We start from the raw sequence: 288,358 nt of genomic DNA, 5'->3' as shown, positions 1-288,358 counted from the left end.
CCTGGTGGCTCGGGCTTTTGACACCGGCCAGAATCTCAGCCCAGACAGGTACTGTGGCTGTCACTCAGGGATTGCTGGTGGGATCTTGGGCTGCAGGTGGGGACCTCCCATCAGTATCAGCACAGACCCGGGTTCTGGGCTCAGCTCCCCTAGACCCGCCTACTGGGGACAAGTTAACTTCACCTCCCTGAAGTCAGTCTCTTCATTGTGTGAAGTAGGAATAATTAAAGAACCTGTATCCCAGGGTGGTTGTGTAAGGGTTAATTGAGATGATGCCTATAATTCTCACGGTGTTGGGAGATACAGTGTGAGATAAATGACAGACATCTTAGCCATTATGTGAAAAGATTTGCTTTTGATTCAGAGTGTTTATCCCTAGATAAAAGGTTTAAGGGTGATTATTTTCATTTTATTTTATTTTTATTTATTTATTTATTTTAAAGATTTTATTTATTTATTCATTAGAGAGAGAGAGAGAGGCAGAGACACAGGCAGAGGGAGAAACAGGCTTCATGCCGGGAGCCCAACGCGGGACTCGATCCTGGGACTCCAGGATCATGCCCTGGGCCAAAGGCAGGCGCTAAACCACTTAGCCACCCAAGGATCCCCTTCATTTATTTTTTTAAAGAACGCTTTTATTTTTAAAAATATCTTTAAAGATTTTATTTATTTATTAGAGAGAGAGAACATGAGTGGAGGGGGGGGAGGGAGAGGGAGAAGCAGAATTCCTAATGAGGAGGGAGCCTGATGCGGGGCTCGATCCCAGGACCTTGGGATCGTGACCTGAGCCAAAGGCAGATGCTTAACCAACTGAGCCACCCAGGCGCCCCAAAGAATACTTTTTATGTATGTATGTATGTATGTATTTATTTTTAAGAGACAGAGAGTGTAGGAGGAGGGACTGGTGGGGAGGAAGAGAGAGGATCTGTGTCCCCATTGAGCACAGAGCCTGCAGGGCTCAATCTCACAACCCTGAGATCATGACCTGAGCAGAAATCAAGAGTTGGTTGCTAAAAAAACAAAAAAAAAAGAGTTGGTTGCTTAACCCACTGAACCACCCAGGTGCCCCTCTACTTTTATTTGTATTATTTTTCACTTCTGAGAGGGAGGAGGGAAGGAAGCAAGCTCAAGGAGTGGTTCAGTCTTGGTATGAGTTTCCAGGGTGATTCTGAGTCTCCTGGAGACTATGGCTCTGCAGGTGCCAGCACTTTTCCAGCTGTCCCTCAGGCTGAGATGCCAGGACTGGTTTCTGTAGTGGGAGGAAGAGAGGGTAGCCCAGCTTCACCTCATCTCCTAGGCTTAGCCAGTGGGAAGTCCCAGTGGTCCCAACAGTAGAGATCATTTGGGGGAATTGAACTGGTCATGGGACCCATTGCTCAGCCCTGTGGCTCCGCCTGGATCTCAAATACCCCTGCTGTCCTCTGGGCCCTGGCTTTCTGGATGGAAGCAGGGTGGGCACTTTCATTGTCTATACCTACAAGGTTGGAACAGCCTGGAACTTCCCTCCTCTTTGGGTCAAGGTCTTATCTCCCCTCCCTGGGTTTAAGGAAAGTCAGGACTGTGGCTGGGTCATATCCAGCTCTCAGTGTCTAAAATGTCTTGTTATGTGACATCCTGCCTGTATTACATATGCAGTCCAAGAATTTATCAAATTCTACTATGTAACAATAATGCCTCTTCTATTTGGACCACATCTATATATGTGTGATTTTATTTCACTGAGAGCAAGAATCGGGTGTCCTGCATCTCTTGAATCCCAGCATTTATTGCAGGGCCTGGGTTAGTGGTTGAATGAATGAACCGACACTTCTCTCTGACATAGAGCAAGTATATTTTAGCCTCATTGTATGGGTGACTCAACTAGTTCTGAGAAGCGAAGGGACTTGCCCATGGTGAGATAGCTAGTAAGTGACAGGGCCAAATCTGGGGCCCTCTCCCCTCTCCCCTTTCCTCCAGTCCGCTATGTACTGGCCTGCTTCTCCGTGGACTCAGAGCCATACTGGCATGGAGAGGCGATGAACAAAAAAGACATGACTTGCTTATGTCAGGTCAAATGCCGGCATGTCCAGCGCCCATTGATTGCAGTGGGGAAGCAGGGCTTGGGTGGGAGGGCCTGGAGGTGGGCGTTGAGTATTTGTTTCTGAGGTCCTTAAGAAGTCTTTGCTCTGTTTTCTCTTCATGCCTTTGTTTGCTTTTTATTCAAGATGATGGGGGGGGTTGTTTTTAAGAATTTTTTAGTATTAAGGCTGTCAACTCTTAGGCATAGGCTTCTGTCTCTCTCTCTCTCTTTTTTTTTTTTTTTTTTTAAGATTTAAAAAAAAATTTTGACAGAGCCAGAGAGCACAAATGGGAGGAGTGGCAAGGGGAGAGGGAGAAGTGGGTTCCCCGCTGATCAGGGAGCCCTATGCGGGGCTCGATCCCAAGATCCTTGGATCATGACCTGAACAGAAGGCAGACGCTTAATGGACTGAACCACCCAGGCACCCCCATAGGCTTCTCTTTTTTAAAAAATGTTTTTCAGAGATGGGTATCATCAATGGGGGGTGGAGGGTGGCACATGTACCTCTGGATAACCATTGTTACTGGGTTTGGGACAACTGGTTTTTAATATTCATGTAGTTAAATTTATCACAATTTTCTTTTATAGCTTCTGCTATAGTCATTTTCTTATTCTTCTTCCTCATTCCAAGCAGTTCCAGCCTCTTCCATTCAGGGAGCGTTAATTAAGGGCCAGCTCTGGGTAAGGCAGGGCCCCATGTAGGCCCAAATTTGCATTTATGTGGTTTCAACCTTCTCAGAAGTGACCGTTTGATACAGGGAAGGAACAGTCATTGGAAATTACGAGGCAGGGTGGGCACCCTGACCACTGGGTGTAGAGTCGGGTGGGGGTGGGCAGGGAGAGATTAGGCCCTTTCTCCTCTTTCCTGTATAATGTTTTTGGGGCAATTCTCCTTTGCCCTTCTAGACTGGGGAGGGTCAAAGCTGAAAAGAGTGAGATCACATCATTTAGTGGCTCCACTATTAAAATCCTAATTTGTTGGATATGTCACTGGTAATTTTCAAATGAGTTGCCCTTTGTATGAAATAAAATGGAATCAATGTTATCTCCTGAACCCCATCCCAGCCAGCCACTTGTTTACATTTATACATTCAGCAGACATTTAGAGAGGCTAATCTATTTGCCAGGCCCTGGAAATGCAACGCTGGATAACACAAAGTTCCTGCCTTCTTGGAGATTATGTTCTAGCCAGGGGAAACCATGATACACAAGTGAATAAGGAAACAGGAGAATTAGAGATTGAGTTAATTGTAGGAAGTAGGATGTTTGGGTGTGCCTCTGACGAGGTGACATATGAACTGAGGTTGGGGGGATGTAGAATCAGGTATGGAAAGACAAAGAATGAATGCTCCAAGTGGAGGGAGCAGCAGGTGCAAGGGCCAAGGAGCAGACAGGGTCAGGCATGTTCAGGGAAGAGAAAGGGGCCCAGCCAGTCTTGCGTGGAGGGAGCTTTAATGGGTTAATGGGAGCCAAGGCAGGGGTAGATCCAGGTCAGGTAGGACCTCAGAGGAGGGGCCAGCAAGTCACTGGAGCTGTTTGCTCCTGGAACATTTCACGAGACCTATAGACTTTCTTATCTGCATCTCTCTTTGCTCTTTCCTGATGTGCTATAAATAGTTACTCACATGCTTAGTACAATCTAAGAAAAAGAGCCCGCTGCCCTGTTTGCTCTGTATTTCACATTGTTCAGATTTGATTGGAACCTGTGTATGCCCTTGGTGGCTTGGCCTTCTATGTGCTATAGTAGGGAAAAAGAGTTGAGAACTGAGGAGTGGAGCCACTCTCTCTGAAGAGAGAGAAGCCCACTCTTCTGGGGGGAGCCCTGTGTTGTGCTGGAGGAAAGCCAGAGTTGGCTAGGACTGGGAGAGCATAGGATGGGGCTGAGTGGTTACTGTTAGCTTGGATGGTTCTGGAGGCCTTGACAGAGGGTCCCCCACCCACCTTTTCTCCTACTTGAGTCATAGGGCAGATTGACTGGTGTCCTAACCACTGCAAATGTTAGCCCACAGGTGATTTTATACAAACTAGGAATATTGCCCTCTTCCTTAAGATACTCTACATCATCTGTTGGAAAATTGTGTAATACACCAATCTTGCTAAGGAAAGCTACTTGACTGCTGTCTTAATATCTAAATCTGCAATGTGAATGACACCCCGTAGATATAGCATTGGGTACTGTGGGTCGTGAATCATAGGTGGTGGCCCCACTGGGATCCCTGACTTGCCCCTCCTGCTGATGGGCCTCCTCCCGCCTGTCTGTTGCCATGGTAACCTGTAACTTTTTCTCTCTATCTCTATTTCCTGGAAGGTCCCAAGACTGGCCAGAGGCTCTGCACTGGTACAACACTGCCCTGGAGATGACAGATTGTGATGAGGGAGGCGAGTATGATGGGATGCAAGATGAGCCTCGGTACACGCTGCTGGCCCGGGAGGCTGAGATGCTGTTCACCGGCGGCTGTGGGCTAGTGAAGGACCCACAGAGATCAGGTAAGGTCTGGCGGACCTGCCCCTGGTGGGGGATGGGGAGCAGGGCTGGGCTGGAAGGGACATAATTCCTGGCTCAGTGGAAATTATAGCAAAATGCAAGGCTGCGTCTCTTCTTTCATTGGAGAGAAGGATTCCTACTGGCCTTGTATGCCTCCTGGATGCCCATGTGGTGCTGGTTCAGGTGGGGGCTTTATGGAGCTGGTATACAGATGAACATTCTTATTTCAGTAGTTACATATTAGGAGTTTGGTAGTTTTGCAGTTTTAAAAATTGAACTAACATTTTCATAAAATTCACCATTTTTATTTTCATTTGTTTATTTATTTTTTTAATATTTGTTTATTCATGAGAGACACACAGAGAGAGAGAGAGAGAGAGGCAAAGACATAGGCAGAGGGAGAAGCAGGCTCCCTGCAGGGAGCCCAATGTGGGACTCCATCCTGGGACTCCAGGATCATGCCCTGGGCTGAAGGCAGTGCTAAACCGCTGAGCCACCTGGGCTGCCCTAAATTCACCATTTTTAAGTGTATGTATGGTTCAGTGGCTTTTAGCCCTCAGGTGCCCCCCCCCCATTTTGTTTATCAATTCATTAGTTGATATGCCTGATCTGTATTTTTTTTTCTATTACATAATAAACATACTGAACTCCTGATTTCATAGGATGAGCCTAAATTTAAGTTTTTTTAAGGTGGTATTAAAAAAAAACAAATTAAGCAAATAATAAGGGAATTCTATAGTCCCTTATTTAAAATTTCTAAATCCAAAAAAACTCTGAAAACCAAGTGTTTTTGTATACATTGCACAGATTTTCTTGGAAGCAAAACCCCTCCAGAGCTGACATGAGGCTGTTAATAATCTTTATTTCTTCTAGTTTATTTCTTCCACTTTTTCACGCATTCCCACAATTGGGTCTTATAAAAATCCTCTGCCTGATTCTCATTGGCTCAAATGCAATCACCCACCCACCTCCTAAACCAATCACTGAGCTCATTGAGATGCCTAACTCTGATTGGCTGCGCTGCAGTCTGGTTGTCTGATTGGCTCTGTGTTATTCCTCCGGGCCTGGTGGGAATGGAGGGAGTGCTCTGATTGGCCAGGCTGGAACCACGTGTCCACCCGGGTTCCAGGGAGGTTGAGGGGATAAGGAGTCGTTTGGCTTTTAAAGAAATCTCAGGGTGCTGTTCCCAGGGAGGGGTCGGGGAAGGGGCGCTGGCAAAAACGACAGGTGATTCACCTCTTGGTGCCCCGTTTTGCTCTTCTTCAGGCGACTTGTACACACAGGCAGCCGAAGCGGCGATGGAAGCCATGAAGGGCCGGCTGGCCAACCAGTACTACCAGAAGGCGGAGGAGGCCTGGGCGCAGATGCAGGAGTAGCTGGCCCGGGAAATCACTGCCGGCCAGCCCCGAGCAAGAGGGCTAAGACGCGGGGGGGAAAAAAGACTTATTGACTTATCTGGGGTTTTTTTTGGCGGGGAAGGGCAAGTATTTTTAGTGTGTTGTAAATTAACTTTTGTATTTTGTTTTTTGACTCTTGAAAATGTCTTTTCTACGAGCAGAGACACTTAGTTGTCCTTTGGGGCAGCATCTTGGGGAGCAGGAATTGAAAAAGCAGCCTAATGAACCAACATATGGTTTTAAGGGGTTTTTTGTTTTGGGGTTTTTTTGGGGGGGGTTGGTCATGTGATCTAAGAAAATGCTTTACCACCATGGATAAAAAATTAGGGCTTTGCTCACCGGCTGTTTCAGGCTGTACTGAAATGAAATCTCAGGTCCACAGAATTTGTGTCCTGAGTTGTGATGGGGAAGGTAGAGCTGCACATCAACTTTCCATGGGGTGTGTGATTTCATGACTGAGTGCCAAGCCTTAATTCTCAGAGCATTTGGAAGCATGCATGGCATTGTTCTGTGGTTATGAGATTGCACGGTACCCGGCCCCCTTCCGCTGGTGGCAAAGGCCCGCCCACTGACCCTTTGCTAATCTTTTAGTTTATTTTCCTTCCCGAGTGCAACTGATTTTCTGGAATATAGCCAAATTCCGTTTTGTAGCATGACTTCCACAGTGGGCTTTATAAAACAGGTTTGATTTTTGTATGCACACGTTTACTACCTCTAACTTATCCATCAGCTAGTGTGGAATTGGGTGCGCCTCAAACCTTTTATATGTAAGAACAGCACTTTGGAATTGGAGCCTTTCCTCCAAGCAGACATACTCTGCATCTCAGCGGCAGCATCCACGGTGTAACTGAAGTGTCTTTGTACGGTGTTTCTCTGTGTTTTCTTTGCATCTCACGTTGGTATGTAGGCTCTGTTCCCCAGCCCCTGTCCTTACCATTTTCTGCTTGAAGCTGGGCTGATTTTCTTGTAAATTGCAGCAGTAAGAGTTCAGCAGCAGCCCCTTGAGATTTATCCAAGATGTTTGAGGATGAGAGGGCAAGAACTCTAAACACTCATTAATTCCAGTAGTTTCCCCAGGGCCAGGCTGCGTCTCTCTGTACTTAATGAGCTTTCCCTTTAAAAGGAATAAGACTTAATATGACTCAGCTGGTGTGTCAAAGCAAACACACTGCTTTGATCGAGCCCAAGTGCCAAAGCAGCCTCTCTTTCTGTGTTTAAAAATGAAAACATAAAAAAGCAGAATATGACATACAGACCGTTCTTATCTGTCTATTAAAACAGCTCTTTCAACACATTACTGTTAAGTGCTGTGGAGTCAGTGAACCTGTGTATGCATTGTGTTCGGAACTGCAGACTGTGCCCTATGGGAAAAAAATCAAACATACTCAGAATTACCCTTGAAAAATATCCTTTAAACCACCTGTGAATTACAGTATCCCTCATTTTTGTGTGGGTTCACCACAACTGGCTTTTTTTTTTTAAATTTATTTATGATAGTCACAGAGAGAGAGAGAGAGAGGCAGAGACACAGGCAGAGGGAGAAACAGGCTCCATGCAGGGAGCCCGATGTGGGACTCGATCCTGGGTCTCCAGGATTGCGCCCTGGGCCAAAGGCAGGCACCAAACCACTGTGCCACCCAGGGATCCCCACAACTGGCTTCATTTATGAGTTGGGACTAATCACCCTGTTTTCATTTGTAATCAATCAAGAAGTTGGCTTGCATTAGGTTTTTTGTTTGTGTGTTTTAAACCAGTGCATATAGTTAAATTGCATATTGTAAATGTACATGAGAAGCAGCTTGCTTGTGACTTATCTCTTACCTCTGGTAAAGGGCCCGATAGTAAATATTGTAGGCTTTGTAGGTCCATATGGTCTCTGTTGTAACGACTCAGCCCTGGTGTTATAGTGAAGAAACACCCAGGAACAGTACCTAAATGAATGAGCTTGGCTGAAGTTCCAATGAAACTTTATTTACAAAAATAGCCTGCCCAGGCAGTAGTTTGCTGACTCCCACTCTAATCCTTGACAAAGGGTTACTATAGTATGCTCTGAAGGCAAAAGCTATCTCAGTTTTTCAGCTTTCAGTGCTCAAAAACACAGTGCTTTGGCAAAGTAGTCACTCAATAAATGTGTGAGCAAATGGAGAGCCAACCCTAGTCAGCACCTAATCCGTGGCTCTGATTTCTTTCAACCAGTTAATGACTTGTCGTCTGAATTGGCTTTCATTGTCACTCCTCCAGTTTCATCCACCCACCTCTATGGCCTTAACTCAGCTAGCTTCTCTTCCAGGAGGCTGGGATGGCCTGGATAGATAGCTAAGCAAATGCTTATTGAGGAGCAGTGAGAGTACAATGATCTGCAAGATACCAAGATCCTGAGCCAGTAGGAGAACTTACCCCACCTTCGAAACCTAGTTTTGTGTCTGCTAAAGGTGGTTAGGGCATCTTTTTTGTTTCAGATTCTGGGCATGCAAAAGACAGAGAACCCCAGGACATTCCAGCCCAATTGGGAAGACTTCAGAGACCATCTTCAAGTGCAAGGGGCAGGTGAAGGTCCAGAAGATCAGCAGAGTCTGGGATATAGTCCCATATCTTCCATCATAGATGGAGAAACCAAGGTTTTGAAAGATAAGACTCTCGCTGTGACCCTGCTGGTTAGCAGCTAGCTGCAGCTAAGATTTGAAAGCTGCTGTTATTTAGAGGATCCTGGGAATAAAAGTTAAAATTAGAGTATAATGTCCCTTTCAGTTTTGCTATAGGTTTTGTTTCTTTTTTTTAAAGCAGACTTTTTGGATGTAAGGAGGGAAAAAACATCCCCAACCCCAGTGCATCTGAATATCCCTTCCCCTCCCCTCCCCTGGGGCACTGTGGGAATTCATCATCAAATGCAAACTTGGGGAACCAAGCCAGGTAAATCACCCTGGTTGCTATCTTAGTGACTTCCTTTCATCCCAACACATTTGTCTGCAGTACTGGACATGATTTACAAATCAACACGTTTACAAAGGTATATGCAGCTTATGTGGGGGAAAGGGGACAATATGCATTTTCTCTGCATGGATTTATGCCTTTTACTCCTGTTCCTTGTCTCAAGGTAACCATTTAAGCAAGATGAGGTGGACCTTGGGTGGGGCCCAGAGGAATGTGTTATAAATTTATTTTTGCATATGTACCAAGTTCCATATCGTCTTTTCAAATAAAGTGGTTTCTTTCTTTCCGGTCTCAAATACAAATGACTCCTAGTAATAAGGGACAAGGTGGCTGCCTGGATGAAGTAGCTGTCTGGAGGGCCCAGGGTTCATCTGAAAGGAGCAGGTGGGATTCAGCTCCAAGTGATTGTCACCATGGGAAGTGTGTGGGCACAGTGTCACCCCATTTTCCAGTCTTTCAAGAGCTGCTGAAATTGGATTTGTTAATGCAAGGTCTCCTGATTTTTAATATTTTTAATAAATTCTAGTTTTTAAAAAAATTTTGTCTAGATTTGGCCCTACATTGTCCTTTGCTTTCAAGTATGTGAACTTCTTTTTTTCTTGATTTTTCTCATCCATAAAACAGAATAATCTTTACATTTCAGGGGATCCCTGGATGGCTCAGCGGTTTAGCCCTTGCCTTTGGCCGGGGCGTGGTCCTGGAGTCCCGGGATCGAGTCCTACGTTGGGCTCCCGGCATGGAGCCTGCGTGTCTCTCTCTCTCTCTCTCTCTCTCTCTCTCTCTCTGTCTATCATAAATAAGTCTTATAAAAAAGGGGATCCCTGGGTGGCTCAGAGGTTTAGCGCCTGCCTTTGGCAGGGGGCGTGATCCTGGAGTCCCGGGATCAAGTCCCGCGTCGGGCTCCCTGCGTGGAGCCTGCTTCTCCCCCTCTGCCTATGTCTCTGCCTCTCTCTCTATGTCTATCATGAATAAATAAAAAATTTTTAAAAATCTTATAAAATCTTTACATTTCAGGGTTGTCATCAGCCTCAAAAAAGATAATGCATGTTAAAGATGCTTTGTGATCCAGAACTTAAGAAAATCGTGGTTGCTGGTATGAGCATTTGGTTTCAGATTAATGCTTTTTTTAACTTCAAGAAATTTGAACTTAAGCCTAGTACATTGAAGTCACATACTTTGGTCCATTTCCTCCTGAGTCCCCACCAAAATGACAGGAGATTTTCTTAATGGTGTAAACCCATGAGGCTGGAAAGCAGAGGAATTATAATTGAATTAGCACTGAGAGCCCCCCCTCCCCCAAGGACTGAGGCATTGGCACCAGGAACCTCTGGAAGGGAAAATGAAATGGGTGAAAAATACAAGGTCAATTGAAGACGACTTAAAAGTATTGGACAGCTACACTAGCTCACCTCCCCTGTGTAGCCAGCCAGCAACCTGTCCATCACCCTGAAGAACCCTGGGAGGCCAAGCACAGTATAGAGTCCAACTACTCTACAGAAAAGAGGGCTAAGGGGTGTCTGGGTGGCTCAACTGATTGAGTGTCTGCCTTTGGCTCAGGTCATGGTCCCAGGGTCCTGGGATCAAGCACTGCATTGGGCTCCCAGCTCAGTGGGGAAGTCTGCTTCTCTTTGCCCCTGCTCATGTGTGCTCTCTCTTGTTCACTCTGTCTCTCAAATAAAATCTTTAAACCCTTTAAAGCCTCATTCTTGAATAGCCAGCCAAAGATCCCCATGTCCCTATGTAAGCATCCATAACCATTTCATACAAAAAACACCAGAACAAACCATCTTGGAGGAAACAAAATGCGGGAAGAAGGAAACCTTAGACAAAAAACTATCCTTAATTTCCTCAGCTAAGATATTGCAGGGGCGCTTGGCTGGCTCAGTCAGTGGAGAGAGTGATGCTTCATCCCAGGGCTGTAGGTACAAGCCCTGTATTGAGTGTAGAGATGACTTAAAAATAAGAATCCTTTAAAAAAAAATTGCACCCACAAAAGAACAGATGCAGTTCTAAAAATGGACACAACAAAAGAGCTCTTGTAAATTGAGTATGTTCTTACAGAAATGAGTAAATTACAGGGTCGGAAAATAATGGAAGAGATCTCCCAGGAAGTGGAATAACAACATCAATTTTTGGGGTACTGCTGTTGGGGTCCCGAGCCCACTGCCAAGAAAGGATCCTTGAGATGTCTTTGGTGCAAAAAAAGGTGATTTTATTAAAGCCCCAGGGACAGAGCTGCTGTCGCCCCAGAATTGTGAGAAGCAACCGGATTATATACTTTGGGGTTGAGGGAAGTAAAGATAAGTTTCAAAAGGATTTTCATATGCTAAAGATGACTCAGGATATTGGAAGCCTTGCTATCTCAAATCAAGATGGTTTTTCCCTCTAGCAAGGTGTGAACATTGACAGTTGGGAGCTTCCAGGATGAACATTATATATGCTCTACCTGCCTCAAGTATTTATCAATAGGCTGCAGGTTATACGGGCATTTAATTTTATCTATATTTCCTCCTGCCTTTTTTCCCCACATAATCAACCAAAAAAAAAAAAAAAGATGAAAAATGTGAAAGAAAATTCTAGAAGTCAGAGGAACCGGCAAACAGCTGTACACTGTTCTACAATGGAACACTTAAAATCACTACCACTTTTGTGAAGAAATTAGCTAAGAACATCCCAAGATTATATATGTGTGTGTTTTGTTGTTGTTTTGGGGTGGTTTTGTTGTTTTAAGATTTTATCTTTGCATAATCTCTATATCCAACACAAGGCTTGAATTCACAACCCCAAGACCAACAGTTACCTGCTCTTCTCTTCCAACTGAGCCAGCCAGCCGCCCCTGTATGTGTGTTTTTTTAATGATCTTTCCCTTAGCCATTTAATATTTGGGATCGGAGTTCTAAGATCTTAATTTCATAGATAAGATTTTCATACAGGCTTTGAATAGAAATTGAACTTGCATGTAGATATAGTGTCATTTTTACTAAACTATATTTGTCATGTGTTGATTAAAATTTAAAGAAGTGAACTCAGTCCTACCAGTATACAAATCATTTATCAGTAAGCAAATATTTTTATTGTAATACAGTGAGGGTTCCAGAAAAATTTGGTTTCTTTCCTTCCACCTTGACATACAAGTATTTCAGATCACCAAAAGGAACCCTGGTTAGGACAGGGTTTGGTATTTTCCTTTTATGAGCCATTTGAAACAGCTACTTGTTTTTCTTCCTACACATTTCTTTCTAACTTAATACATAGTTTTAGTTTTCCCAATTTTAAACTAAATTCTTGAGAGTTGGAGTTCTTAATATTAAGTAGTATTTATTGGGGAAAAACAAGTGTAATAGTCTTAATTAAGACAAAATAGTTTGTTTTTTTAAGTCTAAGAGCCTAGCTTACGAGTTTGAGGCAGTTAGAGGGGAGAGAATCTTTTTAAAAAAATTCAAGAATATTTCTCAGAACTGAAGGATGTATGTTTCCCAGAATAACAGGCCACACTACCTAACACAATGAATAAAAGTAGACCTGTGCCAAGATTCATCTTCATGTAATTTCAGAATAACGAGAACAAAGGATCCTGGAAGCTTCCAGAGGGAAAGAACCAGTTTTATACAAAAGATCGAGAATCAGAATAACATCAAACATCATCTCAACAGTAACATTGGAAGTTGGAAGATGATGCCTTCTAAATTCTGAGGAAAATGCTTTTTTTTTTAAATTTTATTTATTTATTTATGATAGTCACACAAAGAGAGAGGCAGAGACACAGGCAGAGGGAGAAGCAGGCTCCATGCACTGGGAGCCCGACGTGGGATTCGATCCTGGGTCTCCAGGATCGCGCCCTGGGCCAAAGGCAGGCACCAAACCGCTGCACCACCCAGGGATCCCAGGAAAATGCTTTTAACATAACACTCATATGCCCCAAATATTCATCAAGTATAAGGATAGAATAAAGACATTTTCATACCTATAAATTCTCAAAAAATTAATCTTTCATGTATTCTTTCTCCAGAAGACACTGGAAGATTTGCTCTATCACACAATGGCTAGGGGCGCCTGGGTGGCTCAGTCAGTTAGCGTCTGCCTTTGGCTCAGGTCATGTTCCTGGGGTCCTGGGATGGAGCACCCCATGAAGCTCCCTGCTCAGAAGAGAGCCTACTTCTCTCTCTCCCTCTGCTCCTCCATCCCCTACCCCTGCCCGGGTGCGTGCTTTCTCTCTCTCTCACTCTAACTTAAATAAATAAAAATCTTAAAAAAGAAGAAAGAAGAAAGAAGAAGAAGAAGAAGAAAGAAGAAAGAAGAAAGAAGAAAGAAGAAAGAAGAAAGAAGAAAAGAAAGGGTAGTGTGTGTGGGATTAACAAGAAATGCATGGGATCCAGCACCAGATTGAGGTGATATCAGATCTGCAAGAGTGTAGGAAGATCCAGCATGGTGGTCTTGCCCTGAACTTAGAGTTTACAGTCCTGTGGGGGTGCCTGGTTGGCTCAGTTGGTGGAGCATGCAACTCTTGACTTGGGGTCCTGAATTTGAGCCCTTTATTGGGGTAGAGTTTACATTTAAAAAAAGTTTATGGCCTGATAAGGGGCTATGGGAGAAATGTCTTTTAGAAACTAAAGCAGGGGATCCCTGGGTGGCGCAGCGGTTTGGCGCCTGCCTTTGGCCTAGGGCGCGATCCTGGAGACCTGGGATCGAATCCCACATCGGGCTCCTGGTGCATGGAGCCTGCTTCTCCCTCTGCCTATGTCTCTGCCTCTCTCTCTCTCTCTCTCTCTCTCTCTCTCTCTGTGACTATCATAAATAAATAAAATTAAAAAAAAAAAAGTAATAGAAACTAAAGCAGTAGAATACCTTATATGTTGTGTGGCAAGGATGGAAAATCTGAAGTTAGGTATGGATTCATAGAAACTCGATACATTTTTTTTCTAAGGTGATTGTTTAAACATTTTCCAGAAAAGGAAAAATAATAGCTGAATGTATAGCTAAGCTCGGGCTTAGTGAGTGCCATTTACTAATTACCACACAAATGAAAACACAATATGAATATTTGGAGGACTGAGGTCAGGGAGTGTTTTCAGTGGTGGAAGTAGGAATGGCTAGAGTTCAATTCTTACCTTCCTTAGTAGGAAACCAATTAAGAATGTCTAAAACTGAAAAAAATGTATATATATGCGTGTTGTTTACACATATGGTGATAAATATCAGAAGAATCAGATGAAAGTTGAAAATGGTTGCCTGGGGCCGAAGGGGCAGGCAAACTGCTGATTTTGATAACAAGACTTATGGCCCTGATACATGCATGTACAGCTTTGATAAAATTATCAACTTAAAGTAAGAATTTAGGGGGATCCCTGGGTGGCGCAGCGGTTTAGCGCCTGCCTTTGGCCCAAGGCGCGATCCTGGAGACCTAGGATCAAATCCCATGTCGGGCTCCCAGTACATGGAGCCTGCTTCTCCCTCTCCCTGTGTCTGTGTCTCTGCCTCTCTCTCTCTCTCTCTCTCTCTCTGTGTGACTATCATAAATAAATTTAAAAAAAAAAGAATTTAGGGACACCTGGGTGGCTCAGTTGGTTGAATGTCTGCCTTTGGCTCAGGTCAGGATCTCAGGGTCCTGGGATCCAGCCCCATATCACACTGGGCTCTCTGCTCAGGGGAGAGTCTGCTTCTCTCTCTCCTTTTGTGCTTTCTCTCTCTCTCTCTCTCTTTTCCTCTCTTTCTCGTTCTCAGTCTTTAAAAAAAGAATTTAAAATAGCCACTAAGTTAAAAATACTAAAGTTGCTAAGTTAAAAATTCATGATAGTAATTAATGTAGTGAGCATCTACTGTTTTACTGAATCTAAGACACCATCAATCTTAAGATGTACCATTATTTTATGAATCAGTAAGTAAAAAAAAAAAATCAGTGAAAGTAAACTGCCTGCCATTGATCACAAGATACAGGCCAATTGTAGAGATAGTGAAATGTGAAATACAAGTCTGAACCACGATATATGGTGTGTCAGACATTGGGCTGGGCACATACAGTTATCTCTAACCTGGTGACCAACATCAGTAGTATTGTAATCATTTCACAGATGAGAAAAAGGAAGCTTCAAGGGGTTCCATGGCAAAAGCATTTGCCAAGAATGCTTTCAGTCGTCAAGAAAGAAGCTTCTAAGAGCAGATATCATCGTTCCAACATAAAAAATGCCAACTGAGGCTGTTGTGTTATTTCCCACCAGTACCTTTCCAGGACACCAGGGAGCATGTTTGCAAAACTGAAAGAGTTTTAGAGGAATAGAGGAAGGGTGCCACCAGCAGCAGGGCCTGCTGCTGGATGTGGCTCAACACAGGACATCTCACTCAGGCCTGTGGATCTTTGAGTAGTCAAGGTATAAGGTGACCATATGTCCTCTTTTAACAGGGAGAGCCCTACTTCACTCCTATGCCCCAGTTTAATTTCCAATTAAGCATCTGTTTAAAAAAAGGGGGCTCTGGGCATCATCCTAAGGGTATATGCTCTGCATACAATGCCAATGTGTCTCTGCAAGAACCAAGTTCCTTTTTGAGAAGCCTACATGATCCTGTGGCTGCCTTGGTTGTGGGTAACTCAATGCTGGGTAACTTTAGCAAAGAAGCCATTTTGGGGGGGGGGTGTATGCAGCTTACAGAATGGAAGGTAAAATTGAAAGAATCAAGCCTCAGAAAGAATGGTGCTAGGTCAAGTATGTAGATCTAAGAAGCAGAAAGTAACAGATGGTCTGGAAGTTCAGTTTACTGCCCTCCTGCTATTGATGGCTACTGGATTCAGATTCAGATTCAGATTCCCAAGGCTAAAGCCTCTGATTGGCCTACCCCCTTAGCAGTTTGATTGATTGTCCCTCATAGACCACAGGCAGTAGTGTTTCCCAAAGGAAAATATCCGTATTGGAACCAGAAAATGGGGGAAAGAATTCTGGGAAGGCAAAAACAACAGGTTCTCATCCAGAGTATTCCCTTTGGGGAGGAAGAGGAAAAGGGGCCCTGAAGTTTTAGAGGCGAGTGTTAAACTTTTCGTATGGTTTTGTTGCAAGCCTATCTCAAAATTGTATTATAATCTTGCTGTAAGGCGTGGATCCTCTGGGAGGCTAATTCAAAGATTCATATTTAGGAGGAAGAGATTTCAAAAAGTTTACTTTTTAATACAGTACAACCTATATAGAGGAAATTGCACAATTTTTAGTGTACAACTTGGTGAACTTTCCAACATTTTCGGCACACTAGAAAGCTCTGTTGGGCCTTCCCAGGCAATATATCCTTCACTCACCCTACCCCACCCTGCACAAAGTAAACACTGTTTTGGCCTTTATTCTGGTAGATCCAGTCTATAGGAAAGAATGATTAAATTAAGCAGAAAAGAATATTCTGTGAAAGTTTACTACGCTCCTGATAGATGATTGTCAACAGGGTGGGTAAAAAACTAGCTTCACAGTACAAATCTCAATGCTATTAAATTTCATAAGAAGAAGCTTAAGCATTTTTATCAGGAATGTTCATTTCTTTCCAGAAAGAGATTTGCAGAGAAAAGTTTGGTCTCCATCCAGATTTGGGATAACTTTTCTTTTATAGGAGCAGGGAGTGAAGAATAGAGGAGATCCAGGACTGAGTCCCCACGTGGATCCCCACTGCCCGAAGCTGAGGAGTTAGGATACAGAGACAGTCAGCCTTCACCTGACAGTCCCTAGACTGGGGTCAGGGTACAGATGGGTGGTGTTTGGTCTGTGGTGCTTCCCCCCTTCCACCTGTGCCCCATTAACCAGAGGCACAGAAGGAGGTACACCAAAGGAGAGTCAGGATTTCAGCCCTTCCCTCCACCCACCCCCCTCCTTAAAGCTGCTGGGACCCTGAGGGTCCGGGAGTTCTGATGAAATATTCTGGGTCTCCTGCTTATTAGTTTCACACCTGATTGTTACAGACAGTTGTGTAATGGGGCTGCAAGAGTTCAAGAAACTCTAGGGACAGACTTGAAGTGCTCCAAAATGTTCTGTCAGAAATATCTCTAGCTTTATTTGAACCCCTACCATACAACAGGGGTTTATTTCTTACAATAGGCAGCTACCAGGTAGCACTAGCTTTAGCAGAAAGGGGGCATTCATTGCAATGATAAAAGGATGTCTCTGAGACTGTGAATCCCACTGGGTCCTAGGAAGGATCTTCTGCTGGGAGCTGGAAAACCCCTGAGGATTTCTCTACGACTCCACTCTTCTCATCGTATCATTCTTTCTCCCCCATGTACTGGCTTTCTCTACTTCTCCAATCTATTTCACAAAATAGGGCCACCTCAAATCTCCCTACATCCCTTGTTCCAGTCAGTCTTAGTCACTAACACTTAACACTCTGTGTCAAATCTAATCAAATTAATAAATCAGGAAATCACCATGTCTCAGTTTACATTCTCAAAAGAGAATCTGATTGGTCTGACTTGAGTCCTGTATCTACCATAGAACCCACTGGCCATGGTGTGGCAAGGGCAGGGCAGGGCAGGGCACAAAAGGTGATTGCCATGGATCCGCTCTCTGGGCTGGTCGGGCAATTCTTAGAAAAGTGAGATTAGGCAGATATTCTAGCAATTTTCCTTCACTGTGGGGAAATTTCCTTTTGGAAAACCCAGCACAAACTCACAAAGTCCCTCCTAGTACTAAAACACTGTGACTAGATTAATGCTTCTATTGATCTTAAGGACTATTCCCCATTTAGCTTTGAATCCCCCACAATAGCTAGCCTGTGTCCTCAATAGATGGCTGCTTCTATATTTTTAAAAAATTCTTTTAAAAGCAACAAACTAAAAAAAACTAAAAAAAAACTAAAAAAAACTAAAAAAAACTAATAAAAAATAAATAAAAATAAAAGCAACAAACTTTCCCTGTGCAATGAAATCTTCACATATCAGTATTTATGTTAAAAAGGTAGTTGGGGGGATCCCTGGGTGGCGCAGCGGTTTGGCGCCTGCCTTTGGCCCGGGGCGCGATCCTGGAGACCCGGGATCGAATCCCACATCAGGCTCCCGGTGCATGGAGACTGCTTCTCCCTCTGCCTGTGTCTCTGCCTCTCTCTCTGTGACTATCATAAATAAATAAAAATTAAAAAAAAAAAAAAAAAGGTAGTTGGGAGAAAAAAACTGAGTTTAGGAGGAATTAAAGATGAAGAGAAATATGGAATGCCCAAATGTTAGGGTGTGTGCCAACTGGATATTAACCAGAAACTTAAATATAACATTATAAACAACTTACATTCACATTGTGTGTTGGTTAGACTTCATAATGTTGGAGTAGAAGAACATGATTCAGAATGATCTTGGTACCGTAATATTTATGAACATGGAAAACATACGGAAGATCATTCTATATATTGTTCATGAGAATATATGTATATATATATGTACACACAGAAATATCTGTATCTATAGGTATAAATATTATAGATATGAAAGTATAAGAAACTGATTGAATACACATCAAATCATAATAGTCATAGCTGAGGGAGGATGTTTGGGAAGGAGGTTTTATCTTTAATTTATAATGTTCTAAGACATTTTTATTTAAAAAAAATTTTTTTAATGATCTAGTATATTTTTAAATGGATTTTTAAAAGGACAGCATATTCAGATCATTTCCTGAGTAGCTTTTAAGAAAAAAGAATGTACATAGGAAAAGAATTGGAAGTGAAATGTTACCATATTAGATGGTGGGAATGTGGGTGATTATTTTTTCTTTGTACTTCTTCTGTATTTTTATTTTTATTTATTTTCTATTTTTTCTTCTGTATTTTTATGTTATTTATTTATTTTTATTTTAAAATTTTTTTATAATAAATTTATTTTTTATTGGTGTTCAATCTTCTGTATTTTTAAATATCTATTTCCATCAACATGGATTGATATTTTAAAAGTATATTTGGGTGAAACAAAAAACAAAACAGTTGCAGATCAAGAGTAATAGTATAATATTTATGTAAAAACCCATACACAATAAAAACAAAATATCCATTTTTCTCTGAGTATCTGTGTATCTGTATGAAGACAGCCACATAAATTCACAGTAAAAAACCCAGAAAGACAGACACTAAGCTGATAATAATGGTCACCTCTGTGGATGGGACTTAGGGTCAAAGGTAAAAGTGCATATTTGGGCCTTATCTGCAACGTTTCAATATTTTTGTAATACTTCATTTATTATTTGAGTACCTAAAAATTAAAACACCTAACTTTCCAGAGAAAGCTGCTCAGGCGAGCTCTCCAGGTTTGGCCTTCCGAGCCCCCGGGGCGAGTTACTACCGGAATCCAGGATTCCTCCGGGGATACGTGGCCGCTCCGAGGTCTCCGGGCTCAACAGCCGACTCCGAACACGGATTCTTAAACTGCTTATCGCTCTGAAACCTGTTCGGGGTGGGGAAAAAAAAAAAATGTGGATGTAGATATCAGAGGAAATATTTTCCTTTAAACGGATGACACATTCAAAATCTATCAAAAACAAGCGAAACGCGAGAAACATTAATGAAATTTGCTCAGAAAGTATTAAATAGCTTCCCGGAAGACCCGCTAAGCAGCACGGTAGCGTGGCCGAGCGGTCTAAGGCGCTGGATTAAGGCTCCAGTCTCTTCGGGGGCGTGGGTTCGAATCCCACCGCTGCCAGAACGCTTTTGTTTTTTTGGCCCTACCGCTTTGGCAGCGGGCCGTTCTCTGCCCTTTTGCCGGGTCACCAGCGCCCCCTGCTGTCAGGCCGGGCGGGCGGCCCGCATGAATGGAGCGGCGGAGGGGGCGGGTCTGCGCGCGCCGGGGCGGGGCATTGTGGGTAAAAGGAAGCGCGAGGCCCGGCCCCGCTCCCCCCACGTGTCCGCTGGAGTTTCTCCACCAGCAACATGGCCGCTGCCTGAGGAGAGCCGGGCCGCCGCCGCCTCTGCAGCCCGCGGGTACCTGGGCCGTTGCCGCCGCCCGCGCGCGGCCCCCGCGGAGAGGTGAGTGCCGAGAAGGCAGCGCACGCGTCGGTTGGAGCCGGGCCGCCCTCGCGAGGTGGGCCTGGGCTGGGCTGCCGGGTAGGCCGGGAGGCCCGCGCCGCGCCGCGCGGAGCCTGGGGGCTCGGGGGCCTCCCGGGGCTCGGGCGGGAAGGATGAGCAGCCGGGCCCCCTCCCCCCCGGAGCCCCGGCCCAGCTCTGCGAGCTCGGCCCGGCCCTGGAGTCGGGGGTGCCGCAGCAGGGCTGCCGGCGCTGACTCAGGGTCCAGCTGCCTTGCTCCGCCCGGCGCAGGCGGGCCTCCTGCGGGAGCACCTGTCCGAGGGCAGCCGGGTCCCGCCAGCGCGGCGGCCGGTGGCGATGGCCGCGGGGGGCGCGTGGGAAGGGGGCCTGACCCCCGCCGGACGGCGCGTCCCCAAGCCTGCCCGGGCGCCCTCCTCGCCGCTGCCCCCGACGCCGGCCGGGCCCGGCGCTGCCCATTCATCGCTTCAGGCCACCGAGAGCCCGCGCCGGGCGGCGGATCGGGCCCCGACGCCGGCTTGGAGGAGGTGTCCGGAAGCACGTCGAGTAAGCCAGCACATCAGCAAGGTCGTTGACTTGTGTTAGCTTTACAGTCGTCGGGCCGTAGAGGAGGTCTTCGCAGTCGCCAGAGCTGCTTCATCTGTGAAATGGGGATAATAAAATTAACCTACCCCGTAGGCTTGTGGTGAGGGCTTCAGGTAAGATGCGACACGTCCCAGCTCGGCAGCGTTGTGCTTGCTCCCTCCGACCTGGGAAGAAAACACACGTTGCCGAGTAAATAGCAAAGCTCCCCCGGCAGGTTACATTTACCACCTTGTCTAATTCCCACCGCAGCCCTCGCGGGAGGTTGGTACTTTTTTTATCCCCATTTTAGGGATGAAAATAGTGAGACCCTTTAAGAGGAAACCATCCCGGGTGGGCCCCAGATGGTAAGTAGTTGAGGTGGGATTTGAACCGGTGTAGTTGTGTTTTGAGAGTCTAGGCTCTTAACCACTATCCCATACTGCCTTTTATTTGAGAGGTGTGCAGCACAGTGGTTAAGAATCCGGATCGTTGACATCAGCCAGACCCCGGTTTCCCCCCTGGCTCTGCTCTTCTCCAGTGCTGTGACCTTGGGTGAAATTACCTACTCCCTTAATCTTAGTTCCCTCATTTCTTAATTGGGACTGATGCATGTTGACTTAGAGGACTGTTGAGAAATGTGGCGGTAGTGTGAAGTCCTTGGAGTAGGGTCTGATGCTCAGTTAAGGGTTAATTGGTTCTGTTTCTCCAGGCTAAGTCTTTAACAGAGGTAAAAGCCGAGGTGACCCAGAGTGGGGAGATGCCTTGCCCAAGAGGCTCACAGGCAGCTAGAATCCAGGCCTTGAGACTGTTTGCCTTGAGACCCTCTCGACTTGACCCTGCTGTACTTTGTCCACTCTCCAGTAGCTAAAGAGCCTCTGGAGTTGCCTCCGAATTTCCGATTGGCTGACAGGTTAGATCCCTAGGTGCACAGGGATGCACCCAGGTGGAGCATTCAGGTATTTCCTTTGCTCTGTACCCCTTCTTAGCTCTACCTGGCGTCCTTGTCTCCTTTCCATTTGTTGACAGCTCCCCGCTGGGGGAAATTTCATGAGCTCAAGGCCATGGTCACTGCCACAGAGTACATTATGGCCAGGAGGTCTGCTGCTGCCTTGGCCACAGCCCCTTTCTGTTCCTCAAGTGTCCATAAGCCCCAAACCATGAGTCCACCAGTGTCTGGATGGGGCTGAGTTAGGCTCACTGGGTAAATGGTCTGTTAACTGCCTGATTCCACACGTTCATTTATTTCATTATTCTTTGTGTCCTATATTGAGTGTCTGCTTCATGCCAGGCACTGTTCTAGGTATTGGGAGAGCAGCATGGATTTTAAAAAGAGATAATAATCCTTATAACAACTTGATGAAGTAAAGCGTAATCATCTCCACTTTATGGTTGAAGTAACTGAGAGGCCCCTGTGGAGCTTACATTCTAGTGCAGAAGGCAGACAACACAAACACACATAGACTAGCTAGTTGCAGATTATGGTAAGAACCACGAAAGAAAGAAAACAGGGAGAGGTGATAGTGACTGGGAGCCGGTTGACCGGGAAAGCTCTTGAAGATGGGCATCAGGGGAACCTCTCTCCTGGAGGGGGTAGTGGTAGTGATATCTAAGGAAAAGGAGCCAGCTTTGAAAAGACTTGGGAGAAGTAGATGACTTGCAGAGGTTCTGAGACAGACTGGGGCCTAGCCTCTTGGAGGTCCAGCAGGTGGCTACCTGGCTGTGTAGATGGTGAGGGGAAAGGCAGGGACAAGGTCTTACAGGGCCTTGAGGCCATAGAGAGAAGTTTGGGTTTTATCCTATGTGGCAGGTGAAGGGTTTTGAGCAGGAGAATGATATGATTTACTCTTTCGCAAGGACAACTCTGGCTGTTTCTGGGAGGGTTGGAGGTAGAGAAGAGGAATGCCAGGGAGATTTGTTGGAGCAGTACTTTTTAATCATGGATCAAGATTTATTAGTGAGTGGTGCCTGGCTGGCTCAGTCAGTAGAGCATGTAGCTCTTGATCTCGGGGTGGTGAGTTTGAGCCCCATGTTCTGCATAGAGATTACTTTAAAAAAAAGTTTTGCTGGTGGGATGTGAAATCACTTTGAGGGATTGTAACCAGCGTGTTTAATTTTAATGAGTGAAGGTCGAAAACAGCACTGTATCACGGATAGTAGGGACTGTTATGGTTGTTCGAAACCTTAGCTTAGTTACATAATTGTGTCTATGTTCTGAGTCATTTATATGGAGTGGATTTCTTAGTATAGGCCTTGGGCTGAAAAGTTGGAAAGCTACCTGGTTGGTTGATGTCGGCTGGGAGGATGAAGGGAAGCGAGAGCCCTGCCTGTTACCCCGTCACATGTGCCAGCTGGAGGAGGAGCAGGGGCCCCAGGGATCTCATCCTCCCTGAGCTCCTCAGTGACTGGGGAGAGATTAGCAGAGCCCAACAGTAGCTGAGAAAGCCAGTTGCTCAGGAATGATCGTGTCTGGGGAACCTCCCAGGGCACACCTCTTCATATATGACCTGTTCCCTGACTCGTGTGTAAGTCCCTGGTCTCTTTTGTCCACAGAGCCAGGCACAGAGGATCTAGGTGCTTGACCTCCATCTGTGCTGCTTGGTGGCCAGTGCAGATGGGGTGGGGTCTGGGGCTCTGTCATCCATCACCCTCTGTCTGGGCCAGAGCAGGAACCTAAAACTGTCAGTCTCAGGCTTCTGATTTTCATCCAGTCTTCAAGCCGTCATTGTTGAGGTAGCATCTTTTCTCTAGTTTTACCTTCTTGGGCCCTCCACATCTTCCTCCACTCAAAAATCTTTGGTAGCTCCCTATTAAATAGCCTTCCTGTGGCTTATTTATTCAGACAACAGGTGTGTAGGGAGTGCCTGCTGTGGGGTAAGGAGGGTACAGCAAGGGACAAAATAGACCAGAATCTCTGCCTTCGTGTAACTTACTGGCAGTGAGGGTGGGGACAAAATAATAACTGTCGGGTGGTGATGCCTGCTTTGGGGAAACCCAGACCCGGGAAGGGTATTGCAATTTTGGATACGGTAGATAGGGAAGGTCTTGTGACAAGGTGACATTTGAGCAAAACCTTGGAAGAGGTGAGGGAGGGAGCCATGAGGCTCTCAGGGTAGAGCGATAGCCAAGGCCCAAGGTTGGGGGAGAGGAAGGATGCCAGTGGGAGAGGAGGTCTGAGAGGTAAAGGGGTGGTGGTGGCAGCAGGTGAGTCATAAAGACTTGAGCTTCTGTCCTGGGCGGGACGGGAGGTCCTCAAAGGCAGAGGCATGGCGAGCTCTGATGTGACTTTCAGGGGATCTCTGGCACTGGCTGTGGGGTTGGGCAAAGATCGTAGGGTCTCAGGTGAGGCAGGGAGACCATTCTGGTAATTGCTGTGGTACAGGCAGGCAGTGGAGCCGGCTGGATGGGGGCTGGGATGGTGACAGTGGGGGTGGCTGGACTTCAGACCTCCTTTAAGGGTGGAACTGACAGGAGTTGCTGGTGTGGGGTGAGGAGAACAGAGGCATCGGGGAAGAGGTTAGTGTTGGGGCTGAGCCGTCTGAGTTTGGAATAAGTATCTGGAATGCGCCAAGTGATTCCAGGTGGTACACGCAGGCAGAGGGCTTAGATGACCTTGAGCCCCACCCATGGTGAAGGTATTAGATCCTTTTAAATATTGAATAACTCAGGTGTTAAGTAGATAAGACAAATCATTATGGTCTTACCAGAAACTAGGGGTCTGGGGGCTGCTTCCGGAGGTACCCATATGAACATCCTCTCCCTGCGGGAATAAGAGTCAGCCTGGGTGAGTTAGTTCCCCTCTGCCGAGGAGACCTGCAGGCTTCTCCCCTCCAGGTGCTTGAAGTATTGCCAGTCACCTGGGGTCCCTCTTGCTCTCAGGAGTCATGGCCTGTCCAGATCCGCCTGTCCAGATCCTTCTGTCCTTCAGGGCTCAGCCCAGATGCCCCCTTGTCTTCCCCAGCAGGAAGGCTCTTCCTTGCCTCTGAGCTCCCCTACCTGTAGCTGTTACCTGGCCTGGCTTGGAATCCCGGGCCGTCGGCTGGCTTGCTCTCTGGCTAGCCATGCACACCATCCCTGCAGCTCCCCTTAGAAAGTGGGGACACCCGAGCCTCCTTGCAGGGTTGTGCTGAGTAAAATCTGGGAAGAGGGTCATTTTGTGTCACACACAAAACAGGAGAATCCTCTCACACAGAGTTGAGCTTCAAGTTTGCTTAAAAGTCAGATACCAGAGACAGTCCCCCTGGAAAGCCTTGGGACTCCCTGCTCTTCCTGTTGGGCAAGTTTCTTAACACTTGCCCTTTATGGCCCCCAGTTGGTGCTCAAGGTTTTCATCATGGATGTAGACCAGCCAGTCTCCATCCTCCTGCCTGGCAGTGACCTCTTTTTTGTGAGTGGTCAAAAGACCCTTAAAGCTGGTCATGTATTTCCCCACAGGTGTAGCCGATACGTGCTGCTGTGGGTCCACCTCTTTGCACCCTCTGGTGGTTTCTCCTTGTTAGATTCTGGCCAGTGGAGGTATAGAATTGGCTGTCTGTGTTGACTCCAGGAAAGGCATAGAAAGAAGGTCAGGTTCTGTTTATCTCAGGCTCTCCTTTCCCAGAGCAGGGCCTGTTGCAGCATAGGTGCCACCCAGGGGTGTTGGTGGCGTGGCTGACTGACATTTATTTCAGGCCTCTTGCTCTCCCTTGCAGATTGAGTCTGAGGATCGTGCGGCTGGCTCCCCCTAGTATGGCCAATGAAGAGGATGACCCAGTCATACAGGAGGTAACTGCTGCTTCCCACCCTCTGCTGGGGCTACCAGGGAGAAGTGCCCCGGCCCAGGGCTTTAGGCAGTGGGACTGTGGCCCTTCCTTCATCTTCAGGCCGGCCTGGCATCTTTTGGCATCCCAGGGACCCCTAACATAAGCTGTTCCCTCTGCATGGAACCCTCTTCTTCTAGATAACTGCCTGCAGATAACCCTTCCCTTTCTCCCAATCCTTGATCCAGCATTTCTCACTACCCCCCCCCCCCCCACCTCATGTGGTGCTCTCCTGTACATCCTCCTTGGCCCCTTCAAGCCCCTTACCTTGGCCATGCTCTGTGCTTGCTCACAGTACTCCCCATCTCCTAGACATAATCTCCTTCCATTGGAACATAAGCTTCACGAGGGAGAGATTTTGTTTTTTACCATTGTGCCTACAAAGCCAAGTTCAGTGCCTGTCACTTAGTAGATACTCAGTGACTGTTCATTGAATGAATGGGTTTGACAGCTCTCCCTTCTTCCTGGGCCTGCCCAGAAGTCATTCAGTAGTTGTTCACCGGATCCACTATGTGCTGGGGGCTGTGACAACAGGGAGCAAGGCAGCATCCTGCCTTTGGAAAATTTAAGATCTGTGGGCAAGACTGACAAAGATGGGGTCTCAAGATGCAGTTGGTGGGGAGGTAGTTGCAGAGTTGGCCCAGATCCAGACATATCCTAGAGCCACCGGGCCTTTGCACATACTGCTCCCACCACCTAGAATGCCCTTCACCTGTGCTGATGCCCTTTACTCCTCCTTAAGGCCTGGTTGGGGTAGAGAACATGGTTCATCTGAAGAGCAGGGAAGCAGGGAGGTAAACTGCTGCATGGTGGGGCAAGCAGGGGTGGTTAGTGTTGAGAAGGAGGAGAGTTGGGCCAGATCATTCTTAGAGGGGCTTGCAGACCACCTTAAGATGATGTGACAGGTCAATCCAGGGTAGGTGGCAGAGGGCACAGGGAGGAAGCGCAGGCAAGTGGGTAAGCTCTCCTCTACCCTGGCCTCGTTGGAAAAGCATTTAATCTGGCTCTAGGATACATCCTGATCTGAGTGGCCTCAGGGAAGGTACATTTTTATTGGGTTATAGTGGGCCTAGGAAGGGACCAGGAGCTCTTATCCTGGTCGCCCTGGGAACTGTAGAGAGGGAGGCTGGAGACTCTTTCTGTTTCTAGCAGTAGCTGAGCTCTTGCCTCCTCCCCCACACTGCCTCTAGGAGCCACGACCCCTGACTGACATCCAAGGAGCAGGGACATGCCAGGGCAGGCACCGGGTTCTGTCTCCTGTTTAAGTCTTCTTCCCTTTTTCCCAGATCGACGTGTACTTGGCCAAAAGTCTGGCAGAGAAGCTCTATCTGTTTCAGGTAATGATGAGAGCAGAGGACGAAGGGCGCCCCTTGAGCGTTGGGGTGGTGGGTGAGGGGGCCTGGGAAACCTCAGCCTTGCTTAGGGTTTGGGGCCCAAAGTGTGGGACGAGGTAGTTCTCTTGGCTTTTGTGGGTGGGCAGGTCCATAGTCTCACATCGAAGATGGGAAAACCAGGGCAGCTTTGAGAGGCAGAGCAATGTTGTGGTTAAAGCTTGGGCTCTGGGGATGGGTAGACCTGTGGAGGCCCAGTTCCATCTCCATTGTGACTTAGCTGTGAGCCTCGGCAAGGTCCTGAAGCTCTCCATACCTCCATTTCCTCATTTGCAAAATGGTGGCGGTAATGCTGCCTGCCCTGTAGAGTCCCTGTGGGGGTGGATGAATCTGTGCTAAAGTGCTCAGAACACGGCCCAGCCTGGAGCTCAGCTCCACAGTCTATTTTAGGGGAGTTTTGTCCCCCTTCCTACCTGCATCCTGAAGCAACTGTTAGCCTGTTTTCTCGCTCTATGGATCTGCCTGTTCAGGACATTTCATGTACATGCAATCATGGGATAGGTGGCTTCTTAGCTCACTCATGTTGTAACATGTATCAGCACCTCATTCCTTTCTGTGGGCAAGTAGTATCCCACTGCCTGGATTCATACACCACATTTTGATTATCCACGCATTGGTGGGTGTCTGGGTGTTTCCACTTTGGGCTTTCATGAGCGGTGCTGCTATGAACATCCCGTACAGGTTTCTCTGCGGACAGGTGTTTTCATTTCTCTTGGGCATATCCTTAGGAGCGGAATTGCTGGATCTAGTATTTAACGTTTAGAGGAATGGACAAACTTTTGCCCCAGTTTACGCTTCCAATAATGAGGTTATAATTTCAAGTATTTTGTCTTCATGTTGCCTATGAGAAGGTGAGGCGGCACAGGGAATCTGGTAACTTGTGCACAGGGCCTGGGACAGGGCAGCAGTGGTGGTGCTCCATATGTGAGCTGGGAAGAGACCCAGCATCCTCCTCCTGCCCCCGCCCGAGTCTGCCTTTATGGGCTGTGGGGCTGGAGGTCTGTCCTTCAGGCCTCCCCAACCTGCTTCCTTGTCTGGCTGCAGAATGATGGGGAACTGATTGGTGGTCATGGTGATGGTTTCACCACCCCCACCCCCCAATATGTGTTCTCTGTGAGCCAGGCCCTGGGTTGGTGTCCACTCTCTTTGCCTTCTTCCCTATCCCAGCAGCCCTGTGAGCAAGGAGCCAGCCCAAGTACACAAGTTGCAAGAGGCAGAGCTGGGATCAGAACCCAGGCCTGATTCCAGAACCTCTGCCCTTTACCACCACCCGTCCCATCCCAAGATCAGGAGATTACAGGGCTGCCCCAGATCTTGGCAGACCAGGGGCCTCCTGACTGTTGTGTGCAAGCCTATCCCCGCCCAGGCCCTTTTCAGGCCCAGACTATTTCTCCTACCGCTGCCCTAAGCTCCAGCCCAGGAAGCAAGGGGGAGTCACTGTGTTGCTAGTTGAGTGAGCTTTTGGGAAATCTCCATTGCCTTGGGCTGGAATGGAGCTGGCCAGAAAGGGCCCTCACACAGAGGGTTTACTCTGCACTGCCACACTTCCAGCAGACTCCAGAGGCTGTCATGGTACAGGTGCCACAGCTTGTCAAGGGCAGGTCCAAGTCATGACTCATCCATCCACCCCATAGTTTGGTGCAGAAGAAAGGAAAGGTGCCCGGTAAAGGCTAATGGGGGAAGATATCTCCAGTGTGTTCAGAGTGAAGAAGTGACATCAGAGCAGTATATCCAAGTGTGACATGAAAACAACTTCACGCATGGTGATACTGAGGCCCAGAAGGGACTCTCTGAGTGGATCAGTGGCAGCTTTTTATTACGGCAAAGTTTACAGGGCAGCAGAGAAAGACTGGGATGATACATTCGCACATACCCATCACCCACCTTCAGCCACAGCACATCACTGGGCAGGTCATCGGTCTGTGCTTCCCGTGCTTGGTCTTGTGTCCCCTCCATCTCCACCTGGATGGGTGGTCTAGCAGCAAGATGGTGGATCCTTCCTCTTGCCTCCAGGGCAGGGCTCTCTGTGCTGAGACCTGTTTGGGTTCCTAAACTTGGGTTTGTCCCTTGGAGGTCAGAGACCTTCGAAGATTTGCCTTTCGGAAGGAAGCCGGATGGAGCCAGCATGAAGGGGACACAGATGGGGACCAGCAAGGACTCTGGTCTCTGCTTGGCATTGATTCTTGGTGGAGCCTTTGAGCCCAACACTGGGGTAGGCTGGGCGGGTAGACTAACGGCTTTCTTCCTTCCCAGTACCCTGTGCGTCCAGCCTCGATGACCTACGATGACATTCCACACCTCTCCGCCAAGATCAAGCCCAAGCAGCAGAAGGTGGGGCTGCCCTCTGATGGAGGTAGAGGAGGGGAGGGGTGGCACAGGTGGGGGCTGATGGAAGTGAAGAGACAGGCCCTTGGGGACTAGAATCCCAGAGAAGGAGCAGTTGGAGAACGAGTTGCTTGCAGAGCCTGGAAAGCTCAAAAAGGAAAGTTTCCAGAAAGAAAGGGGGTAAGCAACTCCAGAGAGGCCAGGAGAGAATAAGGTTGGAGATGAGTTAGAGAGAGGAAATGGGGGCTTGTGCTCCCAGCAGCTCTGGTACGGTGGAAAATCTAGTGCCTCGGAGGGATGGGGTGACACTGGCGGGGAGAACTGGAGCTGTGCCTTGTCCAGGAGTGGGGGGGCAGGGGAGTGGCTGCAGCTCTAGCCTCCCATTGCCAGTTCCCATTGCACTGACTTCTCAAGAAAAGTTGGAAATGAAAATATTTATGAGAAACTCCCTTGAATTTTAAATGTTGGCACCTAATGTAGATTTTGGAGGATAGAATAGGGAGGACAAACAGAACTGCATGACCTCCCTGCCCCCCAAATAGCACCCTAGCCTTTCTGTTGGGATTGGGATTTGTGGCCTTTGATGTAGACTGAACCCAGGGGCCCTTGCAGGACATGTGTCGGGCCTGCTTCTGGGCAGGACTCTGGGGTCCTGAGTCGCTCATGCTGGGGGGTGCTTGTTGCCTGCAGGTAGAACTCGAGATGGCCATTGATACCCTAAACCCCAACTACTGCCGCAGCAAAGGGGAGCAGATTGCACTCAACGTGGACGGCGCCTGCGCGGATGACAGCAGCACTTACTCCTCGTGAGTTCCCTGGGTCCAGCATCCAAGCTCTGACGGGCCCTGATCCGAGCCTTCCAAAGGCCTGTAAGACACCAAGGCCCTTGTCCCTCATTGCCAGGCTCCCTCCCAGCGTCCCAATTTCACATGCTTGGGTCTGGTGCAACGCTGCCCCGTGGCAAATGTCTCCTTTGATGGGGGCAGGGGCTTGACCTACTACTTATCCCTGGGCCACAAACCAGGTCTTGAGCTTTCTCTTCCCCAGCTTCCCTCCTGAGGCTCACACATGCTGAGGTGGGGCCTTGTGCCCTGTCCCTAGGTGTTGAACTTTGGAAGGTGTCTGGGGTAGAGAGGGCTATCCCTGCTGTGCTTTGAGATTGGAGCTTCCTTCCCCTTGACTTCTGTTTTCCCCATGCTCCCAGGAAGCTGATGGACAAGCAGACGTTCTGTTCCTCCCAGAGCACTAGTAACACAGCCCGTTACGCTGCTGCGCTCTACCGGCAAGGTACCCACACTGGGCAGCCAGGCTGCTGTGGCTCCTGGAGGCCACTTGGAGGGAAGCAGGATGGGGGCTGGGATGGGGTGGGGTGGGCTATCTCTAGCCTGGTACTCAGCTTGCTATTCTCCGAATACTGGACACCCATAGGGGCCAGGCTGGTTGTGGAAGTGATGTTGTCAGGGCGCTAGAATAGGCCACTTCTGAGGATTTCTGGCTTTGGATCTTGACCTGATAGAGATGCTGCTTCCAAGGTCATTGTCCTCCTGGGACATAGGCATACGCACAGCCTAACTACCCCTACTCACTTGATCGTGCACTCTCTCTCCCTCTTCCTCCTTCTCAAACCCCCCCCTACCCCCAAAAAAACAAAACAAGGTGCTTGTGCATGAGCAGTTTTACTCTTAGCATCTACCCTAGAGAATTAAAATGTCTGTCTACACAAAAACTTGTACATGGGTGTTCTTAGAAGCATTATTCATAATAGTGAAAAGTAGAAACAGTTCTATCAGCTGATGCCTGGATTGCACAGTGCCATGCCATTGAAAGTTACTTGGCCACATGAAGGAATGAAGTACTCCTACATCCTCTAGCATGCATGAACCTTGAAAATGTGATGCTCAGTGAGAAAAGCCACTCACAGAAGGCCACATATTCTGAGTCCATTTATATGAAGTGTCCTAAAGAGGCAAGTTTGTAGAGAAAGCAGGTTGTAGTTGCCTGTGGCTGGGAGGAATGTGGAATGGGGAATGACTGAGGATGGGTTCAGGATTTCTATCTAGGGAGATAAAAAAAATGTTCTTTGGGGGGTGGAGGGAGTGAGAATCCCAAGCAGGCTCCATGCCCAGTGCAGAGCCCAGCGCAGGGCCTCAATCTCAGGAGCCTGAGATCATGACCTGAGCTGAAATCAAGAGTGGAACACAGCCGAGCCACCCCAGTGCCCCTGAAATGTTCTTAAATTGATTATAGTGCTGGTTGTACAACTCTAGGAACATATTAAAATACATTGACTAGTATGCTTTAAATGGGTGGGTTTTGTATGGCATGTGAATTATATCTCCGTAAAAGCATTAAAAGTAAGTGTAGAGTTCATAAAACAATAAGTAAAGCTAATCTGAACACTTAGGAAACAAACTAGAATAGACTCAAAAGTATTATCAGATAAATATCTTTCTTTTTTGCATCTGTGTCTCACATCTTGCAACTAGGACCATTCATTTTTCTTAACTAATTTTTATTGTTAAATATACTTTTTTAAAAAGATTTCTTTATTTTAGAGAGTGCACACTCCCAGGAGGGTGGGTAAGGGTAGGCAGAGGAAGAGGAGAATCTTAGACTCTGTGCTGAGCACAGAGCCTGACACGGGACTTGACCTCACAACCTTGAGATCACGACCTGAACTAAAACCCAGTCAGACACCTACCTGACTGCGCCACCCAGGCACCCCTCATTTTAACCATTTTTAAGTGTATATATAGTTCAGTGACATTGAGGGCATTCAAGTTGATGTGCCACTGTCACCACCATCCATCTTCAGGACTTTTCCCATCTTCCCAACGTGATTGTATTTTTCTGTATCCAAGTTGCCTGTCCTGTCTTGTTCTTTAGGATTCTTTCTCCCGTCCTAGGGAGAAAGAAAGGTTCTCCTCTAAAATTTATTTTCTAGTATTTAAAGTTTAATTTTATACAAAACTGTTTAACATTTCTGGAAATTATTATTATATGGAGAGTGAGAAGATGATTTTTTTTTTAATTTTTTTACTTCCGTTTTAATTAACAAAGTGTTATATTCGTGTCAGTTGTACAATGGAGTGATTCAATGATTCTGTACCTGGCTCAGGGCTCATTGTGATACATGTGCTCTGACTCCCCATCTCCTGTTTTACTCATCCCCCACCCACCTCCCCTCTGGTGACCATCAGTTTGTTCTCTGTAGTTAAGAGTCTGTGGGTTCTGTGATTGTTTTGTTTTGTTAAGTAGGCTCCATACCCACCCAATGTGGGGCTTAAACTCCTAACCTAGAGGTGGAGAGTCACATGTTCTGTAGACTGAGCCAGCCAGGAGCCCCGAGTCTGGTTTTTTGTGTGTGTGCTTTTTTTCCCCCATTCTTTTGTTTCTTAAATTCCACATATGAGTGAAATAATTTGGTATTTGTCTGACAAGGGCCTGGTAGGAAGAGCAGGCTGTGTTTGGAAGAGTTGCCCTGTGTGTGCCAGAGTGAGCTACTGGCGGGGAGGTGGTGGTGACCCGGGTTGGGAAGGCCTTAAAGGCTTAAAGAAGCAGCTTTGAGCAGAATGCTCTAGGTATTTGCCGTTGTGTGCTTACTGCATCCTCAGGGCCAGGTGGGATTGGGAATGGCCACATTCCCGGTGGTCCCAAGGCTCTGGGACTGGGGGCTAGAGCAGAGGTGAGGTTGTTTTGGCAGCAGGCCAAGGCCAGGATGGGTGGGCTAGCCCTAGTTCCTAGAGTCAGGTCCAAGCCCTTCTTCCTCTGCCAGGTGAGCTTCACCTGACGCCTTTACATGGCATCCTGCAGCTTCGGCCGAGCTTCTCCTACCTGGATAAGGCAGACGCCAAGCACCGAGAGAGGGAGGCTGCCAATGAGGGTGAGCTCTGGGGCCCTTCTGTCTGTCTCCTTTTTGGCGGGATGGGTTGGTCATGGAAAATATCACTGCAGAGGGGGATGCCTGGGTGGCTTAGCTGTTGAGCGTTTCCTTTGGCTCAGGGTGTGATCCCAGAGTCCAGGAATCAAGTCCCTTATTGGGGTCCCTGCATGGAGCCCGCTTCTCCCTCTGCCTGTGTCTCTGCCTCTCTCTGTGTGTCTCTCATGAATAAATAAATAAAATCTTAAAAAAAAAAATTAACTGCAGAGGGATGGATTCCAGGATGCTTAGCAGCATCCCTGGCTCTACCCACTGGATACCAGGAGCACTCACATCCATAGTTTTGGCAACCAAAAATGATTTCCTGCATTTCCAAGTGTCCCCTGGTGGACAAACTTGCCCCCAACTGAGAACTGCAGACTTTTGCAACCACCTTTGTCTAGAAGGAGAATTTGCAGATCCCCCTTCATGAGGCTTTCTGGGGAGTTGGGGGCTCCATTAGAGGCTATAAGAAGAGTCTGCTTTCTCTTACAGCAGGAGACTCTTCACAGGATGAGGCAGAAGAAGATGTGAAGCAGATCACGGTGAGTGAGCTCTGGCCCCGAGAAGAGGGCGGGTGCAGCTTAGGGGGACAGTGGGGCCGGCTTTATATATAGGTCAGCTGCCTGCAGGCTGCAGGGGGTGGGAAGATCTATGCAGACCCCAGGTCTGGGGGTGGAACAGATACTGCAACAGTGTCCGATCCTTCAGAGCCTGCTTGCTGGGCAGCCTGGAGGGATAACCTGTCCTCTGCCCACGCTGAGCTACCCTAGCTGTACACAGGACAGCAGCTTGGGGTTTCTGTAGAGTTGGGACCCTGGGGCTTGGCTGGAATTGGAATTGCCTGGGAGGAGGAACAGGGCCTAGGAGGTCCAGTGAACCCACACAGTCTGCCATGAAGCCCATGTCCTAGTGAGGCCAAACCCCCATGTTCATGAACCACATAATTCTGTCTTTCCAGTGGTGCGCAGATGGAACGTTTCTATCTTAATACTTCTTTCTATATCTGACATTGTTAGAAGAATATTGACCTTCCTTTTATGGTTTATAGAGTTTCCACTGTGTACGATTATGTAGGTTAAAATGAGTATTTAAGAAAGGATGCTCAAATAGTGACACAGATGGCATATAGACGTGGCTTAAGTTGTGAGCCTTTGCATATCCTTAGGTCGAGCGGATCCCGACCTAACCAGTGTGTGTGTGTGGGGGGAGGGTGCTCACCCTGTTCTCTCAGTAGCTTGTTGAATGATCTTAGAGCCCTCCTTCCCTTCTCAGGGACTCAACTGGCCTATGAACTTTAAAGGACGCATATAGAATCCCAGGATTCTGGGGCGCCTGACTGGCTCAGTCGGTAGAATGTGCAGCTCTTGCTCTCAGGGTCCTGAGTTCAAGGCCCTGTTGGGCATGGAGCCTACTTAAAAAAAAAAAAAAAATCCCAGGGTTCTATAATCCAGCCAATGCCCCTATGCAGGTGCCCTTCATAAGAGAGGTGTCAGGGCTTGGTTCCATCTGGACTCTAAGCAACAGAAACCCCAATCTACCTGGCATGAGCCCAAAATGGATTGTATTGGTTTCTGTTACTGAAAAGTTGAGGGGTAGCTTCAGGTATAGCTGGATTCAGGTGCTCAGACTCTGTCATCGAGACCTGGTTTCTCCATCTCCATCTCCAGGTTCTGCCTTCCTCTTTTGGCCTCTTTCTCAGGCAGGGTGTCTGTCCCCAGTGGTACAGAGTTGTCCCAGCTCCAGGCTCACATCCTCCCAGCTTCCAAGACCCCAGGGGAAAAGAAACTTCTTTCTCATTACTTCTAACTAAAGTCCCAGACTGGACTCATTGGCTTGGCCAACCCTGAACCAGCCCCTGTGGCTAAGAGGACTTGGTGCTCGGATTGTCCAGGTCTGAGTCACGTGCCCACTCCTGTGGCTGGGAATGTGTGTGGGGGTGGGGGCAGGGGAGGGATATCTGCTCCCCTGAACTGAGGGGGACCTGGGCATTTCCCCAAAGAAAATGGGGGTCCTGTTACCAGGGGCAGTGGAAATGGATTGGGCACCGGGCAGGCAGGAGCAAAAGAAAGCTGCTCCCTGGCCTGTGTCAGCAAGTCACAGAGAGGGATGTGGTTGGAACTGAATTTAAGAGATCTGTGTCGGGAAACGGGGAGGTGGGAGTGGTGCGGGGCTCTCCCGTGTCCCTGGGGACTTGGGACAGCAGCCCAGGATGGGTCCCGGGCCTGAGGCCACACCCCCCTCCCAGGTGCGGTTCTCGCGTCCGGAGTCCGAGCAGGCCCGCCAGCGCCGTGTGCAGTCCTACGAGTTCCTGCAGAAGAAGCATGCTGAAGAGCCCTGGGTGCACCTGCACTACTATGGCCTGAGGGTGAGCCAGGGTCCCTGAGGTGCGGGCCTGGGAGAGAAGCCCGGGGCTCTGTGTGGCCTCAGTGGCTCATCTTGAACTGGTTTCGTGTTCAGTGAGGGCCACGTGGTGGTAGCCCAGCAAGAGGGGATAAAGTCTGGTGGACAGCTGGTCCAGTTAGCATGTGTCCCGGGGGGAGCAGGAGATTGCGAAACGAGTCGGCTGTTTCCTGGGTCAGGGATTTTGACATCCCTTAGGCTCTCAAGTGTGAGCATCTTGCCAGCCCCCAGGTGGGGCTTACTTAGCTTTATGCATCGTGGATCCTGAATGAAGGTGCTCTGTGGAGAACCGGCCCTCGGCTACTGGCTGAGTTCACCGTGTATCTGCCAGGCATGCTTTTTACTAGGTTTCCATCTTGTGTGCTGGCTTAGAACCTAATCCTTGAAGCTGTATCAAGTAAGGGAAGCAATTGAGTTGAAGCCAAAGATGCCCTAGGCCTCCCCAACATTTTTCTAGTGGGGAGCAGGGAACAGCAACTCCTGATCTCTGGAACTTCCTGAAAGAGATTGGTGTTGGCAGAGCCTTAGAATCCGACATCGGAAGCTCTGCCATTTCCTAGTGTGTGGCTTTAGGCAAATTACCTCATGAGGTAAGTTGATGTGTATATGAAGCCATTGGACTTAGCCTGGCACGTAGTAGGTGCTCAGTGGCTGTTAGCTGTTAGTTTGTCATTGCTGTTAATGGTCCTATGGTAATGGTCACAGGCAGGGCACCTAGGGCATGGCTGCTGGGGCCGCTCAGTTGTAAAGCTGGAAATGGTTGGTTGAGGCCACACCACAGAGGCCTTGAATGCCATGCTCAGGTGGTTGAATATGATCCTCTGGCTGGCCGTGGGGCAGGACAGTAGGCGGCTGGAGTGGAAGGTGATGCAGGGGTAAGAACTGGAGTGAGTACAAAGGATCTCGGGGGTGGTGCAGGCCTGGAGTGGTAGCTGAGGGTCTTCCCACCCTGCCCCTTCCCCCACAGGACAGCCGCTCTGAGCATGAGCGCCAGTACCTGCTGTGCCAGGGTTCCAGTGGGGTTGAGAACACAGAGCTCGTCAAGTCACCCAGGTGGGACCGGCTGGGCCAGGGTCTTAAGCTACTGAGCCTACCACTGGCCCCGGGGGGGTCCCTTCAGTGTGGGGGCCTTCCTAGGGATTGTGGCCCCTTCTGTATCAGGGGAGATGGACACCGGAGGGGGCCCTCCCTCTGGAGAGGGCCGGGGGGTGGGTGTGGAAAGACGTGGTTGTCCTTTCTCTGCAAGTTGGGGGGGAGCTAGGTCTTGGTGGGTGTGAGTCTGCTACCTACCCCCCAGCCCTCCTTTGGGAGGCCTCAGCCTGGGTGGGGTCTGGGTTTGTGGGCAGGGGTGGAGCAGGCAGAGCCCAGGAGCAGCTGACCCTGCTCTCTCCCCCACTGCAGTGAGTACCTCATGATGCTGATGCCACCCAGCCCAGAAGAGGAGAAGTGAGTAGAGTTGGGCCAGATGCCACCCTCCCCACCCCAAATCTTTCCTCTCACCCTCTCCTCTAACCCACTGTCTCCGTTTTCACCAGAGACAAACCCGTGGCCCCCAGCAACGTCCTGTCCATGGCCCAGCTGCGCACCTTGCCCCTGGCTGATCAGATCAAGATCTTGATGAAGAATGGTGGGTGGACACCCACTTCCTCCAGGGGAAACCCAGCCCTACCACCTCCTGGGAAAATGGACTCTAGGACAGACTAAGGACTCAGCATGGGCCTGGCTTAACGGCTCTGGCCTTGCCTAGAAGGAATGCATCACAGCGGCCTGTTGGGCTCCCTCAGCAGGCTCTGATTCCTGTTCTCATTCCAGCTGGGCCACTGCCCTGCTGTGAGCCTGGGCAGGCCACTGATGTTCCCGAGCCTAGGGAACTAGGATAGCTCCTGAGGGCGGAGATGAGGCTTCTTCATGGCTTATACAGAGCCTTGCATGCAAACATGAGCTCCGTTCGTTCCCTTGCACTGTTTTGTGGTACCTGCACCAGGCTGCACCCATTAGGGACTGGTGTTTTTCAGAGGACTTGGGGGCCAGAACCTGTAGGGTAGGGTGAGTCCTGAACCTCAGAGCTTAATCCCAGGCCCTGGGCTCCTTTCCTGAGATACCACTTCTAGGATCTCCAGGTGCCTGAGCAGAGGTGAGCTCCCAGCTCTGCCTGGGGCTGCTGGGGTGCCAGGCCACTGCCCTCGCTGCCAACAGGCCTTCCCCGGGCCCTTGTTGGGCCCCAGGAGTCATGGTCTTACCTTTTTTTTTTTTTTTTCCTGAGTACACTCCACACCAAACATGGGACTTGAACTCATGACCCTGAGATCAAGAGTCACTAACTTTACCAGCTGAGCCAGGCACCCCGTAGTAGTCTTAACTTTAAGGAGCACACCTTGGGGTGTTTCCTCCAGAATTCAGTAAGGTGGGGTGCCCGCACAAGCAGCCAGTGAAGTCAGCTCTTATTATTACCCATGTGTCAGTGTTATTCACACGCTGGAGTGGTTACATGAGCCTGAAGCTGTATAGACTTGGTGAGGGAGAGGGAAGGGCCCCTTCGCTTGTCTGACATCTGTGTCCTCCTCAGTGAAGGTCATGCCTTTTGCCAACTTGATGAGCCTCCTAGGCCCCTCCATCGACTCTGTGGCTGTTCTGCGTGGCATCCAGAAGGTGGCGATGCTGGTCCAGGGAAACTGGGTGGTGAAGAGGTGAGTTCCTCTGCATGGGACCATCTGATGCATTTCAGTTCGTGATTATTGATGTTTTGGGTTTAAGTCTACCATAGCACTGGTTGTCCTGCATTTTATATCCATTCTTACCTGCTACTTGATCCTTTTTTTGTTACTCCATTTCTCCCTGCTAATTTAGAAGTTACCCTTTCTGGGCTCTTTTAGTGAGTAGCCTACAGATTCAGAGTGCATTCATAACTGATCATAGTTATATTAATGGCTGTATTTTACTCTTATCCAGTACAATTCAGAGACCTTAGAATGCTTTCTGTTTATCTTCCTCTCAACTCATGTGCCATATTTCTATTATTTTTTATTTCTATATTTTTAATTGTAGTTTAAAATCCACAAGATGTTATTTTATCCAGTCTGTTCTTCAGATCTCACATGTTTTCTTTTTGATTTTGCTCATCATCCCTTTCTGCATCTGAGTTTCTATCTGGGATAATTACCTCCTGCCAAAAATTGCGGGGGTGTTCCCTTAAAGAAGATCTTCAGGGGGGAGGAGTTCCTTGGGTATTGTATGGTTGCAAATATCTATTCCACCTTTATTGATTGTTTGTTTTAAGATTTTATTTATTTATTCATGAGAGACCGAGAGAGAGGCAGAGACACAGGCAGAGGGAGAAGCAGGCTCCATGCAGGGAGCCCAATATGGGACTCGATCCCAGGTCTCCAGGATCACGCCCTGGTGCTAAACCGCTGAGCCACTGTGGCTGCCCTCCACCTTTATTGTTAAAGGATATTTTTCTTGAGTGTAGGATTCGAGGTTGATTGTTTCCCTTCCACACACTGACATAGTTTGATTGCGTTCTCATTCCCATTGTTTCTAGTGATGAGTCCCTTGGTCCCCTCTGGCTCTTTCTGAGATTTTTCTCTTATTGTGACTTTCCACAGTTCATTAAGATGCATCTGAGTGTGAGTTTTGTTTCATGTGTCCAGTGGGGTTTGGAGCATTTGGCTTGATGCCTTTCAGTAGTTTCTCTTCTGTGACCCTTCCACCAGACCATTATTTTCAAGAGGGATGGGGGTAGTAGGGACTTCTATTCTGACCCTACCTACCTTGTGTCCCTGACACTCAGTATAATGCTTAGCATATCTCAGACCCTTGGTAGTAAGTGTGGGTGCATTTCATGTATGTCTGAATTATGTTTATTTTTATTTTTTTAAAAAGATTTATGTATTCATGACAGACACACACACGCAGAGAGAGAGAGAGAGAGAGAGAGAGGCAGAGACACAGAAGGAGAAGCAGGCTCCATGCAGGGAGCCCAACGTGAGACTCAGTCCCGGGTCTCCAGGATCACACCCCAGGCCGAAGGTGGCGCTAAACCGCTGAGTCACTGGGGCTGCCCTGAATTATATTTATTTTAAATAGTGTGACATAAGGTACACTAGTAAGGGCTCACTTTTTAGAAGGTGTGGTGTAAGGTGAACAATCTCTTTAAAAATTTGTTCCAAATTTTTTAACTCCTTGCAGAAGCTCCTGTCCTTTCAGCTGGTTGGCCAAGTGAATTGTAGAGTCTGTTCACGTTACTGCCACCTGGTGGCGCCCTTGCACTGGGAAACTTGTCCAGTGTCTGTCAGTAGTTCAGCTGTTGTGCCACACACGTGTTTGATTATGGAAGGTCTTTGGATTTTGGATGGCACATCCCTCATTAAGTGGGACCACCCAGGTATATTTATGTTATGAGTGGGTGAGAGCCAGGAGGGGCCGTCCCCTCACTCAAGGACACTGACCCAGAGAGGCAGACACTTGCCAAACATCTGGCAGCAAGGCGGTCCTGGAGCTGGGGTTTGAGCTCTTGGCCCAGCAGCGCCTGTGGCCCTGGTGCTTCTGCCCTTTCAGCCTGGGGTCCATAACCTGGACATGGGGCCTCTGGGGTCGTGTGTTTTCTGGCTCCCCAGTTCTTCGGCTCCTGCTGCAAGCCCTCACTGCCCTGCCGTGGCCTGCGGGTGGCGCCCCTGTCTTGCCGAGTCCCTTCTGTTTCTGTGTGGAGGTGATGCAAAATTTACACATTGTTCACAAACTATGTCGTGATTGCTTGTTCTGTGTCCTGTGCTCCGCTGTCATTTCCTACACTGTCCCTGCCCTTGGGAATTGTGTGGGGCAGAGCTGGGCACCATTACAGATGAGCCCAGGGCACGCACCACGTTTATCCATTCGTTCAGTACCTACCTAGCAGCTCCCTTCTCTCTGTGGCAGTGATAAGCAACATAAGCCAGGTCCCTGTCCCCAAAGAGTGTTTCTGGGATGGGAGTGGACACAGAGCTCAACCTTAAAGGAAGGGTATTAGTTGGTTGCCAGGTAGAATTGAGGAAGGCAGGAGTGAAGTCTCCCAGCAGAAGGAGGGGGCAGGAGAGCAGAGGCACCCCAGGCATAGGATGGTCTGGGGTGGTGTAAGTGTGACAGCGTCTGTGGCCGAAGTTGGTCAAGGTTATACTCGTAAGCCTCAGCACCCTGTGCCCCCAGGCCCTGAAGTTCTCTAGGCTTGCCTGGTGGTTCCCTTCTCTCCAGAGGCTTCCGCCCCACTCATGCCTCAGGGCCCATCCAGGTCCCAGCCCCTGACCCCTCTTGCTCCCACTCACACTGCCTGCCCGTCCCTTCCAGCAGGTGGTGAAGGCCTCGTGTCCTGCTTTCCAGCCAGTCTCTCCAGGCCTCACAGCTGCCTTGCCTGTGGGACTCACTGTCTCAGGCTGGCCTGTTTCTGAGCCCCTGTCCTCCCTGACTGCGGTGGCTCTCAGGCTGGGCTAATGTGTATGTGCAAAGTCAAGAAGGGTTGACAGGAGGAACTCTTGGGGGAGGGGGGTGTTTTAAGAGTGCTGCTTTTCTACAGACATGTTCACAGAGCCAGGCTCCGGGAAGCCCCAACGGAAGCTGCACTGGCCAGTGTTGGAGAGGCCTGGGCTGGGCTGGGGCACGGGCACTGCGGGAGGCAGAAGGGCTGAGGAATGGGACTGACCTGCTGCTCCTGCTCTCGTTGGCAGTGACATCCTGTATCCCAAGGACTCCTCCAGCCCTCACAGTGGCGTGCCTGCCGAGGTGCTCTGCCGGGGTCGAGACTTTGTTGTAAGTGCTCAGTGCTCTGCCCTTTGCTTGGTCAGGCAGGGTCATGGGAGGGGGTTGGGGCCAGTGCAGGGCTTTTGGAATCTTGGCTTGGGCAGTGGGAGAAGGGCAAGTATGTGTGGCCAGGCCAGGGGCAGAGCTCTGGACCCTGTTTTCTTTGTCCTTCAACTCAGAATCCTGGAGTCTTGGGCTTTGTAAGACTCCAGGCTTTGGCCTGGGGATTACAAACCAGAGGCCATAGGTGGACTCTGGTACAAACCAGATTTCTGGCTCATTATGAATGCTTGTGGACAGTCTGGTACCATGGGCCCAAATCCCTGAGTAGTTCTGGCTTTGGGTGGGGCTGACAGTCGTGTTCTCCATAGTCCCAGGAGGCCTGCTTCTCTCCTACCTGTTCCCTACATTATTGCTGTGGGTTTTTGCGACTCCTCAGTTAGCTCATTCCATTGCCCTGCCCCATGCCCTGCCCTTATCCAGATCCTGAGTCCTGGCCAGGGTATCCCTCTGATAGGTTTGAACCCCGGCTGCTGGATTTGCACTGCCTCCCATGAGGGAGTTCACAAAGTTCAGCTTTGTGCTTTGAACTTGGGGACCTTGGTCTCCTAGGCTGTCCACAGTGACCGTGACATGTTCATGCAGCCCTTGAGCTATTCAAAAAGAGTGCAAGCATCTTTTCCCAATTGGATGTCCCAGCTTCTCTGGACAGATAGTATCTAGGTGCAGATGCAGTTTATTTTTGTCTCAGAGTCAAAGTGCAGTGGATACTTTATTCTGGGCTTGTTGGCCGAAGCACAAGTGCCATCTGCCACTGCCTGCCAGCTGTTCTCTGTTCATGTGGACACTGCCAAAGCGGGGCCTGGGAGAGGGTCTAGTCAAACCTGAGTTCTTAGTGGGGAAATCCCAGGCTTCCAGGACAATTACAGGGGCCTGGGGGATGGTCTTACCAGTGATCCGTCTTTGTCCCCTGGAAACATGCTCGTTTTTCTCCCACAGATGTGGAAGTTCACGCAGAGCCGGTGGGTGGTAAGGAAAGAGGTGGCAGCAGTGACCAAAGTAAGTGATGCTGGGAGGCCCCGGGCCCTGCCACTGCAGGGAATGGGGGCTAGTGGCCTGTCAGGCCTGCGGGCCTCACCTCTGTCGTTGCCCCCAGCTCTGCACAGAGGATGTGAAGGACTTTCTGGAGCACATGGCCGTAGTGAGGATCAACAAAGGCTGGGAGTTCATACTGCCTTACGATGGGGAGTTCATCAAGAAACATCCAGATGTGGTCCAGCGGCAGCATATGCTGTGGACGGGCATCCAGGCCAAGTAAGGGCTTGCTGGGCTGTCCACAGCCACCTCGCCCCCTGGGTCATGTCTGGGCTGGGGCTGCGTGCACCCCTTCCTCTGCTCCAGTGGACACTGGATTGATCCTAGAACCCCCTCCCCCCCCAGCACAGGCCTGGCACAGCCATCCCACAGAGCTGAGGGGTTGTGAAGGAGCAGGAGCCCCAGGAGCTCCCAGTGGGTGCGGGGCCTGTGCACTGTGGGGGAGGGCGGACGGGGCTCTGGGCACATGGCATCCTCAGGCAGCAGGATGTCCCTGGCCTTGGTGACAGCTGTTGCTCTAGTGAGGCAGGTGACGGGGGACGTGGCATAAAGTTAAAAGTTTATTCTTCTTTTCAGATTAGAAAAAGTCTATAATCTTGTGAAGGAAACCTTGCCAAAGAAGCCAGATGGACAATCAGGTGTGCGAGAGGTTTTGGACTGGGCAGGCCCCTAACCCAACTCTGGCTCTGGGAGGCCTGCCTCGCTGGGGCTTGTCGGGGCTCGGGGCCGCAGAGGGATGTGTGGCTCTCCCCACCGGGTGTGCTTTCTGTGCCTTCCTCCCTCTTCCCCACAGACCTCAGCTTAAGGCTTGTCCAGTGGCCAAATCCCTGGCCTCAGGGACTGGGGGCTTCTCAGCTCTGGGGCTGTGCTGGGTTGCAGGCCTTCCTCAGTCGGCAGAAGGTGGCGGTGGGACGGGAGGCACTGGCAGGGACTAACTCAGCAGTAACCCCTTCTGGTTTGAATCCCCCAACGCGAGATTCTGTTTTTTCCCCAGTTCTATTTCTCCCATCGCTGGGGTAGCTAAATCCCTCCTGGGTCATGTGGGGGTGAGAGGCAGGACTATACCTCTGGCTTCAGCCCTGGCCAGCCTGCATTGTTGGGAGCCTTGCTCCTCCCGTCGGGCTGGGAGGGGCTGTCCGTGGGCGGAGGGCCCTTCTTTGTGCCGTCCCTGAGCAGCGCTGCCTCTCCCCGCAGGGCCTGCTGGGCTGCTCTCTGGGGACCAGCGGGTCCAAGTGGCCAAAAGTAAGGCCCAACAGAACCACGCGCTGCTGGAACGGGAGCTACAGCGGAGGAAGGAGCAGATGCGGGTGTCTGAGGTCCTGCCTGGCGTGCGGATCAAGGAGGAGCCCATGAGTGAGGAGGGAGAGGAAGAGGAAGAACGAGACGCAGAGGAAGATGAGGAGCCCATGGACACCTCTCTCGGCGGCCTCCACAGCAGGCTGGCCAATGGGCTGCCTAGTGGGCGGGCGGCAGGCGGGGACAGCTTCAATGGGCACCCGCCCCCTGGCTGTGCCAGCACTCCCGTGGCCCGGGAACTGAGGGCCTTCGTGGAGGCCACCTTTCAGAGACAGTTTGTGCTCACGCTGAGTGAACTCAAACGCCTCTTCAACCTGCATTTGGCCAGCCTGCCACCTGGTCACACACTGTTCAGTGGCATCTCGGACCGCATGCTGCAGGACACGGTGCTGGCCGCCGGGTGCAAGCAAATACTGGTGCCTGTAAGTAGAGCCTGCGCCCCCAGATGGGCATACACACAAGGCCACCCCTCAGGAGGGCTCCTGGGCAGGCAGCAGCTTTCCTGGCAGAAAGGAAACGAGTTGAGTTACTTTGGAGTGGCCTGTGCCCTGCTTGCTTTGGGGGAACCTGTTGTTTAGAGGCCGCATGGGAACTTGGGAGGACCAGTGACCTGGGTTTGCATCTTGTGGTGGCTTTGTGTGACCTTGGACCTCTTAGGCTTCACACCCTCATGTGACGTGGGCAGATGTTGGCTTCGATGTCCAAGGATGGGGGCCAGGCCCCCCCTCCCCCCGCGGCAGTGCTGGCCTGTTGCTTGAGCTACAGCAGGGCCTTGGTCCACACAGGATCCTATCCTGCCGGCACCTCTTGTTCCTGTTGGCCTGGCCACGTTTCAGGCTGAGTGCACTTCTGTCATCACTTGCTCTTTGCAGTTTGCCCACGTAGAAACCGACTTTGAGAGAAGTGAAATGAGCTTGTATGAAGGTCATATGTCCAGGAAGCGCTGAGCTGAATTGGAGCCTGTAGTGGCTGCAGGGCTGAAATCTTCTGCTTTAACAGAGATGCACTGAGCCTGTCACCAGAGCCCAAGGCTCGTGCCTGGCTTCTGGCAGGCCTCCCGCCCTAGTAGGGCTTAGCTGACCAGCACGGCCAGGCCCGCGGAAGGGGCCTCTTGTCCCGGCAGCAGGAGGGGCCTGGAGTGGAAGAAACACAGGAGCGGGGAGGCTGTTGGACATTTCCCTCAGCTGAGGGTAAAGAGGGCCCGGCCGTGGCTCTAGGAGGTGGTGCTGGTCGTTCTCTCCCTGAAGGCTCTGCCAAGGCCTGGCAGCAGATCTGTGTGGTGTGGGGCTATTGATGTTGTCAATCCCAGGTCAGAAGCACCTGCAGTTTCGGGTGATCTGAGGCGACGGCCATCTTTGTGTGCGTGAGACGCAGAAACTAGGACGAGAGGCCCTCAGAGCTTTGCTGCCCGGGCTGCCCCAGGAGATCTGGCCCTTGTGGCAGGGAGCCTCCTTGGTGCGGTTTCCTGTACAAGGTACTAGGGCTTAGGGGCCCTGCCCAATGTGGAGTCACCCTGGCCTACCCAGCAAATGGGTCTAGTTAGCTCCAGGGTCATGTTTCTGAGCTGGGCCAGGCAGGGGAGGGCACCTGCCCAGGGTTAGCAAAGCCGCCTCGGGCTGCTGAGGGATGTGAAGTGGCCACTCTCAGGCCCCACTGGCCCTGCTCCTTCCTCTTGGTGGGGCTGGTGTCCCCGGGGGATCACCGACCTTTTTGCTTCTCCCATCAACCCCTCCCTCCCTGTGATCCTGATGTAGGGACTATCTAGGATAGCCCCCCCACCTGCCTTCCCCGAAGGAAGATAAGCCCCAATCCTCCCAATATGCTTAGCCTCGTTTTTCACACAAGGGTGCTGAGGTCCAGGGAGAGTGAGACTCAGATGTGGGTTTGACCCTAGTTCTCCTTATTAGAGGTGTGACCTGGACCTGAATAAACTCTGAGCTGGATTCTCCCCGGAGAGTCGGGGGCTGCCACACCCTGCTCCTACCTCCGGTTTTCTGTGATCGAATGAGATTGTACATTTAGCCCCCCTGCGGCTTCCTGTGGCTGGTAGTCGCCGCTGCTGTTGCTTGGATTGTGTCACGGCTGGAAACCACTCTACCGGGTGCCCTGAGCCTGGTCACCCTTTTCTTGGTCCACCTTCGGACGCTGCCAAACCCGCTGGTGTGCTGGGCCCATACTGACACAGCCCTGGAGGGAAGGGGTGGAAAGGAATCCCCCCGGAACGGAGCCTCCTAGGGAGGTGGAGGTATGGGGGAGTATTTCTTAGGACACCTCTGAGGGTTTACGTTTAGGGTAGGGTAACGCTGGATGTTGGAGGTGAGCTAATGCCAAGCTAGCAGGAGAAACAAGCCTGATCCCCTCCTTGTCTTGTGCACCTGGGGGCTTCGGGCTGCGGGTGCCCCACTCTGTCCCACTGAAGCCCTAGTGAGTGGGAGGAGCTGGAATTGGAATCCACCGTCGTCCATCAATTCATTCCCTGAATGGGGCTCATGCAGACTGGGAGGGGTGAAGGGCAGGGCAGGTGGACCCCTGTGGTAAAGACAACTCACGCCTGGGCCTTGGTTAGTTTCCCCCCCAGACTGCTGCGTCCCCAGATGAGCAGAAGGTGTTCGCCCTCTGGGAGTCTGGAGACATGAGCGATCAGGTAAGGTGACCTCTCCTGCCATCTCAAGAGCAGGGAGGTGGGGCCGGGCCTCTGGGGAGCCCCAGAGTATAGTAATTTACACCTCAGATTTTCCATCCACTCCCAGTTTTAAATATTCTGGCTCCATGTCTCTGTGTATTGTTAAAACAGGCTGGATGTGCCAGTGATGTGAGCCAAAACCAGTGGTTCCTGATTGCCAGTCTGGACCAGCTACATTACAACCCTCTTTTTATTTTTTAAAGATTTTATTTATTTGAAAGAGAGAACAGGAATGGAAAGAGGGAGAAGCAGGCTCTCCCCACTGAGCAGGGGGCCCAGCGTGGGGCTCGATCCCAGGACCCCCGGATCATCACCTGAGCCGAAGGCAGCCACTTAACCGGCTGAGCCACCCCGGTGCCAGAGTCCTTTTTTAAAAGCTATAGACTCAGGATTGACCTTAGAGATTTATCAGCTCCCTATGAACAGGATAGGGTCCTAGGTACTTACAGGTTTATAGACCTTCCCTGAGGATTCTCTCTTCCAGACGGCCCACATTTCTCAGGTGGCCTCTGGCAATAAGAATCTCTTATCAGATCTTAGGTGCTGCCTTTCTAAGAGGAATTGGTCCATTTTGCCTCTTATCACCCCAGCAGGAAGGGGCATGAGGGTCCAGCAGACAAAATAGGAGTTAAACCAGCAGCTGTGTCTATATAGTTAGGGACTCTGAGGTCCAGAAATTTTCCTTAAGTCATGAACTTACATAAACTTTAAGGGTTAAGATTAAACTGCTGAACTGTTTTAGCAGTTTAAAACACCAGTCTGTCCTCATCCAGGTCCTGTCCCTAAGGTGTGGAGGGGTGGGGGAGCATTCCCCCTCTTGCTTCAGTGGGGCTGACGACGGGGAGGCCAGGATGGAGGGGAAGGCCGGTGCCCTGGGCCTGTGATGGGCCCTGGAGTGAGAGCAGTGCAGCAGCTCTTCCTGGGCCAGCTTCTGTGCTCTTGGCCAGGATAGGTGGCATCTGAGTTTTCTAGTCCTGAAGGAATAGGAAATTCAAAGAATTTGACAATTAAGAGAAAAAAAGTGTGTATTTTTAAAGATATGCAAAACAAAGCTTTTGGCCCTGGCCTGTCTGGATTCTCCGGACCTGGCCCTGTCTTCATGCAGCTAAGATGGTTAGATGGTGCCTTTCCCACCTCCTAAAGCAGTTATCGCTCCTGTTTATCATGAAACACCATGTCTAAACTGCTTTTCCTCTGCTGGCACTTCCCTGGCTTTTTTCTTCTTGGCATCTCAACAGGACAGGTTGGTCAGATGTATTTATCATAAAGGAAGTCCTGGGCACACAGACTGCAGTGTGGAGTTAGGTCCATAGCTTTGCATTTCTTGTTTGGGGATGTTTCTCTTTTAGGTGACTGTTTTCCAAAATAACATATTTTTGCTACTAAAGCACCGACAGGTTTTGCTTGAAATCTTTTCCAAAAATTACCGGGTACGCCGGAACATGATCCAGTCAAGGTTGACTCAAGAGTGTGGAGAAGATCTGAGTAAACAGGAGGTGGATAAAGTGCTAAAGGTACACCCACTTTGTGTAACCAGGCCCAGAGGGTTTGGGCCCCTGTGGGGGGCGGCGCTCAGGAGGAGGTCGACAGGATCTTTGTTAAATCTGGCTTCTCCCGGCCCCTCCCCAGCCAGGTGGGTCTCTGCAACCACTGAGGCTGGGTGCTGGTATGGGTGCGGGCAGAAGGAGTGGACTAAGATGTGGACACCGCCTTCAAAAAATAGTCTAGTGGGTCATCCTTTGAGGTTCACCGGGCCTCTGTGAGAGTCTCCCCTCCCCTTCTGAATCTCATAGCACTTGCTTTCAGTAGACCCGATTTCTAAAATTTAGTTTAAAAAGGAATATATCATTTATCTGGTATATGAAAGTAAGTATACTTATGGTTCCCCACTTTTTGGACACCCCTGGGAGGGAGAGATTCTGAGGCCCACAGCCTGTGGTCAGGCAGGTCTTGAGTCGCCATCTGTCTTCTAGCCATTAATCCTAAATTGAGTAATGGTGTTCTGTCCAGGATGTAAGGTCTGCCCCTAACACATTTCTCTCTCCGTAGGACTGCTGTGTAAGCTATGGGGGCATGTGGTACCTTAAAGGGACAGTACAGTCTTGACAGGAGTCACAAATCACTGACCCAGTGAATCCAAGCCCAATGAAGGACGGCGGAGCCAGCAGAGGTGGAGGCAGTCTTACTGCTTCAGAAGACACGGAGCAAGAGGAACTGACCATGGCGCGGCTGGGGCATTGTGCTGTCTGGTGGACAGTGGGGATCATCCTCAGCCAGTGGCAGGGTCAGCATAAGTTAGATCGCTCCCAGGAGAGAGGGCAGCCGGGACCTTCTTTACAGTATAATTTGAAATTCCTGATGTATTTTGCTTATTACTTGGTTTCATTCTCATAATAAAGAGAGTGTATACTGACCACAGGCAGGCTGATGAAAATCATGGTTTAATATTTTACTTTTCAAACTTAATGCCAACAAGGTCTAAGTTATGTTTACAAGATGAAGAAAACCTCAAGGTTTTAAATATTTAAAATGCCTAGAAGCTAGTAATTTAGTCTTTGATTACCTGTGTGCTAAGACTTCTGCCAGTTTCATTAAACAAACCAAATCGAATTCTTCTTTCACCATTGGGTTTCTGTGGCCACCTTACCTTTTAAAACCACTTTATGTAGCAGTCTCAGCTGTTTACATGAACCCTAGCAAAAAATCAGAATCAAATCCATCTATTAATGTTTGCATAAGGATGCAAACAAAACCAGGTAAGTATGGAACAATGTATAAGTGAGATCATTACACTTTGATGTAAAAAATTTATATTTTGTGTATTTTTAAAATAAATACTAACACTGACCTGGCATCATGGTGCTCCTGTCGTCTGAGGGTTCCAGGAAGATAGTGGTGTCTGTGCTCCCAGAGCCTCGCATGTAGTCCGGGAAGGGAGCTGAGGGAGGAGGCAGTACAGTGCAGTCGCATATGTAATTTTTAAGTTTACTAGTAGACACATTGAAATAGTAAAAAGAAACTAGTAAAAAATGTCAGTACAAAGAAATGTAAGATACCGTTTTCAAGATGCGGCACTTGATACTTCCAACACTTGCAGTTGGGACCAGCCACAATTTAAACACTCAGTTGGGACATGTAGCTAATGGTGACCTTAGTGGACAGTGCAGCCCTAGAGGATTAGGACAAAAGTCAGAGCAAGCTGGGGTGGGCAAGATGTGAAATTCTGCTACCTGATCTTCCAGGATCTGGTTGGGATACCAGAGCCACTACTACCAGAAGGTTTAGGTGGTGGCCCCACCAACAAAAAGAAAAACATCTAATATTTGGTGGTATGGTATAGTATGGTGGTATATTATGTTCTTGGTACTAATTGTTAGTAAACATGAGCCTGAAAAGAGGAAAAAAATGTCCAAAGTTGGAGAGTATGTCCAGCTATTGTGTGACCCCCTTACAAAGGGGAGACCCCCCACGTTGTACAGCAGAGGCAATGGACCACAGAGAGGTTATGGGGCTCAGTGGGGAGTCACAGCCTGAAACAGATGAGGAATTCAATAAAAGAAAGTAAATCAGGAATATAGGAAATTGTTAAAAATGAGGTATAAAAATTAATGTTAAGATAAACCAGCCGATGAAGGAAAATGGCGTAAGCCTTAAAACTGGTTGGAAATAAGATTACAATAGATCAGTTACTAAATAAAAAGCCCACGTATTTTCACGGATGAATGATGATCACATGACAAGCAAGGGTTAAACTTGAGCATGTAATGAGCCTACAGATACTTCTGAAGAATTGATTTAAAACCTGACAAAGCATGATAGGAATTAAAATCGTAAGTAGTAGATTGAAACGGCACATTGAAAAAAAAAAACCTAAACATCCTAAAATGTCTTACAAAGTGAGGATCCTGGGGATGGAATCACAGAAATGCAAGGGTGGTATCAGGGCTTCTACTATGCAGCTCATAACATGAATAAGAAATGAGAAGGGAAAAGATCTCCTCTCAGGGATCGAGACCTACAATTCATTCCAAATATAAGTCTGAAAAGTGGCATAGATGGATTCTCACTAACCTCGTTAAAACGGTAAAAATTTAACCTGCTGAACCAAACCCTCCACATATTCCTTAGCGATTGAGATACATGTTTGCTCGGCATAATATCCTGGGTATACTACTTAGAGAAATTAGACAAAGGATTAAATCAAAATGAAAAATTTACACAAATTAGTTTTTTTTTTTTTTTTTTTTTTAAGATTTTATTTATTCATGAGAGAGAGAGAGAGGCAGAGACAGGGGCAGAGGGAGAAACAGGCTCCATGCTGGGAGCCTGACGTGGAACTCAATCTGGGGTCTCCAGGATCATGCCCTGGGCTGAAGGCGGCGCTAAACCATTGAGCCACCCGGGCTGCTCACAAATTAGTTTTCTTCTAACAAGTTACTATAGTTACAAAATAATGGGTGCCTGGGTGGCTCAGTTGGTTAAGCATCTGCCTTCATTAGGCTCAGGTCATGATCTCAGGGTCCTGGGACAGAGCCCCAAATCAAGCTCCCTGCTCAGTGGGGAGTCTGCTTCTCCCTCTCTGACCCTCCTCCCTGCTTGTGTGTGCACTCTCAAATAAATAAAATCTTTAAATACACACACACACACACACACACACACACACACGAGAGGTGCCTGGCTGGCTCAGCTGGAAGAGCATTCAACTCTTGATCTTGGTCATGAGTTCAAGCCCTATGGTGGGTATAGAGATTACTTAAATAAAACATATATACATACATGCACACACGTTTATATGTTTTAACAGAAGAAAAGACCTTATAACATCCAGGAGGTGAACCTTCTAAAATCTGTAGACCTAAGTGATAAAAGTTTGGAAACTGAGACACAGACCACTGGAACAAATGGGAACGCATAAACCCATGTTTTTGGACCAAAGTCTGTCACAGTCTATACTTAATTTAACCATTTTTTAAAAAAGATTATTCATTCATGAGAGACAGAGAGAGAGAGAGAGGCAGAGACACAGGCAGAAGGAAAAGCAGGTTCCATGCAGGGAGCCCGATGTGGGACTCGATCCTGGGACTCCAGGATCACGCATTGGGCCAAAAGCAGGCACTAAACTGCTGAGTCACCCAGGGATCCCCAGTTTAATCAATTTTTAAATTTGATCTCAATAACCATTTCCCACCAAGAACCAGACAAGCTAACTTTAAAGTTCATATCGGGGGAAAAAACACGCCAAAAAAACAGGGGAAATTCTGAAGGAGCAATAATGGGAGCAATATTCCCTTAATAGGAAAATTTCAAGCTAAACAGTAATTAATTGCCACAGGTGCATGAAAACCAGATCTTAGAAACAGGTTCAAATTCATGTAGAAATTTAGTACTGATTCAGGTGATTTTTTAAAGATTTTATTTATTTATTCATGAGAGAGAGGCAGAGACCCAGGCAGAGGGAGAAGCAGGCTCCATGCAGGGAGCCCGATGTGGAACTCGATCCTGGAGTCCCAGGGCTGAAGGCAGGGACTCGTTCCTGGAGTCCCTGGGCTGAAGGCAGGCGCTAAACCACTGAGCCACCCAGGGATCCCTGATTCAGGTGATTTCAAGTGATGGGGAATAGATGAAGTTTAGGAAGATTCTAGAAAGATGGTGGTATGAGAATACCAGAAATCTCTCCTGCTCTAGGACACTAATTGCACAAGCAGAATTTGTCTGATGTAACCATTTTAGAACTGTACAGAACCTAAAGGCTTATAACTTCCAGGAAGAACAGGACTGTCAGTTGCCGGCAATTTTGGTTAACTTTGGCTCCTAGCAGAGTAGCAACGACCCCACCACTAGCCATATTCACAGAGCAGTTTGCAACAGCTTGCAGGAACCTGGGTGGCCAAAAAGATTCTGCTCAAATATCAGGAATCTGCACGGATTACTGCTTCTGGCCAGAGATGCAGAAGTGGGCAGCCACTGTTGCACACACCTGCCCCCTTCGCTGCAAGTCTCTCCAGCTAAGGCTCAAGTGACTGCCAGGGGATTCAAAGGACTGGCATCCTCCCCACAACCTCCCCTTCATTTTTCACTTTTCTCCCTTTGGGGAGCCAGACATTAAAAACTAGGATATTCAAAATATGATCACATATACAGAGAAGACTAGAAAGTGACCATGCATGCCCAGAGAAAGTCTCAAAAGACCTGAGGAAACCTTAACCTTATGCCTCAGGCAGATCCTCAGCACAGACACAGCCTGCAACAATCTAAGGAACAAAACCAATAACCAAAACCAGCAAAACCTGGGAAAGGATCAGACTGACTCCCAGAGTTACTATATGATCAGATTAAGATGTCTGGTGTTCAAAAAATCACAAGGCATACAAAACCAGGAAAATATGGGGCATGGCAAGGAAAAAAATAAATCAACAGAAACTGTCCCTGAAAGACCTAATGGCAGATATAGTAGACCAAGACTTTAAGACAAATGTGTTTTAAAGACATGAAAAGAACTAGAGGATGTAGATAAAGAAAATGATGTGTGAGTAAAATGGAAATGACAGACTTAAAGAGCAAATCAAAATAATTCTGGAGCTGAAAAGCACAGCAATGGAAGTGAAAAATACGCTAGAGGGATTCAAAGGCAGATTTGAGCAAGCAGAAGAAAGAATGAGCAAACTTGAAGGTAAGATGATGGAAATTCTAGAGAAACAAAGAAACACAACACGAAAGTGAGCAAAACCTAAGGGACCTGTATGACGCCATTAAGAAGACACACGTGGGAGTCCCAGCAGGAGAGAGAAAGGGGCAGAGAATACATGAAGAAATAATGGCTGAAAACTGCTCAAACTTGATGAAAAGGCATGAAGATAAACATTCAAGCAGCTCCATAACTCCAAGATAATCTCAGACCCACTGAGACACATTATAATTAAACTTTCAAAAGCCAAAGAGAATCCTGAAAAGCCGCAGAAGAGCAAATCCTCATACACAGGGGATCCTCAATAAGATAATCAAAAGATTTCTCATTTGAAACGTTACAGGCCAGAACACAGTGGGCCAAGAGATACAAACTGCTTTGAAAACGGTAACAACAAAAACTGTCAACCAAGAACCTTATTATCCAGTAAAACTGACCTTCAAAAGTGAAGAAGTTAGGACATTCTCAGGTAACAAAAACTGAGAGAGTTCATGACCATTAGATGTGTCCTGCAACAGGAAACGAAAGGGCACTAGATATTAACCAGAAGCCCTATTGAGAAACAAAAATTTCAATAAAGGCAAATAAATGTATGGACAATTATAAAAGCCAGTATAACTATAACAATGGTTTGTAATACTACTTTTTGTTTTCTACATGATTTAAGAGACTAATGCATCTGGGACTGCCTGGCTGCCTTAGTCAATAGAGCATGTGACTCTTGATCTTGGGGTTGTGAGTTCAGGCCCCACATTGGGCATAGAGCTTACTTTAAAAAGAAACACACACATTTAAAGAAAACTTATCAGTGTAAAAGTAGTATTACTGCAACTTTGATTTGTTTTGTTTTTTAAATATTTTATTTATTTATTTATTTACTTTAGAGAATGAGCGAGTGAGAGCATCAGTGTTGGGGGGAGAAGGGCAAAGGGAGAGGGAGAGAGAGAATCCTTCAAGATGAGCACAGAGCCCAGCACTGAGCTCAGTCTCATGACCCTGAGATCATGAACCCAGCTAAAATCAAGAGTCTGATGCTGAACTGACTGAGCTATGCAGGTGCCTCCTGCAACTTTGATTTGTAACTTCAAATCCGATCTTCTATATAACTTAAAAGACCAGTGCATTAAAAAATATATAAGTTTATATTTTTGGGTACAGTTATGTACCCATAAAGAGGTAGCTTTGTGATAACAATAACCAAAAGGGGTGGGGATGGAATAGGTTGTTTTTGTTTTGTTTCTTGTTATTGAAGTTAAACTAAAGTTAAGTATAAATTCAAATTACTGTTTTAACTCTAGGATGTTAAATGTAATCCCCATGCTAACCATAAAGAAAATATCTGTAGGACATACACAAAAGAAAATGAGAAAGGAGTTTTAAACATCTCATTACAAAAAAAAAAAATCAATAAACATAAAAGATGGCAGGAATACAGGAAATGGAGGACAAAAAAGCTATAAGGCATACAGAGAACAAATAACACAATGAGAGAATTTCCTCCTTATTAAAATTACTTTAAATATAAATGGCTTAAACTTTCCAATCAAAAGACAGAGATTGGCAAACTAAATAAAACACATGATCCAACATGGATGGACTAAGAGGGTATTATGCTAAGTGAAATAAGCTAGAGAAAGACAAATATCATGATTTCACTCATATTTAGAATTTAAGAAACAAACAAATCAGACTAAAACACAGAAAACAAATTGGTGATTGCCAGAGGGGAGGGGGGGCAGGAATGGTGAAATAGGTAACAGGGATCAAGAGTACACTTACCTTGAGCACTAAGCGATGTATAGAACTGCTGAATCATTATATTGTACATTGGAAACTAACACTATGTTAATTATACTTCAATTTAAAACACACACAAAGGGATCCCTGGATGGCTCAGAGGTTTAGTGCCTGCCTTTGGCCCAGGGTGTGATCCTGGAGTCCCGGGATCGAGTCCTGTGTCAGGCTCCCTGCATGGAGCCTGCTTCTCCCTCTGCCTGTATCTCTGCCTTTCTCTCTCTGTCTCTCATGAATAACTAAAAGATATTTATAATATTTAAATATTATATTAAATATTTAAAAAAATAAAATAAAATAAAATACACACAAATGAGGCAGTTGGGTGGCTCAGTGGTTGAGCATCTGCCTTCAGCTCAGGGTATGGTCCCAGGGTCCTGGGATTGAGTCCTGCTTCAGACTCTCTGCAGGGAGCCTGCTTTTCCCTCTGCCTGTGTCTCTGCCTCTGTGTGTCTCTCTCATGAATAAATAAATTGTAAAACACACAAAATCCAACTAGATGCTGTCTACAAGAGACTCAGTTGAGATCCAATGACACAAACAAGTTGAAATTGAAAGGAAGGAAAAATAGATATTCCAGGGAAATTAGGAGATTTTAATACCCCATTCACAATAATAGAACAACCAGACAGAAGATGACTAAGGAAACAGGATTTAACACAGTAAGCCAACTAAATCTAGCAGGCATATAAAGAACACTTTACACAACACAATACACATTCTTTTCAAGTGTGTATAGGCCTTTTTTTTTTTTTAAGATTTTATTTATTTATTCTTGAGAGAGAAAGGCAGAGACACAGGCAGAGGGAGAAGCAGGCTCCCTGTAGGGAGCCCAACATGGGACTTGATCCTGGGTCTCCAGGATTATGCCCTGGGCTGAAGGCAGCGCCAAACCGCTGAGCCACCCAGGCTGTCCTGTATGGGACACTTTTTTTTTTTTAATTTTTATTTATTTATGATAGTCACAGAGAGATAGAGAGAGAGGCAGAGACACAGGCAGAGGGTGAAGCAGGCTCCATGCACCGGGAGCCCGACGTGGGACTCGATCCCGGGTCTCCAGGATCGCGCCCTGGGCCAAAGGCAGGCGCCAAACCGCTGCGCCACCCAGGGATCTGTATGGGACACTTTTAAGGAGAGACCATAGGCCACAAATTTTCAACAGATCTTAAGATATCATACAAAATATCTTCCTTGACCACAATAGGATATATTTAGAAATCATAACAAAAAATAGGAAAATTCACCAAATTGCAAACAATATAGTTTTAAACTACCAATGGATCAACTTAGAAAATACTTAGAGATGAATGAAAATGGAAATACAACATCCCAAAACTTATGGAACACAGCAAAGGTAGTGCTAATGGGGAAACTTAGTGTTATAAATGCTTACCTTATACAAAAAAGAAGGACATGTGTCTGGTTCAGTTGGTAGAGCATGTGACTCTTGATCTTGGGGTTGTGTTTGAACCCTATGTTGGGTATCGAGATTACTTTTAAAAAAATCTTTAAAAAAACAAGAAAGATATTAAATCTACAACCTGATTTTACAACTAAGGAAACTTTAGGGGATCCCTGGGTGGCGCAGCGGTTTGGCGCCTGCCTTTGGCCCAGGGTGTGATCCTGGAGCCCCGGGATCGAGTCCCACGTCCTCCCGGTGCATGGAGCCTGCTTCTCTCTCTGCCTGTGTCTCTGCCTCTCTCTCTCTCTGTGACTATCATAAATAAAAAATTTTAAAAAAATGAATAAATAGCAACATCTGTTTAAAAAAAATTTATCAACGCACTATGCCACATCAACAGAATGAAGGAAAAAAAAAACATGATCATCTCAAATGATGCAGAGAAAGCGTATGGCAAAATACTACATTTTTTCATGGTAAAAAAACAAACAAACAGGGGCAGCCCCGGTGGCGCAGTGGTTTTTCGCCGCCTGCAGCCCAGGGTATGATCCTGGAGACCCTGGATCGAGTTCCGCAACGGGCTCTCTGCATGGAGCCTGCTTCTCCCTCTGCCTGTGTCTCTGCCTCTCTCTCTCTGTGTGTCTCTATGAATAAATAATCTTAAAAAAAAAAAAAACACTCAATGAACTAGGAAAATAACTTACTTCAACATAATAAAAGCCATGTATGAAAAACCCACAGTGAACATCATACTCAATATTGAAAGAATAAAAGCATTTATCAAAAGTTCAGGAACAAGGCAAAGATGCCTGCTTTAACCACTTCCAATTTAACAGTATTGAGTTCTAGCCAGGGGGATTCCTGGGTGGCTCAGCGGTTTAGTGCCTGTCTTTGGCCCAGGGTGCGATCCTGGAGTCCCGGGATCGAGTCCCACAACGGGCTCCCTGAATGGAGCCTGCTTCTCCCTCCTCCTGTGTCTCTGCCTCTCTCTCTCATGAAAAAATAAATAAATCTTAAAAAAAAAAAAAAAAAAGAGTTCTAGCCAAAGCAATTAGGCAAGAAAAATAAATAAAAAGTTACTCAGATTGGGAAGGAAGAAGTAAAATTTTCTACTTGCAGAGGCACCTAGGTGGCTCAGTCGGTTAAGATGACTCTTGATTTCTGCGCAGGTCATGATCTCAGGGTCATGAGATCGAGGTGCATCAGGCTCCCTGCGTGCTCAGCAGGGAGTCTGCTTCCTTCTCTCTCTCTCTCTCTCTCTCTCCTCACCCCATCCTTTTCTTCTCTTGTTCGGTCCCTCCAAAATAAATCTTATAAAAAATTTTATTTGCAGATGATATATGTATAAAATTCTATAGATTCCACCAAAAAAACTGTCACAATAAATGAATTCAGCAGAGTAGTTGAATACAAAGTCAACACTCCACAATTAGTTGCATTTCTATACACTACTAACAATGAACAGCCCAAAAAGGAAATTAAAAACCAATTCCTTTTAAAATGGCACCAAAAGAATGAAATACTTTTTTTTTTTTTTAGTTTATTTATTAAGTAGGCTCTACACCCAACATAGGGCTTGAACTCACAATTCTGAGATCAAGTCATGCTCCTCTGACTGAGCCAGCCAGGCACCTTGAAATACCTTGTAATTAATTCAACCAAAGAGGTGAAAGATTCATACAATGAAAATAAAACATTGCTTAAAGAAATTAAAACAAAGTGGAAATACATTTCAGGTTCATGGATTAGAAGGGTTAATATTGTTAAAATGTCAATATTACAAAGTGATCTACAGATTTGATGCAATCTCTATCTAAATCCCAATGACAGTTTTAGCAGACATGATAAAATTATCCCAAAATTCATATGGAAACTCAAGGGACACCAAATAGCCAAAACAATCTTGGAGAAAAAAAAACCATAACTGGAAGAATCATACTTCCTGATTTACTACAAAGCTACTGTAATCAAAACAGTGTGGTACTGGCATAACAAGAGACACACAGACCAAAGGAATACAGAGAACCCAGAAACAAACCTCACATATATGGTCAAATGATTTTTTTTTTTTTTTGTCAAATGATTTTTTATAAGGGTTCCAAGACCATTAATGGAGCAAATGGTGCTAGGAAAACGGTATGTACATGCTAAAGAATGAAGTTGGACCCTTCAGCAACACTATTTTGCTTCATAATACTGGGTTCAGCAGTGATCTCTTGGCATGACACCAAAGGCACAGGTAACAAAAGAAAAAACAGATAAACTGGACTTCATGACAATTTAAAAGCCTTATGTATCAAAAGACACTCTCAACAGAGTAAAAAGGCGAGGCACCTGGGTGGTTCAGTCAGTTAGGCATCTGCCTTCAGTTCAGGTCATGGTCCCAGGGTCTTGGGATCGAGTCCTGCATTGGGCTTCCTGCTCAGTGGGGAAACTTCTCTCCCTCTGCCACTCCCCCTGCCTGTGCTTGCTCTTTCCCTCCCTCTCCGTGTCAAATACATAAAAAATCATCAAAAAAAAAAAAAAAAGTAAAAAGGCAAACCCCTAGAACATTTAAATGTAAAATTTTTGTAAATTATCTGATAATGGATTAATACCCAGAATGAATATATATGTAACTCAAGAGAAAAAACAAATTCAAACATTGGCAAAGGATTTGAACATTTATCCAAAAAAGATATACAAATGGCCAAGCACATCGAAAGTTGTGTCACTGATCAGAGAAGTGCAAATCAAAACTGTTAAGACACCACTTCCTTTAGAGTGGCTACTATCAAAAAATCACAAAGTACATTTTGGCAAGGATGTGGAGAAACTAGAACCAATGTGTACTGTGGTAGGAATGTAAAACGGTACAGCCACTGTGGAAAACCGTATGATGAAGTTTCCTCAAAACATAAAAACAGAATTACCATATGATCTAGTAATTCCTCTTCTGGGTATATATTCAAAGAACTGAAAGCAGGATCTCAAAGGCATATTTGTACACACATTCATAGCAGTGTTAGTCACAATAGGTAAAACATGTAAACAACCCAAATGTCCACTGATGGGTGGATAAACAAAAAGTGGCATATACACATGGAATAATATTCAGCCTTAAAAAGGAAACCCAATATGCTACAACATGGATGAAATTTGAGGTAATTATGCTCAGTGAAATAAGCCAATCACAAAAAGACAGATTCCACTTCTGTGAGGTACTTAGTCAAAATCATAAAGACAGAAAAGTTTAAAGGTAGTTGCCACAAACTGGGGGGAAGGGAGAATGGGGAGTTAAAGGGGCCAAGTTTCATGGTTACAAATGAAGAGAGTCATGGGGATGAATGGCTGAGATAGTTGCACAAGAATGTGAATTTACTTAATAACACTTTATACTTAAAAAATGGTTAAGATGATAATTGTCATGTGTATTTTTACAATAAAAGAAAATAAATGAACTTTAGGTGGATCAAACACCTGTCCAGCACAAAAAAGTATTGAAAAACTAATATAACCACAAACAAATTTTGCTTCACAAAATGCCAGTAACAAGGTAAAATTAAGATAGAGTATTTGTAACTTCTAGTTACAAAATGAATTTCCTCAATGCTTGAGCTCTTAAATAAGAAAAATAGGCAAAATACAATACGAATGGTTTAACAGACTATAAAATATTCAACCTTAATAAACGAATTCTAAACTACAAGTAAACTCCACTTTTCTTCCATAAGTTTGGCAAGGGTCAAAAGGTTTACTGGCACAGGTGTGAGCAACTAGGCATCCTCCTGTATTGGCAAGGCCTGGGAGCTGGGGGGGATCAGAAAACTTCTGAAAGACTATGATGGCAAAATGCTCTTTTTTACTTCACTTCTAATGATTTATTTTCTAGATTCATAACTGTCCAAAGATACAGGGACTACTTAAATGGATTCTTATATATGGCTATATATACAATATATGTATTTACATACAAACACACATCAGCACACCAGACAGAGGCCAGTTTGTCATGGGATTTCCTTTGGAGCTTAAATGGAACTGGATTATAGAACTGACAGCAGCAGCCACCTTCTTTCCTCAACTGTACCCATTGGCAAATATACATATGGAGTTTATATCCTTAGGTGTAATACTTTAGTACTGTCATAAAGAATGCAGGGCAGCCCGGGGGGCTCAGTGGTTTAGCGCCGCCTTCGGCCCGGGTTGTGATCCTGGAGACCAGGGATTGAGTCCTGCATTGGGCTCCCTGCATGGAGCTTGCTTCTCTGCATCTCTCATGAATAAATAAAATCTTAAAAAAAAAAAAAAAAAAAAAAAAAAAGAATGCAGATGGTCTGGGGCACCTAGGTAGCTCAGTGGGTTAAGCATCTGCATTCAGCTCAGGTCATGATCCTGGAGGCCCAGAATCCAGCCCCATGTTGGGCTCCCTGCTCAGCAGGAGTCTACTTTTCCCTCTCCCTCTGGCCCTCCTGTTCCTTCTCTGTCTCAAATAAATCTTAAAAAAAAAAAAAATGGGGATTCCTGGGTGGCGCAGCGGTTTGGCGCCTTTGGCCCAGGGCGCGATCCTGGAGACCTGGGATCGAATCCCACATCAGGCTCCCGGTGCATGGAGCCTGCTTCTCCCTCTGCCTATGTCTCTGCCTCTCTCTCTCTCTGTGACTATCATAAATAAATAAAAATTAAAAAAAAAATGTAGATGGTCAGATAAGTGTTTCAAAGATCATGATTCAGTGAAAATGAAAGATATAGTGAAGAAGGCTTAATGTATACTCTTTTGTTTAAAAATATGGGGTGATATAGGGGCACCTGTATGGCTCAGTTGAGCGTATGCCTACTGCTCAGGCCATGGTACTGGGGCTGAGCCCCGTGTTGGGCTCCCTGCTCTGTGGGGAGTCTGCTTCTTCCTCTCCCTGTTCTTCCCCTCCCTCTCCCCACCACTCATGCTCCTTCTCTCAAATAAACAAAACCTTTAAGAACATATTTTTCAATCATATAGTTATTCTACTGAACACATTAACATGATCCCAAAGAATGGGGGAAAAAATAACTCCAAAAAATCATGGTCAAATCTGAGTTATTTGTTGGAATAAAAAAAATGGAAAGTTGGTTATAACAGTAAGATGGTTTCAGCTTAAAATAAGTGATCCATTTGTTCATTTTCATAGGTAGTTTTATTTGGTTTTTAGAAAAATATATACAATAACTGGAATTTCAATTCTCTTAAATAGTTTTAAATTAAAAGTATGCAAGTGAGAGGAAGAGTAGATTCCCACAGAATAATACTGTTTAGTAATTAAGGTAGCAGACACAAATTCTGCACAAGTCACAAACATTTCCAGGAACGACAGGAACTGAACAAGGGTAGCTTGTGGCTGTCAGCTGAGCCAGCTCGGACAACATGGTAGGAGTGAGGGCTTGGATCTTGCTGCTTTATTTTGACTTTAGGAATGAAAGATTTACACATCTGCCTCTGCTAACCACTACAGCTTTGAGGAAAACCATCTGGAGGTGGGGGGTTGGGGGTGGGGAAGGCCCTCTAGGACCTCTGCTAACAAGCTAACTGTGGTCAAACCGGAGCTTGCCTTTTCAGTTCGGCATTGGTTGGATTTAGACACATTATGACTTGTCAGTCACAGCTCAACTACTAGTGGATGGAACAAAACACAAGGCCTGGAGTATTTGTCAATGCCATTTATTCTGGATTAGACCCCTGCTTTCTCCTGGACATTCTTTCTTAATGAATTCACAGTATCCAACAGTGTTTGTGAAAGCTACTTCAGTTTGGCAGCCATCTGACTTCTATGGTTTTGAGGAGGAGGAGCAAAAGTTGCTTTAATTTTGTTTCAACTCTGCCCTTTTGCTCCTCTACACTATACAACCTCTATATACTATACACTATAGTAACTCCAGGCCTACTTCCCTAGGAGCATGGATCTATCCCTCCACTGGTTCTGGGGCTTTTCAAGGAATCACAACCTAATCAGCGTGCCAGCCAGAGGCCAGTTGTCATGGGATTTCCTGAGGAGTTTAAACAGATCTGGATTACAGAACAGACACCAGCAGCCACCTTCTTTCCCTGCTGCTGTTCGCAGCTGCTAAATAAGCAAAGCTACGAGGCAAACATCATGAGTAATATTATTAGGCTGCGGGGTTTACACACACTTGTCGGAGTTGGAGAGAGAGGTGAAAAGAAATAGGCAAATTAGTAGTAGAGCTGGAGGTTGAATTAGGAATGAGAGGAAAGAGATCGGTATTTTGTTCTCTGTTCATCTATTTCTTGCTTAGTTTTCTTGATGCAACTAAAGATCTCCTTAAAAAGCGCTTTATATTCTGGAGGTGTGGTGGTGGTGGGGGAACTGACAGGCTCTGGGGTAGCAGAGGCTGGCTCCCAGCTGCTGGTGTCGGGCTCAGGCTGGGTCTCTTTGGCCAGTGCCCTGGAGGTCTGCACAGCCTTGTGGGACAGGGAGTCCTCTTCCTGCTGGCACTTCCTCAGCAGCTCCTCATACTTTACCTTCAGGGCGCTATACTGAGTGTCCACTTCGTGCAGAAGGGAGATGCCTCTCTGCTTCACAGCCTTGGCCCTCCGAATGCAGGTCTCCTCGTGGCCCCTCACGATGTCCCCCCCTGCCAAGCTGCTTAGCACTGTCTCACTGCTGCTGCGCTTGAGAGGCTTTCTGTGTGCTTCCGACACAGGCAGGAACATCTCCTCCAGCAGGCTCTGGCTGTGTTCTTTGAAAGGGATGAACAGAGAGTCTGGCACCAGCTTCTCAACCCCATTCACAAAAGGATGCTCTGACTGCAGCATCTGCCGCATCTCTGCCACCTCAGCCTCCAATTCCAGCGCCCGCGCTCGGTAGGCATCAGTGGCTCCCAGCTGCTGTTCCAGCTCACTGTTCTCCTTGAGCACAAGCCCATATTCCTCCTCCATGGTCACCCGCTTTTGCCGCTCCAGGCTCAGCTGGGCCTGTAACATCGTCACTGTTTTCTTCAAATGCTCATTTTCTTCTTCATCAGGGCTTTGCTGACTTTGCAAGGAAGTGATCTTCTCAGCAAACACATGATCATACACAAAGTGTCTAGGACAAAAATGTTGAAAGAACATATTACCAAAAAGAAAAAAATACACACACACACACACACACACACACACACACACACACACACACATTACATAGGTCAATTGGGAATGAAAATATTGTTTTTTCAATTTAATATTTTTGAGGAATGTGACAGTGATTAATTTTTTGCCTATTCTACACTAGAGCAGTGGTTAAAATGAAATTCTGTAAGGCTAGCAAATAAGCACATGTAAGAAAACATAATTTTTGTGACTATTTTTTTAACCATTAACAGGACACCCATTTTCTAAGTCCAGTGATATGACTGACTCCTGTGAAGGAAATTAGAATGGCCCAGGGGTTCTCAAGCCTGGCTGCATATCAGAATCACCTGGGCAGGTTTTTCCCAGTACCCAGAGATCCCGATTTAGGCCTTAGGGACTCACTGGTATTGCTGTTTGAAAAATTCCAAAGTGACTTGATCAAGAGTCAAGGCTGAGAGCCACCAAATGCAGAAGCCTAGCTCTCCTGTGCAAAGTCCTAGGTAACTTGTAACCATGTTTGTGTGATGATTTGTACCTGCCTCTCCCCGAGACTGAAGTGGGAGGGCAGGAACTGGGTCTATTTTGCTCACCACTCCTCATGTCTGGCATAGCACCTGCCACATATGTGCTCAAGAAGAAGTTCTTTTTTTTTTTTTTTTTAATTATTTATTTATTTATGATAGTCAGAGAGAGAGAGAGAGAGAGAGAGAGAGAGAGAGAGAGAGGCAGAGACACAGGCAGAGGGAGAAGCAGGCTCCATGCACCGGGAGCCCGACGTGGGACTCGATCCTGGGTCCCCAGGATCGCGCCCTGGGCCAAAGGCAGGCACCAAACTGCTGCGCCACCCAGGGATCCCCTCAAGAAGTAGTTCTTAAATATTCAGTCCCTTAACTCTAAATTATAAAGGCATTTCTTTTTCTTTTTCTTAAAATATTTTATTTATTCATGAGACACACACAGAGAGAGAGGCAGAAACAGGCAGAGGTAGAAGCAGGCTTCCTGCAAGGAGTCTGATGCGGGACTCGATCCTAGACCCTGGGATCACACCCTGAGCCAAAGGCAGATGTTCAACTGCTGAGCCACCCAGGAATCCCTATAAAGGCATTTCTGAGGCAAAAAAGTTTTTTTTGAAATTTCGATTTTTTCCACTCTAATGCGAAATACAACCCCCAACCTGTAGTCTATCAGAAGTACAACTTAATTTAAACGAAGACTTAACACATGCAAAGCACTGAAATGAATACTCTCAAGATTTCTAAAAATAAATTTTTGCAGAATTACTAATGCCCAAGAACTCGATCAGTTGTATATTTAAGTTAAGTGGTTTTGCTCAAACCACTGGTAGTCTAATCACCAAGTAGCAATTCATAAAAGGGTACTTTTAATCTACTTGAATCAGGGATGTGTCGCTGACAGGAGACGCTTCCCCACTCATTAATACCACAGAACAGCAGGCTCTTACTGGCGGAGATCGTACAGTTCCTTCAGACATGAGAAGCTGGGCGCCGGTTTCTCCTGGTCACATTTTCCCTGGCTCCTCCTCCTTTGGCCAGATGACTTCAACTCCTCCACCTGGCTCTGAAGGTGATCAATGTTGGTTTGTAGACATTCGATTGTTTCAGTCAGACTGTGAGGAACAGAAGCAAGCCGTTTGCTGCTTGTCATATTAAATTAAGGGCATCAGCAGGTGAGGAGAGATTAGTTGCCAGCCACTCAAACTGGGCACTCTTAATTGGAAAGGACTTCTAATTTAATCTCTATTCTCCATAAAGAATTAAACTGTACCCCATATTGACCCAAATCCACTAAAGCCACATTCTATTCTAGTTTACACTAAGTAACTTCCCTCTAGGGCTTCCTCAATGGAGTCTAGAAAATTTACCTCGCAATCTTTTGCTGTGAGGCCTTGCTGTCAGCAACTAGCTTTTGATTTGTTTCTTCCAGTTCCCTTGCTGTGACATCTAATTGCTCATAAACCTTTGCATGCTGTTCATTCATCTGCCGTAGAAGCTCCACCTGCTTGGTCAGATACTGTAAGAGAAAATGATTGTGACCAGGTTATACATTAAACAGACAAAATACCCGCAGCATTCGAACACCCACTCTTGATTCTCCAACACCAACTGGGTATCTTACAATTCAATTCTGACACTGCCTACCTATAGGGACTCCAGGTCAGAAGGGCTTGGTCCTATAAAATTACTCCACTTCAGACACCAGTTGAAAGATCCAGAGACCACCTGTACTTCTGACCAACCAGTAAATCTGAAGGTTTCCACAACCTCCCCTCAGTTTAATAATTCACTCCAATAACTCACAGACCTCAGGAGATCACTTTACTTATACTGACTTTTTTTTTTTTTTTTTTAAGATTTTACTTTTATTTATTCATGAGAAACACACAGAGAGAGGCAGAGACACAGGCAGAGGGAGAAGCAGGCCCCACTCAGGGAGCCCGATGCGGGACTTGATTCAGGATCACGCCCTGGGCCGAAGGTGGCGCTAAAACCACTGAGCCACCTGCCCTATACTGACTACTTTATAAAAAGGATAACAACTAAAAAAAAAAAAAAAAAAAGACAACTCAGGAAGAGCCACATGGAAGACATGCACAGAGCACAGTATGGGGGTGAAGAGGAGTGCAGGGCTTCTACACCCTCTCAAGATGCACTAGCCTATTAGCACCTCAATGTGTTCCTTGTTTCAGGGTTTCATTGAAGCTTCATTCTATAGGCACGACTGATGAAATCATTGGCCATTGGTGACTGAACTCCATCTCCAACCCCCATTCCCTCCCCAGAGGTTGGGGGTTGGACTGATGGTTCTAACTCTCTAATATTATGGTTGTGCTCCTTCTGGCAACTAGTTCCCATTCTATCCCTCAGGAAATTCCAATGGTTTTAGAAGCTCTGTGCCACGAAACAGAAAGATCAAATACATGGTTTTTATTATACCATAATACCACAGGTCTATTTTATGTAAAGAAAAACTTTAAGGGACACCTAAGTGGCTCAGCGGTTGACTTCAGGGCATGATACAGGGTCCAGGGATCATGTCCTACATCAGACTCCCTGTGAGGAGCCTGCTTCTCCCTCTATGTCTCTGCCTCTCTGTCTTTCATGGATAAATAAATAAAATCTTTAAATCCCAATTAAAGTACTTGTCTAATAGGAAATAAATACAGGCCATCCTTTATATGTTTACTTTCCTTAATGCTTATCAACATCCTATGTATCATGAGGCTGGTCTACTCTTCTAAAGCACAATGCATGCATAAAATTAATATTCAACAGGAATATCTGAGACTGACAATCCCACAAGAGTAAAAGCAATGGAATACATGATCAATGTTTAAGCAAAAATACCATGTTTTACAGAAATAAGAAAGCCTTAAGTAGAGAATTTTAGATGATTTTTTGCTTGGAAGAAAAATGAAATTTTTTTTCTCCAAACGAGCTACTCTGGACAAAAATACAGGCGAAATAACTGACTTATCCAGAAAGAGATATTTAGCTTACTATAATTCAAAGACTCTTGTTATTTTTAATATTGTGAGAATGTTATCACCATAATCCTTTTTAAAGATTTTATTTATTCCTGAGAGACAGAGAGAGGCAGAGACAGAGAGAGAAGCAAGCTCCCTGCGGATAGCCTGATGCAGCACTCGATCCCAGAACCCTGGGATCACAACCTGAGCCAAAGGCAGATGCTCAACCACTGAGCCACCTGGGTGCCCTACCATAATCCTCCTTATTCATGAGAACTTTGCCAGATTATTTATTCTGGTAAATGCTAAAATCACTTTCTAAATGTCCAAGGATAAAGGGGAATAATCACAGTCTTCATGCCTCAGTATTAAATTACACTGACTGCCTCTCCTACAGCAACTCCACCAGAAGACAATGAAACACAGTATATATTCCAAATGAAATATTCCTAACATTTCTCTGGAGCACAACTAGAAAGAGGAAAAAAAGGTAGGTTCAAAGCATCACCAATGATCAAATGGTAAAAGACCAAAGACATGATTTTAAATTCTACATGCCTACCTAGCCTATAGCACAGAGCCCAATGTGGGCTCTGAACTCACAACCCTGAGATTAAGATCTGAGCTGCAATCAAGAGTTGGACACTTGACTGAGCCATCCAGGTGCCCAAGACATGACTTTTAAAGATTTTTCTGAGAGAGAGAGAACACACATGTACACATTGTAGGAGCAGAGAGAGAGAGAAGGTCTTAAGCAGACTCTGCTGAATATGAAACCTGATGTGGGGCCTAATCTCATGACCCTGGGATCACAACCTGAACCAAAACCAAGAGTCAGATGCTTAACTGACTGAGCCACCCAGGAGCCCCAAGAATAGTGTTTTTATTTACTTATTTTTTAGTGGCTCTTTTATTTTTTTTAATTTTATTTACTTATTTGACACAGAAAAAACAAGCATAAATTGGCCAAGCTGAAACAGGAGAGGGCTCAGGTCCCCCCACTGAGCAGAGTGCCCAATTCAGAGCTTGATTCCAGGAGCCCAGGATCATGTCCCTGAGTGAAAGGCAGATGCTTAACTAAGTCACCTAGGCGCCCCAAGGAAAATGTTTTTTTTTTTTTTTTTTTTGGAAAATGTTTTTAAAGTCATGTCTTGGGTGCCTGGTGGCCCAGTCAGTTAAGCATCGGTCTCTTGGTTTCAGCTTAGGTTGTGATCTCAGGCACATGAGATCAGGCTCTGCACTGGGCTCCACACTGAGGGTGGAGTCGGCTTGGGATTCTCTCTCCTCTGCTCCTCTTGCTTGCTTGCTCTCCCTCAAATAAATAAATAAATAAATCTTAAAAAGAAAAAACAAAACTGGGCAGCCTAGCGCCACCTTCAGCCCAAGGCCTGGAGACCCGGATCAAGTCCCATGTCAGGCTCCCTGCATGGAGCCTGCTTCTCCCTCTGCCTGTGTCTGTCTGTCTGTCTGTCTCTCTCGCTCTCATAAATAAAATCTTAAAAATACAAAACAAAACAAAACCCCACAACACTTCTTGGGGCTTTTTGTACAACTATACAGTTGATCCTTGATCAACATGGGGTTAGGGGCACAAACTTCCGCATAGTCAAAAATCCACTTGTTAACTTTTTATTCCTCTAAGACTTTAATAGCCTACTGGAAACCTTACTAATGGAATGAACAGTTGATTAACACATTTTGTATGTTTATACGAATTACATACTTATTCTCACAATATAGTAAGCTAAAGAAAAGAAAATGTTAAGAAAATCATGAGGAAGAGAAAATATATTTACACTACGGTTCTGTATTTTCAAAAAAAAAATCCTTGTATAAGTGGACCCAGACAGTTCAAATCCATGTTGTCAAGAGTCAAAGGTCACCTTTACAACTGTAAATCTGTACAACTATATTTGCAAAGCTAAAAGACTTCTTTCAAAGAATGTGCTAAATGATTTTCAGTGGACTATAAATGACAATGTGACAGTTGAAAAAAAAAAAGAATAAATGATCTTTTTCAAAATCTAGTGATATAACTTGGTAATATGTTGAGAAAACACTTAAGTCTCATAACTTCAACTTTCTCATCTGAAACTCTAGGGGCCAAAAATGTTTTTGGAAAATTCTTTCAATTGTAGAAAGACAACGTGGCAAACACACTAAAAACTTTAAACATCCTCAGTGTGGTATGAGCAGCATCCTGTAATCGATCATTTCTTTTTTTTTTTTTTTTTTTAAGATTTTATTTATTCATGAAACACAGAGAGAGTGAGAGGCAGAGAGACATAGGCAGAGAGAAGCAGGATCCATGCAGGGAGACGCCAGGATCACGCCCTGGGCCGAAGGCAGACGCTCAACTGCTGAGCCGCTCAGGTGTCCCGAGCATTAATATTTCTGCAATGATAAGTGTGAATAAGGATTATAAACAGCTTCACAACAGTTCAGGTCAGGGTTTTCTGCCAAATGAATCTGCTGCAAACTTAAAGGAAAAAAAAAATCTTGTTTTATAGAGCCTTTGGGTTCAGAATTGAAAATAAGGGGTTATGAATTGATGACTAACCTATCTTGTAGGATTTAAAAATATTAAATAAGGTAGGTGAGCACACACTGATCACGGTCCCTCTCAAAGCCTATGTTTAGCCTTCATTGCCTCAGTACCTACCAGCTTCTCCTGGGAGGAGGCCCCTAATCCTGCCCTCTGGCTAGCCATGTCATAGTAGGTTCCTGTGACTGATGGGAATATGTTCAATCTCTTAGGGACAAAGTTTAGGATACAGGTATACATACAAAGGGTACAGAAACTTCACAAGCTACTTTTATATCAAGTATAGGTGTCAAGTATTCTTTGGCACCGATTTACAACGACTGAAAAAGGCTAACACATAGACCAGACACTAATTACTAATTTACCACAGGAATTGTCTCTGCCCAGTTACTGGAATACCCACATCCTCTGTAAAGGGCAGGTGAGAGGTCAATTCCCACAGAAATCTTTTGGTGGGTATAGGATCAGAGAAAAGAGCCTGGTGGGAGGCAGCAGTATCTAAGAGCATAGGTTAGAATCTGAAGTTCTGCTTCACCACCTCTAACCGGGTGACCTTTGGCAAGTAACCTTAATTCTCAGGCGATATTTCCTCATCACCTATCTCACAAAGGCTGCGGTAAGGTTAAGTGTGTGAAGGGTTCAGCACAGCGTCAGCATATGGTAAAACTGCTCAGGAAGAGGCAGCTACAGTTAGTTTGCAAACTTTGCATGTGCTAAGATTCATCTATCTGAGAGCTTTATTAAACAAACTACAGGAACCTATACCCCTTTCTCCTAAAATTTTGAGTCAGTGAGACTAGGGTAGAATCAGTATTCTGCATTTTCAGCAAAAACTCCAGGTGAGGTTAGTACAAGAGGTCCATGGATCACACTTATCAGAGAAATGTTGATCTTGGACATGGAAAACCCTGGAAGTCTCCCCTCCCCGAAACTAATGTCTTTTTCTCTTAGGTCCAGGAGGCATCAGCATTCACTTGGATCAACAATGATTCTTAAGCTTCATGTTTACCATTTCCCTCCATAGGACTAGTACTTGCAGCTCTTCATTAAGATGAAGTGCAATTCTAACCACCCCAGCAGCGTTCTTTACCAGTTATGCTTCAATATGTTCTTTTAGTCACATCCCCCGAAATAATACATTAGTGGTCCTGACCTTGTGTGCTGCTTCTTTCATCCACCCAAGTACAGACTCTTTATACATGGCTAATTTTATCTGTGTGTTTTTTTTATTTAAGATTTTATTTATTTCTTCATGAGAGATGCAGAGAGAGAGAGAGAGAGAGAGAGAGAGAGAGGCAGGCAGACACAGGCAGAGGGAGAAGCAGGCTCCATGCAGGGAGCCTGACGTGGGACTCAATCCCAGGTCTCCAGGATTGGGCCCTGGGCTGAAGGCGGTGCTAAACTGCCGAGCCACCAGGGCTGCCCCTCTACTATGTTTTTAGAGATTTCATTTTTTTTTTTTAAGATTTTATTCAGGAGAGACAGAGAGAGAGAGAGAGACAGACAGACAGAGAGACAGAGACACAGGCAGAGGGAGAAGCAGGCTCCACACAGGGAGCCTAATGTGGGACTCGATCCCTGGTCCCCAGGATCAGGCCCTGGCCCGAAGGCAGCGCTAAACAGCTGAGCCACCCGGGGTGCCCTCTACTATGTTTTTAAAACATTATGGATAGGGATCCCTGGGTGGCGCAGCGGTTTGGCGCCTGCCTTTGGCCCAGGGCGCAATCCTGGAGACCCGGGATCGAATCCCACATCAGGCTCCCGGTGCATGGAGCCTGCTTCTCCCTCTGCCTGTGTCTCTGCCTCTCTCTCTCTCTCTGTGACTATCATAAATAAATAAAAATAAATTAAAAAAAAATTAAAAAAAAAAACATTATGGATAATGTCAAACATATAAAAGAGAAAAAAATGGTTTAATAAGCCCCCATCTATCCATCATCCAGTTTCAACAATTATCATCAGTCTTGTGACATTTCTACTTTCCTATTCTCTTTTTTTTTTTTTTTTCGTGGGTTTCCACAGTATTTTCTTTTTTTTTTTTTTATTATTTTTTTTTTAATTTTTTTTTTATTTATTTATGATAGTCACAGAGAGAGAGAGAGAGAGAGAGAGGCAGAGACACAGGCGGAGGGAGAAGCAGGCTCCATGCACCGGGAGCCTGATGTGGGATTCGATCCCGGGTCTCCAGGATCGCGCCCTGGGCCAAAGGCAGGCGCCAAACCACTGCGCCACCCAGGGATCCCTACTTTCCTATTCTCATCTCCAATCATTTTAAAGCAAATCCAAGACATCTTAAATATCCATATTCATATATTTCTAAAAGACTTTTTGTTTTAACTACAATTTTAATCATACCTAAAACCTCCCAATAATCCCCTTACTATCATTTATTTTTCAGTCTTAATTAAGATTTTCCCAACTGTCTCTTAAGTGGCTCTTCCAGTTTCACCAGGGAGCTATTGATTCATCCTTATTTCACAATCAAAGTATCTTTACCTTAAAACTATGGAGTTGCCTTACTCTAAGCAAGCTCCCCCTTCCCTTAGGGGATGTGTTTTTCCTAACTGGCTCCATCTAACCCAGCAGTTCTTAATCTGGGGTCCACAGACAGAACTGACAGGATCTGTGAACTTGAATGAGGGAGAAGTTATATATATCTTTATTTTCTCTAACTTCCAATATTTACCACTTGCTTTGATTCTGAATGGAGGCAACAAGCCATCAAGCCATAAGTAGTATGATGGGGTTGCTAGGACTTCATCACCAATAGAAATCACAGATATTTTCATATCACATGATAGTGATTGCAGAAATCTTGATTTATTGGCTACACTCATCACTATTTGAAATTATACTTTTTAGGTTGACAAACATTACCATATCATATATTTATTTTTTCAATATTTTGATAAGGCATTTCAATATAACAGATTCCCTTTTATTCTATATATTTTAAGAGGATCATCACAGACCTCACCAGACAGCCAAAGGGATCTATGGCACAAGAATGATTAAGAACTCTGATTGTCCTAAGGCCTCTGCTCAAACATAATCTCTTCAGAAGCCTTTCCAGACCACCCTGCCTCAAGCAGCACCTTTCCCAAGGTATCTTATTAGTTTCCTTTAAAACAATTAGCATAATAACAAATGACCAAGTGCTTACTTGTTAGTGTCCAGTCTTTTTTTTTTTTTTTTAAAGATTTTTATTTATTCATGACAGAGAGAGAGAGAGAGGCAGAGATATAGGCAGAGAGAAAAGCAGGCTCCATGCAGGCAGCCCGATGTGGGACTCAATCCCAGGACTCCAGGATCACGCCTTGGGCCAAAGGCAGGCGCTCATCTGCTGAGCCACCCTGGCATCCCAGTGTCCAGTCTTTCTGACCCTCCTTGAAAAGGGAAGCCTCTTCTCTTTCTAGTCCATTTAGTACAATTCCTGATACATAGTAGGGACTCAAAAAATATTGGCTAATGGCAATTTCTTTCTATCATGACCCTGAGAACAAGAGTCACATGCTCTACCAACTGAGCCAGCTAGGCGCCCCAAAATGGCAATTTCTAGACCTCTATTCACAACAGCTTATCGTGCTCTTTACCACAACTAAGACTGCTGAAATGTGGAGACTTAACTAAAAGATTCTGAGAAGGGCTTTGGTTATAGCCCTCTTGGGAAAAGGTCCTAATAGCCACTAATTCCCTCCCTTTTGCCTCATTTATAGACTTCTCTGTACTTATTCCCATGGCACAATCTGAAAAACATTACTTATTGCCAGTAATCTGAAAAACATTTACAATTCCTACCAGCTATTATGTGGGCCCCTAATTGTTGTCCCCTTTTAAAGATATAAAGTTCAAATATAAAGGAAACAAATATGTAAATAAAGTACAAAGAGGCGATAGCAGTCCCCCTCTTTTCCACTGGGGATACATTCCAAGACTCCCAGTAGGTGCCTGAAAAAGTGGATAGCACCGTACCCTAAATATATGACTATGTTTTTTCCCTATACATACACCTATGATAAAGTCTAATTTATAAATCTGGCACAGTGAGAATAATAGAATAGAATTATAGCAATATGCTGTAAAAAAAAGTTATGTGAATGTGGTCTCTCTCAAAATATCTCCTTTGCTGTACCTACACTTCTTCTGATGACATGAGCTGATAAAACACCCACGTGATGAGATAAGCCAGGTGAGTGACGCAGGCATTGTGACACAGTGTGAAGCTACCAGGCACCTTCTGACCATACAATGGAAGGAGAATTGTCTGTTTCTGGATGGGGGCTGACCACGTAACTGAAACTGCAAAAAGTGCAACCACAGACTGGGAGGGTGGGGAGGACCTATGTATCAAGAAAAACTATAGTAAGTCCTTCTCATTTGATATATAAACTTGTGATAAAAACACAATGAAACCATTTATGAAGAGCTTGTAATATTTTGGTCTTAGAGGACTTGGCTTTAATGGCAATCTAAAGAATGGCAGGGAGCTTGTTTTCACGTGGTAGGAGTTTAATCTTATTATTATTAAATCAAAAGTAATCAGAAAAGCCCTTTACTTCTACAAGAATCTGTAATAGGTTGCCTAACACAGAAGTCTGACTAACTTGGCCGGCAACTTAAAAGAAAAATTATTAGATCTCCCAGCAAGTAGTGGTATCAGACCAGAGAATCAAAACTGTATGTGGTCAGACATTGCTTTAACACTTGACCTCCAAAGTTTCAAATTAGTATTTATCAATTTTTTTCTGAATCTAGAAGGGACTGAGTTAGCTCATTTTCTACCCTTCATTTAAAGGCAAAGATAGGCTTCTAATGTTCTGGTTTTCTCCATTCAGAATCTTTGACACACAACCTCAAATGAATTCGACAGGACTGCCAAGATCCAAAATTCAAGTGCCAAAACTCAAGTACAAAAGCATCTGTCATATTAAACATATCAACGGAAAGGGAGACATTTAAGCAAAACATGGGGAGGCAAACACGACAGTAGCAAAAACACAGGCAAAAATGTCGATTTTATAGTCAAGAGTATCAAAGTTTAGTTCTATGAGTTATTACACATGTTTCTTGGAATTTGCGTAGAATGCCACCTTGACTAGGAGTACAAGGTTCAGGTTATAAGCAAAAGCTATAAATAGTTCAACTTAACTGAGGCAAATCTTTCAAAAAGAAAGGCCAGAAAAAAAAAAAATAAAAAATAAAAAATAAAAATAAAATAAAAATAAAAAAAAAAAAAAAAAAAAAAAGAAAGGCCAGCAAGATTATATTACTATTTGCAATTGCAGAACCGTGACCTGGAGTAAAGGAGAAAAGACAAAAAACCCCAACTAAAAACACATAAGGAATGCAATGGAAATCTGGCTTTTATGCAGTGTTGGGATTATCCTTCTATTAAGGATTATTGCCCAAATCCTCTGAATTTAGTATCAAAATGACTTCTACATTTCTGAAGAAATATTTCCTTTTACCTTTGAAAAACCTTTTCCCTGATTAAAATACTTTATTTCCCCTGTAGGAAATTTAAAGGGGGACGGGGGGAGAAGAGGCATGAATATAAAAATAAAAACCACCTATAATATAATCTGACTATTAAAAGCCTGGCTTGTTTTTAAAATCAATTTTCCAGTAACTGAAAAGGATTTTTTTCTAAATTAAGATTCATTACCAAAATTCTTATAACATGGATAAATTGTACAATTTATACTGTCCAAAATACACTTACATAACCTCATCCCTTCAGGACAACCCTGTGCCAATGTAGTGCAAGCATTCTTATCACCATTATACAGCAGAGAAAACAGGATCTGAGAGGTAATTCACATGCCTAAAGTCTCCATCTATTTGCTATAGGATGGAGGGCTTAAACCTGAATCTTCTAATGCTAAAGCCAGTGCCCCTATTGCCTTAAAAAAAATCTCGAGGTGGAAACCCACAGTTTAGGAATCAGAAGTGCTTTGCAAATTGTTAATCTGTCCCTTTCTTAAAATACTGATTTCAAGGGGTGCCTGGCTGGCTCAGTTGGTAGAGCATGTGACTCTCAATCTCAGGGTCATGAGTTCAAGCCCCATGTTGGGCACAGAGCCTACTTAAAAAAAAAAAAGGATATAGGTTTCAACAAGTATTTATTGATGTTTACTCTGTAAACATCAAAACAAGACCATGAATAAACATAGCAACAGCCTTCAATGTTGCACTGGGAAATGGGTGGGTAGACTAGAACAAATCATAAATATACAGAATATTGATAAATGTAGCAGAGGAATCATAAAATGCCTTAAAATTTCCAAGGAAGACATAAGTTCTTGAAAGAAAGGATATCTTGAAGGCCAGACTACTTTGAGTGGTAGTGACAAGGCTTATGGGAATAATGCAGGTTTCCAAGAGGAGATGTAACAAAAACATAAGGCTGTAGACTTGCTTACATGATTATAGGAATCTTTAAGAGAATCCGATTATGTCTGATGGTGCCAGATCTCATTACCCTCCAAGGCTTCTCTCCTCCCCCCTCATCCAGGAGAGAAAAACTTGCTCGGCAGTCTTGAAAAATTATATGTTCAAATCAACACTGAATAAAAGTCACACAGACTATAGGTATCTCTGAAGCCAATCTTTACTTTCAATAATTTTTTTTTTTTTTTTTTTTTTTTACATAAAAAACAATCACTGAGGGACACCTGGGTGGCTCAGTCTGTTAAGCATCTGCCTTTGGCTTACTCAAAGATAAGCTTACTTGGCTTATCTCCTTGGAACCAGGGAACTACATGCTCTATTATGGAAAGATCTCAGGGTCCTGAGGTGGAACCCTGTGTAGGGCTCTCTGCTCAGAGGGGAGTCTGGTTCTCTCTCTCTGCCCCTTGACCTACTCATGCTTGGACTCTTTTAACAAAAAGAAACCTAAAACGATCACTAAAAAATACTGATAAATTTTAACGAGGATTATTTGAAATCCACTGCGAGTCTTTGAAAGCACACTTGTAGTTCTTATAAAACACCTTGAGAGTTTCCTATTTGTCTTTTTCTATAATGTCTATAATGTGTCACAGTTTGGGAGATTTTATACTATTATTTTCCAAGTTTCAGTACCATTCTTCTGGATGGTCTCATTTCAAATTTTTCCAGGTGGTAGGGCTAACTTTCTGGTTTTCAACTACATGTTTTTCTATCTTTAAAAATGACCATATATTACTTTTCTAGTCAGGAAAAGTCCCAATAAACATTCTAAAAAGTTAGTTTAAAACCTGTAAAAGTGGTAAAGTTCAAACAGGCTAAATTAATCTAGGTATTAGAATACTGGTTAGTGTGGGTGACGACTAGCAGAGCTGATACTGTTCTCATTTCTTACCTAGGTGTTGGTTTCATCAGTATGTTAATGAACACTCATTGAACTATGTATTTAGGATTTGTGCTTTTTTCTGTATATATATATTTCTTTAAGATTTTATTTATTTATTCATGAGAGACACAGAGAGAGATGCAGAGACAGAGGGAGAAGCAGGCTCCATGCAGGGAGCCCGACGCAGGACCATGACCTGAGCCAAAGGCAGATGTTCAACTGCTGAGCCACCCAGGCGTTCCTCTGTATGTGTATTTCAATAAAAAGTTTACTTTTTAAAAGACAAAAAGAACTAATATAAGGTTTGAATTAAGGAAAGGGCCTTCATAAAGCTTAGGTGGTTCCTGAAGGTTGCAATGATAAGCATATAAAAAACGGTCACCTTTTAGTATGGAATTAGGCTCTTTGGCTGCCTGCTTCCTTTTATAAAAGCATCGAGCATTCCTTGTTTTAGACTATTGGGAGTTAATATTGTGACTTGTAAGTCTGCACAGAAATAGATGTGACCTGATCAGGCAATAAGGCCACTTTGCGGGGAGGGTGCTCTTGCTACTAAGTGAGCTTAACCAGCACTGCCATTTCTTGCATCTCCTCATTTTGTCCCTCCCCATTGACTTTCATAAAGTGATTTATAAAAAGAAAGAAGACAGCCAACTGCAATGGTAGAGAAAAAAAAATCTATGAAAGTGTTGTTCTCAGCCAAAACACAGCTTTGGATAAAGAGTAAAATGTTGAATGCAACAATGCTTGGATCTATGAACCAGGGAACTACATGCTCTATTATGGAAAGAAGAGTCATGAAAATGTTTCCGGAATATTCCAGGCTAAATTTATTTGAATAGGTTATACACGTATTTAAATTTATATTTATTTAATCATTAAGATCTGAACTGGACATTTCATTTCCATTACACTTTGCAACACCTTATAAAAGACAATAGATGGTATAGTGTTATTTGAAGATTGAGAGAATTTCAAAAATCTGTGGATTTTTTTTTTTTTCACAATGCCCACAATCTGTCTTAACTGTTTAATTATCCTCAATACCACAGGGCAGAAGAAAGAAGAAAATAAGTCATTTAGATCATAAAGCAATTGTGTTCATAGTCTCCTGCGGTAACAAATAGGTATCATTCTCTTAAATATGCAAATATTTGTCCTTTTTTCATCTATACTTGGGAGATATTCTAAAAAATGTATCAGAGTATTCAGTTATAGTGATTTATAAAGTGCTTTGAAAGAAAACATCAATACAGTGTATTAAGACTATGTTTCTACCCAAGTAGAAATAGATGTGTCTCACAGCATATGATATGGCCCTAGGACTGCTCTATGAAATCTGAGTTGTAAAGCAAAGTCTATGACACAAAGCAGGTATGAATTCTTTGTGTATGACACTTGGCTAGTTTTAACATTTTTTTTGTTTTTGTTTTTTTAAGATTGTACATATTTATTTGACAGAGAGAGTAAGCAGGGGGAGCAGCAGGCAGAGGGAGAGAGAGAGAAGGTGGCTCCCCACTGAGCAAGGGGCCTGACATAGGGCTCAATCCCAGCATCCTGGGATCATGACCTGAGCCGAAGGCAGATGCCCAATGGACTGAGTCGTCCAGGCTCCCCTAGTAACAGCTTTTAAAATGCTTGTTTTTCTGCATTTTTACGTTTCTTGGAAACTGTATATTCAATCTGGGTATGGCATGTTCTATGCTCTTTTGATATAGAACATGCTAAAAGTGGTAGCTAATAACTTCAATATCATTACAAGATATACCCTTCTGGATTATAAAAGCATATTTCTCACAGAGCTAGTCACCTGATTAGCTGTATTCATAAATCCTAATGAAGGGAAGGACCTGCTGTATACACACGTTAATTATGGCTACTATGTAAAATTAAGGGTATTTAGATTATGAATTTGCCTTTTTTAGTATTTTCTTTGGGGGGGGGTTCAGGGAGGGGCACAGGGCAAGGAAGAGAGACTCTTAGGTACACGCAATGCCCACTGTGGAGCCCAATGCATGGCTCAATCTCACAACCCTGAGATCATAACTTGAGCCAATATCAAGAGTCACAACTGAGCCACCCAAGTACCCCACTAAGTTCTGATCACTGTTCAAAGGTCTTTTACATTTTTCGTGCACATAAACACAAGAATCCTGTCTTTAATGTACCAATTTGAGAGGAAGGAGTTGTCATTTAAGTGCAAAGCTTTTTTTTGGGCAGGGGAGGTATGTGGGGAGGTGGAACATAGAGAAAAGTATTCTAATGAGACAACTGTCAGGTTAATATTCAAAATTATCATCTTTATATTTTATTACAGATTTTATTTTTAAGTAATCTGTACACCCAACAAGGGGATTAAACCCACAATCCCTAAGTCAAAAATTGCTCCACTGATTGCACCAGTGAGGCACCCCCAAAATTATCATCTTTATAGTCACATGGCCAACCCATAACTGGACTACTTGAATGGGACCATTTACAAGATAGCACCCTGCATTTTACTTTTCATTTTGAATATTTAAAAAGATTTTATTTTTTTATTTGAAAGAGAGAGATTGAGAACACAGAAGTGTGCATGTACATATGTAAGGTGGGGGTGGGGAAAGGTAGAGGAAGAGGGAAAGAGAGAATCTGAAGTAGGCTCCATGTTGACCAAGGAGCCTACTAGGGGCTCAATCTCACAATCCTTATATCATGGCCTGAGCTGAAATTGAGGTTCCAACGCTCAACAACCGAGCCACCCAGGTACCCCAGCACCTTGCATTTAAAGCCTTAATCTAATAACTCTCATTTTAGTTTGTTATAATTAGGGGAAAAGTACTCTTTTAATTTAAAAAATATCTACTACAGGGTTGCCTGGGTGGCTCAGTGGTTGAGTGTCTTCCTTTGGCTCATGGCATGATCCAGAAGTCCCAGGATCGAGTCCCATATTGGCCTCCCCATGGGGAGCCTGCTTCTCCCTCTGCCTTTGTCTCTGCCTCTCTGTGTCTCTCATGAATAAAATAGAATCTTTAAAAAAATAAATAAAATTTAAAAATCTACCAAAAATGTAAATAAACTAATATCAAGCAAAGAGAAAGAAATATCCATTCTATGATTTTTTTAAGTATACACTACCCACAACATAGGGCTCGAACTTAAGATCAAGAGTTGCATACACTACCCACTGGCCTGCCAGGCATCCCTGATTCTTTTTTTTTTAAGATTTTATTTATTTATTCATGAGAGAGACAGAGAGAGAGAGAGAGGCAGAGACACAGGCAGAGGGAGAAGCAGGCTCCATGCAGGGAGCCCGAGAGGGACTTGATCCAGGATCACACCCTGGGCTGAAGGCAGAGCTAAACCGCTGAGCCACCTGGGTTGTCCTGATTAATTCTTTGAATGGCACAAGAAATTTAAACACATCATGAAATCAGTACTACAATTTAAAATTTTTTCCATCTAAACCCAAACTTAGGATGGTATTTGGCAGTGGTTGGGGAAGGGGGTATAACCAAAGAGGGAGCCTCAATAGTATGGGTAGTTTTTTCTTAAGCTGGGTGGTGGGTACAGAGCTATTCATTGTATTCTCTTACACCTCTGGGCATATCTGAAATATTACATAATTCATTTTTTAAAAGAAAAAATGGGGTGCCTGGGTGGCTCAGTCGGTTAAGTGTCTGCCTTCAGCGGGTCACAACGCCAGGGTCCTGGGATTGAGCCCCAAGTCGGGCTTCCTGCTCAGCAGAGAGCCTGCTTCTCCCTCTCTCTCACCCCTGCTCTTACTTGCTTGTGCTCACTTTCTCTCTCTCTCTCTCTGGCTCACACTCTCTCTCAAATAAATAAATAAAACCTATTAAAAAAAGTTAAAAACGAAGCATAATATTCACAATTTTATTGTGTTTCACATAATGGTAAACACTGGACCATTTGCTTCTAGTATACTTCACCAAGGTAAAGAGAGAAATTTCTTTCATCAGACATATGTTGGGAAAGCACAAAAAAATAGAAATCAACCTCCCAAGTCTCTCCAATGGTTCTTTGAAAGTGCTATTTTAGCAGAACATGACTGGTCAATAGCAGCAACATGCCACAACTTAAAGTGTAACTCTCTTAATCAGTAAATTACCTCAATTTCCTGTAACTGCTCCTGATTGGTTGTGTACATCTGCTGAAGAGAATCTTCTAACTCTGTGTTCCGATCCAGTAATGTCTTCCCAAGTTCAGCAGCAAGTTGGAGATCTAGCACAACAAATGAATATTAGACTAATGCAAATGATCTCACTCATTTTATATAATCCTGTCCTTAAGAATGAATCAAGACCTAACCCAACACATAAAATTTAAGTCAAATTTCAATGGAAGGTAGCATGGCACAGAAAGAAACAAGAGTTCTTTTCAAAATTCAGTTGAACTGGGTCCCTCTACCAGGTAATGCATGCTCTTATGTACCCATACTTGTAAAACTACAGAATAGTGATCTACTTTATGGAGATATATTCTTAAGTTCAGAAATGATCATTCATCATGGTGATGCCTAACACCATAATTATTTGTTCATGGACTGGACTTATTCATATCTTTATTGTCTATTTTTTTCCAGGAGACCTTTGAGCCAAAGTACAGGTTGATCTTTAATAGTCTCTAAAGTTCCCATGAAATCTGGCTGCTGTGAATGCAAGTGTCAAAGCAAGGTTTGTGTTATAGATCCTGGTCTAAAGAGATGGAGAGAAGGGGTAGGAATCCGGATACAGTTAAAGTAGAGCTAAAAGATCTGTCAACCAATTGAATATGATGTGTGAAAAAGAAAAAAAAATAGATTTGGTGATAATGAATAAAGGATCTATTCTAGAGAGGGAGGTCACAAGGAAAGTCGGAAGGGACATTTTAGCTGAGGCTTGATTGAGGAGTGAGGATCTCACCATGTAAAAAAGCCAGAGGCATGCAACAGGAAAGAACTTGGTATAATCTATGACCTGACAAAAAGCCAGTGTGATAGAAGCGTGAGGGGAAGAGTAAAGAGATGAAGCTGGAGGGCAGACAGAAATCAGAGTACACAAAATTTTACAGTCCATGGTAAAGAATATTTACATTTTATTTTAAGTATGATGGAAAGTCATTTCACTTAATGTCATAAAAAGTATTTATGTCATAAAATGTCATCAAAAAGCATTTATTATGTAAAAATATTATGAAAACTGGGAATCTTACTACATACGCTTTTTAAACTTAAGTTTTAGAGGTTGACAAATAAAGTTTTAGGTTTATTCATTATTACTGACATTAAAACTTAACCTAGAGAAAGTGGTAAAAGAAAAGCCACAACTTTTGTTACCTGGTACTGTCCATCAGAGTACATAATTAGTATTCTACTTGGTTAGTTTTCCCTCATTATGAAAAAAACAAATCATCAAAATCTACCACACACCACTCCAGCTCATTTTAAAACATTTTACACCTATTTATTAAAAGCAAACAAACAAACAAAAAAAACAGTATAGGGATGCCTGGGTGGCTCAGTGGTTGAGCATCTGCCTTCAGCTCAGGGCATGCTCCTGGAGTTCCAGGATGGAGTCTGCATCCTTCAGCTCAGGGCATGCTCCTGGAGTTCCAGGATGGAGTCTGCATCAGGCTCCCTGCAGGGAGCCGCCTGCTTCTTCCTCTGCCTATGTCTCTGCCTCTCTCTGTCTCTCATGAATAATTTTTTTTTTTTAAAAACAGTATGTATGTTGGTAGATAGGTGTTAACATACCTTCTCTCATGATTTAAATATTAACAATATCCATTAATGGGCAGAAGACTTCAGATAACAAGTCTATGAAATAACATCTTCTATTCACAAGGCATAGAACCTTTATAAACAGCTCAAAGCTTTTAAGAGATACTAATCTTAAAAAAAAAAAAAAAAGAGAGAGAGAGAGAGAGATACTAATCTATCTTTCAAAGGTATTTAGCCTGGATTTTCAAATGAGACAATGTGAAGCACAAAGATGCTAACTGACCTGACCACATCTACATGGTGAGTCACAGCAAAACAGAAACTACCGTCAACAGGTTCCAATCTCATAGTCTTCATATCCCATGTCTTTACACGGGGAGACCCACACACCTCTTTGTTTCAGGTAGACAGTCAATTTCCTTCTTTGAGATACTTAATCTTATCACTTGTTTTTTATAGATGGCAATGAGAAATCAGAGTTGAGCTACTTGGCTTTTATTGCCTGCTCTGCCAGTGAAAACACACAATTCCAGGCAGGTTAATATCTTGTTTTCACTAAATGCAAAAGGCGCTATGTACAGCTTGCAGATGTTCCAAAAATAATTATTTTGTACTCCTAGGACATGTAATGTGTATATATAGCCCTACACAAGGGGCACCACGCTTATTTAAGGCAAAGCATATAAACATTACCTAGACATTACTTAAGTCTCTCCTGGTCTGTTTTAAGGTAGTAATTCCTCACTGGGAAGGGCCAGAGACTCACCAAAGGTGTTCTTAATCAGTGATCAAAACCTGAGGCAAAACCTCTTCCAGAATCAAGACTAACTTGAGACCATCTTCAACTACTTTCATTCAGTTATGAAACTGCCTACTACTTAACACACAGCCAGGAGCAGCTTTCCTGCTCCCGCTGCTGCAGAGAGATGCCAAGCACAGTACTCTTCTAGTAAATAGCATGCAGAAAAGAATTTGAGACTTGTCCTTATCTCAATCCTTATTTCCAGTTAAACAAAGCCCCAACCTGGTTCAGTAACCTGAAGTCTCAATCTCCTAAATATTTCATAGATGTTCAGGATAGAATTCTGGCAAAACAAGTCTCAACTACAAGTAAGTGTCTGTGAAGTCACACTGCATAATAGGATATTACTTCATCTGTTAGTTTAAAGACAGGGTCTTTTTTTGGTCTTAAAAAAATTTTTATTTCCTGTTGTGTAGCATCTGGTTTCCATAACCAAAAGGAGCCAAAAGCTGGCAGTAAGCCCAAGAAGGGTTTCTAAATAATTAGTGGGGGGAATGAGAGAATGTTCAATGTCCTTTTTATTTTTAATTAAGGCACAAAAGGAAAGGAAACAATATAGTTTGAAGTCTTATGTACCTGATCATTTCCATTTTACAATAAAGATTTTCATTAAGAGGTTGTCTTTTCTACATCCTTTTGAACTGAACTAGGTAGCCACTAAAAATACCACACTTATGTGGTATTTTCACTTCAGGCTTAAGAATTAAAAGCCTATTAATACCCTCATATGTTTAATACTTTCACTAATTAATCTTTGCAAGTGATAATAATCTATTTTAACAGCATAAACTGTAAGCTTTAAACAGGCACTCTATTCAGCCCTATGCCAAAGCAAAAGATTAGCTCTGGCAGCTGAGCAATTTTTTCAAAGAATCTCTCTTCCAGAATTCTGAAACCTTTAAATTCCACTGCTATCATATTTTTATTTTACTTCAGTTTTTCACAAACTATGAGGACAACAAATTCCCATGTTAAGCTGTGGTCTGCAGCAGTAATTCAACAACATTAGAGCTGAAAGCTTTTCCTATTACAAAATCAAATGCGTCATTTGGTGATGCTTCTGTGTAACTCCTGTTGCCAACGTTACTATAATTGGGAAAGCAAAAAACCTGAATATAAACATCAAGAAAAATGATGGTGCCAGTTTTAATGACCCTCCAACAATGATTCAGCAAATTAGTTGTACACATGGAAAATGTACTCATCACAAAAAGTAGAAATATGAAGATTCCTTTAAACTAAGACTTCATTTGCTGATCCATAGAGTAGGAATTTGAAACCTTATTCTAAGCTTACACAGCTCACCAATGACAATTATAATAGAAGCTGGACCAAAAGAAAACTCAGTCTCTGAAGTCTTTCCACCTTGTTCTCAGGGGCACATTTCAAAGCAAGCACCATCATTACCTGCATAGAAGGCTCCTGCTGTCCCAGAAAGGATCTTACCCACAGAGATCATTGTCAGTATTCTTACTGAGCCAACTCAGCTCTCTGACAAAAGACAGTCTCTTTATCAAAGTGTTCTGTAAAAGCAAAGGGTTTTCTCCTTCTGCCTGGATAAGCTTTACGTATTTCTAACAAGGTATAAATATGGTGGACCAGAGCCTTCCAAAGTTAGAATTTTTCAGCAAATTAAAAAAAATTCCGCAAACTTTGATATGGTCAATTTACTTAAATCATTCTTCTGTTGCTAAAGGAAACAGGTTTGTAATTTAATGACTTTAAGAACAGGATCTTAAAAAGTTGTTTCAGCAGCTCTCTCCAAACAAGCCTTGCTCAGTAAACAGTGAGGATGTTTACAAAACAAAACAGATGTCTGCGCTTGATAAAATCCCATTAGATGTGTTTATCAATCTGGTTAAAAGGACAGACTTGCTCCCAAACTGTATTCAGCACCAAATATCTACTGAGGGCCTACCATGTGCGAGGCACTGTAGTTGGGCATGTCCTAGGAGGCAATATCTCCAGGTTTCACTAGTAAACAGACTCTGAGACTGTCAACTCCAGCAGTAGGATCCTATCTATCCTATCTGTGGATAGGCACTGTAGCCTCAATGCCTAGATGAATACCTGGCACAAACTCAAAAATATTTTTTTGGGGGGAAAATTAATGTACTTAAAAATTCATTAGAAGTTTAGGTATTTTTTAACATATAATTTTTAAAAACTGGGACAAAGATATCCTTTTATTCACAGTGCAGACTTCATTCTTCTACAGGCTATATTCCACAAGTTATGATTGTTGGAATTTCACATCTATTCCTAACCCACACACTTGGTTATGACATACAGGGTTATGTCAAAGTCAAATTGTGGTAACAGATGTAAAAGTCTTCCAAAAAGTAGAGAACAAATTCCAAATGCAAAGTGACATTAAGTTGATTTAGACCTGTGCTCATTAAAGTTTCGTTAAACTTGAACATCCGATGGCTTTGTTTTGATCAGAAGTTAAAGAATTCCACATGTAGTGCCAACATGTTGCATTTGTTTCCCATAGACTGAAATCTTATGACTGGTTGTTCCTAAAACTTCCCACAGGGTGGAAGGGCAGTGTGGACTAAAGCACCTGATGGAAAGGAGCCATGAAAACACTAATCCTATGTGAGCGACTCAGTTCAGTAAGTATTAAAACTGAGCCTCTATTATGTGCTAAGTATGCTAGATTTTTAAAAAGAGGAGAGGGCCTGCACAGATCTATGCTTGCTAAGAAAAATATTTAGCTGTGATTATACAAACTACATAATTTATTGTAGGGAAATGCTCCAATTGTGCAGTGGTTGCCTCATTAAACCTGGAGAATGTATCAAACTAGGCCATCAATCCTTATAGGGAATTTTAAAAAAATATTTTATTAATTTATTCATGAGAGACACAGAGAGACTGAGGCAGAGACACAGGCAGAGGAAGAAGCAGGCTCCACGCAGGGAGTCCGACATAGGACTCGATTCTGGGTCTCCAGGATAAGGTCCTAGGCCAAAGGTAGGCACTAAACTGCTGAGCTACCCAGGCAACCCCTTGGGGGGGGGGGGGCAGTTTTGAAAACAGCTGTAAGACAAATTTGCCTATGGACATTCAGAACATGATGGGAAATACTGCACTGCAGCCACTGAACAGCTTGGGCTATTTAAGTGAAATGGTGAACTACTTTAGTTTAAGTGACTGTCCACGACATATCAAAAGCCACCTTTCCCCAAAAGAGTTGTTTTGTTTTCTAAGTACAAGTCATTCAAGCCTACATCCTTCCCTGCCACCCCACGTTCAATGATTAGCATGAACCAACACCATGGTCATTTAATAGTCACCTCAATTAGATGTTAATTTTCAGTGCACGTTTAAAGCTAAAAAAGTTGATTTACCCAGAACTGCAGACACCGAAGGTGCCTGAAAAAAAATTCCTAAGGAGTATTCAGTATAGTGGCTAAGAAAGTTTGCTCTGAAGTTTGGAGTGGAACCCTAGATCCCCCAATAATAGAATCTACTAGATTCATATAGCTTGATGAGAGGATCAAATGAACACCAGTGTTAAGAACCCACACACTCAAAAAGTGTCCCCAGTTGCACATTCCCGCTATTAATACTAAAAGAAAAAAAAAAAGGGAGGGCACTGGCTCCAAACTGAAGGCTGCTCCAAGATTTCTCTGGAGACACTTTCGGCAAGAAATCCAAGGCAGGCCAAGATCCCAATGCCTGTTTTTAACTAAAAAAATAATAATAATAATAAAATAAAAGCTACAGCGCAAACCGCAAAGAAGTGCCTCAAGTCACTTTCACTTGGCATCTGAACTATGCATAAGCAACAAAAAAGAAATTTTTTTTTTCAACTTTCTGACACCCAACTGAAGAAGCTGTAAATCGGTGATAAAGAAGACACAGGGTCTGGGCAGTGGCCATGACTCCTCGTTCTGAGTGTGTGAGTTCAAAAAATGCTCGCCCCCATACTTGACTCGAGCGAAGTCATTTGGCCCTTTTAACTTCGCTTTCCTCATCTGGGAAATGGGAGCAAGAGAAGAGAAGCTCCTCTCGGGGGAACGGATGGGGCGGCTGACGTGGGCGGGCCCGGCACGGTTCCTGCCACACACCCCGCCCCCCCCCGCGACCCCGACCACCTGCGGCGGCTCCCCGTCCACGCGGGCTACGCGGGGTCCCCCCGGGGAAGCGCCCCCCACCGAGCGCGGCCCACACGCAGGGGTGGCGAGGATCACTGCGCAGAAGCGGCCTCCGGCGGGCTGGGCGCGTGGCGGGTCCCCACGCCAGGTGAGCGCCAGACGTTCCCGCACCTGGCGGCCCCCGGCCGCGGGCAGGAGCGACTTCGTAACGGTCTCGCGCCCGGGGGCTCCCCGGCCAGGCCGCCCTCCCGAGGAGTGTGTGTGTGGGGGGTGACCGCGCCCTCACCTTGCTGGAGGTCCTGGTGGTCGTACCACGGCTCGTCCTCCTTCATCTCAAACTCCTCCACTAGGTTTTCCGCCAGCATCTCGGCCGGCTCTTCCGGGGGCAGCGGCCCCCGCCGCCGCCGTCCCGCCTCAGCCGCTGCCCCGGGCGCTCCACCGGCTCCTCCGCCCTCAGCCAGAGCCGCCCTCGGGCGGGACGCGCCGCCGCCCAGGCTCCACCGCGCCTCCTGACCAGAGCTGCTCCCGGCCGCCGCCGCCGCCGCCGCCGGGCGGCCCGCCCCGCCCCGCACGCCGCGCACCGGCTCCCCGGCCCGCCTCGAGCCGCCCAACGGCCCCAACGACCGGAGCCCCGGCGCGAGCGCCCGGGCCGGCGCCCTGAACCGGCTCCTCACGCCGCAGCCGGGCCCAACGTGGCACTTTGGCAGAACCCTCCCCGGCCGGGGCCGCAATTCAAACCCCCGGCGGCGCCTCGGCCAATCGCGAGCGGGCCGCCGGTCGAGCGGCGGCGAAGTCGTCCAATCCCGTCTCACCGCAGGCCCGCGGGTCGCCCGGTCTCGCGGGCAAGCAGCCAATGGCGACTCCGGAAGAAACAAAGAAGGCGGGGGAAAGGCGAAGGGGTGCGGCCGAGGGGCCCGCCCTCGCCTCTGCGTTGGGTCGCTCCTGGGCCAGCGTTTGGGGTGCTGGCGGTGGAGCTGGCGGCCTCCGCGGCGCCAGTGGTGGGTGTCCGGCCAGCCAGTTAGCCAGTGGGCAGGCTACATGGGCTGCAGGGGCGGGGGCCCGCGTCCGAGCCGTGGGCGGCTGTCGTGGGCGCCCTTCGTGCGAGCGGAGGCGCGAAGGGTGCCGGGAGCCCGAGGTCCGCTGCCGGGCTGGCCCCTTCTGGTCTTTGGACCCCCAGCTGTGCGCTCCTCGAGCTGGGGAAATTACGGATGGGTCGGTAGTTTAGAGCTGTTAGCTGTCTTCTCCTTGATTGAGCGCTCACCTCCAAACCCTTGAGAGTTGTACTCACTTCCCCTGAAATGAAGGGCCCCCATTTGAGTGTCGGGGTGGGGGGAGGGAATAGGGTGCAGTTAAAGGTATTTCCTTAGGGGAAAAAAAATTGCAAGCACTTTTGTACACGATTTTTATAAGGTTCATAGACCGCCAGGTGTAGTACCCAGGGTCGTGACGTTGCACCTGGAGGGAGCTGGAGCTGAATGCAGCACTTGATGGCCAGCAGGGCAGTGAACTTCGCTTTCCATGGGGTTAAAGTTAAAGTTAATTGTTACTGTAGGGAGCGGCTTTTACCATCATCGCGCAGACAAAACTCAAACTCCTAAATGGGGCGATTGGAAGGTAAATGTTCTCGACCTTGACGGAAAGGTCAAGATACAGCTCATAGAAGACAGCCGTGCTCTCTCCTATAGTAGTAGAATGCCAACCAATAAACGTAGAAGCAATAATGGTATTAGTAATAAAAGAGGAACAGTAAACTCAAATCCTTTTCTTCTGAATTCGGTTATACTAAAAGGCAAAATGTTACTGATTACTTTTTATTGCTAGGTTAAAAAAAAGAAGAAGAAAACTGGGTTACGTTACAGCCTTTACTTAGCCCTAATTGTCAAAATTCAGGTAGAGATACAGTCCAGAGCCAAAAGAAAATAATTTAAAGCCAACTATCTTAATTTAAAAGTCAGTCGCTAAAAAAAAATTTAAAAAAAATTAAAAAAAAAAGTAAGTCACTACACATAGAGCTCTTTGAAAAGAGAGATGATTGGATTTAGGATTTGCTGACGGTGATTTGTGGAAGCTGAAGGGCTAGAATCAGGCATTTGACCTTCAAGAGACTCATCTTCATAGTCACTGATCCACAAAATTGAAAATGCTAGCTTTTTTCTCCATGGCAAATAACTTAGATTCCAAATCAAATTGGTCAGTGTATTGAAACGTTCTTTCACATTCTCCTTCAAAAGCAAAAAAAAAAAAAAAAAAGAGAGAAAGATATAGAGAGTTAAAGTTATTGATAGTTTAGTCTTTGGTTATTAGTGGGTTCGTTTTAAGGACACCTTTTGGGGAAACTATTTTCCCTTGGAAAGTTTGTACAAAAATCACATTGAAAAACAGATGTTAGCTTTCGCTGCTTAAAGTCATGCTTTGGAGAAGTCCTCATCGTTCTTTTACAGTCTACTTAGTCGAAACTTAGAAGCAGTCAGGAACAGCCTTCTCAGTGACATTAATATTATTTGGTGTAGTAGTAGGTTAGTGAATAACAACCCAAGTTGATTCTAAAAGGAGGGTTTTGGGTTTTCATTGAATAATTCATGAGTACGTTATACACCTGTCCAGCCTAATCATTATACCATTTTGCTACTTAACTTCTACTGTATAAAACCTTTTGTGGTAAAGAAGAACCAGTTTCAGAAATCTTTTATCCCTGCTCGTAAAGATATAATTTGTGTTTTGTTGCTATAGGAAAATCAGGTAAGGAGAGTTTTTAGATTGTAGTGGTGGCTTTAAAAAAATTGTAAGTGGTGATTTTCAGTTTAATACTTACTGAAATAAGTACTTACCATGATGAAAATAATATAAACCAAAATATTGATAGTGCCTGTTGCAAATGAAAATAAAGGGAATTTTACTTCCTCCTCTCAGTATATATAAACAAAGAGAAATTCAGGCTACAAGAGTTTTAATGTAATTAAAACCGTATAGTCACATGTTTCAGACAGGATAGGTGCTTAACTCAAATTCTTTTTTAAAAAATTTAACTCAGTGAACCTCTGCAAAATTCTGAGTTTATAAATACCCACTTCCTGATGTAATGATAGATCAGCTCAGAAGATGTGGCATGCTTCTTGTTTCAGCATGCCTGAAATAAAACTAAGAAAAAGGAGAGTGCCTACGTTTTGGTGAGCTAAATTTGTCTCATGGCTTTTGGTTCAACTGACTCCTTTGTTTTGGCCTTCTTGAATGAAAACCCAGTCTTTTCATTCTCCCTTAGGCCAAAAGTAACTCCCTAGAATGGGATCTTCACCAGTAGTTCCCAGCTTTTTCAAATCTGAGAATACCTTTAAAGCCAAAAATGTTGGCTGACCTCCACATAATGGCACTTGTGCTTTTCAGGTGTTTGTGCACCATGTAATGATAACAAAAAAATTCAGATGCTATCTTATCATTACAGCAGAACCTACAAATATTTTAAGAATACTAATGTACATATGAGTAAAATATTCTTTATTTAGTCTACAGACTATGTTTGGTCTGCATGTGGGTTTAATAACCCCTTTTAATTATAGGCCCCTATTTCCTATAGATTTGGCACCATTTTTGGATCTACCCAATGCAAAGTGAAGCTCCGGGACTTAGATAATTTGGTCACTTGAACCAGTTGCTCACTCCCTGCTTCTAGCTTGCCCTCCCCTTCCCTAAGAAATTGGGCAGTATAGACTGCAGTGCCTGCCTAATTCCCAAGGATTATTCAAGCAACTAACATCTCTTGAGTTATCTGAATACTTGTGTCTTTGTGATTCAGAATGATTGTGGAAAGCTGGCTAAATATTCCAGGAAGTTAGGGATAAAGCAGAAAAATCATGGTATTATCTTATAGTCAAGGTTAAAAGGAAGATGAATCAGTACCTACCTTTTGCTGAGTTAACCTTTTCCTATTTTTTTATTTGCATGAATCAAGTCATTGAATGGATAAGACAATAGGTCAGATTTAAGAGGGACATCTAGATCAGAGCAAATGTATTATTATTTTTTTAAGATTTTATTTTGAGAGACAGCAAGCAAGTGCATGTGAGTAGAGGGAAAGGCAGAGAGAATCTCAAGCCCAGCTCAGGACTGTGAGATCATGACCTCAACTGCAATGAAAGAGTTGGACACTCAACCAACTGAGCCACCCAGGTGCCCCCCATATGTGTTATTTTTAATATCCATCTTTGATACATCCTTTGGGCTAAAGTTATATAGTCTGTCAGGAGAAGACCAAGAATAAATATTCCTCCAATGCAAGTTTGTCACTACTGAATGGTTAACTTTATACTATTTCTTCTGCCTGACTTTAACTAAAGGATGTCACCTCCTTGTTCCTTTTCTGTTGCACCCTCCCCAGTAGGGAGGAAAATACCGTAAACACATCTCCTTGGTCCTTAGTTAAGCATATCCAAACTCATGAATAAATCTTACTTTTAGAACTTGAAAGAGTTATTAAAAATATATTCAAGTAGGGGCACCTGGCTCAGTTAGAGGAGCATGTGATTCTTGATCTTGGGGTCATGAGTTTGAGCCCCGTGTTAGGTGCATTTTTTTAAATATATATGTGCAAGTGAGTTAAACTCTATGCAAATTAGGGTCCCTGGCAACTTCTCAAAAAATGTTAAGAGAATGATAAGAAAGTTAAGTGTTGAAACTGGTGACATATGCATAGCTAGTGGTTTTAGACTTTTCCTTACCTAAAATTAGTGTCCAGTGGAATTTTGCCACCCATCAGCTATTGTATGCAAACAGCTATTGTATGAATTTTAACTACTTTCCTTTTTCTTTAAAAAAAAAAAAAAAGGAAGAAGAATTCCTTAGTGTGGAAAATGACACTTTTAAGCATCAAACCGATTGCTTGGGGATATTCTATGATAACATTAGGGACTGAAATGCTAAATTCTGTCTTCAGTTTCTACTATGTGAAGCTGTTTTTACATCTGTACAAGATTTCAGAAGTGGCCTTTTACCAAGCCCAGGTGAGATGGAACCTTCATTATCACCTAGGACAGAGTTTCTCTTTCCCCACAGTTGTACAGTATTATGATTTTCCAAAGGGCTGACTCTTCACGCGAACAGCTGACTTTTCAAGAAAAGGTTTTCTGTGTCCAAGATCCTCTGAGGACAAAGAAATTTTTAAAATATTGTCACTTCAAACATAAAAGCTTTAGAGTTTAAAGGGAATGCTTTGGTTACCTGGAAAATTCACTTATATGGAATATTTTTTTTTATTTTTACCATTAGAAATATTAAGATAGTCTATGTCTAGAAAAGTTCTGTGGTAATCACAAATTGCATTGTAACTCATTACCAATTAATGTGGTCAAGGTGGTTAGAGTTAATGGTCTTAAAAGCCCTTATATTTTATAATGTTATTTATTACCAACAACACACTTGACTTAATCAGTATTTTTTGGCATTTTGCAGTGGCAAACATTGATATTTTAACCTTTCCTAATGGAATTATGTAAAAGTATGCCATGGTATATATACAGGCTTGGCCTTGTGTGCCTTATGGGGAAGCAATCTAACATATGATTGAAAGCACAGATGCTAGGGTTATCTGCCTTGGCTCAGACCCTGGCTCTGTCGTTTATTAGCTAGGCAAATTGATAACTTTCTGCAGCCCTCGGTTTCTTCATTTGTAAAGTAGGAATAATTGTAGTACCCAGTTCATAGGATTGGTTTAAGGATTTAATGAATTAATTGAAGTATTTGTACAATGCCTAAACACAAAGTGAATGCACATTGGCTTTTTTTTTTTTAATTTTTTTTTAAAATTTTTTTATTTATTTATTTATGATAGTCACAGAGAGAGAGAGAGGCAGAGACACAGGCAGAGGGAGAAGCAGGCTCCATGCACCGGGAGCCTGATGTGGGATTCGATCCCGGGTCTCCAGGATCGCGCCCTGGGCCAAAGGCAGGCGCCAAACCGCTGCTCCACCCAGGGATCCCGCACATTGGCTTTTTGAGTGGCGTTAACTGATATGCTTATTAATATTATGGGATATATGCTGGTTTTGAAAGCAGTGAGCTCCCCCCACCGCATAGTTTTAGTTACTTCACTTAAGAAATTAGAAGTCACTTTCATCAAAGTTCATCAAACATTCTAAAATAATATGTTGGTTTTTTTCCTCCTAGATGATTTTAATGATCTGGAATGCTCTTAATGACCTGACTGGGTACTTTCACAACAACTCTCAGGCTGACTGCTGTTCTAGCCGTCGTAGTTCTGTTTTGTATGGTGCCCCTTTATATTCAATAGCCTTCCTGCTTCCTTGGTTCCCTTGGAAATACTATCAAGAAGGTGACTGGCTTAGTGGACTTCACCTGGTAGTATCATTATGTGCTTTTGATAGCACGCTTACCTTTGTTCAGCAAGCTCAGTGTACACTGTTTGCAGAGATTTTCACCAGACACGAAAGTCGGCTTCAGCTTATTAAAATTAACCAAATGGCATCACTGGTAGGATCCACCAGTATCCTTTTCTGTGGCCTTATCTCTGATAACATGGACATTTTACTCAATTTTCAGGCTGTTGCTGTGGTCATTGCCATTCTTGCCGCAGCCAGCCTTTACACTGGCATGTACCACATGAATCGCTTTGAACCTAAAAGAAGCCTTGAGGAAAACCTTTTCTCAGAAAGTGAACAGGATCTCCCCTGGACCTCTGTGGTCTCATTGATGAGACAGGTCTTGACGCAGAAAAACTTTTGCCTTTTCCTGGTAATGAATTTCTTCCAAGTCTTCCATTTAACCTTCTTCAATAACTTCATGATGATCTTTGCAGATAGTCTCATTCCTAAGGATGTTCTTTCTTCTTCCATAAGGAGCATCATGTATGGGGCAGGCTTTATTTGCCCACAGGTATGTGATGATTCTTCCTGTATCTTCCCACAGGAATGAAAGGTTTAACTCCTACCTAGCTTGGAAATTAAAAAGCTGATTATATCAGTACTTTGACAAAATGACTCACATAAGAGACTCAAAGACAGTAGAGTCAACGATGTTGCAAAAATGTTGTATGGTGATAGAGGATAGCTACACTTGCAGTGAGCATAGCATAACATATAGACTTGTGGAATCACTATATTGTACACCTGACACTAATATAACATTGTATGTGAACTGTACTTACTATAACTTAGAGAGAGAGAGAGATCCAAAGATTCACAGCCCCAGGTGTTATATAATATTTAATAGAAACATAATGGGAGGATCCCTGGGTGGCGCAGCGGTTTGGCGCCTGCCTTTGGCCCGGGGCGTGATCCTGGAGACCCGGGATCGAATCCCACGTCGGGCTCCCGGTGCATGGAGCCTGCTTCTCCCTCTGCCTGTGTCTCTGCTTCTCTCTCTCTCACTGTGTGCCTATCATAAATAAATAAAATTAAAAAAAAATTATAAAAAAAAAAAAAAAAAAAAAGAAACATAATGGGAAAAAGAAATGAAAGGAAAAAAGAAAAGAAAAACTAATGAGAGTAGATAAGATGATATTTGAAACATTTTAGCTTTTGAATTTTGTTCTTCTGAGCATTCTCACTTAAACTTTAGCTGAGGTATATATATATATATATATACATATACATATGTGTATATATATATATATATGTATGAGGGAAATAAATGGCAATTTTGCTTTATCCAGGCATTTAATGTTCCTGTAACCATTATAAGGATGAGGGTTACTTGATCAAGAATTCTTGAAGCCAGGTTTCAAAACATTTGGTTTAAAGAATGAGTCCTGGAATTCTAGAACATTATTAAAATTCCATGCCCATGACTGTTACTGGAAAGGGTGTATCCTCCTTCCAAAAGTATACCAGCCTGATGGGTTATTTTTTACACCACTTGGAGTGTTGATGAATCATATTGCTTTCTTCACCTATTAATATATCACCCCCAAATATGACTTAACCTAGCCTATGATATGGGTTTTTCCTATTTTCATAATTAAGTGACAAGTAAAATTCATTATCCTCTTCAGAGAGTAAGTCACTCTAGACAGATGAGTTTTTACTATTTACATGGTTCCAAAAACATTTAAACTATGTGGGATAGAGGGATCCCTGGGTGGCGCAGCGGTTTAGCACCTGCCTTTGGCCCAGGGCGTGATCCTGGAGACCCGGGGTCCCACGTCAGGCTCCCTGCATGGAGCCTGCTTCTCCCTCTGCCTATGTCTCTGCCTCTCTCTCTCTCTCTCTCTCTCTCTCTCTCTCTCTCTCTGTGTGTGTGTGTGTGTGTGTGTGTGACTATCATGAATAAATAAATAAAATCTTAAAAAAATATATTTAAAAAAAAACTATGTGGGATAGAAATAGTTCTAGATATTTTAAGTGTTGCCACATTTTCTTATGCAAAGTATACAGGATACGATTTGTCTTTTTGAAGATTAGTTCAAGGCCTTTATCATAGTTTGGTTACCGTATATACCATAATAATAGTAAGTCACATTGGGTGCTTACCCTGTGCCATGAGCCTTGCCAAGCATATCATATAAATTATCTCACCTAATCCTCACAACCACCTTTAAGGGAAAGACTCTTATCCTTATAGATGAGAGATGAGAGGTTCAGAGGCATCTGCCTTTAGAGCTGTGCACTTTTAGATTCTGTCTTTAAAATGTACTGTATTTGGCAGAGTATACCAAACAGAGTATCACTTTGGGCTTATCACAAAAGTCCCAGGTACTGGGTGTACATATTGAAATGATACTATTCGTTCACGGCACTTTGAGGTTTGCCAAGCTGTTTTGCTCCTATGTTCAATGACCCAGAATAGGGAACTATTTGAGTTCCTATTTGCTTTATCAGATTCTAATATATATATATATATATATATATATATTTATAAATATAATTAAAATATATTTAATGTAAATACATTTAATAATATATATATATATCTTCCAACTTTTAATCAGGTACTTGCCTATAGTATCTCCTCTAAGTAAAAAAAAAGTTTGCAAAACTCTTAGATTAAAAATAAAAAGAGGGAAAAAAAAATAAAAAAAAAATAAAAAAAATAAAAATAAAAATAAAAAGAGGGGCCCTGGGTGGCTCAGTGATTGAGTGTCTGCCTTCAGCTCAGGTTGTGATGTCAGGGTCCTGGGATCAAGTACTGCATTGGGCTCCCTGCAGGGAGCCTGCTTCTCCCTCTGCCTGTGTCTCTGCTTCTCTCTCTGTGTCTCTCATGAATAAATAAAGTATTAAAAAAAAAAAAAGAGTAGAGGTACCTGGCTAGCTCAGTTGGTAGAGCATGTGACTCTTGATCTTAGTGTTGTGAGTTCAAGCCACATGTTAGGTGTGGAGCCTACTTAAAATTAAAACTACAATAATAATAATAATAAAAACTAGAAAGAGTAGATAGTTTTTTCACAGCTTCATTGAGATGTAATTTACATACTATACAATTCACTCATTTAAAATGTGCAATTCGAGGTGCCTGGGTGGCTCAGTCAGTTAAGCATTTGGCTCTTGGTTTCAGCTCAGATCATGATTTCAGGGTCGTTAGGTGGAGCTCCACCTTGGGCTCTGTGCTCAGTGTGGAATCTGCTTGGGATTCTCTCTCTCTTCCCCTCTCTCTGTCCCTTCCCCTGCTCACATTCTCTCTCTCTGAATAAATAAAATCTTTAAAAAATGGAATGTGGGGGGGATCCCTGGGTGGCGCAGTGGTTTGGCGCCTGCCTTTGGCCCAGGGCGCGATCCTGGAGACCCGGGATCGAATCCCACATCAGGCTCCCGGTGCGTGGAGCCTGCTTCTCCCTCTGCCTGTGTCTCTGCCTCTCTCTCTCTCTGTGACTATCATAAAAAAAAAAAAAAAAAAAAAAATTTAAAAAAAAAAAAAAAATGGAATGTGGGGATCCCTGGGTGGCTCAGTGAGTTAGTGCCTGCCTTCAGCTCAGCGCGAGATCCTGGAGTCCCAGAATCGAGTCCCACATCAGGCTCCCTGCATGGAGCCTGCTTCTGCCTCTGCCTTTGTCTCTGCCTCTCTCTCTCTCTCTGTCTCTCATGAATAAATAAATAATCTTTAAAAAATAAAAAAACAAGGTGCAATTCAATGGTTTTTAGTTTATTTACATATGTAACCATCACTAGATTTTTGAACACTTCATTACCTCAAAAAAAAAAATCTCATACCCTTTAGCTATTGTCCTTATATTTCCCTGAACTACTCCCCCAGCCCTAAGCAATCCTTACTGCTTTCCTTCTTTATTCTGGACTTCTATATGGATGTAGCTTGTATCAATACTTTATTCCTTTTTATGGCCAAATTATATGCCACTGTATAGATAATACCATTTTGTTTATCCATTCATGAGTTGATGAACATTTGTATTATTTCTACATTTTGACTATTATTAAGTAACGCTGCTATGAACATTAAAACAACTATTTGCATGGACACACATTTTAATTTGTTTTGGGTATATAGCTAGCAGTGGAATAGCTGTGTTATGTAAGAACATTTTAAGATATTGTCAAACTATTTTCCAAAGTGGCTACACCATTTTATATTCCCATCAATAGTGTACTAACATTCTCCAAATCTTCATCAGCACTTGCTTCTACCTGTCTCTTTGGTTATCCTAGTGTGTGTGAATAGCATCTTATTGATGTATTGATTTGTATTTCCCTGATGGCTGATGAGGAGAATTTTTTTCATATGCTACTGTCCATTTTATATATCCTTTGGAGAAATATCTATTCTCAGTTCACCTGCACAGTTTTTAATTGAGTTTCTTTTTACTGCTGAGGTATAATAGCTCTTTGTGTATTTTTGATACAATCTGTTATCAGATTTGCAAATATTATTTGCAAATGTTTCCCCTATTCTTTGGGTTATCTTTTCACTTTTTTGATGAAACTGGAAAGTGTGAGGCTTATTACTTTGTTCTCCTTTTATAAGATTGTTTTGGTTATTCTGAGTCCTTTGCAAATCCATGTGAATTTTAGATTCAGTCTGTCAATTTCTACAAAGAAGACAGCCAGGATACTGATAGGGATTGCTCTGAATCTGTAGATCAGTTTGGATCTATCTTAGCAGTATTCAATCTTCTGACTCATGAACATAAGAGTGTTTTCCATCTATTTCGATCTTTTAAAATTTCTTCAACAATGTTTTGCAGTTTTCAGAGGATACATTTTGCCTTTTCTCAGTTAAACTTGTTTCTAAATATTTAGATAGATTTTTAGTGAAGACCTGAGGGGCTCTTTCAGAGCAAAATGCATGAGTTTTACCAAGTGATTCCTATAGATGTTTTTTGTTTCCTGTTAGTTCATAGCCATGTTCTGGGTAGAGATCGCCAGATGGTTGAATTCTGATAAAGTGGAGGGCCCGCTGTGCATCTGAGCAAATCATAACAACTTTTTCTTTGTTTTTGTATTATAAAGGTAATACATGTTTGCTGTAAATATTCAGACACTATTGAAACATCCATGAGGGACGCCTGGGTGGCTCAGCAGTTGAGCGCCTGCCTTCTGCCCAGGGCGTGATCCTGGAGTCCCCAGATGGAGTATCACATCTAGCTTCCTGCATGAAGCCTGCTTCTCCCTCCGCCTATGTCTCTCTCTCTCTCTCTCTCTCTCTCTCTCTGTGTGTGTGTGTGTGTGACTCATGAATAAATAAAATCTAGGGGAAAAAAAAGTAAAAATAGCTATGTTGGGGTAAATTACATCAGTACTCTTTAATTGAACTGTATTGATGGATTTCAGGCTATTTTCAGTAGTTTTCTGTTACAAATTATACTTAACAGCTTTTTTAAAAAAATATTTATTCATGAGAGACACACAGAGAGGCAGAGACACAGGCAGAGGGAGAATAAGGCTCCTTGAGTGGAGCCCCATGAGGGACTTGATCTCAGGACACTGGGATCATGATCTGAGCCAAAGGCAGATGTTCAACCACTGAGCCACCCAGGTGTCCCTGCTTAACAGCTTTTAACACAGGCTCTTGTGTTTTTTGTGTAATCCATTAAGTACTTGGGGAAAAAAAATGTAAGAGTTGAAAGAAAGGCATCTCTTGTTACCGCTTTTTAAAGGTATGATTGACCTCGGTATATTACGTTTATTTATACTGTACGATTTGGTACATTTTGACATATGTATGTTCCATGAAACCATTATCACAATCAAAATAGTTTACATACTCATCACCCCCCAAAGTTTCCTTGTGCCCCTTTATAATCCCTTCCTCCAGCCCTTGCCCACCCTCTCTCATCCCCAAATAAGTACCTACCTACTTTCTGTCACTATAGATTATTTTGCATTTTCTAAATTTTCTGTAAGGAGAATAATATAGTATGTACTATTTTTTGGTGTCAATTCCTTTAGTAATGTTTTGTAGGTATAAATATTTCATTCTTTTTTGTTGATGAGTAGTATTCCATTTTATGGGTATATCACAATTTGTTTCTTCATTTTTTTAAAAAGGATTTTATTTATTTATTTGAGAGAGAGAGAAAATGCATGCATGCACAGGCAGGGGGTGGGGGGGGGAGGGGCAGAGGGAGAGGGACAAGCAGACTCCCCGCTGAGCAGGGAGCCTGTCATCAGTATTGTGAGGCCTATCCCAGGACCCCTTCTCATGACATGAGCCTTAAGCAGCCACTTAACTGACTGAGCCATCCAGGTGCCCCTCTTCCTTCATTTTTTTTTTAAAAGATTTTACTTATTTATTCATGAGAGACACACAGAGAGAGGCAGAGAGATAGAGGGAGAAGCAGGTTCCTCGCAGGGAGCTTGATGTGGGACTTGATCGTCAGATCCCGGGATCACGCCCTGAGCTGAAGACAGATACTCAACCGCTGAGCTACTCAGCGTCCTTTTTTTTTTTTTTTAAAAAAAAAAAAAGATCTTCCTTCATTTTTTGACTGGCATTTGGGTTATTTCCAGTTTTGGGCTATTACAGATAAAGCTGCTATGGACATTTATGTCTTTGTATGGATGCATGCTTTTCTTTCTCTTGGGTAAATACGTAGGAGTGGAATGGCTGGGTTGCATGGTAGGTGTGTGTTTAGCTTTTAAAAAACACTGCTAAAGTATTTTCCAGATTATTTTACACTCATACCAGTAGTGTAAAAGTGTTCCAGGTCTTCAACAATGCTTATGATCAGCCTGTTTAGTTTTAGCCATACTAGTAGGTGTGTAGTAGTATTTTATTGTGGTTTTGATTTACATTTTCCTAATGACTACTAATGTTAGTGCATCTTTTCATGCACTTACTTGACATCCATATAACCTTTTGGTGGATTGTTCAGATATTTTGCCTATTTTTAAAAAAGATTTTATTTATTTATTTGAGATAGAGAAAGAAGGAGCGCCTGTGTGGGGCGGGGGAGAAGGAGGGTCAGAGGGAGAGTGTGAAGCAGACTCACCACTGAGGAAGGCTTGAGGAAGCCCAAGACAGGGCTCAATCCAAGGACCCAGGGATCATGACCTGAACCGAAAGCAGATACTTAATCGAGTGAGCCACCCAGGTGCCCCTCCTATTTTTTAATTGTTTGTCATTGTTATCAGCTTCTACTGCATCATAAGAGTTCTTTATATATTCTAGATACAAGTCCTTTGTTGGATATATGTTCAGCAAGTACTTTCTCCCCATCTCTCTCAGTTATAAATTTTTAAACTTTTTATTGAAGTATAGCTGACATACAATGACATGTTACATTAGTTTCAGGTGTATAATGTAGTGATTCCACAAGTCTGTATGTTATGCTATGGTCACTACAAGTGTGGCTACCATCTGTCACCATACAATGCTATTACAATGCTATTGACTGTGTTCTCTATGCCACACCTTTTATCCCTTTGACTTACTCATCTCAACTATTAAATGTTAAGAGAAGCATGGCCAAAAGATTTCAACAATTTTTTTCTCAAACCCTCACACTAACATGAATTTCTGTTGATCTCAATAAAAAAATCATTATAAAGTGGAAAACCAATGTTGCTTTAAGTATATTCATAATTTCTAGAGAAGTGACACATATAAATTATTGGGGTAAAAAGAAAAAATGACAGCTGATTGGAATTTGTTATTTGTCTAAGTCACTAACTGTTGGATATAGTAATAAAGGATAAACAGCCTATTTTAATTTTCTCAGGCTGTCTTCTAAGGGCTTTCTTTTTGAGGAGTGGAATAAGTGAAAGGAGAAAAGAAGGAACATGTGCTCATTCTCTCTGATAATTGTTATAAGAGGTCTGTGACTCTTGCACATCACATTCCCCTTAGAGAGACAGGATAGTAAATGGGTTAAGAGCATAGAGTCTGCCAGGGAGGGGGGGCCCACTCTCCTCTTACAGGCTGTGTGACCCTGGGTAAGTTACTCAACCATTCTGTGCCTTGGTTTCCTCATCTGTAACATGAGAATAAAAATAGTGCCTAACAAATAGAATCATTATGAGGATTAAATGACTCAAAATATACAAAGTACTTAAAATGGTTCCTGGCCAAACTAACACTCTAGAAATGTTAGCTTTTATTATTAGGACCTAATGCAGCAAATATTTTATTCTATTTTCACTGCAAGAACACACTGACTTTATCTGTTTTGATTTAGGCTGCTTTGGCATAGGTTTGCCAATACTTATACTGAGACACACTATTCACAAACTCCTACTCAATAAACATGAATGGAGAGCCAAAATCCTCAGTTTGTAGAAGGCTTTATTTTAGTAAATGAAAAAGCAGTCTCTCTCATTTTTATCATTGGCTGTTATCTTTTTATATATTGGACATTTATAATAACAACTAACAATTGAGTACCTCATATACTGAGTGTGTGCTAATGGGAGAGAGAGATAGAGGTAGCGAAAAGTGGAGACACACATAGAGTGTTAATTGGAGAAAATGTCCTTAGGTAAAGTAATTTGTCTATGATCACACAGCTGATAAAGTGGCAAAGCTGAATTCAAACCAAGGGACATCTGATTTCAAAATCTTGCACTTTCCACTATGCCACATATTTCTTGTGTTTTATATATTCATGTATTAGAGACTGAGAACAAGAGGCTTCATTTCAATAAGTGGCAATATTTAATTTTACAATATTCCTATATGGAGGACTATAATGGGACTTGCTGGGGTGTTCTATGTATTTTCTCTTACTAAGAAATGACTTGGATCACATCAGTCACTGAGCCATTGTCTTTCTTATCCAGAAAATGAGCTCTTGTTCCTTGAAAGTAGATAAGTAAGCCAAAAGTTAGTCAGGGGGGGAAAAACCCTTTTGTTTATTACAGTACATTTGTATTCTACTTACATAATTCAAAATTCTCTTGTAATGTATGTACTTTTTGTTAATGAAAACTTTTCAGGGCTAAACAATGCACTTTTTAATTGAAAACAAAGAATAAAAAAAAAAAAACAAAGAAAACAAAGAATATATTCTAATCTTTGTTAATGTACATATGTATATTTAGCACAAATTTTTCACTCTAGAACAATGAACTTTTTCTATAATAGCTTGAAATGCAGAAAAAAGTTAAGCCTGAGCTCTCAGCATGAACCTATTAGAATTATGAAAATATGTAAGATTAGGCAAGAAACAAAATTCAAAGAAATGTGGATAGAAAAAAAAAAAGAAATGTGGATAGAATCATAAAATTATTGTTTATGGTGCTTGATTTTAGGATAAAAAGTACATTTCAGATATGTTACAGTAAGAAGAGTAGTGAAATATATATTCACTTATTCAACAAATATTTGTATTACCTACTGTGTGCTGGGTGAAGTCTTGGCTTTAACCCCAAATCTTAAAATCTGGATTTATATTAGATTTAGTTGGACCTTTCATATAACCAAAAAGCAATGTTGATTGCTTCTTTTTTTTTTTTTTAAAGATTTATTTATTTTAGAGAATGTGTGTGGGAGCAGGGGAAGGGGTAGAGAGAGAAGAAGAGAGAAAGCAGACTCCCCACTGAGTGCAGAGCCTATCATGGGGCTCCCTTCTGAGACCCAGAGGTCATGACCTGAGCCAGATCATGACCTGAGCCGAAATCAAGAGCCAGACACTTAACAGACTGAGCCACCCAGGTGCCCCATGTTGATTGCTTCTAAGCAATGGATTTTTTTTTTTTTTTTAAGCAATGGATTCTTTCATGTGGTTGGTTTTAGTAAAATCTCTTCATGTTAGGGTAAAAATGAAAGTGTAGGAAACCGTTGTTCATTTAATAGGAAATAATAGCTGTTTCTTTGTTATTATGGAATATTACTATCCTTAGTCAATTTTTACAGATTATATGGATACTAGCATTTCTAGTCACAATAGACCGTATTACTTGTGTGTTTCAACTGATATTGCAATTCAGAAGCAAATTTATTTTTTGCTGAGAACACTTATTTTGTCATCAGCAAGAGTAAGCAGAATTCATGGTGTTTCATCTTAACACGATGTCACTCTGTTTCCATTACAGTGCCTTGTACTTATCAGTCAGTCCTGGCTGAAGAAGTTTGGTTACTATAAAATTATCTTAATTTCTTTCTACCTAGAAGGAACAGCCTCTATTGTCATGTTGCTTCTTGGACAGCAATACTATTACTTTTTGGCCTTTTATCTCACTATTATCATGTAAGTAAATGCCAGTGCCACTCCCCAAATTACACTAGGTCTTGCCATTTTCACCCTTTCAAGCAGTGAAACATTTTTGATCTGAACTGTGTTGAATATTCATTTCTAGGTAATCATTATACCTTTCTGCCAAACTGAATGTTCACAGTTGTTTTTTTTTCTTTTTTAGAGGGGAGGCAGTAGCAGAGGCAGAGAGAGAATCTTTTTTTTTCCAGAAAATTTTGTTTTATTTTATCTTTTAATTTAAATTCAATTAATTAGCATATATTATTGGTTTCAGAGGTAGATGTCAGTGATTCACCAGTTTTATATAATATCCAGTGCTCATTACATCACATGCCTTCCTTAATGTCCATCACCCAGATACTCCAACCCCCAATCCAATCCCCTCCCTTCTATCAACCCTCAGTTTGTTTCCCATAATTAAGAGTCTCTTATGGTTTGTCTCCCTCTCTGATTTCATCTTGTTTTATTTTTTCCTCTCTTCCCCTGTGTTCCTCTATTCTGTTTCTTAAATTCCACATATGAGTGAAATCATATAATAATTCCCTTTCCCTGATTGACTTATTTTGCTTAGCATAATATCTTCTAGTTTCATCCACGTCATTGCAGATGGCAAGATTTCAGTTTTTGAGTAGTATTCCACTGCGTATGTATATACCACATTTTTATCCGCTCATCTGTTGATGGATATCTGGGCTCTATCCGTAGTTTGGCTATTGTGGACATTGCTGCTCTACACACTGGGGTGCAGGTGCCCCTTCGGGTCACTACATTTGTATCTTTGGGGTAACTACCTAATAGTGCAATTGCTGGGTCCTAGGGTAGCTCTATTTTCAGCTTTTGAGGAACCTCCATACTGTTTTCCAGAGGGGAGAGAATCTTAGCAGGCTCCATGCCCAGCACAGCACCTGACTCAGGGCTCCATCTCCTGACCTTGAGATCATAAGGTGAAATCAAGAGTCAGACACTTAACTGCCTGAGCCACCCAGGCGCACCTCACAGCTTCTTTTGTGAAGTTATTTCAAACATTAGATTTTGTAGTAAAGTTCCTCTTTTTAACCCTATTAAAGTGCATTACATAGTAAATACTGCTGCCAAATAAGGATCTTGCCCCCAAAACATATTTTTTTTTGCCTTTGTCAACATCTTGGGAAGTGGGTCTACAGTCTGCCTAGGTGTCCAAGCCAGCAAATTTGTCTTCTCTTTCTTCTTTGTCTCCTACATCCAATATGCTATCAATTTATTAGTAGTTTTATTTTCCTCACATGTCCCAAATCCATCTCTTCCCTGCTCCCATTGCCATTCCTTTAGATCAGATCCTCATTGTCTCTCACATGGAGTAGTATATGGCCTTCTAGATGGAGTCTCCAAACCCTCCAACCCCATCGTCCACACTACTCCTAGAATAACATGTCATTCCTCTGTTTAAAGATCTTAAGTGGCTTCTCATTGCTTTCAAGATATAATCCAAATGATGACACATGAAGTCTTTTGTTACATAGTACCTGTTTACTTAACTTCATCCTCATTTTTTATTACTCTTCCAGTTTCACTGTCCTCCACATCAAACAGGAATACTTTGTAGTTCTAGGTTCAAATACATCATGTCAACATGCAGCATTCTGTGCCCTGATAGCTCTTCACCGTTGCCTGCCTGGCTCTCTCCTGGCGTTTCTTAAGGCTGCAGCTCAGGGATGAGCTTCTCTGAAAAGCCTTCTTTGATTTCTTCATCTGGATTAGGTATCCTTCCTACATGACTCCATACCCTCTGCTTATCTGTTCTGTAGCATTTATCCTCCTGCGTGTGTCTGCCTTTGGTCGCCAATGGACTGAGCTTATTGTAAACAGAGTCTAGTCTCTTATCACTGTGGCCCCATTATCTACTACAGTTTCTACAAATAGTTGATCATTAAAAAATGTGTTTGGGGTGGATAAATTAATAATTCCTAGGTCCTTGCTGGAATAATTTGAGAAAATTTTCAAGATTTATTTGCATTTTGAACAAATTGGTAGTGGAGAGTATAGTAACTAACTCCAATGATTGAATCTCTGCAGAATTTCATAACATTAGAACCTCACATAGATAACTATTTTATAAGTCTGTAATGGTGGCCCTGCCTATATAATATTTAAAAGACTTTTTAAAAATATTTTATTTATTTATTTGAGAGAGAGAGAGATTGTGGGAGAGAGAGATTGTGTGTGTGTGTGTGTGTGTGTGTGTGTGTGTGTGTGTGAAAGAGAGAGAGAGAGAGAGAGTACAAGAGGGGCCAGTCAGAGGGAAAGCAGACTCCTTGCCAATTGGGGAGCTTGATATGGGACTCCATAATGGGACTCTGGGATCGTGGCCTGAGCTAAAGGCAGATGCTTAACAGACTGAGCCACCCAGGCAGCCCTAAAATGACATTTTAAAAAAAGGTTTTATTTTTAAAGTAATCTCTACACTCAATGTGGGGGTTGAAGTCACAACCCTGAGAACAAGAGTTGCATTCTCTACTGACTGAGCCATCCAGGCACCCCCTAAAATGACATCTTTATAGTGATTTTTAGAATGAAAGTTTTTTTGCCTTTTTTTACTTAAACTCTCCCCCTATTTTTATTCTTCTATCATTATTAAAATGTTATATGTTCTTTTATAGTTCTTAATTTATCCTATTTTTGATATCAAGAGAAAAATGTCTGATTAATTTCCCTGACCTGTTTTTGTTCTTTAGAATCTGCCTATAAGTTAATCAGATTAAATGAGAAGGTAGTAGTTTGAGAATGAGGAAAAACCATAAAAACTATTTTTTGAAAAAGAGACTCAATTATAGAGAACAAAGAGATGGTTATGGGGCGCAGGTACTTTAAACAGTTGATGGAGATTAAGGAATGCACTTGTTGCAATAAGCACCAGATATCATATGAAAGCATAGAATCACTAAACTGTACACCTGAAACTAATATACTGTATGTTAACTCACTGTAATTTAAATAAAAACTATCATAAATAAAAATATTTTAAAAAAATAAATAAAAAATAAAATAAAAAAACTCCACAAACAAATCTTTTTAAAAACCCCAAGCAAAAGTAGTTATTTCATTTTTTAAAAAGAATTATATACTCATAGATATATAATATTTAGAAGCAGGATGGAAGTGTATGCCTAATATATCTTTACTTTTATAGTTGGCCTTCAAACAACACATGTTTGAATAGCCTGGGTCCACTTATACAAGGACTTTTTTTTGATAACTATAGTATAGTACTATAAGTGTATTTCCCTTCCTCATGATAATTTTCTTTTTTTTTCATGATAATTTTCTTATGAACACTCTCTTTTCCCCAGCTAACTTTTTTGTAAGAATATATAATGCATATGATATACAAAATATGTGTTACATGTTTATGCTATTGATAAGGCTTCCAGTAAACAGCTATTTGTGATTAAGTTTTGAGGGTGCAAAAGGTATATGTGAATTTGCCACTGCCTGAGGGGTCAGCACTCTGACCCCCATGTTGTTCAAGAGTCCACTGTATGTTATTTCATTTTTCTTTCTTACAAAGCTTCAGCTTTCATTTGATATTTGTTTTTTGATTTTGATATTTGTGCCTCCTCATTATATGCGTATTTTATATGTTTATTTTAAAATTGCTTCTAGGGTGATTGTGCAAGCTTCTTTTTGCTTATTTAACCTGCCACTAGCTGATATAGTCGATGCAGATTTACTGAAATTCAATCGGCAGTAAGTACATTTATTCAAGTACTTAGCTACTATTAGTACTTAGCTACTATTCAAGTACTGTAGCTACTATTAGCTACAAGAATATCAAGGTAAGACCTATCAGTCTGCCTGTTATATTGCCACTACAAACCACGTATCTAAGAGACAATCATAAGAAGCATCATTGGGAATTAGAGAGCAGAACATAATAGGATATTCATAATTGTTTGCCCTGGGCAACTTTTCCCTGCTTTTGAAAGGGCATCATAATTTTTTATTCCTCAGGTTCACACAGCCAATGCTACAACAGGATTAGATCTCAGAAACCAAAGTGAAATCTTAGCTTTATGTTCTATGTATTGCAGTATGCCTCATTACACTGGTTGTTAAGGCAAAATGGCCTTTGCTCTGTGACATTGCAAGAATTAAAATTAAAAGCAAAAAGAGATCATCTTATCTTTTTTTTTATTTTAGAGATTTTATTTATTAGAGAGAGAGAGAGAGCACACGCACACGCGTGCAGGGGAGAGGGAAAAGCAGACTCCCTGCTGAGCAGAGAGCCTGCCACACAGCTCAATCCCAGGACCGGGGGATCATGGCCTGAGCAGAAGGCAAATACTTAACTGACTGAGCCACCCAGGTGCCCTACATCTTATCCTTTTTTACTTGAAAAGCTATAAGCTGATGCTGGTGAGGGTTTTTTTTTTTTTTTTTTTTTTGGTATGGTTATAAGCTTTTTACATCAGTTATAAAATTCACATTATTGGTAAATATTTTCTGATATGTGCCCTATTTTACAGATTAGAGAGGAATGTGTTATTTTAACACCGGTACATTCTAAATTTTTCTACAGAGCTAATAAAGAATGCTCTGTAGAAACATTTAGACTGAATGGCCTCTTTTTTTTTTTTTTTAATGAAATTTATATTGAGAAACTCTTTGCCAATCCAGCTGCTTGAGTTCCTCTTTACATGACTCCTTTCCTTGTTTCAGGGTTTTGTTGCTAAGTTATGTTTGGATAAGCAAGATGGTGAGCTCCTTACATTGCAGGACCATGTCCTCACTTTCTAGTGTCTAGAAAAGTGACTGACTCAAATCACTTTTTTTAAACGAGTAATTTAGCAAGAAGAAACCTCAGTTAACATCTTATAGTTCTCAAACTCTTTTTGAATGAGACTGGAAACAAGTAAATAAAATGTCTTAAACAGTTGGAAAGAAAAGGGCACCAACATTTACCACATGCCAATCTGTACATGCATTATATGGTTCATTCAAGTCTCACACCAGCTTTTGTGGTAGATATTATTTACTCCATAAATATGTATTGATTGCCTCCTAATGTGTGAGGCATTGTGGTAAATGCTGGAGATACAATATAGGAGGCCTTGTAACAGATTCCCTCTAAAACATACTCTCTCCTTTTTTTTTTATTTTTAATTTTTTAAAAAAGATTTTATTTATTTATTTTAGAGAGAGAGGGATCCCTGGGTGGCGCAGCGGTTTGGCGCCTGCCTTTGGCCCAGGGCGCGATCCTGGAGACCTGGGATCGAATCCCACATCCGGCTCCCGGTGCATGGAGCCCGCTTCTCCCTCTGCCTGTGTCTCTGCCTCTCTCTCTCTCTCTGTGACTATCATAAATAAATAAAAAATTTAAAAAAAAATTTATTTTAGAGAGAGAGAGAGCATGTGCAAGTGAGGGGATGGTGAGCAGAGGGGAACAGAGAGGGAGAGGGGAAAGAATACCAAGCAGACTCCATGCTGAGGACAAGAGTCCAACCCAGGGCTTGATCTTAACAACCCTGAGATCATGACCCGAGCCAAAACCAAGAGTTGGACACCCAATCACCTGAGCCACCCAGGCACTTCTTTAATTTTTAATTTTTTAAGTAATCTCTGCATCCAGTGCTCAAACTCATGCCCCTGAGATCAAGAGTTGCATGCTCTACCAACTGAGCCAGCCAGGGGCTCCTAAAACATAATCTTATACACATTGCATGCTATATGCTTTTGACAAGTGGCTACTGTTAGGATACTGTATTTTTTGCTGGCATTAAGCTGCATCCTTACCAAAAATTAGTACTTTTTGTTTCAAATCTGTTAATGTCAGCTGCAACTGTTATTATAATGACATTTCTAAGTTATATAACTTAGAAACTCTAAGGGTGATATGAAAGTTATTTCTATGAAAACTAAGTTGAATGCTTTATAAAGGTTTAACAAAGATAAAATTAAAAGAAATACTCTCAGATCTGATGTGATGAGAACTATACATGTTTTTAGGGGAAAGTAATAAACCTAAAGCTATTGTGTACTCAGAATGCCTTGTAAACAACTTTAGATTCTCTCTATAACTGGCAGTAGAAACTGTAGATCATGTAATATGGATACTGTCCTTGCAAGAAAGAGACACATCACTTTCACCTGTGGGCCCATACTTGAAGAAAAAACCCAAAGAAAAGATTGGTGAATGAGTACATTTCACTTAAAATAGTTAACTTCTGGGATCCCTGGGTGGCGCAGCGGTTTAGCGCTTGCCTTTGGCCCAGGGTGCGATCCTGGAGACCCGGGATCGAATCCCACGTCGGGCTCCCGGCGCATGGAGCCTGCTTCTCCTTCTTCCTGTGTCTCTGCCTCTCTCTCTCTCTCTCTCTCTCTCTCTGTGTGACTATCATAAATAAATTAATTAATTAATTAAAAAAAAAGATTAAAAAAATAGTTAACTTCCCTTTTTCTAAAAAGGATTGTTTTCCTCTAGCCAACTGTCATCCTGATCATGTCAGATAAGAACTTAATACAATGAGCCAAAACAGAGGTAGACTTTACCCCTATGGCACTGGCAGCCTAGTGGGGGAGACAGACAGCAGTTGTATTATAATATTATATCATCATACAACCATAGTTATCCTCATTTTCAAGAAACTAATACTCATGAGGGTATATTAATTTTCCCAAGGTAATATAACCAGCAGATTGAAGAACTGGGAGTGAAACCTAAATTCTTCCTATCAAATCAGACTTCCTGCAATTCTCTGGCTAATCTTTCTTCCCTTTCTTTTTTCTTTCTCCTTCCCTTTTTCTTGCTTTTTCTTCTCTTTCTCCTCTTTGGTTTCAAGGCATCCATCATTAGTGGAACATGACAAGATTTCAGTTTAGTAAGTCAATACACTGGATTTACTGTTGTTTTTTATTAATATGACATGACTTAATTATCAAAAATGGTATGGCAGGATTCTTACTTAGAACACACTTAAGTAATCCTTAATGAAATCTGGACTGAGAAACTTAAGTGTGAATCCAAGCTTTACTACTTACTAGGTGTGTGATTGTGGACAAGTTCATCTATTCTCCTATCTCTAAAATAGGAGTGAAAATGTCTTCCTCATAGGACTGTTGTGAGGTTTACATTTTTTTTTTTAAAGCAGGCTCCCTCCCAATTGTGGGGCTTGAACTCATGGGTCCTGAGCTCAAGAGTCACATCCTCTACCAGCTGAGCCAGCCCCAGGCACTCCTATTGTGGGGTTTAAATGACTTAACATAGAATAGGGTACATACAGCTCTCACTTATTGATTCTATTCAAGAATCTAGCTGTGTCTCTCTTTGATCTGTTTCTTCATTGAAAGAGTTTGGTTCGGGGTACCTGAGTGGTCAGTCAGTTAAGTATCTACCTTTGGCACCAGCCATGATCTCTGGGTCCCAGGATCGAGCCCTGCATTAAGCTCCCTGCTTGGTGGGGAGTCTGCTTCTTCCTCTCCATCTGCCTCTGTCCCTCTCTCTAATTATGCTCTCTTTCTCGCTCTCTCTCATGTAAATAAATAAATATGTTTAAAAAAAAAGAAAAAGTAAAAAAAAAAAAAAAAAAAAAAGAAAAAGTTTGATTCTTCTATCTTTATTTTTTTTTAATTCTTCTATCTTTATGACCACTACAACTGAGAAGTTAATATTCTATAACTACTATTTCTATTATTGTCTGATTAGGGTCAAGGAGGACTTATTGACGAAAAGGTCCTTGATATACACATACATATATATATATATATATATATATATATATATATATATATAACACACACACACACACACACACACACACACACACGTAATTTCTGTGTGATGCAGACCCATGCTATCTTTGTCTGTTTCAGGTCACCCCTTTCCTCAATGGTTTTTGGCATCAATGCTTTGTTTACAAAACCTGCTCAGTCTTTAGCTCCCATGATGATACTCTCTAAGCTAAAACAGTATGGATATGGAAACCCAGATAAAAGGTAGAGTAAAAATGCCTTTGAAATAATGTAAAGGAAATATGAAAGCAAACTCAGCCTTTTACATTGATTACTAGGCAATTGTTTTGGACTTTGGATATTATTTTTCATTGATTCTCAGATCTTGAGTAAGCTATAACAGAGTACTAATGTCAAAGAAATTTTCATAGGAATATCTTTAAGGGTGTTCTTTAAATATTACTGCAAATGCTTATATAATTCAAAGTAAACTGCATATTGATTGCTTTCATTTTTTAACTAAATCATTCATTCACAAATGTTTCTGAGGATATGCTATTATCTGCCAGGTTTAAAGGTGCTGGGGATATAAGAAGAATAAGGAGCCTCCAAGGATCCCCACAGATTATAAAACACTGTGATAAGGGCTCTACCAGAAGCATAAAATAGGGCACTGTGGTAATACAGAGAAGAGATTCCTACTTTAGTCTGCTTGGAGCAAGGAGTAAAGAAGAGGGGGTTCCTGAGCTGAGCTGAGTTTTGGAGGTTGAGTTGGATTTCCCCTCCTGAACCTTGAAGAACATCATTCCAGGCAAAGAAAACAGCATGGCAAATATCTGGAAGCATGAGAGGACTTTTTTTTTTTTAAGATTTTATTTATTTATTTATTTATTTATTTATTTATTTATTTATTTATTTATTTATAGCAGAGGGGAAGGACAGAGGGAGAGGGAGAAGCAGACTCCCTGCTGAGCAGGGAACCTGACATGGGACTCCATCCCAGGACCCCAGGGTCATAACCTGAGTTGAAGGCAGATGCCTAACCAACTGAGCTACCCAGGTGCTGGAGAGAACTCTTAATAAACTATTCACTTATTCACTCAACAAACAAATGTCACTGAGAGCCTACCATGTCCTCTGCTCTGTGATAGGGTAGTGAACTGCAGTGAATAAACAGAGATCTGTGTCCTCATGGACTTAGTTATAATGGGAGACAAGAATATCAAAAATCAAATAAAATACATAATATGTTAGCTGGCAATAAGTTTTTTGGTAAAAATATGAAGTGGAATAAGAAAGTTGTATAAAGCTCCATTTGTAATTAGAGTAAGGAAGGTGACATTTGAATAAATGCAGGGAGTTAGGAGGGCATCATGGAGGCTCTCTGGGGGAAGAGTGTTCCTGGCAGAAAACACAGCAAGTGCAAAAGAACAGAGGGATACCATACTTGGTTTTCTAGATCTCACAAGGGAGCCAGTATGGTTGGAGCAGAGTAAGCAAGAGGGAGGCCAGGTCTTGTAGGTCCCTGCAGCTCTGCTTCGTTACTTGATTTCACTAGGAGATAAATGGTGGTAGTGAGGCGGTGGAAGATTTGTTTATTTTTTTATTTATTTGTTTTATTGTTATTTTTAAAAATATTTTATTTACTTGAGAGAGAAAGCTCATGCAAGGCAGGGTGGGAGGAGCAAAAAGGAAGGGGAAAGAATCTCAAGCAGACTTGTGTTGAGTGCAGAGCCCCTCTCACAACCCTGAGATCATAACCTGAACCAAAACCAAGAGTTGGTCGCTGAACCAACTGAGCCACTCAGGTGCCCCTATTTATTTCTTAGAGCAGTTTTAGAGTTACAAGAAAATTGAGCAGGAAGTGTAAAGTTCCTGTATATTCTGTCCTTCACCAGATAGAGACATCACCATATAAACATATCCACCTTCCCAGAGCGGTACATTGGTTACAATCAATGAAGCTACACTGACATATCACTATCACCCAAAGACCATGGTATGCATTTGGGTTTATTGTTGGTGTTGTATATTCTGTGGGTTTTGACAAATATATAATGACATTTATCCACCATCAAAGTATCCTAGAGAATAGTTTCATTGCCCTAAAAATCCTCTGTGCTTTAACTATTCATCCCATCCTCCATCTAACCCCAACAACAAATAATATTTTTGTCTCCATGATTTGCCTTTCTCAAAATGTCAGATAAGTGGAATCATATAGTATGTAGCCTTTCCAGATAGGTTTCTTTCACTTAGTAATATGCATTTATGTTTCCTCCATATCTTTTCATGGCTTGTAACTTATTTCTTTTTAGCATTGATTAGTATTCCATTGTCTGGATGTATACTTTATTTATCTATTCACCAACTGAGACATCTTGGTTGCTTGCAAGTTTTGGCAATTACAAACAAAGCTGTTATAAACTTCCATACACAGGTTTTTGTGTGGATATATGTTTTTAGTACCTTTGGGTAAATACCAAGGAGCATAATTGCTGAATTGTATGATAAATGTATGTTTAATGGTGTAAGAAACTACCAAACTGTCTTCAAAAGCAACTGTACCATTTTGAATTCCCATCAGCAAAGAAAGAAAGAGTTCTTATTGTTACACGTCCTCATCAGTATTTACTCTTGTCAATGTTTTGGACTTTAGCCATTTTAATAGTTATATATCTCATTTTAATTTGCAGTTTCCTAATGCTTTATTTATTTTTATTTTTTATTTTTCCTAATGCTTTATGCTGTGGAACATCTTCTCATATGCTTATTTGCCACTTGTATGTCTTTGGCGAGGTGTCCAGGTCTTTTGCCCACTTTTAAATCAAGTTATTAGTTTTCTTTTTTTTTAATATTTTATTTATTTATTCATGAGAGACATGGAAGAGAGAGGCAGAGACATAAGCAGAGGGAGAAGCAGGCTCCCTCTGGGAAGCTTGTTGTGGGACTCGATCCCAGGATCCCAGGATCAAATGCTGAACCACTGAGCTACCCAGGTGCCAGGTGCCCCAGTAAAAAAGTTGTTCCACTTTTTTATTGTTGAGTTTTAAGATTTCTTTGCATATTTAGGAATACAATCCCTTATCAGATGTGCCTTTTGAAAATATTTTCTCCCAGTCTGTGACTTGTCTTAACTTTTTGAAAGTGTCTCTAGCAGAGCAGAAGTTTTTAATTTTAATGAAGTCCAGTTTATCAGTTATTTCTTTCATAGATTGTGCCTTTTCTGTTGTATCTGAAAAATCATCACTATACCCAAGTCACCCAGATTTTCTCCTGTGTTATCTTTTAGGAGTTTTATAGTTTTGCACTTTACATTTACATCTGTGATCTATTGTGAGTTAATTTTTGCAAAAGTGTGAGGTCTGTGTCTAGATGTTGCATGTAGATGTCCAGTTATTCCAGTAGTGAGTGTTAAAAGACTTTTTTTCTCCATTGTATTGCTTTTGTGCCTTTATCAAAGATCAGCTAATTACATTTATGTGGATCTATTTCTGGCTTCTCCATTGCATTCTACTGATCTATTTGTTCTTTGCCAATATCATTCTATCTTGATTTTGTTGCTTTATAGTAAGTCTTTTCTTTTAAAAATGTTATTTATTTATTTGAGAGAGACAAAGAGAGCACAAGCAGGGGAGGGACAAGCAGACCCCCACTGAGTGGGGAGCCAGATACAGGACTTGATCCCAAGATCCTGAGTTCATGACCTGAGCTGAAGTCATATGGAGCCACCAACTGAGCCACCCAGGTGCCCCTATAGTAAGTTTTGATGTCAGGTAATGTCAGCCCACTGGCTTTGTTCTTCTTCAGTATTGTGTTGCCTGTTTTTAATCTTTTGCCTTTCCATATAAAATTTGGAATAAATTTGTTGATATACGCAAAATAACCTGCTGGGATTTTGATTGAGATTGTATTACATCTATAGATCAAGTGAGGAAGTACTGACATCGACAATATTGAATCTTCTTATCCATGAACATGGACTATCTTTCCATTTATTTAGTTCATTTTTTATTTCTTTCATCAGAACTTTGTAGTTTTCTTCACATAGATCTTATACATATTTTATTATATTTATACTTAAAAGTCATTAATTTTTAGGATGCTAATGTTAATGGCATTATGTTTTTAATTTCAAGTTCTACTTGTTTATCATTGATATATGTATGCAACGGATATACGTAAGCAACTGACTTTTGTATATTAACTTGTATCCTGCAACCTTGCTATAATTGTTTATTAGTTCCAGGAGGTTTTTGTTGTTGATTCTTCTGAATTTTCTACATAGCCAAGGATTTTTTTAAGTTCTCTTACACCCCTACTGCCATTTTATTATAAACATTTTCATTTTCAAATATACAAAAAGTTGAAAAAGATGTATAGGGAAGACTTCTATATTCACCAGCTAGATTCAACTATTTGTATCTAACTACATTGTCTTTTTATTTTTTATTTATTAATTATTATTTTTAAAATATTTTATTTATTTATTCATGAGAGACACAGGCAGAGAAGCAGCAGTTTCCATGCAGGGAGCCCAATGCGGGACTCGATTCCGGGACTCCAGGATCATGCCCTGAGCTGAAGGCAGGCACTTAACTGCTGAGCCACCCAGGCATCCTTAACTATATTGGTTTTATCATATATTGATCAGTGTATCCATCTTTCTATTTATGCATCAAGCCATCTTGTTTTTCCTCACTTTTTATTATGAAAAATTTCAAACACACAAAAAAATTGAAAGAAAAATACAGAAAAACCATATACCCACTCCTTAGATTCAACAATTATTAACATTTGTCATACTTTATCTGTATCTGTACGTGTATGTGTGTGTTTTGTTCTCTTAACTATTTCAAGGTTACATTGCAGATATAGTGGCAGTTCATACATCTTAAAATTTATACACATCTTATACTTTAGCATACATCTCCTGGAAATAAAATCATTCTGATTGGAGAGTTTTTATCGGAGTAATGATCTGATTTGACTTACCCTTTAACAGCATTCCTCTGGCTGCTCTGTTGAGACTAGACTGGATGAGGGAGAGGAGTAGGATATAGAAACCTGTGTTCAGTAATATATGGTATTTCATGCTGATGGCAGCTGGAGGGAAGTGAGACTGGAAAGGTAAAAAGGACCTGATGTAAAGGATTTGTATGCTAGATTTAGTTCTTAATCTTTGGTTTCCCAAATATGATGACTTTTTAAACTTTTGTTGTATGATTACTTTCTGTACTATTACTTGGTGAATATTTTTCTTTAATTACGAACTTAAAAAATCTTACATGTCATAAGAAAAATTATACAAAAATATTCACAATAAGTTTCACTCTTTTCTAACCCAAAACACTTAACCAGGGATGCCTGGGTGGCTCAGAGTTAGGCACTGCCTTCGGCCCAGGGCATGATCCTGGGGTCCTGGGATCAAGTCCCACATTGGGCTCCCTGCATGGAGCCTACTTCTCTCTCTGCCTATGTCTCTGCCTCTCTCTCTCTGTGTGCCTCTCATGAATAAATAAGTAAAATCTTAAAAAAAAAAAAACATAAAAAACAAAAACATTTAACCATGAAAATAAAAAGAAAAATGTGTGACATGTGAAAATCATCGTGTGTACTACCAGGAGCACAGATACTGTTCTTTAGGAAACGCTGCTGTAAATAAAGGAAATCATTGGAAGTTGTTAAGCTGGGGAAAGACATAACCTGAATTTTGTTTTAGAACATTCTGGCAGTCACATTAAACAAGGATTAAAGGGGGACAAAAATTAAAGGTTGGTTATGTAACAAGTGCTTTGGATACAAAAGTAAATGAAATAGGTTGTTGCCACTAAGGAGCCTACTTTAGTAAAGGGAGATAGACATGAGGACAGATAACTTCAGCATGGAGTGGTAGCTACTATATTTAGAAGTATATACAAGATATAATGGTGGCTACAAGGTGGGTATGATCAACATCTCCTCAGAAACCAAGTCCAGGCTTTACAAAGGAAAAGATTCTTCAGCTGGGTTTCAATGGAGGTGTTAATACTGTGAACGGAGATCGGAGGTAGCCAGGAAAGAGTAACGATACAGGCAAAGCATGGACATGTAAAACAACAGGATATTCACTCAACAAACATTTACTGAACACTTACTGTATACCAGGTCCTATGTAAGCCCTAAAGCACAAAAAGACAAGAGATACAGCCCCTATTCTGAATAAGCTCAACGTCAATTATAGTAAAAATAATAATGCTATGTGTTAGGTATTATTGTTAGATGTAAGCATGGGATGCTGTATACCTAGCTAAGCATGTAATTCAGGCTGGGTAGCAAAGAAGTTATCTCTCAGATGAATCTTGAAAATGTAGTAGGAGTCTGTGCAAGTACAGAGGGGCATAAGATCATGTGACATGTTTAGGGGAACAGCAAATGGTATAAGAAGAGCTTGGGAAGTGTGGATTTGATTCTAAAAGAAATGCAATATTATTATTATTAAACCAAGGAGTAGTAATATCAGATTTCCTCTTGAAAACAGCACTCTGCATCGTGGAGAATGATTTGAAGGGAGGTTAGCTGAATTATAATGAAAGAACAGTTTGAAGGCCAATGAACTGCTTTTCTATGAGAAACGCTGGTGTGGGCCTGGACTAAAGCAAAGTAACATGGAAGGGAAGGAAGAGATTCACATGAGAGAGATTAAGGAGTTAGAATCAATAGAAGTCGGTGATACTTGGTTATAGAGGCATGACTCACAGCTGGGTAATCGTGTGTTAAGAAATGAGTTCAGTATACACAGGAAGTGAATGTGGACTGTTTGGGATGGCATTCCTTCTGTAGAATTTGAAGGAACTCTTTCTCAATCTCAGCTACTATATCTATGATGTGAATGTTTTCCACCTGCACTGAGGAAGTTGCTTGAAATCTAGGTAACAAAAGTCTCAAGCAGTGTTGTGGAAGAAAGCCATGATGGCTGAAAGGGGAGAGGAACAGAATCTGGGGTAGAAAGGATTCAGCTCATTCACCGATAGATGTGAGAGAATGCAGGAAGAAGGGGTGCATTTAACCTGTGCCCCTATAATTTTAAGAATAGAGGCCCTGAAGTTATGTTTCTCATTGCACATTAGAGACACTTGGAACTTGAAAAAGTCATGATGTCCATGCCTTGCTAGCTTATTCTATGGTACAGTTAACATGGAGAACCTAGAAATTTACTTCCTTGGAAACAGAGGCTATAGAGATTAATTCTTATTGACATGGACACGTTGACAACCAGACACGTTGGCAAACTAGTCTTCTGGTCCAGTAAGCATTTTTAGAGGTATAAACTTATTTAGGGCACTCAATTATCATTTATCTTTGAGTGATAACTTAACATTTGGCATCTGGTGGCCTTACACAGCTCGTGGTAATCTGAAAGTGCCAGATTACCTCTGACTGAAGTCCAGAGGCCAACTGCACACTTAACAGGAAATAGGTGATCAGAGAGTGATTTGAGATTCATGGTATGATGAATTTAGCAAATGTCTATTTGAAATAAATTTCATGCTTGTTAGGAAGTTTTCTAATATCTGATTAGTATTTTACTCTTACAATATGCAGACTATATGGTTCAGGGGTATTCTTCTTGTCCCTGCCATTTTTGAAAGATGATTGGTGATTTATTTCTAAGAGAAATTTGGTTCTAAAGGGCATATTATTTTACTGAGTTTAATAAACCTATTTTTTTCTCATTGACCCAAGGATATACTACTACTTCATAGCCTATAAATGTAGCAGTTAGTTTATTGTTAATGGAGATTCATAAATGAGGAACTTGGGCAAGAAAAGCAATGTATAATCTCTTCCAATTATAGAGAATAAGGTACTTCATGTCATAATATTGGAAATTGATTATCTTATTTTATACATGTAGTTTCAATTAAAAATGCAGCAAAGTCCATACTTTTCACACAAAAAAATGACAAATTCTAGTATATAATAGAAAAAAGGCTATTCCTTCTATTTGGCCAATTAAGCATGCTTGCATTCTTTTGTCAGGAAACATTTATGGAGTACCTAGTAGGTGTTAGCACTGAGCTGGGAGCTGAGATAAAAAGAGTCGGAAGGCATGATGCCTTTCTGCCTTTCTGGAACTCACATGGTATTAGTGGGTGAGGCAGATGGGAAACAGAAAGTCCAGTACAACAAGCTAGGTCCACGGTTGTAATAAGCAGAGTGTAAGAGGAACACAAGCTGGGCACTTGGCTGCTTCTTACAGGATGCATACTGACTCCATGTGGTAGCACTGTCTTCTAGTCCTGGCCAAATTCTTGCTGCTTGATAAGACATTCTGGAATAGAAAGATGCATTTCCCCAGTAGTCAAAATCTGCCAGTTTATTTGTTGAATTACAGTGTCATCTGTGGATACTCTGCAGGAAGCCCAAACAAAATCCATTACTTAAAAAATAGTCTTCTAGGTCTGCAATATATTCAAGTGTGTTTTTAGATGTTGTAAATGAAGCTTCTTCTTTGTTTCTCTTTTGTCTGAAAAGCCTCACAAGACTTCAAAAATTACACTAGCAACAAAAGTTTAGAAAATGACTTTTCTCTTAATGATGTAGTAAATAATACTGTCTTAAACTCCAGCAAGGAAGCAGATCAAAAATGAATTGCTTCCGGATGAATAACAGACAAATAACAAATGATCTCAATGCGTTGTCTTTTAAGTAATGAACATATTCTTGATATTTAATTATATGTAGTTAATCATTAAAATCTATTTTAAAGCTTGTTTTTTGAAAATAAGTGCTTTCTATAGTGATTTACTGTAGTAACAGCCTGGAAATTCTCAGGCAAGGACTCTCTTTTGCTTGTTTAATGATTTCTGTTTCATGTTATGACTAAATCAGTGGTTTTATTCAGTACAAAAGATTAGGTTACCTAGACTAGAAATGAGCTAGTCCTACATATTATACTTGGTGCTGGTGGATTTCGAAAGCTATCAATTCAATATCATGCTGTTAATTCTGCTGTAGTTCTGAAATACTTATTGTAAATTCCTTGGTTAATATTTTTACATATTCTTGACCTATATAGCCACTGAAGCATAGAGACTTGAATAGGGAAAACAAACGAAAAACCCCTTCTCTGAAGAGCTCATGCAGTGTACTATAGGATCACTAGAAGAGCAGGAAATAGTCAGTAGGTAGGCCACTCCATGTATTCAGAGCCTCAAATTTTAAGATTTGACTTCCTCCTCCCCATCACTGTTTATTTGGGAATATAGGATTAAAAACACACATAAAATATTACAGCTGCAAAGAAGTGTGTATATATAAGCATATACATTTGTTGGGGTTGCTAAAATAAATATTGGGATAATCAGTCTTTAGCAATGTTCTATACTAAGTCCATTTGCCACGTATCCAAACAGGAGCCTTTGTAACATTCTAAATTAAGAACATTTGGCCCAAAAGATTATGATTGAGGCTAAATCAATTTACTAATGGTGTGTCAGAAATGGGATTATGATGTAAGCTTATGTGGAGGAAACTCTTTCCACAAGTTCATAGGACCGCAATAATATATATCCTGTGTTTTACCGTGGAATTACCAATGATGGTGATCTCTTCCCCATTGTTCACTTCTTTTCCTTTTATGTAAGGGTTATAATCTTCCATTGCAAAAGGACCACCTAAAGAAAAGATTATGGCCAAAGAAGGAGATAATCAACCTCAGGGTTTGTTTTTTTTTTTTTGGGGGGGGGGGTTGTTTTTGTTTTTGAGAAATATTATACTGCTGTTTTTTCCAAAATGTATATGCTTTAGAAGACTAATGTGGAAACGTTAACAATATCCCCAACCTCTGGCAAAGAAAAACAGGTGAATAGGGAGTTAGATCCTTACATTTCCACATCAGCAATGTGATCATATCAAGCTATTAGAGTTCTTGGTATTTGTTATAGGTCACTTATTTTCACTGATACCTTCTGAATTAATTTTCACAGAAAGCATATGACTCTTCTTTAAAAAAAATTTTTTTTTCTGGAGTGTCTGAGTGATTCAGTCAGTTAAACACCCAACTCTTGATTTTGGCTCAGGTCATGATCTCAAGGTGGTAAGATTGAGTCCTGTGATGTGCTCCATGTTCTGCTTGAGATTCTCTCTCTCTCCTTCTCCTTTTTCCCCTCCTCCTGTACATGCGCTCTCTCTCAGTAAATACATAAATAATAAAAAAAAATGCTTTTTTCTCTTCTGATAAATTCATATTATAAATACTACTTTCTCTTGGAGAGATTTTTAGTTCGGATCTAGATAAGAAACTCAGCTCCAAACTCACTAGGTGTGGAACTTTGAGCAATTTAATTAACCTAGTTAAACTTTAGTGTCTTCTTCAGGGTTATTGTGAAAATTTGTAGCAATGACAGAAAAGTGTCAAACAGGGCCAGGCTCATATTAAGCCTATAATCTATGTGACACCATCATCATTCCTTTTTTTAAAAAATAAGATTTTATTTATTTATTTTGAGAGAGAGAGTGAGAGAGCATGAGTGGGGTGGGGAGGAGGGAGGCAGAGGGAGAGGAAGAAGCAGACTCCTCGCTGAATAGGGAGCCCCATATAGGGCTCCATCCCAGAGCCCTGGTATTAAGACCTGAGCTGAAGGCAGATGCTTAACCAACTGAGCCACCCAGGTGCCCCAACCATTATTATTCTTACAAGGGTCTCATCTGGCTGACCCTAGAAAGGAGAAGTTCCCTTTTTATTCTTTAGGTAGCAACAAATTATGTGGACTCAAATTTTCCCAATTCTAATTCAAAAGCATCTGTATTGCCACAAAACAATATTATGGTTTAGCAAGTATAAGCTAAAACAAGAAAATGAAGAAAAAGACCCCAAACAGCAATATTTTAGAATGTTATGACCTGTTAGGTAGGTGTTTTTTTCTTTTGAAAGCAGAACATTATAAGAGAAAATTGGGTGCAAATTTTTTTTTCCATAAGCAAGAGGTGCAATTGCTATTATTATTATTATAACATTAAAGATATTTGTTGATTGTCTCTGCCTCCACTACAATGTACACTTTTTTGATGGTAAGGATCGTTGTTGTTTATACTGCAAGCACCTAAAACATTAAGTGTGCAGTAAATATTTATTGAGCAAGCAAAATTATAAGCGGGGCTTAGGAATTATTCTTCTACCAGAGATTCACTCAAAAAATGTGAAGTTTGGAAAGCATAAAAGCTCTACTGGTCAACAGTTTCAACCATATCCAGGTAGAGTGAACATAATATGAGAGAGGAAAAGAAATTCTTTAAATACTGGGCATCCTTCCGAGATTAGAATTACATTTTATTTTTTATTTTTATTTTTGCTTTTTGTAGAATTACATTTTAAAAGAAAGAGTGAATCTTAAGAAAAAAGCAGAAAGACCAGGGAGATTTTTGAAGAGTATCAAACGATTCAACAAAGTAGTGAGGAAATGACCTTTGCTTTGGAGTGCATGAAACATTAAAATGGTTTCAGTAATAAGGTGTCCCTGAAAAGCACTAGGTCTGAAACCACATGTAGTTATCAAATCGCCTTACTCATTTAAATGTTCATACCCCTGCCTTTCCTTGAGCTTCTAGCCTAATAAAGCTTTCTCTCTGCAGTATTGTTAGTGTGATCACAGGAGGCTTTGCTTCCACAGATTACCACAGGTGTTCCACATGGGCCTTCCCACCATGCAAAAGAGACAAAAGACGATTTTGTCTTGGAGTTCGAATATCTCCTAGAAGGAACCCTGGGCAGCTGGAATCCAATTTCTTGATATTTTTGAAACTGGGATCTGTTATAACTAGAAAATGCCAAAGGATAATGGGCTCCTGCTGCTAACCAAACACTCAGATAAAATGCACGGAAGTGCCTCAGCCAAGCACAAACAGGTCTTTTCATAAAACACTGGGCTTCTGAGCACATATTGTAGTAATTCTGTGACTAGCAGTTTATGGTCATGGATCTGTGGTTCTCTTCCCCTTGAAAGGTCTTGATTAGGCCAATTCCTTTCTTCTTTGTGTTTGAGAAATGTGTGATGTAGGCCGCATCAAATTGGAACTTGGGTTTCCATTACCTTGTTGGCATCTTGTACCTGTTGTCAATCTAGTTATCTCATCCAGTCTGTCTTGTGGCTCTGGTTAGTTAACAGTCAAAGGTGGTGAGACAGGCATGTACACGCCTACAACCATCACATTCAAAAGTATAACCATGACCTTGTCTTCCAATCAAAATCTGTGCTCAGCTGTTTCAAACCTCCTGTGTCCTTGTTAGTAATGGCCAATTAGAAATCACTGAATCCTTTCCCTGTAATGGTCAGAGGCTGCCAATTTATGGTAATGTGGACATAAGTGCCGATGGGAAAGGTACATTACTGAGGGCAGTTTGGCTGTGACATCCAATGAGTACAGGCTAAATTAAATAAAATGGAGCTTGCCAGCTCCTAAAACTGAAAAGTCAGGCAGAAGTAGATCTGGGTAGGTACTCAGATTATGATAGCGAACCTGTTTTATCTGTCCCTGACTTTCCCTCTATGGAGTGGAGCCTTTTACCACACAGCAGCAAGGTAACTCCAGGCTTACATGGGCCCAATAGCCTAAGATCCTAAAGGAAACACATACATTTCTCCCAGTAGCACAGCAAAAGTCTTTCAGTGGACCCTGAAGAGCTTTATGTGAGTCACAAGCCCATCCCTGACTCAGTAGTTGTAGACTGAGGCTGGAGTTCTCTGACTAGGTCTGGGCATGTGTCTGACCATGAGGGTGGGAGTTGGGCAGTCCATTGGAGAGGAAAGAAGGGAGAGGAGTTTTCTTCAAGGAAGGAATGCAGGGAAGACAAAACATTACATGCCCCAGAAATGAGGTTTTCCATAGATAGCTCGGGTGGAGCCGAAGTGACACCATATTTCAATGGTAACTTTGGTGCCTCTGTTACTTCCAGAGGCTACAGTTGGTGTGTATTGGATGGCCCCACCTGTGACCCAAGCCCCTGTGTTTGTCTCAGAGCCCAGAAAGTAGCAGCACAAGAACAATGGATCAGTAGGTCATAATCACTTCTTGGACCGAGTAGGACTTGAGATGAAGCATGGTCTTCTGGACCACTGGTTGGAAGGGGTGGCCGGCCATTCCTAACAAATGCAGCCCAGTCCAGAGCACCAAGGACGAACATTCCCAGCTATGGCTTTTAGAGGAGGAGGTAGTGATGGTTGGAGGTTTTGCACATGATTCTAGGCAGAAGCCTTCTAGTTAATGCCTATTTATTCTTCAGAACTCAGGTCAAATACTGCTTCTCCAGGGGAGCCTTTTCTGGACTCCACTCGCCAAGAGTAGGCCAGACCCTCTGGTTAAGTGCTCCCATCTAATACCTTGTGCTTTTCCATCATAGCATTTAATGCAGTGATCTTATGTTGCCACATGTAAATCACTCTTATCTGTCATTACTTGATTTGTATCTAGCTCCTGCACTAGGTGAGCTCCTTGAGGGTGGGAATTCTTATCAGTTTTGCCTACCATTGAATACCCAGTACTTAGCCCAGTGCCAGCATATTAATAATCACATATTGCCTTTTTTAAAAGATATATGAATGACACCTAGTTTCTAGTAATAGATGATTTTAGTTATAAAAATGTAACAAACTGCTTCTTCTTCCTAAACTGTCATATAGTTTGATCTTTTCTCATATTTCCTCACTTGGCTGAATAAATGAGGTGATATTTTAGGTAGTGTAGGTGACCAAAAAGAAGCAGTGAACTGGATAGTCAGCCCCCAAATAATCAGGAGCCCTCTTTTACTGTATATGATTTAAATGGAAAAAAGAAAGATCAGGAACATAATCAAGAACCACAGGAAATCTGGGGCTTAGTGAAAGTTCTTGGCAGAAAACCAGGACATGCTATTCCTGAATATTACTGTTAATGATACTTTCTTCTTGTAACCTCTAATTGTGTTGAATAATAATAAGTTTAGTAATAAAAATGAATGCCAAGTTCCCACCATTTTGTTTAAAACATGTCGGAAATGGCTGCTGGGTGGTTAAGTGTCCAATTCTTGGTTTGGGTTTGGGTCATGATCTCATGGGACACGGGATTGAGCCCTGTGTGAGGCTCCTCGCTCAGCTGGGAGTCTGCTTGGAAAGTCTCTCCCTCTGCCCCTCCTCCCACTTATGCATGCTTACACATGCTCTCTCAATAAATAAATAAATAAATAAATAAATAAATAAATAAAAATAAATCTTTAAAACATCTTGGCTGGTAATTACAAAACTGAAAGTATTATGAGCAAATTGTTTGTAATTTGTAAAATTTTTAATTTTTTGTAATTACAAAACTGAAAGAATTATGAGCATGTAGATGTATGCACCTATGCACTCTGCCTCACCTCCACCCTCCATCCTCTCATGTACTGTTGCATGTGGTCCTTCAGGCATGATCACAGGTTTATATGTCAGCCTCCTCTGGTATGGGCAACTGGAAGGTAGTTTGAAAAAAATCCAGATTATTGATAAAATTGCTGTTACTTTTTAAAAGCAAAATTGTTCTGAAACTTTTTGTTATATAGCTTTGAATTAATAAGAAACCATTAGAGAAACTAATTGTGTCTTAAATCTTTTTTTTCTTTCCCTAGTACAATTTTAGATCTTCATGATGCTATGTTTAATTTGATTTGCCTGGTCCCCCTGGGCATTGTACTAATTCAGATTTTGGTTTGGAGCCCATTCTCAATCAGGAACAAGACAGACTACACAGGGGCTCTTTAAGGCCAATCCTGGATATCATGGGATTCAAACAAAACTTCAGTTGTTTATCTGTTCTAATAGAGTTTACATTATACCAGAAGGCAAAATGTTCTTTATAACCTCTAATTTGTTTAGAAAACAAAACAGATAAAACAAAAAAAATCCAACATTTTAGGGCTTCTTGACTACAATAATAAACTGAATAAGAAAATTAAATATGGTTTAAGGCCTCTCTGTTGGCAATTTCCAAGTGGTCTTGTGCCTGGTCACAACCTGTTACTCTTCACCCTTGAATCACTCCATGAGTTGTTCTGGTTTCCCAGAGTCCACCTGACTGTGCGTGTCACTTCCTTTTATTTTAAGCCTCATACTGTTTCTTCAGCTGATTGTATTAGTGAAGACTTTTTTTTTTTTTTTAAAGATTTTATTTATTTATGAGAGAGAGAGAGAGAGAGAGAGAGAGAGAGAAAGGCAGAGACACAGGCAGAGGGAGGAGCAGGCTCCATGCAGGGAGCCTGAGTGGGACTCGATCGGGGTCTCCAGGATCACACCCTGGACTGAAGGCGGGCTAAACCGCTGAGCCAATGGGGCTGCCCGTGAAGACTCCCCACCCCCTTTTCATTAAGTAATACTACATCACTATCATCTATAGATTCCCTTATGACTGATAGTGGTCAGATTTGGGGGATTCAGGAACTAGTGTAAGAGAACCCATGTAACCCAGATTTATATGGCTCACTGTCTTAGTCATGGAGCTTTTGGTTATTAAGGAATTCAACTTCAGCTATCTTAAATAATGGAAAGTTTCTTGTAAGGATATAATAGGCAAATTCATAGTTATTGGGGGATAAGAAATAAAATAGAATTGAAGAATACAAGGACTGGAGTGGGAAAGGCAAGGTCTGAGGTAGCTTTCTCTGCCTCTGACATTTTTATTTCATTGTTCCCTCACACTTTCTCTCACACACACACTCTCAACTGAGCGCCAGAGCTTTCAGGTCAGTTGCTCACTTTCATCTAACTGATTCAGACTCTGTGTGCCTGTTGGATTCTCTCTCTCTTTCTCAGTTTTGTTTATTTTTAAGTAATCTCTATACCCAACACGGGGCTCAAACTCACAAGCCCAAGATCAAGAGTTGCATGCTCTTCCAACTGAGCTAGCCAGGCACCCCTGTCGGTTAGATTCTCTACCAAAAAAAAAAAAAAAAAAAGATTCTCTACCCAAGAATGGTCACTGCTCAGCATGACACACTGTTTATATTGGTGTGCTGAAGATGCTTGACAGCAGGCTCTCTGAAAAAAAAAATGTTTGCATATATACATATATCTTTGTTATACATTTTACTGATAAAAAGGATGTGTAGCATATGAGTTACAAATAATACAGTATACCTACTCTTCATTGTAAATTTCATACACCTATAATTTCAGCATGGCTTGTTATTTCTTTTTGTTATTTCTGAAAAATTCCACTTAGTCTTTATAATTCACAACAATAGTCATGAAATCAAGACTATGAATAAGCTTGATTACTATTCAGTTCAACAAAGAAGTCAGTTATGTTAGATCAAGGGTAGTTACAACCTAAATGTTGTTTTATATTCTTATGTTAACTAGTAAGATAAAACTGAAATAATAAAGACATATTTCTGAACTTTACTCAATCATTAGTGATGTGAGCAACTTCTTTGATTTTTTGAATGATAGGTTTTGAATACTAGAAAGAGGGACGCCCGGGTGGCTCAGTGGTTGGGCGCCTGCCTTCGGCTCAGGTTGTGATCCTGGGATCCGGGATCAAGTCCCACACTGGGCTCCCTGTGAGGAGCCTGCTTCTCCCTCTGCCTGTGTCTCTGCCTCTCTCTCTCAGTCTGTGTATCTCATGAGTAAATAAATAAATAAATCTTTTTTTAAAAAAAGAACATTAGAAAGAATATGTCCTCAATTTCCTGTGCTTTTCACAGTGTAACAGCTATACACATGACCATTTTGAATTTTGCCTGCATTATTAACATTTTATTTACTACTTTAAGTCTAGACCAGAGATTGGCAAATTATAGCCTGTGGGCCAAATCCAACCTATGGTCTCTTTCTGTACAGTCTGAGATCAAAGAACAAGTTTTACATTTTTAGAGGCTTGTTATTATTTTTTTTAGAGGCTTGTTAAACAAATAATTACTGTGTGACAGGAACTCTATGTAACTCACAAGCTGAAAATGTCTGGCTCTTTATAGGAAAAGTTTGCCAACACCTGGTCTAGACAATCAACAAAACAATAATATATATTGATTTCCATGGTATAAATACATCTACTATGGCTAATTTCAGGCTATAAATATGATATTACTGAAAGCGGATTTAGGGGAAAGTATACTCAGTAACATACCACTATAAAATTACAAAGCTAAAATCTTATAACACCAGATGTGCATGTTGCATCACCATACAGATACAGCAGACATTGATAACACTACAAGCATAAATAATAGTAAAATGTAGTAATGAGAAAGTAATGTTTTGAATGCTTATCATTTTGTTTTTAATATCATTTACTTAAACTTACATATATTAATTTTTAAGCAATTGCTATGTTTAAAAATTAGCTTGAGAAATTCCTGAAAAATTAACAATAGCTCTCACCAGCCAGGATGAACAGGCTCCAGCATACCACTGGATTGCTACTACTTGGTCTGTGGGTAGGTTTGTTCAGTAAGAAGTGGAAGGAGTATAAGTAGAGTAGACCTGATCCATATGCTGAATTCTCTGATCCAAGCCAGCATGTTGCAGTAAAAGAATACAAAATGGTATATTTCCTGAATTTGTTTTCATTTTGGTTTCCCTAAAATCAGAAAAGTTCTTTTAAGACCTGGAGATAGAGAAAACTAGGAAAAGGGATGGTGACTATATTATTTTCCAGGGAGATCTACTAATCATCAATTCACACTTAGTCCTGAAAGGGGAGTTAAAGATGGTGAAGAAGTTTGGACTTGTGTAAACTTTAATATGCCCCACGAGGAAAGAATTAGTGAACTTGAAGATATGTCAATATAAATCACTCAAGCTCAAACACAAATAGAGTAAGAAAAAAGGGATAGGGCACCCCAGAGACTTGGGACAATATGAAATAGTCAAACATACTTTTTAATAGAAAAAAGTATGTTTTTTCTCCTCTCTTTCTGTGTCTTTCATGAATAAATAAAATCTTTTTTAAAAAATGGAATAGGTTAGAAGAAATATTTGACAATAGCCAAGAATTTATTTATTTTTTAAAAGATTTTTAAATTTATTCGTGTGTGTGTGTGTGTGTGTGTGTGAGAGAGAGAGAGAGAGAGGCAGAGACACAGGCAGAGGGAGAAGCAGGCTCCATGCAGGGAGCCTGATGTGGGACTCGATCCCGGGACTCCAGGGTCACACCCTGGGCCAAAGGCAGATGCTAAACTGCTTAGCCACCTGGGGATCCTCAATAGCCAAGAATTTTTTAAAAAATGAAAGACATAAAACCCAGAAGCTCAAGATCCAAGTAGCTCAGAGAACCAGGAAAACACCAGGATAAATATTAAAAACCCCACCAAACATAAAAACAAAAAACACCTAACACATATCATATTCAAACTAATGAAAAACAAAGATAAAGATAAATTACTGATGGTAGCCAAAGAAATAACATACATTACGTAGAGAAGAACAACAATTGGATTAGCATCACACTTTTCATCGGAAACAATGCAAGACAGAAGACAATGTAATGACATCTTCAAAATGTTGAAAGAATAAAAACCCTTGTCAACTTAAAATTTTATACACAATGCAAATATATTTTAAAATTAGGGTGAAATCAAGACTTTCGGACAAACAAAAGGCTGGAAGAATTCATTACCAGCAGACTTGCATTACATCAAGTGTTCAGGGAAGTTACCAGAAAGAAACTTGGGTCTACATCAAGGAATAAGGCTCTATAGAAATGGTTAAAATGAAGGTAAATATAAAAGACCTCTTTTTTTCTTATTTTTAAACACTTTAAAAGGTGATTCAGGATCACTTGTACATTGCTGTGGAAATGTAAAATGGTATCACCACTCTGGAATACATTTTGGCAGCTTCTTATAAATCGAAACATGCAATTACCATGCAACATAGCAACTATACTTTGGGGCACTTATCCCAGAGAAAGGAAAACTCACATTTACACAATAACCTATAAATGAATATTCATAACAACTTGATTCATGACAGCTAAAAACTAGAACAGCTCAGATGTCCTTCAACAGATTAATGGTTAAACAAACTGTGATACATATAAACCATGGACTACTACGCAGCAATAAAAATTAACAAAGTATTGATACACACATCAACTTGGGTGATTCTCCAGGGAATTATACTGAATGAAAAATCCAATCACAGGTTTATATGCCATATAATTCCTTTTGTACATTTTTTGAAATGAAAAAAATTTAGAAATAGAAGACAGATTAGTGGTGACCAAAGGTTTAAGATGGGAGTGGGAAGGGTTAGAGATGAATGTGGTTATAACAGGACAACACAATCATTGTGGCAATGGAATTGTTCTATATCTTGACTGTGGTGGTGGACACATGAACCTACATATGATAAAACTGTATGGAACTAACACACATACATTTAAGTAAAACTCTGGAAAACTGAATAAGATTAGTGGATTATCAGTTTCAAAATCCTGGTTGTGATAATGTGCTATAGTTTGTAAGACATTACCATTAGGGTAAACTGGGTAAAGATTACATGGGATAACTCTGTACTTGTTCGTACTACAGCATGTGAATCCACAATTATCTCCACTTATGTGCTCTCTCTGTCGCAAATAAATAAATCTTTTTTTTTTTTTTTAAGAATGATGACTGTAGTTAATACTATATTATAGGGGCACCTGAGTGGCTCACTTTGTTAAGCATGGGACTTTGGCTCTGGTTGTGATCTCGGGGTCTTGGGATCTAGCCCCATGACCAGCCCCATGACCAACTCTGTACTCAGCAGAGTGTCTGCTTCTCCCTCTCCTTCTGTCCCTCCCCCTGTTCATGCTCTTTCTGTTATAAGTAAATACAATCTTTAAAAAAATACTATGTTATATACTTGAAATTTGCTAAGAGAGTAGCTCTTAAGTATTCTCACTACATGTGCATGTGCACACACACAACCCTAACTATGTGAGGTGATGAATATGTTAATTAACTTGATTATAATAATTATTTCACAATGTATATGTTGAACCATCCCATTGTACACCTTTAAAAAATCACATTGTAAAATCTATACAGTTTTTTTTAGGGAGATTTATTTATCCATTTGAAAGAGAAAGTGCGTGAGTGGGGGAAGGAGCAGAGAGAGAGGGACAAACACTCTGCACTGAGCACAAAGCCTGACAAGGGGCCCCATCCCATGATCCTGAGATCACAACCTCAGCTGACACCAAGAGTCTGATGCTCAACCAATTGAACCACAGAGGCACCCCCATATATACTCTTTTTGTCAATCATACCTCAGTAAGTCTGGAAAAAAATGGAAAAACTCCTGATCTTTGAGAGAGATCGTTAAGAAAATGAAAAGATAAGCCACAGACTGGGAGAAAATATTTGCAAAATCCCTATTTGATAAAAGACTTGCATATAGAGTACTTAAAAAAAAAAAAAAACTCTTACAACCAGGGGTGCCTGGCAGCTCAGTGGATTGAGCATTAGACTCTTGGTTTTGACTCAGGTCATGATCTCAAGGTCATAAGATAGAACTCCTACTGGGTACCATGCTGATGCTGATTGCAGAGGCTACTTGAGTTTCTCTCTCTTCCCTCTGCCCTGCCCCTCCCCACACGTGCACCTTCTCTCTCTCTCAAATAAATCTTAAAAAAAACCTTTCACAACCAGTTAAGATAAGAAAGAATGCAACCAAAAAAATGGGCAAATATTTGAACATTCTACCAAAAAAGATATACAGATAGAAAATAAGTACATGAAAAAAAATTAACATTATTGACTTTTGGGAAAAGGCAAATCGAAACCAGGGAAATACTACTACATAACTATTGGAATGGCTAAAATAAAAACTGACAATACCAAGTGCTGCAAGGTTGTGGAGCACCTAGAACTCATACAGTCCTGGGAGAATTAAAATGGCATGGCTGCTTTGGGAAACAGTTTGACAGCTTATTAGAAGGTTAAATAGATATAGAATCTGACATAGAATCCAGAAATCCCATTGCTAGCTATTTGCTCTAAAGAACAAAAAACAATATTCACACTTGTACACAATTGTTTATGGCAGCTTTATTCACAATCACACACATAAAAAACTGGAAACAATTCAAATGTCCACCAGGTAATTAGTGAACAAATTGTGGTACATCTACATCATGGAATGACAGGGGATAGATTTACTGATACATCAGTGTGAATGAATGCCAGCCACATAATGTTGAGTGAAAGAAGCCAGACTCAAAAGATTATCTACTGTATAATTCCATTTAAATAATATTCTGGAAAGGGTAAAACCATTGGGGCCGCAAACAAATTAGTGGCTACCAGGATCTAAGGTGGGGAGAGAGGTTGACAAGAGATCCAGGGAACTTTTTTAAGGTAATGGAAATATTCTGTATTTTGATTGTGGTGTTGGTTTACACAGTTGTATGCATTTGTCAAAACTCAGAAACTGTACATAGGGTGAATTGCTTGACTTAAAAAATATTTACAGACCACAGAAATAGTTTTCATTTTATTTTTGGAAGATTGTCCTGAAGTGATTACACAAGTGCCATTTGACTTGCTGTTTAGAAATGTCATTTTTGGGATGCCTGGGTGGCTCAGCAGTGTCTGCCTTTGGTTCAGGGCATGATCCTGGGGTCTGAGATTGAGTCCTGCACCAGGCTCCCTGCTGAGGAGCCTGCTTCTTCCTCTGCCTATGTCTCTGCTTCTGTGTCTCTCTCATGAATAAATAAAACCTTTTTTTAAAAAAAGGTCATTTTGGGGACCCCTTGGTGGCTCAGTCAGTTAAACATCCAACTTCTGATTTGGGCTCAGGTCATGATCTCAGGGTCAGAGGACTGAGCCCCGTGTCTGGCTCCTGGCCAGGCATGGAGTCTGCTTGGGATCCTCTCCTCCTCCTCCCCCCTCTATCTCTATCCTCTACCCTTCCCCTCCCTCTCCCCATGCCACATACTCTCTCTCTCTCAAATAAATAATCTTTTTAAAAAAGCAAATGTCCTTTTCTTCTTTTAGGTTATCTCAACACTTAAAAAAAATCATTACCTCAGGGCACCTGGGTGGCTCAGTCAATTAAGCATCAGCCTTCAGCTCAGTTCATGATCTTAGGGTCCTGGGATGGAGTCCCACATTGGGCTCCCTGCTCAGTGGAGAGAGTCTGTTTCTCTCTCTCCCTCTCTCTCTCTCTCTCTCTCTCTCTGCACCTGACTTTGCTCTTGCTATTTCTAATAAATAAATAAATAAATAAATAAATAAAATCTTTAAAAATTATTACCTTGTTAAAAAATTTCATGACTATTGAATACTTTTTTAAGTAACACTTTTTAAAAGATTTTATTTATGAGAGATTGAGAGAGAGAGAGAGAGAGAGAGAGAGAGGCAGGCAGAGACACAGGCAGAGGGAGAAGCAGGCTCCATGCTGGGAGCCCCACGTAGGACTCAATCCTGGGTCTCCAGGATCACGCCCTGGGCCGAAGGCAGCGCTAAACCGCTGAACCACCCAGGCTGCCCAGTCACACTTTTTATTAAAGCACATATTGCTTCTGCTAAGACCCTCTTCCCTGCCTTCTCCCTGTGAGCCATGTTACAAACTCCCTATTTACAACAAGATTCTGAATCGGTACACCCAGGATGGCCCAGGAACTTACACTGCAACTAATACCACTGGGGATTCTGATGCTCGTGGGCTGAAGACAGCTAACAAACACTAGGAGGCAGTAGAGCATTGTGTGAAGAATGAAGGTTCTAAAATCAGACCGCCTATTTTAAAATCCTGCCTCAACCTCACACTGGCTGTGCAGTGGAAGCTTTGTGTCTTGGACCTTATTAGATTATAACGAGGATTAAAAGAGAGGACACACATAAGACACTTAGCATGATGTGTCAGCTGTTGTTGTTTATATCATCTTTCTATGAAGAGTGAAGCTGTGGCCCAGATCCAGAATTCCATGTAGTAGAAATATACCCATTTTCATTTCTAGAGTTTTTCCTCCCAAGCACCTCCCAGGGGACTGGGCATGCCTCACACTAAGGGGGAGGGAGATGGATATGGGGAGGAAGAAATGCAAGGATTTGTGCTTTAGGTCATAAGAAGCTCATAATTTGTCAAGCATACAACTGTCAAAACAAAAGATGTCTCTGCTTATAAACTCTGTCACAAGTATGTATTATGTAAATTATATCCTATTTTGTGGAGGGCTATGGAAATCTGAATTTGTTAGATTTGTTGTTAAAGTGTGTGGAAAAACAAAGTTAAACCACTTCTCGTGTACTATGTAAGATATGTTTATGTTAGCATTTGGGGGAAAAATCCATATAATTCATAATTCATATAAGGAAGTAAGCAGGTGAAGAAACAGATCCTGTGACTAGTAGTCTCTAATTCGGGTGCACATGTACAGGTTGTCTTTATTAATTATCATTTTTAGAGACAAAATAATTAAGGTTATGTGATTTTCCAAGGTCACATGGAAAAAATGTCAGGGACATATCCAGAATGAGTTTTTTGCTTCCTGGTATGAATGCTCACCCTGTTTTTGATGACAAAGATGAGAGCTGGATAAATGACACGGGGTTCAGGGACTAGGAGTGTATGGTGGTAAGAAAAAAAAAAAAAGACCCTGAAAGAGAACCAGAGGCATGTCTGAAGAATTTAAGAACGTTCTCATTTCTATTTATTTCACTTCTGAGACAAATGAGGTCTGATATTTGTTGGGTGAAGGAAGGCTGGCTGGCCATCTTCAGTCCCCATAAAGAGCACCATGTGGGTAAATCACCATTGTTTAAGGTTTTGCTGGTGTTGAAACCTGATATGTGGTTACACGGAGAATGGAATCATTTCCCACAGGCACATTAGCATAGGCCAAACTCACAGCCCAATGCAAAAAAAAAAAAAAAAATTAAACCCCCAAACCTATTTACCGATTTACACTGAGAAATGAGACAGATCCTTGTGTTCCCCATCAGCACATGCCCACCATGTGGTGAGGAATGTGGCCATTTAGAATGATGCTAATAGATGATGTCATGGAGCCTGGATAAAATGGATGCACCTACCTCCATCCACAGAGAGACATCTGCTGCCTTGAGCCAAGCGGAGGGGTACTGCCTCCTGGGTTGATGATGGAGATCCACTACCAAATCAGCCTGCCTTTCCATTTTCTAAGGCTGACACTCCTCCCCACCCTCCACATGCAATGAGATGTTTTTTTCTGTAGGTATGTTATGACCTTCCTGCAGTCAATCTGCAGTCAAGTCTTGGCTTGGGGACCTGCCTTTCTAAAAGGTGACTTTGTATCTTTTTGCTCTAATCCATCATACAGCTGCTTTTACAAAGTGTGATTTTTTTTTTTTAAAGATTTATTTATTTATGATAGAGAGAGAGAGAGGCAGAGACACAGGCAGAGGGAGAAGCAGGCTTCACGCCGGGAGCCTGTCGTGGGACTCGATCCCTGGTCTCCAGGATTGCGTCCTGGGCCGAAGGCAGGCGCCAAACCGCTGAGCCACCCAGGGATCCCAAGTGTGATTCTTATATAGCGATTGTTTATTTCCAGAATTTTTTTCAGGGCATTTTTAACAGGGCAGTTTTGATGATCAATTGTATGTACTGCCTACCATGTTAAAAACACCTGACTTGGGATCCCTGGGTGGCGCAGCAGTTTAGCGCCTGCCTTAGGCCCAGGGCGCGATCCTGGAGACCCGGAATCAAATCCCACGTCAGGCTCCCGGTGCATGGAGCCTGCTTCTCCCTCTGCCTATGTCTCTGCCTCTCTCTCTCTCTCTCTCTATCATAAAAAAAAAAAAAAAAACAAAAAACTGAAAAAATTTTTTCCTCAAACATCTTTAAACATATGTTAAAAATGTAATGTATTCCTGACACTTGTGTCTAAGCAGATATAAATTCTAAAAGGGATAAAAGAGCTAACAAATATTAAATGTTCTCAGATATATGATTTACCATGTATCAAGATGAGAATCTGCCCATGTATAGGACAATGGGGAAATTCCAGTCCATGTATCAAACAGAGACTCTAAAAATTAATTCATTGTACTATGAAATAACTACATGGATTAACTTAATTTTCCCCCATGAAGACTTATCCCAGGCAGCCTGGGTGGCACAGCGGTTTAGAGCCGCCTTCAGCCCAGGGCCTGATCCTGGAGACCCAGGATAGAGTCCCATGTCACGGTCCCTGGGTGGAGCCTGCTTCTCCCTCTGCCTCTGTCTCTGTCTCTCTCTCTCTGTTTCTCATGAATAAATACATAAAAAATATTTAAAAAAAAGACTTATCCCATTGATTAATTATGATGAGTACTGTAGATGTGGTGAAAATTATCTGTAAATATGTCTCCTTAGAAAATGTAAAAAGTTGGCAGCCCGGGTGGCTCAGCGGTTTACCACCGCCTTCAGCCCAGGGCCTGATCCTGGAGACCCCGGATCGAGTCCCATGTCAGGCTCCCTCGCCTGTGTCTCTGCCTCTCTCTCTCTGTGCCTCTCATGAGTAAATAAATAGAATCATAAAAAAAAAAAAAAAGTAAAAAGTGCATGTAACTAACCTAAGGGAATTTGCTTAAAATTATGTTTAGAAAGCAGCAAATTTGCGACGCCTGAGTGGCTCAGCGGTTGAGCGTCTCTCTTTGGCTTAGGGCGTGATCCCGGGGTTCTGGGATCGAGTCCTGCATTGGGCTCCCTGTGAAGAGCTTGCTTCTCCCTCTGCCTAGGTCTCTGCCTCTCTGTCTCTCATGAATAAAATCTTAAAAAAAAAAAAACCCAGCAACTCTGGCTCCAATGTCACTTTAGTTTTAGTTATAAATTGGACTTTTCCTGGAGGCAGAACAGCCTGTTCTATATCCTCAGGTCCCTGAGCAAAGCTGGCTTCTCCCACTCTCACCTCCCAGAGCTGGTGTGGGAGGCTGGAGGAAGAAGATAGAATCTGAGTGCTATTGGTGGAAGGCAAAGCTTCTAATACCTGCCCCTGTCCTTTCTAAAACTTTTCTCAAAAGACTTGAGCATGGAAAGCTAATGAACTTGAAATAAACTTTCTATTGTAGAACAGCCTACTAGCTGTTTTCGGGATTGACTGTCGATTTTAGGAAATTGTCTGTAACAAAGGATGCTTGGTAAGGGAAAACCATGAACCGCAGGAAAACAGCTGTGATGGTCTCACAATGCTGAGGTTTTGGTTATTTAAGAGCCAAATGCGTTTCCTCTGGGTTTAATGGTTTGTGCACACGATACCTTTACAGAAGATCCTAGGCTGAGTTGTAAAGCAATTCACATTAGTTGTGGCTATATATATGCAAAAAACAAAACAAAACAAAACAAACAAACAAACAAAAAGATCAATCACTGTCTTCACCAGAGAAGGGAGATAGTTTTTTCTGATTTTCAGGTTGCTTGATTGCTCAAGTATCCTCTTTCATAAATGTACTCTTCCTCATTCTCATACTAGTACGTGGTTGTGCAAAAATAAAATGGTCTTCTTTCATGCCAGCAGAGATGTGGTTCTGTGCTGTTACACTCTTTATGATCACTTATGTTTATGTATGTACATACATATTTTGTCTATGAAATATTTAGATTTTAAGTTTTTAAAGCTTTCTCATTGTACCGTGCAATTTTTTCATGTATTTCAAATAAACCATAAGTTTGAATGTTTTGTAGTTAACAAAACAAAAAGGCTTTATAGTTTTAAAATAAGTAAATGAAAACACAGTGGCATGAAGTGACATGGCACAGGGGGTGGAGAGGAAGTAGCCATTCATAAGACCAAACCCACATACATGCAGGAGACAGTAATTAAGAGGCCAAGGATAGGGATGTTTTGAAAATACACTTAAAACAAGATCAAAGAACATCTTTGGACCTTTGAAAATGCCCCAGAAAGTGAGTGAAAAACAACAGCCTTCTCTCTTTTTTCAGAGCTCTGACTCAGACCTCCTACTAGAAGGAGATTGCAGAGTTGAAGCATGTATTTTAAAATAATACATATATTCCTTTCAGTGAGTTACACTATTACGTGCAATTTTTTTTTTAAGGATCCTAAAAGCAATCATGTATACATAAAAATTACATAGGTGGTCCACCAGGAGTCTTCACATCCCTCGAGTGGGATGCAAGGGCACTCCTATTTCTTTTCTTACAATTACTGGGTGCACCTATAAGCCAGAGGAACTTGGGCAACTTCGGAAGCTTTCAAACTTAGATGTCAAAATGAGGGCTGCAATGCCACACTTCCTCTGGGCAGCTCTCTGCACACTACTCCCTACACCCCAGTCAAGTCAGATCCCTCTATTAATTTTTTTTTGTTGTTGTTGTTTTATGAGAAACACAGAGAGAGAAGCAGAGACATAGGCAGAGGGAGAAGCAGGCTCCTTGCAGAGCCTGATACGGGACTCGATCCAAGGATCACACCCTGAGCCAAAGGCAGATGCTCAACCACTGAGACACTCAAGTGTCCCTTATTTATGTATGTATGTATATGTGTGTATGTATGTATGTATGTATGTTAGAAGTTCTAACAATATCCAATTCTTTTCTAGCACTCAGCAGTTTGTAATTATATATTCATTTTTTGATTCCTTGGACAGGTCAGCCTCCTACTAGACAGACTGCAGGTTGTCTGATGGTGAGGCACTATGTTTGTTTTCTGTTCCACATAGTACAGTAAATGGCATGTATTTAATACATATTTACTATGTGAAAGTGGTATTTGTCTTTCTGATGTTATTCCTGACATAAACAGAGACAGGTATGAGATTACCATGGTGTGAGGACTGAGGGGCAGGGGGAGGAAGCCGCAGGGTTCACAAGGTTCTTTTTTTTTTTAAAGATTTTATTTATTCATGAGAGACACAGGCAGAGACATAGGCAGAGGGAGAAGCAGGCTCCATGCAGGGAGCCTGATGTGGGACTCGATCCCGAGACCGTGGGATCACACCCTGAGCCGAAGGCAGATGCTCAACTGCTGAGCCACCCAGGCATCCCGGTTCAGAAGGTTCTAAACAGATGAAATGCCACTGTTGGCATGGAGTTCTATATATCAGAGGGAGAAAGGCTTTCCTACTCAGAAGACCAACATTCTTGACAAGTAGATGACTTCAGTTTGCTGCCTGATTCTATGATTTTTAGGTTTGAATGTTTTCTAGTTTATGTTTTATTTCCTGCCCCCATCCTTCCTCCCTTAGTTTGAAGTCGAAAGGAATAGACACAGGAGGAGCTCTCATCAAGAGGTCTAAGGGAGTGTTTTATGGCGAATAGCTCTGCAGAGACCAGTCACATTAGGACTGAACATCCTTATGATAATGTTGGTTGAGACTTCTAGATCACCTGATTCTCACAGATGTATTGTGAAGTAGGCAGCTCAGAATCATGGGCCTTAGTTTATAAATGAGGAAAGGGGGGGATAAGAAGAGGTTGAATTATCTGGGTCATAGTGAAAACAAGAGCAAATTAACATTTTTTTGGAGAGCTTACTATGTGTTGAGGCCTTACATTAAGCCCTTTATATTGAGACTATATACTTTAATCATTACCACATCCCCACAAGACTATTATTCCCATGTTACAGATGAGGAGACTGAGACCTAGAGATCAAATTATTTTCTTCAAATTGTATTACCAGAAGCATAGTCAGGCTTCAAACCCAGGTAGTCCGTCTCAAACTACTATGCTAATGAGTACACTGGGAGATCTCCAAGAGTACACTGTGTTATTTATACTTGCTTCTATAGGTCTGACTCCCAGTTTAATTCTGCTACTTTACGTTGCCGATTTTTTTGCAACCTGTTTGCAGTTTCACCTGAGCTTAGAATTTATCAATCAGAGACCATAGTGATCATTGCCTATGACAAAAATTATATCAATCAAGTTCAGATAAAAATCCCCTATATTTACTAATTAAAATAACTGCTGAATATTTACTAATTTGATTTTTAAGACGTCCTTAGTGCTTAATTACCACAGGGCATATCTAATGAATATACTGGGGAATACTTGCATCATTCTCTGACACTACAAAACATGAAGAAGTATTAGAAAAAAATCCCTAAAATGAAGTCGATGAAAACATGTGATTTATGAGTTCTTTTTAGACTATGATTTCTTCACGGAGATGACAGTGACCAACAGCGATGAACACATTTTGTGTCCTCTACAGATCCAGTCCCTCTTTCTATGGGTTCCTTTCACATTATATTTTGTCATTGAAAAGAGAACATGAAATGTTGTAATCTGTAGCTGATAAGAACAATTACAAAAAAAGGTACCTTTGCTTAGAGTTCTAGAGAGGAAAGTGATCCAGTCAAGATTTTGGGCCTGTGCACAGAGCTATGACATAAGTGAGACACCTGAACTCCTCCTGGTCAGGAGGGCAGTGAGCAGGTCAGTACAGATGGTGTCGTTTATGTATCTTTGGGATATCACTGACTGCATTTGAAAGCCACGTTAGAAAGGATATTGGCTGGTTTTTGGCTTCTCATGTTATCTGTGCCTCTTCCCCTCTCCATTATGGATAACTGAGGTTTTTAATTGAGGTTTTAATATACAGTAGTGACATTCTAGAAGATGAAGGAAGGGGGCAGTCCCTGAGGGCAATCTGAACTTCTGCTTAGTATATTTACTCTTGCTGTTTTCCTTCCTCCTCATTTGTAATTCAGGAGGCTCTCTGAGAAGAGAGAGACAGCAAAGCTTCTTAGATGGATCGAAGGATCACGAGCTGGGATACCAAGTTCTATGAAAAGGTCTGCTATTGAATTTGCTCTACCTTTAGGCAAATCATTTGATCGTGTTGTGCTTTGGTTTCTTCCTGTGCTTGCTTGCTAAGCGTAAATAACATGTATTTGACTATTTTGTGATTATTATAGAGTCTTTTAAATGTGTGGATGATTCATTTTTCCAGGCCAGCTGCTCAGGTATAAAATGAAAATCTGCTCCTTTGAGATGCTAGGCTCTACGGCAGATAAAATGAAAATCTGCGCCTTTGAGATACTAGGCTCCACGGCCGTCAACTGACCTCCAAATCCTTAGGAGTTCAGCAGCCATCTAGTTGCTTCTTGTTCATCTGACACAGTTTACAGTCTCTGAGCTGTGGCTCCTCAAGTTTATTCTGTAGTTGGGGGGCAAACCTTTTTGTTTCTTTTGTTTTCAGAAATGAAATATGTCACTTTATATACTCTTGCTGTTTTCAGCCTCCTCTTCCCACTACCCCCTCTAGAAATATGAAGGCTTTCTTTTGGCACAGACAGAGCTCCTTTATCTGACACTGATTTCTGAGACAGGAGGGAGAGGTGACCTGGTAAACAAACTGTATTATCTGGACTGGCTAACACAGTTCCCTTTTGATGATTTGGGCCAGGGACCACTAGAGGTTTGAACTAGACTTAGGAAGGTTCAGGCTCTTTGCAGTTTTGGGAGGAAGCAGTCAGGGAGTATACTGAAAAGAGAGAACACAAAGTATCCTCCCCTGCCCCCCACCCCCACCCCATGTTTTTGTTAGTTAGTTATAGCCTACCTCATGTTAAGCAACAAGGTGTCCCTGTTCGACAAGTGCCAAGCTGAGATTCTCAGAACCTACTTTAAACGTTTGTGGGTTAAGAACGATTTTGTTCTTCACCATACCACCGTGGCATAAATGACCATCTCTGAAGTGCAAGATCAGGGTAAACGGAAAGGCTTCTTATTTTCTTTTGAACTAAAAAATTTTTTTAAAAAAATGTATTTACATTATTTCTAGCGGAGTTCAATTAAAAGCAGTTTCTAAACAAACCTGGGAAGCTAGAGAGCCCGTGAAATTATGTTAACTCCTTAGTTGTAGCTTGGAGGTATAGCAGCAGGAAGGACTTCAGACACAGGAACACCGTGTGACCCCTTCGGTTCTGAAACGTTGCTGGGGCTCCTCGTGCTAGAAAGGATCGAAGAAACATCGGGTAAATACTGCTCCTAGAACCCAGTTCGCTGGAAGAGCGTTGGTTGGGTCCAAATTTCCGTTCAAGGAAACACGCAAGGGAGTCTAATTGGGGAGGGGTAGCGGGGGGGAGTGGCGGGGAGAGGCGGGGTTGTGTCTTCATTCTCCGACAGGGTCATCGATATATTAAAATATTACTTGCGGGTGCCCGGGCTGCAGGAGCTCCCAACAATGGCAGAGCTTTCACGGATGCCTCTTAGAAGCATGCACCCAGCAACCCGCCAGGCGTGCGGGACGGGACTGGGAGGAGGGGTTGCTGATACCCTGTCTCCCCGAGATTCCCGGCGGCTTTGCAGCTGCAGCAGAGGCGGGTGGAGGCCCTAGGGGGTGGGGGCCCGGCTCGTCGGCTCTGAACGTAAACAGGACACTGGCAGCGTCCGTCCCCGGCGAGGTGTCGGGTCTGACAGTCTGGACGTACAGACCGCAAGGAGACACCCTCTCCTCGCCCCCCCCCACCCCCCCCCCGCGGTCCGTCTGCACAACCGGCTGCAAGTCCTGCTGGGGTCCGGGAGTGGGGGCGCCCGGAGGCAACGGCAAAAGCGAAGAAAGACCAGAAGCGCTGAGGGCACCACCTTAGAGGGGCCGGGACGCTTCAGTAACTCGCTTCGGAAGAAGCCCCCCCTCCTACCCTAAGAAAGCGAGAAATCCTCTCCACCATTACGCAGGCGGAAGGCGGGGACGCGCGCCCGGCGACTGCGCGCTCCCTTTGTCCCGCTCCCCCCGCCCCCGCAGGAGGCTCGCGGAGCCGGGGGAGCGCGCCGCCGCGCCCCGTAAGTGCTCCGGGCGGAAACCGGTGCCGGCGGCTGCGGCGTTCCGCGGGCGGAAAGGAAAGGAGGGGGAGGCAGGAAGGGTGCGCGCCGCCCGCTCCTCCCCACCCCCCCACCCCCCCGCCTCGGCCCTGCAGGGGCTGGATGGGCAAGTTGGGCGCGATGGCTCGAGCCCGGGCGGCGGCGGCGGCGGCCGGAGGCGGCGGCGCCTCCTCCTCCTCGCCCCGGCGCCGGCGGTGATCCGAAGCAGCGGCCGCGGCCCCCGATGAGACTGTTCGTGGGCTGGCTGTGCCTGAGCCTGGCGTCCGTGTGGCTGGCGCGGAGGATGTGGACGCTGCGGAGCCCGCTCACCCGCTCCCTGTACGTGAACATGACGAGCGGCCCCGGCGGGCCGGCGGCGGCCGCGGGCGGCAGGAAGGAGAACCACCAGGTACGCGGCCCGGCGGGGGCGGGGGCGTGGCGGCCGGGCCTTCCCGCGCGGCCGGGCTATTGTGCGGGGCTCCGCGGCCGCAGCCGCCGCCTCCCGCCCCCGCGGGCTGTCGCCCAGTCGCCTCGGCCCTTCGGAAAGTTTTCCCGACGTCTCCCCCGCCGGGCGCCGCCTCCGGGCCCCGCGGGCGCCTTTTGTTCCCGGGCGCGGGCGGAGCGCGGCCTCCCGGTCCTCCCCGGGCCCGGAGCCCCGCATTGTTCCCGGGCCGCGGGCGGCGGTCGCAGGCGCAGGGGCGCCGGGGGTGCGGGACCTTAGGGGCGGGCGCGGGGCCGCGGGCATCCACCGGGCACCCACCGGGCACCGGGGCCTGCGGTCTGCACCACCCGGCCGAGCCCGTGACCCGCGCGACCCGCGGCCGCCGCCGGCCTCACCCCCACCCCCCACCCCGCACCCCAACCCTTGTTTGTCTGCTTCAATCTCTCAACATACAAAGGGCCATAAAGAAATGTAACCGTGCATCGTGAGCCTTTTTAAGTCTCTGGGCTTAAGCGGCTGACATTTTTCCCTCTGCAGTTAAATTAAAAAAAAAAAAAAAAGGGTGTTTGACAGGTCCTCACACTCCCATCCTCCTGAGCCTCCCCCCACCCCCTCCACTCCTCCCTAAGAGAGAGAGAGAGAGCTCTCCTTGCAACTTCAGTGTTTTGGTATCTGACCAGAAAGATGTGGTAAGAAGGAAGATGATGCAAGCTTTTCCTGGAAGGGATTTTTTTTTTTTTTTTTTTAAACAGAATTAGGCAGGAGTGAATTCTTTTCAGAGTTGCGGATCGTGAGCTCTGCGATGTGACCGGTTAGGGTGGTCTTTTCATGATAGTTTTGTGCCACTCCACAGAAGTATGTGTGCAGGTCAGCTGTAGAAGGAAGAGTGGAGGAAAATTAAAAAAAAAAAAAAAAAAGAAAGAAGGAAAAGTGACTTTTCATATTTGACCGTAATGTAGTGTGTGGTTACCCCTGCCTTCATTGAGAAGAGGCTTTCTAACTCTGCCAGAGTGCTGGCCTAGGATTGCTAGCGTTTATAGTACATCTTGCCTTTGCAAGGAGCAGGAAGCAATTATTCCCCATTTTGTGTCTCATCATTTTTCATAGATTTTTGTTTTGTTTTGTTTTGTTTTTCCTGTGTTACAGCATTTATTATGCCAGGCGTTCGGAGAGTTTACACGTGAGGAATTATCTAAGGACTTAAAGCAATTCATTAAGAAAAGTAGCGGTTTAGTTTCTATCTAGTAATTACCGGTCACGGCCCCTTTTCTGTTTTTCAAGGAAATAATAAATTTCCACGAAGGAAAAAAAATTGTTTTCCATCGTGACCCCACAGCTCTTGCAGTTTGTCAGGGAATCATGCCTATGGTATTGTTGGGAGTGTGTACCTAAAGTCAGTAGGTGATCTTAAGCTGTAAAACCACATTCTTTGCTGTGGGTTAATTGCTTAACACTTATCCTTCTCAGAGAAACGACTCTAAAGTACCGCAGTGGTAATGTAGTTACCAAAATGTCACACATCAGTATGGGTGGTGGTGTAAAACAATGAATTAGAAATGTCATTTTCAACAATTGGTAGAAAGAAGGTTCTGGGTAGGATAAAAAGGAGACTGATTTCCATTGATGTGGAATTATGGTCGAATCTCTTAGCTGTAGGTGTTTATGATTCTTGTCTTGATTACTTCTACTATAACAACACACGATATGTTTTCACTGCTTGTAGAAAAATTGGTTATATTTTAAAAATTGAGAAGCTGTTTAAGTAATTTGTTTTTTTGTGGAGTGTAGATAGAATATATATGTGTGTGTATATATATACATATATATACATATACATATACATATAGCCTTAGCATAGCCTCAGAATATCTCCTAACGGGATACTTTCTAATCGTGTACCTTTTTAAAACTGACTCAGTTAGGTTCTGAGGAAAACTAATACTGGTTTCAGATACTTCGTTTACTTTGTTTCGCTTCTGAGCTACTCAGGTATGTGTGTACACAGGTGTGCTTTAACCAGTTGGACTAACAGTTTGGCAGCTAAGTTCTCCAGGTGAAGACTAATCTGGTACTCTCTGAATATTTAGGGGGAGATTGGCTCTTTTCCATAGAGTGATCAATACAGACATTATTTTGAGATGAGACATTGACATTATGAAATATTGCCTATGAATAAAGATAAAAAGGAACAAAAGAAATGTGTATGTAGAAAGCACGGTGAGATAAAGTGAAAGAGGACGCTGTCCGCTCTGCAGAGTGTCTGTTTATGGTTTGTTATCTGCTTTATATTGCAGCATCCTAGGTGTGCCTCATAAACTATCTCACTTATGAAGTAACTTAACACTAATATTCTTTCCCCCTTCAAATTTATAGTTTCATCTAAGGTTTTCTGGTGTTCATTTGGGTGTGTGGGATCCATCGCCAGCCACATCTGGTTCTTTTGGACTTGCATGAAAGTGGGGTTATGGATTTAATTGAACTGTACTTAGCACAAGTTTTCTTTATGGTTATTTTATTAAGAAATTATGGTGGAGGAGTCTGGTTAAAAGAGAGTTCTTGGGAAATGTTTATCATTAAAAATTGCTATTTAGTTACTATTGCCTGGAGGTGAAATGTAAGGCTCTTTTGAGCTAAGGTTGCCCTAAAACTATAGTAGCAGCACCATTTTAATAACTTGGTTGGTGTGCTAGCTTCAAATCTGGGATTATTTTTTCATTTTGGGCAAGAGAATAGCACGGAAGGGCTTGTCTTGGAGCTGGGATATGGCTTGCAGGCCAAATTGGGCTCACTGACTTTTTTGTTATAGCCTATGAAGTCAGAATAGTTTATTTTTAAATGGTCACAAAAAATATATTTTGTAATATGTGACAATTTCTTTTATGAAATTCAAATTCCAGTGTCCACAAATAAAGTTTTGTTGGCACAGCCACCACCTTCACTTACTGTCTGTAAGGGCTTCCTCACTAACAATGGCAGACTTGATTGGTAGGTACTCTACGACCTACAAGCCTTAAATATTTACTGTGTGTCCCCTTACAGAAAAAAGAGTTTTCCCCAGAGAAAATTTCCAGCTTCCTTCATCAGCAGCACATTTCTTAATCATAGGTTGCACAGTGGGTAGTTTGACTCATTGGGAAGAAATAGAGCCAGGCAGTGAGAAACTAGATATGTCGCATTTTGGTATTGGCAGGCTTAGAACTTAAAAAGAAGGTAGCAACAACAAACACTTTGGATCTAGTGTTTTTGATGCATTGTACCTAGTACTTAAAGTTAATGCAATTATTATGGAGCTATTGAAACTTGAAAGGGCCATTCAATAGTTTCTGAGTTGATAGAGTGGAAAAAAGAATTGTTATGGAACTCCCTGGAACGAGGCCAGGACAGTTTCTTCAAGAGATGCACTGTAAGGATTTTTAAGAGCACAGGTAACACTGGTTATCTGCAGTTAGTGAAGTGTAACTTAAAATTGCAAAAGTTTGTGTATAGTTATTTTTTCACCTTCTTATATAACTTTAGAACTGTGTTATGTTAAAAACAGTGATGGAATTTTTTTTTTCTTTTTAAACAGTGATGGATTTAAGACAGAATTGAAACTATTGGTGTTTTGTTTTTGTTTTTTCCAAATGAAAAAAATACTTGGACATCACAGTCATAGGTCAAAGTGCTGCTAATGGACAAATTCAGCCTCCTGTCCCCTCATTCCTCATTTACCTTGTGGTGAAGGCTGACCAAAGTCAGGCATGAGTTAACAGTGCTCAGGAGCAGTTGCCAGCTTGCCAGATGGACAACTGATGGATTTGAATCCTCTTCTGAATTGCCTTCCAGAACCTGGAGGCCTTTGCAGCCAAATACCAAAGAGATTTTGAAGAGTCTCTTTCCTTGTAACCTGTGTTGAAGCCCTACATAAGTGTTTGCCTCAATTTCTCGGAACACTAGGATCTCCCTCTTCTGCTGGATATATACCAGGAGCCTTTATGTTCCCCTTTGAAGGTGCTTGAGGGCACCCTGGTAATTGCCAGTAAAAGACTGTTGTTTAGATCCTCTGAAGCTTTGTTAAAATCTTAGGATTATAAAATTCTAACAGTGAGTATTTGAAATGAAAATTGCCAATAATTTATTTATTAAATCAAAGCTGAAACAACTTAATGTAATCCATATGAATTGTTTCTCTTCATGGATGAGGGAGTGCTCTGTCACTCTACACATTAAAATCTCGCATAAAGAGGTTGTTGGTTTAGGTTTGTGTCATTTGTGGAAAAATAATGAGCGGTTTGAATATTTACTCTTATGCTGTGCCTAAATGCAAGAAAGTGTCAGTGATTGAATGTCTGGACTGATAGGATTCATTGCAGAACTTAGAATGTAATTTTTGAATCCTTAGCTTTCAGGTTAATGTCATTAGGCTTGGTCTGACCACCCCCTGTAGTAGAAAAGATTTTGTGTTCATGGACCCCATCAGTGGAGCCTTTCCAATTGTTTCTAGTGGACTAAATGCCTCAGGTCTTTGGTTACTCATTCTTTTTGAGAATGGCTGGGTGCCCAGACCTACAGTGTGGTTTTAAGGCATTCCCTTGAACTTCAGTTCTCTGACTGGCTTTTGTGGGCCTTGGACAGGAAGGGGAAGGAAATCAAGTTATTGTGCTTCTATTGTGTGCCAAACACTTTAATGTATCATCCTCTCCCATCCTCCTAACAACTCCCAGAGGTAGGGGGTGCACCCCCTTTTCTGATAGAAGATTGAGCCTGAGAGAGATGAAACTTGCTTATGAGACAGTTGGTAGGTAGCAGAGTTGGGTTTTGACCCCAGCTCTGTCTGATTTCAAGGCCCAGGCTTTTTCCACCTTTTCATGGTATCCCTCCTAGGAAATCTTGTGTTGTCTGAGAGTCTGGGAAAGTAGGCTGCCTCCTTAATAGGAAACTGCCTCCACCCTAGTTGACCTCTGTGTAGACATTGAAGCTATGTAGCTATACAAAACACCCATTGGAGTTTTGCAGTTTGTGAATTAGACCAGGATGGGACAACTGTTCCAAACTTTGGCTTTAATCCAGTTTGTGCGTGCTTTGGTCAAGTTTAATGTTGAAAAAAAATCTTTCCTATGATGTCTTTTTTTCTGACACTAATTCTCTGACACTGGCTGGGTGTCCTACAATTCATTTTTATTCTTTTTTTTTTTTAAGTTTTATTTATTCATGAGAGACACAGAAAAAGAGGCAGAGGAAGAAGCAGACTCCATGTAGGGAGCCTGATATGGGACTCAATTCCAGGTCTCCAGGATCACACCCTGGGCTGAAGGCGGCGCTGAGCTGCTGAGCCACTTGGGCTGCCCTCATTTTTATTCTGACACAACCCAGAGTTGACATCCATCCAGAGGTTTAAGGGCTCTGTCGTACAAGACTGCCCTCCCTTCAGATGCCAGCTGCAGGTAATGGGTACACAGACTACCTATCCATGCTTCTGCCCAACTTGGTTACAAATTCTGGGATTTCCATAACCCTCCCTCAGGTTAGATAATTTACTAGAGTGACTCAGAAGTTAGGAAAATACTTATTTACTGGTTTATTATAAAGGATACAATTCAGGAAGAGCCAATTGGAAGCCAATTACAAAGTATGGGCGGGGGTGGAGGGTGGCACAGAGCTTTTCTGGCCCTCTCCAGGTGAACCACCCTCCCAGCACATTGGCGTGTTCAGCCACCTGGAAGCTCCCAGAACCCTGTTGTTTAGGGGTTTTATGAAAGTTTCATTACCTAGGCATGCATGGGTGATTAAATCATTGGCTCTTAGTGATTAAACTCAGTCCCTAGAGGTTGGAGGTGGGGCTGAAGGTTCCACGGTTTGCCACCACCCCCTCATTGTCATATTAGCATTACAGAAGATACTCCGAAGATCACTCAGGAGATTCTCCAAGGTTTTTATGAGCTCTGTGCCTGGATGTAGGGGATGAAGACCAAATATACATGTATTTTTTTTTATTATACCATATTGCCTAAAATCAGGAAGTTGGCTTTTTAAAATCACTTTCTAATTCCAACTCTACTACTGTGCTCATGTCCTTTGTATTTTGGAAGAAAAGAGATAATACACTTCTGTTTGATTGTTGAGGAACTCAAAAATAAATTTAGAAAAACTTCTAATTTTTTTTCAAATTCTGTGTGCTTTTTTAAAAAAAAGATTTATTTATTTATTTATTTATTTATTTATTTATTTATTTATTTATTTATTTATTTATTTATTTATGATAGACAGAGAGAGAGAGAGAAAGAGAGAGGCAGAGACACAGGAGGAGGGAGAAGCAGGCTCCATGCCGGGAGCCCGACGTGGGACTCGATCCCGGGACTCCAGGATCGCGCCCTGGGCCAAAGGCAGGTGCTAAACCGCTAAGCCACCCAGGGATCCCGAAAAACTTCTAATTTTATCCCTCGGTCTAGATAAGGAAATATAATCTTATAGGATATGCTTTGAAGGAACGATTCATCCACCAAGATGATATAAAGATTAGGAGATGTTTGTGGGCTTTATCTGTAAGACCTGACCTAATACCATATTATTTTGATTAGTGAATACTGTCACATACATGTCCAGAACTCATGTCTACCTGATGTGGCTGTTTATTTGTCTGATTTTTAGTATCTTACAGTCTTGTTGCAAGTAGGGAGAACACTGCTATTTACTGTAATTTTTAGAAGATTTCCTGGTTAGTTATCACATCCTACTTTGTACTTGGCATCAGCAGATGACTGGATGGCATAATTGGTTTGATTAGAATTTATTTAAAAGATTTCCTTACTTATTTGGATTGAAGAAAATTCAAGTAAGCTTTAAAGGAAGATGCTAAGACGACGTTTTTCCAGACACCAGTCTCCAGCAGAGGAGGCCAGCCTACTGTAAGTAGGGTGGGTACACCGTCCTTCCAGTGTGAACATTTAACGAGCATGATGCTTTGTTCTTGCCTGTGCACCTTGGTCTCTGTAGTCTTTGAGGAGCACATATTCAAAGAACTTACCTGCTTGAAAGTGCATGAGAGCCTACAGACAGGCCACCCAGTGCTGCAAGCTCATTACAGCTTTTCATTTAAGCTGAATTGTCTGGAGAGAGGAACTCCTGGGGACTGCCTAATGGTTGCAGGGGCCCCTGCATTGATTTTTCTATCAGTATCTCATCTCAGAGCAAGGGGACTGCTTATTTAAGCCCTGAACATCTTGACCAAGATCATAATCCCATTACTCGATTCCCTTGCTTCCCTTGGTTTCTGATTTTTTTCCCTCCTCTGGAGTATAAGTTCCTGGAGGCCAGTGAATCCATCTTTCATTTTCCCTAGACCACTGTTAAGCTGGGATAATTAGGAAACACTAATGAAATTTTCTGGGTTGGCCCATGTAGTTGTTTCCAGGCAGTGGTGATTTTGCCTCCCAGGAGACGTTTGGCAATGTCTGGGACATTTTGGGTTGTCATGACTGGGGGGAGTGCTCCTGGCATCTGATCGGTAGGGGCTGGAGATGCTGCTAAATATCCTGTAATGCATCGGACAGATCCAAGTAACAGGATTATCTTGCCCCAAATGTCAGGAATGCTGAGGCTGAAAAACCATATAATTTAGTTGCTATCTAGATCAGATTATCATTTCTCTAAACACACCCAGTCCAGTTTACTTGGGCAGAATGGTCCTGCTTTCTTTTCTGAAAATGAATCTCGGACATACTGGGTAGATTAAAGAGAATCTTTGAACGAAACTTTGGTAAAACAACACGCACCTAGAATAGGAACCTAGATTAGCTGGAAGTGCTCAGAAACCCTAGGCTTCCCCTTTATCCAGAAGTTGTGAGGTGGTAAATGAAATGTGAAGCACTTGGCCAGGTGCCTTGTACAAGGTAGGTGTTCAGTCAGTGTTGTCCTTTGTTGCCTGCTTGTGGTGATGCAATTTTGTGGTGCGTGGGTAGATTTAACCACTGTTTGCAGAAGTGGATTTAAGCAAGGCCTTTCAGGGGCATTGGCTGACTCAGTCGGTGGAGCATATGACTCTTGATCTCGGGATTGTGAGTTCAAGCCTCACGTTGGGTGTAGAGATTACTTAAATAAATAAAGTAAAATAATAAAATAATTTAAAAAAGAAAAGCAAGACCTTTCAAAAACCTGAATTTTAGAAATTGACAGAAACACAGTGACAGCTCTCTCTGTGGTTATCCTTATATCCCTTCTAGGATTTTGTTAGAAACTTCAAATTCTGTTAGGCTGCCTGTGATTTTTTCTTTTTTTCTTATTTTTAGGTTTATTTATTTATTTATTTATTTGAGAGAAAGAGCACATGTGCCTATGAGAGAGCATGAGCAGGGGGCAGGGTGCAGAGGGAGAGGGAGAAACTGACTCCCCACTGGACAGAGAGCCTGCTACAAGGCTTGATACCAGGACCCTGAGATCATGACCTGAGCTGAAGGCAGATGCTTAACCAACTGAGCCACCCAGGTGCCCCTGTGATTTTTTTTTTTTAAAGATTCATTTATTTTTAGAGAGAGAGTGTATGTGAGTAGGGGGAGGGGCAGAGGGAGAGAGAATGAGAGAGAGAAAGAGAAAGAGAGAGAAAGAGAGAAGCATACTCCCCACTGAGCATGGAGCCTGACACAGGGCTCCATCTCATGACCTGGAGATCATGACCTGAGCCAAATCAATAGTTGAATGCTTAACCTGCTAAGCCACCCAGGTGCCCCTAGGCTGCCTGTGATTTTAACAATAATTCATTTGATGAACATTTATTGTTCATTGTATCTGTGCCAGGTACTGAAGTCAGTCATTGTCCCTACCTTTATGAAACTTTCTGTCTACTTGGGAAGATAGACATGAACATACAGTTATGTATAGTTATTCACTTCAGTGGTCATAAATGTTACTGAGGAGATATATGGGATATAGGAGAAGGTATTTGAATGTGGGGGGGAGCTACCTAGTCTGCAAGTTCAAGGCAAACATACTTGAAGAAATATTTAGGCTTAGATCAAATTAATCAGGTGAAGAGAAAGTGGGTTGAGGCGATGGGAAATGGAGGGGACAGAGCAGACAGGTGTGAGACAGCCTTGAGAAAGGAGCCTCCCAGAAATAGAGGGATACAGTGTTGGTGGCATAGTGAATGGCCAGGGGTTATGGATGGGTAGACGGTGTCATGAGGTAGGCTGTAGACACAGAATGGACAAATCGTGTAGGGCCTGGTAAGCCATATTGAGCATTTTGGATACTAGCTTCAGACTTATGTGAAGCAAGGTCTTGATGTGATCAGATTTGCATTTAAAAATTTGCATTTTTAAAGAGGTTTGCTTGGTCACTTAAATTTTCAGACCTCTTTTCATTTCTGGAAGATAAAAATGGCATGTACATTTAAATGTGTATGTGTATGTTAAAAACCCTTATTGAGATATAATTCACATACCATAAAAATCATCCTTCTAAGTGTACAGTTCGGTGGTGGTTAGTACAGTATATTCACAGAGTTGTACAGCCATCACCACTCTAATTTCAGAACATTTTCATCACTCCAGAAAGAAACTCCATATCCATTAAGACACTCCCTTTGCCAACTGCAATCTCCTTCTTGTGTCTGGATCTGCCTATTCTGGACACTTCATGTAAGTGAAATCCTATCCTTTGTGGCTTTTTGTGTCTGGCTTCTTCCCCTTAGCATAATGTTTTCAGAGTTCATCCATGTTGTCACATGAATCAGTACTTCACTGCTTTTTATGGCTGAATATCTTGTTTATCCATCAGTTGATGGGCATTTGGGCTATTTCCACTTTTTGGAGATTATGAATAATGCTGCTGTGGAGTTGACATTTGCATCCTGCAGATGGTCAGGAGGAACATGGATTTCAACCTTTGTCTTTAAAGAGGAGGGCTTTATTCCTTTTTATTCTGTAGCAATTCTGTTTAGTAAGCTGTTTCTTTTCTGAAACACTTGCGTGGCTGTAAAGGTTCAACCACATGTGTGAATGTCAATGAACTGAGAAAAATGCTGTTAAGAACTTGAGTTTTCCTCTTGGCACTTGAAAGCAATATTTGCAGTTAATGATGCCAAGTTCTGGAAGTCCACTGTTTTCTGTTGTCCATTACAAGTGAATGCCAAGGAATTGTTAGCTCCTCTGTTTCACTTGAATGACTTCTTGTCCACATTAATAGAGTGTACCTGATTGCCTACAACCAAGGTGATGGCTTTCATCCTGATTAGTCATTTCAGAGAATAAAAAATAAATAAAAGTCAGAGTGGCCTCAGTATTACAGAGTTCAGAATGTGCACAGAAGGTCGTGAGTATAATAAAAAAATGGTTTATGACATGTACTGGGGCATAACTTCAGGCATGATGAATATTAAGAATTAGTTAATGATAAAGCAAGAACATTTTCAGACCAAGGAAAAAAGTATAGGCAGTAAATATAAGAAGCTTCACAGCTTATCATGTACAGTAGAAGAAATGAAAATTGTTTTCAAGTCCAAGCAGTTTTGGTAACAGTGTTCAAATAGTGAATTAACACAAATCAGTCAACAGTTGCGAGATCTGGTATTTAGTTTGGATATAGGTTTGTGAAAAAGATGAGCTAATCTTTGCAATTTTAATGTGCCTGTTTGCTTGTTTGTATTGGTTTCTAACTGGTTCCTTTTAATGTTAGTGTCAGGAATGTTACCCAAGATTTCATTCCACATTTAGCAAGCTTCAAATGACTGTAAAATTGGTCCACCAGTTGAGTAAGCAGTTACGGGACACCTGCTGATAAATGTCATATTTATCAGGGGGAAGCAAATTACTTTTGGCCAGTAGACTTTATTGGGAAAAAATTGATTGTTTCTTAGCAGATCATGGATTACTAGTAACTGGTCAACCCTACAGTTTCATCATTGTAATTAATGGGCTTACTGTTATTTATCAGGCCATGTTAGAGGAATCTCATTGCTGTTATTATAGGATTCTTTTGTGTGTCTGGTACTATATTGAGGATTTGCCTGCATTACCTTCTTTAATCCTCTCAGTAGATACGAGTGACAGGTAGGTATCTACTAGGATAGGTACATACCAGTGACATCTCTAGTCTACAGATGACTGAACTGAGGCTCAGTGACTAAGTGACTTCTCCAAGCTTGCACAGGAATGGTGGAGCCAGGACTTGATTGTGGAGCGGACCCTAAACCTGGCCTACCCTACTATCTACCTTCCCCTTTCCTGGTATACTAACTCTAAATGAAAATGGAAAACGTATGTATCGTGGAAGATTACATTTCATCCATGGTTGAGGTTCTTGGATTTTGTTCTCAAAAGTGCATTCTGGTTAGAGCCTGTTCCTGGGTATTTGGTTCCCCGGCCTGTTATTACTTTGTTTTCTCATTGATTGCAATGTGACCTTAAGTAACTTCTTAATCTTTCTCAAGAACATATTGCCCCTATTTGAGAATGTTATATGACCTGGTAAAGCACACCTCAGTATTTCTAAAGGCAGCTTAGTCTGGTCACTGGAGTGTTAACTTCTGCTGCTTACTCTGCCATTGATGTGTTTGGTGGTTTTGAATTAAATCACTGCATTACATGATGGTTTCCTTATCTAAAACAAAGTTAATAATGCTAGTTTTGGCTTCTGAGACTGATTTTCAGTGAAGGAGAGGCCAACAGAGCTTTCCTAGATCTCAGAGTACTGGAGGTATAGTGACTGAAATAGTGGGCCAGGAGTCAGAACACCTGGATTATGGCCTAGCTCTGCCACCTACTAACCTACTAAGCTATATGATTCAGAAGCCTCTTCAACCTTCCTCTGCCCTCCCATCCCCTTAGGAGAATTAAATAATGAGAAATTATGTATGTGGAAGTATTTTACACTTTGTAGGTTATCTGAGTATAAAAGATGAGATTATCCTCAAAGTGCCAAGGGCCATGAGATTATGATATTTGGAAATATCACATTTGATTTAGTCTTCGGGCTTTTGTTTAGATGACACTTCAGTTGTGTATTTTCACTTTTTCTTCTTTTTTAGTGGTATGTGTGCAACAGAGAGAAATTATGCGAATCACTCCAGGCTGTCTTTGTTCAGAGCTACCTTGACCAAGGAACACAGATCTTCTTAAACAACAGCATTGAGAAATCGGGCTGGCTATTTATCCAATTATATCACTCTTTTGTGTCATCTGTTTTTAGCCTGTTTATGTCTAGAACATCTATCAATGGGTAAGTGAATCTTGTGTATTTTTTCTTTACCCTTAGGTTTATGAAAAAAAAAGAGGAAAGTTGTTTTGTTGAAGGTGTTGACTGCCTCCGCTACAATACTTCTACTAGTTAGAATCCTTGACAGTGGGTCCAGTCTTCAGCCTTATGCTCCCAAGTGATGTTCATAATGCTGCTAATTCCCTGTGGGAGAGTATCAAGAACTGAGTTCTTAACATAGCTGAAGAGTGAAATCTTCACCTTAAGCACACTTTCCAGGAGCAAGTTTTTTGGGGGGATTTAATCAGTGCAGCAATGTGTGATGGCTTATTTCTAGGGAAGGGTCCAACATCTGTTCTTACATAATGTCTAGGCTCACCAGAATTTTTTTTTTCCGATTTTATTTATTTATTCATGAGGACACACAGAGAGAGGCAGCAGACATAGGCAGAGGGAGAAGCAGACTCCATGCAGGGAAGCCTGATGCGGGACTTCATCCCAGGACCCTAGGATCACACCCTGAGCCAAAGGCAGTTGGTCAACCAATGAGCCACCCAGGGATCCCTCACCAGAATTTTTTAAACTTACTATGGAAGTACCTATCTCCAGAGTGGTTCTTTTGCATAAATCCATGGAAGAAGCTTTAGGAATATTTTTTATCTTTTCTTGGCCAAATTTTCAAGTATCTCCAAGGCCCAAGAATCTAGAATGCCAAGGGGAAAATCAGTAGGGCTCACTGTTTATGAAGCCTTTTTGGACAGCTTAAAGCCACTAGTTGGGCCCACTTTTTTCCCCCTTCAGGTTTGGAGCCAGCTTCTCCTGAATTTCTGGATCCCCAATCTATCATCTGGTCCTTAAATATGTTTTTAGGCACCATGAGCCATTTCTCAAGATTTCTTACTTGATTTTCTTCATTGTTTATATGAAATTGCCTTAAGTTTGCTTCAGCAAACAGTTGTTATTTTTGTATTGGTAGTTGAATTTATACAACTTGATCTGACATTTTGTTTCTGAAATTGGCTGCACCAAGTTTCTGTTCTATACCATTTTATTTTTCTTTGGAAAGCAGACAAGTCACTGTAGCAATAATTCTTATCCTTTATGGTGGCCTTTACCTCTTTAAAAATGACAAAAGGAAAAAAAAATGACAGAAGGTAGGAATCCTCTCTTCAAATAGTATTTACATTCAACATTTCACATATAATTTTGGGTGATTTCAAACTGAACCACCTCTCTCCTTCACCCCCACCCCATCTCCAACTTCTGCCCCATTGGCTCCTGGTTAAAATTCCTTGATTTGGAATTTCGTGGTTTGGTCAAAGAGAGGCAATACATTTAATCAATCCTTTGGGTTCCCTTATCTATGGCTCTTACCTCCCACTCTCCCAAAACATGTCCGGTGTCCTTTTCTCACCTGAAAGCTTAATTTTGAGCCTGTTGATACTTTGCTTCCATGATACGTTATTACCATAGATGGTTGTCTCTTTCTGAAATAATTATAGGCATACCTCATTGTATTGTTCTTCTCTTAATTGTACTTCACAGATATTGCATTTTTTAAAAAAATATTTTATTTATTTATTTATTCATGAGAGACCCAGAGAGAGAGAGAGAGAAAGAGAGAGAGAAGGAGAGAGAGAGAGAGAGAGGCAGAGACACAGGCAGAGAGAGAAGCAAGGTCCATGTAGGGAGTCCGATGTGGGACTCTATCCCGGGACTCCAGGATCATGCCCTGGGCCAAAGGCAGGAGCTAAACCGCTGAGCCACCCAGGGATCCCCAGATACTGCATTTAAAAAAAATTTAATTGGAGTTCTGGGATAACCATGCATCATGCAAATCTATCAGTACCATTTTTCCATTTGCTCTCTTTGCATCTGTGTGTCATATTTTGGTAATTCTCACAATATTCAGACTTTTTCATTACTATATTATGATAATCTCTGATCAGTGATTATGCCTTGGTGAAAACTCAGGTGACAGCATTTTTTTTTTTTTAGGAATAAAGTATTTTTAATTAAGGTATGTGCATTGCTTTTTTAGACATAATGCTGTTGCACACTTTATAGACCACAGTAGAGTGTAAACATAACTTTTATGTGCACTGGGAAACCAAACAATTCATTTGGCTTGCTTTATTGTGATACTCGCTTTATTGTAGTGGTCTGGGTATCCTGTACTGCGTGGTACCTTCTTTAATTAAGACGTTACTTATCAGACAAGAGGAAGGCCAGGTCAGGAGAGACATGATAGCTGCTTTCAGAGTTTATATTGTAAGGAAAATATAAGGAGGCACACCTCCTCTATAGATTCTAAATCTAGAGAGAACTTAGATTGTGGCCAAAGAACGGAGGATGGTTATTAAACACTAACCCCCGACTGTCCAAGGACATCACTAACTTTAGAAATTAAAGGCAAGGGGATCCCTGGGTGGCTCAGCGGAGAAATAAAAGGCAGAAAGGAAACAGGATGAATGAGAGAGGAAGGGAAGGGAGGAAGAATGAGTAAGAAATTAAAAAGTGAATGTGAGAGGATCCCTGGGTGGCGCAGCGGTTTAGCGCCTGCCTTTGGCCCAGGGTGCGATCCTGGAGTCCCGGGATCGAGTCCCGCGTCGGGCTCTTAGCATGGAGCTTGCTTCTCCCTCTGCCTATGTCTCTGCCTCTCTCTCTCTCTCTCTCTCTATGTCAATCATAAATAAATAAATATTAAAAAAAAAAGAAATTAAAGGCAAGTGAGGGAGTCAGACCTCTCCATAGTATGTGTTTGCTGGAAACTTTATATTGAGCTAGGTCAGTGTTTTGGTATTTTAAATGGGATAACTTTTTATTGTGTGGGACTGACCCACATATGTCAGGAAGCCTAGCTTTTCTGGCCTACCCTCACTAACTGACAGCATTCCCAATTCATCAGGACTACCCCAGACTCTCTCACCTATAGGGTAGAGTTGGTCCTGGTTGAGAAACACTGGGCTTGATGAATTTTGATTTGACAGTTTTAATCTTTTTGTGGAGCCTTTGTGGCTCATGATTTTTGTAAATAACCAACTGAGCCACTCAGTCACCCCTCTTTGGTGCCCTTAAATGTAGATAGATCAGATTACCTCCTGAGCTCTGACTGCAGATGACCTCTATGTCTAGAGTTTTAGGATTATCATGTCAAGGTTCCTTACATCCCAAGAAGTTGGCTAGGAAAACATGTTATTTTATAACTGGGAAAGTTTAAGCCAAATAACTGTTTTGTAAATTACTTTTGAACCTGTGGCAAGTCAGCAGCAACACTGGGAACATGCATCCCTCAAGCCATGCTGCCTGTACCCTCTTCCTGCTCTGACTCTGGCTCCTGTGTGAATTTTGTAAAGCCCCTTCAGTAAGTTCAGTCCCTTTTTTCAGATTTGCTTTCTGCAGTGTAATGTACATTAGAAGATTAAACAAAACAAAACAAAACAAAACAGCTGTATTGGAGGAAATCACTTTTCTCTGTAAGGGATAGCATCATGTTTAACAATCTCTGATGTCCATGCTCCCAAACCCCCTAGTTTTTAGCATTTCTGTGGAGCATAAGATTTGCTATAAACACATTAATAGATATGGTGAAACTCTCCTATTGCCTTAATGGGAAAAGGGTAGAGAGGTGGTTTGTTATATGAACTCTGCAGTTTTAATCCATTCCTAAACTGGTCTTACCAGGAGCACCAGGTTTGCACACATCTTTCCAGTCACCTTGTGACATGTTGTACCTTATGATTATTTCCAGAAAGTAGCAGTACAGTACAGATTTCTCTGCCATTTCCTAGACCAGTGGTTTTCAAACTGTGTTCCAGGGTCTGAAGAGGAAGTGCCTCAGGAGCTGCTTCAGGCTGCAAGGAAAGGCCCAGAAGTGGCAGCTTCTTGAAGGCTCTTAACCTCATTTCTGCAGCAGCTCCATTTACCATTCATTGTCATCTCTGAGCTCCACTTGATTTCAAGAAAGGGTTTTACTGCTTAAAGGGAGTTGGAGAATCCCTGCTTGGGAAAGACTAGGATTTGAGAGCTAGAAAACCAGGGCTAAGTGAGGAACATTCTGCTCCCCAACATGATGCTTCCGTGAGACTTGGTTTGAGCCATAGCTGCTGTTGCAAGAGCTCTCTCTGATCTCCATTTAACTCTTCTCCAACTCTTTTTTTAGAGGCATTACTGTGGTTTTGAATGTTTTTTAGGATCTTTAAAAATAATAGACCCAGACATTTCGGTAATATATAAATCAATGGAAGTATGAATCTACTTTTTAAATGCAAATTAACTGATGCCACAGGGGCCGCTCTTTCTGCTTTTCTCTAGTGTCTCTTAAACATCTATGATAGTGAAGCTATTTTTCTTTACCCATTGTTTAGTTTCATAACAGCTTTTTTTTTTTTTTTCCTATTTGATTTTTCTGCTTAGTGTTATTGGCTAGTGCTGTGGTCTGATTTTGTTGGCCTGTAACAGAAAACATTACTCCATCCATCTCTCCTTCCTAGTTTGACATAAGTTCTTCACATTCACTTTTTTTTTTAAATTTTTATTTATTTATGATAGTCACACACACAGAGAGAGAGAGAGAGAGGCAGAGACATAGGCAGAGGGAGAAGCAGGCTCCATGCACCGGGAGCCCGACGTGGGACTCGATCCCAGGTCTCCAGGATCGCGCCCTGGGCCAAAGGCAGGCGCTAAACCGCTGCGCCACCCAGGGATCCCCTCACATTCACTTTTTAATTTCTTACTCATTCTTCCTCCCTTCCCTTCCTCTCTCATTCATCCTGTTTCCTTTCTGCCTTTTATTTCTCTCCCTTCCCCATTCTTTATAGTTTTTATTTATAATCTCAGAGCCAAATGATACCTGGAGGTATTTTCTTATTTTACTAACTTTGCTTTTAACCCTTGTAAGTCATATAAAAGGTAATGTATAATTTAACCATACAATCACATAAAATAAACATTTTGTAGGTTCAGGAGGAGGCTGTCAGGGCTAGTTACTATAGTTGCTCTGAATGTATGTGGGGGTGCTTACTTTGTATGGACTCTTCCATTTTTGTCCCCTTTTTTTTTTCCAGGTTGCTAGGAAGAGGCTCCATGTTTGTGTTTTCACCAGATCAGTTTCAGAGACTGCTAAAAATTAATCCAGACTGGAAAACCCATAGACTTCTTGATTTAGGTGCTGGAGATGGAGAAGTCACAAAAATCATGAGCCCTCATTTTGAAGAAATTTATGCCACTGAGCTGTCTGAAACTATGATATGGCAGCTTCAGAAGAAGAAATACAGGTATAAGTTTTAGACATCATTTGGGGTATATTTCTTGGTTTTAGTGTATTATTTAGTATATGTGGTGCCAAATCAAGCACTTGAGGAGTATGTTATTTAAAGGATATGAATCAGAAACAATTCTCCATGATTAGAAAATTTTTAAAACTTTCTATATTACAGTAAAGTAGAAACAGAGAGAAATAATCTTTCCTTGTCAGTATTACTTTGGTCTAGAGGAGTCGGCTCTGTAGAAGGAGAGGGGCACGTGAGGGACAGCTTAGTAGAGGGAGATCAGACGTAAAGACTTTTGTGACTGAAATCTGACATTCTTTTTTTTTTTAATAATTTATTTTTTATTGGTGTTCAGTCTGCCAAAATACAGAATAACACCCAGTGCTCATCCCGTCAAGTGCCCCCCTCAGTGCCCGTCACCCATTCACCCCCACCCCCCACCCTCCTCCCTTTCCACCACCTCTAGTTCGTGTCCCAGAGTTAGGAGTCTTCATGTTCTGTCTCCCTTTCTGATATTTCCTACCCATTTCTTCTCCCTTCCCTTCTATTCCCTTTCACTATTATTTATATTCCCCAAATGAATGAGACCATATAATGTTTGTCCTTCTCTGATTGACTTATTTCACTCAGCATAATACCCTCCAGTTACATCCACGTTGAAGCAAATGGTGGGTATTTGTCGAAATCTGACATTCTTAAGGTTTGGTTTTTATTTTATTTTTCAGTGAAAAAAAATTTTATTGTGGTAAACTCCATAACATAGAATTTACGATTCTAGCCATTTTTAAGAGTATAGTTAGTGGTATTAAGTACATTTACATTGTGTAACCATCACCACCATCCATCTTTAGAACTTTTTTATTTTTTATTTTATTTTTATTTTTATTTTTTTTTTATGATAGTCACACAGAGAGAGAGAGAGGCAGAGACACAGGCAGAGGGAGAAGCAGGCTCCATGCACGTGGAGCCCGATGTGGGATTCGATCCCGGGTCTCCAGGATCGCGCCCTGGGCCAAAGGCAGGCGCCAAACCGCTGCGCCACCCAGGGATCCCAGAACTTTTTTATTTTTCCCACTGAAACTCTGTACCCATTAAATACTAACTCCTCAAATCTACCCCTCCCCTCCATTTCCCTGGCCCCTGGCTACCACCATTCTATGTCGTGTTTCTACAAATTTGACTTACTCTAGGAACCTGATATAGGAGTTATACATTATTTGTCCTTTTGTGACTGGCTCATTTCATTAATAAACATAACGTCTTCAAGGTTCATCCATGTTGTGGCATGTATCAAAATTTTCCTTTTTAAGGTTAGATGATATTCCAATGTATGGCTGGCTATACCACACTTTACTTATCTGTTCATCTGTCAGTGGACACTTGGGTTGCCACCACCTATTAGCTATTGTGAGTAATGCTTCTGTAAACATGAATGTACAATAATTGTTTGAGTGTCTGCTTTCACTTTTGGATATATACTCAGAAGTGAAATTGTTGGGTTATATGGTAAGACTATGTTTAATTTTTTAAGGAAATATCATACTATTTTCCTTAGCAGCTACACCAATTTACATCTCACCAGCAATCCACAAGGGTTCCAATTTCTCTGCATCTTCACCAGCTTTATTTATTTATTTATTTATTTATTTATTTATTTATTTATTTAATGATAGCCATCCTAATGAGTATGAAGTGTCAAATCTTGGTTTTAAGACCATCTCCTGCTTAAGAGACTTAGGAAGAAGGTTGTTTTTTATTCAGTATGGATTCTCCCGAAGAGAAGAAGATGCTGGGTACAGAATGCAGGAGGTAATAGGGCCTGCCTCCTGATATTTGGGAAGCCAGGTTGAGCCTTAGAAGGAGAAAGAATTATGCACTCACTTTCTTATCCACTGAAGTTTTTGCTCATAACAAATTAACCCTAGAGACAGAGTATTGACGTAGCTCTGGGAGTAGTACTGGAATGAACATTGGCAAAACGTGGGAATTTTTAGCTTGGAGAAGAGAGACCAAGTAGGAAGGAGTTGGAAGGGAAGGTTATGATCAACAAAGGAAATGGAGTTTTATGTGGAAAGAGGAGTAAGTGTAATCTCTGGTATAATCATGTGTAGCTAGCTCTCAGAAGTTGAGGTAGAGTTTAGGGGCATTTACCTTCCTAACACCTGGAGCATCCAAGTCCTTGCCACTCTCAGTGTTTAAATAGCTGTTAGGAACGCTATTGTAGATTTCTATCTGTGTGAGGTTGAACTACATGATTTGTAAGATCCCACTTAGCTCTAGCAGTTTGTCTCAGATTAGATCCTGGAGGGCCTGTGGTGATGACTACTGAAGTATTTCTTCACTTGGAAATTAATTCAACATTTCAAAACTTGGAACTTTTTTACCTTTGTTTTAACAATGCCTTAAATCATGCCAAATTCCTAATCTGATGTTCTCCTTCCACTTAAAAAAAAAAAAAAAATCTGTTTTTGGAAGTGCATATGAGGTGGAAGGTGTTTGAAACTGCTTCATTCTCCTTCTATGCACTCCTGCCCCTTTCATTCCTTACTTGCCATTGAAGCCCTTCTTGACTAAATGCCTGAATGGAATTATCAGTGAAATTTAAATGTTTGAATTAAAAAAAAAATAAATGTTTGAATTAATAATTCATTGTATCTAGAGTTTACATGCTATATAACCTAGTAGTAAACTTATCACCATATGAAAAATACTTAGTTTAATTTTTTTCCTAATTTATAACACATATGCCAAAATCTATTTGTAATTTGACCTAAATAGGAATTCATACTGGTTGATATTCCCTCCACATTATCGTTAGTATTAAATAAAAACATATTCACAAAGTGATATTTTTCGGCAGTCTGAGGTTTTAATGAGGAAGTGGTATTCTTACTAAGATTGGGGTTCATCCAACCCATGGTGGCAGGGCAGACTTACAGCTTAATACCTTTTTTTTATTTTGGCTTGGGAGCTAGCTATTTTTTGCTTCTCTTTGATATCTGAGTTCATGAAAAACTGGCTTCCTAATAAAGGTTCTGGATGTCATTTTTGAAATAATTTACAGAAAATGTCTGGGTTTTTCCTCTGTTGCCAAGAATCACTATTTATGCCAGAAAACCCAATTGTAAAACTTAAAAGATGTGGCTTTGATTTTTAAAACAAAACAATGATTTTTCTTTATACTGTTGGTGTTTTGCTTTTTATTTAGTCTATATCAAAATACTGATTGCTTTTTTCACTTCTGTAAAATATATTTTAAATCCTCCTGGAAGATAAACTATTACTTTAAATCCTTTTCTTGAAAAGAATAATTCCAGGGTTAGAAATACTGTTTTGTGGGCGCTTGGGTGGCTCAGTCGGTTAAGTGTCTGCCTTTGGCTCAGGTCATGATCTCCGGGTCCCACGATCAAGCCCCACATTGGGCTCCCTGCTCAGCGGGGAGCCTGCTTCTCCCTCTACCTCTGTTTCTCCTCCCTGCTTATTGCTTATGCTCTCTCTCTGTCTCAAATGAATAAATAAAATCTTTAAAAAAATACTGTTTTGGAAAAGCCACAGACATAGGAAAGGATTATACAGTTTTTGATGTGTGCACCATTTAACAATTCTACAATACAAATGATAGCACATAACAAAATGGTTCTATGGCAGGAAAAAATTTGGGCAGCATATTTTCCTTTCTTGGTCTGCTTCACCAAAAACTAGTGGTAAAATTAGTTTAGGTGATCTGATTGGTAGTTAGTAGATGGTGGAGGGAATATGGGTGTGGTAAGATGCTGAGCTATGCAGGGGGTGGGTTTAGACTTAAATTCACATAGACCATTCACATGTGGGTAATCAAAAAGGAATCATATGTACAGTTCTAACACCAGAGAAGAGATCTTTAATATACATTTGAAAGATGCCTGACTTTAATCCATTATCTGGAGGTTTGAAATCTTCCTTGAAAAAAATGTTTTAGTTAAGAATTCTATTTCTTATGTTATCTTCATTTTCTCTTTTTAATGAAAAGATGTTGGAGACTGAAGAGCAGGCTGCTCTTTGCTCTCATCCCGCCACCCTGACAGGATTAATTCACAGACCTATCATCAGGCCCTTTCTCACCTTAGCTGGGGAGAGCACCTTCGTTGCCCCAAATGTACTAGGAACATTTCCAAGGTGTAATTTTTATTCTGCCAGTGACTTGCGGTGTAATTTGGACAAGTCACTTCTTCCACTGTCCTCATTAGGAAATCTTAACCACATGCGTTATTCCTGGGCTAACATGCTGTTTGAGTGGGGCTGATAAGTTTGTCTTCATCGGTGGAACCGAATTTACAGAAGTAAAGATGAAGTTGGGCTTCTAAATGTGTAGCTGTAACCATCCCTGTGTTAAAGCCATAATTTTCTGTTAGGAGCCTGTCTTTCTTTCTTTCAAAAACTGCAGGCAATTCAGAGATAGATTTAATGAGATTGTTCTAGATTAAAACATGATGATAATGCTTGGTTTCTGCTTCCTTATAGATGGCCTAAGACTTTTGTTGTAATTTTGTTTTTTAAAATCAAGTATATGATTTGTTTTTGCAATTTACAAATTTAAACTGTTTGACTAAAGTATTAATATGCAAATAGTCCTTTTTAATTGTTTATCTCGGTTTTTAAAATGGGAATTGATCATATTTGTATCTCAAAATTAGGATCTTTAGAGTTTGAGCTAAATCTAGTTTCTAAAATCATCATTGCAGTTACAAGTTCAGTACAACAAAGTGAGTTTGGAGCCCTAATGCCCTACTTCCTTCAAGCAACAAAGGAATCTGACTAGTCCCTTGAAGTTGGTTAGTGTTGCTTTAGAGGAGGCTTTAGTTATTTAAAAAAAAATTTTAGACTGAAAAGAAGATGCAGCTGAGTGGTTTGTGCTCCTTTTATTCTACTATTCAAAAATGCTCTCAAATATCACTATGCTAATGAGTTTTCTGAAACAGCCCTCATTATACCTTTAGAATTTTCTAAGATAACTTACTGTATCTATTCAGCATTATCAGAGACTTGTTTACCAAAGATCCTTTCTCCTGTTTCCTTTTTTTCCCTGCCTCTATCATAACATGTCTCACCTGCCACATTCTGATTGTCATAACCAAGCAGAGTGAGTCATTTACAAATTGCCTTAAATGGTGGGGCTAACAAAGACTCTTGATAAGAGAATTCCTTCTTTTGGTGGATAAAACATTGTAAAGGATTTAGAAATGTTCTGAGAGAGAGAGAGAGAGGGAGAGGGAGGAAGAGAGAGCGAGAGACCAAGGCTGAGTGTTGTGTTAGCTATGCTCTTCCCTTACAGGTTTTTTTTTTTTTTTTTTTCCCTTACGGTTTTAATAGGAACCTGTGCTTTATCGTTTTCTATATAGTTATTCAGATGTGAAGATACTATATGAGATGGCATCTGTCTCCTGGGAACAGAGTTGTGCTTAAAAAGCCATAGGAAATTATCTTATACCACCCCCAGCCATTCTTAAAAATAGGAGGGACCCCAGGAATATAAAACATGAATATACAATGTATTTTGTGATTAAATTCCAATGAATGTAGAAAGTAGGATTTTTTTGTTCATTTGATATTCAGGAATTTGATGGTCTAGTTATAGCCATTTTTATCACTTTATATCTTCATACTTATTAAACATATGATTAATTCTTATAAAGGAAGTATAGGTTTTAAGATCTGGAAATAGGTGAAATGCTAAATTTAAAGAAATAGGGTTGCTGTTTTCTTTTGCCTGGCCATTTTATTACTGCAAACATAAATTTTAATGAAAGAGCTTGCAGTTAATTTGAGTTAGAAGATAAAGTAAGAGCCTGCAGTACATGCTCTAACTTTATGTTTAAGGATGTCTTTAAGTGGGTTTATATCAATCAGGTTATTTCTGATATTTTCAGAGTGCTTGGTATAAATGAATGGCAGAAGACAGGGTTCCAGTATGATGTCATCAGCTGCTTAAATTTGCTGGACCGCTGTGATCAGCCTTTGACTTTATTAAAAGATATCAGAAGTGTCTTGGAGCCAACTAGAGGAAGGGTCATCCTTGCCCTGGTTTTACCCTTTCATCCCTATGTGGAAAACGGTAAGTGTGGTCAGGTTCCCTCTTACCCAGCATAGATGTTCATTGGTATTTGTGATTTTGTTTTCTTAGAAGAGCCTGGAATTGAAAGGAATTTGGTTAACCTATGTAAAATACCACCCATGTAATGATCACCTTGAGGATTTCCATGTGACACATGTTCATCTTAATGTGGATTTTATAGAACCCTAAATGCTCCCTTTGCAGTGATAATAGTGAATACTCAGCTGGGTCTGCCTGCTTGAAATTGAAAACCTAAAATGTGTCCAATTTTCTGCTCTTAAAATGGAGCCTGAATCACTTATTTATTAGCTTGTAAGCTGAGTCAAAAAATAAGTGCTGCCTTTTAATTTACCTGTATATACTTGCTGAACGTCATAGTTGTTTTGTATGTTACATCTCTTGTTTTGGACTCTAAAAATGATAATGCTGTTACCTGTTTTACTCTGCTGAAGACCATTTGTGTTCCAGCATGTTTCATTTCTTTGTGTGACATTTGACTTTTTGATTGCATAGTCTTGCTCTTCAACAATACTGAATGAAGAATATGTTAGAAGAAATGGTTTGATTTCATATTACTCCGTATTTACTGTGACCTGGTTGTAGTCACATTAACTCATGGTTTTAGCTAACATGGTTTTACATTTTGGTCATGTTGAAAGATATGACTTTAAGCTTCTCCTTTGCATTTTCATAAGCTAATGTGCAGTAATATAAAAATTAGTTATCATGTAAAGTATTGCATGTTCAAATTTAAAAATCTTTATTTTTTCCATTTTGCTGCCTAATTCAGTTTTGGATTCAAAAACTCCCAAGAGCTTGCAGACATATTTAAGAAATCCATTACTATTTCACCAGGGTTGTAGTTGGCAAATATCTGTGAAACTCTGTCTTCAGGAGTAATGCTCATGTTTGCTTATAACCATGGATTTGCATTGCCTCACTTGCTCCTTCATTTCTTTTTGTCCATATTTTTTTCTCCTCAGGTTGTAGTTTCTTCAGATTAAATTCTTGCTTTAACCTTATCAAATGATTTTGGACTTAGTTGATGATGGGAGTAATAAAAAATTCTTTTAGACATAAGAGGGTGGGAAAGAACGCAAGTAGACCAGATAGTCCCACCCCCATATAACTTCTCGGTTTTCACATTCTTGTTGTAGAACCACCTGTCATAGTAAAGAAAAAACTGCTTTAAGTGTGAGTGCCCATATTGTGTGTGTGTGTGTGGGGGGGGTTCCTACAGTAAAATCTAGTAAATGTCCTTGATAATTCAGCAACCTGACCTTTTTTTTCAATGCTGTTCCCTGTCTAAGTCTCAGCTCCATCTCTGCATTGCAATCACTAGTTATCAGGTTGTAAGGTCCCAGTTTCCTGTGTCCTGTTGGGCAACCCACATGATAGAATTTTTGTGCTATTTCCTGGCATAGCAGGAGGTGGAAGAGCAGGGGGAGAAACATCAATCTAACAATGAATTTTATTTTTTTGTGTTCCTCACACTAAAAATTGAGAGGAAATCCAACTGGACAAGAGAGTAGTCTCCAGTAAGGCCTGAAAACAAGCTCCTTGATTGTGGATGCATAGCACAGAGTTGCCTGTTGAGTCCAAGGAGTCTGACATGTGACACAGAGCAAACCTGAGACAAGAAGCTTTGTTACTGTGGGTGACCTTTAATGACCTATACATTTTGCAGATTGCTCCACGGCACTCTATTATTGCTTCCTTTCTCTAAGTCACTAATTAGATCCTGATGATTTCCATGTGACACAATGTGAGGACTGAAATGCAAAGTGACCTTGTGGTGTGAGTTCATGAATACTGGGCTGTTTTAGGAATATAGGAGTGTGCTTTGCATATTTGGCTCAATCTATTTTTTAACAAAAAGCAATTGTAGAAGAAATGATTTTTTTTTTTTTTTGGTAATTTTTAAATTTGTTTTACACCATAGCCATTTTGAAAAAAATTTAAAATGTGTCTTTCTGATTTCAATTTCAGTTTATTTGGTTTATTGACCCAGTTTTAGTTAAGGGTCATTAAATCTAGTGAGAATTGTTTTTAAGTATCAAATAAGGAGAAAGTATATAATGAAGAAAAGGAAAATTATATTGCAAAAATGAATAGTGGCATGTTTAATTTTTTTTTTTTTAAGATTTTATTTATTTATTCATGAGAGACACAGAGAGAGGCAGAGACACAGGCAGAGAGAGGGAGAAGTAGGCTCCATGCAGGGAGCCCGACGTGGGACTCGATCCCGGGTCTCCAGGATGGGCCAAAGGCGGCATTAAACTGCTAAGCCACTTGGGCTGCCCTTTTTTTTTAATTGTAATTTTTATAGAAAATGTTACTTTCATCATCTGGTTGTAAGTGCTATGTTGGAACCAGTTTTATTGGCTTGTGAGAGCTGATTATTATATTGTCTTGAGTTTAGTGAACTGGTCATTGAGTGGCTGCTACTGAACCTGATCATTGTATGGTCAGTGGTGGGAGCACTTAAATCTTGGAAACTGGTAAACACTGCAGTAGCCTCTCCCCTCCCCATGCTTGTTGGGAAACATTGACCAGCATGCCACTGGATGTATAACTTTACTTGAGGAAGCCCCCATTGATGTACTTTTAGGTACCAGCAGTTTGCTTTATAAATAATAGTGAAATGAACACTCTTAGGCAAGTCTTTGCCCATGTGTAAGTATGTTCAGGACGCTTTCTGCTTTGAGAAACAGAAGGAGCGCCTGGGGTGTGCAGTTTGTTATGAGTCTGACTCTTGGTTTTTGGTTTTGGCTCAAGTCCTGATCTCAGTGTCTTCAGATCAAGCCCCATGTCTGGCTCAGTGCTCAGTGCTCAGTGTAGACTCTGCTTAAGACTCTCTCTCTCTGCCCTCCCCCACGCTTGTGCTTGCACGCTCTCTCTCTCTCTCTAATCTATATTTTTTAAAATGGAGCAACTATAAATCACTTTTCAAAAATTAAGAGTTTATTTTGGAAAAGTGACTATGAATTGGGTTAATTAGGTAATATAGCTGTTCTGCTGAAGTTCAGAGCTTCTTTTCTTCATCTTCAGTGTATTGACATTCCCCTCAGAATTACAGAATGGCTGATGTAGTACCAAATGTCATGTGTAGGATGACAAAATCTTAAAAAGATAGAAGGGCACCTAGGTGACTCAGTCAGTTAAGCATTCGACTCTTGATTTCCACTTAGGTCATAATCTCAAGGTTGGAATTCTGCATCAGGCTCCTCACTTCATGTGGAGCCTGCTTATGAATCTGTCTCCCTTTCCCTCCACCCCTGCCCCCACCTTAGAAAAAAACAACAACAACAAAAAAACAACTCCTAGAAAGAGAGAACCATTTTCCTCCATATATCATTTTTTTTTTTTATTAGTGAGGGAGACCTTCCCCAGAAATCTCCCTTCATTTTGGGGCCCATTGGTAAGACTGGGGCACCTATTCCTGCCCAATCAGCAACTGGTGAGGGAGGAGCCAGGGACAGTCAAGATGCACTCTCTGGGTCTGGGAGGGAGTCATCTGCCCTGAGCATATTTACACTGTTGGCCTGAGCTTGCAGTGAAGGTGGAAGGGGATTGGTGCTGACTACTCTTCTGCCACAGAATATCTTCATTCGTTTAAAAAGTATTTCCTGAGTGCCTAGATGCTAGAGATGTAGTGGGTAGGAAGCACTCAGATATCTTTGCCTTCATGGAGCTTATGTTCTAGTGAGGAAGACAGGAACCAAATGGCATGCTGTTGGTGATACGTGTTACGGAGAAAACAAACAATAAAAACAAGAAAGGGGCATCTGGAATTGACAGTTGGGTTTGGGTGCCATAATTTAAAGAGGATATTCAGGGAAGAGCCTCACTGAGAAGGTGACATAGAAAAAATACCCTGAAGGAAGTTATGTCTAAGGATATTTATATGAACCATTTCTAAAGTTGGAACTGCTTGTGAAAGACAGTTTTCCAGATAGCTAACCTGAGATCTTAACCCCGTTTATGGGATAATCATCTTTTCCCCAGTTCTTTGCTACCTCTATCATAGACTGAAGTCCCATATGGGTTTGGTTCTATTAAGATTGATCCTTCCATGTGTGCCAGTACCAAACCATTTTAATTGTAGCTTAGCATACATTTTAATGTCATAGCATTAGCTCCCTTCTAGCAGTTCCTTTGCAGATTTTTCTTGGCTTATTTATTTAACAGATCAACTTTAGCACTAGTTAATTTATAGATTGATTTAGGGGATATTGAGTCTTCCTTGCTAATAATAGGATGTACTTTTCATTTTATTCAATTCTCTTTTTGTTGTTAAAGATTTTATTTAGGGATCCCTGGGTGGCGCAGCGGTTTGGCGCCTGCCTTTGGCCCAGGGCGCGATCCTGGAGACCCGGGATCAAATCCCACGTCGGGCTCCCGGTGCATGGAGCCTGCTTCTCCCTCTGCCTGTGTCTCTGCCTCTCTCTCTCTCTCTCTCTCTCTCTCTGTGTGTGTGACTATCATGAATAAATAAATAAAATTTAAAAAACAAAACAAAAAAATAAATAAAGATTTTATTTATTTATTCATGAGAGGCAGAGACCTAGGCAGAGGGAGAAGCAGGCTTCCTGTGGGGGGAGCCCGATGTGGGACTCGATCCTGTGACCCTGAGATCAGGACCTGAACCAAAGGCAGACGCTCAACCACTGAGCCACCCAAGTGGCCCTATTCAATTCTTTATGTTCTTTAGTAACATAAAATTTTCTTCGTAAAAGTCCTGCACAGTTTTTGTTGGATTTTTCTTAAATTTTTTTTTTTTTTAATTTTTTTATTTATTTATGATAGTCACAGAGAGAGAGAGAGAGAGGCAGAGACACAGGCGGAGGGAGAAGCAGGCTCCATGCACCGGGAGCCTGATGTGGGATTCGATCCCGGGTCTCCAGGATCGCGCCCTGGGCCAAAGGCAGGCGCCAAACCGCTGCGCCACCCAGGGATCCCCCTTGTTGGATTTTTCTAATGGTGTGTTTGTGTGTGTGTGATACTGTTAAATAGAAAATTTCCTTCTATCATTTTTTTAACTTTTAAATTTTTTCCCAGCTTTTGGGAAATTGACAAATAAAAATTATATGTATTTAAGGAATACAGCATGATGATTAATATACGTATATGTTGTTGAAGGCATTACTACAATCTAATTAATGCATTCATCACCTCACATAGTTACTCAATTAAGTTCTATTCTTCTAGCAAACTTCAGGTACAGAGCAGAATATTATTAACGTGGTCGTCACACTGTACATTAGATCCCCAGAACTTACTCGTCACTGGAATTTTGTACCCTTTGACCAGTGTCTCCCCATTTTCCCCACCCTCAGCCCTAGGCAACCACCGTTCTACTCTCTAGTTCTACAAGTTTGACTTGTTTAGTTTTCACATATAAGTGAGATCATGCAGTATTTATTTTTCTGTGTCTGGCTTGTTTGACTTAGCATAACGTCCTCCAGTTTCATCCCTGTTGTTGCAAATGGCTCTTTCATCATATTTGAGAATGAATGGTAGGTTTACAAACATAAGCAATTGATTTTTTATGTATGTACTAATTTTGTAATCTTTTACATTTTTGAAATATTTTAGTGTTTCCAGTAGCTTCTCTGTTGATTCTCTTGTTTCCTTGATACATCTACAAATGGTTTTGCTCCTAACTTTACATGTTTTGACTTTTTTGGTCCAAGTAAATTGGTAGTTAATTCCAGAATATGTTTTAAAAAATGGTAGGCATTTTTGTTTTGTTTTTGAGTTTAATGAGAATATTTCTACTTTATTTTTTTTTTTAAAGATTTTTATTTATTCATGAGAGACACACAGAAAGGAGAGAGAGAGGCAGAGACACAGGCAGAGGGAGAAGCAGGCTCCATGCAGGGAGCCTGACATGGGACTCGATCCCGGGTCCCCAGGATCAGGCCTTGGACTGAATGCGGCGCTAAACCGCTGAGCCACCCGGGCTGCCCAGAATATTTCTACTTTAAATATGATGCTGTGTTTGGCTTAAGATTGCTGTTGTTTGGCTTGAAATACATATTCTTTTAAATCTTGTTTTATTAAAAGCTTAAAAAGTCAAGAATTGCTGTTGAATTTTGTTACCGGTATTTTCAACATCTATGGAGATAGTCATTCTGTTTTTTTTCTCCTTTGACTTGTTACATTAATAGTACTTGTATACTTTATAACCACCCTTGCATTTCTGGGCTTAGATGGGATAGTCTTCTCAAATTCTAAATAAAAATATTAGCAAAATGTTGATGAGTAATAATTGATTTATATCTGATTTGGAGGATGTTATCTTTCTCATGTTTTGGTATCACTCTTCTACTGGCTTTTTTTTTTTTTAAATACATTTACTGCTTTTTATTTTTTTTTTTAATTTTTTATTTATTTATGATAGTCACACAGAGAGAGAGAGAGAGAGAGAGGCAGAGACATAGGCAGAGGGAGAAGCAGGCTCCATGCACCGGGAGCCCGATGTGGGATTCGATCCTGGGTCTCCAGGATCGCGCCCTGGGCCAAAGGCAGGCGCTAAACCGCTGCACCACCCAGGGATCCCCTTCTACTGGCTTTGTAAAAAATAATTTGGAAGTTTTTTCTTCTATGCTGTAAAACAATTTAAATGGAATATGGCTCCCTGTTCTTGGAAAGTTTAGTAAAATTCTCCTGTGAAACCAGTGAGGCCTGTGCCTGTTGAGAGGTAGCCTTTAGCAACTTTTTAACTTTATTCTAGGGTTATTATTCTGATTAGGTATATTTAGTCTTAAAACTTGAATAAGTCTAAATAGAAATAAGCAAGACTCTGGTAGGACTGTTGTGTGGAAAGAGCTTGGGCTATGAGGGCTGGCCCTGTTTGAAACCTGGACCTCTCATTAAGATTAGTGTTTCATCTATAAGAGCGGGACTGATCTTTACCTCGAGGGTCTTCATGAGTATTGAAGAATTTAATGTAGGGGCACCAGGATGGTGCAGTTGGTTAAGCATCTGCCTTCACAGTCCTGGGATTGAGCCCTGCATCGGGCTCTCTGCTCTTGATGGAGAGCCTGCTTCTCCCTCTCCATCCCCCTGCTTGGGCTCTGTATATGTGTGTGTGTCAAATACGTAAAGAAAATCTCTAAAAAAATAAAAAACTCTAACATATAGGAGAGTGCCCTACTGTGTCTGTCTCAATGTTGATATTTAATGTGTGTTAGATTTAGGTCATCCTATTGTGTCCTGTTACTTCATCTTTTTTTTTTTTTTTTTTTTAAATTTTTATTTATTTATGATAGTCACACAGAGAGAGAGAGAGAGAGGCAGAGACACAGGCAGAGGGAGAAGCAGGCTCCATGCACCGGGAGCCTGACGTGGGATTCGATCCTGGGTCTCCAGGATCGCGCCCTGGGCCAAAGGCAGGCGCCAAACCGCTGCGCCACCCAGGGATCCCTACTTCATCTTTTTTGGTAGCTTTATTGATCCTATTTGTTCATAGTCCTTCAGTTTGAAATACTCTTCACAGTAATCATCAGAATTTGATGACTTCACTAGGCATCACAACTTCATCTCAAAGTATGCACTCTCCATTGGTTTATGTGACTTGACCCCACAGAGCCTTCACTATATGCCCATGAGCCAGGGGTCTCCCATTCACCTGGGTCTCATGTGGCAGAGAAGAAGAAATTACTTATTCTGAAAATCCTGCTAACATCTTTCAGTATGTGGTTTAAGTGCTCTTGGGTAGAGGGCAAGGTGTATAGACACTAGAACCACGTCTCTGTTGTTTCTCTCTTATTGGGAGTTGTTCCAGTATTATTCTCTTCTCATGGTCATGGGAAACTCCAATCTAAACAGAAAGTTATAGCTTAATTTTTTCCAGTGAAAATTCTGGATGCCCAGCTAGTAGGAAAACTAATACTGCCAGGGAATCTCAAATACTGCTTACAGACAGGGGGTGAGGGTTGATTGCTAGGGAATGAAGTGTGCTTCACATCTCAGTTGACATACTGAAAAATATTTTTCTATAGAAATAGTGTTCATTTGTATTCATATAAAGGCATCGGAGAGCCTAGTTTTTACCAGGCAATGTTAGACAGTGAAAATACAAAGATAATGAAAAACTTGCTTCTAGTCTTAAGATACTTACAGAATGATACAGAAGATAGATGTAAGCAGACAATAGCAGGATAATCTGATAAGAAATATGACAAGGTACTGTGGGTTTATAGAAAGAAAAACCCATTAACTGCTAGGGGGAGGTTATGGGAGTTTTATGTAAGAGGTGACATTTGAGCTGTGTTTGTATCTGAGAAGCATTTTACCAGGCAGAGGGAACAGCATATGCAAAACATGAGAGCGTGAACAAGGTGGGATTAGAAAAGGATAAGGTCAGTGTGACCCAAGGGTGGCATGAAAGAAAGACTTTTAACTGTACAATAGTCTAGCAACCAGTAGGTATTGGCTAGATGGATGAATAAAAGAATGAATATTAATATATATATCAGTAACTGTAATATATGACCTAAGGGAATGTAATTACTTTCCCAAAGGAAAGTGTATTCCAGATTTAAGCTTAAATAGTAATCTTGGAAACAGTCCTTGTTGCATCGGGTAAGATTTATTCTAAATCAAATACTGGTTTATCTTAGGGATTTTGCCTGCTGGCTAAGTTACACAAAGAACAGTATAGTTTCAGTCCTGGGAGTCACAAAATGTAATGACTCTCAGAAATGAAAAGCAAATGATCTAATCTAACACTTTCTATTCACCTGGATAGTTAGTGCTTATCCTTTTTTGCCATCTAGCATAGATGAATTTCAAGTCAGCGGTCTCAAAAGTAGGGCTGTACACCCAGGAGAACACAAGACTGTTTATTTTGGGTTATAGGAAGAAACCATTAACATTTCTATTTCTGTAACTATTTATGCCAATTGTTTAATTCCTACCTTTGTGTGTAAGTTACACATATACACATATGCCCATACACATACATATGTGTACAAACATACACTATACGCAGCACACACAAATATACAACATAGGCACTCACACATATATATATACAAACACACATAAAAGGAGTTTACATGCTCCCTCCCTTTCTTCTCTTTCCAGTTTTTCCTGGTACATGTGATTACACGTGTTGGAGACCACCGATTCAAGCCATCATTGCAAAACGTTTTCAAAGGGATCTTAAAATATTTTAAAATTCTGTCTGGGTTTTAAAAATAGAATTTACCTCATTTAATACCATTTTAAAAGAAACACTTTTTCTTTTTATTTTAAGTTTTTATTTGAAAGCACACACGCTGGGGAAGAGACAGAGGGAGAGGGAGAGGCCAGATTCCCCTCTGAGCAGGGGCTCGATGCGGGGCTCAATCCCAGGACCCTGAGATCATGGTCTGAGCCAAAGGCAGATGCTTAACCCCCTGAGCCACCCAGGTGCCCCAAAAGAAAGACTTTAATGAAATAAAAATAGATTGTAATTCATTTTTAATAATGAATGCACACTTATGGATAATTTAAATAGATTTTTCCAATGATGTAGCTTTCAAAGAACAATCCATAGTATGTTTTCTCAGTGAGATGGTAATGATTCCATAAACACCTTTGCTGGACCCAACCCCCTATCTGATAACTCCCCTCCTAAATCAATTAAAAATCAGTATTGCAAAAACACAGTCAAGCACAGTGCCTTGCCCACCGCTTCCCTGGTGCTGTTATTTAGCGCAACACTGACATCTAGAGTTGGCTGGGGCTTATTTTTTCTGAGGTTTTCTGTTAAACCTGCGCTGCATCTTCCATATTTTAGCTGTCATATTCTTACTCTTTTCACTTTTTGTAAGTAGCATGATGTAAGTTATTTTGCATACCCTGGCAGGAAAATGTGCACTGTACTGTTGCCCAGTGGCAATACCAGAAGAAATAGTATTCGCTCCAAGATACTTTGCAAGATGGTTTTTCTTTTCTTTTTTTAACTCAAATTTTGGTACTACCCTTCCTCCTTCTACCATCTGTCCCAGCTTAGTCTCACTGGCCCATCACTTCCACAACCATAAAGACAATTCTTCCACTCAGAAGAAAGGCATGTGGTGTGACTTCTTCAGGATAGCAGTCATTATGTACCTCGTATGTCAAATGAAACAATAGGATATATGTTATGAAGTTGGAAATTTTTAAAATGTTAGACTACTCAGAATTCTTCTGGCAAGTTAGGAAAGTATTTCTCAGTTGTATTTTGTAAGGCTTTTAGTATTTTGGTAATTACTGTTAGTGAAAGTTGCCTTGTACTGTGGTATCCTTCTTTGTAGAGAATTGTCTTTTCGTCTTTGTTTTTTTTTTTAAAGCCCTGATGGGCATATGTATGTCCATTAACACTGCTATGACTTCTGGATTTGGATTTTCAGTGACTTAATTGAAAAGTTAAACATGTCTATGGTCTTTCGTAGTTGGGAAGTACTCTTCTGTTTTCATAAGTGTTGCCTTTATCCTGTAATAGTAAATAACAAGCCAAATTTAAGGTTGTATAACCAATGATGCCCCCTGCAAGCAACATATAAACTACTATGCCCTCTTGCATTCTGTGTCCTAAGTACCCTCTAATAATCTTAAAGGTCCAATAATTATTCTTCCTATACTTAGAGTAAGACATGGAAACTGAAAAGTAATTTTCCTTTTTAAAGCATTTTTCATCCTTTATTGTATTTTATTAAATATATTAAGATTCCATTCATCGCATTTTTGTTGTCAATATTGTTGAAGCAAGGATTATTTGGCCTGTAGTGTTTTCCAGTCTAGGATTTGCTGATTGTATCCTCATAGGGTACAGTAACATGTTCCTCTGTGCTCTGTTGAAAATTAATTTTCTTGTTGAGATGCTTTTGTGAGAGCCCTGGCTTACATTACAGTACTTCTAGACTTGCCTTCTGGACACTTACCTTTGCCTGTTTGCATAAAAAGATGCTCCTGCCTCAATAAGGAAGGAGTGAAGAGGCATTTACAATTATTCAGAGTGTTGTCTTAGGTAATTAGACCATTTCTTTGTGTATTTGTATACACACTGAGGTATGAAATGACCAGTTAGACTATACTCTCTCCTGAATGAAAATCCTTTTGAAAAGTTAAATTAAAAAAAAAAAAAAACTCAAATCAGACACTTGTTACATTTGTCCTCTTGGCAGCTGTTTAAGAGGAAAAATCTTTTGTATATAAGTTCATTATTTTGGATACATTTTAATATAAATCTGAGCAGTCTGATTGTGCCTCATGGAAACTGAGGATCTATCTGTTCCACTAGCACTAAAACAGCATCTTGTTTAAAAAACCTGTTATATAGGACTTTAAAGAGACACTGCCGGATGCCTTATAGGTAATATAAATGCATTCTTCCTGCCTCTCCAACCCCAAAGACTGATAAAATACTTGATTTTTATTTTCATTAGCTCATCTTGTCTAATGTGAATTTATTTCTGCCTTATTAGCAATAAGTGATGTTTTCTGTATAATTTGGCCCACAAGTGTTTGCAACATTTACTTATTGCCCATGACCGCATGCGAGGTACTATACAAGGGAATTTTAATCCACAAAAGCATCCTTGTCTGAATTGAAAACATTGCCTGTATCCAATGAGTTCCTGAAAGATTCCATGTCACCAAGATGTCAGCTTGGTCTCTATTTAATACTGTATCAGATATCCTTTGTTACATATTTATCAAAACAGATTCTATATAAAAATGCATTATTTATGAAAGTCCTCTTTCAGACTTCCCTATAGAAAACATGATTATTGATGGCTTGTTGGCAGCTTAGCTTTTTCAGTCAAATATGCTTTGTATCTGCACTACATCTCTTTGATATTGTACACTTACAGGTTGTTGTTTCCATGTGTCTCTTACTATATAGTTCCTGAGCGATTTCCTGAAAAATACGTCGAGCACTCTTCTTCTGTAAACACAAATGAGAAAAAATGCCTTGTCTCTCTTAGGACTAGAAGAGATGATTATTATATTATCATCCGAGCCTTTTCTTTCTTTACTACCACCAGTCTGAGAAACTATCCCCGCAACCCCCAACCCCTCCAACACATCTACACTCACCATTAACTCTTGTATTCCCTGTATGTTAGGTAAGGTTTATGGTTGAGAATGATCAAATTTAAATCATAGTTTACCACTTGAGATTATCCTTGAGTTTCTCAGTAATAAGAAAAGCTATCTTTGGTTGAAAGTTACCATAATGTTCTCTGTATTTTTAAAAATTATTTAGAATTTGAAGTAATTACAACCAGCCGCCATTTAAAAGGTATCTTGCAAGCATTGCTCTGTACCTTTCGTGAATCTTCCGTTTCTTTGTTTCTTAAAGAATTAGATTTTGACTGTCAAGAAGAAAAGGAAGGTCTTAAAATAGGCATTTTTTTGCACTCAAAACATTGGCAGATATCTTATACACTATTAAGATTAAACTAAACACTTAAATGGTATACAGTGAGAGTTAATTTCTGTCATTTCTGAGATGTTTTACATTAATAAAATAATTCATATTGGTGTTGATTATAGGCTTTGTAATAATCCTAATATAGCACATATGTACCCCTCTTATAGCCTATGAACAGCCAGAAGATATTCCTTCTCAAAAACTTCAGGCATTTAAAAAAAATTTTAAGGCAGTTTTCAGTGTCTTTGTTTACCCCTTTTTGGTCTTTTATAGATAACAGTAATGCTTCCCAGAGGAAAGATCGCATATAAGCTAGTTATAAAGAAGGATCTCTTATTCTCGTATTACTGGTTTTAAAGAGAAAACATTGCAAGTTGTGTACTCTGGTTGGTAATAACTTCAGTGATGAGAATTTACACTCCCACAGACCACTCCTGCAGGTGGTGTTTCCTGCAGATGTACAGGAGGATGTTAATTAGGTGAGCTATTTCTGAGGCTCACGTGTGGAGAGATGGAAATTATTTCCTTATGATAATATTCAAGGCTGTAGGGACATCTAGTGCAAGGAAATGTGACTTACTTTGGAGAGGACTACGAAGATCACGAGTGCACCGGTAATGTAGATGGAGAGCAGTGATAGAACAGCTATCAGGAGACTGTGCAGTTCCTTCCTTTCTTTGTTAATTACAAAAACAGAAAGAACCACAGTCACTATGGAAACATATTGCAAATACATGTATAAAGTATAACTGGAGTTACTTTATAGTAGAGGTCAAACATGAACTGCTCTGCTTGGCTATTACTGTCAGAATTTATTCAGGGTCTCTTGATTCAATAGACACTCAAGTATATGATATAATTAAATCCAGTTCATCAGTTCTTTAAATGTGTTAAAATTCAAAACTGTTACTCATTTTGAAAACGAAAAAAAATTTAAATCCAATTAATTACTTGTCATTATGTTAAGAATCACTTTTTAGGGATCCCTGGGTGGTGCAGCGGTTTGGCGCCTGCCTTTGGCCCAGGGCGCGATCCTAGAGACCCGGGATCGAATCCCACATCGGGCTCCCGGTGCATGGAGCCTGCTTCTCCCTATGCCTATGTCTCTGCCTCTCTCTCTCTCTCTGTGTGACTATCATAAATTAAAAAAAAAAAAAAAGAAAAAAAAAGAATCACTTTTTATATAACATTATTTGAAGTCAGATAAACATTTTAGGACAGTTTGTTCAAGGGCATTTAAAATTTCTTTTGGTAGAAATGATGTACAGGGGTCACTAACAGTCTGTTTGTGGAGTTAAGATGTTTTTGCAACGTATCTGTTAATGCTGACATGTATAACTGAACTGTTTAGTATACACAGCTGAATAGTGGAGTCTGTATAAGGATCTGAGGAGACATGAGTTGAGGATCCTAGGGCTTAATACTTAATACACCTTTTAAAAGACAGGCATTGTTACATGTGCCCCTTCTTTCTAATAAAGTTTTGGAAGTAGAACTATTGAACCCATTTTCAAGTTCTGAATTTCTCCTTCCCTCCTCTCTTCAATTAGCTGATTATTTGAAGCAGAAAATACAATTGGATTTGTAATTATTATCTGAGCAACCTGTACTTTTCAACTAAATATCCCGTAGGTGCTTATTCTGTGAACTCAATTTGTACAGCATACATTTTTGTAACAAATTAACCATATTGTAAAATTTTTTTTAAAGTTTCAAGTACTAAATTAGAAGCTCTTGTAGAAAAAGGTGCAGGAAATTGCTGTGTGTTAGTAATACTTTATTTCGTCACTTGGAGAAGAATCTCTCTCCACATAAACTTTGCAGTTTTGAGACTTTTCGTCACTTTACAAACTACTTTCAGTTTTGGCTAACGCTTTTTATAGAAGACTAATGTAGTGAGATATACAAGTCTCTAAAGTTGTTGTGTATGTTTTAATATCTGTCGCTGACATTTCTTGAGTACTTGCTATATAAGCCGGGTATCATCAAGTGCTTTATGTGTATTAACTCATTTATAATTTATCTTCTAGGTGAGAATAAACTAAGGTTAATGACAGTGGGATACCAAAAGCCCATTAGAACACCCCTAGTCATTAAAAGCAGGGATTGTACGGAATGATCTCAGGTCCCTAAAGTCCTATTTTATTTTATTTTTTATTTATTTTTTTAAAGTCCTCTTTTAAACCCATAGGGCTGGTTGATTTTGATGTTTTAATGATTTCAGTGCTCATCGTACCAGAGTCCTTTTTAAGGGAAGAGATCCAAAAAAGTCAAGGATTTATTTCCCTTCTCTTCTTTCCCCCGGAATCACAGGAAGCTTTTTCCTGAAATTTCTTGATTTTTTAATTTGTGGGATATAGCCAGGTTCAATACCCTCACTTGAATAAGGAAATTGTTTTAGCAAATCTCAAGAAGCTAGAGTCACACTGATCCCTTTCTGTTCTTCTGTCCATGTAGAATGGGTGGGGTCAGAGGTCTCCAAATGGCTTCTCAAATTTGTGTTTATTCTCCATATTGCACTTTTCCCCCTAGCTCCAATTTACTGGTCACTTATGCTTTGTTCTAGATGGTGCAATGCCAGCCTAATTGCTGAACAAGCTGCTTGATAATCATCCTAAATTTGCCTTTGGACTTGGCACATTACCAGTCACTGTCATTCACAAAAGGAGGACCTGTTGGCCAGCCTGCACTAGGAGGGTCTGGACACACACAGAGAGAGAGAACCCTGACTTTGTGTCTGTGGAGCCTGGGAGACAGGAGTGGAGTAGTGCTTCAATCTAGACTTTGTGGCAGCTTGTGTCAGCTGGCACCCTTCACTAGCTAGGGTATTGAGTTAGCATATCTGTCTCTTAATCTCTGCATATAAGTAATGTGATGCATTTAAAGGGCTGAGTGAAGCCTCAGCTGACTGACCTCTTACAACCAATGTGGTCCCTTCTCCGGTCTGCTTCGCTCCAGGTTCCTTTGAATTGGGAAAGATGATCCCACAGATATAGATTGCACTGTCATTCAACATCACCCTGTTTACAGTGAGGGTGATTTGGTTTTCTGTCAGGGCTTCCTTCACTGTGAATTTGCCCACATTGTTGGTGCATCTATCCAAGCATAGGTTCTCAGGCTGGTCTACACCATAGCGAAACCACAGGCTTTTTGGTTGCTGTGAAGGGCACCCCATGTGGGTGAAGGAACACTGAATGGTTGCAGCCTCTTGATTGTAATCCACTTCAAGGTAAGGTGGTTGTGAGACATAGACTCTGCAGCCACGTGCAGCACCTGTGGGAGGAAGCACACGAGCCACATTTAGTGAGCTTCTTGTTTCCCTTTGCCTCTGCTCTCTTAACTGATATTTTGGGACTAGGGAACTCAGATTCCTTTCTTTTTCTTAACTCTTTCTCAGCACAAGCAAGACTGTAGTAGTAAGATACCAGCGGCCCCCACATTCCCTGACCTTAACCTGCTATTTGCTTTGACGTCTGATGACTTGAGGGCAGAGAGGTTCTAGTGGAGTCAGTATTATGGGCAGAGGTGGCAGCAGATCTGGAGTTGGGAATTTGGGGTTCCCATGTTGACTCTTAGTGTCCTTAGAGGCTTTCCTTTGATCTCTGAGCGTGTTTCCTCATCTGTTTCCCTGGCCCCACAAGAGTGTTGCAGTCGATGTAGTAATGGGTATTAAAGCCCCTCATGTGAGTGCATGAGTGAAGGGATTTTTTTTTTTTTAATTTGGCCTTGTGGGGGTTGGAATTGCTAGGAATTCATGGCAATGCACAATTACTCTTTTGTAAGCCTGATTGTCCCTATGGGAAACATAAAAGACAAGGTGCACACCTGGGGAAATACAGCCCTGGCTTCGCCTCCAGCATATTTGGTTACCAAGTGGAGGCCTAATGAGTTAGCTGTGCCACAGCTAAGCAGATTTGATTTCTTCCTGGTACCAGCACACTGCTCTGTAGTCCCTTGTAGCTTCTATCTTGTTTGATGAACAATGTTGTGATAAGGAGCACAGACTTGACTTCGGATGCTAGCTCTGAAGCAAGTGGTGTGTAGCAAAGTGGGGACAGTATATGCAGCTCGTGGAGTTAGTGGATGGTTTAAGTGAGACCATCCGTGCATAAGGAATGTTTACTTGGCTAAGCCTTAATAAGAATTTAATAAGAAGTAGCTATTTCTGCTGCTGTGCCTCTCACCACTTCTCCTCTTCCCATGGTGTCAGCCGCCCATGTCAGGGATAATTGTGGGTGTCTCAGCAGGTGTTCGCAGGATCGGGACTAGACACCCAGTCTAGTGCTCTCTCTGCTGCGTGCTTCCTCCACTCTAGGCCAGCTAGGTCCCCACCTTGGCCTTCTTTCTGATCCCAGGCCTGTGCCACTCTGGTGTTTATAAATGGGAAGATCTGCCCTAAACCCTTTTAGGGGCAAGGGAGAGCCTATGTAAAATAGTATTGGTTGAGACAGATTGGAATTTATGCTAGTTTTTAGTCTGACTTCTGCTGGTCATGTGTTCCAAATGGTCTTACTCGTCTGAGTTTGTCCTTTGCTGCTGTAAATGAAACTGAAAAGTAACCCAAGTGACCTGATGCTTGAGTTTCAGACAGGGGTTTTTGTTGTTGTTTTTGACTTAATGGTTTTCATAGTCTTCATCCAGAATGGAAGAGAAATTAAAATTAGAATCATGGCATGTGTGATGCAAATATATTCTCACCAATGTTTTAATTTTAGTATACGTACAATCTGAGATGTGCTGGAAGTGTTTTAGTGACCTGGTAAATGTAGACCAGATGAGAGGGGAAGGTCACCTCACTTGTCTGCAGCTGAATAGGATAGCACTCACTCCTACATCTGGTAAATACAGCCTCATGTCTACTCAGAGGCAGTCCCTTTAGAAGTATGAACTCTTTGCAAGTTATGATCAGTATATCATTATGTTGAAACCCATTTTGGGGGTTTCAAATGGAGCTGGGCCTGCCAAGATCTAACAGTTAGCTGACAGCACCTCAGTCTGAAGTCCTCTTCAGATAGTCTTAAAAGGGAAGCTGATGTTTAAAATTTTGGAGAACTAAAGTGCCGGGGAAGAATAAATACTTGCAACTTTGCAGTTTCATGTTTCCCCTTATTTCCGACTTCTGCATGGTTAGTCTGAGTGTCGGAAAAGAGCCCTTGACGATTTCTTTTGGGAGTGCTGACTGGTGAGGAAACTGCTGCCCCTCCCCTGCACCAATGACAGCCTCTTTACAAAAGGGAGAAGTGTGGATAATGGGTCACACCAAGCCTAGTCCTGTAAGAATTTCTCTTTAAGAATTCTCATCCTGGGACGCCTGGGTGGCTCAGTGGCTGAGTGTCTGCCTTTAGCTCAGGTCGTGATCCTGGGGTCCTGGGATTGAGTTCTGCATTGGGTTCCCTGCTCAGCGGGGAGCCTGCTTCTCCCTCTACTTATGTCTCTATGCTCTCTCTCTCTCTCTCTCTGTTTCTCATGAATAAATAAATAAAATCTTCAGAAAATTTTTTGGAGATAACTCCAGACATAAAAAAAAATAGAAGATATGAGATAAGATATCTCATATCTTAGAGGATTCTTTTTTTTTCTTTTCTTTTTTTCCCTCCAATGTGGTACCCTCTGAAAAGGTTGAAAGTTTATCTTTTTGGTGGAAGAAATAACAAAAAGATGACTTTAGGGGTACCTGAGTGGCTCAGTGGATTAAGCACCCGACTCTTGATTTGCTTTATCCCTCAGCACCTCCTGCCCCAAAATCACTTTACTGTGATCCAAGTTAGATCCAAGCTGGATAAATAGAAAACTGATTTTTGACACTTTTCTTGGAGAATTTCAAGCATACACAGAAGTATGGGTAGCTTGGTGAACTCCCTGCTGCTCCATGTTCCAGTCTTGTCTCTCCTCTCCCCCCATCTGTGAAGCACTCCCACATGATTTTAGGGTAAATCTCAGATATTCTCTTTTCACATCTGTCAGACTATATCATTAAAAGATAAGGATTCTTCTTTAAAATAATACTAATGAAAATAGTTTATGAAAGTCATATAAACAGATTAGAAAAAAAATCAGAATATTACTGAATTCACCCATGGTCCTTGTGCCCAAATAACCATTGTTAACATTTTGATATATTTCTTTGCAGATGAGAAAAAAATTATTTTAAGACCTTTTTCTACCTTCCCTGTCCTATGACCCAGACTTTGTGAACAAGTTTGAGATTATTAGCTTTATTACAGCTATGATGAGATAGATTATTAGAACCACTTTCTTTTTCTTTATTTTTTTAAAATAATTTTTATTTCTTTATTCATGAGAGACACAGAGAGAGGCAGAGACACAGGCAGAGAGAGAAGCAGGCTCCTCTCAGGGAGCTTGACGCAGGACTTGATTCCCGGATCGGGATCACACTCAGAGCCAAAGGCAGATGCTCAACCACTGAGCCACCCAGGAATCCCCCCACTTTCTTTTTCATAGAGAAAAAAAAATCAATATAAGCAGAATTTTAAAAGTATATCTATTATGGGATGGTTATGCTCTATAGAAGGAGCCATGGCAGCATTTTTTTTTTTAATGACAAGTACTTTTTAATTTACAGAAATCTGGATTTTCAGAAACCTTGTTCTTTGAAAATATTCAGCAAGTATTGCATAGTGCCTATCAAGTGCAGTGTCAGTTTGCCTATATGGAAACGACATTGTTGATGACTAGCACATGCAATTTTAAGAACATTTTCAACCCTTTGTTTTGTGAGGTCCTCTTCTCTAAAGCAGCAAAGGGAATTTTCAAGGTTAATCTGAAACTTTTGGGCAGCCCGGGTGGCTCAGCGGTTTAGTGCCGCCTTCAGCCCAGGGTCTGATCCTGGAGACCCGGGATCGAGTCCCACGTTGGGCTCCCTGCATGGCGCCTGCTTCTCTCTCTGCCTGTGTCTCTGCCTCTCTCTCTGTGTCTCTCATGAATAAATAAATAAAATCTTTAAAAAAAATCTGAAACTTTTTTTCAGCTATTCTTTTATTACTTATTTGTCTGGGGGAAGAAGACCATTTCTATAGTGTTAGACATTTCAAAATTAATCTGTAGGGGCTTAAAATATAAATGTATTAGGTGAGGAATAGCAATTGATTAGATAAAATGGAAGAGAAATGAAAGAGCCTTACCGACATAAAAGAGAATCAGATTGATTTCCAGGCCAAGAACGATCCTGCTTCCCTTCACAGTCTCCATTTCTTGGGGTGTGCGTGTGCGGTGGTGGGCAGTATGCATTTGAAGAGAGTGAGCTCTTTTTTTTCTGTCTCTTTAGAAAAGAAGAACTGAAGAGAGGAACTCTTATTAAGGAACCATAACCGGGAACTTTTTGAAATTGTGTAAAAGATTGTTTGTAACCCAGTTTCACCATTTAGAGTTGAGATTTTAGTGTAGGGCACATTTCTAAATGTTCATATGGTAAATTGTTTCTTGAATTTGTAGACATTTTGAGGGAGATTTTGATTTACATGTAGTCTGTATTCCCAGGAGAGAGTATTGTTTGACAGATAAATTGTTCCTTTAAATCTCCAGAGTATTTTGGTCACTGATCCTGGGGTACCTACTGTGTGCTCAGTGCTGGGCCAGTAACACTGGAAGCAGAAGGAAGTGTTTTCATGTAGAGAGAAGAGAAAAATTAATGAACAATACATCGTGGTATAATGAAGAAATGCTGTGTGACATTAACTAGCTGTACCTCAGATTTGTGTAACCCCTTTCTAATGTGTCTTTGAGACCAAGAGTGGGCCCTCTGTTGAAGTTCCCTCCTCCTCCCTCTCCTGCCCCACGGAGGCCTCATCAGTCAGGTTCTTCCTTGGAAGCAGCAGAAACAGACTCTAGCTGATTTCAGTGAAAGGAAATTGATCGAAAGGATTCAAGGGTAGCTTACACAGTCATGGGAGGATTGGAGAATCATGCGTAGGGTCTAGAGCCAAGAAAAACACCTCAGAAAAACATGCTGTAAAACTGATCTGAAAAGTGTACTCCTGATGCCGAGCACTAGGGACCATGGCACAGACTGCACTCTATTGTTCGTAACACTTGATGCTGCCCCAGCTGCTTAGTGTCATGGCCACTGCTCTGCCCTCCCAGAGAAGGAGCCTACGTCCCTCTTGTCTAGGTCACTAGGTCTTCAGTCTGTGTCCTAGGTGAGTGTTCTGAACTTAAGTCATGTGCCAGTGCCTTCACCATAGGAATAGAGGGGAAAGCTACTTCCCCAGGCTTTGACTGCCATAGAACTCTAGGAAGAGGGTTCAGGTGCTGGGTGTCTTTGTACTCTTGGCACATATTGATCATGCATTTTCTCACAGAAAGTTACTCTCTGTCTGAATTTAGTAATACGTTTAATATGTGTGCATTTTTAAAAACATCACAGTATATACAAACAACCTAGAATTGACATATACCATTATCTGTGTGTGTCTGTGTGTCTGTAGCCAATGCTTGGTGTGAACCTGAAGACTTTATCTAGCCACCCCATCCCCACTCCTTAGGCATCTGATGCTCTCCTAGGCTTGCAAATGACCGAGACAGATTTCAGCCACTAGTCCAAGAAATGCCAGGCCGACACATCTGTTCGAGTGTGCGCTCTCTCTCTCTCTCTTTGGTTTTGTAGCTTAACTTGTATAAAAGTGTTATGAAAAGTTAGGGAGTAGCTCAACTTCACTTGAAAAACACATCGATGATCTGTCTTTATAAATTAAAAGCCTCATTAGTCTGTTTTCTGCCTGATAAATCTTTCTAGTTAATACATTGCATGCATTTACTATATCTCGGGTGTATTTTCTTGCATTTATCCCTAACCTTTCTTTCACATTTTATGGGTAACTCTCTGCTTCCATATTCCTGTATTTAATGAGGAGTTCACTAAAACCATGAACTATTACAACCCATTTGGTCTAATGAAGGGTAATACCTGAAACTGTCAAAGATGGTAAAACTATAAGTTTTGGATCCGGACAAACCTAGGATTGCATTTCTGCTCTTACCCTCACTAACCTTGTAGGCTTGGGCGAATCCTCAGCCCTCTGAGTCTATACTTCATTTCTGTCCTCTTACCTCGGGGATATGAGGAAGATGATTCATCAAAGTGCCCAGTGCTTGGCACATACCAAGTCCTTGGCAAATGTTGTTCTTCCTCCCTTCTCTCTTTAAGTAACTTGTTTGTTCAAGAATTTAACTTAATGTTTCTATTTGTTTTAGTAGGTGGCAAGTGGGAGAAACCATCAGAAATTTTAGAAATCAAGGGACAGAATTGGGAAGAACAAGTGAATAGTCTGCCTGAAGTTTTCAGAAAAGCTGGTTTTGTTATTGAAGCTTTCACCAGACTACCATACCTGTGTGAAGGTGACATGTATAATGACTACTACGTTCTGGATGATGCTGTCTTTGTTCTCAAACCAGTATAGACACGTGGAGGCCCAAGTCTTCAGAGCCCACCCCAAGAATGTACACTCCAGAAGAGGGTCTGCGTTTGCGGTTATGTGAAGGGAGGACCTTTGGGGACTGCCATTCTAAATATCATGTAGGAATTTAAAAAGCCAAAATACTAATTATTTCTTTGTAGTGTGTAAAAGGAATGTTTTTAAAAAACAAAACCCAACTCTTTGAGGATTTTTATCAACTCTTTACTCAGTAATACAGGTCACACTCCAAGTATGGAAGATATTTTTTATACTTAATTGCAGTAGGGACTCATCCCCAGTCAAAGCAATAGTCACGACTTCACATGGAACCAATAAATATGGATTGTTTTTAATAAAATGAAGACTGGCAATAAAGCTTTCCATTCAGTTGCAAATATTTGGTTACAAGGTATAGCCACTGATACTCTTTCATGTTTAGAAATTCTGTCATTATTCAAAAAATGTTTTTAATCATGCTAATAAACTTTTTTGGAGATGACTCTGGCATCATGTTTGAGTTAATATAAGGCTCCCCTAGGATCTTTTATTGCTTTGGCTTCAAGAGTGCCCACATAGTAGCATTAGGTGAAAAGTACAGTTGACTATGTGATAAAGGCTTCCGACTGGGTGAGGGGCTGGGGGATTATTGCAAATTGTGGTGAACACTGAGGCAGTCTAGACTAACCCTTGAAAGAGCAGCCTCATTCAGATCTAATACTTCAGGGACCATCCCCCACTCCCATTTTATGTTGCTTTGGGAAGTGCAAAACACTGGCTTCTGACTTTGTGATAGCTTCCACACTAGACTCAGAATTCTGTTTTTCTGGACAATCTCAGGTTCTCATAATTTTTTTTATTCTTTTTTAATTTTTTATTTATGATAGTCACACAGAGAGAGAGAGAGAGAGGCAGAGACACAGGCAGAGGGAGAAGCAGGCTCCATGCACCGGGAGCCCGATGTGGGATTCGATCCCGTGTCTCCAGGATCGCACCCTGGGCCAAAGGCAGGCGCTAAACCGCTGCGCCACCCAGGGATCCCTCAGGTTCTCATAATTGAACCATTCCGTTGTGTCTGCTGATAAAACACAGCCTAAAAATGTTTTAATTCCCCTTCTTACTCTACACATGTATACCTCTTTCCCAGAACCTGGTTCTTCCCGAAATCCTTAACTGAGTTTATTTGCCAAGAATATGGATTGATGAAGACCATGTTAGACTCCTACATTCTAGAATCCTTGAGTGCCTCCAACCATATACCCACAAATGTTGCAATAGAGGAACTCATTAGCAAGATCAATAACCATTGTGCATATTCCAAAGAGAGCAGAGCACTTAACCCAGAATCTAAAATCTCAATAATAACAGAGACACGGATTTAAAATCGTGGTTATTAACAATATGTTATTCTCATGACTTTATTTCTTTTTTCAGCCAGGTGTTTCATTAAATATTCTCATTTATATGCTCATAGAAGTCATCAAGTCAACACATTTACTGCAACACCTGGGTATAAAGGAGAATTAAAGCCTTGAAAAGAGTTACTTTATTATTCATTAAGAACAGCATCCCCACATCCTCACACCAATATCTTCCACTGTTATGTGTTGTCATAAGAAGAGTTGGGTTATGTGATTTATGCAAAATTGTTATTGGTGCATTCTAGTGCTTTTTTTCCAGGGATTCAAATACTTAGCACCCTAGATTATAAAAATAGAGGAAATGAGTAAACTTAATGTAGTTCTTTCACAGCTGAGTTTGTTTCTTTATAAATTGTCATAATCTTGCTGTTTAGACTGTTGAACAAGAGTGCAAGAGTAATGGATGTTCAAAGAGGCAGGTTGATGCAAAGTGTTTCATAATTTTGAAATCAAGAATGAATAGGATGGTCTGTTAAAAAAAAAAAACACGCCAAAAATCTCTCTTCTTATCCCCCCCTCAAAAAAAACCCCCAGAAAATACATTCATTTATGCATGTCAGAGACACAAATAGTTTCTCAAAATCAGAGGTTCTCTGAAAACCAATATCTTAACAGTTCTGTTTTAGGATGAAAATTTGAACAACAAATCCTAGCACATTTGATACCCGGTCTTGAAAGTCTTTGTGGCCTGTCGCCACTCCACTAGGTGGCAGTGTTGCTTACTGAGTGTCAATGGCTTTTTTTTTTTTTTTTTTTTCCTAAATGGAATCCTGTGTTTTTTTTTTCCCCAAAGTACAATAAAGTTGCCTTCTTGTCTGCACCATTCCTCGTGTAAGTGCTTCATATCAGGTTCCAGGTTGTGCTAGAGAAATTAAGAAGAGCTCTATTTGTGGACAAAGCAAGTTAACCTACTGATCTTGAAGGTCAGGGGCAGAGGAAAGGCAAGCTGCACCTGTGATTGACAGCTCCTTGCACCTGCAGTGTGAGCCCCTTGAGTGTTAGGGCCACTGGTTACAGAGAAGAGGAGAGAAGGTAACAATACCTTCAGTCATTTCTCCCTTGTGCAGAGTAGTTAAAAGTGATGGTGTATTTTACCCTTCTGTATGTCTTACCAGTTTTTACTTAGTTGACCTTTTAACAGCAAAGAAGCTGGGCTGGGACAAAGTAAAACTTAGTTGTTTGAAGTCATCTTTCTGATTAAAGCTTTGTTTTCACTTAGATCTGAGGACAGTGTTTAAATAGACTCGTCCTGAAGATGTTTTCATCACTTGCTTCCTACTACTTGATTACTGAGAGAAGTGTTTCATGATCCTTTTTTCTAATAAATACAGCACATATTCAACATGGATTTTCAGTGGCTGAAGTGATCCACCATGTTTGTGCAGATGGCCAAATCCCCCCAAATGAGCTTCCAGCAAGTGCCTTCATATTTCAGCTGGAAGACGATGCACCGAGTTGGGGCTATCTGATCTGACTTGCACTGCCTAGGCACCTTCTGAGCACACACTTGGGCTTGTAATTGGCCTGAAACAGGATGCTCACAAACTTAAAACCAACTTCTCCAAGATACAACCTCAGGAACTAGCAGAAGGAAGTTCACACTGTATCCATGCTAGGAAACATTTGTTTGTAATCTAAGTGAAAATATGCACCCAGAATCATTAAGGAAATATTGCTGCAATATAAAATTCAACAGCTTGCTTTTTTGCAGTTAGTGGATGATGGGATGATAGGCAACAGTGAATGGCACAATAAAAATTAAAATTTCATAACTACTGTAGCTATGTATAGGCATTTATATTTTGCTGCTTCCTTTATCACTTCTTTTTTTTTTTTTTTTTTTTTAAATTTTTTTTTATTTATTTATGATAGTCACAGAGAGAGAGAGAGAGGCAGAGATACAGGCAGAGGGAGAAGCAGGCTCCATGCACCGGGAGCCTGACGTGGGATTCGATCCCGGGTCTCCAGGATCGCGCCCTGGGCCAAAGGCAGGCGCCAAACCGCTGCGCCACCCAGGGATCCCTCCTTTATCACTTCTAATGTATTTGTTTTGTCTTTGTCTTCTACTTAGGAATTAATTCAAACTTTTAAAGTTGTCACCTTTTAAAAATTTATTTAAAAATAAATAGAATGCTAGATTTAGAGAAATCTTGCAATGATAGTACAGAGTTCCTGTACACCTTTTACCTAGTTTCCCTAATGTTTTATGTAGCCATGGCATGTTTGTCAACACTAAGAAATTGGCATTGGTATATTAAGTAAACAATAGAGTGTTGGGATTTTAGGAGCCAATTCAGAATACCATATCCCATTAAGTTGCTTACTTTAAAAATTATTCGTGTTCACTGACATGGTACCATTATTTATCTTCCAATGTTTTAAGTTGTAAAATACACATAACAAAATGTACTATCTTAAACCATCTTTAGGGGTACAGTTCAGTGGTCCATGTTTATTCATACTGTGCAGCCATCACCATCTATCCTTAAAACTCTTCATCTCATAAAACTGAAACTCTCATTAAATACTTCCCATTCCCCCTTCCTCTACCCCCTGAAAGCCACTCTTCTGCTTTCTATGAATTTGACTACTCTAGGTTCTTCATGTAAGTGGAATCATACAGTATTAGTCCTTTTGTGACTGGCTTATTTCACTTAGCATAATATTTTCAAGGTTCAAACATATGCAGGATGCCTGAGTGGCTCAGTTGGCTAAGCATTTTTCCTTTGGCTCAGGTCATGATCCCAGGGTCCTGGGATCAAACCCAGAGTGGGGCTCCTGGCTCAGCTGGGATCCTGCTTCTCTCTCTTCTTCCTGCTTGTGCTGTCTCTATCTCTCTCTCAGATAAATAAAATCTTAAAAAAAAAAAGTTCATCCACGTGGTAACCTGTGTCAGAATTTCTTTTTTATTTTTTATTTTTTATTTATTTATTTATTTTTAAATCTTTATTTTTTTTTTTAAATTTATTTATGATAGTCACAGAGAGAGAGAGAGAGAGAGGCAGAGACACAGGCTGAGGAAGAAGCAGGCTCCATGCACCGGGAGCCTGATGTGGGATTCGATCCCGGGTCTCCAGGATCGCGCCCTGGGCCAAAGGCAGGCCCCAAACCGTTGCGCCACCCAGGGATCCCCAGAATTTCTTTTTTAAGGCAAAAAAACAGTCCATGTGTATATACATATACACCACCAATGAATGCTTATCCATTCATCCATCAACAGACACTTGTGTTACATCCACCTTTTTGTTATTGTGGATAGTGCTGCTGTGAACATGGCTGTACAAATATGCAAGTCACTACTTTTGCTTTTTTGAGAAAATTTTCAGTTCCGGTGTAGTTAGTACAGTGTTAGACTAGTTTCAGGTGTACAATTTAGTGATTCAACACTTCCATATATGACTCTGCACTCGTCAGGATGAGCGCTTTCACTTTTTGTGGGTATACACTCAGAAGTGGAAGTGCTGGATCATATGGGAATAGTTTAATTTTTTTAGGAATTGCCATACTGTTTTCCACAGCAGCTGCAGCATTTACACTCCTAACAATATACAAAAGTTCTGATTCTTCACATTCTTGCAAATGCTTGTTCTTTTCTGTTTTTCTTCAGAGTAGCCATCCTAATGGATGCAAGGTGTTATTTCATTGTGGCTTTGATGGATTCTAGAACGATTTGTTTTTATAGCACAACTTGTATGGTATTGGGTTTCATTTACTAGTAATTTGTGCTTTGTGCCTTGCCATTTATATTGATACCACTGAATTGGAATCTGTGCTCACTGATACAAAGTACTTCTTTTTAAAAGCTATGAAATTTTATACTTTTGGAGAATTAGGAGATCACTATTACATAATTAGAACTTAAGATTTCCCTCTGGATTTTAGAGTCAATATGCTGTATTCTCACGAATTAAATATAGTATTTTTGTTACAAGACCATTTAAAAATCGTTTTGAATATATGTAAAATGAAAAGACCCCCCCCCCCAATATATGACCATGTAAAATTGGAATGTCTATACATCTGAACTTCTTGAGTTCTGGAAAGAACAGATATAGTTCCCAAATGCTGTTTTCTTATATCCTGTTTAGGCATCAACAGAATATTGTGTTTTGTTTTGTTTTTCAGAGTATTAGTTTTAAATGACCTTGAACCCTCAACATTTATTTTTATTTATTTTTTTATTGGAGTTCAATTTTCCAACATACAGCATAATACCCAGTGCTCATCCTATCAAGTGCCCCCCTCAGTGCCCATCACCCAGTCACACCCACCCCCCGCCCACCTCCCTTTCCACCACCCCTTGTTCGTTTCCCTGAGTTAGGAGTCTCTCATGTTCTGTCTCCCTTTCTGAGATTTCCCACTTATTTTTTCTCCTTTCCCCTTTATTCCCTTCCACTATTTTTTATATTCCCCAAATGAATGAGACCATATAATGTTTGTCCTCCCATTGACTTATTTCACTCAGCATAATACCCTCCAGTTCCATCCACGTCGAAGCAAATGGTGGGTATTTGTCATTTCTTATGGCTGAGTAATATTCCATTGTATACATAAACCACATCTTCTTTATCCATTCATCTTTCTATGGACACCGAGGCTCCTTCCACAGTTTGGCTATTGTGGACATTGCTGCTATAAACATCGGGGTGCAGGTGTCCCGGTGTTTCACTGCATCTGTATCTTTGGGGTAAATCCCCAGCAGTGCAATTGCTAACCCTCAACATTTAAAAAAATATTTATTTATTCATGAGAGACACAGAAAGAGAGGCAGCAACATAGGCAGAGAGAGAAGCAGCTCCATGCAGGGAGCCTGATGTGGGACTTGATCCCAGACTCTGGGATCATGCCCTGAGCCAAAGGCAGATCCCCAGCTGCTGAGCCACCCAGGCGTCCCTATCAACATTTTTTGATGGTGGAGTTGAGGTGGTTGAGAATATATTGGCAGTCCCTTTTATACTCAGCAGAACAAAACAGGTTTTCCTACACTTGATTTTGCCACTTTTTTTTTAGTTTATAAAATTTAATTTTTCTTTTTTAATGTAAGCTCTGCACCTGACAAGAGCCTTGAACTCACAACCCCAAAGTCAAGAGTCACATGCTTTACCAACTGAGCCAGCCAGGCCCCACTGCCACCTTGTTCTTATCATTTAGAAGCTGACCGTGACTGATAATAAAGCCCTACTGGCTTTTGCATTATATGTAACATGTTTATTATAGAAAAAGTAAAAACTGCAGACAGGTGAAAAGAAGAAAGTGCAGATAAACATTACCTAGCCTATAACCTTAAGAGAACCACTATTAACATTTTAGTAAAAAAAAAAAAAAAAAAAAAGCCATTTTAGTATATGCCCTTTCAGATATTTTCTATGCACATATATTACCCTCCCATGTTTATAAACTTTTAACATTAAAAAAATGTAAAAATGAAAAGATACTGTTATCCTTTCAGGATGAATCATGTGAAACTCATAGATACCTGATTTCTAAATCAAAAGTTGACAAAGAATGGAAGATATTTCCCATCATTTAAGGCTTGAGAATGAGCTTGTTTAAAGGATTAAACTAAGGGCTGGGGATAAAATAATTTTTTTGAGAACGCTGAACACTTGTATATAAATATTGACTAGATGAGCAACAGAAGAGTACAGGTGGCCATTTCTGAAGAGAATCTCTAATTTTTGCCACTGACAAAATAATGTCAGCATTAGGCATTTTAGCTATTGAAAAATGTTCAGGTATTGAGATGTATTTCATTAAATATGAAGGATTGTAAGGAAATCTCTAGGGTTCACAATTATATTTTCACTAGAAAAGATGTAGAATAGTTATGCATAATCCCACTGTGCAAACTTAACATTTCAATGTACTTCCAGTTTTAGTAATAGTGTATATTACTTAATATTTGGCTTTTTTGGTTCTAAAATCATTTCCTGGGGCACCTGGGTGGCTCAGTGGTTGGGTGTCTGCCTTTGGCTCAGGTCATGATCCCCGGGTCCTGGGATGGAGTCCCATATCAGGTTCCCCTCAGGGAGCCTGCTTCTCCCACTGCCTATATCTCTGCTTCTCTCTGTGTCTCCCATTAATAAATAAATTTTTAAAATCTTTAAAAAAATAAAATCATTTCTTGTGTTACTATTACATGGTCTTTGTTAATGTCTATTTTAATGGCTATAGAGTGGATGTATCACAGTTTAACCATTTCCTTATTGGTGTACACTTACATTGGGTCTTTTTGTACTACCACCACTTGTTGTGTTTATATATATAATACTAGGACAGTAAATATTTTGGTGCAGGAGCCTTTTTCACTTGGGAGGAATTATTCTTTTTTCCTTCAGATAAATTAGGTCACATTTACGGACCAATCGGTTTGAACATATTTACAGTTCTTATTATTCAAAAAACCTTTCATTGTGGAAAATCCCAAGCACATAAAAAGGAAGAAAGGTAATAATAATTACCCCTCTTCCCAGGTTTCAACAATTATCAACACTTGGCCCAACCTTGTTTTAACCAGGCTCCTGCTGCCCGGTGATCCCCTTTACTTCCAAGCAAAGCCCACACATCACGTCTGTTTTGCAGACATATACCTACAAAAGATAAGGACTTTTAAGAAAACCACATTACAGGGGCGCCTGGGGGACGCAGTGGTTGAGCGCCTGCCTGGGGCCCAGGGCGGGATCCCAGGGTCCTGGGATCAGTTCCACATTGGGCTCCCTGCAGGGAGCCTGCTTCTTTCTCTGCCTCTGCCTTTCTTTGTGTCTCTCATGAATAAATAAATGAAATCCTAAAAAAAAGAAAAAAAGAAAAAGAAAAAAAAGAGAACCACATTACAGAGCTCATACCTAAGAAACTTAACCTTTACACATTCGGTGCCCACACTGCTCCAACTATCTTGCAATTATTTTAACAGTCTGCTTTGGGATCCGAATAAAGTCCCTATGTTGCAATTGGTGGCTCTGCCAGTTAGCTCTTCACACCCTCCCTGGCCAGCCACGGTCTCAGAGAGGGGCCCGGCATAGTGCAGTCTGTCCGCCTGCGTCGGGCCCGTTTGGCTCTGGGGAGGAAGCCCCAGGCCCGGCCCGGCCCGGCGCCGCGACCCCGGGGCACTCCGCGCTGGGAGGCTGGCGCCGCCCCCACCGCTCGGGCCGCCCGGGGTGAGCCCTGTGGCCCCGCCCCCTCCCCTCCCCCCCGCCCCCTGCGCGCGCGGGACTCACAGCAGAGGAGCGGGCAGCGCAGGTGAGGCGCGCGCGGCGGCCCCCGGGGGGCGGGGAGGGCCCGGGGGATGCAGCGCAGGGACGTGCGCGGACTGGGGGCAACGCGGAACCTCCCCAGGGAAGGGGACGAGGGGTGCGAGGGGCGGGATGGAGGCCGCCAGTGGGCACAGAGACGAAGGAGATGGGCTAAGGGCAGTCGCCGCGGCTTTAAGGAAGGCTCTTGGGGGTGGGGGCGTCCACGGAGGGGGGCGTGCGTAGAAACTTCCAGGAAAGGGCTTCGAACCCGCTTAATACTAGTAGCAAGAAAAGCAACGCTGGCAACGTTTGTAATCATCGTGGCAGGTGCAAAAACAATAGCAGCAATAGTAATAATAATAGCTGCTATTCTTTTTTAAAAAGATTTTATTTATTTGAGAGAGAGCCTGAGTTGGGGGGCGGGGGGTGGGTGGGCTTGCAGGGGCAGAGGGAGAAGCAGACTCCCCTCCCTGCAGGGAGTCTGAGGCGGGGCTCATCCCAGGACCCTGAGATCAAGACCTGAGAGAAAGGCAGAGGCTTAACTCCCTGAGCCACCCCTGCGCCCCTCATTGAGTGTCTGTGTGCCAGTTATGGGCTCAGTTCTTCACCTGTTTTCTTCTTTTTTTAATGTTTTATTTATTTACTCATGAGACACACACACACACACACACAGAAAGGCAGAGACACAGGCAGAGGGAGAAGCAGGCTCCATGCAGGGAGCCCGATATGGGACTCGATTCCGGGGTCTCCAGGATCACACCCTGGGCCCAAGGCAGGCACCAAACCGCTGAGCCACCCAGGGACCCCCTTCACCTGTTTTCTATACGAGGCAAGTTCTTGACATATTTTCCGTATTTTATGGAAGAAAACTTTGTAAGAAATGGGAAAATGCAGGTAAAGCAAATTCATCACGGATTGCACAATGGATAAATTTATGAACTTTAAAAATATTTACACAGTCTTCGTAAGGGAGGTACTGTTGCCATCCCCATTGTACAGAGGAGGAAACACAAGTCCAGTGAGGTTAAGGAATTTGGTCAAGAGCACAAATTGGGGGGGATGGCGCCTGGGTGGTTCAGTTCTTAAGCATCTGCCTTTGGCTAGGCATGATCTCCTGGCCCTGGGATGCAGCCTGATGTCAGGCTCTGCTCAGTGGGGAGCCTCCTTCTTCCTCTCCCTCTGCTGCTTCTGCTGTTTGTGCTGTCTTGCTCTCTCTTTGTCAAATAAATAAATAAAATCTTAAAAAAAAAAAAAAAAGCACAAATTGGGTGGTCCAAACTAAAGCAAAGCTCCTGTCCTTGGGATGGCACTGGCTACCGGGTGCTGAGCAGGGAGGCTGGGAAGCAGAGCTGGTCAAAATGCTTTGGATTGTTTGGCTCTGGATTTGGGAACCAGCCCTTCCACTCAGCAGCTGTGTGATGTTGGGCTGGTCATTTGACTTCTTGGAACCTGTTTCCTCCTCTCTGAAGTAGTGATAATGGTAATATTTGCCTCAAAGGTTCTGCAAGGATTCAGTGAGACAGTGTATGTAGAGGGGAGTGTACTTAGCTCTCTCTCATTCAATGGTTGCTGGGATTAGGACAACTATCGAGTCAGGCAGCCCTGCATTGGGACCCCTTGTCTGTCATTTGTTTGCTCTGTGACCTCGTGTGCCCACTGAACTCAAGTAAGTCAAGTAAACCTTTGGGGATGATGGAGAGAGTAAATGGAAGGAAGGGCCTGGCATGATGCCGACACATGGAAGACGCTCAGTGAAACCTTTCTTCCTCTCCTTTTATCACAGAATCCCAAATCTTCCATTTTGTTCCCCTGACACTAAAAGAGAGGAAGGGGAACAAAAGCTTCCCATCAAGGGCAGAGCTGGAACAAGAGTTCAAGCCTCCATGCCTCTAATCCAAAAAGTAACCATTCCTTTGACTTCTGTACCCACCATGAGCCTGGCCATTCCAACACCAAATCCAGTTCAATCAGCCTGATATTCTACAAACCAGACAAGTTAACCCACTTTGCATTGATGGCATGAAAATGTGCATCCATGATGCAGACTGTAAATGGAGCTGTTTTACAGACTGTAAAACTCCATGTAATGGGGAATTGTTGGTTTGTGTCTGGGATGGGGTGTGCCAGTGTTGGGGGAAACCTCCCAGCATTTCAGCGTTTCAGAGAAGATGAGATGTCTCTCATCTGTAGGTTGACCAACTTATCCTGTTTTGCCTGTGACCTTTCCTGTTTTATTTATTTATTTTTTAAAGATTTTATTTATTCATGAGAGAGACAGAGAGAGAGGCAGAGACACAGGCAGAGGGAGAAGCAGGCTCCATGCAGGGAGCCTGATCTGGGACTCGATCCCGGGACTCCAAGATCATGTCCTGGGCTGAAGGCAGGCGCTGAACTGCCGAGCAATCCAGGGATCCCCTGACCTTTCCTGTTTTAAAAGTGAACCGTGTGTTCCAGGATACCGCTCAGTCCTGGGAAACCAGGATGGTTGGTGTCCTTGTTCATCCAAATGCTCATTCCCAGTTGCTCAGGAAATTCATGTTCGTTTCTGGTTTGTGGTTATTATTGCTATTTTCATTTTAGGTTCTACCAAAGCAGCCCTAGCCTGCCGGATTTCCATCAGTCTGCAGCAGGGAGCCTTTGGTGGGAAGGGGGAGGGCCCCATGAAGAAAACCATCAACCCCCAAATCATGATTGCCCTGCACAGTCCATTCAATCCGTTTGGCCAGTCTCCTGAAAGAGTGACCCAAAGGGCTTTTAATTAAAACCAAATCCTGTACTGGTGATGCTCTGAGGTTTCCTTGGCAGGAAGACATTATGTGCAGTAGAAAGCCGGGCATCTGTTTCAGTAATCATATACCTCTCCGTAGAGTTAGTAGGGAGATGCTGGCAATAAGTACAAGAAGCCTCATTGTCCAGGAAACTGGAGAATTGTGAATGAGGCCAGTGCCCCAGGGCAGCTGACCAAAAGGGAAGGGAGAAAAAAGAACCAAAGTTTCCCCGCAAAGCCCCTAAGCCCCAAACCCAGTAGGAGTTATTATGGAGAGTTGAAGGTACCAGCTGGGAGGTGGGATTGGTGGGGGTAGAGCACATCTGCAGAGTACTTGGGGATCCTCTAACTTCAAAACCTGTTGGAATGTGTGTCTTTTAGTGTTTGTAGGTTTCAAAAGTTTCAGTTTGTTTTTGCCCTGGGCAGTAAAATGAGCCTAATGGTTTGCAAAGCTGGTTGTGGAAGTCCCCTTGGGGGTTAAAGCATCCATTTGTTTAACCAGCTAGACAATACCAGAGAAATCTGTAGGAAAGGATCCCAGGAAACCGTGGGTGGGCATTATGGGGCTTCCCTTCAAGTTGCTGTTAATATCCCAAGAGGGTGGCATCCGGTAATTGGGGTGTGGGCTGCCTGAGAGAGGAAGCAAAATGCAGCCCCAGTTTTCATCTGATTTGATCTATAAACAGATTTTGAGGGGTTCCCCCCTCCTTCCACTTGACCTGAAAGACCCATCCCTACCTGTTTTCCTCCTGGTGTGTCCCCTCCTGTGAGCACCCATCCCCTTTTCCCCCTCATCTATCCTCCCCTCTTTTACTAAAAACACGCAGTCTCTTTTGTTGCTTTTTCTTTTAAAAATCATTTGTGAGGAAAATTTCAAACACATACAAAAGTAGGCATAAGAATATATTGAACTTTGTGGCACCTGGTTGGTTCAGTGGTTGAGCATCTGCCTTTGGCTCAACGTCGTGATCCCGGAGTTCCGGGATTGAGTCCTGCATTGGGCTCCCCTGCCTATGTCTCTGCCTCTCTCTCTGTGTCTCTATGAATTAAAAAAAAAAAAATATATATATATATATTGAACATCATGTACTCATCACTCAGCTTCCATTGGCAACTCATAGCCACCTCCTTCCTCCCCTATTATTTTGAAGCCATTTCAAACCCCACATTTCTTCTTGTAAATATGGAAGTGTGTAGCTCTAAAAGCAGGCTTGGCAAACTTTTTCAGCAAAGGAACAGAGAATCAATATTTTCAGCTTCGTAGAACAGAGTCTCATTGCACTGACTCAACCCTGCTGCCACAGCATTGGAAGCAGCCACAGACAATACTGACATGAACAGGCCTGGTCCCATATTCCACAAAACCTTTACTTAGGGACGCTAACATTTAAATTCCATACGTGAAGTTTTCATGTATCAAGAGATAGCACTCGTGTGTGTGTGTGTGTGTGTGTGTGTGTGTGTGTGTTTTAAACTATTTAAAAATGGAAAAACCACTCTTAGCTTGTGAGCCACGTAAGACCAGGTGGCTTGTTTGAATTTGGGTTGTGGTTTGGTGACCCCTTGTTGGAGGAGATCATTTGAGGGATAATGTAACTGTTGGGGGGTGACCTGTGAGTTGGCACTAGGTAATAGGAGCCCCCTCATCCCCTCTCCTGTCCTTGGAACGTGCACTGTGCCCACCATCCCACATGAGGAACTCCAGGAAGCAAACTCCAGGCAGCCAGCTGGAGGACTTCCAGGGGCCAGCTTGTTGGTGTTTGTATATGGAAGAACCTTAGGTTTTCCTCCTGAGCGGGGGAACCCGGTTCTCCAGCTCCTTCTTTGTTCTGGTTCTTGTGAGTCTTTCAGACCAAAGTGTGTCCTTTACCACTTGCACAAAGCATGCAACACCAGACACTTGACTTGTGATGCTTTTGGTTACCAAATAGCGTGGAGGTTCTCCTCACACCATGTGATTCTGTGATGCCAGCTGGGTGTCCTACAGTTTAACTCAGATACCATCTGCCTGGGTCAGAGCAGTCCCATGATACTATTCCCCTCTCACCCCGCTTCAGTACCTGTCCATGGTGTAGGTCTCCAGGTCACCCACAACTTCTGGGTGACATGGCTGTGTTGCCAGGGGAACTAGGGGGACCTGGACCATGGGGCCTCTACCCAGTCAGACCTGAAGGAGTCACCGAAGGTTCTTGGTCTTGTCATGAGAATGAACTCCAGAACAGACACACAGCATAGTGGTTGGATCACACAAGCAGGAAAGTTTATTAAAGTGAAAAGCACATTCTTGAGATATGAGAGAGAGAGAGAGAGAGAGAGAGAGGCAGAGACACAGGCAGAGGGAGAACCAGGCTCCATGCAGGGAGCCCGACATGGGACTCGATCCTGGGGCTCCAGGATCACACCCGGGGCTGAAGGCGGCGCTGCCCAGCCACTGGCGGTGCCCACATAGGCACAATTATTAACTCCATTTTCAGCTCCTGTCTCTTCTCTGGAGGATGGGGTGGGGCTAGAGCCAACCAGGAGCCCACCCAGAGTCCCCTCAATGGAAAAAAGATGATACTAGTACTTTTACCATTTAGGAATTTATTAAGTTTTAGGAGCTCTGTGCCAGGAACTCAGAGCAGAGATCAATATATATTTTTTATAACCTCATGGTATTCCTTCTTTTAGGATCTCATCGCCAGTACTTGGTGCTGTCAGTCTACTTAACTTTTAGCCACTCCAGTGTAGGTAGTGATACCCCCCCTTTTTTTTTTTTAAGATTTATATATTTATTAATGAGAGAGAGACAGACAGACAGACACAGGCAGAGGGTGAAGCAGGCTCCATGTAGGGAGCCTGATGTGGGAATCGATCCTGGGACTCCAGGATCATACCCTGGGCTGAAGGCGGCACTAAACCGCTGAGCCACCCAGGGATCTCTGATACCCTTTTTTTTAAAGCAATATCTACACCCAACATGGGGTTCGAACTTATGACCCCGAGATCAAGAGTCACGTGCTCTACCAAATGAGCCAGCTAGGTGTAGTGCTATCTAATTGTGCATTTAATTTGCATGTTCCTGATAACTAATGATGCTGATAATATTTTGTAAGTTTACTGGCCATTTCTTTTTTTTAAATTTTTTTATTTATTATTTATGATAGTCACACACACACACACACACACACACACACACACACACACACACAGAGAGAGAGAGAGAGAGAGGCAGAGACACAAGCAGAGGGAGAAGCAGGCTCCATGCACCGGGAGCCCGACGTGGGATTCGATCCCGGGTCTCCAGGATCGCGCCCTGGGCCAAAGGCAGGCGCCAAACCGCTGCGCCACCCAGGGATACCTGGCCATTTCTTTTGTTTAAAATGAAGCTTAAGTTTGTATCTATTCTTGCCTCCGGCTTATCTTCTACTTACTGTATTGTAAGAGTTCTTTTTACAGTCTGGATATAAACTGCTTGTCAGATATAACAGACCATATGCTTCTAATCACTCCTCTTTGCTGGACTGAAGGGAATGAGAAAGGGTTGTAAGAATATAAACAGCCCATTGTCATCAAGGAGAGAGATGATTGTGTCTTTGACTAGCATGGGGGTTTAGATAGAGCAAAGTACATGGAATTTAAAATTTATTTTAAAAAAAACTTCAGGGGGTTCTGAGTCAATTTGTTTTTCCTTTTTGTCTTCTGAATGTTCCTTTTTTTTTTTTTTTTAAGATCCATTTATTTATTTTAGAGAAAGAGAGAGAGAGCATGAGCAGGGGGAGGGACAGAGGGAGAGGGAAAGAAATCTCCAAGCTGATTTCCCGCTGAGCATGGAGCTCAACTCGGGGGTCCCCATTCCAGCACCCTGAGATTATGACTTGAGTTGAAATCAAGAGTTGGTTGCTTAACCGACTGAGCTACCCAGGTGCCCCAAGTCTTCTGAATGTTTTTAAGTATATTTTAAAAATAAAAACCTGAATTACTTCTGTGCTTGAATTAACTACAGGATGATGTCCCAGGAACCTAGGACATACTTTCTTTTCCTGTTCTTTTTTCTGAGCCATGGAGTGGCAAGTCATAGCGTTCCAGATTCCAGGCAGGGTAAGTCCTGAGGGAGGAATAATCTGCCATAGTTACCACACATCTTAAGGAATGTAATGGGATGGACCAGTTTAGGTACATGATACTATAGAGTGTTTGGGATGTATGCATATGTGTGAGTATGTGTGTGCATGTGTGTGTGTATGCACACATACGTGTAGGATTTTCAGGATTATTCTAAAAGGATTTTTCAAACCAGAGTTTTCTCACATTGGGCACATATGGGCACAGGTATAATTGAAATGCACTAAAATTTTCCTTCATGAGTGACTTTTTTTTGGGGGGGGATCTTTTCCTAACTCATATGTATATTTCTGTGGATCACACAATTCAATTCTAGTTATACCTTCGATGGCTTTCTTACAGATTTGCATCCATTGTTGCAAAAAATGGCGGTGAGTATTTCATTTTCTTTTAACCAAAATCTCCTCTCCTGAAGATGAGATTTTGGATGTTTTACTTGATGATATTTCTTTACCTTTTAGGAAGAAATAATAGATGGAAGCTATCTGAATGGTAATGTCTCTACTCCTTCCCCACATTGCTGCTTCTAAAAATTTCAAATAGAATGTGCCTGTGATTTCTCTGGAATGATTCTTTAAAGTTGTCTTTTCATTTTATTCCCATGCAGCATTACTGGATCTCATACAGTTTCAAAGGTAACCTACTCCAGAGGGGAGGGGAAGGGATGGAATAGATGTTTAATAAAAATTCCTAAGTGAAAATCTCTTAATTGTAAAAAGTAATACATACCTAGGTATTCATTACAAAAAATATCAACCAGGGTACAAGTGTTTTAAAGTAGCTACATGAGTTTCACAAACTTTTATTCCTCTCTCTCTGGCACAGGTGTTAACATTTACTGAGGGTTTACTATGCAGCAGCCTCCCATTGTTAGTGCTTTGTGTGTAGAAACATGTCCAGTCCTCAAAAGCTCCCCCAGGGAAGGTGTTGTTATCCCCTTGGACAGAATAGTGAAACTAAGGCACGGGACGGGTGAATCAGGGTCATGCATCTGGGAAGCGTGGTGGAGCAGAGGTGTGTATCCAGTAGTGGGGCTCTAGGGCCCATTGCCCTTTCATGTTGTATACATCATATGGGCTGGTGTTAGATACCAGAGTTGTGGGCCGGGGAACTAGAGAGTGTTGTGGAAAGACAAATGCTAACAGATCATGCTAATATGATGAATACTATGAGGGAGAAGAAATGAGGGGCTTGGGGGCCCATGACAAGGGTACTCAATTATGTTAAAGTGAGAGTCCCCGTACACATTCTTCTTCCTAATGTAACTTTAACTCCAGTCAATAGTTTTGGATATACTATTTCAGGCTAAAGTTATCTATCATCTACCTATCTATGTATCTATCTATCATCTATCTATCTTTGTGTTCATTTATTCATTCATCTATTTATTTAGTAACAAAAACAGGATTATAAAAGGCTTTCTAATTGTTTAAGGCTGGAGGATTTATCTGCTGCCAGTTACTTTGTCATAGCTAGAAGCTAAAGTCCAACTTGTTCCTTTTTATTGATGGATGACATTCCATTGAATGCACATACCATATTTGTTTAACCTTTTACTTGTTGGACATCTGAATTGTTTCTAATTTTTGACTGTTCTGAATGAAATTGTGCATTTTCTATGTGATGGGTACCATTTTAAGGACTTTACATGTGTGAACAAATAAACTCTTCCCAATTTTTAGCTATGTTACAGAGAGAGGGAAATTGAGGCACAGGAGAACTCAGTAATTTGCCTAAGGCCACACAGTTAAGTGGTGGAGCCAGGATTCAAATCCAGGTTTTGAGCTCACACTCTTTAACTATGCCATTTCATCTTCTCATGGTATATACTATATCTGCTTTTAAAATTTAATATAGTAAGGTCATCTTTCCAAGTCAGTCTGTTTGTCTTGTAGTTAATCCAAGTGGATTGTTACAGAAATTAGAATATTGCGCACAGCTCAGAAATGGATCTTTGTCTTTGAGAGAATGGGATCCAGGAAGATTATTAGATTCAGAAACTCCCCCACCACTGTGCCAGGTTAACAAATCTCCTACCTCTTCCAAACACAAAGTTCCTAGCATCCCTGGTCCATTCCCTATGTTCTCTCTGAACTCTGGTCTTCTGGCCACTTAGCAAGTAGGGGAACTACTCATCACAGGGGAATCTGTCATCGTGACCTTCTCCTGTCTTCAACTGAAGCTCCCATGGGTGGACAGCAGACCTGTGCCACAGAATCCTGGCCTATCTGAATTCACGGAATGTCGCCTTCACCATCCCCAGCCTGCAGGTGTGTACCTGAGACTCATCCCTATCACATATTCTCCTCCCAGTTCTCAAGGGTTGTAAGCTCAGGGGCCAGGCTGGATGGAGAAGTGGACTAGGTATAGAGCTAATTTTCACTTCCACAAAGAAACATGTTCTGTCCAGTTGTTTTGAAACATGATACAAGCTCTTTTGTGGTTTTCCAGCTTTCTACCTTTGATGGAGACTTGGTGTATTAACGTGTAGGCTGAGCTGCTGAAACAAAGAGACCCCAAATTCCAGCAGCACAAACAATGTAGTTTATTTCTATTTCATGTTATATTTCAGAGCTAGGTGGGAGATCCAGAGTGGAGAGGAAGCTCTATTTCTTTCTTAAAAAAAAAAAAGATTAATTTATTTCAGAGAGAGAACAAGTGAGCAGAGGGAGAGCGAGAAAATCTTTTTTTTTTTTTTTTAAAGATTTTATTTATCTATTCATGAGAAACTCACAGAAAGAGGCAGAGACATACGCAGAGGGAAAAGGAGGCTCCCTGTAGGGAGCCTGATGTGGGACTCGATCCCAGGACCCCAGGATCACAACCTGAACCAAAGGTAGATGGTCAACCACTGAGTGCCCCCAGGTGACTCAGAAGCTCTGTTTCAAAAGATTATCCAGGAGCCCAGGTTCATTCTATCCTGTTGCTTTGTCATCCTCTAGGGAGTTGTTGCTCACATGATTGAAACAGCACATCCATTCTCCAACCCAGGAGAGGGAGTGTTGGGAAAGAGGAAGTGAAGAGAGCATTTTCTCTTTAAGGACATGACCTGCAAGTTGCTCACTTCCTCCCACTCATGTGCCATTGGCTCACAGTCCACAGTCTCATGTTACTGCAGAGGAGGAAGAAGAGAGGCCTATCTGAGAAGCCATGTGATCAGCTAAAACTTGTGGGATTCTGTTGCTAAACAGAATTACAGGAGACTGGCTCTTTGGGTATAATTATCAGTCTCTTGGTCATGGGACCAAGAAATATTTTTCTTCCCTTTTAACACTACTGTAAGAAGAACAGTAGCATAGGCATGTTGATAGAGGGCAATGATGTTTGTGGAGTGGTAGGTCATGATGGGGACTGTGGCAAACTGGACAGCATGTGCCTCATTGATGTGGTCATCAGCCCGGTGTGGTATGTTGTATCTTTACCATTATACAGAAAATTGAGGAAATACTCTTTTATTATTAAAAAACTACTTGATTCAGCAAAGAAGTCATAACGTCTTTGATGAGTGAAGTTTTTTTTTTTTGAAGATTTTATTTATTAATGAGAGACACACACACAGAAAGGCAGAGACACAGGCAGAGGGAGAAGCAGGCTCCATGCAGGGAGCTCGATGTGGGACTTGATCCCGGGACCACAGGATCACACCCTGAGCTGAAGGCAGATGCTCAACCGCTGAGTCACACAGGCGTCCCTGATGAATGAAGTTCTGATGTCTTTATTGTTTCAATTTTTATTTACTTTATAATGATAATGAAAATATTAACCAACATTCACGTGAGAACTACATTCAGAGAGCTGGTTGCTAACCCTTTAGCAGGACACCCACTAGCTGGAGGTGGCTGTTGGCCTCATGGCATCTGCTTTCTTTCTTCTGTTCCTCAGTCTGTGGCAATCTAAAGGCAAGTAATGCCAGCCCCTTTGCTCTCCAGCAGTAAGTTTTCTCATGAGATGTATATATTTTAACCTGTTGAATAGGTATCTTCTATTTCTTCCCATGTATAAATTTATTTATTCATTCAGTACCTACTTATCTAGCCTCTTATCTCTGCTAGGCACCATTCTAGACACTGGAGACTCAGAGGAGAACAAGGCAATCACGTTACTACCCACATGGGCCTTGCATTCTAGAGGGAGAGTCACTGAGTAAATAATTATTCAACTCATTTAGGGTAGGGAATGATGAGTGACACTTATACCATTTACTGTCTACTAGGCAGTATTGAAAACACTTTACACACATTTATTTCATCCTCATAACAACCCAAATGGTAAGTCTTCACTGTGTCTATTTTTCAGCTAAGAAAACTGAGACCCCAAAGTAGTGTTGCCTGTTTAGCAAATAAAAATGCAGTATTCCCAGGGCACCTGGCTGGCTCAGTCAGTGGAGCATGCGACTCTTGATCTTGGGGTTGTGAGTTTGAGTTATACCTTGGGTGTATGGGTGTAGAGGTTGCTTAAAGAAAAACACAGTGTTCTCAGTTAAATTTGATTTGCAGATGACCAATGAATAATTTTTTTTTTTAGTATATATCCCATGCAATATTTGGGATGTACTTATGCTAAAAAAATTATTCACCGTTTAACTGAAATTCAAATTTAATTGGGCATCCTGTGTTTTACCTATCAATCCTAGTTAGGTTAACTTGTCCAAGGCCACACAGCTAGTCAGTTGAAAAGTGGAGATGTACACGTGGGTTGTCTGAATCTAGAGCCCACCTTTTGCCCATGATATCACAATATGCTGCCTCTATAGAGCACTTTTATTTAGTGGAGATTTAGAAAATAATTCCCCAGATAGCAGAGGTAATTTCTTTTAGGAGAGGCTGTTGTCCTCTCCTCTTCACTTTGGAGGGGATGCCAAGAGGGAGTTTGTTCATGCTGCCTGAATTTTGCTTCTACTTTGGTAGCTTGGGGCGTGGGAGGGGGTTTGAGGAGTGCCAATCTGGGGGTGGTAAACTTCCTGGACAGAGGAACTGCCCAATGGTCTGGACGTGAAACCCCAATCACCCGTAGGGACCAGGCAGGCTGGCTGGGTGGGTGGTGAAGAGGAGTGTAATTACAGGGAACAGCTGCCCCTCAGCCTGCAATTATCACCAGGAAGGGGATATGCTTAGCATTGTCAAATCTTTGTGTTTTCCAAGAGAAATTGGAAGTCTGGATTTTTGTGGGGAATCCCCTGACTTTGAAATGTTGGCAGCTAATGAAAAATTTTGCAGCTAGCCAAATCAAACATGTCTGCAAGCTGCCAGCTTGTGGGCTCTGCAGGGAAGTAGGTGGCCTGCTTGGGCTGCTGGCCATGGTGCTGACCACGTGCTCCTGTCCTGTCCTCACTGACTCTTCTCAACACCCCATATCCAGGCAGCCATGGAAAACCACCTGGAGCAGCGTCTGTATCAGCCTCAGAAGCTGCTAGAGGACCTGAGAGACACAGATGCTCAGCAATTCCACACTGTGATGAAATGCCTCTTAGAAGACAAGAAGGACCTCTTGGTGAGGCATTCTTGGCACCCTGAGAGTAGGGGAAATCCAAGGCCAGTTGGTATTTGTTGAATTGAATTGAACTGAGCCTGACTCAGTCCTTCTTTATGTCTTCCTACCACTTTCTCCTTTTACAAACTCTCCAGGAGTTACAGACCTTGGTTTTCTCACTTACTTTTTACAAAGCTCAAATGAAGAGTCTTATACTGTATATTCTCATGGGAACTAAGAAATGGGGGGGGGGTACTGAGGAGCTTCTAATAGTTTGGTTTGATAAACATCCACAAATGATTGCTGTGCATCAGTGGATACTGGGTACAAAGATGAAAGGCTACCTTTGCCCTCAAGGAGTTTATAGTCTGGGGGTAGAAAAAAACAGAGACAAATTTCCATAAAACAAAGTTGGTGATCGGAGAGTATCACAGAGCAAGGTCTATGAGACCCAGAAAATCTTTGGGACCCAGAAAGGCGAGGTTTAGAGGTTTTTTTTTTTAAAGATTTTACTTATTTATTTGACAGAGAGAGAAAGAGAGAGAGAGTGGGCGAGCAGAAGCAGGGGATAGTGGGAGAGGGGGAAACAGGTTCCCTGCTAAGCAGGGAGCCTGACTCAGGGCTCAATCCCAGGACCCCAGGATCATGACCTGAGACAAAGGCAGACACATAACCAATTGAGCCACTCAGGCACCCCTGGAGTTTTCTTTATCAGAGATACTTTATTTATTTATTTTTTTTTTATTTATTTTTTATCAGAGATACGTTAATGTGAAACAGTGTTTTTTAGAAGAAGTTGAACCTGTAAACATTTTAATAGTCACAGACTTACTTTAATGTGTGTTACTAAAATAGAATGGATGCATCCAACCTGTGAGTTTGGTAGAGATGTAATGTTTCCTTTTGAAATGAATTTTAGTTAAAAAAAAAGGCCAGTTAAAAAATGAATGAAGTAAATAATACTGAAGTAAATAGTATAGGCAGTGCAAAGATATGGCAAAACTGAGGATGGTGGTCTATGAAAATGATATTGATTAATGTTTGCTGAGGATTTACTATGCATCAGGTGTTATTCTAAGGGAATTGTCAGCAAACTGTTTCTGTAAAGGACCTGATACTGAATATTTCAGGCTTTGCAGGGCATGTATTCTCTGTCACAACTACTTTACTCTACTGTTATAGCAGGAAAGCAACCATAGGTGGCTGGTAAATAAATGGGCATGGATCTGTTCCAATAAAACTTTGTTCACAAAAACAGGCAGTAGGTCAGATTTGGCTTGTGAATCATAGTTTGCCAACACTGTTCTAAGGGTTTAACATGCATGGGTTGAATGAATCCTTTCCAGGATCTTTTGAAATAAGGACAATAATAATACCATTTCAATATTCAGATGAGGAAATGGTCTTAGAGAGGTTGAAGGAGTAACCTTGTGTCACACAGCTCAAAAGTGGCAGATCTGAGGTGAGAACCTGGGCTCCTGACTCCAGCAGTGAGTCCTTCTGGCATCTAGTAAAGCCTATGGGCCCCTTTTCAGCATAACATGTTAAAAATCTATAAAATAAAATACAAAGGAGGCCAATGCTATTGAAAGACATTTATCAGAATAATAAAACACACATTTGGAGCATAGTGATTTATGTGCTTAACACATCCAATAACGAAATTTAGCTGTGAGTCAAGTAGCTTTTGTAATTTTTACGAGGTATTGATTATAAAGGAGATTTAAAGATATCTTTGACAACTATAATGTGTTATGAAAGTGTCTGATTTCTATTGATGACAAATGTAAGGTCCCACTACTGCTTTGGTGGCTTATTGTCTATATCAATTCCTGAAGGAAATGCTAGAAATGAGTTCTGTGGCAGTAAAATGGAGGTGCGGTTTTCCCTAACGTTCACATTCTAGCCACAGACCTCTGCTTCAGAACTCCTAAACTGCATTCTTAACCACTACACTGTTTAGCACCCCCAAGAGTAAATGACCAAAGTTAGGAAACACTCCGTCATAGTTAGAAGTGTGGGCTTGGATGCAGATATACTTGTTTCAGATCCTCGCTCTGTGTAAGCTTGGGCAGGTTGCTTATTCTATCTTTGGTTTTCCTCACCTGTGATACTGAGATAATAATAACATATAACATTTGTTGAGTGTTCACTAGGAGTCAGGTGCCCTACATGCCTAGTGTGTGGTCATTGTGGTTATTATGTTTGTAGGATGAGCTGGGTGAAAGACTGTGGTGCCAATCAAATTGTGACTAAGCCCTGTCAGCATTCCTGGGTTCTGTGGTTCAAAAGAGTCATTCATTCATTCATTCATTCATTCATTCATTCATTCATTCACTCATTCATCCTAGCAGGCTTTCTCAATGTTTTTTTTCTTTTTGGGAACCAGGAATTCCACTAAGCACATGGCTTGGGCCTTAAGGATTTTCCTGGCTCAACCCCTGCTGCATGTATAGTCAGGTACCTGGGATCCACTGAAGACCAGTTAAATAAGACTTTGAATGGTGGTGCTGGGATCACTTCCCAGTGATTGTGCATCCAGGGTTGAGAACCATTGACATGGAGGAAAGACAGGTCCATAAGCATCTGTAATGCACCACAGAGTTTGACACAAGGTGCTCTTAGGAGCACTTATTGGAGGGAGATTTGATTTGACCAAAGTAGGAGGGCACTTTTAGAAGACTTCACCAAGAAGGTGATGATAGTTGAGCTTGTCCATGAGGGATGAGCTGGTTTTTTTAGAGGAAGGAGGTGGGGAGGGAATTCCAGCTCAAGCACGCACCTAAAAAGTTGCCTAGTGTGTTGAGGCAGGTGAAGGCCTCGACTTTGTTCTGTAAGAGATGGAAAGTTCTAGAAGGTTTGACATAGTGTGCTATTAAACAGTGGTCCTGAATTTCCCCACTGCTAAGTGTGGTTCTTCCCAGGGCTTCCAAATCTAGAGGCCTCTCTCAAGACAACCCTAGCTTCTTTCTTTACTTTAGGAGCTGGAAGACATCATTATTGACTTGGGAGAGATTCGGAAACAAGCCTTGCAGAGCCCTGGCGTGAACCGCAGCCTGTTTCTCATCACACTGGAGAGGTGTTTCCAGGTGCTGAACTCCCTGGAGTGTGTGGAGATCCTGGGCAGGGTCCTGAGGGGCTCCTTAGGCAGCCTCCTGCAGCCAGACATCCCAGAGAAGCTCCCCCAGGACCTGCGTGAGGACGCTTTCAAGAACCTGTGAGTGCTTCCCCCAGCCCTTGAACCCTACTCTCCATTCCTCAGAAGTAATATATGGCAGAGGGAAGGATGCAGGGGGAGCAGGTCAACATGTGAGGTCTGGAGCAGAGCTTAACATCTGTGGAATTTAGAGAGATGGTTTGATTAAAACAGTGCCTCCCAAATGTCAGTCATTATGGTACCATCCTCACAATTTTTGCCATATCTGTACATCATTGGTATACTTTTCTTTACCTTATATTTTTTTCTTTATAGTGATACATTCTTTTTAATTAAAATTTATTTAAAATATAACTTTGATATCATTACTGAAATGTCAAGTCATATTTGGACCAAATGGGACTTTGTATATGGCAACAAGGAGGTCATTGCTGACTGGGCCATTAGGAGAGGTATAGTAGGAGGGGAACAAGCTGTAGTGGATAGAGGTGACCGAGACACTTCACACCCAAGGCGGCGTATCTGTAATAAAAATGTCAGATAAATATTTGCAAACAACATATCTGATAAAGGGTTAGCATCTAAAATATATAAGGAACTTTTATTTTATTTTTTTTAAAATTTTTATTTATTTATGATAGTCACACACACACACACACACACAGAGAGAGAGAGAGAGAGAGAGAGAGGCAGAGACACAGGCAGAGGGAGAAGCAGGCTACATGCACCGGGAGCCCGACGTGGGATTCGATCCCGGGTCTCTAGGATCACGCCCTGGGCCAAAGGCAGGCGCCAAACCACTGCGCCACCCAGGGATCCCCCTATAAGGAACTTTTAAAACTCAACATCCCAAAACCAAATCATCCAATTAAAAAGTGGGCAGAAGAAATGAATAGACATTTGTCCAAAGAAGACATACAAATGGCTGATAGACACATGAAAAGATGCTCAACATCAGTCATCATCGGGGAAATGCAAGTCAAAGCTACAATGAGATATCACCTCACAACAACTAGAATGGCTAAAATCAACAACACAAGAAACAATAGGTGTGGGCAAGGATGTGGAGAAGGGGGAACCCTCTTGCACTGTTGGTGAGAATACAAACTGGCACAGCCACTCTGGAAAACAGTATGGAAGTTCCTCAGAAAGTTAAAAATAGAGCTACCCTATGATCCAGCATTGCACTGCTAGGTATTTACCTAAAGGATACAGAGATACTAATTTGAAGGGCTACATGTACCCCAATGTTTATAGCAGCAATATCTACAATAGCCAAATTATTGAAACCACCAAAGTATCCATCAATTAATGAATGGATAAAGAAGGTGTGATCATTACATATATACTATATGATATATATTATTATATATGTTACATTATTTTATATATATATTATTCAGCCATAAAAAAAGAATGAAATCTTGCCATTTGCAATGACATGGATGGAACTAGAGAGTATTATACTAAGTGAAATAAGTCAGAGAAAGACAAATACCATATGGTTTTACAAAACAAATGACCAAAGGGAAAAAAAGAGAGAGAGGCAAACCAAGAAACAGACTCTTAACTACAGAGAACAAACTGATGGTTATCAGAAGAGATGGGGGTGGGGGGGGAATGAGTTAAATAAGTAATGGGGATTAAGGTATGCACTAGGTGTTGTATGGAGGTGTTGAATCACTTTATTTGTACACTTGAAGCTAATATTACACTGATATTAGCTAACTGGAATTTAAAAACTTAAACCCCCAAACCCAGAATGTCAGATACTAACCAGTGTAGGTTATTTTTTTTTTTAATTTATTTATGATAGTCACAGAGAGAGAGAGAGAGGCAGAGACATAGGCAGAGGGAGAAGCAGGCTCCATGCACCAGGAGCCCGACGTGGGATTCGATCCTGGGTCTCCAGGATTGCGCCCTGGGCCAAAGGCAGGCGCTAAACCGCTCTGCCACCCGGGGTTCCCCCAGTGTAGGTTATTATCTCATATACTGTTGGTGAGAATGTGAAATTGTGCAGCCTTTTTGGACAACAGTCTGGCAATTCCTCAAAAGGCCAAGTGTAGAGTTGTCATCTAACCTAGCAATTCCGCTCTTGGGTATCTACCCTAGATAAATCAAAGTGTCTGTCCTCACAAAAGCTGGCATATGAATGTTTACAGCAGTATTATTCATAATAGACAAAAGGTGGAAACAACCCAGAGGTCCATCAACTGATGAATAAACAAAATGTGGTGGGTGCAAGCAGTGGAATAGTATTTGGCTGTGAAAAGGCCATGAGTGAAGTGGTAATGCATGATCCAACATGCATGAATGTTGGAAACATCATGGCGAGTGAAAGAAGCCAGTCACAAAGATGACATATCACATGCTTCCATTTACCTGAAATATCTAGAAGAAGCAAATCTATGGAGACAGTAAATTACTAGTTTGTAGGGGTTGGGGTGATTGGTCATTGGGGGTGGTAGCTAAAGGGTATGGGGTTTCTTTCTGAGATGCTTAAAATGTTTTAAAATCAAACATGGTGATGGTTGTACAACACTTGGGAATGCCATTAAATTGTACATTTTCAATGGGTGAATTGTCTGGTGTGTGAATTATATCTCCATAAAGCTGTTAGAAAAAAAGAAAAAGAGGGGCGCCTAGGTGACTCAGTGGGTTAAGCATCTGACTTCAGCTTAGGTCATGATCTCAGAATCCTGGGATCAAGCCCCTCATTGGGCTCCCTGCTCGGCGGGGAGTCTGTTTCTCCCTCTCCCTCTGCTGCTCCCCCTGCTTGTGCTCTCTTTCTCTAATAAATAAATAAAATCTTAAAAAATTAAACACACACACACACACACACACACACACAAAACAAGAAGAAATGACTAAGAGGTGAGGAAGTGGAGAGAACTCTTTGGAAGGTATTTAGATGTGAAGGACAAAAGAGAAATGGGACAATAGCTACATGTAGCAAGGGAGTGGGAAGGCTTTTTAACACAAGACAGCTTTGGGTATGTTGGCTGTTTTGACCATGTCTCAAGTCCATCTCTTTGTTCCTTAACTTGATGCCTGTGTTTGTCATTTAGATCTGCGGTATTCAAAGATCTCTACGACCAAACCTCGGCTCATTCCCAGAGAGCTCTCTATTCCTGGATGACTGGGATTTTGCAGATGTCCTTCAATGCTACTGGTGAGCCTGGGGTTCTAGGTAGGATCACTTTTCAGGGAGTGTCTATCCTTAAAAGTGGTGCTTCTTTTCTGAAGGTAGGGATTTGATTTCATTGTCATTTATGATTTTTACGCATCCTTCACACCTTGCAAAAAGGGTTTGATGTGGCCTGTGGAATAAAACACATACCCCAGGGGTGCCGGGGTGGCTCAGTTGGTTAAGTATCTGCCTTGGGCTTAGGTCATGATCCAGGGTCCTGGGACCGAGCTCCAGGTGGGGCTCCCTGCCCAGCAGAGAGTCTGCTTCTCCCTCTGCCCCTCCTCTGGCTTGTGCTTTCTCTCTCACTTTCCCTCTCAGATAAATAAATAAAATCTTAAAAAAAACCCCACATATCCTATTCCATCTATACACTTTCCAGATGTTCAGGTCTGCAAAATAAGAATGCCGCTGCATCTTACAATCAATGGGCTGTCCTAGTTTGTAAGTGGAATGTAAATAATGACAGTGTCTTAGATTTGAAGAGAACCTTTAAAGTAAGGTTTCAGGCTCAAAATCTGTATCATAAATCTGGATTAAAGTGGGACACGATAAATTTTTAAAAGGAAATCTAGGCAATAAAGTACAGAAATTTAGCGCGAAGTTTCCTGGCAGCCAAGGCAGAAATAGGTCAAGATTCATTTATTTTGCAGATGTGTATTAGGGGAGTCAAAGTCATGGAGCTGGAAAATAGGAATGGTGGTTGCCAGGGGCTGGAAGGAGGGGAAACTGGGGAGTTGTTAATTCTTGGGGACAGAGTTTTGGTTTTGGAAGATGAAAATGTGCTGGAGATGGATGGTGTTGATGGTTGCACAGCGAAGTGAATGTACTTAATACCATGGAACCATACACTTACAAATGGTTAAATTTGTAAATTTTGTGTTATGTTTTCTTTACTACAGTTGAAAAAAAGAGAGGTAAGAATGGCTGTGTAGATTAGTAATGCAGACAATGTCTCACATGGCTTCCATTTGTTGAGTTTTTAATATAAGTCATGTAAACAGAACACACTTTTTTTGACACTTACCAAATCCTACTGTGTATCAGCCACTGGAGATACAGAGGAAGATAAGACAAAGTCTCTGCTCTCATAGAGCTCTTGTTTTATTGGGGGAGGGATGGGGGAAAAACGTTTTAAGCCAGCAAATTAGAGAGAAAGAGAGGCAGAGAGAGAGAGAAACAGAGAGAGAGAGAGAGATAGAGAGAGATGGTTCAGGTACCAGTAGGTGCTATGAAGAAAATAAAATGGATAAAATAAAATAGAACTTGGCCAACCTTTTCTATAAAGAGTCAGTGTAAATATTTTAGGCTCCATGGGCCTGTAGTCTGGCTGAGTGAATCAACTCTGATGTTCCCTCTCTAAAGCAGATACTGACAACAGATGAGCAGGCAATGGCTGTGTTAATAGCTGAGCCTTATTTAAGGGCCCCCAAATTGAGATTTCATAATTGTCACATGCCACAACATAGTCTTCTTTTGATTTTACTTCCAAGTATTTAAAAGTGTAAAAAACCAAGCTCGCAGCCTTTACAAGAGCAGGTGGTGGGCTGAATTTGGCCCGTGGGCTGTAGTTTGCCAACCTTGGATTAAGAAATCAGAGAGGACCTGACATTTGCACTGAGACCAAAATGAGAAATGGAGTGGGTGCTGTGCGGGTCTGAGGGAAGGGTGTTGCAGGCAGGGGAACAGCAAACACAGAGGCTCTGGTGTGGGAATGAGCTCAGTGTTTTGGGGAAACATAAAGGAAGCCTGTGGGATCAGAGTATAGTGAGGGCCAATCAATCCTTTTCCTGGAATTGAGCTCTGAGCTGTGTATATAAGGGGTGTTCAACAACAGAATAATCAATGTCTTCAGTGCCTAGCAAAATTCCCTCTGCCTGATGCATATTTACGGCCTCCAGAAATCTGAGTCTTGCACTGTGTAACCCTGAGAGAGCCACTCACCCTCTAGACTTCCCTCAGTCCTTATTGCCAGAATTTAATTAGAGACAGATTTTCCTTCTAAAATTCCTATATGCTGTGTTTCATTATTATACTAGAGTGAATTAAAATGAATTCTGTTTGGACTTTAAACTTTTTATTTTTCATGACGTTCCTCGAGGTTACTGGAAATACTTTGGGTGTTGAAAATACCCAAATCTTTGGGGTCCTTGGTCTGCAGAAATACAATTCATGCTTTATAATGAATTTAAAATTAGCAGCTCAACTTGTTTTTTTTTTAAAGATTTTATTTATTTATTCATGAGAGACACACAGAGAGAGAGGCAGAGACATAGGAAGGGGGAGATGCAGGCTCCCTGCGGGGAGCTCAATGTGGGGCTGGATCTGAGGAGCCCAGGATCACTCCCTGGCAGAAGGCAGAGGTTCAACTACTGAGCCACCAGGTGTCCCTTAACTTGGTTCTTGATGAATTTAGTGATTCCCCCCTGCCCCCACTCAATTCTCTAGCCTTCTAGGACTACCCTTCTAATAACCGAGTCAATTGTCCAGAGATGTCGTCTCATATAGGGGATCCTAGGGTGTGTACCTGTGTTCACCCATAGCTCTGATTCCCAGGTTGGGAAGGCACCCTGTTGTTCTTGTGACCCAACCCATATAGCAGCTGACTTCACCATCTGGTCTGGGCATGAGAGTCATTGCCCTTGGCTTTTTGCAACAATTCTTGGTGATGGAGTCACTGTACCCTGCTCCTCTGCTTCTTCCATTTCTCCAAAATGCCACCAACATAATGGTGTTGTGTCCAAGAATCTTTTACCAAAGAATTGGAGGCAATGGGGGCAAATGGATCCTGGACAAGATTTTTCTTACAGTCCCACTGACATCTCTCTGGTGAGCAATTTCAGATGCCTGAACAGAGTGGCAGAGCCTTCTGGGAATTCAGAGGATGGAGATATTATTACTGATGGCTGAGGAGATAAGATGAGGCTTTAGGGAAGAGGAAAGTTTGAGCTCAATTTTGAAGATAGGATTTTGGAGAAGAGTGAGGGCAAAGGCATTATAGTAGATGAGAAGTGTCTGTGAGAGAAGATTTGGAGAACATTTGGGGTCATATGAGGAAGGATGAGTAGGTGGTTTGGCTCAAATACAATAACCTGGTGCTAATCAATAAGGCTGATAATGATTGTTACTGGTGGTAATAAAAGAGAGTCAATTGCTAGATTATTTAGTAACTAAGTGAACTAAAAGTAAAACTATATTCTGTGATCTTTTACTATTAAAATAATTTGCATTTTAAAAAGAAATCTTTAAAACAAGATTTTATTTATTTGAGAAAGAGAGGGAGAGAGAGAGAGACAATGAGCAAGTTTTAGAGGGGTGGGGAGGAGCAGAGAGAAGGTGAGGGTGACATAGCAGACTCCACAATGGGTACAAAGCTTGATGCAGGGCTCAATCTCACGACTCTGAGATCATGACCTGAGCCAAAATCAACAGTCTGAGGCTTAACCAGCCGCACCACCCAGGTGCCCCCAAATAATCTGCATTTTTAACAAGTTCCCAGGTGGACCATGCTGCTGCGGAACAAGGCCTCAGGGGGCTGGCATCTGTGATTGCCAGTGTGTAACATATGTCTCAGAGGTAGGAGGCTGTCCATGAATGGTTGTTGAATGAATTAATGAATACAGTAAGAAGGTCCTGATATCAAAGATGTTTTTGACTATCCATACCAGGCAGAGGCATTTATTTATTTATTTACATATTTCTCCATTTATGTATTTTTTTTTCTCCATTTATGTATTTATTTATTTTTGCAGATGACTCTGTTTCATGGGTCAGTGCAGAAAACTTGTGGATTTTGGGGAGATACATGGTTCACCTATCACTTGAAGAAATTGTGAAAATTAGTTCTGTGGAAGTAAGTTGGACACGTACATTTACATGTCCCATCACCAAGCCATCTGGGGTAAGGTGTATTCTAAACCTCTCAAGTTCAGCCAGCCAAGTTACCATGCCCTGGAAAATTGGATACCCACCTCAGCCAATATATCTTGAGTCTCTGAAGAAAACTCTCAGGATGAGGCCTCAAGTGGTTGGTCATCAGGTTGTGTTTAGTGTAGAAGAGCCAAGAGAAGAAAAAGAATTATAGATAAAGAAAGCTCTGATGTGAACAAACATGATAAAAAGAAAATGTTGGCCGTGAACCAAAAATCATTTCAGGGTATTTTTGTATTCAAGAAAGGCCAAGGACAATAGCTATAGAGTTTCTGGTCCTTGAAAGGATGAACTCAAGTCAAATGAATCCTGGATTACTAACAATTTCAATTTATAGCTACTTCTATTGATAGCTATTTCAGCATGAGGAATGATTGGATTTTAACTGTAGAGTTTACAGTTGAGAAATAAACAAGTTGTAAGGTTACTTTCACTCACTGGTCAGCCTGTCTCTGTCCTCTTGATGTTGACCTAATGACACTAACATCCCTTGGGCAACATGATTCTGGAATGCAGCCTCTAAAGCATGCTGCCAACAGGGAGACATTCATAAAGACTTTGGGGCTTGCCTGCAATTTTTATCATATGTGCCTTACCTTTCTCCTGGCCAGTGAGAGAAGTGTTTGTATCAAACGACTGGCTTGTTCAAGGGCCAGTTGATCCAACAATGTCTGCTTATGATGAAACCGAAGACAGAGCCAGGTTGTCCTTTTTAAGAAAAAAAAATTTTTTTTTAATTTTTTATTTATTTTATTATTTATGATAGTCACAGAGAGATAGAGAGAGAGGCAGAGACACAGGCAGAGGGAGAAGCAGGCTCCATGCACCGGGAGCCCGAAGAAAAAATTTTTTTAAAGATTTTATTTATTTATTCATGAGAGACCCAGAGAGAGAGAGGGGGGGGGCAGAGACATAGGCAGAGAGAGAAGCAAGCTCCCTGTGGGGAGCTTGATGTGGGACTTGATCCCAGGATTCCAGGATCACACCCTGAACCGAAGGCAGATGGTCAATCACTGAGCCACCCAGGCGTCCTTTAAGAAAAATTTAAAAAAATTTTAATTGAAGTACAGTTGACATATCTAGATTTCTCTTTTCACCTCGGAGGTTGAGAATGTTTCAAACATCTTTCAATTTTATAATCCTCAGTTTTTAAAATGGATTAAATCTCAGTTTTGCTCTCCCAATAATGAGTGAACTCCCAGAAGTTGGATAGAAATTAAATTCTTAGAAAGCTGGACCCCTGGGGAGGAATCTCTAAGATCAAGAGGTCATTTGTAACTTTTCTTCATCATCTAAAAGTGTAGAGAAGGGAGGTGAAGAAAAAAAAAAAAAAGAAAGGAGGTGAAGCCACAGAGTACTGATGCTAAGGGGGACTTTTATATGGATAAAGAATAGAATCCATAAGGGAGAGACAACTTTACCAGCACAGAATAACAGTGCATAGAGAGATAGGGGATTTCAACTTGACACCGTTGCACACATAGATGGAAAATGAACAAGAACAGAAGGAATCTGAATGGTATATAAACAAAATTGAATCTATCTACCTGTATATTTGTATCTTACCAAGGGAACACACTCTCTTTTCATCACCCGAGGCCCATTTGTAAACTCATTCATCTACTTAAAAAAACAAACAAAAAAACCCTGATTCCCCCAAGTGCAACATTTTGTGGGCCACATTCTCTGACCTCAATATAACAAATCTACAAATAAATGTGCAAACATTAGCTTTCCAAGAGTTCAGGGGCTTGGATACTAAAATATAGCACTTTGCTAAATAACAGTTGGCTTGAAGAGGAAGCTAAAACAGTTGTTACAGACCACTGAGAAATCAGGGCCAATGGGAACTGGGCATCTCAGTCTCTGGGATGGGTCACAGCATGGACCACTGGGGCGGGGCTGCTTGGGGTCACGTCACCCTTCCTCACTGATCTTCCTGTCCTTGTCCATCAGATTGGGCTGTTTATCAGCTATGACAATGCCACCAAGCAGCTGGACACAGTTTATGACATCACACCTGAACTGGCCCAGGCGTTTTTGGAGAGGATCAGCTCTTCCAGCTTTGACATGAGGAATATCTCCACCATTCACAGGCAAGGGGCAGGGGCTCTGGGTCCTCAGAGTTGTTTCCCAAAATGTGACCTAAGCACCAGCTTCCTCTGAGCAGCAGAGGACCTTGGGAGGGAAGGGAAGTGGCTGGTTCATCTCTTAATTTTTTTAATTTTAAAAAGGATTTTAAAAATTTATTTGTTCATGAGACACACAGAGAAAAGCAGAGACATAGGCAAGGGGAGAAGCAGGTTCCCTGTGAGGAGCCCAATGCAAGGCTCGATCCTAGGACCCTGAGATCATGACCTGAGCCAAAGGCAGATGCTCACCTACTGAGCCACCCAGATGCCTCTGGTTCATCTCTTTAAGTAGCTCCACATCTCTGTGCACATGAGGCAAGGCATTTCCCGCAAAGAAAGACCCTTTGCAGGGGGTATGAAGTGGCGTGGGGTGAACTAAGGTTTTCTGAGCATCTTCTGTGCCAGGCATTTTATGCAGTCTTTTCAAGTGCTAAGATTCCAGCGCTGAGCATGGAAATAGAATATTTTAAATACTCAGTACTCTGTCCATTCCATGGTCAATGTGTAATTTCCATTAGGGTGGGTTGAGCATTGGAAAGAGCTTTTGGGTCCCCATATTTGTGAACCTCTTGTTATCCAGATTCTTAGGTGGGGGGACCCACAGATGACATCAGCTCTAGAATTCAGTGATTGAAACATGACCCTCCAGGAATGATTTCCAGCAGGGGAGGAGGGCCAAGAGCTGGGTACTTGATGATTCCAGGAGGGGTTTGAATATTAGCAGGAGGGAACATGCAGTGGGGAAGGGTGGTGAGCACTGTCTAACTATCTGTCAGTCTCTCAGGGCACATGTCACAGTGCTTCCTCTGACATCACCATAGTACCTTAAATTTTGTCAAAAAGTCACTTGTAGAGAATATTCTTGTATGAAACTATGACACCTTCTTCCCCATCCCTAGTAACTTTTACCTATAAGCATGGATCCCCTTTTTCTGTGAGTGTATAAAAGTAACTTAGTGGTTCAGAACATGGAACGTGGAGCCAGCCCTCCTGAGTATAATCCTGGCTCTGGCACATATTAGTTGTGTGATTTTTGGCTGTCAGTTTACCTCTCCCGACCTCCATTTCCCCATGTATAAAATAAGAGATAACTATCTGCCTACCTCGTTAAGGTCCTAGTAAGGATTACACCCACCTGACACACAGTAGGTGCTCATGACATATTAATTATTCTTAATGTGGTTGTTAATATTCAGTCTTCACATCCCCTCAGTCTTTTCTCATCCGACACAGTTTCAAATCCTTCTGCTGACCTGACTGCTCTCCTGTGGACATGTCTGAGCTTGTCAGTGTCTTTCTGAGAGTATCCATCCAGGTTGAGCATGGTCAACCAGGTGGTCCAGCCATGCTGCGTTGAATAGATTTCATATTAACTCTAAAAGCATCCATTAATGAAGGAGTGCTTGGCATCCATGAGGAAGAATGCTGATTAGTTCCTGTGGCTCTTCCCATTGAACCCTCACAGTACTCCTGATTCCTCCGTTCATCATATTTATTATGATTACTGTAGCACAGAGTGCGGACTGCTCAATTGTGCATGCAGCAGGCTTGCAGAGAAGTTTATTGTTGGATCGAACATCCCCTACAGCTGGGCTTCAAACTCTTGTTGGCCTGACGCTATGCTCTTTTTTTTTTTTTTTTAAAGATTTTATTTATTTTTTCATGGGAGACACACAGAGAGAGGCAGAGACATAGGCAGAGGGAGAAGCAGGCTCTCTGCAGGAAGCCCAGTGTGGTACTCAATCCCAGGACCCTGGGATCATGCTCTGAGCCAAAGGCAGACGCTGAACCGCTGAGTCACCCAGGCATCCCTGACACTGTGCTCTTAACTACTAAGTACGGTGCTCCCAGCTAGACCAGGGTTCAAATCCTACCTCTGTCCTTAACACTGTTATGCATCTTGTCTTTCTCTTTCCTTTCAAAGTCATCATCATTTGGGGGTGTAGGTTGTAAACCATCTTGGAAATAATCTGCCTCAGAGAATCTGTCAGGGCGGGCAAACCTTTACCTCTATGTGGAATATGGGGAGTTTTCTGTGGCTAAGTCAGCATCATGCTTTCTTTGTGCCCCTTACTGCCCTGGGAGGAGAGATGACAGAGTTGGATGGGTCTAGATTTGAGTCCTGGCTTCTCTACTTGTCTTGGGCAAGTTGTTTGCATGCTCTGAGTCTGTCTGCCTTTCTGTGAAATGGGGTTGATAAAGGCATCTACCTTGTAGGGTGGCTGTGATGGGGTGATCCGGGCATGGGGCTTGGCACAATCCCTGGCTTGCAGTAGCTGCTCTGACCTTGACTCCTGGTTCTGTGTGGGAGGGACTGTGTCTGTGTCTCCCAGTTCTGAGCCCCCAGCTCTGAGTCCCCTTATCTTCCCACACAGGTTGGGGCTGCTGGTCTGTTTCTACAATGACCTGGATTTGCTGGATGTCACAGTGGCCCAAGTCCTCCTTCACCAGATGATCAAGTGCAGCCATCTGAGGGGCTTCCAGGCTGGGGTTCAGAAGGTATAATGGGGTGCAGAGCCCTGGGGAAATGGCCAGAGAAATGGGGAGGAGAGTCTTTTCTGGCCTTTTTTTTTAAAAAAAAATATTTTATTTATATATTCATGAAAGACTCACAGAGAGAGGCAGAGACATAGGCAGAAGGAGAAGCAGGCTCCCTGCAGGGAGCCCGATGTGGGACTCGATCCCAGGACCCTGGGATCACGCCCTGAGCTGAAGGCAGATGCTCAACCACTGAGCCACCCAGGCGTTCTGTTGTCTGGCCTTTGAGAGAAAACATGTAGGTTTCATCAGGATCTAGGTCTAGCCAAGGCAGATGGCATCCCAAATCCTGGGATGAGCTTAGATGGGAAGAAATGACATAAAGCAGTATAAGGGAAAACCTGTGATAGATAAAAATTCAGAGTGGCCCTCTTAAACTTAACTGTGCATAAGGATCACCTGGGGTCTTCAGTGTGGATTCTGATTCAGTGGGTCTGAGTGGAGATGATTCTTCTTCTTCTTCTTCTTCTTCTTCTTCTTCTTCTTCTTCTTCTTCTTCTTCTTCTTCTTCCTCCTCCTCCTCCTCCTCCTCCTTCTTCTCCTTTCTTCTCCTTCTCCTTCTTCTTTCTCCTTCTTCTTCTCCTCCTCCTCCTCCTTCTTCTCCTTTCTTCTCCTTCTCCTTCTTCTTTCTCCTTCTTCTTCTCCTCCTTCTCCTCCTCCTCCTCCTTCTTCTTTCTTCTTTCTTCTGATTTTATTATTTAAGAGAGAAGAGAGAACACACAAGTGGGTGGGTGGGGGGAGCAGAGGGAGAGGGAGGAGCAGGGAGCCCAAAGATATGTGGCTCAATCCCAGGACACTGGGATCAGGACCTGAGTTGAAGGCAGACACTTAACCAGTTGAGCCACCCAGGTGCCTCTGGAGACTGCACTTCCAGCAAACTTCCAGGCAATGCTGAAGCAGCTGTCCAGTGACCGTGCTTGGAACAGCAAGGAGATAATGTGAGGTTCTCAAACCTGGCTTTGCATTAGTAGCACCACCCTACCAGCTCCATCCCCAGAGATTCCCTCTTTTTTTAAAAACAATTTTATTTATTCATTCATGAGAGACACAGAGACATAGGCAGAAGGAGAAATAGGCTCCCAGAGGGGAGCCCATGCAGGACTTGATCCTAGGACCCTGGGATCACCATGCCCTGAGCTGAAGGCAAACACTCAACAACTGATCCACCTAGGTGCTCCCATCCCCAGAGATTCTTGAGGTATTGGTCAGGGAATGGTATGTTTAAAAAGATCCTCACATGATTCCAGTGCAGCCGGGGTTGAGAGCACTGGATTAGAGTGTATTTATTGAGTTCCTAGACTGAAGTTCTGGACAACCTGGCACAGAAGGACTTTTTCATTTCCCTTCTCTCTCCATCTCTCTATCCTTTCTTCCCTTAAGATGTCAATTCCACCTGCTTCTCTTACATTTTTGGCCCTTTCCATTTTTTTTTTTTTTTATTGAAAAGGTGATGTGAGAGCAATATTAAAATTCTGGGGCACCTGGATGGCTCAGTGGGTGGAGCATGCAACTCTTGATTTCACAGTTGAGTTTGAGTCCCGTGTTAGGCATGGAGCCTATTTAAAATGTAAAAAAAAGAAAATTTTGATAATACCATCCATAATTGGGCAGCTCGGGCGGCTCAGCGGTTTAGCGCCACCTTCAGTCCAGGGCCTGATCCTGGAGTCCCAGGATCGAGTCCCCACGTTGGGCTCCCTGCTTGGAGCCTGCTTCTCTGTCTGCCTGTGTCTCTGACTCTCTCTCTTTCTCTCTGTGTCTCTCATGAATAAATAAATAAAATCTTAAAAAAATACCATCAATAATTCTGCAGTTTTTCACACATAAGTAGTTTTTCACACACATAGTCATCATTATTGTGACCAGTGCATGTATTTATTTTCAAGGAAAAGGCTCCCTTCCAAGCAAACTCAAATGAAACATCAGAAAGTGAATGTATTTAAGAGCCACAGGCGTTGCTGTGGCCTCCCTGACCAAGAAGGAAGTCCAGTACAACTAAGATATGAGAGTACACTTTGAGATCACCTAGCTCAGTACTTCTCAGACCAGGGGGTACATCAGAGTCACCTGGAGGGCTTATTAAAATACAGATTGGTGGGCCTCATGTTCAGCGTCTCTGGTTCAGGAAGACCAGGGTAGGGCCTGAGAATCTGCATTTCTAACAAGGTTGCAGGTGATGTTGTTGGTCAAGGACCACAGTGCTTTGAGAAGCACTGCTCTAGCACATGCCACCGTCTTACAGGTGGAAGCTGAGCCCCTGGGAAGAGGAGCTGCAGAATTTGGAGAACCCAGAGGTTGTGACAGCTTTCTTTCACTTTCACTTCACGCTGCTGCCCTCCAGTGGCCATTTCAGTATTGCCTGGTACACTTGTGCGCACTCTTCTAATAAGAATATACTGTTCTCACAACTTCAGGTGTTAACACATGAACCTTTCTCATTTTTAGGTACAGAGGTCATGTTACAATAGGTGACTTTATCACCTTCTTTACTGGAAGTGGTTAGGAAGCACACTTAATTATAACTAGATAGGTATAGCATAATAAAATAATCATTAAGGCGATCCCAGTTACGAGAAAATCTGTGTAAGACAGAAGTAAAAAATATGGAAAATTGCACTGCCATTCATAGTACGACTATGCGAAAGCTACATGCTGTAGTTTACTAATTGTTTTAAAAGATTGCATTTGAAAGAGAGAAAGAACGAGCATGAGCAGGGGTTCAGGGAAAGGGGGAAAGGCAAAGGGAGAAGCAGACCCTCTGCTAAGCAGGGAGCTCGATGCAGAGCTTGATCCCAGGATCCCAAGATCATGACCTAAGCCAAAATCAAGAGTCGACTGCTTAACCAACTTGAGTCACCCTGGCGCCCCAATCATAGTTATTTTTATGAGGTAGGAGTTTCCAGAGACTTTTACTTTCTTGTTACTGTTGAAAATTATTTTTACCAGGATTATATATATTATCATGAAGAACACCCTGGGTATTTCGTGAAAGAAGAACAGCCATGTATATGGATGCAGAGTTCAAGGTCACAAAAGGAAAACGGATATTATGAAAGTGTGTGTGGTAGAGTTATGGACAAAATGAACAAAATTTCCTTCTGCTATGTTTCAAGGTTGATTTAATAGCAAATTGATATTTAAATGAAGCACAAAGTGAATTTGCGGCCGATTAAGGTCAAGGCCAGAGAAAGTGGTCCTCTCAGTCCAGGGCAACTCATTGTCTGGCCAGGGCTCGATGAGAGGGTCGGATGGGGAAGGGTGTTGTGACTACCTCAGGGCATGGGCAAGAGGGAGTCACTCTCCTGCTTGTTGTCCACCCTCATGCCAGCTTGCTCCCCTTCCAGCTCAAAGCTGACCTCCTGGACATTGCCACGGAGAACCAGACCCTCAATGAGACTCTGGGCTCTTTGTCGGATGCGGTTGTGGGCTTGACCCATAGTCAACTGGAATCCCTCTCCCCTGAGGCTGTGCATGGTGCCATCTCCACCCTCAACCAGGTCTCAGGCTGGGCCAAGAGCCAGGTCATCATCTTGTCTGCCAAATACTTGGCCCATGAGAAGGTCAGTTGGAGCTTTGAACTCTTTTTTTAAATCCTCTGAGACCCAAGGACCCATGGTGATACACAAGGATAGCCAGTCGGTACGAAGATAGTGCCAAAGAGGACTTGCTCTGCTGTTTACTAGCTGGACAATTGGCTTAACTTCTTTTTGACTCAGTTTCCCTATTTGTAGGATGGGGATAATGATAGCACCTTTCCTGTAGGATGGCTGCAAGGATTATGTGGATCAGTACACAGGAAGAGGTTGGAACATGTGACCTAGAGTATGAGCTCAATGAGTGGTAGCTACTGTTTTGTTATGAGCAAAGGTTGGGATCCCTCCCAGGATTTTTTTTTTTTTTTTTTTTTTTTTTTTTTTTTTTTCTTGTTGAGCCTGGAAACACATCACTCTTCCTGGGATGGGACATAATGCTATTTTATTCATTTTGTGCTGCAGGGAGGGAATTGTCCTTGCAGAAGGTCTTATTTAGAGGAGACAGGAGCCTTAGTCCATCCTCTGGATGCTCCTGGGGTGGGAAATGAGTCTTTTATCCTGGGGAAATCATCTCTCTGCCCTGGACTCAGTAGAAGGGGCTCCAGAGCCCTGAGTCCCTAAACATTTTGGTGTTCTGCTCTCTCTGTCTCATAGTCATGTCCCAGGCTGCAGTCTAGTTCATGAGGACTGGATTGGGAACCAATTCCAAGATGACAATAATAACAAATATTCATTAGGTATTTCCTGTGTGCCAGATGTGGGTGTGAGTTAACCATTCAATGTTCTCAACAACCCTTTGAGGTTAGTAGTGTGTTATAACCTTGATTTTCCATGTCATTCATGAGAGGCACAGAGTGTGTAAGGGAATTGCCAAATTCCTTTTGTGTTCCACAAAAGGACACAGCTGGGATTGACCTCAGGATGTCTGGCTTTAGAGTCTGCTTGCTTAACTCCCATGCTAATTGCCTCCAGTATGGCACCATGAACATGGTCTATCCATTCTTACTTTCTGACTCAAGGCCACGGCTAGCCAATTCTTCTTGTCCCTTCTAGCCTCATGACAACTTAGTTTTAAGGCTTTGCAGCCTTCCTCTGTTTTGACTTGGGCCACATGAATCTACTTGCACAGTTTTCTGTGCATTCGATTTTAGGGACCTGAGGGAGACTGTGTTGTTCCTTCTAGCCTTGGACAAAGTGGCTTGTCTCTTTCCTAGTGTCCAACTTTTCCTACAGAGTTGTGAGGTGATTGTTGTGAAGAAACCAAGAGCTCAAAAGGTCTTGCCTTCCTTGGGGACAGTAGAGACTATGCATTCTATAGAGCATAGCAGGCAAAACACTCAACTGGGTTCTTACAGGACTAAGGAATAAATGTCACTGATTATATGGAAAACCATCTAGAATCTTTACTCTAAAGAAAGGAGAAAAAATGAGTAGAGTTTCTGATGGGGCAGACAGCTATAATCATATTTGTCATAAAATACCAGACCCATATCTCAAAACATGTATTTCAACTAGAAGCTTCTATATGGTGATAGATGAGCATGGAGCTTTGTTATGTCAGGTGACATAATGAGAAAAATGGGCTGCCTTGGGGCACTGTACGAGGGAGTGAGGCTGGGTGAACTGAGAGCTCCACCACTGACCTCAAGGGGCAGCTGCTGGTCACTTCTTGCCAGTTGTTGCTAAAGTAGGCCTTGTATTGCCTGGTGTTCAGATTTCTTTTTAAAAAATCAAACTAAAAAAACAAGTCACTCAAACCTGGATTTTATTGGAAATTTCCCCAATTTAAAAAATATTGTCAGCTTGTTCAAGTTAAATACACACACAAAAGCCCATTGCCTGGCTAACTGTGGTGCCAGGGTCATCACTTTGTGATATTTGTGCGGTGGCCTCGGACAGCATAGTACTCCCCTGGTAAAGCCCTTGCCTCGTGTGTCAGATTTTGATATTGACTCTCTTTCCTGATAGAAGGAAGGAAGAGCTCCCTAGTGCCCATCCAGATACCCAGCATGCAGTGGGGTAAGTGTCTGCCAGATGAGGAACCAGAGAAGAACCTCATCCCCCTTGTGGCTGGTCTTCCCAGGTGCTGTCTTTCTACAATGTCAGCCAGATGGGCGTGCTGCTGGCTGGGGTTGGCACCCAGGCCTTCTATGGCATGGATCGCAGGGACCTCTTGCAGGTCCTGAGAAACACTAACTCCTTGCATGTGTCTGACTTGTCACCTGCCCAGAAGCAAGGTGTCCTCAGCAAGGTGAGAGGAAGACATCTGATCCTCAGCCACGTGGCTCCAGAGCATGTGATTTTGGGGTTTTGTAATTGAACTGTGACTTTGAGCCATTCACTCGGGCAGGGGTTAGCCCAGTCTTTGGTAAGGGTGTGTTCTAAACTTTCCCCTGATCCCTACCTTCCTTCCTTTCCAGAAAGAGCCTCTTGGGTCATGCTATATATCTTTCTTTCTTTCTTTTTATTTATTTATTTTTAAAGATTTATTTTAGAGAGAGAATGTGAGTAGGAGGGGCAGAGGGAAAGGGAGAAAGGGAGAGAGAATCTCAAGCAGACTTCATGCTGAGCTTGATATGGGAATTGATCTCATGACTCTGAGATCAGGACCTGAGCTAAAACCAAGAGTCAGATGCGAGCTGACTGTGCCACCCAAGCGACCCAAGGATCATGCTATATTTTTTCCCAGACCCTGGTGCTTTCCTTACCAGTTGAATCTGGAAGACTTGATAGAATAATGTTTCTTGATAGAATAATGTTCTGAAAGTTTGTTTTTCAAATCTCAAAATGAACCCTGAGTTTCCCAGAGTGCTTCTGAAATCCCCTCCCATGATCCAAAATCACACCTATGTTTCTCTTTCTCACTTGGCAGTGGGTCTTTGGGCATCCTATTCTATAAGACCTGCTGCATCCAGTTGCAAAATCTGTCAGGAAACCAAACCCAAGGATTTTGGCTTCAAATTGCTAACATCTTGCAGATAACAATAGCACATCTGGTTAAAATAGACTATGGGTTCTGGAATAAGACAGACTTGTGCTTAAACCTTCTTTACCAACTTTCAACCAATTACTTATTAAGCCTCAGTTTCCTTACCTGCAAAATGGGGGTAAAGATAGTCCCCCACCTCATAGGGTTGCTGAGCAGATATGGTAGAATTTTATGGGCCATGAAGCACTGACACAGTTCCTGGCCCTTACCCAAAGTTCAGTGCACCTTCCACAAGGTTGTTATGTTTATTCTCATTCTTTGCAGATGATCGAAGCAGGAGATACTACCTCAGGTATTGTGGAAATACAAGGGGCTTTCTTTAAGGAAGTGTCTCTCTTCGATTTACGGAGGGAACCCGGATTTAACACTACAGTCCTAAAGGAAAAGGAGCTTCGGAGGAGTCAGGTATGACCATTAAGGGTTCTGACATCAATTTGGATGCATGTGTTGGTAGCATGTGGGTTCCCCACGCCCATGATGAATACTCTGATATCAGCTGGGTGTCCTTACAATTCAACTCAATTCTGACCCTGCATACCTGGTGACAGCATCAGATCCCACAGGTTAAGAGTTTAGTCCTACAATACTTCATGCCCTGCCCCTCAACTTCAGATGCCAGTCACAAGTCCTCATTGTCTTCAGTGTTTCTGATCTACCAGCTGTGGATTGAAGGTTCCAGTGACTGCACTGCCCCCACTTCGGTTTGATTAGCTTGGTAGAGTGGCTCATGGAAGTCAGAGAAACATTTTACTTACTAGATCATCAGTTTATTATAAAAGGATATAAAAAAATGAAAGGATATAACTCAGGAACAGCCAGATGGAAGAGATGCATACGATGAGGGTTGGGGAATGGATGCAGAGCTTCCATGTGCCACCCCAGATGTGCCACCCTCCTAGCACCTACATGTGTTCATCAAGTGGAGGCTCTCCCAACCCAGTGCTTTTGGGTCTTTATGGAGGCTTTATCACCTAGGGATGCTTGATGAAATCATCGGCCATTGATAATGGGTTCAGCATCCAGCCCTTCTCCTCTCTCTGGAGGCTGGAGGTGGGATTGAAAGTTCCAAACCTCCAATACTGTGTTTGGTTCTTCCAGTGACATCCTTCCACCCTCATGTGCATTCCAGAAAAGGGCTTGATTGCTCTCCTCACCTAGGAAATTCCCAGCATTTTAGGAGCTGGTGCCAGAAAAGGAGATAAGACAAAATATATATATTTTAAGATTTTATTTATTTTTTTGGTAGAGAGAGAGCAAGAGAGCACAAGCAAGGGGAGGGGGAGGGAGAGGGAGAAGCAAACTCTTTGCTGAGCAGGGAGCCCAACATGGGGCTTGATCCCAGGACCCACGAATCATGACCTGAGTTGAAGGCAGACGCTTAACCAACTGAGCCACCCAGGCGCCCCCAAATACATATTTCTTATTATAAATCAGAGTGTCACAATTATGATGCCCAGATTATCCCTGGATTTATGACTCTCTGCCTTGTGGGAAAGTTCTGTTTCCAGGTGAATTTGGTAAAAAAAAATTTATTTCTGTGTGATTATGCTCAGGAGGCAGAACAGTATAATGTTAAGAAGTTGACGAAGATCTGAGCATGTATTTAGGTGCTGCCATTGATTAATTTTGGGGTTACTACTTCTCACTTGGCCTCAGTTTTCTCATGTGTGAAATGGGGATAGTTTTTTTTTTTAATTATTTATTTGAGGGAGAGAGAGAGAGCACGCATGCCTGTGGGGGGGAGGGGAGGAGAGGGGAAGAGGGAGAGAGAGAATCTTAAGCAGACTCTACATTGAACATAGAGCCCAACATGGGCTTCGATCTCATAGCCTGGAGATCATAACCTCAGCAGAAATCAAGAATTGGACGCTTAACCAACTGCACCACTCCGGCACCCTGAAATGGGGATAGTTTCAAGAGAATCAGTGATTACAAGATGTATCTTTGTACCACCCAGCGCATGGCAGTGTACTGGAATTGTTAGTGCTTATTGCATGTATCATTAAGTGCTGCCAGTGCTGAGGCCACTTGGGGAGGACTATGCTTTGGAGCTGATACACTGCAGCTCTCTCGACTTCCTTCTCACTCAGTTAGCTCTGCATTTTATTCACTCATCAAATGTTCATCCTGGGCACTGTTTGCAGTGCTGGGGATGCAGCTGTGAACAAAATAGTCCAAAATGCCTGCCCTCTCGGAGCTTCCACTCTATTGAGGGAAACAGATGGGACACAAGATTAATAAGTAAAACCCGTGCTCCTCTACGTGCTGATGAGTGCTAAGGAGGACATAATTCAGAATGGGGAAGGAGCTCAAGAAGATGGGCAGTGAGCTCTTTTATTTTTATTTATTTATTTATTTACTTATTTATTTACTTACTTATTTATTTTTTTTAGTGAGCTCTTTTAGATGGGGTAACCAGAGACGACCTCCCCATTCTCAGGTTATGGAGGGGCTGATCTTTGGGACCTTGGGGACCACTGTGAGGACTTCCTGCTAGTGTGGGTGAAAGAGGAGCCATTGGAGGATATGAGAAGGGATTTGATCTGATTTTTGTTTGCAGAGAATCCCGAGGTTGCTGCAGGGAGATGGAATTGAGAGCAAGGGTAGACACAAGGACATCAGTCAGGGGGCTATTGTGTAATGCAGACGAGACAGCAATGGCTTGGACTAGGTGGTGGCAATGCAGGTGGTAACTAATGGCTGCATTAGCAGTCTGCATTAGCATCCAGTCTGGATGCATCCTCAAAGAGCTGGGGGCATCTCTCTCCACCTGCGTGTGGTCTCTCCGTGTAATCGCCGAACGGAGCCCTTGCCAAATAAAGGTCCACTCAAAACGTGTGTGTGGGAATGTGGCCTTGATTGAGAAGAATAGTCTTTGCAAATTTAATTCAGTTATGGATCTCAAGATGAGACCAGCCTCAGTTATCTGAGCAGGCCCTAAATCCAATGACAAGAGTCCTTATTAGAAGGGTGACCTAGGCAGCAGAGAGATATAGACAAAAGAGACTGGACGGACACACAGGAGGCCATGTGAAGATGAAGGCAGAGACCTGAGTGATAAAGCCAAAGGTAGGACTGCTCGGAGCCACCAGAAGCTGAGAGAGGGAAGAAAGGATTCTCCCCTACAGTCTTTGGAGGGAGCCCTGTCCCGCTGACACCTTGATTTTTGACTTCTGGTGTCCAGAACTCAGAAGAAATGATTTCTCTTGTTTTCAGCCATCAAGGTCATGGTAATTCGTTATGGTAGCCCCAGGAACTGCATACATATCCGAATGGTGGCTTCAGGGTGGCTGGCTTTCTGTGGGTGGTTCAGGATTGCCAGGGGAAAACACCATGAGAACCAGTGTCACCTTTGGTGACCTCACCTTGGAAGTCACGTAGCGTCACCTCTGCCTTGCACTATCTGCAGAGGCAGTCACCAAGCCTCCCCTCTCCCCAGCCTCAAGCAGAGAAGACACAGACTTTACCTCTTGATGGGGTAGTAGTTCTGGAAGGTCCTAGAAGAGCATATTGGATAGAAAATTTATGGCCACTTTGGAAAACACATCCTACCACAGATGTCTTCCAGACATTTTGGTCTCAGCAGCTGAGCTGATGGAGTTGCTGTTTCCTGTGACAGGGAAGACTGGGATGGGGTGGGGTCGCAGAACTTGATCCTGTGCCTGAGAAAATATCTGGGGCCACAGAGAGGGCCTCAGGGACTTACCTCCCTAGCTGTTCCTTTCTCCTGGGCCTGCCTGCCATGTCAGATGCCACTGCCTAATGCTGGCTCATAATTTATTCTGCTTGGGGAATTATATTCAAAGTTTCAGAGTCTATAAAATAGATGAATGTCATACTTGATCACATCTGCAAGTTAGGTATTCTGTAAAATTACATTCCTTAAAACAAATGGCTCCCTTGCCTCCTAGGTATTGTTCTTCTAGAGTGCCCATCTGGGAGGATTGGAGGAGAGCATGTGCTGCAAGCAGGAGTTACTTAATTGATAGTACTTTCTAGCACATCCTGGTCTATTCATCCAACTCTTCTGCTTTTGCTTCCTGGAAGCTAGCAGGTGGGCATGGGTATAGACACTATGGAGGGTCCTCAACTAGTCAGTAGCTTTACAAATCATAGGAAGTAAACCTCCATCCAGCCTTGCTGCCCAATGGTTTTGCTTCTCATTCATGTTCTAAAGCATCGAGGATCCTCCAGGTGTGAGAGCATGTGTTCTGCAATCACTCTGACACTGGTTCAAATCCTCACTCTACCACTTAGCAATTATGTGGCCTGGGTAAATAACATAGCCTATTAAGCCTCCATTAACCCATCTATAAAATGGGTGAGTAGTATGTCTTCCCAATAGGGCCTCCAGCTGCTAGGCACACAGTGTGCTCATCATGGTGAGTGAGTGAGTGCTCCATCCATGCCAGCAATCATTCTCTTCCTTCAGGCCTTGTTCCTGTATGAGCTTCTGTCAAAGTCAACCAGAAGGCCTAAGGAGCTCCTGAGGTAGGTGAATGTAATCTGTCTGGGGGCTGATGAGTCCTTCAGAGCCTAATTTCCCAGGAAGGACAGTTGGACAGTCCCGTCTGTACCCATGCCCCATTAGACCTGCTTTCTCTTGCCCCTTCATTCCTCTCCCCTCCCAACCCCATGCCTTCCTCTCCCCTCTCAAACCCCTTCTTCTCCTGGGTCCCTTGTTCTGTTTTCCAGCACAGGGCAGCTGGTCAAAGGTATGACATGCTTCCACATTGATGCCATGAGTGCGGACTCCTTTCTGGCCCATTTCCACTATTTTGAGAACAACCTCTCCCTGCTCTCACCATATCAGGTACCATCATAGCATATTGGCGCTTCTGATTCTCTCTCCCTGCCCCAGTTGTGGGCCTGGACTGACTGTGCCAGCTTAAGATATTTGTGCCAAGATCATTCCCAAGCAAGTCAGGATGTGGAGCCAAGTATTGAGCCAGGTTTTCTCCAGTTTCTTTCTTTCTTTCTTTTTTTTTTTTTTAAGATTTTATTTATTTATTCATGAGAGAGAGAGAGAGAGAGAGAGAGAGAGGCAGAGATACAGGCAGAGGGAGAAGCAGGCTCCATGCAGGGAGCCTGATGTGGGACTGGATCCCAGGTCTCCAGGATCACACCTTGGGCCGAAGGCGGAGCTAAACCACTGAGCCCCCCGGGTTGCCACCAGTTTCTTTTTTTAAAAAGCTCCAGATAACTCCTGTCTCTACAGCCAGGGCTTCACCAGATTGATTATTGTAAACTCAGATCTGAACTTTAAAATACAGTTGTCGGATATATCATTTGGCATGTAATTATGTTCTCCTGAGACTGACAGTTATTCCCTCCTTCCTTTCCTTCCCAGAGGTAGCCTGGAATGGGAATAATATTTTAATAAGAGTATTTTCTTCTTCATTTAATACTTCATTTCCCAAATGGTTAGGGAGACTCTTTAATCCTCTGGGAAGACCAAAGGTAGAAACTGACTTTTCACTGCATCTAAGCAAGTAAAATCAAGCCTTGAGAATAGCATTTGGACTTGGAGTTTAAGCTTTTGATGGTACAGAGTCCCAGAGTCCTGAGAGGGCAGATACAAGGTATCTGCCCGACTCAGGCCTGCGGTGTTATAGATATGAATGAAAAGTTTCCAAATAAGTGGATCCTTTCCCTGAGAGCCAAGAAGTAAGTGTAAAGCTTGGTGTATAATCCCTTGAGGTCTTTAGAGGAATAGGTAAAATTTTCACAAAGCCCTGTCATTCCCTTACATTCTATCAGTGGTTCTCAAATTTGAGCATCAACATTGCCTGGAATGCTGGGTTGTTTGATGGGCATTAAGTTTCAGTTTTGCTAGATGAATAAATTCTAGAAATCCACTGTGCAACACAGTGCCTGTACTTAACAATGTGATATTGTGTACTTCAGCATTTGTTAGGAGGGCAGATCTCATGTTAAGTGCTCTTACCACAAAAACAAAAACTAAAAGGAATTAAAGAAACTCTGGGAGGTGTTGGACGTGTCTATTACCTTGATTGTATTGGTATCACGGGTGTTTGCATATGTCCAAACTTATCAAAGCACACACATATGTGCAGGTCTTTGCATATCAATCTACCTCAATAAAGCTGTTAAAAAAACATACAGATTAAAAAAGACAGCACAGATTGCAGAACTTCACTTGGAATTTCTAGGGTGAAGCCTGATAATTGACATTTCTAACAGTTCCCTGGTGGGAACTATTGAACTGTATTAAAAGTCTTGCCCCAGCAGGGAGGAAAGCAAATTATTTTGGAAACCTGGACCCTGGCATGGCTGTCTCCTTTATGCTCATCAAACTGATCCAATGGATGGAGGTCAGACCCACTTTGAAGAAGAACTCCGTGTGCAAGGAGGAAGGATTGTTCCAACAGAGCTCCTTAGGGAGACTCCCTCAATTCTCAGAGCTTTCAAATACCAGTTAATTAGAAAATTTGCCTTTGTTGTTTACCTTATTGCTGAAAATACATAATTATTATAAAAACACAAAACAATATATGAAGAGTAAAATTTCCCCTGGAGCAGTGATTCTTGGAGGATTATTTGGCCCTATCTGGAGACACTTTTGGTTGTCACTCCTGGGGGGAGATGCTACTGGCATCTAGGGAGTAGAGTCCAGGGATGCTGCTTACTTCCTACAATGCAGAGAACTGCCCCGCGGCAAAGGGTTGTCCAACCCAAAATCTCAAAGGTGTTGAGATTGAGAATTCCTCTTTCTTTTCTTAAAAAGATTTTATTTATTTGAGAGAATGAAAGAGAGAGTGTACAAGCAGTGGGAAGGGGCAGAGGGACAAGCAGACACTCGCTGAGTGGGGAGCCAAGGCAGGGCTTGATCCCAGGGCCCTGAGATCATGACCTGAGCTGAAGGTAGATGCTTTACCAATTGAGCCACCCAGGTGCCCCGAGAGTCCCTCTTAAGATTGACCATGAGGAGAAGTTTGCTATCAGCTTAGAGAGGTTTTTTTGTGTATATAAAACATATTTATGTGTAATTTAAAAAATACAAATGAGTTCATACTATATACATTGTTCTGTTTAACGTTACAACTGTTATAAAGTTATATATATAACTCATATAGTTATATATATTATATGTACATATATAACTGTGTGTGTGTGTGTGTGTGTGTGTAGCCATTGTTCCATGTTGATAGATCTAAATCTACCTTATTGAAACAAAATAGTTGCACAGCATTCAGTTGTGTGGATATATCATAACTTACCTAACCAATCCCAAACTGAGGGACAGTAAAGTTGTATCTCTGTTAAAAGGTAAATCTAGGGGGCACCTGGGTGGCTTAGTTGATTAGGGGTCTGCCTTCAGCTCAGGTCATGATCCCAAGGTCCTGGAATTGAGCCCCCACATCCAACTCCCTATTCAGCAGGGAGTCTGCTGCTCCATCTCCTGTGCCCCCTCATCCCTGCTTGTGCTCTTTCTCTCTCCCTCAAGTAAATAGATAAAACCTTAAAAAATAAAAAAAAAATGTAAACCTAGATATATTAAAAATTTTAAGAATTCTTTTATCAAAAGCTATTGGAATCGGGCAGTGCCGAACAGGAAGTGTTTTGGAGTGCTCTGGCGGGGGGGGTGGGGGGGAGGAAGACTTATATAGAGAAAGTGCAGATGCAGAGAAAGGAATTATTTGACTGGTTATAGCTTAAAGCGTAATTGGCTCTTGGTGATTGGTTGTTGCCAGTGTTTTGATTTAATAACCTTGAAGCATTTGTAGACTTAGATTTTGGTGTGCTTACATAGGGTGCCACGTATTTAGGGACACTTCAGTCTAACGGCCTCCTTGCTTAATTGATTTAACATCTCACTTTCTTGCAGTTATAAACAAAACAAGGTGAACATACCCAGACTTAAATTTTTGTGTTCACCTTGTGATTGCCTCAGTGTGATTGCCTCATCCATAAACTGGACACAGAAGTGGTGCCTACTATTATTTAATAAGTAGACACATATAGAGCACTTAGAACAGTCCCCGACCCACAGAACACACAGTCTGTATTTGCTTTTATGATTATTGGACTAAATTCCTAGAACTGCTTTAATCTTTCAGGTTAATTGTTTGGCGTGGAAATACTGGGAGGTCTCTAGATCCTCTATGCCACCTTTCCTCTTGGCTGCACTCCCGTAAGTGAACATTGGCTCTCCTCTCTGGCTCAACAGTGAGATTTGTGGGAGTCATCCAAGTCATCTCACCCCCAGGTTTTAGTGAGGAACCAGACACAGAGTAGAGAGTGCCTTCCAGAATTAAGCCCTGTGAACCTGGATTTAAATTCTGAGTCCCACATAGATATTTTAGGCAGAATTTCTTGTTTTTTGTTTTTTGTTTTTTTTTTCCCTGTTATTTAAAAACCAAAGCCAAAGCAATCCAAGGCTGAGTGAGTGCTAGTGAAGCAGGTCCCATCTTGGGTGGCCTCCCACCTGGCTCCAGGGTGATCAGGGCTGATGTGAGTCAGGGGGACTTCTGGTATGTGTAAGCATTCAGGCCTGGGAGGTGGAGCCCTGCTTTTCAAACACAGTCTGGATATTCCTTTTCTCTTTATTTCCCTCTTCCTTCTCTTGCTGTTAACTGTCTTCATTTATTCGAAAAATATTTACTGAGTGCTTACCACGTACTAGTTCTCAAAGATAACTTATTTTCCCCTTTATAAAAGCTTATAGTCTCTGGGAGGGGGAATATAAAAGTATGAAGCCAATTATAATGTCAAGTTGATATTTGGTTAAAAGTGATACAGCCTTAACTCAAACTGGCTTAGGCAATAAAAGGTAATCTTGGTTCAGGTAACTGGAAAGTCCAGGGATAGATTTCAGACATGGCTGGATCCAGGGGCTCAGTGGTCAGCCATCTGTCCTTTAGCCCTGCTTTCCTCTGTAGGCTTCTGCATCAGGCAACTTCTTTCTTTGTGGTGGTCTCTGGCAGATTCAAGGTTATATCTTCCTGGTTAAAAGACCTTTTTCTTCCCATCTTTCTCAGTAAGTCATGGGTTTGCCTGGGGTTGTGGGGGATGGATAACTCTGACTGGTTTAGTTTGGTATTGTACCCCTGGAGCTGAGAGTGAAGTGCAGTCCACCCAAACCACAAGGACTTCAAGTGAAGGGGGTGAGTCTCCAAGAAAGCCTGATGCTGTTACCATGGGAAAGGGTGACAGGTGCAGGGCACAGTGGGGGTTGTATCTTCTTCAGATTGAAAAGTCAGAGGAGGCTAAACTAAAGCTCAGAGAATGAGCTGGGGTTTCAGCGTCCAGGATGGACACTCCAGGCAGGGGCACAAGGGATGTTTGGTCCAGTAGTGGGCAAGGAAAGCAAAGCACTCTGGGGGAATGCATGGTGTGTATCTGCAGGGTAGTTGGGAGACAGAAGGCCAGAGAGGTAAGGGACAGTCAAATCAGGGAAGGGTTGTGTGACACCATGAGGTGTTTCACCTGTATTCTGGGCACAGATCCTCAGATTTATGTTTCAGAGAGATCATTACCTCTGTCCACATAGCAAATGGAATGCAGGGGGTCTGGCTGGAAGGAGGGGAACATGGAAGCTTATTTCTAGAGCCTGGATCTTGGCATGGCTGTCTCCTTCCACTCATCCACATCTCAGCTTAAATACTTGTGCCTTAGAACAGGCTCCCAGCTGTCCCCGCCATCGTTCTCCATTGCAGAGCCATTTTGTTTTTTTCCTTACATTTATCACTGGCTGAAATGGCCTGTTTTATTCACCAGTTTCTGTTGTCTTAACCCTACTAGAAGGAAGCATTCTGAGAGGAGGGATCTGCCTCTCATGTCCTGTTCATGGCTGTAGCTGGTGCCTGGTACTGTGCCTGGCATGCACAGATACTTGCTGAATGGATGGAGTGATAAATAAGATAGCAGTATTGTGAATGGAGAAGCAAGAACAGATTTGAGCTATAGTAAGCTAGTAGCAATGACAGATTTGGGGTAAGGGAAAAAGACACCCGGGATGGCGTATAGGAGGGAGAACATGCAGAATGTGGTTTTGGAACAGTTTGGTGGTCATGATGAGCAGGCCATGTGGGTCTAGAGCAGTCTTTCTCAACCTTTGTTTCAGTATTGCCTCCCTAAAGGGAACAATTTAATTTCTCCTGAGTGAGAGAATTTACCAGGAATAAGATTTTGTTGAATATGGCTGAGCTTTAGTGAGTCACAAATCAATGTAGGAACTAAGATTTTTTTTTTCTTTTTGTTCCCTCTCTCTACCTGAACAGATTTTCTCCCTAGGGAGTTACATCGCCTCTGTTAAGAATACATGGCCAAGAGTTTAGGGGCAGGTTCTGGACTGGAGATGCCAGAATCAGGTGTCATTTCTCTTTCTCCTGTTCTCTCCTCATCTTTCTTTCTCACTTTCTATTTTATTCTCTCTCTTATCTCTAAATTCTACTTTTTCTTTCTCTCTCTTCATCTCCCCTCAACCAGTACCCCAGTCAACATATGTTTATAGAGACCCCATCTCTGATCAATGCTACAGGGGTGAAGAAGAGGGGCATGATGGGAAATCTGTGTTCCCACTCACAGAAGAGGGGTGTGATATGGGGAGGGGGAGGCCTGCTCCCTTCCAAGGGGAGCCACAGCAACACTGGGGAGAGAACAAACGTTTAGAGAACGGCCCTGGGATAAGCTCTTGAGCATGTGGAGGCTGATGTCAGGGGCATATGCAGAGCAGCCACTGTTTTCCTCCTCTCATTCTTCCTGTCTCTCTCCAGGGCTCACCACCTGGCTTCTGTCCCAGCCTCCCAGTGTGTGCCCTTTCTGATCAGCCTGGGGAAGAATCAGTTGGACTCCTTGGTTTTAGATTCCCACAAAAAGAATTCGGTCCTTAGGAAGGTACAGCAGTGCCTGGTAAGGAAACTCTTCCTGGGTGATACTTTCTTTGATGTAGCTTCCTCTCTGGGTGTCTGTGGCTGTCCTGGGGAGCCCTTGGGGAGGGGGTCTGGCTGGGATCTTGAGCTGTGGCGATGGCCAGAAACCTGACTTGCGGGTCTCAAAGCTGGCCCTGGGACCTTTTGTGGGGCAGTGTTGGCCATTGGTTCTGAGGACTGCCATCCTGGCATTTGAATGACGGGAGGCTGCTCTTGGGGACTAGGAAGATCAAAGTACACAGAGTCTGGCATCTAGGCTGGCCTCTGACAGTGTGTGGTTATATGGCTTCAGCCCAAGTCACTTCCCCTCCCTGAGTCTCAGTCTTCTCATCCCTAAGATGGGTGCAAGAGCACACCTTCTGCACAGGGTTATTGAGGGCATGAAATAGGCAATATGTTCTTCAAGGCCAATGCCCAAAGGGCAGACTGACTGACTGAGTGTGAATCCTAGCCTTGCCACCAGCAGGCAGCTTCTTTATCTTTAAAAAGAGGGTGATATTAGTACTTATCTCTTACCATTACTTTGAAGATGAAGATTTAGACCTGTAAGCTCTTAGAACACTGCCTGATGTGTATTAAACACTCAAATGTTATCTACTTTTGTCATTTGGAGAAAGAGCTTTAAATGCTTTCAAGTCCCATACAAATTTTGAGGTGCTGTTTCTATTCTTGCTGTAGTATTATTAGCATGGTTGTTTTTTTTTTTTTTTTTTTTTTTTTTTTTTTTAGCATGGTTGTTAAACTCTGGGATATCCTCAGAGCAGTGACACCACTGATGACATAAGTCCTCATTTATTAAGTGTTCACCATGTGCCAACTCCTCTGCCCACACCGGCTCCCTGCTGGGGACTCCTAGACTGCCGAGGCCTGCATCCCTAGGGTAAAATCAGACCCCGTGCTGTCTCTACTAGTCCGTGGTATGGTGGGTGAATTCAGGTCCTGGAACCTTTACAAGATTGGGGATCAGGATGTGTTGTTGAGGGGTCAGGATCTTGAACCCTGCTCAATCTTCCCATCAGCTCCACTTGTTGGTTTCAGAACAACTCCATTGCCGATGAGTTTGCGGTAGACATCGTGGGGAAACTGCTCTGCCACTTGCCCGCAGCCATCATCCACAGTGGGATCTCCGCCCGGGCCTGGGCCACAGCCCTGCACGGACTCAGAGACTGCCCAGGCCTAAGCCCTGAGCAGAAGGCTGCGGTGAGGCTCAGGCTCCTGGAACAGTACGGGTGAGGAGGAGCCAGGGCTCTACTCTGGGGGGAAAGTGCTGGCCAAGGGGTGCCAAACCCTGGTGCTCCTGTCATCCAAACGGAGAGAGTCTCTAGCTTAGGGTAAGGTTAGCTGCTTATGTTTATTTTAGAAATAAGATGTTTCTTTTTTGGGCCTCAGATGCTCTGTAAAGTCAGAACGGTAGTGGCTCCGCAGACCTCACATGGTTGTCACCAGTACCTCTTGGGATATTTAGGGCAAGAGTTTTGAAAAGATGGCACTTTATAAATGCAAGGAGGTGGCATCCTTATTCTTGCAAAATAACAATAATAATAATACTTCAAATAATCAAAGTACTATCAGCTCTGGGTCTGTGGGAGCTCTAGGTGTGGGGGGGCAGACACAACTATTCTTTCTCTTATAGAATCTTCTGAAGTTAGGGTAGGCATTTGAGTAGGGAGGGCCTAGCCGTCAGTCAGCAGTTAAACAGCAAATGTTTCTGGAGTAATTACAGTGGCTTAGGCTCTGTCCCTTTTTTTTTTTTTAAGATTTTATTTATTTAATCTTGAAAGACACACACACACACAGAGAGAGAGAGAGAGAGAGAGAGAGAAAGAGGGAGAAGCAGGGTCCATGCAGGGAGCCTGACATGGGACTTGATCCTGGGTCTTCAGGATCACACCCTGGGTCGAAGGCGGCGCTAAACTGCTGAGCCACCGGGGCTGCCCGGCACTGTCCTTTTATATAGAATTTAAGATCATGGACTCGGGAGACCAACTCCTTGGGTTAAAATTTTGTGTATTGTCTGTGTGACCTGGGAAAAGCTACTTAATCTTTTTGCACTTTAATTTCTACATCTATAGAATGGGGACAGTAATGGGAGGGGAAGGGAGGAAGGACAGGCTGTGATATATATGACAGAAATTCAACAATTCAAGCTAGAAAAAGAAATGGTAATTTATTGAGTTCAGAAACAGAATTTAACAGAAAACTCGAGGGATATACTTCAGGCATGACTGGGTCTGGAGGCTCAGGTGATGTTGTTGGGACTATACTCCTCCTGTCTCTCAGCTCTGTGTTCATTGGTGTGGCCTCGATTCTCTCCACTTGGTGTTGGGAATGACTTCCTATATTCTCTTTAGTGCTAGAGATATCAGGAAAAAGAGGGTTTCTCTAGTAATTCCAACAAAATTCCCGAGGGTGGCTTAGTGTCCTGCGTGGGATAGCCTGCATCATGTGCCTGCTGTCCTGATTGGGGGAAGTGGGACTTGTCCAGGTATGAAGTTGGTCTGCTCCTGCAAGAAAAGGATGCTGGGAGACAAGGACAACAGCATGGTGTTTCAGTTTACCACTTATCATCTCTTCATAGACTCCCCCGGAACTGGACAGCTGAGACGATGAAGGACTTGGGACCCTTTCTAGTACTTTTTTCAGGAGACGAACTAAGCTCTGTTGCCACAAAGGTACCTCTGTGTTCTACCCTGGGAAGACTGAAGGAGTTTGAAGGGGAGAGAAAGTGTGGTCAGTTAGACCCCATTGGTGTTTACTGCCCATTTGCTTTTTGGAACTTCCTCCCTGCTTCAGAGGGCTCAGATGTTCTAGCTCTGCTCTAGGATGCCCAGGGTTTGGGACAAGGGAGTGAGGCAGCAGCGAAACTAACTCTGGGCTTTTCAAATGGCGCTCTGGGCAGGTGTGCACAGACTGGGAACTATAGGTTAGCTACCACCCTGCTGTATGTGTGCTTTCCACATGCAAGCCTGTTCAAGGGCTTACACTCAGCACTGCCATATGCACATACACACGTATGTCCAGTGTGTGCAATCCCACGTGCAAACACATTGAATCCAAAACCAAATCCTCATGGAGCATTGCCTTTGGGCACACACTTTGCCTGGAACAACTCTCCAAAAGTTAGACAGCGTAGGCCAACAATTGTGCCAAATGAGCACAGATTTCTCATCTTTTTTTTGTATAATGAAGCCACACAATCTCATTAGCATACAACAATGAGCATTAGTTTCTTGCTGACCAGTCTGTGGGTCACTGGGACAGCTCTGCTTCCAGAATCGGCTTCTGGGGCTCAGTCTACCTGGAGCTTATTCTTCTTACCACGGAGCTCTGAGACTCCAGAAAAGAGAGCACTAAAGTATTCTGGGAAATGGCACACTGTGACTTTTCACTGGGCCAAAGCAAGTCACATGACCAAGTTCAAACTCAGTGAGGCTGGAAGTAGTCTCCTTTATGCAGAAGCAAAGGGTGGAGAGGGAGTAAATATTTGTTGGACAAAACTCAGACGGACTGCAAGGCCCATCCACACACTCTCACCCCTGTATATGTGCATGTGAGATGTACATTGTCATGTGTGCTCAGCAGGACCTGAACGCACGGCATGTCATCCAGGTTGACGCAGAGTATACATTCCAGTGTCCAAGCATGGTAAAATCATCTTCTGGGGTGTCCAGACATGTAGTTAAAAGTAGCAGAGGCACATGTATACACATATTCAATCTTCTAAAGATCAACTTTTGAAATTGAAAAAAGTTTTTTTAAAAAAGATTTTATATATTTAATCATGAGAGACATACACAGAAAGAGAGAGAGAGAGAGAGAGGCAGAGGCACAGGCAGAGGGAGAAGTAGGCTCCATGCAGGGAGCCTGACATGGGGCTCAATCCCGGTCCATTCAGGGAGCCTCACATGGGACTCGATCCTGGGTCCCCAGGATCATGCCCTGGGCCAAAGGCAGTGCTAGACCACTGAGCCACCTGGGCTGCCCAAAATTGAAAAAGTTTTATTGCAATATGATTAAATCTCAGAAACACAGTGCAGGGTTAAAAAAGGTGAGTTGCAAAAGAATACATGCAGTAGGATACTAAATAAATAAACAAATACTAGTTAAATTTTTTTTTCACTCTGAAAATGCTTGAGTGGTGGTGGATTGTTTTTTTTTTTTTCACCATGAAAATAGTTACATTAATTTTTAAGCACATGCAGAAACAGTTCTAGATGTAAGACAAGTTTAGAAGTGCGTGAGAAGGGCAGCCCGGGTGGCTCAGAGGCGTAAGCGCTGCCTTCAGCCCAGGGCCTGATCCTGGAGTCCCAGGATTGAGTCCCATGTTGGGCTCCCTGCATGGAGCCTGCTTCTCCCTCTGCCTGTGTCTCTGCCTCTCTTTCTCTCTCTGTCTCTCATGAATAAATAAAATCTAAAAAAAAAAGTGCATGAGAATGGTTAATGCTAAATTCAGGGTGATGGTTATTTCTGGGGAAGGAAGGAGACTAACGAGTCAGGCAAGGATCTATCAATTATATTTGTGATGTTTTATTTCTTAAATTAGGTTGTGGGTACATCAGTGTTGTGTTTTATTATTCTCTCTACTTTTTTATTCAATGACTGAAATATTTAATAAGACAAATAATACATGCTCCTGGCTAAGAGATTGCAACTATACCAGAAGCTACAGGAAGACAAAGTTTCCCTCCACCCCTCCACTTTTAGGTCTCCAGCCTGTCTCCCCAGAGGTGATCACTCTTCCCAGATTCTCTTGCATCCTTTCAGAAAAAAATTCTCCTCCTGCTTACATATGTTCTTCCCTTAAAACATACAAAATGGAAAATACCATTTATTCTGCTGTGCATTTTGCTTTCTAAAAGTTAACCATGTCTCTTGTGAGTTGTTTGTGACCTTAGCCACACATGACATTCACCGGAGAGATTCTAAATGGACATCTACAGGGCCCCCACCCCAGGGTGGGGCCTGGGTGTCAGGAGATTTCCCAGTTGATTGTCACAGCGGGGATGAGGAACTCCTGGTTTAGAGTGTGACTTTACTTCTGAAGGTTTGAATAGAAAGAGGGGCTGTATAACCTGTGGAGAGAGTGGGGCACAGTGATTCATAGCTGTGTGAGACAGTTTGATAAATGCTCTGGACTCATGGTCAAGCCTACCAGTAATATCCTGGGTCTTGACAAATTGCACTGGTTCTAGATGAGAAATGGCACCTTCTCCAGGGCAATTGGAAGCTCCCTCATTGCTAGTCTCCACTCAGAGATAATCCTCTTTCTCCCCCCCTTTTTCAAAGATTGATTTATTTACTTGAGAGAGAGGGAGAGAACACAAGCAGGGGAAGGGGCAGAGGGAGCAGGAGAGAGAATCTCAAGCTGAGCACAGAGCCTGATCCCACAACCATGAGATCATGACCTGAGCCAAAATCAAGAGTCAGACGCTCAACCCACCGAGCCATGCGGGCGTTCCCCTCTCTTTCTTCTTTTTATGATAAATATAAAGTTTAGTAAAAATGTAAAAACAATACCAGACCAGAACGGGGTAGGCTCACCTATGCTTTTTATAGATCTTATCAGGTTACTCCAATAATTGTGTACCATTTAACAGTCCCATAGAAAAACAAGTGTGCACGTTTAATGTATTTTGCTCAGCCTTAAGTATCATCATTTTATTTTTAGGTGTTATGACTTTCTTTTATTTTTGGCAATCTGATGGGTGAAAAACAATATATACTTGTGTTATTGAACATTTATTGGATTGCTAATGGGGTTAAGTATTATTTTATATGATTCTTTGTAGAGACCAAATTAGTTGAGCTAGGGGATAAATTTATATAAGAAGCTATTATAGAAGAAAAACAGCCCCTAAGGGAGTAAGTAGTATCACAGTTTAAATCTGCATTTAATGTGCTTTAATTATTATTTCTTCCTCCTCCTTCCTCTTCTTGCTTGCACACAGTTTCCTGAGATCCTTCAGCAAACAGCTTTCAAGATAGCAGGGACCTTGCCCCCGCCAGAATTCCTCTGGGCTGTCTTTGAATCTGTCTGGAACAGCAGTGAGAGGAACCCAAGCTCTCACCCCAGCCCTGGTGAGTGTTTCTGGGGTATCTGAGCCAGATCCATAGCAGCCGTGTTTGGCTTGATTTCCTGGCATCAAGAGGCCTCCTTGCCTAGGGCATTGGATGAAATGTTTGCACAGCAGTAGAATGGCAAAAAGCCATAGGCCAAAGAATTATACCTTTAGTAAAGTGATTTGGAATCACGTCTTGTGCTCCTTACCCAGGCCAGGAAGTTAAATGGTGAACATGTGCAACAAACAAATTTCAAAAGGGTTTTCTTAAAGGGTGTAAGGGGCTAAGTGACTGTGCATTGCAGTGCTGGGTCCAGGCTGGCGTGGTGTGAACCCTGGATCTGCTGCTTACTGGCTGTGTGACTTTGGGTAAGCCCTTAAATATCTCTGTGCCTCTGTATTCATCTTCTGTAAGATGGGGACGTTGAAAGTCCCTACCTCATTAGGTTATTATGAGGATTATAATGGATCAGAACCTGTTCACAACAGTGCCGGGCATATAGGAAATCTGTTCCATAAGTGTTAGATATTTGTATGATTTTTGTGCACCATTGTAGCAAGCAGGAGGCAGCAAAGTTAATCAGACCCCTTAATAATTGTAATAATAATAGCTGGCAATCAGTGCTTGCTTTCTTTCCTGCAGCAAATAATTATTGAGCACTGACTATATGAACAAAACAGGCAAAAATCCCTGTCCTCACAGAGTTTACTTTCAAGGGGCTGGGCTGTAGGGGTGGGTGCCAGACAATAAATCACATACAGTAAGTAAGACTTTGTATTTTTGTGATGATTCAGTGCCAAGAAGGAAGATAAAGGAAGGGAAAGAAGGGGTCAGGGAGTGTGGGGTGTGAGGGATTATAATTTGAAAAGAGAACCGTGGAGGTAGGTTTCACTGAGAAGGTGACATTTCAGGAAAGACCCAGGGAGTGTGGGCATGGACTGTGTGGACAGGTGGCGTTGGAGTCTTCCAGGCAAGTGGAAGTGTAAGAGGAGCAGAAAAGGAATGGAAAATGAGAGGCCAGTGTGGCTGGAGTGCATGAGAGACAAAGCCACAGAGGGCCCTTATAAAGGAAGCCCTAAGCACTTTGTCTTTGGGTTGGGGTCTTATGGAGTTGGCAAGCAAAGAAGTGTCACGATCTGATTTAGGTTTTTCTTGGGTGGTCCTCTTTTCATGCTCTGTCTCATCCTCATCTCTGTCCTTTGATGTGGGTGCTGTGCTTCTCCCATTGTCTTGACGAGGGAAACTGAAGTTTAGAGACAGATTAAGAGACTTGGCCAAAGTTACAGAGTGAGCAGTGGCAGCCCTTGGATTTGTACCCAGAGCTGGTGATACAGCTCCTCCTGCCCTCACAACGCAGCAGTGCACTTGTCATGTGCCAGTGCTCCTACCCTGTGCATGTGGGTATGCGAGAGTAAGACTTGCCACACTCTGGAGAGGATGCTCGGTTATGAGTGCATCATCGGACTTTTCTTTAGTGGCTCTGGGTATTCATTACTGCTGTGCTTGTAGTAATTAATGGATTAGCAGAATTACTCATTGGTTTTGTTTTAGTTAATTTGTGTGTGTGTGTTGATTCATTCAACAAATATCTGCTAAACACCTACTATGTGCTGGGCAGGGACTATACCAGTGATAAGACCAAGTCCCTGCTGCACTGTTTAACCATTTTCTTGCTCTCTAATTTTTACTATCATTGGATGCTGTTGTCATGGAAAGTGGAGTGGAGTGGGGGGGTCTAGGAAGGATGTGTCTTTTGTGGTAAAGATACTTGAGGACTGCACGTGGCAACCCTGATCTGGTCTGCTTTTGCCTCTTGACTGGAGTCTAGTGAGTTGCCGTTGAGAGGCAATGAGAAGGGAGTGGCCACAGGGCTTGGATCTACTGCCGCCCAGGTGGTACTGGTGAGTCTGCGTGCCTCAGGTGGGCAGCTTCTAAGACCGGAAAGCCAGGATTGCTCTGAAGACAAGGAGCCTTCTCCCAGGTGGGGCATGTCAGGGAGAAATAGCTCATATGTGTGTTGATGATGTTAACTGGTTTGACCAGGTGAGATTCAACTTAGTCAAAGACTGAAATGGACGGATTTCTTCTGTTGCAAAGGAAAGTACAACAGGCCCCTTTCTCCTCTTTCTCAGGAAGTGGGAAGGCCATAACCTCCATGATGGGAAACTATTCCCCCTTCCCACACTTAAAGATTTTATTTAGTGATTTGAGAGAGTGTGTGCGTGCTTGCATGCACTTGTACACACACAAGAAGGGTGGGGGTGTGGGCAAGGGGCAGAGGAAGAGGGAGCCCCACTCGGGGCTCCAGTCCAGGACCCCAAGGATCATAACCTGAACCGAAGGCAGACGCTTAACCAACCGAGCCACCCAGGCAGCCCGCCCCTCCCACATTTAGATAGGAGTGCTCCTTCCTTGTAATTCTGGAAGCCTTAACTCTGGGTTGCAAACTCAAAGGCATGAGGTGGCACCTGCTGGTAACATAACTAATAAAAATAGCTAACATGTATTGAGTGCTTACTTTATACCTGGCATTGTTCTACAGGCTTTATATATAATAATATATCTAGTGTTCCCAAAATTCGATGAGGCACTTTTATCCTCATTTTATTGATGAGTGAACTGAAGCAGAGAGGGATTAAATAGATCTGGATTTGAACCTGAAGCCAGAACTGTTGGCCACCAGTTATCACTGTCCTCCAGGCAATTTGGAGCCCCATTGCAGTATTGCAGAGCTCCTACTGTGTGCATGTGGCTGTCAGTGCAAGAGCTGGCATTTCCATGATTCTGCTACAAGGTAATTAGCAAGAAGAGGCAGAAATGGGACTCAAGCCACTCCCTGCATGCCAGCTCTCAGTGTCTGTGCCGTGCTGCCTCTCATGAATAAATCCGACCGGACAACTTTACTCATTTCAATAAAGACTAATATTCCCTGAAGCTCTCTTTCCTTTGTTCCTCCCCATTCTTCAGGTTGTCATGGCGTCATGGCTCCTTCTTCCAGTGACATCTTCAAGTTGGCAGAAGCCAATGCCTGTTGGGCCCCCGAGGACCTGCTTTGCATGGAGGAACACACGTTCATCAGGAGCGTGGAGCTTCTGGGGGCCGTCAGGGCTTTCAGCCTGCCTCAGTTGGTAACCCTAAAGGAGAAGGCAGTACAGGTAAAACCTACCTCAGGGAGGAAACATCCAACAGAGGGAAAACCCCAGCATCATGGTCCCAGCACTTCTATGCATAGAGCCCCCTGCCTCTGGGAGCTTTCACTTGCATTATCCTGTTGCAATTTCCCTGTATCAACTCAGCACCATTGGTGTGCTTCCCACATCCAGGAAATTTCTAGTTCCTCCCTCTTAGGGCTGTGGCAGAGAGCAGAGATGTATGTGTCTTGGCATCTAATGGACACTCAGAAAAAGTTCTGTGGGGATCCCTGGGTGGCTCAGCGGTTTAGCACCTGCCTTTGGCCCAGGGCGTGATCCTGGAGTCCTGGGATCGAGTCCCGCGTCTGGCTCTCTGTATGGAGCCTGCTTCTCCGTCTGCCTGTGTCTCTACCTGCCTCTCTCTCTCTCTCTCTCTCATAAATAAATAAATAAATAAATAAATAAATAAAAGAAAAAGTTCTGTGGATGTTCTGTGCTTCTGACTGAAATGGTTTCTAGGAATTGTGCTTTTCTTTCTCCACTTGAAGAACCTCGACTGATACTTATAGCAGGTTTTCTCAGAATCTGTTGCAAATTTGTCTGAAAACATAGCAGGAAAGAGTAAAAAGGGGACTCGAAGTCTTTTTCCATCTTTATAAACAACACTTTGAGTGGCTTGTTTTAGCCGTTAGGATGTCCATAGAATATCTGGTTACCCTTGTGAGGTTAAGACAGTAAGATCCTTAAAATTATATAAATGACCCAAGTTTATTGTATAAAAGTCAGAAAATAATGAAGAAGAAAATCGATCATATTCTACCCAGAGAAAAGCACTGTTATATTTTGTTATATTTACCTGAAGCTCCCCAGAGTTCTGTATATGTCTATAAAGTATATTTAGAGATTTCATGAATATATTTCATGTATGCTCACACATACATATTACATATTATTATTTATCACCCAGTATTCAGTAACTTCCTATTGACACCCAACAGTATAAATGCATATTTTTTCATATCAGAAATATAAATTTATATCAACACTCTAAATAGTTAATATTTCATTTTATGGTTGGTCCTTTTTTTGCTAGTCCTTATTTATTTAGCAGATTGGTAGACTTTTAGGTTACTTATTTTTTTTAATGCCTCAAGGTACATATTTGTACATATTTTTGGGAGCACTTGTCTCATTATTTAGGCTAAATTCCCAGAGGTATACTTTTGGGGTCAAATCGTATAAATATTTTAAAAGCTATTGATACACATAACCAAAATCCCCCTCCAAATTTATATTATCTGTATCAGAAATGAGGGTATCCTTTCCTGCATATTTTTTAATACCATAAGTGATCCTTCTTTTTATTCCTTGTCAATATGAGCAGTTAACATGATGTTCTTTGATTGATGTTAATGTACAATTTAAAAAATTATGACCAAGACTGAACTTTTCCCCGTTTCTTCTTTTGTGAATTTCTTGTTCATATCTTTTTTTTTTCAAAACTCAGTAAAACTTTATTGCTTCTATTCTTTCACCATTAACAGGAAACTGGAGAAAGCAAAAATGTTTTGTGTTTACAAAGATAAATGGCCTCTTTAGCCAGAAAAGCTCAAACTACAATAGGGAAGAAAAAAGTGCCCTTCCCCACATCTCCAAAGTTGTCCTTGTCATCTTAGACAAAGCCTTAGTCCACTCACTGGCCAGGGACCTTGTATGTGGCCAATTCAAGATGAGTGCCAAGAAATCAGACCAGTCCTTTTCCATAATATAAAGTTGTTCTGTTCACATCTTTTGTGTATATATATATTAAAACAAATGCAGTCATCTTTTTTCTTACTGATTTATAAGAGAACCTTAAATATGGATAGCCCTGGTGGCCCGGCAGTTTGGTGCCGTCTTCGGCCTGGGATGTGATCCTGGAGACCCGGGATCGAGTCCCACGTCGGGCTCCCTGCATGTAGCCTGCTTCTCTCCCTCTCCCTCTGCCTGTGTCTCTGCCTGTGTCTCTGCCTCTCTCTCTCTCTGTCATGAATAAATAAATAAAATCATTAAAAAAATAAATAAAAGAGAACCTTAAATATTAGAGAGATTTACCTTATGTCTGTTTAAAAATATTGTTAGTAATAGTCTAATCTGGATTTTTTTCACTTCCAGGTATGGGACATGCCTTCTTACTGGAAAGAGCACCATATCGCCTCCCTGGGGCGCATTGCTCTGGCTCTTAATGAGAGTGAGCTGGAACAGTTGGATCTCAGCTCCATTGACACTGTGGTTTCCCTAAGCCAGCAGACAGAGTGGACTCCCGGACAGGTAGGTAGATGTTGCTTGCTTGATCTTTTAAAAATTACATGTCTGTCTGAATTTTAGGTATATTTTCCTTTATGTCCTTGAACATACAGTATTTATGATAGCTGCTTTAAAATCTTTGCTGCTAATTCCATCATCATTTATTTCTGAGTCTGTTTCTATGGATTAATTTTTCTTCTATTTATGGGCCATGTATTCTTATTTTTTTATACACAAGACTGGCAATTTTGCCTGGCTGATGGACATTGTGAATTTTACATTTTTGACTGCTTGATTTAGTTGTACTCCTTTGAAGAGTGTTGGGGTTTGTTCTGGCATACATTTAAATTACTTTCAAATCAGTTTGATCCTTTTGTGGCTTCCTTTTGAGCATTATTAGGTTGAGTCCAGAGTGACCTTTATTATGTAGTTAATTTATCTCCATTATTTGGACATACTCATTCTAGAGACTCTGCCTAATGTTGTCTGTATTTCAAAACTCCTCTGCTCTGGCTGGTAGGCAGTGATCTCTTTCTAACTCCATATAAGCTCTGAGAATTGTTCAGCCTATCACTTTTTAACGCCTTTTCCAAATATTTTTGTGGATTTCACTCCTGGCCTATGTAGAGAGGTCAGTACTTAGCCAGACAGGGGAAGACCTCTCTCTCTTCTGTCAGATTTCTCTTCTCGTGTTCTCTGTCTCTAAAGTTTTTTATCCTCCAATACTTTCCCCCACAGATTACAGGTGGGATCTCTATATTCTCAACTCAGACCATTGGACTTACTTGGGTTCCCTTTCCTGCTCCCTGGCCTGGAAGCTGCTTCTGGGCAGTAAGCAAGGGCAATTTTTGGGCTCTCCTTATTTATTTTCCCTCTCTCAGGGTCATAGTCCTGTGTTTTCTGTTGCCTGGTATATAAATACAGTTATTTCATAGGTTTTGTTCAGTGTTCTCATTGCTAATGGTGAGAAGGTGATTTCTGTGTCAATTAATCCTTCATGCATTAAAGAAGTTCTCTCCAGAATTTAATTGTTTCAACTGGGAGGGAGGTTAACCCACTGTATTTCTAGAAAGGGGAATCTTAGCAGCTCAGTGGTATCTTCATGCTCAGGTAGCCCTTCCTCAGTGGTCATTATTCATTCATTCATTCATTCATTCATCCATTCATTCATGAGAGACACAGAGAGAGAAAGAGAGAGAGAGAGGCAGAGACACAGACAGAGGGAGAAGCAGGCTCCATCCAGGGAGCCCGACATGGGACTTGATTCCAGGTCTCCAGGATCACGCCCTGGGCCAAAAGCGGCACTACACCACTGAGCCACCCAGGGATCCCCCAGTGGTCATTTTCAATACCAGGTTTATATTTTATCTAATTAGCATCCTCATAAAGGAGTGCCCCCCTTGCACTAATTTTTGAAAAAGCTCCAGCATTGACTCCTATTACGCAGTTGCCCACCCCAAGCAGTCAGAAGTAGAATATGTTAGTTGGCTAGGAAAGCATCATGGAGTGGGGTCCATCTCAACATGACCCTGTGAACTGACAGTAGGGCATGGGAATTTGGGAGGCTGCATAAAGGCCCCCGAAGACATCTATGTCCCAATCCCTGCAAGCTCTGAAAATGCTTAGGTGGCAAAAGGAATTTTACAGAATAATTAATTTAAGGATCTTGAGTTGGGAGGATTCTCTTGATGAGCCCAATGTAATCAAAAGGGTCCTTATGAGAAGGAGACAGAAGGCCACAGATACAGGAGGCCATCTGACAATGGAAGCAGGATACAGAGAAAGATTTAAAAGCACTAGGCTGCAGATTCTGAAGTTGGAGGATGCAGCTACAAGCAGCCTCTGGAAGCTAGAAAAGGCAAGGAAATAAATTCTCTCTAGAGCCTCTAGAAGGAACACACCCTGCCAATTCATTTTAGGACTTAGAACCTCCAAAATTGTAAGAGAATAAACCTGTGTTGTTCTAATCCACTGAATTTGTGGTAATTTGTTACAGCAGCAAGGAAACCTCCCTTTGTTGGTGTTCTCAAAAAAAGGGAAGATGGGTGCTGGGTAGGCAAAACCAATGCATGTCCTCTACTCGCATGAGCTTTCTGGAGTCGGGATTGCCATGTCCCATACCATACTCTGAGTGGTATTCAAACAGAACACAGTATGAATTGGACTCCCCGCCCCCCTGTCCCGCCGGAGCTGGGTAGCATGGGAGCCCTGGCCATGAGGATTATGTGAGCCAATACATGTGAAACATTTTGAACAATGCCTGGCACATAGTATTTATTCAATAAAAATGAATTGTTTTCATCGTTGTAGTCACTGATGCTATCATGATCATCATCATCATCACCACCACCACCACCACCACACCACATTTCCTCTCTCTGGCATCTGGCCTCATTTGCTAGATGGTCTAAACTCAGCAATCTGAGGTTCTTTCCATCCTGACATTCTATAATAACTGATTTTGACTGTTTGAGAAGTGCCACATCACCCTTTGGATATTAAAATCCTTCTATTTGCAGTCTGGGAGAAAACAGAAAAATATATCCAACTTAGAAACTAGAGTATCTCTTTCCCTTTTGACCAATTTTAATTCCCATGGATGCCAGTGAGATTTATCAATATGTTTGAAGAGCTTATGAAAACCTAACATTTGCATATATCATTTGCAGTCAGTTCCTCAACTTTCACTCCCAATCAAACCCTTAAATGCATGTTTCTAGATTAATAGTCAGACCTGGTGGAACTACATTAACAGAGTTCAGTTTAAAAACCAATATAAGGGGAGAAAAAACTATTAGAGAAGCCAGAGGGATGAACAGAGAGATTGAAATCTTCCAGCTATTCATTTTTCAGAGGGTTAATATTGCCTAAAAGTGTTAGTATTAATTGTCTTGGAATCATTACGGATACACTGGTCCAGTCATTCAAGCAAATATATTTTGGCTTATCACCTTGCAGGCTGAGCTTGCATTTTCCAGGTTCCAGTGGCAAGACAATTTAATACTGCATCTTCAAAGTAATTTTATTTGAATTGTATTTTCGCACTTTCATTTTAAAATGGGCACGCCTGATAGTTGGGGAGCACAAATTGTTATGAGTCAACTAGTGAAACCTGATTGTGAAACCTTAATAGGAAAAGTTCAGAAACGACCCCAAATCTCTTCTCTTCATACCCAAATATCTTCACTGGCTAAGAGTACAGGCTCTGGAACCAGACCACCTGGGTTTTAATCCTAGCACCATTATTTACCAGCTGTGTAGCCGTGGCTTAGTTACTTTCCCTCTCTGTGCTTCTGTTCCTCATCCATGAGAATAAGAATGATATTAATATTTCACAGGGTAGGGGCACCTGGGTGTCTCAGTAGTTGAGTGTCTGCCTTTGGCTCAGGTCATGATCCCGGGGTCCTGGGATCAAGTCCCATGTCGGGCTCCCCACACGGAGTCTGCTTCTCCCTCTGCCTGTGTTTCTGCCTCTCTGTGTCTCTCATTAATAAACATATAAAACCTTAAAAAAATTTCACAGGGTAGTTGAGGGCTATATGTATATGTAAATGTAAAGTGCTGGCACATGCAAACATTCAGTAAATATTAGCTATTATTATTTTGGACATACATTCCCAGTCAGACATTTAAGTCTGAGTGTGATATTACTGAAACTCCCCTATGGAACCTGTAGGCTTTGTAATCCCTGAGGGCAATTTCATGAAGACACTGGTCAGTCTGATTTGCAGAAACAGGAAATGTCCCCAAAGTCAATCCATCATGTGGAAGCAGCAATCCGATGCCATTTCAAAGGAGTACATATTGCCTACAACTTCTGTAGATCACTCCCTCAGATATTCATTCATTCATTTAAAAGTCCTTGTGCCAAGTGTTAGGGTTACGATGGGGAATGAGCTGGGTATGTTGTGTGTCTTTGGGGAATTCTACTTGGTGATACAAGACAAAAAAGTGAACACAGTGAAAAATGTTTTTAAATTGTTATAATTGATAACAGAAAGTGGGCAAGGTGTTCATGGAAATAGGAAGGGAGGCTATTTGAGATAGGGGAATCAGGCAGTCTTCCCTGGAGAGGTAGAATTTAAACAGACCTGGGGGATTGGAAGGCAACAGACATGAAAAGTGGAAACCCAATGCAACATTTCACAATCTTTGCCAACACTTTCTCTCCATACTGTGATGATTCTCACTGTGTGATGGGATGAACTGTTGATAAAAGGAGATGGGAAGACTCATACTATCCCTGTGACCCTCACTCCCATTCAGATGTTTGTCTTTGGATGTCTTCTCCCCATCTTTGTCTTGTGAGCTCTTGTCCTCTTGTAATCTTATGCACCTGCCCCTATGAGCACAGAGGAATCCAGACTTTATTATATAGCTCATCTCCAAAGGATTGACTTGAATCCTTCCTCAGGTGCAACATAGGTAGAGCAAGTGACTCAGGGTTCATTTAATTACAAGTGGCAGAAAAACCAACTTAAAGTGGCTTGACCAGGCAAAAAAAATGTATTGGCTCCCATAATTGGAAAGTTCAAGGGTAGAGTTTAGATATGGCTGGATCCTGAGTCTTCAATATTATGATCAAGAATCTGTCTCTCACCAGTTTTTGACTCTACTTTCCTTTGTGTTGGCTTCAGTCAGAGGCAGGCTCATGCCATGTGGTGAATTCTAGCAAATTCAGGTTTATCCTTCCAAGTTCCAATCCAGAGTAAAGAATGTTCTTCCAGAGAAAAAAGACTGTTTTATTCTCCTCTTTCAATTAGGACACCCCTAATTATTCCAGTCAAAATCCTGGTTGGTTTTGATTGGATCACATGCCCAATCTAGAACAAATCATGGGAGCCAGGTTAAGGGATGACAAGTCAGGACTCAGCTGTAGCATCACCCCTGGAACTCAGAAGGCAGTTAGCTCCAAATGAACCCCATGAAGTAAGAGTATGGGAGGGGTGGCTCTCCAGAGAAAGCCACGGATAGTGAACGGCCACTGTGCAAGAATTTCAGGGATTCTACACAGCAGCCTTCTTAAAGCTCATTAAAGAGATCTCCCTGTGGTTTCCAGTACCAAAGCATTTGATATACTATCTAGAATTGAAGAGAGAGGGGCAAACCTATTAATGTAGGACTTTAAAAAAAGAAAAATTCACTGTGGCTGAGATAGTCAGGGAAGACTTCATGAAGAAGGTGACATTTGACTTGAATCCCCCTAAATAAAAAGATGGTTGAGTTTTAACAGTCGGAAAGGCAGGAAGCACATTTCAGATGTGAGGGATGATTTGAGCAAGGGCAGAAAAGCAGACTATTAAAAGGTTTTGTCAGAAAGTTCTGGAAACAGATGCTGGGAAAGTTTGGATCCTGATGTAGGAGAACTTAAATGAGCAAACTATCTGAAGGTCATGAGTGACTGGAGAAAATAAGCTAGCAGACACAGACATGGGATACAGTTTCTATAATGCTGGTAAAGGATACAAGAGTTTCACTGCCAAAACAAACTTTCTTGGATGAGGGGACACACTCACACACTCATTCGAAGAAGCACTTGAGGAACATGAGCCTGGATGCAGTGGCTAGGATGGTTTGGAACAAGGAGTGTGTCCAGAGGAGGACAGTGGGGATTGGTCAGGAGGCTACTGCTGGAGCTCAGTTATCCTCTTAGGCCTTGGATTTTCATCATCCCTGGATCATTCATCTTTTTAAAAAATATTTTATTCATTTATTCATGAGAGAGAGAGAGAGAGGCAGAGACATAGGCAGAGGGAGAAACAGGCTCCCTGTGGGGAGCCTGATGTGGGACTCGATCCCAGGACCCCGGTATCACATCCTGAGCCAAAGGCAGATGCTCAACCACTGAGCTACTCAGGTGTCCCTGGGTCATTCATCTTTTATTCTTCCTTATTTTTCTAGGCTAAATCCATTCTCCAAGGGTTCCTGGAGGATTCGGGCTATAGTGTCCAGGATCTGAAGAGCTTCCACTTAGTAGGACTTGGTACAACCCTGTGTGCTATGAACATCACCGAAATCTCACTTATAAAAATCTCAGAATTCAGGTAAGTAAACCAGTAGTGTTCAAAATGGCAAATGATTGATTGACCAGCTTATTCATTCAGCAAGATGTTCTGTACTTCCTGATGCTTTGTCACCTTCCGGGGCTAAAATAAGGAGTGGAATCAGCTGGATCCTTTCTGGATGCTGAGCCTACCTACCTTCTGCTCACCCATTGTGTCTGGAGAGTCCCCCAGGCTCACACTGTGTCCTTCCCTCTTAACTAGGGTGGTGATAGCCAGAATTGGGACCCTGCTCTGCAGCATCCACATCTTGGCTGAGTTTAAGAGGAAGGCAGAAGTTGTATTTGGGCATCCCACCAAGTGGTCCAGCTCTGTCCTGCAGGAGCTTGGGACTATTGCAGGTAAGAGGCACCTTGAGCATGCCTTCTCTCCCTTTCCAACCTTAAATCTCGGGACAAAAACAAAATAATAATAATAATAATAATAATAATAATAATAATAACAACAACAACAACAACAACAACAACAATGACAACAAAAGAATCCTTGGCTGTATGTAGTGAACATCTCTAAAGTTACAGTAGATCTTAGATTCGTGACTTGAGGTTGCAGAGGGTAGGGTCTACAAATCTGCTCTTTAAACGGGCTCTTTTGGTGCTTCTTGTGACACTAAAATAGTTTAGGATGTGATTTAATTGGCTTCTAAATAGTTTTATACACAATCTGAATTGCATAAAGTGAAGCTCCTTTTGGGCATACTTTTCGTTGTAGGAGACCAATCAGGGCTAATGTGACCCACTTTCTTTTTTTTAATTGGAGTTGATTAAGGAACTTGATTTTCCAGTGTGATTTTCAGGGCTTTTTGTAAGGAATGACGCTTGCCTAGAACACACAGATCTGTACATTATGCAGCACCATTAATAAAACAAGTAGAGTTCCGATGGCTTGAACTAAACCCTCATGATTCCTTTTTCTCCCCAGCTGGATTAACTAAGGAAGAGCTCCAAATGCTGGACAAGGATCTGATGCCATATTTCCAGCCATCAGCAATCAAATGCCTTCCTGATGAGATATTCAAAGTAGGTACTCAGTTCCTCAAGGAAAATAGGAGCTTGACCCCATTTCAAATCACATAAGGGAACAGATGGCAGGCCTTGGATTCTGGGGGCTTGCAACCAGATTTCTGCTGATAGGGCCAGAGGAGAACTGTATGCCAACAATGAATGGGTCACGAGATAATTTTAGGTTTAAATACATTTTTTCCTTAAAATTTTATGCTTTAATTGTATTTCCTCTCTTCATAGCAAGCTGTATTGATTTTCTATTTATGGTGGTATGAGAGGTTCATATTTCTTTATCCAAAACCCTTGGGGACAGATAGATACATTTCTAAATTCAGTATTTTTCAGATTTCAGAAAGATCACTCTGAATCTGCAGTATGTAACTTAACACTCCCAGCAGTGTCTGGGAAAGCACCTTATACATTAATATTTCTGTGAAGAAGTCAGTGATGCCACACTAATTGGAATAAATAGAGACTATTAAAGGGCCTTACATCAGTTCAGGTTTTGCAGGCAAATAAGTGTGTCTTAAACTTTGGAAAAAACCTTCAGTTTTGAGATTTTTTTTGGACTTTAGAATTGCTGATGAGGGATTATGGACCTGTATAACATTTCCTTTTTAAATAAATCAAAGTAAAAATATTTTTGTTGATTTAAAGAGAAGTATTGAGAAAACCTCGACAGGACAGGTGATAAACTGCTATAGAAAAAAATTGAGGAGGTAGCATCGGATCAACTAAGGTAGGGAAACAGGGTAGTCGGTAAGGGGTCCTTGCTCTGTGTCCCCATACAAGCTTAGGGGAGTGTTTGGTGGGGACAGTCTGCTCCTATGAGTAGTGGCCCTGGTGTTCTTGCTGAACAACTTGCTGAGTAACTTGGAAATAAGTTCTGTCCACCACAACTATGCAAGACGCACAAACGAGGTCAGACAAACTCCCATGATGTCTCATCACCAGTTCGTTTCAAGATGGTTAGCCGACCTCGAGTGGCTTTAGAACACAGGATAGTTTCTAGCACAAAGTAGGTAAAATAGATGTTTGGGGGGCTCTACATGGCATAGGTGGCTTGGTTCTGGATGCTGCATTGTTGCTGAGCACTTTCCGCTGGACTTGTTCAGAGTGCTCTTTGTGGTTCTTTCCTTGTTCAGCTATTTTTTTTTTAGAAATTTCGAGGTACACCAGTGATGCCCTGGTGAAGGGATATAACCCAGTGCCTTCGGGGCTTTAGGAGTAATATGACGGTGCAGTGGCCTGGGTAGAGTCTGAGCTGAACTGTGTAAACTTAGCTCTATCCAAGGGGAAGCTGCTTCTCATCTTTGGCACATCACATCAGTGCAGTATGACAATATGGGCCCAGTATTACTGGATCTTCCTTTTCTTTTTTAAGATTTCAGAGGTCTCCATTTTTGTGTGAAACCTGCTGATAATTAAATGTTGGCAACCACTTTGAATTTATTTTTTTAAAACACAATCCAGTAGGCCTAGAGATTCACTCTGGCCTCTGGCTTGCCAGTCAGCCATACTGGAAAAATAGGCAATTTTTATAATGCAGACTCTGTGTTAATAGTAGATGTAAGGTGTAAGCCAGATGTAAGGTGTAAGGTGTACCTGTATTGTGTGTGTGTGTATGTGTGAGGAGGTGGGGGTAGGGGAAGGAGGTGATGCTGGCCTTGCATGACAGGTTAACTAGGTCAAGGGAGGAATATTGTTCTAGGCAGAAGGAAGCACACAACAGAGGTACTTCCTCCTGAGGGCTACAAATGTGGGTGTTCATTCTCCTGCAAGTGAAGAGTGCTGGTGGGAAGGCAGCTGGACAGGTGGGCTTGGCCCAAAGCATGGAGGCCCCATTGCCACATTCAGGAGCTGGAATTGTGTCCTGGAAGGGGAAGGGCAGGGAAAGGTTCTAAGGGGGATGACACAATTTGAGGGAAACATCTCCCTAGACAGGGAATAAGAAGAAGGTGAAGGAAGAAAGAGAGGAGTGGATGAGGGAGGCATAACCCCTTTCCCAGAATCTTTGGGACCCTTAGAAAATAAGCAGCATGACTTTAGAAGCCTCTCTACAAATTCAGAATCCTGCCATCCCATCTTATTCCACACCCACTGAAACTAGCCACCAAGTCCTCTGAGCTAGAAGCACCTTGAGTAACATCTTGTTCAGTGTCCTCAAAGGCAATGTGCTTGGCAGGAGTTCCCACTTCCGGTGTCCATGGTGGCCGTCACTAATAGATTACCAGGCCTTTCCTCTGCTGAGACCCTCACAGGATTCAACCCTGTGGAGTGCAGGCAGGCATGCCAGAGGGTCAGAATACACATGGGTGATGAGTTCTCGTGCCATCCCACATCTAGTCCAAAGGCCCAGAGAGGCTGTGAAATTTGCTCAAGATCACATAGCTAGCCTATGGCAGAGCTGGGACACATCAGATCTTTGACTTTTAGGCCTGTGTTTTCTCCTCCATCAGTGTTTCTCTGATGGACGTGAAGCCTGGGGTGAGGGGGAGGTACCACACCCCACTTAATGTTAATTCGGTCTTGCCCCGAATTAACACTAAGTCACACAGTGAGAAAATCATGACTTTCTTTTCAACTCTCCTTTAATGCTGATTACTTCAAGGAGGGAGTCTCAGTTTGGAGCTAAAACGTCTTAAACACCTCCATAACATTTCAAGGCTCCTTCTCTTTATCATTTTTTAAGAGGCCTCGGGTTCAGACATTGCTGGCCAGCAAAGCCAGCTAGAATTCAGTAACGTTCATGCCTTTTGGCTTATTGTTAATGATTGCTGATGGCAAAGTCACTCTGGTCTTCCATTTTTGGGGAGATTTCCACCTAACGTTTTACATTTTTTTTTTTAAAGTTCATTTATTCTAGTAGCGAAAAGAGCTAAGTGATTTTTAAGGAAGATTCCCAAGAGGAGCACTAATAGCACACGGGTGTGGCAAAATTGTGCGGGCCCTCGGCGGGTGACTGCGGTTTGGGAAGGCCGGGGAGGGCCCCCCTCCACCCCCCCCTGAGGGTGCTGGCCCCTTTCTCCGCTGCAGGAGCTGTCTGCGGAGCAGATCGCCTGGCTGGGCCCCGAGAACGCGGCGGCGGTGACCCCGGGTCAGCGGCGGCAGCTCAGCCTGATGCAGCTGCAGAGCCTCCGGCGGGCGCTAGATGGCGCCAACACTCGCTCCTGGCCGGACACGCCCGCGAGCGCCCGGCCCACCTGGGCCCCTTCCTCGGGTTCTCCTCCTGGTGAGCGGGACCCTCTGCCCCGGCCCCCACCCCTAGCCCCCTTTTCCCTGCCCCTCAGTACCCCCTCTGCACGGCCTGGGGCGGGGAGGTTCCTAAGATTCAGAGTGGGGCCTCTCACTGTGTTTGGAGACTCTGCCTTCGGAGGGAAATCCGAAGTCCCTACAAGCTCTGTAAATGACCCCCCTCCGGCTGCGCGTCAGGGCACCTGGGGGAACTTTTAAAACAGCCGGGTTCACGGTCCCCACCCAGAGCTCATGGAATCAGACTCTCTCGGGACTAAATGCATTTCAGCGGTTCCTTTGCATCCTACCTCCTTCTCACTGACCAGTTTTTTTTTTTTTTTAAATTTTTATTATTATTAAGGAGAGAAAGCCCGAGAGCACAAGCAGGGAGGGGGAGGGGCAGATGGAGAGGGAGAAGCAGGCTACCCGCTTTGCAGGGAGCCCGATGCAGGACTCAACCCCAAGACCCTAAGATCATGACCTGAGTTAAAGGCAGATGCTCAACCGAAGGAGCCACCCAGGCCCCCCCACCCCCCGCCCTGACCAGAATTAATTAATACATCCAACCAGCATATATTGGGCACCTACTAGGTGTCAGGCCTGCAGCAGGGGCTGGGAATACAGATGTGAGCAAGACAGGTAAGGCTGTCTTGTGAATGAACAAGATGATTTCACACCTGGGAAGACCAGGAAGGAAGGAGGCAGAGGGAGGTGGTGGTGGCTAGGGCTGAGCTAGGATATGGGAGTCGGGAGCGTGTGGCTTTCCTTGCCTTTCTTATTCCTCTCTTCCCTCCCCCTGTGTCACTTCTCTGTGACCCCTTCTATCTTTAGTGAGCACCATCTTTGGACTAAGTGTGATGTTGGGCTCCGGGGAGATAGCAGTGACCAAGCTAGATGTGCCCTCACTGAGCTCTCAGGAGAGCATGGGGGCGAGGGAAGACATACGAAGCCAGGCGACCACGAAGCAGTATGACAGAGAACACAGGCACTAAGGGAACACGGGGGCGAGGCGCAGAGCGAGGCTTGGGGGATCAGGGAATGGCCCCATAATTCCCCAAAGACAGTAATAGCTAAATTGCAGCCCAAGCTGGGGAGAATATGGACTCCGCCCCATGGGGCCAGTGTCCCAGGTAGAGAGAGCAGCATGAGCGAATACCCAGCGAGCATCCAGAACTTGATGCTCAAAACCTCCACTCTACCTTTTCCTGACCTGAATATCTCCCTCCATCTGCCCCCAGCCTTTCCCTGGGTTTGAAGAACTGGGAGATTCCCAATTTCTACAGCTACAAGTGGCTAGAGGTGGCACTTACAAACAGGAGCCATGACCTTTGATTTGCTATTATTATTATTATTTTAAAGATTTATTTATTTATTTGGGGGGAGTGGAGAGAGGCAGAGGGAGAGGGAGAGAATCCCAACCAGACTCTCTACTGAGCATGGAGCCCAACTCGGGGCTCTATCCCACAACCCTGTGATCACGACCTGAGCTGAAATCAAGAGTTTGATGCTTAACCAACTGAGCTACCCAGGTGCCCCGATTTAATATTATTTTAAAAACTTTTCACTGAAGTATAATATGCATTTATTTATTTATATTAGAGAGATTGAGAGAGAGAGAGAGAGAAAGGAGTGGGAGTAGGGCAAGGGGCTGAACGAGAGAGACTTAAGCAGGCTCCATGCCCAGTGCAGAGCCTGATGTGGGGCTTGATCTCATGACCCTGAGATCATGAACTGAGCTGAAATTGAGTTGGACACCTAACAACTGAGCCACCCAGGAGCCTCTAAAAATTATTTTAAATATGTTTTGTGTGTAATACGTAACACACATGAAGTAATGCACAGGATTCAAAAGTGTAAGGTCAGAAAAAGAACGTCTCTCTGTCCCCTCGTCACCTAGTTCCTTCTCTAAAGGCCAATAATGTTACCAGCTTCTTGTGTATTTGTCCAGAGATAGTCTAGTTATCCATAGATAACTATAAATCTATAGTTATCCATAGATTCTCTCTGCATTTTTTTTATCTCTGCATTTTCATAAAAGGTTGTTATACCCTTTGTTCTGTACCTTGCATAGCTCACCTAACAGTTTATCTTGGAGACAGTTCTGTATTTGTACCTAGGAGCCATGCAATTGTTGGTTTTCTGCCTACACCATAATTGTATTTAACCAGATGTGTACAGATGGATATTTCCATTTTTTCTATTTTTTAAAAAACTATTACAAACAAAGCTTCAGGGAATAGCCTTTTATCATTTGCATCTGTTTGAGTAGATCTGTGGGATAAAATCTTCAAAGTGAGATTGCTGGGTCAGAGGGTGTATGCATTTTTAATTTTGATGGATATTGCCACATCCCCTGTAGAGAGACAGGATCAGTTTTTCCTTGAACCAGCAGTGTCAGAGAGTAGTGTCCCCACTGGACCCTGGATACCTTCCCTTCACCCCACAGGCCCTTCCTGTGGTCGAGGCATTCCTTAATCTCTTGTATCCTAAACTTGCTGCATTATCAGGATCACCTGGGAGAAATCCTTAACATACAGATTCCATGGCCTCATCCCAGGCTTGCTCAATCACAGTCTCCAGGGGATGATTCTGGAATTTGCATTTTTTCTCTAAGATTTTGTATTTATTTGAGAGAGAGAGTGTGTGAGCAAGCATGTGCATGAGCAGAAGGGGGAGGGGTAGAGAGCAAGCTTGCTGAGCAGGGAGCCCAACATGGGCTTCATCCCAGGACCCTGAGATCATGACCTGAGCCACCCAGGTGCCCCCTGAAATTGGTATTTTTAACAGTCTCCTCAGGTGACTCGACTAAGGCAGCTCAGCTACAAGCTTATTCACACAATATCATTTAATTTTTACTCCCCTGCCACTCTCTTCGCCCCCAACCCCCAGACCCCCTGCTTTGGGGCCACTATTCCTGTGTCAGAGAAGAGCAAATAGCATTCCAGGAGATGAAATGAGTGGTCCAGAGGGAGACCCAGGGAGCTGCCCTGCCCTGCTGTGTCTGCCCTTCGTCGCCAGCTGCTGAGACCTCCTGTGCTCTCCTGTTTCCTTCTAGGAGCCCCTGGCACCTGGGGTCTTTGGCTTGGCTGTCCTCTGCTGGTTATCGTGCCTGAGACGATGTGGTGAGTGCGTGTGCACACCGCCCTTTGGTGCCCAAGCAGCTGGCCCCACTGTGTGGAAACAGAGCACTTCAGACTGTGAGACCCCTACCCGACCCCACAGCCTCCATTGGGGGCAGGGAGACCCCAGGGCCTTGAAATTTAAAAGGCACCAAAAGGAAGAATAATTATTAAAAATGATTTTTAAAAGGTCTCAAGCTGGCTTGTGTCCTCAGCAGGGAGCCATTCTCTGCCCCATTTCAGCCTCTCTTGCTTTCTGGCTCAGAGACAGAAACTGTGGGGGTGGGGAGGGGAAGGGTGTTTTCTCTCAACAGCATGAGGACTTTTTTTTTTTTTTTTAAGATTTTATTTATTTATTCATGAGAGACCCAGAGAGAGAGGCAGAGACACAGGCAGAGGGAGAAGCAGGCTCCATGCAGGGAGCCCGACGTGGGACTCGATCCGGGGTCTCCAGGATCACGCCCTGGGCTGAAGTCAGAGCTAAACCGCTGAGCCACCCGGGCTGCCCCAGCATGAGGACTCTATGTAGAATTTCCTGCCCTCCTTCCAGAGAGAGAGATACTGGGGAGTGGCAGGTGCTGGCAAAGGCACCATTTTAGCTAGGGCCTGATCTGGCTTCTAATCTGGCTTAATGTCCCTTCCTCAGAGCTACAGGCTGTATTGGATTTCTCCTTAGATATTTAGCAGAGCTGAAATAAATGAATCCCTCCACAGAAGCCAATATTCCTGCCCGATTGCTGGGACTAATTGATGTTTGGTGGGCATGGCATTGCTTGGAAATTAAAACATTTAACATGGCTAAACATTAAATCAATTTTTAAATACATTTTCCAGATGCCTCCCATTTCCTTGGGAGTCAGCTGAATGAATGGCTGTGGAGTTATCAGTTAAGCTTTCAAAAAATTCTTTTTTTGATGAAGGTGGTGGCTCTTCAGGTTTTAAGTTGCTCTGGGCTTTGGGGATGGGTTGAAATAAAAGAAAATAGTATAAGTCAGTCACCCATGTGATTATAGCCCAGCAAAGCAAGCCCACCAGCCCAATCCTTTGGAGGCTGAGAGGGATGGAGTTACTTCTGGAAATTTGCAAGATGCTCTCGGCCTCCGGCTCAGGAGAGAGGGATGGCAGTGTGCTTTGCCACCTCCCAGGCGTTACACCATCTCAAAAATAGCAATCAGAGTTGTTTCTCATGACTTCCCTCAGGTAGCAAGTTAGGCATCTAGAGCACTTGTGTTCTGCTATCAGCACGCCCTGGATCCTTTTCCTGGTCACGCATCCGCAATAGATGTCTCATCTAGATAAGAAGAAAAGCTTGCCTGAGTTCCCCCAAATCTCTGGTGTTCATAAGAGGTGGGTGGATTTTAAAAAGCAGCACGGGTAGGTGTTGTAGAGACTGGTGTATTTTCAGATGTCACATGAAGTTATTATAGAACATTAAAAGACTGGCATATGGAAGGTGTGGCCCTGCAGGTGTTATGTAGGGTCTGATTTGGTTTTCCTTTCATCCTGGCAGGGAAATGGCAGCTCATGTTGCTTCCCAATCACAGATCTTGATCTTGTTACCACCAGCACCAGTCCCCCCCAGCTTAGCTGGGCCAGACTGGCTGATCAGAGACGGGTATTGCCTGAGAATGAGTCTGTACAGGTTCCAATCGGGTCCAGGCAGCCTTGGATCCAGCTCAATATATCTGCTTTCCTTTGGCCTTGGATTTTCCTGGGGAACATTAATAAAAACAACTTTCCTTTGAGTCAGACTTCATGCTGCCAATGTCATGGAGCTTTGGTGCTTCACCTTTCCTTCTTTCATTTTTTAAAAGATGTATTTATTTATTTGAGAGAACGCATGTGGGAGGAGAAGCAGAGGGAGAGAGACTCCAGGCAGACTCCAGGTTGCGTGCAGAGCCTGACATGGAGCTTGATCCCAGGACCCTGAGATCATGACCTGAGCTGAAATCAAGAGTCAGCTGCTGTATCACCTGAGCCGCCCAGGCACCCCACCTCACCTTCCCTCCTGATCATTTGGTTTTGATTGAATTCCTGGACTGTCCTCCCACCTTGGATGACAACAGTGACTCCTGGAGGGCCAGCTTTGCATCAGGTACTTCTCTAAGGACTTTACCTGTATCATTAGCTTCATCATCATCAAGACTCTGCCAGGTGGATGCAGTTATGATTCCCATGTTCCAGATGAGGGGACTGAGCCCGAGAGGTTAAGGACCTCTGGTCTAAGGCTTCTCGGATAGTAAGGATTTGGATCTTGCCTTTTTACCTCTCACTCTGCTGCCTCCTGGATGAGTATCTTTTAACTTCTCCAATAAGTTAGATCAGAGAGAGATTCTGTAAATCCCTTCACCTCCTCCTCTGGCAGGAGGCCAGCTTGCCTCACAGCACACATAATTGGTGATTGCCTCAGGCAGGAAGACAAATCCAGCTTATGCCCTGCAGGACCCTTGGGGTCTCAGGTTGAGATGTACAGTCCTTTGCATGCAGGGAAGCAGCGGGTCATGCTGGCAGGTGCTGCTCCCATTCACCTTTCAATGTCAACCCTGCCTTTGGATTCCCAGCCTCTCCCCGCCCCTGCAGGGATCATGGTCACTTTCACTGGCATGCAGATCACAGTGTGCTGGCCATGGTCCTGATTGGTCAGGACCTGCACCATCCTGGGTATCAAATATTTGAATATCACCCCAGCTAGGTTCCTATGGTGAAACCCCCACCTTCAGGCCCATTCTAGATGCTGAAACTAGCTTGATGGGGGCTGGGAATGTTCCTGCAGCTTCAGCATGCCATCCTGTGGGACCTAGAATTACATTATTCTCTCTAGTCCTGGTGTCCAGGGAGTCACCACGGCTGCTGGGGATGGGCTGCCCGGCCAAGGAGAGGTGGCTGTGTCTTGAGGCTGTGTGTGTGTGTATGTGTGTGTGTATACACATGTTTACCTGGCTCTATTGAAGAAATGCTGTTGTGATGGAGAGTGACAACACAATAAGGAACTTAATATTAAATATTTGATATTTCTTTATCCTTAAAAGTTTGTTGCCCATTCTTACCTTTAAAAACATCTATATTACTTCCCTGGAAAACATACATGTATACAATTTTTTTAAGTAAAAAATAAAATTAATAAAAATAAAATAAAATTAGAGCCTGCAGAATTGCCAGGCCACACCATGAATAGGTGGGACATCTCCAAAGTGTGTTTTGGAGTGAGTACCCACTCTATAAATCCATCCCAGGCATCCATTGACATCTGGGATCCTCAGTCATCAGAGGGGATTCATTGATATTTCTTTCCCTTTACTGCCTCAGTTACTGATTGTTTCAGAAAGGGATATGGGCTTATCTGACCTTTGGACAGATATCTACACCTTCCTGGCCTTCACTTCCATCCCGGCCTTTGATAATCAGACCAGCCATAGGCTGATGGGATCTGGAGGGAAGAGCTGTCCTTAGATGGGAGAAGACTAGGAATTGCCTTCAGTCTCTGAAACCCTCTCAAACACTCCTGAGTGTGGTGGCCTAAATGACTGTTCCCAATTCCTTTGATTACTCCCTTTATTAGGCTTCTACATTCCATGCCTTTCCCATATTACTTTGTCATGCATCTCAACACTGCTTACTTGGTGCTTTGGTTGTTGGAATGTGAGAAGTGATAGATTCCACCAACAGTGGTCTTAAATTGGCTCACATGATTTGGCTTGACCTGTTAGTAGTTGCTTCTCCATGTGAGGGAACATGTAGATGGAGACACATGAAACAGACGTGAACCCAGCCTTGCATGCGGGGAACCAGTGCTGCTCTGGTTCATCTTTCAATGTCAACTCTGCTGCCAGATTGTGTAACCTAGCCAACCTGAATACTCAGGAGCAAGAAATAATTGTTACAGGAAGCCATTGAGACTTCGGGGTTATTTGTTACTGCAGCCAAAGCTGATTTACACACCATGTCTTCAACATGTCCTCCTCTCGCAGTGCTGGCTCCGTACTATGGACTGGAAGATGATACACTTTACCTCAAATCACATAGACTGAACAGGAAAGGGCTGATTCCAGAAGAATCAGTAATCAGTTTGGTAACTGAACTGTGTTAGAATTCTACGATGGCCCCAACCTCCCCTTGCACACCCTGTGTAATCTCCTTCCCTCGAACGCAGGTGGAAACTGGGTGTGATGCAGTGTCACTCCTCTAATTTTTATTAATCTGTTAACTTAATCAAAATGGAGAGCATCTGGGTGGGCTTCACCTAGTTAAGTGCACCATTACAAGGAACTAGGCCTTTTCTGAAATCAGAGGGATTCAGCGTAAGAGAACCTATGGAGGGGACCATGTGGCAAGGACCTGGTGTGGGCCTTTGGACCTTAGAGGTCTCTCCCTGGCTGACCTCTAGTAAGAGAATGGAGACCTCCAGTCATACAACCATAAGGAACTCAAGTCTTGGAAGAGGACCCAAGTCCCAGATGAGACCCTGGCCCCAGCATGCTTTCAGCCCAGTGAGATCCTGAGCAGAGAATCCAACTGAACCATGCTCAGACTTCTAACCTCCTGAGCTCCAGAGTTATGGATACACAGAGTGAGAGAAAATGAGCGCAGGATAGGCAAAGGTGAGCTGAGAAACAGGCAGCCATCTTTGACTGAAATAGTCTGGGTCTGGAATGCAAGCTTAACCTGGCTACCTGTCCATGTGCACAAACCCTGCCTAAGAAGAAGTTTCTCTGGATGAGCATCCTGTTCCTTTTCAGTTTCTGTCTTGGGGATCTTTTTACTTCTTGTGAAGAGGGGGGCCCGGTATGTTCATTCATCTTTAGCACTTGTCATTTATAGTGACTGGGCATCAATTCTTCCTTACCCACAAGACTGAATTTCCCTCGGGGAAACTTTCCTCTGGGATCATCACTCACATGGATTGGGTCAGATTAGTTCCACCTTCAGCTCTGGGCTAGGCTCTGATTCTCTTAAACTGATGAGCATGTCCTATTCCTCAGGCCACAGGCATTGATTCAGGGATGGGCCAGTGAGAGCCAGGCCATGGATTTTTATTCAACTATTAGAGAGGACAGAAAGAGATGGGCACACCAACAGACACAGAGAGAGCGAGGAAGGGAAGGAGAAAGTACAGAGAGAGAAAGACAGACTCTCTTTCCTTCTGGACATGAACTGGCCAATCATCTTAAAATCGTGAGAAGAGAAGCCATGAAGGAATGGAGTTAAGAAATGTGTGAGCAGGGTTTCTGGGTTACTCAGTTGGTTAAGCATCTGCTTTTAGCTCTGATCATGATCCTGGGGTCCTGGGATCGAGCTCTGGGTTGGGCTCTGCTCAGCGGGAAGCCTGCTTCTCCCTCTCTCTCTCTGCTTGTGCTCTCTGGCTCTCTCTCTGTCAAATAAATACATTAAATCTTAAAAAAAAAAAAGTGTGAGCAAACCCAGGTTCTGGTAAAAGCTCTTAAAGCCTGGATCAAACCATACCTGCAGATCTGCCCCATGTCCATTCAGTTACATGAACAAATTTAGGTTGGATTTTCTGGCATGTCCAGCTGGTTAGAAATGGCTTTTCTCACTTTCTTAATTTTTGGATGTCTGAAAATTGTTTTTTATCATTACAACTGATCACAAAGTGCTGTTTTCTCTGTTAACAAGTAGAACATGGACATCCTGGCTTCACAGGGCCCCCAACAGCACTAAGCTTTACCCTGAATTCAGCTGAGGTGCACTTTAGTGTCTGGTGGGTTACAGGGACTCCGTTTTTGAAAAATTCTTTACACAGATGATAAAATAGCAAAATGGTATTTAAGAATTTTGCCTTGAGCCCTGGGCTTATTTGGAAGACAACTCTTATGGGGGGTGAGAGACTTGCTCTTGGACACTCCAGTGGCCTTCCTCATTGGGAATTTGGCCTCGGGGACTGAATCATACTGACTGACTCCAGGGACCCAAGTCTGGATCCAGGGAGATCTGCTTGTCCAACAGAGCCTATGCCTTCTGTCCCCTGAGGGCGGCCAGTGTTGCCTCTTGTTTTTCTTCCTCCTAACTTAGCACTGTGCAGGGCAAGAATTCTGAGGTGCAGGGGAGGGGCCTTTAGCTGTCCTGTATACTCTGGGTTCACTCACACAGCAGCTTGCTCTTTCCAAGTCTCTTTTTCTAAGTGGCATCCCACAGTGCCTTGTCACATGACTTCTCATGAAGTCCTCTCTGATCTTTGCACAGATGCTGCAGGGGGCTTTTCTCTTTGTTGCTGTACGGCCCATGACGGTTCCCATAATCAAACACCCACATTGGTCTTGTCAATTATTTAGCTATAGAAATGAAAGAACAGAAGCTTGGAGATGATGTGAATGATGCGGAACCCCAATACTGACTGATCCCCCTACACAAGCTTTTAAGGTTCTGGCTCCTCACATTTCCCTGAAACCCGACACTTTTGTGGCATCCTTGGGGTGTGCTCAGAAATCTTCCTTCTAGTGGCTGGGACTGCACTTCCCAGAAGACCTTTGGGCAGTCATGGCTTCTTCCAGTGGCTTCCAGTGTTTTCCTTGCTCCAGGCTCTGGGAAATCCTCTCTGGGTAGTTGCAGTAAGCATACTGCCAGGCATACCTACCTTTTCTCTTCCAGAGAAGACCTGCATTTTAACAGCTGTTTTGATATTCCATGCTGCTTGGAATACCAGCTTCTGAGAGCCTGCCTTGCCTGCTCATTCCCAGGAGAATTTTTACAACTTCTACACTTCTTAAAAGCTCAGATCAAGCTGCCTGGCTTTTTTTGTTTATGTGTTGAATAATTTCTACTTATACCTCTGGATCCACTCTCCATTCTTCTCAATTCCACCTGCCCCAGGGCCCTGCTTACAGGGCGTTGGAGAGTCCCAGCTCCCTTCCTGCCAGCCTGATGGTTGGCAGTGGCTGTGTTCCAACTTGAAGAAAACAGCTCTTTCTTATGGCTACTGCCCCCTTGGTTCCAGAAACGTCTTTCTCCCCTTTCCTTTTTAGACAGGGGTGATGACAATTCCAAGATACTTCACATCTCGTTTTTTCTCTTACCCCTACCTCACCTCTGTAATAATGTCTTCATTAAACTGTCCTCAATAATCCCATTTGAGTGTGTCCTCCATTTCCTCTAGGAACCCTCTAGGAGGGTTCTCTAGCATCCCTTTGATTTGAGATGGTTGTCTACTTCCAGCATGGCCCAAGTCAGGTCAATTAATGCTGCCCTATTGTATTTAATCAAGTTTGTTGTTCATGTCATAAAGATGGATACTGCTTACTTGGTTGCCACTTTAATTGCAGAGAATTCTAGCTCCTTCTGACTTTTACTCCCAAACTTGTTAACAAATTCCTCCAGGTGCCCAGCAGAATAAAGTCCACTCTTCTGTCAGAGACCAGCTTTCTCAGGGAGCTGTGCTGCTTTTATATATACCAAATATCTATTACCTAAGTCTCCTAGCTACTTCTTACAGATGCCACTACTCAACAGCTGAAAGCTATTGAAAAATGCATGCAAACAAAATTTTAATCTAACCAAGAAAATGCCCTTTTGACATTGTTCAAATCAAGTTACCATGTATGTCTGAAGGAGTATATTCCATCAGAGAAAAGCTTTTTAAACCCTATACTTTTTGACATTTCAACTGGTATGTTAGACAAGAAGTCTGCTACAGAAATATCATTAGCAATGTTGTTGGAAAAAAAATGGGCTAGCAACAAATTAAAGAACACATATCCATTGAACTTGATGAAATAATTTTAGAGGATGAGGCCGTGAAATCTTTACAGCGAAACTGTAGAGACACTAGAGAATTCTCCTTTTGCAGATTTTGATTTGGTTGGTTCATGCAGGCAAACCCTGGGGGAGCTGAGACTTTGTTAAATGCCTAACACATACTCAGCAAGAAAGATAAACGTAGGTGTTTACATCAAGGTGTTATACATGTGATCCAAGAAGTTGGCAAAAATACACCGAAGTACTGGTAGTGATGGCTTAGAAAAGAAAAAATATGCAGGGAAAGCTTCAGAAGCAGGTTCTATGCAAATACATCAGAATGTGGCCATTTGTGACTTGTCTACCCCAGCCTCTCAGTGGGATCCCTGGAAGAATGTCCTCGCTGTTCTCCCTGTCTCAGATGTGCCATTCTATTCTATTTTCAACACAACCACCAGAATGAGACTTTCAAAAGGTAAGTCAGAGTGTTATTTATGATAGTTAACAGGTGGAAACAACCCAAATGCCCATCAACTGAAGAATGAACAAACAAAATAGGGTCTATTCATATGGTGGAAGGAAGGATGGACACCCGCTATGAGATGGATGAACCTTGAAAACATGATGGTCAGTGAAAGAAGACTGTCATAAAAAACCACCTATTGTATCAATCCATTTATAGGAAATGTCTAGAATCTACAGAGACAGAAAATAAAGTAGTGATTGCCAGTATTTGGGGGGAAGGCGGAACAGAGAGTGAATACTAATGGGTACAAAGATTCTTTTCATGGTGATGGGAATGTGCTAAATTTGACTGGTGAAGGTTGTACAACTCTGTGAATATTCTAGAAACATTGATTTGTATACTTTAAGTGGGTAAATTCTGGGGTGTGCAAATTGTATCTCAATGACAGATATTAAAAAAGAAGGCATGTATGAAAACCGTAAATTTTGTAGAGTTGCTGGATTAGCCATGCCCTATCAGGTTTGAGTAAGAATATCAGTTTACTGATGCTGGGTTCTTTGGTATTCATTTGGGCACCAAACTGTTTTGTGTGTTCAGTCTGTAATGCAACATTTTCTTCATCTCTGAAATTGTAATATGTACTTTACAAAACAATCTATACATCTCGAGGGTTGAGTATTCCAGGAAACATCTGTACTTGAATTTCTAGGTAAAATAAGAATCAGAAAGAATGGGTCTTGTACTTGCAGTGTATACAACTGGAAGTCCAAAGTTTAAAATAAGGGTGAAGCCTGAGAAGAGTAGGAATGGCTGGAGCTGAGGAAGTCTGTGGACAAAGCACAGTTCTACATACAAGTAGTGTAGATCATTTTAAGGGGGCAGGCTGCAGGTGGTTGATGTCTGGGGCCTCAACTGGCACCTGTAATTCTTTTAGGTAGATTACAAAGAAGTGCCACTTATTTACAGGTGAATTTTATTTTATTATTTTTATTTTTTTTAATTTTTATTTATTTATGATAGTCATACAGAGAGAGAGAGAGGCAGAGACATAGGCAGAGGGAGAGGGAGAAGCAGGCTCCATGCACCAGGAGCCCGACGTGGGATTCGATCCCCCGTCTCCAGGATCGCGCCCCGGGCCAAAGGCAGGCGCCAAACTGCTGCGCCACCCAGGGATCCCCTATTTTATTATTTTTAAAAGATTTTATCCATTTTATTCGAGACAAAGCAAGCATGGGAGTGGGGGAGGGGAGAGAAAAAGGGGGAGGGCAGAGGGAGACTCCCTGCTAAACAGGGAGCCCGAAATGGGGCTCTATCCCAGGACCCTGAGATCATGACCTGAGCTGAAGGCAGACCCTTAACTGACTGAGCTACCCAGGCACCCCTACAGGTGAATTTTAAACAGTGCTTTCTCTGGGTAATGGGACTAATTACTAAAAGGCATCCCTTCCTTTGCCTGACGCCCTTTGGACCAGGCTATAAGGCTTGACTAGTAATCAGAGGGAGGACTGGGTTTCTATCCCCACTCATCACCTTGGCTAAGTGCCTTTGTACAGTACACACACAGCCCAAGTGTGCTTGGAGGCCCTGAGGGTTCCTGCTATTCCTCCTCATTACAAAACTCAGCAACTGAGACAGCTGAGAGAAGCATTTTAAAATTTAAATGAAGTGCAGGTCAATTTGTATATGAATCGTAAGGAATGCCATCCAGGTGAAAGAGGTTATATGTGACTGGTAATACCTACCTGAATCAGGGTCGAGAAGCTTTACCTGAGGTTTGCTTATCTGACAACCCGGCTCCTTCCTTAGAGAAAGAATTAAATTGTGTAACTGATTGAATGGAGGCTTGTATGACATTTCGGCAGAATGTGAATGTAGATGTGGATAGTCTAAGGATGATTTGGAAATTAACATTTGAATATATGTAAAGAGGGGCCTGCTTGGTTTGAAATAGTCTCTTTTTTTCTTTTTGGTTTACTGGTAACTATGAGTTGATTTATCTCTAAATAGTTCAAAGACTTTTCGATTTTAGCTCTTGGAATAATGCTTTTTTTTTTTTTTTCCTTTTCAAAGATGTAATATTCCTGCTAACAGAACAGAAAGATAACAAAGATGAGAACCTTCAGGGCTTTTTGAAGACAAAATGGTATTCAGAATTGGACATTCATTAGAGCGAGGGGATACATCTCTAAATCTGGGTTTCATGATTTTCGGTTTGTTTAATGGATTTCTTTGCTTAAACTTCAGGTGCATGCATGATAATTTTGAAGAGCAGAGAGGCAGACAAATGCTGTTTGATTTATACGTCTTTTCAACAGCATTACAAAGTTTATCTCAGGTTTGGCTAAGCTAATTTTTCACACTCTTGGTTGAAGGTGGCTGTGAATATTCTCCCTCCACCCTTGAGAAAAATGGGGTGATTTTTCACTTAGAAATTCTTCAACCTCAGAGGAGGAGGGGCAGATAATTTCTAGAAGGGTTAGGAATGAAAGTGGAGGTGGGAGACAGGTCCTAATTGCTGCATGGGAAGAATCACCAGTTTAGAATATCTGTCTTAATGGCAGATCATTTTATCTAACTCTTGATTGTGTTATGAAAATTAAGGTAGTGGATGCTAAGGGCTTGGAAGTATCCAGTCAATGTTAGCTGTTACTCTTCGTTGCATTACTGCTTTACTGCTTATGAGCTTACCAGGCATATTTGAGGACATTGGTGCTAAGGCTTCTGGGAGAATAAATGTGTGGTTGACCTTTTGATCCAGTGAACTTTTTAGGATTTAGGCTGAGGAAGGTGGCTAGCTGGCTCCGCGGAAGGCCTTTGTACTGGAGTCCTGAGAGCACCTCCCAGATTAGGGGATAACCTTGTCACAGGAGCTGGGGAGCATCACTGCCAGTCCAGCTTCTGAGATAACTGGCTAGAAACTCAGACTCTGTCAATGGAGGTATTTTTATAGTGTTGTGTCTACCTGGCTTTTCACATGACTTACATTTTGCTTTTGCAGCTTTGATGACTCATGAGGCACTCTGTTCTTCCTTAAAGCATGTAGAAGTACAATCATAGAGCGTTTCAAAACTGATTGCCATAATTAACCTTTTGAGTTGCATTTGATTTTAAAAATGATAGCCTCTTAGTTTGAAATAGTGTAAGATGCATAAGAGTTACAGATTTTCTGTACACCCACCACCTATCTTCCCCCAGTGATATTTACATAACCCTACTACATTGTTAAAACCAGGAGATTGATGTTGGCATGATCCTATTCCAGTTGATTTTAAAGCTTCATTTACTTATTTAATCCTTAATTGATTTAGTTGGGGTGTTATCTAGAAGCAGTACCACAAACTTTGGAACTCCTGGCCCAAGAAGTTGTAGTTAGTTTCTGTGACAACAGCCAGCCACTTATCCTTTAGAAATTCCCATGATGACATCAGCTTTTTGTGAGGCACTAATGTGAGTTTCCTCATCATGACTGTTCTTCCTTGAGAACCATCTGTATGGGCAATGAGGATTTCCGCGATACCTTGGTGAAGGGCATTTTTTTCTTCATCGGCTGTAGCAAATGCACTAGCAGCCATATTGGAGACCAGAAGACCGTGTCTAGCTGACTCAGTTGCCATGCAAAATAATAAAACCTGAGGGACTGTTAAATAGACCATAATACCTAAAGGACCTGTGGATACTGGAAGAGACCCCACCTCCTTGCTCAGCATTGCAGAAGAAATTGCTGTGGATGTGAAAGTTGATGATGGGGAATTGATGAACTGAGAAGGCATGACCTCAATTTTGCACAAAAAGAAGAGAAAGGAAATTTATATGGAAGTCAGTGGATGGGCAAAGAGAGGACAAAGTATGGTCCACACAAAGAATAGTGAGATTTCCAAGGGCAAAGATGAAGATATGGGGTGCAAAGGGGATAATCATAAGAGGGCCATTTTGAGCATTACCCATTTATGCTTTCCATGCTTTGACCCCTTCAGTCTGTATAACAGCCTGATAAGTGAGTAACAATGTTCCTGTTTCATAGAGAGGGACGTTGAGGCTTGGATATGACATTGGAGATGGTCAGAGAAGGCTGGGTTTTAAGCAGGGGGGTGTCAATTAGCTGTTCTTCTGACATTCTTGACACTCTGCCTCTCTTCCTCTGCTCTGAACAGCCAATCTCTTTCCAAGTGTTGTCTGTTCTACCTTCAAAACAGACCTCTAATTCATCCACTTCTTTCCATTACCTTGTCATCACTCCAGGCTACCATCACGTCTCAACTGTACACCCTCACTTCCTCTTTACCTTTCACCTTGTCCGTTCTTTCAACAAAAGCCAGAGAAATGTCAAACAAATGGCATGTCTGCTAAAGCAAGGCCCTTCATTATAACCTTCAAAGGCTTCCTTCAAGTTACCATTGTGGCTCACACTCCCAGCACAGTCTGGTCCCTGCCGTCCTCTTCAGGAATATCTTTGTAACCCTCCTTAGTTATTGTGCCTCTGCCATGTTGACCTTCCTTCATTTCCTTGACTACATCCTTTCCTTTCCTTCCCAGGGTCTTCACTTGTGTTGTTTCTTCTGCTTAAAACACTTTTCCTTCCACTTTGCCCTTGTGAAATTACTTCTCTGTTATGGACTGAGTGTGTCCTTGCCCCCAAATCCATATGGTAAAATCCTACCTTCCAATGTGGTGGTATTTGGAGGTGGGGCCTTTGGGGGGGGGGGGTTAGAATTTGATGAGGTCATGAGGAGACAGCATGCTTCCTCCTCTCCTGCTCTTTGTCATGCGAGGACATTACCAGAAGTTGGCAGACTCTAACCTGGAAGAAGGTCCTCACCAGACCATGACCATGCTGGCACCCTGATCTTCAACTTCCAGCTTCCAGGCCTATGAGAAATAAATTTCTGTCGTTGATAAACCACCCAGTGTGTGGTATTCTGTTAGAGAAGCTCAAACAGACCAAGACAAGGTCTTGCCTCAAATGTCCCTTCTCTAACTCCAAATTAAAGTAGGTCTCCTGGGGCACTTGTATGGCTCAGTCGGTTAAGCATTTGCCTTCAGCTCCGGTTGTGATCCCAGGGTCCTGGGATTGAGCCCTGCGTTGGGCTCCCTGCTAGGTGGAGAGCCTGCTTTTCCCTCTGCCCCTGTCCCTTCCCACTCTCTCGTGTGCTCTCTCTCTCTTGCCCTATCTCAAATAAATAAATAAATAAATAAATAAAGTAGATCTCCTGTATTCATTTAGAGTAGTATATTTTTCTTCAGGACACTTTTCACAATGTATAATTATATGTTTGTTGATTTATCTCACATCTAGATCTCCTTTTAGATCATAAGCTCCATGTTGCCAGAGACTTGTTCTTATTACTCATGCCTATACTGCCAGGGCCCCACACAGTGCCTAGCATGCAAACAGGCACTTGATAAATATTTGCTGAATGAATAAATGAATAGACGAATGAGTGAATGAATGAATAATACATATAAGATTGCTGACAATTCGGACTTTGGGGATTTTTGTATCAGTTTCATTTACTTTCTTAAAGAGTAGTAAGTTTAAAGTCACACTTCCAGCTAGGAGGTTTAATAATTTGAAGCAAAATCTTGAAATCTGTGACATGTGCCACATAGTGAATGGATCCCATACAACCCAAAGTTCCTGAGCTATGATCCGGCATTGCCTCTGAGTTTGCCACAGTGAACTTGACCACAAAAACACTGCATGATGCACTGTTAACCACAACTAGCAATTGAGTAGTGAGCAGTGGTGTCAATCTTAAAAGCATAAGATATTCTTAGATGCTTATTTTTGTAATTGGTTTTATTATGGAGTTGCTAAAATGGGCCCAACCATATGTCTCTCCATCGAGAAAAATCTGAGCACTGATTGCATGAAACAGAACACTTGCAAAAGCATTGGAAAACCACTTGTGTGACTTTAGAGGCAAAGCACTAGTGTTTTTTGCAACTCAAAAGAAAAGTCTTGGAGCAATACATGAGAAGTACAATCAAGCAAACAGATAAAAAATTGTTTGTCTCTTCATTCAAGGTCAGCTTAGAATCACCGTGAAAGGTACATGTAGTAATAGAAAACCTGGTGGAGCCTGGAGCTGTAGAAATGGTTGAAATTATTTTGGGTCAAAAAGAGGCAGCCAAGTTGAAAAAGGTGCCCTTACGGAGTGACACCATCAAATGGGTTCAAATGACGTACTTGAGCAATTGGTAGAGAGACCCGGAGGCAGCCAGTCCTTTACATTTTAATGAAAGGGGAGACATCAGTGACTTGGCCATTTTACCATCTTTAAAATAATGAAGTCCATGAAGCCATGCTAATTTGCTCAGTGTTGCATGGTATAGCAGCTGCTGAAGGAATTTTCAGTAAGATATCATTTTTCTCCTTTTCCAGCAAGTATCGATATTCATCATGTGGTTCCAGAAATTTACTGTGTCTACGTTCCTGAAGTACTCTGACCCTGAGAAAGGGCAGAACTGAACCCGGAATGTGATGTCCGTGCACCTCGACTGAGGTTGAATTTTCTGAAATTGAAAGATCAGTATTACAGGGTCTTGTTAATAGTAATCTGGCGGGGAATTTTTCGTTTGTTTTTCCTGATGGCAAGTAATTCATTCATCAGAACAATTAGACAACATCTTTGATGATGTACATTTTCGAGGGGGTGTAATTACAGGCATGTGGTAAAAATTTAAGCAGTACCAAGCATGTTCAGTGAAAACTGAGTCTCTCTCCTCAGTGTCAGCCACAACACTAATGTTTTGTGGCTCCTTCCAGCAATTTTGCACGCCTTTCTGTGCATGTGTGCATGTAAATGCATTTCCTTGTTTATTAACACAATGATAGCATGTTATGTTCTTGCTTTAAAAACCTGAGGTGAGGGACTCCTGGGTGTCTCAGTGGTTGAGCTTCTGCCTTCCACTCAGGTCATGATCCCAGAGTCCTGGGATCGAGTCCCGCATTGGGCTGCCCATGGATAGCCTGCTTCTCCCTCTGCCTACAGCTCTGCCTCTCTCTCTATGTCTCTCATGAATAAATAAATACAATCTTTAAAAATAAAAAATAAAATAATAACCTGAGGTGACATTCACCTAACAGAATTAACCATTTTAAAATGGACAATTCAGGGGTGCCTGGGAGGCTCAGCTGGCTAAGCACCTGACTCTTGGCTTCAGCTCAGGTCATGATCTCAGGATTGTGGGATTGAGTCCCACATTGGGCTCTGTGCTCAGTTCGGAGTCTGTTTGGGTTTCTCTTCCTTGCCCTCTCCCTTCGCTCCTCCCCTTGCTTACACTCTAGCTCTCTCTCTAAAATAAATCAATAAATATGGGGCAGCCCGGGTGGCTCAGCGGTTTAGCTCTACCTTCAGCACAGGGCATGATCCTGGAGACCCGGGATCAATTCCCATGGGCTCCCTGCATGAAGCCTGCTTCTCTCTCTGCCTGTGTCTCTGCCTCTCTCTCTCTGTGTCTCTCATGAATAAACAAAATCTTTAAAAAAATAAATAAAATCTTTAAAAAGTTTTTTAAATGTGCAATTCAGTAGCATTTAGTACATTCACATTGTTGTACAACCACTACCTCTATGTAGTTCTAAAACACTGTGCTCTTTTTTTGCACTTTATTTTTTCATTTAACATATATCCTGGAGACTGTTCCATGCTAAGAAACATAGGCTTATTTCTTTCATCTTTATTGGTTAAATGACTCTCATGTCAGACCAAGGAATGAGTTGCTTAGATGCTCCTTTAAAAAAGGGGCTCGTGGGGCACCTAGTTGGCTTAGTCAACAGAACATGTGACTCTTGACCTTGGGATTGTGAATTTCAGCCCCATGATGAGTGTAGAAATTACTTTAAAAAAATCTTAAAAAATAAAAAAGAGCTCGCTGCCCAGCTAAGGAGTGGGGAGCTGGCAGCTTTTTCAGGGTCCCCCCCTCACCTGTTGAATTGGAGTCATGTTCTTTTCCAGGCAGGATGGTGGTACTGGTAATACCCAAGTGGGCCTGGCTATTTCATTAACAAATGATCTTTGCTTCCCCTTGGGTTGGTGGAGACTTTGTTAGTCCTAGATTGTGCTCTCATGGCACCCCCTCACCCAATTTTATTTCCTCTCCTTTTTCTTCATAGTGTTTACTCCCCAATATACATTTTGCCCTCTGTTTCAACATCTGCCTTTCAGAGAACCCACCCAACACATACCCACACACTGCATCTCCTGGATCTGGTCTTCTGCTGATTGACACTCAGCTTGCTTTCACTCTTGCTCCTCTAGCTAGGGTTGGATGCACATCTTTGCACACATGTCTTTCCATGCAGGTGCAAGAGTATCTGGAGAGTAAATTCCCAGAGGCTGAATGGTTGATCAATTTAAATGTTGCATTTAAACTTTATTTGCTTGTCTTGTAGTTTTAACTTACATTTCTTTTTATTATGAGTGAGGTTGAACAATATCTCCAACTGCTTAAAAATGATGGCAAGCAAATGGAAACATTGCTTTGTATTAAAATAAGTGGAGTGTTGGGGCCCCTGGCTGGTTCAGTTGGTAGAGCATGTGACTTTTGATCTCTGGGTTGTGCGTTTGAGCCCCACGTTGGATATGGAGATTACTTTTTTAAAAAAAGCAACAACTTAAAAAAATAAAATAAGTAGAATGTAAATGATTTACATTGGAATTTAAAGATAAATATAATATGTTACAGAAATCCCCTGCTTGTGGAGGGCTACTTTATGCTAAATCCAGATGTCTTTGGGTACAAATTCTCTTTCCTATGTAGTTAAGGAAACTCTGATAGAAGTGGAAAGTCCTTCAAGTTGGTGTCATGGAGATTTTCTTAAAGTTCAGGAGAGCAAGTATCCATGTATATGGAATTTCCAGAGTACTGAATCTGTTTAGGTTAAGACATTAGGTATCTTTTTTTAAAATGTATAATGAGTTAAGTAATTTTGTTGTGTGAGGGGTGCCTCGGTGACTCAGTCAGTTCGGTGCATGCCTTCAGTTTGGATCATGATCCTGGGGTCCTAAGGTCCTGGGATTGAACCAGGTGTCAGGCTCCCTGCTCAGTGAGCAGACTTCTCTCTCTCCCTCTGTCTGCCTGCCACTTCTTCAGCTTGTGTGCATGCTCTGTCTCTAAATGAATAAATAAAAAAATAAATAAATAAAAATAAAAAAATGAATAAATAAAAAATCTTAAATTTTTTTTTTGTTGTATGAGTTGTCATGAGTTGGTGATTAGAATATTTTAGCTCCTACCATTAGTTAAAGTGTCAGCCTCAGCAATATAAAGTGTTATGCTAGCAATGACTATGTCCTGCTTTTCTGAATGAGTCTTAGGAGGACTCAGGGCAATGAAAGCTAAGATCTCAGTTCTAATGTAAAAGCTGTGAAGGATAAGGACCAGTGGGAATTTGTTCTATCAGATGACAGAAGCTAGATGGGGGAAATGTGAAGGAACATTGTAAAGTTCTGAACTCTGCTCACAAACCAAGGCTGGTGGAGTTATGTCCTACATCTACTTTTTCTGTCCTGATTCCCCAAGAACAGGAGACTTGAGGAGCTGTATTGGTTGGACTACAGGCTGGCTGGCATAGAAGTCTTAAAATACAATTATAAAGGCTTCTTTCTTTCCCATGTTCAAGTCCAGGTTGGTTCAAGGTTGTGTAGGCAGCGTGGTTCCATGAACTTATTCAGAGTCTTGGATTTCTTTTGTCTTATTGCTCTGCTATTCCCCGGAGTTTTGCTTTTATTCATGTGGTTGAAGCTTACCAGCTTGCTCCAGCTCGTAGGAAGGGTGAAAGATAGGGTTAAGGACCAGTAATTTTATTTTTCTAAAAAAGTATTTTATTTTTTTGAGAGAGAACACGAGCTGGGGTGGAGGTGCAGAGGGAGAAGCAAACTCCTCACTGAGCAGGAAGCCCAACACAGGGCTCGTTCCTGGGACTCTGGGATCATGACCTGAGCCCAAGGCAGACACTTGACCAACTGAGTCACCCAGACACCCCAGACCAGCAATTTCCTTTTAAGAAAAGTGCTGAAGATGCACTCACATCTCCTTGGTGAGAATTTAGTCACGTGGCCATATCTACTTGCTGAGAAGTGAGATTCCAGTAGGCCAGCCATGTGCCTTCTTAAAACTGGGAATATAAAAGGAAGAAGGCAGGATAAATGGTGAAGGATAATTAGCTATCTCTGCTACATAGGATCAGAGTCTGGAAGAATCATGGTCCAGGAAAGGTAATAATTCTGCATCTAGAATCAGTCACATCCGTTCCAAGCATTCTGAACTGGTGTCAGGAATAGGCAAAATAGTGAAGGAAAGGAGATGGCATCACTTTCTTCTTTGATCCTTCAAATAGGCTTCTTTCCTTTAAGAATCTGCTATCTAGGGGCGCCTGGATGGCTCAGTTGGTTGAGTGCCCAAATCTTGTGGAGTCTGCTTGTCTCTCTTTCTCTCTCTGCCCATGCACTCTTTCTGTCTCTTAAATAAATGAGTGAATGAATAAAATCTTAACAAATGGGGCACCAGCTATGTACCAAGCACTGGAGAGGTGCTGGGTATGGAGAGGTACTCGCAGAGCTTCCAGGAGACTGGAAGAAGTAGACATTAACCCAAGACCTTATAGTTAGATATATAATTACAAATTCTGATACATTCCTTGAAGGAAATGTTATTTTATGGGGAAGTATGAGATAGGCATCTAACTTATATTAGAGATTGAGGGAGATCTTAGAGGAAATCTTACTTTTTTTAAAATTTTTTATTTATTTATGATAGTCACACACACACACAGAGAGAGAGAGAGAGAGAGAGGCAGAGACATAGGCAGAGGGAAAAGCAGGCTCCATGTACCGGGAGCCCATGATAGTCACACACAGAGGGAGAGAGAGAGGCAGAGACATAGGCAGAGGGAAAAGCAGGCTCCATGTACCGGGAGCCCGACATGGGATTCAATCACCGGTCTCCAGGATCACGCCCTGGGCCAAAGGCAGGCGCCAAACCGCTGCGCCACCCAGGGATCCCAGAGGAAACCTTACTTAAACTAAGACCAAAAAATAGATGCGTGTTGGAAGTTGGTTGGCAGATGAGTGAGGGGAAAGAGGGTCCAGGCAGAGAGATTAGAACAGTGAATGAGGGGGAGAGAAATGAAATATGTGGCTGGAGAGAGAGAGGCAGGAAAGTTCTCTTACAGCCTCATTGGCCATGTGTAGCAGTTAGCTGTTCTGCATATCAAACTACTCCAAAATGTAGTGGCTTAAAATAGTTCATGTTTCAGCAGGTTGGCAATTTAGGCTCATGATTTATTGGTTCATGATTCATCAGGTTGGCAATTTAGGCTGGACCTAGGTGGGTGGTTTTTGTGATCGAGGCTAAGCTCTCTTTTGCATCTGTAGTCAGCTATGGAATCAGCAGGTGCCTCTGCTTCTGGAAGTAGGTTGGCTGCTGGCTGGGAAAGCTTGGCTGTCCTCCATCTGGTCCCTTACTCTCCGTTAGGCTAGCTTGGACAGGCTTGGTCACGTGATGACAAGGTTCTGAGAGAAAGTGAAAGCCTGCAAGACCTCTTGACTTACTCAGAACTGGCACTCGATCATTTCTGCCACATTCTGTTGGCCAAAGAAAGTCATCACAGGCAGCTCACAGGGTGAGGAAGTAGACACCAACTCATGATAGGAGGAGCTATGAAGTCACATGGTAAAGAATGGGGTATAAGGAGGGATGAACAACTGAGGGCATTTTTGCAACCAAGTAAGGAATTTGTGTGATTGGAAAGCAGAGGAGATTTTTAAGCAGCAACTAGCAATAATAGGGCACATGACCAAGGTGATTTGTACTGCGCTGTGCTGGAAACTTTTGAGAATTTTTGCCTTACCATCTTGGTTATAAACTCTTTGGATGCAAGATCTGTGGTATCCTTTCCCAGGGCTGAATAGAACCCATCTGCCAGCTCAACTCCCATGGCTGGAAACAAGAATTGAAAGCTTTATGTTTTCAGCACCTCCAGGCTTCCCAGTGAGGTGCTGTTGAGGGTGTTCGCACAGACGGCTTAGCTTGTTTGGAGTTGTGAAGCTAATACCCTTACCACAAGCTGAGCTGTGAAGAATCCCAGACTCGTCTAAATTATAATTTGTTTGTTGGGCCTTGAGGGGGTCTGGAAAGCCTGTTCTGACTTCTCTCTCTTACAACACACAAGCATATTTGCCCAAACAGGCATTTCTCTTCTGAGCATCTTTTAGAGAAGTACACAGTACCCCCCTTATGGGTGGGGTACATCTTCCAAGACCCCCAGTGGATGCCTAAACCCACAGATAGTACCAAACACTATATATATATATATATATATATATATATATATATATATTTCATCCTATAATTACATACCAATGATAAAGCTTAATTTACAAATCAGACATAGTAAGAGATTAGCAATAATACATAATAAAATAGAACAATTATAACTATACTGTAATAAATGTTCTGTGAATGTGGTGGTCTCTCTCTCCCTCAAAATATCTTACTGTACTCCTTCTTTTTGTGGTAATGCAAGATGACAACATGCCTATGTGGTGAGATGAAGTGAGGTGAATGAAAATAGGCGTCATGACATAGTGTTAGACTATTCACCTGATGATACATCAGAAGGAAGGTCATCCATCTGCCTCTGGACTGCCTGTAACTGAAACCACAGATACGGGGGAACTACTGCATTCGACCAAGTAAAGTATGCTGCTTGTTAGGATATTATCTTTCAACTAAAGCATCCTTCTAGACTCTACTCTGTGATGCTGGGGCTGGGGATCTGTGAACTACATTTCTCCTTTGCCAGCTAAATGCTCCATGAATAGGGAGACTGGAAGGAAGGAGGAAGAAGGGATGCCTTCCTTTGCTTGCTCTTTTGGTACCATTATTCCAGCAATACTTTGGCAGGGGCAGGTAGTTACACCAGCAATTGTTCCAGTTCCCAATTTTATCCCCCATACTCCTAGAACCAGCCTCAGAGACTGACATTGTCTGGGCATCATCTCTGCCTCAGAGGTTTGAGTTCCAGCTCTGAGGGTTTCTTCTTCCAAGCTTCTGAGTTCTAATAACCCTATACTCTTCCCTCTGTTCTTTCAGTAACTGCTGCATACAGTTACTATTTCTGTGTTAACTCA

The 288,358-nt window shown here is 42.6% G+C and overlaps 7 protein-coding genes and 2 non-coding genes across 16 annotated transcripts in view; 7 read left to right on the top strand and 2 right to left on the bottom strand.

Annotated features, from left to right (window-relative positions):
• Positions 1–9,156, top strand: part of EEF2K (eukaryotic elongation factor 2 kinase) — a 64,353-nt gene extending 55,197 nt beyond the window's left edge. For 2 of the 3 annotated variants that reach the window (XM_041749059.1, XM_041749058.1), the window contains exons 16-18: positions 1–48; positions 4,368–4,546; positions 5,811–9,156. The exon at positions 1–48 is cut by the window's left edge and continues 77 nt beyond it. In XM_041749059.1, coding sequence (XP_041604993.1) covers positions 1–48; positions 4,368–4,546; positions 5,811–5,920 — 337 coding nt within the window. In that variant the 3' untranslated portion in view covers positions 5,921–9,156. Of the gene's footprint in view, positions 49–2,693; positions 2,741–4,367; positions 4,547–5,810 lie in introns of those variants that run through there. The other variant, XM_041749060.1, reaches the window with a different exon arrangement.
• A 10,276-nt stretch (positions 9,157–19,432) lies between these two features.
• TRNAL-AAG lies at positions 19,433–19,514 on the top strand. The gene has a single exon. It is a non-coding gene; the product is annotated as a tRNA-Leu (tRNA).
• Positions 19,515–19,713: 199 nt separating this feature from the next.
• On the top strand, positions 19,714–48,947 carry POLR3E (RNA polymerase III subunit E). Of its 3 annotated transcripts, none has more exons than XM_041750040.1 (21): positions 19,714–19,837; positions 25,105–25,177; positions 26,499–26,549; positions 28,857–28,934; positions 29,619–29,734; positions 30,133–30,215; positions 32,704–32,811; positions 33,343–33,392; positions 35,096–35,215; positions 36,218–36,303; positions 36,652–36,696; positions 36,786–36,877; positions 37,817–37,937; positions 40,947–41,028; positions 42,019–42,078; positions 42,176–42,333; positions 42,691–42,752; positions 43,309–43,832; positions 45,977–46,054; positions 47,482–47,607; positions 48,143–48,947. In XM_041750040.1, exons 2-21 carry the CDS (start codon positions 25,142–25,144, stop codon positions 48,197–48,199), a joined length of 2,133 nt encoding a protein of 710 aa, XP_041605974.1. In that variant the 5' UTR covers positions 19,714–19,837; positions 25,105–25,141; the 3' UTR covers positions 48,200–48,947. The 3 variants fall into 3 exon arrangements, with proteins under 3 accessions (XP_041605974.1, XP_041605975.1, XP_041605977.1); XM_041750041.1 differs by having other exon boundaries at positions 19,755–19,837; positions 33,346–33,392; XM_041750043.1 differs by having other exon boundaries at positions 19,764–19,837; positions 26,403–26,549.
• Positions 48,948–60,653: 11,706 nt separating this feature from the next.
• CDR2 (cerebellar degeneration related protein 2) lies at positions 60,654–87,719 on the bottom strand. Its single transcript, XM_041750926.1, has 5 exons — positions 87,316–87,719; positions 80,532–80,644; positions 64,941–65,089; positions 64,521–64,685; positions 60,654–63,032 (listed from the first exon to the last, which is right to left on the bottom strand). Exons 1-5 carry the CDS (start codon positions 87,392–87,394, stop codon positions 62,183–62,185), a joined length of 1,356 nt encoding a protein of 451 aa, XP_041606860.1. The 5' UTR covers positions 87,395–87,719; the 3' UTR covers positions 60,654–62,182.
• On the top strand, positions 75,094–75,166 carry TRNAE-CUC. Its single transcript has one exon. It is a non-coding gene; the product is annotated as a tRNA-Glu (tRNA).
• Positions 87,720–91,873: 4,154 nt separating the features above from the next.
• LOC121486674 (transmembrane protein 180-like) lies at positions 91,874–126,074 on the top strand. The gene is made up of 6 exons (XM_041747764.1): positions 91,874–92,023; positions 93,186–93,911; positions 103,457–103,611; positions 107,257–107,340; positions 111,463–111,585; positions 125,942–126,074. Exons 1-6 carry the CDS (start codon positions 91,874–91,876, stop codon positions 126,072–126,074), a joined length of 1,371 nt encoding a protein of 456 aa, XP_041603698.1.
• A 17,051-nt stretch (positions 126,075–143,125) lies between these two features.
• Positions 143,126–189,325, top strand: METTL9 (methyltransferase like 9). 3 transcript variants are annotated; one of them, XM_041748678.1, is made up of 6 exons: positions 150,286–150,356; positions 152,978–153,083; positions 155,471–155,661; positions 160,704–160,913; positions 166,814–166,998; positions 188,624–189,325. In XM_041748678.1, exons 1-6 carry the CDS (start codon positions 150,301–150,303, stop codon positions 188,827–188,829), a joined length of 954 nt encoding a protein of 317 aa, XP_041604612.1. In that variant the 5' UTR covers positions 150,286–150,300; the 3' UTR covers positions 188,830–189,325. The 3 variants fall into 3 exon arrangements, with proteins under 3 accessions (XP_041604611.1, XP_041604609.1, XP_041604612.1); XM_041748677.1 differs by lacking the exons at positions 150,286–150,356; positions 152,978–153,083 and adding an exon at positions 143,126–143,439 and having other exon boundaries at positions 188,627–189,325; XM_041748675.1 differs by lacking the exons at positions 150,286–150,356; positions 152,978–153,083 and adding an exon at positions 143,126–143,439.
• On the bottom strand, positions 176,396–186,681 carry IGSF6 (immunoglobulin superfamily member 6). 2 transcript variants are annotated; one of them, XM_041748680.1, is made up of 6 exons: positions 186,556–186,681; positions 182,327–182,686; positions 179,994–180,088; positions 179,307–179,354; positions 178,849–178,924; positions 176,396–177,469 (listed from the first exon to the last, which is right to left on the bottom strand). In XM_041748680.1, coding segments are annotated over exons 1-6 (687 nt in total). In that variant the 5' UTR covers positions 186,662–186,681; the 3' UTR covers positions 176,396–177,467. The 2 variants fall into 2 exon arrangements, with proteins under 2 accessions (XP_041604614.1, XP_041604613.1); XM_041748679.1 differs by having other exon boundaries at positions 176,396–178,924.
• A 14,786-nt stretch (positions 189,326–204,111) lies between the features above and the next one.
• On the top strand, positions 204,112–267,277 carry OTOA (otoancorin). Its single transcript, XM_041747073.1, has 28 exons — positions 204,112–204,323; positions 204,690–204,718; positions 204,809–204,839; positions 204,955–204,982; positions 206,530–206,617; positions 209,706–209,837; positions 212,798–213,033; positions 216,042–216,145; positions 219,913–220,013; positions 222,047–222,206; positions 224,570–224,721; positions 228,102–228,317; positions 230,374–230,541; positions 231,544–231,684; positions 235,712–235,770; positions 235,975–236,092; positions 239,361–239,434; positions 242,019–242,154; positions 243,213–243,403; positions 244,753–244,846; positions 248,123–248,252; positions 251,202–251,389; positions 253,520–253,675; positions 259,553–259,695; positions 259,918–260,054; positions 260,635–260,732; positions 263,754–263,949; positions 267,007–267,277. Exons 1-28 carry the CDS (start codon positions 204,230–204,232, stop codon positions 267,075–267,077), a joined length of 3,471 nt encoding a protein of 1,156 aa, XP_041603007.1. The 5' UTR covers positions 204,112–204,229; the 3' UTR covers positions 267,078–267,277.
• Positions 267,278–288,358: the final 21,081 nt, after the last annotated feature.

Source organism: Vulpes lagopus, chromosome 3, assembly GCF_018345385.1.
Source record: "Vulpes lagopus strain Blue_001 chromosome 3, ASM1834538v1, whole genome shotgun sequence".
NCBI classification, from domain to species: Eukaryota; Metazoa; Chordata; class Mammalia; order Carnivora; family Canidae; genus Vulpes; species Vulpes lagopus.
This window is presented reverse-complemented; position numbering and strand designations above follow the sequence as displayed.

Excerpts from the sequence above, each read along its gene's own strand:
- POLR3E (XM_041750040.1), top strand. The coding sequence starts at position 25,142 with ATGGCCAATGAAGAGGATGACCCAGTCATACAGGAG. Across the intron at positions 32,812-33,342 it reads GAGGGAGGCTGCCAATGAGG|CAGGAGACTCTTCACAGGAT; the intron begins GTGAGCTCTGGG and ends TTTCTCTTACAG. Across the intron at positions 37,938-40,946 it reads GGAAACTGGGTGGTGAAGAG|TGACATCCTGTATCCCAAGG; the intron begins GTGAGTTCCTCT and ends TCTCGTTGGCAG.
- CDR2 (XM_041750926.1), bottom strand. The coding sequence starts at position 87,394 with ATGCTGGCGGAAAACCTAGTGGAGGAGTTTGAGATGAAGGAGGACGAG. Across the intron at positions 80,645-87,315 it reads CCACCAGGACCTCCAGCAAG|ATCTCCAACTTGCTGCTGAA; the intron begins GTGAGGGCGCGG and ends TTGTTGTGCTAG. Across the intron at positions 64,686-64,940 it reads TCACAGCAAAAGATTGCGAG|TCTGACTGAAACAATCGAAT; the intron begins GTAAATTTTCTA and ends TGTTCCTCACAG.
- LOC121486674 (XM_041747764.1), top strand. The coding sequence starts at position 91,874 with ATGACACTTTTAAGCATCAAACCGATTGCTTGGGGATATTCTATGATA. Across the intron at positions 103,612-107,256 it reads TTTTATCTCACTATTATCAT|GGTGATTGTGCAAGCTTCTT; the intron begins GTAAGTAAATGC and ends AATTGCTTCTAG. Across the intron at positions 107,341-111,462 it reads TTACTGAAATTCAATCGGCA|GTCACCCCTTTCCTCAATGG; the intron begins GTAAGTACATTT and ends TGTCTGTTTCAG.
- METTL9 (XM_041748675.1), top strand. The coding sequence starts at position 143,275 with ATGAGACTGTTCGTGGGCTGGCTGTGCCTGAGCCTGGCGTCCGTGTGG. Across the intron at positions 160,914-166,813 it reads CTTCAGAAGAAGAAATACAG|AGTGCTTGGTATAAATGAAT; the intron begins GTATAAGTTTTA and ends TGATATTTTCAG. Across the intron at positions 166,999-188,623 it reads TCATCCCTATGTGGAAAACG|TAGGTGGCAAGTGGGAGAAA; the intron begins GTAAGTGTGGTC and ends TATTTGTTTTAG.
- IGSF6 (XM_041748679.1), bottom strand. The coding sequence starts at position 186,661 with ATGCATACTGCCCACCACCGCACACGCACACCCCAAGAAATGGAGACT. Across the intron at positions 182,687-186,555 it reads TCTGATTCTCTTTTATGTCG|GTGCTGCACGTGGCTGCAGA; the intron begins GTAAGGCTCTTT and ends TTCCTCCCACAG. Across the intron at positions 180,089-182,326 it reads GACCACATTGGTTGTAAGAG|AAAGGAAGGAACTGCACAGT; the intron begins GTCAGTCAGCTG and ends TAATTAACAAAG.
- OTOA (XM_041747073.1), top strand. The coding sequence starts at position 204,230 with ATGATGTCCCAGGAACCTAGGACATACTTTCTTTTCCTGTTCTTTTTT. Across the intron at positions 209,838-212,797 it reads AAGACAAGAAGGACCTCTTG|GAGCTGGAAGACATCATTAT; the intron begins GTGAGGCATTCT and ends TCTTTACTTTAG. Across the intron at positions 216,146-219,912 it reads GATGTCCTTCAATGCTACTG|ATGACTCTGTTTCATGGGTC; the intron begins GTGAGCCTGGGG and ends TTATTTTTGCAG.